Below are 278,115 nucleotides of genomic sequence, written 5' to 3' on the forward strand. Positions count from 1 at the left end.
GCACAAATCTGGTTTCCTCTGGCACTTCCTCCATGTTTTTTGTTTGTTTGTTTGTTTTAATTTAAAGATTTACTTATTTATCTGAGAAAGAGAAAGAGAAGGCATGGAAGGGAGGGGCCAAGGGAGAGGGAGGGAGAGAATCTCAAGCAGATTCCCTGCTGAGCACCGAGCCTAACACAGGGCTCGATCTCGTGACCCTGAGATCATGACCTGAGCCGAAATCAAAAGTCAGATGCTTAACCGACCGAGCCCCCCGGGCGCCCCAGTAGGATTAGTATTGCTATATGATTAATTCAAAATAACCCCCCCGCACCACCCCCCCCCCCCCCCCCCCCCCGCTAGTCATCTCCTGCAATGTTACATACTTACTTTCCCGGATGTCCTGTAGGAACACCAGATGGTGCTTCTGAAATTATCCAGGTGAGATCTGTTTTGGAATTGTGCTAAATGTATAGATAGATTCAGGGAGCTTGCACTGTTATCAGAGGGCGACTTGGAGTCCATCAGACGAGTATTTCCGACGGGACCCGCCTTCTGCCCGATCCCTCCCGGCTTCATTTCCTGCGGATCCGCACCGCTCCTTGATCACGTCATTCCCCAGGGGGTTGCATTTTCTCTTGTCCTGATGAATGAGATTTTTTTTTTTTTTTACTACACTGTAAAACTGGTTATTGCTCCTGTATCTGAAAGCACCAGTTTTCTGTGTTGGTCCAGCTGACCGCATTAGAAACTTTGTTTCTAACAAGTTGTGTTCTGCTTTGATTTGTCTGGGGGTTTCCAAGAAGAAAATTAGGTCGTCGGCAAATGATGGTAATTTTAACTCTTTTCTGATACTTGTGCTTTTTAGCTTATGTTTTTTTGTTTTTGTTTTTGTTTTTAATGCCAGTTCTGGCCTAAAACACAATGTTGGCGCTCTTGTGTTTACCCCACTTTTTGAATAGGTTGTATCTTTACAGGGTTCACAAAAGGACACATGGTGAGAAATCTCCGTCACACTCATGACCTCTGGTCTGCCTGGTGGCCGGCCCCTCCCGTGCTGCTCCCCACCTTTTGCCAACAAGGTCACCTGGCACTGCCTTCTCATTAATCTTAAGGCGTTGACCATCAGATGTGTTTGTCTTTCTCTCCCTCTGCTAATACAAAAAGGTAATGAACAAATACACCATGTTGCTTTCTTCTTTTCCCCACGGAATTTACCTTGGGAGACTCTCCTATCTCTCTCCCAGATGTGTCGCGCCCCCGTCGCTGGTCCCATTCTTTATGTAGCCCGCCCCTTGCTGACAGCATCTCAGTCGTTTGCTGTCTTTTCCTTCCACAAATGCGGCTGCAATGAATAACCTTACACAAACATGATTCTGTGGGTAGGTGCACGTGTAGGAGTAGTTTCCAGGAGGGAAACTGCTGGGTCAGAAGACAGCTCCATTTATAATCCTCATGAGGACTGGGAAATTGCCTTTTATAAGGATTATCCCAAATTACGCTCCCACAGTAATGCACGAGTGTGCCTGTTTCCCTCTTCTCTCGTCAAGAAGCTGGTGGTTAGACGTGCACATGTTTGCCAAGCGGATGAGTGCAGAGTGGCATTTCGGTGTAGTTCTACTTGACACAGCTTTCATTCTGAGCGACTTCGGACATCTTGTGGCCATTCTTCCATTGGGCTGTTGCCTGATTTCTAGGGAACCCCCTCACAGATATATCGTGTTCCTATTACAGGCTTTCCAAACAGAAGTCTCCTTACACGTTAACTTCATACTATCTTGCGTGATTTTGGCAGGCTAACTTTTCCCGCTTGGAGTTGCAGCTGCGAAATCGTGTTTTCACTGAGGCTGCTTCCCGGGCTGGGATGCAGACGATCTGAGCTCATCGTTGCCGGCCGGGCCCCGGGCCTGCCCCGTGAGACGCACCTGGGCTGATGGTTACGGGTTTCCAAAGGTTTGGGGGAGATTATGAGTTGCAATTTTGTTTTTCAGTATGTCCTGTCTTTTGACTGAATTTGTTGGGCTTTGGCGGTTTGTTTTTCCCTTTGAGAAAGGTGTGTATACACTTACACGTACTCAGATCTGCCAAACAGTTTCTGGTAAGCCTTCTGGATTTAAGTCTGTTAGAAAAGCCTTCTCACCTCCACGTTTATAAGGCTTATAAACAGGGTCATGGAGCATCTGGGGGGCTCAATCGGTGAAGCGTCTGCCTTCAGCTCAGGTCAGGGTTCCAGGGTTCCAGGATCGAGTCCCGCATCAGGCTTTCTGCTCAGGGGGAGCCTGCTTCCCTCCCCCGCCCCTGCCTGCATCTCTGTCTACTTGTGATCTGTCAAATAAGTAAATAAAATCTTAAAAACAAAAAAACAAAACATAACAAAAAACCCTTATAACATGTTTCCTTCTGATTATATTTATGGCTTCCTTTTGGGGGGGCAAATATTTCATCTCTAGTCCTTCTGCAGTATACGCTTGTGCAACGTGTGAGGTGCCGTTTCTGTAGGAAGCGTTCCTAGTTCTCGCAGTAATTATCACATAGCACACCCTTTCCACTGGCTTCACGTGCCTTTTTATCACACACTTAGCGGTTGTGTGTAGTTGGGCGTCTTCCTGGACTTCTGTTCCCTTTGCGTTCCCTTTCTTTCCTGTTCATTTTTCTTCCAGTGGTCTGGTCCAGAACTTGCCAGGACTGGACTCTTTCAGTATGAAAATTTTGCGCAGTTTCCGTAGTCGTCGTGACTCCTGCCTTCACACAGCCCTTCTTCTTCAGACATCTCCTGGCTGATCTTCTCTTTTTTCACATGAACAATTGAATCAGTTTGTACAGATGCCCCCCACCTCCCCCCGCCAGTACGTATGGGGATGTTTATTGGGATCACATACGTTTACAGTTGAACTTAGGGAAACCTTGACCCCTGTCTGGTGTTGAGGTATCCTCTCCAAGAAGAGGAAATGTGTTCCTATTCATTAACTTCTCTTTTCTGTTCCTTCAGAACATGGTAAACTTCCCTTGGCATAGGTCTTGCCCATTTCTTATTGACTTTATCCCTAGGTGTTTAACCCTGTTGTTGGTCATCGTTACTGTAAAGGAGATCTTTCTCCCATTAAATCTCCCGACTGCCTGTTTGCAACCAGGAAGGCTGCTTGTTTCTATATAATATTATGGTCGTGTCCTGCTTTCTTAGTGAATTCCTTTGAGATTTCTCAGGTGGAGTGTTCTGGGTTTTGCAGGAGCACGGTTGGGTCATGCACAAATACTGATAGTAGCCCTCGGCTCTCTCCGATTCTGCATCTGTTTCCTCTCCCCTGTCGCATTACATCGCCGAGGACTCTCGGTAGAGTGTCACGTAGTAAAGAGCGCCTCATTTTGTTCCTGACTTTAAAATCTGATACTACCAGGGGACGCCTGGGTGGCTCAGTAGGTTAAGCCTCTGCGTTTGGATCAGGTCATGATCTCAGGGTCCTGGGATCAAGCCCCGCAATGGGCTCTCGGCTCAGCGGGGAGCCTGCTTCCTCCTCTCTCTCTGCCTGCGTCTCTGCCTACTTGTGGTCTCTGTCTGTCAAATAAATAAATAAAATATTTTTTAAAAAAACAAACAAAAAAACCTAATACTACCAGATGAGAAAGATAGGCCTTACGATGTTCAGGACGCACCCATGTCTCTTGATCAGTTTTGTGTCAATGTTGCCATGAAGGTAATTTTTAGATGAGGCTAACGTTTGCATCAGTGGACATTGAGTAAAGCACATTACCCTTAAGACTGCAGGTGGGCCTCGTCCAATCAGCTGAAGGTCTTCTGAGGAAAAAGACTAAATTCTGCCTCTGGACAGCCTTCAGACTCAAGCCGCCACATTAACTCTTCCTTGAGCCCCCAGCCTGCCTGGATGCCCTGAAAATTTTGTATTTTCCAGGCTTATATGAGCCAATCCCTTAAAATAAACCTGTGTGGACCACCTGGTGGCTCAGTTGATTGAGCGTCAGACTCTGATCTCAGGGTCATGAGATCGAGCCCCACATCGAGCTCTGTGCTGGGCATGGAGCCTGCATGAGATTCTCTCTCTCCCTCTGCCCCTTCCTTTGCCCGTGCGCACATGCTTGCCGTCTTTGTCTCTCTCTTGAAATGAAATGAAATAAAATGAAATGAAATGAAATACCCATGTATCTATACCTCCTCTGGGTTTTATGTCTCTGGAGAGCCCCAGCTGATATACCATCTATTTCTATTTTATTGAGAATCTTATAACAAATTTTACAGTCTTGTCAGGTACTTTTAAAAGATTTTATTTATTTGTGAAAGAGAGAGCGTGGAAGCAGTAGGAGTGGCAGACAGAAGGAGAAGCAGGCTCCCCGCTGAGCAGAGAGCCCGATGTGGGGCTCGATCCCAGGACCCTGAGATCGTGAACTGAGCTGAAGGCGGACGCTTCACCGACTGAGCCCCCCAGGCGCCCCGGGTACTTCCTTATCAACAGTGGAGGATATCACGATTTCTCTCCTTATGTTTACGAACATTGTGGATTCTGCTTCCAGTTTTCCTAACAGTGAACCACTTGCACTTCTGGAACAGCCTTTGTTCGGTTGTGATGTATGTTTCTTCTAGTGCTTTTCGGTTCTGATTTGCTCCTGTTTTCCCTAACCACACTGACAACTGTGTTTTGTCTGTACTTTTCTTTTTCTGCGGTCTGTCGGGTATTATCAAGACTGTGCTCACTGCATACAAGCAATTTGGATGTTTACCCTTTTCCCCGCGCTCGGGAAGAGCGTGTGTATGGCAATGGAACTACCCTCTCTCTAAGAGTTTGGTAGAATTTCTGATGTTCTCTTGCAAACTAGCACCTTGGCACATTTCTCTGTACATTTTGTGGAAACAGTCTGTTTAGATTTTCTCTTTTTGATAAATTATATCTTCTTGTAAAACTAGGCATTTTAACCCAGGGTTCCAACTTATACTTAAACGTTAAACGTAACCGTCTTGGGATTCCATTCCCCATTTTTCCTGCTTTGTGACTTGTATTTCCCTCATTCCTCATTTTGTATTTCTGCGCTCTTCTTTATTATATCAGGTTAGCACATGACTTAACCTTGTTATTGTTTTGTTATTGTTGTTTAAAGATTTTATTTATTTATTTGACAGAGATCACAAGCAGGCACAGAGGCAGGCAGAGAGAGAGGGGGAAGCAGGCTCCCCACTGAGCAGAGAGCCCGATGCGGGGCTCGATCCCAGGACCCTGAGATCATGACCTGAGCCGAAGGCAGAGGCTTTAACCCACTGAGCCTCCCAGGTGCCCCAACTTTGTTAATGTTTTAAGGGTTTATTTTTTTAAAGGTTTTTTGGTCCCTTCTACTGTTTACTGCCCTTGCTCATTTCTGTTTTATGAATCTCTTTGCTTTGCTTTAGTTTCTTCTTCTTCTCTTTGTTTAAAGATTTTATCTGAGAGAGAGGATGCCCACGAGTGGGAGGAGAAGCGGAAGGGAAGGGAGAGGAAGAGGAAAAGACTCCCAAGAAGTCGCTGCTGAGCACAGAGGCTGACTCGGGGCTTCTCTCGTGACCCTGAGATCATGACCTGAGCTGAAAACAAGCGTCCGACGTTGAACCGACTGAGCCACCCAGGTGCCCTGGCTTTAGTTTCTTCTTGATCGATGATTAATTCTTTTTTTTTTTTTTAAAGTAGTTTCCACGGCCCACATGGGGCTTGAAACCCACCCCCAGGATCCAGAGCTGTGGGTTCTATGGGCTGAGCCAGCCCGGAGCACCTAATTCATTTGCTTTTGTTCTGTTTCACTGATAGAAGCTTTGCCTCTGGGAGCCTTTCTCTGGGCGACGCGTTACTCTATTTCAGAATTTACTAAAAACAATAATTAGCTCAGTTTGTTTTCTCTTTCACTAGAGAGAGAGATTTAAAAAAGATTTTTGGGGAGTTTTCCACTGGAACTGGCTTTTAGTTTTCGAAAACCCGCTTTGGTTGCCCCGGGACCAGGAAGTTTCACCTGCAGCCCGTCCAGCCCGTGGGACTTACGAAGAGGTTTGTGGCCACTTTGCCTGTTCCAGTGGTGCGTGAAATCAAGATGCCTTTCGTCCTTCGTGCCTGCGAATTTGAACCATGTTCATGAACCCTGCTTTATTACGTTTATGTACGTTTTCACATCTTTCCTTTTTACCCTAATCTCTCCTGTTATGGGCTGAATTCTGTCTCCCCAGATCTCTGTGTTGGAGTCCTAACCCCAGCACCTCAGAATGTTAGCACGTTTGCGGGCAAGGTCTTTACTCAGATTAAGACAAAATGAGGGGCACTTGGGTGGCTCAGTGGGTTAAAGCTTCTGCCTTTGGCTCAGGTCATGATCTCAGGGTCCTGGGATCGAGCCCCGCATCGGGCTCTCTGCTCAGCAGGATGCCTGCTTCTCCCCGCCACTCCACACCCCTCCCCTGCTCTCTGTCTGCCTTTCTGCCTACTTGTGATCTGTCTGTCAAATAAATAAATAAAATCTTTAAAAAAAAAAAAAAAGAAAGAAAGAAAGAAAGAAAAAGACAAAATGAGGCCAGGAGGCTGGGCCCTGACCCCCTCTGACTGGTGTCTATAAAAAGAGGCAGCAGGAATCGCGGGCAGGGAGAGATGCCCTGGGAAGACGCAGCAGCAGGGCGGGGCGGGGTCTGCAAGCTCCCGGGAAGGGGCTTCGGGGGAACCAGCCCATCCATGGGTCCGTTGTGGACTCCCATCCTCTAAGACCGTGCGTGAGTAGGTAAACATCTGTTTACTTACTTTACTTACTGTTCCTCATAGCCCCCGCCTGCAGCCCGTCGGTGATGTTTCGCTGTGGCGAGCAGACAAGGACAGAAGGGTCCTCTCTGTGTTTCTACAGAGCTCATCACACGCCGGCTCTAGACAGCGCGGTTCTCTGACTTTGTCCACGCGTTCGTTAGGAATCGCCCCTAACAAACAAGGAAAAGCGTGCCGCTTCCTACCTTGTAAAGCCTTTTGGCTTACCCGGGTGGTAAGTACTGGACGGTACTAAGCCTCCAGGTCTCCTTTCATGGTCATGGGGGCCGCTGGGTGGGCCCATCCCTTTGTTTCCAACCTTCCCAGGTCCCCCAGAGTGACGCTTTCCTGAGGATGCATTCAAGAAACCTTTTTACAAGTCGAGGACTTGAACCCATTGCGTTCCTTCCCAGCACAGGATGACCGCGTTTCTGCCCCGTGTGTCCAGCGTGTACTCATGGTTGTTCACGGCGAGATCTGTTTGCTTTCTTTTGCTTTTTGTGTAGCTCTTTTTTTTTTTTTTAAGATTTATTTGATTTGTGAGAGAAAGTGGGAGGGGCAGAGGGAGAGGGAGACTGAGACAGACTCCCAGCTGAAGGCGGGGCTCGATCCCACGACCCTCTGACCACCACCTGAGCGGAAGCCAGGAGCCGGCGGGTTCACGGTTGAGCCGCCCAGGTGCCCCGTGTGTGGCTCTTGTATCCAGGGAGGCTCGTTACCTCCCTAATGGCAGCTCAGGTCATGCCGACAGGGAGTCCCCTGGTCTTAAATCTGCTGTAGCCTCTGTTGGCTCCCCGAGATGAGCGCTTCCTCCCCACCCGCCCTGTCCATCCGCGACTGTGCTGTCTCAGTGCCAGGATGAAGGGACAGGCGCCTCTAGCTAGGTTCGCAGCTCTGTTTGATTCCCTCTGGGGCCCGCCATCGCAGAGGAGAACCAGCGGCGCGCCCGACCTCGAGCTTCCCTGCGCGGTTCTCCTTAGTCGCCCCGTTCCTGCTCCGGAGACGCAGACGCCACAGTCCCTTCCACGTCCCCGGCGCCCACACTCTTGCCAGCTTCCCCCGCAACACACACTTACCTCTGCACTGGGAAAAGTTTCCTTCTAGTAGTTTCCTCACAAAGAATATTGTCCCTCGTAGAAACAGTGTCTCCCGAGTCCTCGCTTGTTTAAAACTCTTTGTAGCCTTTATACTTAAAGTTTGGCTTGTGTAAAGAAAGGTTTCATTTCGCTTCCCCCCTCCCTCTCTGGTTTTCTGTCTTTCCTGTCTTTTGGAATGGCGTCACTGCCTTCTGGCTTTGAGCGTGGCCTTGGGGGAAACTGACCGCAGCTTTCTGTCCCCCTCCTATTTCGTGTGCCTTGACGTGTTGTCTCTAGGTGCCCTGAAGACTCTTTTTTATTTTTATTTTTTAAGATTTTATTAATTTGAGAGAGACAGTGTGTGAGAGAGAATGAGCAGCGGGGGGGGGGGGGGGGGGGGTGCAGGGCAGAGGGATGAGCTGATTCCCCGCGGAGCAGGGAGTCCAATGAGGGGCTCGATCCCAGGACCCCAGGATCATGACCTCAGCCAAAGTCTGAGCCACCCGGGCACCCCTGCCCTAAAGACTCTTAACTGGGACGTGTCTCATGCTGACCATTTGGGGTCAAGGAAAGTTCAGTCTTTCTTCAGATCCGCTGCGCTGGCCCCCACGGTTAGGTGAACTTCATTATGCATAGTCAGCCCCAACCGGCTTATCTTCTACAGTCATCATTTCTTGATACTTTAAAAATATTGCTTTTTTCCGTCAATGTTTTACTGGCCGCATTTCTCTCTGCCTCGCTGCTTCCTGTGTTTTCATGAGCTTCTCTTTTCCCCTGGCACATCTTCTGATTTTGTCTTTTTCTTGTGTCTTTCCTGAGTTCGGTCATTTTGGATTTCATGTCCTGTTACTTTGCTGTCTTCCCCACATGTCTGCCTTTCTTCATTTGGGGCCTCTTTTGCCAGAGGAGTGGCTTCAGTGAGTTGTCGTCTTCTCCCCCCTTTTCATGTGTGCTGAAAGGCACCCTCTCCTTTGTCCTCTGCTCTCTGAAGGCTTTCTTCCGGCAAGCGCTCTTCCCCGGCCGGTGTGTGTGGCCATGCTGGTCCCCGTGTCATTCTCGTAACATCCGCTCCTCGGTTTGGAAGCAGATTTCTTTTGCAGATCACTCGCTCTGCCTGCCGGGGGTTCCCATGGGGCAGGGCAGGCAGGTTTCTCATAACCTCCCGGTTCCGAGCTTCTGCTAATCCCTCTCCCCTGCTGCCGGAGAGGCATACTGGTCTCTGGAAACACAGGACATACGAGTGTTCACTCTTCTGATTCTCTGAGGAGAGTCCCTGCCCTTTGTGGGGAAGAAGGAATAAGACTGGGACCTTAGGGCCAGTCCCTCATCTGTGGACACAGATGCCTCCTGGTGCCTTCTTAGACTGGCTGTTGCCCGAACCAGGGACGGCGAGCTGTCCCTCTGACCCTGCATTTCTGCCCCAGGACCTCTGCCCTCGCGCTCAGCTGCCTTTGGCAACCCCTCTGCATTCTTTGAGGTCTGCGGCTTATCTCTCCCTCCTAGTTTCCCTAAAAATGTGGGACTCTGAGCTTTTGTGGTTCATCGTGTTTCTTTCACTTTTCTCACTTCGCCTCTGTGATTTTCCAGGACAAGAAGGGGGAGGTGGCGGGCTTACACGCCCCGCCCCTGCAGGAGTCCGGCCTTCAGCTTCTGTTGTACGTATTTTTATACCATTTCAAGGTTTTTTGATGTGTGTGTGTGTGTGTGTATCTTTCTTTGTTGTTTATGTTTTTTGGCTACAGAAATATTTTAGTTTACTTAAGTATTTTTAAACTCTTTTTTTGAAACTTGGATGAAGATTTATTACAAACGTATTCATTGTGTTTTCAAGGTGGAAAATAGCAGACGGGATCAACGCGCCCAGCGGCAGAGGGAAAGGCTCGTCGCCGTACACCCTAGGGCTGAGTGCAAGGCGACTCTTAAAAATGTATTTTAGCGGCACCTGCGGGGCTCAGTCAGTTAAGCGTCCAACTGGTTAAGCGTCCGACTAGTTAGGTGTCCGACTCTTGATTTCGGCCCAGGTCATGGTCTCAGGGTGGTGAGACGGAGCCCTGAGTCCGGCTCCACACTGGGGGTGGCGTCTGCTTGAGATTCTCTGTCACCCTCTGCCCCTGCCACCACTCACCTGCACTCTTGCTAAAAATAAATATATATTTTTAAGATAATTTCAAGGTCAGGAAATGATTATAGTAAGAAAAAAAGGAGGGGCGCCTGGGTGGCTCAGTGGGTTAAAGCCTCTGCCTTCGGCTCAGGTCATGATCTCAGGGTCCTGGGATCGAGCCCCACATCGGGCTCTCTGCTCAGCAGGGAGCCTGCTTCCTCCTCTCTCCCTGCCTGCTTCTCTGCCTACTTGTGATCTCTGTCTGTCAAATAAATAAACAAAAAATCTTAAAAAAAGAAAAAAGAAAAAAAGGATATAAGTCATCTGTGTAGTGACATCACAATTTTAAATGTACACACACACACACACACACAAATACTGGAAAGAAATGCCCTCCAAAGTTGAAGAAGTTATCTGTAAAAGAATCACAGGTGATTTAAACTATTCTTTAGCAAATTGTGTATTTCCTAAATATATTTTTATAATCAGAAGATACCATCAAAACCTAAATTTGGAGCCTTGCCCATTACTTTCTTGCTGTCCCTCTCCCTCGATCGCGTTCCTACTTCCTTCTCTTTCTTGGTCCAATACAACCCCCCCCCCCACCCCCGTCCACAGCCTGGGTGGGAAACTGAGTCATGTTCCCTCTTTCCAGTCCCTCATTCCCCACCCTCAATGGGTCATTAATCGTTTTGGTTCTACCGCCTAGAGACCTCATGTTGTACCCTCCCCCCCACTCCCGCTAGGGTTGCTCTAATGATCGTCTAGGCTCTTGAGTTGGGTTCCTTATTTGTCTCCTGGCCCTCTGCCTCACCCATCTTGAAACCACCTGCTTTCTGGGGCAGATCGCTCCCAGCCTAAATGCTTCCCACGGCCGTCTGCAGCTGCAGGAGGAAAATCCGAATTCGAGCACTCAAGGCCAGCCTCAGTCTGACCTGAATCTACCTCTCCCACGACACACCTGTCATACTCCAGTGTCTAGGTGCCCTGCCTTCTGGCCCCGGACCTGGAGTCAGGAACGACCATCAGATTACGTGGTAACAGACTCCAGACCACGGAACCAATGCTGGCCGTGTCCGCCGCTCTGGGCTGGCCGGATCTGCACTCCCCCGGCACCCCCGAGAGCATGGCAGGGGCTCAGTGGACACGGCTGGAGGGCGGGACCCAGGGAGACCCCAGTGCCCGGCGGAACTGGTTCGAAGCCATGCTGGGAGATGGTGATTTGTCCTAGGCTAGGAGTGTGGGAGAAGAGGAACCCCAGCCTCTGTGTGGCGACTATGATCAAAGCCGATTCCTGTGCTGATCCCCGCAGCCGTATTAGGGCCGGAAAATGCTCGTGTTCAGTTATCTCCAGGCTTGCTTTCTCTGCCCTCCACGTTGTCCTTGGAGCCCTCTGACAGCTTGGTGACACAGTTGGCCCAGACAGACAGTGTGCCTGTGTTCTAGGAAACAGAGGGTCTGTCCCCTCTGTCAGTGTCTGGAGACCTTCCCGTGAGGATACCCAAATCCATACTCCTCTCCGCAACGGGATGAGACGGGTCCCCTGACTTTTAATATTATGTTAAACCCTAGCTAGTTTTGGAGGCCGCTGCTTGTTTGTAAGATTAATTTTTTTTCTTCTGTGTGTCACGGGTTTGGCTAACAGTTGCTTCGTTTCCTTGGCCCGTTTGACTCTGTGTCTCTGAGGAAGAAACGCACAAGGAGGAGTTCGCGTCCACGGTCCCGCAGGCCAGACCCTGGAAGAGCAGAGCTCTCGGCTGCGAGTCCGGGGGGTCAGTATCCTGTTTGTTGACCACACTTCATGCACTGGGCATGTAAACACCCCTGCAGCAGGGGAGGGGGGAGGGAGAGGCAGGACATGTGCGCAGTTCCAGCTTGCTGGCCCCTCAGGAGGAGAGAGGGAACCAAAGCAGTAGTTTTCAGACCTCACTGGGTTCCCACTCACCTGCCCCGAGTAGCGCTCCCGTGATGGCCCCAGACTCTGACCCCAAAACTTTACATACTCTTTGCACAGGCTTCTCTGGGTCGGGACTTCTCGGGGCTTGCCCGAACATGAACCACACTACAGTCCTGTTGAAATGCACATTTGCTGTGTGGGGGACGGGGACAAGTTCCCAGTGATATGGCTCCACGGGGGTCTCCCTTAACGTGGCAAGCTCTGGGTTACACCCTCACGCCCAACCCCACCTTCCGGAACCACACTCCTGCCCTCCTCCTCAGACGCCAGCCGCGCCTCACCTGCTGCTGGACGGCTGTCTGGGCAGGACTGGAGAGGTCCCAGCCTGACTCTTTTTTTTTTAAGATTTTATTTATTTGACAGACAGAGATCACAAGTACGCAGAGAGGCAGGCAGATGGAGAGAGAGAGAAGGAAGCAGGCTCCCTGCCGAGCAGAGAGCCCGATGTGGGACCCTGAGATCATGACCCGAGCCGAAGGCAGCGGCCCAACCCACTGAGCCACCCAGGCGCCCCTCCCAGCCTGACTCTTACCAGGCAGCCACGGGATCCTGCGTCGTGCCTGGCTTGGGGAAGATGAGGATTCTGTTCCAGATCAGTGAAGGCATGGTGGCTTATCTATTTCTCTATGCTTTCTACGACCCCGTGGCAACATTTCAGATCCCCCCGCAGCAAACGTCTGCAGGGTACGAGGGGCAAAAACATGTGGGTTTCACTCATCAAGAGCGGCTGGGACCATCTGCGAGAATCCACGATCCCTCCCAGCCCCTGCCACACCCCTGCACCCACCCACCTGCCTATCTGGGCACCTAGCAGGGATCCAGCACTTTGAACTGACCTAACCCTCCCGAAGGAAGAAGGCCACGAGCCTGGGTCACACCTGTCGTGGCCCGGGCTGCCTGTCTCACGACTCCTGACACGGTCAGTTCTGCCTCAGTTGCCAATAAGGGGCCTTTGTTCCCCTCGGCCTTGAAAACTGGTCCCCATCCCCAAACTCGGGCCTGCTTCCTGGGCTTCCACGGAGCAGCTGTGCGAGTGCAGGAGGGACCGTGGGGCCATCGGACAACTTCCGTGGAAGACGGTGGGGAGAGCTCAGGTCTAGGAGACTTTGCTTTTGCAGACCTCTATCCCAGCACGGAAGCGTGTGGCTTCGAGCACTTCCTAAGGTCTGTGAGAGAGAAGAGAGATCCAAGTGACGGCACTGTCCCCTAGCAATGGCCCCGCGGGGAAGAGGGAGACACGTTCTTGGAAACCCCAAGTAAGTTTCCAAAGAGCAGGTACAGGTAAAATGAATCAAGTCCCCCGAGGAAGAGGAAGAAGGGAAGGGTGGCCCCCACCGTTCGGAAGATACGCCTGCTGCTTCTTTCTTGACCTTATTTGCTTATTCCTTTATTCAGTCACTGAGCAAATATTTAGGGAGCGGGGGCTCTGACCCAGGTCCTGTCCGAGGCCCTGATGAGTCCGTGGTGAGAGAGTCAAAGACCGGCAATCTCCTGGCGCTTGCAGTCCCCTGGAGAAGGCTCACGTGCCCTCCAGGTAATAGCAAGTGAGCGCTGTGGGGGATGGGGGAGGGTGGGGGCAGGGCAGCAGGGACGGGGGTGCCAGCCCCGATAAATATCATCGGCCACCATCTCGTTTCCACACCAAGGGCGCTCCAGGACCACCTCCCCCCGGAGACAGTGTGGGGGGCCAGCTGGCAGGCCCGCTCAGCCCACCTGCCCCCGCAGCCCTCCAGAAGCTCCGCCCGCCACGACGTGCCTTGACGGCCCTGGCCAGACGGGTCCGTCCCTCCCACGCTCCCCTCGCCTTTATCCCACTAAGGGGGCAGCCTCCTCCACACGCCTGGAAGCAGTGTCCTCACGTGACCATGACCGTCATTTGCAGGGTGTCTAGGAGGCCGATGTGGGAGGGACAGGTTGTCCGTGACAACAGCAGACTTGCTCACCCAGTTTCCTGGTTATGATAAGCGTTAAGGTTCCTCTCGTTTGGCGGTCCGCACCCACGGCCCTCCCACAGAGCGAGGCCCCCCTACCCTCCTTCTGTCTCGCTCACAGACTGGGACTGTCCTGCTCTGCAGCAGGGAACCGAACTGTCACAGGGTCCTCATCCGGGAGGTCCCCCCCACCCCCGCATCCCCCCACAATGACCCTCCCTGGCTTGGATCTCATATTGTCTGGAGGCTCTTGGTGCGTCGCTGTTTCGATAAGCGGTTTCCAGGGGAACAGGACACAGTGCCCGGCGGTATTTCTCCAACACTCCTGCGCATGTGACTCCTGGGGATCTTGTGAGAATAAGGATCCCCCTTCCGGTGGGGGTAGGGGGTCTGCAGCTCTAACGAGTCCCACAAGGTGCAGGAGCTGGCGTGACCCACAGTGTCCCATGCCACCGTGGCCACTGTCCTCTGTCCTTCATTATCAGATTCACTGGCTCCCAAGCCAGGGCTGCTTGACCTGCCAGGGAGACGTCTGTGGTGGTCACAGTGGGGTGTTGCCCACTGGCCCACAGGACATAGAGATCAGGTGTGCTGCCAGATGTCCTACCCTGTCCAGGACGACCCCATGGCACAAAATTATCAGGCCCCAAACATTAACAGTGCCTAGGTTGAGAAACCCTATACACTAACTCGGTGGGATCTAATTTTGCTTATACATTTGGGTTACCTAGTGTCCTAAAAATGTCACCTCCTGGAGTCTCTCCCAATGACTTCAGAATCTTGGGGGTGAGGCCTTGGCACTGTACTTCCCAGATGCAGTTGTGGTTCCATTGTGCAGCCCCAGCTGAGAAGCAGGCCTCCCCTCTCCATGGACTGTAGTGATGGAAACTGCAAGCTGGGAAGAGGCTTGGTATTGGGGAACTTTTCATACACCCTACAGCTGCACGGCATACCTTTTTTATTTTTATCCTTTTAATTAACATTGAATGCATTATTTGCTTCAGGGGTACAGGTCTGTGATTCATCAGTCTTACACAATTCACAGCGCTCACCACAGCATGTGCCCTCCCCAGGGCCCATCCCCAGCCGCCCCACCCCCCACCCTCCTCCCCTCCAGCAACCCTCAGTTGTTTCCTGAGGTTAAGAGTCTCTTAGGGTTTGTCTCCCTCTCTGGTCTCCTCTCTTGTTTCATTGTTTCCCTCCCTTCCCCCATGATCTTCTGCCTTGTTTCTCAAATTCTACATATTAGTGAGATCATATGATAATTGTCTTTCTCTAATTGACTTATTTTGCTTACCATGATACCCTCTAGTTCCATCCACGTTGTTGCAAATGGCAAGATTTCATTTCTTTTGATGGCTGCATAGTATTCCATTGTGTATCTATACCACATCTTCTTGATCCATTCATCTGTTGATGGACATCTAGGTTCTTTCCATAGTCTGGCTATTGTGGACATGGCTGCTATAAACATTCGGGTGCACGTAACCCTTCAGATCACTACATTTGTATCTTTGGGGTAAATTCCCAGTAGTGCAATTGCTGGGTCATAGGGCAGTTCTATTTTCAACTTTTTGAGGAAGCTCTGTGCTGTTTTCCAGAGTGTCTGCACCAGCTTACATTCCCACCAACAGTGTAGGAGGGTTCCCCTTTCTCCACATCCTCGCCAGCATCTGTCATTTCCTGACTTGTTGATTTTAGCCATTCTGACTGGTGTGAGGTGGTATCTCACTGTGGTTTTTATCTGTATTTCCCTGATGCTGAGTGATGTGGAGCACTTTTTCATGTGTCTGTTGTCCCTCTGGATGTCTTCTTTGCGGAAATGTCTGTTCATGTCCTCTGCCCATTTCTTGGTTGGATTATTTGTTCCTTGGGTGCTGAGTTTGATAAGTTTTTTATACATCTTGGGTACTAGCCCTTTCTCTGATACATCATTTGCAAATACCTTCTCCCATTCTGTGTGCTATCTTTTGGTTTTGTTGACTGTTCTCTTTACCTTGTTACCCGCATGGGCTGCCAGGGTGTGGAGCAGCCTGAAGACAAACCACGTTTTGTGGTCTGCATTGTCAGGACCTGGGAAAATCCAAGGACCTCCTTGTGCACTTGGGGGAGGGGTCTCAGCCTCTTCCCTGGGGGGAGCCCAAGGGACTTCTGTTGCTCCCTTTCCCATCGATGGGCAGCATTTCACCTTGACCTCTGCAAGCACAGGCCCTACAGGGCGATGTTCACTTCATTCTTACGGAAACTGTGGAGGTCAGTGGTTAATAACAGTAACCACCCTGCCACAGCGGGGGTGACAAAAGGAACGGCTGGCTACAGAAAAGCCGTAGGCGGGATTAGGACCTAGAATTTATACATTCGAGTCACATGAAATCTCTACTTTATTCTGTTTTCCATACAATTCATTTGTTCACTCATTCATGCTTTCGCACATTCATGCATTAAAAATTTGCTGTATGCCAAGGATCATTTTAGTTGCCGGACACACAAGTCTGGGAGAGTTCTTCCCTGTGGGCCACTCATGGACTTGGACCTGTGGGTGGGGAGATGAGGGGACCGGCTCGTTATAACGCAGTGTTACAGATGCCCCAGGCGGAGCACAAAGGACAGGGCCATCACGCTCCCCTCAATGTGATTCCCATCAGCTGTGTGACCTTGAGCAACTCACTGCACTTAGATCCTCAGCAGCCGCCCCATCTGTGAAATGGGTGTAACAATGCTCCTCTCCTGCCCGGTTGTTATAATATGAGGTCATTGAGGTAACAGGTCTGAAGGAAATGTTTAATTCACTCCCTCACCACCTCATGAAGACACTGGACAGAAGAGAGGGCGGGCAGTGACCGGAAGAACTTGAGTCAGAGGAAAAAGTGAAACTTCTTTTGTTTTATCCCTTTAGCAAGAAGGCAGAGATTTTCACTAAACAGGTTTGGAAAATTCTCTTGTCACCTTTAAAAAAGATGTATGTGTATTTAATTACTTGCCACTCTGCTGATCCCAGTTTCACTTTATAAAGGAGAAGCAGCTTTTTGCTTATGTCGAAAAGGAAGTCTCCATTTTCAGAACAGAATAAGGCAGGACACTTGGCGTGACTGCTAGGAGGCAAGGTGGCCCAGGAGTTTTTGCTTTGCCTTCTTAAGCAGGCGTTCTGACTTGTTCTGTACCATGAGTCAAGAACAAATTAATGGTTTCATTTTTCCCCGAAAACTGTTTTCCTCCAGCCAAACCCTGTACGGATCAAACATACCTTCTGTGTCAACACTCAAGACTGGGAACTGAAGGTATGACATCAACTCTCTTCTTGATCCCTGTGGCCCAACTCAAATTGCAATTTCCTGGTAGGAGCTAAAAGCATTGCGTTATGCAACAGAGGTTCCAAAAATGCTAGCGTCTTACTTCTGCCAGCTGAACCCAACATGAGCCCTTGGAGATCAGGCCTTCTAAGACAGAAGCGGACTCCGCCTAACTTCCTCCGGGAAGGTGGCATGGCCCTGGGTGTGGATATCACACTGCTCTGGACTGAAGGCTTGTGTCCCCCTCAACATTCTTCTGTCGAAGCCCTCACCCCAGTGCAACGCTGTTTGGCGACGTGGCCTTTGGGAGAGAGTTAGATCAGATGAGGTAGGGAGGGTTGGAGACCTCGTGATGGGATTAGCGCCCTTCTAAGAGGAGGAAGAGATAGCACAGAGGCCGGTCTCTCTCCGACCCACACGGAAAGGTCACGTGAGCACATAGTGAGCCTGCAGGTGTCGGCAAACTGGGAAGAGAGAGCTCCCCAAGAACCTAATTTGCAAGCACCCCAATCTTGGGTTTCTCAGCCCCCAGAACGGTAAGAAGATGAACTTGTACTGGTTACGTGGCCCAGTCTGCGGTATCTTGTCATAGCCTGAGCTGACTGAGAACCGCCGCCTGGGCAGAAAATGGCTTTGAGGGAGTTGAATAACGTGAAGCCGGAACGTTTCCCCAGCCTTGCATTTTAAGAGGCATCCGTTCAGCACACATATAACTGCCGAAAGCTTAGTGAGCACCGCACCCAGGCCTGTGCACTGGGGACGGAGAAAACACCTGCCCTGCCTTCCAGGGACCCACAGGAATGCAGGTGCCTGGAGGTCATTAACCCCGCTCTACACCAGCTGTACGGAAGCACCCCCGGCAGGATGGGGAGAAAGAAGAGCATTTTCAGAGAAATATTTTACTGTGGGGGTTCATTCTAAAGGCCTCCTCACACTTCCCCCAAATGAGGCAGGATGATAAGGGGCCGAGGAGAGCGGGGAGGAATCCGGACCCTGGCTCGAAGAACTGCAAGCAGGTGTGGGGGGCGTGGGGGGGGGTGGCTAGAACCTGGCATGGGGCCTCCTGGCCCAGAGAGCTCACAGGCTACCTCACAGGGGGCCTATCCCAAAGGCCTGTCCTTTCCTGACCCTCTTCTGGGCCTCCGGGACTTCCCTGGGGGCCCTCCTGCAGGGAGGGACGTTTCGCCGAGCAGTCCCAGCCACCCTAACTCGGGAAAAGCCCCAGGCCACGGCCTCCGGGGTGCTGTGCTCTCCCTGTGCCTGACCCACCCTGGGTCCACCCAGCAGAAGGGGCGGCGGAGCCCAGGGACTCCGGTTTGGGGAGGTCGGGTGAAGGCGCAGGACGGATGGCAGCTCCCAGGGGACACGGTGGAGTGGAGGGGGAGAGGCGGGGGGGGGGGGGGGGGGGGCAGGAGAAGCGGTGGGGGGGGCGGCCGGCCGAGACAGCGCCCCCAGCGGCGGGCCGGGGAGGCGACGCGCCTGCGCAGTCCGGGGGCAATGGCGCGGGCCCCACGAGGCGCACCGACTGCTGCACGCGGCGGGGGGCGACGGCGGCCGGGTGAGAGGACGCGGGGCAAGGCCGGGCGGCCGGGGGGGCGGGGCGGGGGCGGGATGCTGGTCCCTCAGCGGGGGCGTCTGGAACCGGGGCTGCCCCTCACGAAGGCCGAGACCCCGGGGTCAGGGGGACCGGCACAGGGGTCGCGGGGACCGGCACCTAAGGTCGGGGATGAGGCGCGAGGGATGGACCCAGGCTCCTTCCTCCCGGCCGCCTGCGGACCCCCGGGCCGCCAGGACCCCCGGGCTCGGCCCCGACCGCACGAGGGCAGCGGACAGGGCAGGGTGAGCCCCGGGGTCAGACCCCCCGCCTCGGCTTCTCCCCGAAGGAGGGTCCCTGCGGGAGAGCAGCCGGGGCCGGCGCGCGGGGGCGCCTGGGAGGGAGGAGGGGCCGCCCCGGGTCCCCCGTCGGGCGCTGTCGGGGTCCCCCCCCCGGGGCGGGCGGTCGGCGGGACGTCGTGGGGCCGCGTGGCGCGGGCGGGTGGGGCTGGGGACCCGCGCGTCGGGCGGGAGCGGTCGTCGATGGAGCGCCAGGACCGCGGCGACGGCCCCGGACGCTGTCCTTCCCCGACGCACGCCCGCGCTTCCCCAGGGACCCCCGGAGGAGCGTGGGAAACGCCGTGTCCGGGCTGGGGACCGCACCGCGGCCGGGGGTGGGGTGTCGCCAGGCCCGGGCCGGGGCCGCCGTCCTCCGCGCGCTTCGCGGGAGACGCGCGAGAACCGGGGTCGCGGGCGCCGTGCGGGTCCAGGCGGTGCGCTCGGCCTGGCGGGCGGTGGTCTGGGTGCCGCGGCGGACCGGGGCGGCGGCCCCAACCGCAAATCCCTGTTTCAGAAACTCTTTCTTTTCCTACATTTAGCGGTTTGGGGCTGTTAATACGTGTGCGGTTGAGCCGTTTTCTTTTGTTTTCTTTCCCAAAGGACGGACCTTTAGCAAACATCTTTTCTCGGGGCGCCCGAGTGGCTCGGCGGGTGAGCGTCCGGCTCTTGGTTTCCGCGCAGGTCCTGATCTCGCGGACGGACAGGGCCCTGGGTCTGTCCACTCTGCGCGTGGCGCCTGCTTAGGATGCTCTCTCTCTCTCTCTACCCCTCCCTCCTGCTCCCCCTCTTCCTCCCCCTGCTCTCACACTCTCGTGCTCTCTTTAAAAAAAAAAAAAAGAAAGAAAGAAAGAGAGAAAGGAAGAAATATCTTTTCTCATTGGAATATTCTAGGACAGGTGTCAGAGTGGGGCTGTGATAGTCCCTTAACTTTTTTCTAAATCAAAGCTGAAATTCAGCTCATTTTTCTCTTGATTACTTATGACAGTGAGACACAAAATAACTCATTAAAATAACACTCGCGACCACGCCTAGGGTGCCTTCAATCAGCATGTTCTGGTACCTTCTCTCCTCTCATTTCTGAGGTGGGTGTTGTGGACCCCTTTACTCCTACATTAGTTCACACCCCCAGACCACCCAGCTGCTGAGAGAGACACAACTAGGGGGTCAAGGTCAGTCTGATCCACTTTCAGTGCTCTTTGTCCTAAAAATTTCAGCCACTGCAACCAGCAAAAATTATTTCATAAAAGGTGAAAAACAGCTGCAAAGCATGCGAGTTGGGGAGTTGGTTTGCTTGTTTTTATTTCTCAGGAATCTTGCATTCTGGGTGAAGTACGAGTCAGCGAATCACAGGAGGGGATAAAGGTGAGGAGGAGGCGACACCAGGGGTCACACAGAGTCTGGGAGGTCATTGTGAGCGTGTGTGCACTCTCCCTTGGCCCTGTCCTGTGTGCGTGTCCAGGTGCAGTGCCCAGGGATCTGGCATTGAGCTGACGGGAGCATATGCCATCAACCGTCTCCGGGACCAGCCAGTTAATACCAGTTTATATTACCGATTTGTATTACACTTTTGGCCAAAACCTCTTTTCCAGGCTCCCGTGGACCCTCCCTTCTGACAAATGGGCAACGACTGCTCCAGCCCCGGGAGCGTTCTCTCACTTCTGTCTCACTCATGTCCATGACGCTTCGGTGCCTTTTCTCCCCACAGATGATTCACTCCCTGCACAGGGCCTCTTCGTGAGATGGTGAATTCTGCTTCAGCTCCTCCCTGCCCCGGGATGCCGACTGTGACCAACATGATGATGCTTGAAACAGAGAAAGGAACATTTTGAACTATAGGATATAAACACTCCCCATTTTGGAGTGTTTAGGAGAAAAATACTCCAAAAATTTGGACTCTTCCTCACACCGTAAGTGTCCGTGTCAGGGTAGATTTCTGTAGCTAAGGGTGTGACTCAGCTCTTGGTTTCTGTGAGCAACACCTTTTCAAATGAAGACCCTGAAGTCACCGCGGATTATCTGCACAAAAGCATCTGGCTCCTTGGAGAGATTCGCAGAGAAACAGTCTGCAAGGAACAGCTTGACAAGCAGGAAAAACAAAACCAGTTCGGAAGTTTAGACGTGCTGCCCTGTACTCTCACTGCCCAGTCCTTTCTAAGAACAATGGTTGCTTCCGGAACAGCCCAGAAGGACCTCTGAAAGAAGGGCACCCGGCCCCTCCGTCTGCACTCTCAGCTCGCCTCTCCCCATGGCTTTGGACCTCATTCAGACTCAAGACATCTCTAAACTAAGTCTGGGCCACCTGCCAAGCCAGAGTTCACAGTACCTGGATTTCTCCTCTCAGCCTGTTGCAGACAAGGACATTTTGACAAAGTTGTGGTGTAGAAAAGGGTTGAAAGTTTTCAACCAAAAGCTGCCTTCCCCAACCTCAGGCTTCTTGCTTTCCCTCCCGTCTTGCCCCAGGGCAGACTCATGTCCTGCTTGTCATCACCATCCCTGCCTCCAACCCTGGCATTACCGGTGCCTTTCCGCATGACCCCTTGCACAAGAGCTTTGGGGTGCTTGCCGTGCATATTCTCCTCCTCTTGAGGGTTTCCCACTGGCATGCTCCTGTCTGCGGGACTTCCCCCACAGGGGACCTGTGTTTCTGCTTCACTTTTCATAGCTGCCCAAGTCCTGGTTCTTTGTCAGTTTTTTTCCTGATGTGTCTCTGGGGCATAAACAGTGCTTGGTGTCTAGCAGTTGCTCAATAAACGCTTGGCTAATTGAATTGAATTGAACTAAGGCCCGTACCTTTCCCAGAGCTCCTCTGTCTGGGTTTCTGGCCCCTTGAAAGATGAACACTTCCTCCCCTAAGGTTGGAGAGGCTCAGAAGGGTCAGCCCTTCCACTGTCCTTCAGCCTTCCCAGGAGGCTTTCCAGGGCATGGAAAGCCTTTACTTTCCTCGAGGTTGTTCAGCTGACCAGGATTCTGAACAACTTCACCCCCAACTCAGGAGAATCTCTGGCTGCCTAAGCCTTGTGGGATAAAGTCCAGAGTGCATTAATAATTAAATGTCTCGGGGCCTGCTTAGCTTCAGGCTGTCTGTGCCACGTGCCACATACTCATCTAATCACAACAGTTCTAAAATTTTATTATACCATTTAATGAGCACCCCCCAAAATGAAATACTTAGGTATAAACATAACAAAATATGTACAAGGTCTATGTGAGAACTACAAAGTGCTGTTGAACAAAATTAATAAATGGGAGAGATATACCATGTTCGTGGATAGGAAGACTCAGTGTTGTCAAGACATCAGTTCCTCCCAACTCTAGATTCAATGCAATCCCAGTCAAAATCCCAGCAAGTTATTTTGTGGGTATTGACAAATGGATTCTAAAGTTTATGTGGAGGCAAAAGACCCAGAATAACCAGCACAGTACTAAAGAAGAACAAAGTTGCAAGACGAACACTACCCAACTCGAAGACTCAACGATAAAGTTGCAGTGATTAAGATAGCACAGTGTTGGTGTCAGAATAGATGAATACATCAATGCAACAGAATAAAGAACTCAGTAATACACCCACATAAATATAGTTAACTCATCTTTGACAAAGGAGCAAAAGCAATACAATAGAACAAAGATAGTCTTTTCAACAAATGGTCTTGGAAGACTAGAACATCCACATGCAAAAAATGAATCGAGAAATAGACCTTATACCTTTTACCAAAACTAACTCAAAACTGATCCCAGACATAAATATAAAATGCGAAACTATAAAGCCCCTAGAAGATAAGATAAGAGAAAACTGACAGGACCTTGGGTGTTGTGATGACTTTTTAAATACAACACGAAAGGTATGGTCCTGAAAGAAATCACTGATACGCTGGGCTTCATTTGAAGTTAAACATGCCCGCTCTCCGAAAGACAGTGTCAAGAGAATGAAAAGAGAAACCACAGTCCAGGAGAAAATATTTTCACAAGACACAGCTGATAAGGAACTGCCCCCAAATATACAAAGAACTCTTAAAAGTCAACAATAAGAAAACAAACAGCTAGTTTAAAAATGGACCAAAGGCTTTAACAGACACTTCACCAAAGACAATACACAGATGTCAGATAAGTGGATGAAAAGATGCTCCATGTCCTATGTCAGGAGGGAAACTGAAATTAAAATGTTGGCACCACTAACACACCTATTAGAATAGGTGAAATCTGGAACGCTGGCAACACCAAATGCCGGTGAGGAAGCGGAGCAAGAACCCTCGCCCCCAGTTGGGGGGAATGCAGAAATGGTGTGGCCACTTCGGATGATTCGGGGGGTTTCTTACAAAGCTAACTCATTCTAACTATTCTTACCATATCATCCAACAATCACACTCCTTGGTATTTACCCAAAGCCGTCGAAAGCTTATGTCCACATGAAAACCTGCACACAGATGTTGGTAAAGGCTTTATTGATAACTGCCAAAACCTGGAAGAAACCAAGATGTCCCACAGCCGGAGAAGAGAGAAATGGACGCCTCCAAACCATGAGTTACTCAGTGCTAAGAGAAATGAGCGATCAAGTCATAAAAAAAATACAGAGGTAAGCGAAATACATATTGCCAAGGGCGAGAAGCCTGTCTGGAAGCCTTATACTCTGTAGTATTATGGCTGTGTGGCGTTCTGGAAAAACCCAAACCGTGTGGACAGGACAAAGATCGGTGGTTGCCAGGGCCTGGGGGAATGAGGGGTGACAGGCAGAGCACAGAGGGTTTCTTAGGGCAGTGAAACTACTCTGTAGAACAGGGCAGGGTGGAAACCGCTGTTCTACATTTGTCCAAAGGTATAGAATTTACAACCTCATGAGTAAACCGTAGTGTAACCTGCGGACTCTGGGTGGTTACGACATGTCAATATAGATTATGAATTTGTGACCAGTGTCCCCTCTGGTGGGGGATGTTGATAGTGAGAGGGGCTGTGGGGGGCGGGGTGTATGGGAAACATCTGCTTTCTGTTCCGTTTTGCTAGGAACCTAAAATGGCTCTGGAAACATGGTTAATTAAAAAAAAAAAAAAAAGACACCTAGTATATATTTGGCTCTAAGACATTGAGGTTCAGTATGTAAATCAGACTCCTAACGCTCCCCCTGCTGTCTGTTGTCCCTCCTGACCCGTGTCACACACCTTTAGTGGAGTCGGCGATTCACACGTTAGTTCACGTGTGCTTGGGTTCCCCAGAGATCTGGTGAGAATCCCTTTGGCGTCAGGCTCTGTGCTAGGCACCGGGGCCCGGCAGTGTGGGATGAGGCCCTGCTTTGGTGGGGCCTATATTCTGCTGAAGGAGGCAGACATACGCAGGTCCTCAAGCAAGGAGAAGGGCAGGATAGTGCTAGAGGTAGTCAAGACGAGAGCAGGGAGAGAAGGGTGAGGCTCTGGGCTTGGCTCTTGGCCATTCAGGGAAGGCCTCTCTGGAGAGACCCCCCGGGAGTGCTGGTGTAGATGTCATGGAGGGGGCCTCATTATCCCCAGCTACCAGTCTCAGGGCTAGACGCACCTTCCCCTCATCTTTTATCTCTTCTGCTGGCTGTCCGTCACAGTCGGCGGCACTTCTGTTGAAAACGCATTACTCCTTGTTTACTGTACTGTTCCTCCAACACCCCAGCTGCCATTTGCCCCTACTCCATAGTAAGCTCACAGTCTTCCTGGGCTCCCCAAAGATGCACCCTCACCTCTGGGGGAAGCGTGCCAGGAAACTACATTTTATCCAAGGGTACTTGTGAAGCCCCCAAGTTAGCATTGAGGAGTATGATAGTAGATCCTCCAATGCAAAAAAAAAAAAAAAAAAAATGGAGCCCAACTCCATCAGGATAGACACCGACTTCAATGAATGGCTTATGTTGAATTATGGCCCATTTTCAATTAACTGGGTCACCCATGAGTTTTCAAGCCTTGACTCTATATTTTCTTATAGACGCCCCAGAGTGGTAATGACTCAGGCCCTAGCAAAAATGAACACAGAGATTTTCAGGACTGAATTACCTCCACTAGCCTCAAGGCATTTTTTCATATATATATTTTTTCAAATACAATGCCCAGTGCATAGCCAGTCAGGCAAATCTCCCTAATCTAGAACCAGGAAAAAAGCTTGAAAATTTCAGACAAGTTGTAATCAGCCGATGTAGACTGTTAACTAGCTAGACTAATTACGATTAACAAAACAAGAGGAGACTGTAAGATACCTTTAGTAAACAGAAAATTAGGAAAAACAACATAGCAGTTCTGAGAAATATCCAAATCACATTTCTAGAAATAAAAATGTGACCATAATAAGACTCAAAAGAACAGGTTTACCAGCGGATTAGATAGAGCTGAGTATGTGATTCGTGAACCGGAGAGTGAAGTCTGAAAAAGCTCAACATACTGCAGCCAGAGAAACAAAGGATGGAAAAGAAAGGGAAAGACACCCGTGGAAGCAGAAGGGAAGTTCATTTCCAGAAATTTCCAGGCATTTCAACACGTTCAGTCTCCATCTGTGCAATAAATACGAAAAACACTCAACTTCGTTGTAAAGAAGCTAAATCTAGTTCTTCACAAGAAAATTTGAGAGGTCTCATTTAGCGTTTTATATGCTGTGGATCTTTGCAATGGAGAATTCAAGTGAGCAGCTGGGTGACTCTGCAGACCCACACAGACAGAACTGAGGGGTCGTGACTGTGGAACACAGCTGTTAGGAGGCCCCGGTTGTGCCGTAGCCGTGATTTCAGTGAGCACGTGCTCTCACGGAGAACATCCGCTTGGACTCCCGTGGAGTCCTTTAGAGTCCCCACTCGCTGAGCGATGGCCTTTGTGACAGTGGATGCTTCACCTCGCCATCCGTGAGACAGCTGAGAGGGCCTCCCTTCAGGCTGTTGTGAGCGCACAAGAAGGTCTCTCAGTACGGCCTCCAGGACAGAGCATGTCCTGTGCTGGGGACTCTGCAGCCATGAGCCATGACGGCGGAATCCCAAGTTCATGTGTCAGAGGAACATGCAGAGATCACTAAGAACTATCAGAGCAGGAGACAAGGCAGAGAAAATAGACTGCAATGTCCAGACATCAAAACAAGTACACATGGGACTTCATAGGATGAAGGGGCCATTCCGTCAATGCTGGGAAGTGATCCTTCCAGAAAGAGTGAGCCACTGGCTGGCCAACTGGAAGAAAGGAAGCTTGGGTCTCTATCTAAATCTTGTGTCGAGAGGTCAAATTTTTTAAAAGATTTTTATTTATTTATTTGACAGAGAGAAACATAGTGAGATAGGGATTAGGAGAGGGAGAAGCAGGCTTCCCGTTGAGCCAGGAGCCATTGATGCAGGGCTCGACCCCAGGACCCTGGGATCGTTACCTGAGTTGAAGGCAGATGCTTAATGACTGAGCCACCCAGGTGCCCTGAGGGATCAAATGTTTTAATCAAGAAATGAAAACCCAGGGCTCCTGGGTGGCTCAGTCGGTGAAGCATCAGCCTTTGGCTCAGGTCAGGGTCCTGGGGTCCTGGGTGTTGGGCTTCCAGCTCAGTGGGGAGCCTGCTTCTCTCTCTCCCCCTGCCTGCCCCACCCCCTGCTTGTGCTCTCTTCTGTGCACACTCTCTCTCTGTCAAATACATAAAATCTCTTTAAAACCAATTAAAAAAAAATTTTTAAAAAGAAATGAAAACATGGGGGGAGGAGGGGACGGCCTTTCTATGCGAGACAAGAACTCAAAAGCCGCAAAAAGAAAAATCAGGTAACTTTTTAAAATTGTGCCAGGGGGAAAAGTCCATACTAAAAAACAGGAAACATTTTTTATTATCTATGATAAGGGACTAATTACTACAGAATCATAAAAAGTGTCATATACAATTTAGAATTACAGAGCAGTGTGTACAGCAAGTGTCCCTTAGTTGGGGGAGGGGCTATACCATATTTAGGTGTATGAGAGTGTCCCCTCCAACCCCAGCTCCTTGTTGTTGGTTGTTTGCCTTTGAGTGTGTCTTAGCAGGAGACGCATCCTAAACGGCAGTGCTTTCCTGAGTAAACAGGGAGAAAATCCGGAAGGGTAAACATTATCCTAGAAAGCCCTTAAGATGAAACAGGTGTGCACCAGCGAAGCTAGAGGCGGGTCAGTGAGTGCCACACCATCCAGGTGTGTTTTGGCAAACTTTGGTCAAAATGAAGGTAACACAAGCTCAGCGGTTCCATGTCTAGGAATCTGTTTCATTTATGATTTCAAAGTAGGCTCTGCGCCCAGTGTGGGGCTTGAACTCACAACCCTGAGATCTAGAGTCACATGCTCCACCCACGGAGCCCGCCGGGCGCCCCAAGCCTGAGTATTTGTTGTTGTTGTTTTATTCATCTCACGCAAGTGAAACGTCCTGTGTGCAAGACTTTTGTCGCCGTTTCAGTCCTCGGAAGACATGAGAAAATCCGATGTCTATAGTCGGGAGCCGGTAGAGACCTCACGGGCCATCAACGCTGTCAGATCCCTTGCAGCCCTTGGAAGAGTGTGGGAGTCTCTGTCTACACAAGGGTCAGCCGCGCTGAGATACCTTGAGAAGCCAGGTGTGGGGCCGCGTGAGCGCGTGCGCTGGTTGGCTGAAGCAAGTGCATTATTTGGTGGGGTAGAGGGTTTGGTGGGGTAGGTATAAAGAGGTCCCGGAAGGACACCCGAGAAATCAACAATTCTCATTTTCTGTTAGGATGAGGAGGTGATTATCACAATTTATTTTGAACACACTCTTTAAAAATTGACTACATATAAATGTATTATCTAGGCAAAAAATCAATTCTCACAGCTACTACAAATTAAAAAGAAAAAGACAAGAGAAAAACGGGGAATTTATATGACTACACTCCTGGTTCCTGAGAAAGAAATACACACAAACCACAAATAGACTTTAAACCTATGAAAATATGCCCAAGCCATCCCTTTAGTGAAAGAAGCCAACAGAATCATACAAAGACGAGTGAAGGTCAAGGAGGTGGACGATAGGTTGTGTTGGGAATTGTTTGGACGCAGGGACCTTCTCCTGTGCAGCTGGCAGGCCTGGGGACTGCTGTAACTTCTCCGGAAATACCCATTAAATCCAGAATTCGCCAACCCTCTGATTCCGTAACTGACTTCCAGGAATTTATTCTAAACGCACCTCAGCGTTTATGTCAAGGTGAACGCCGGCAGGTATTACAGCATTGTTAGTAGCGCGACAGACGCAAATGACCCAAACTGCCCTCTGAGCCCGTTTTTAAAATGTGTCCATCCAACAGCAAAAGGCTGGGTGTGTTTCTGTAGGAAGCTTTCTAAGATTTTACAGCGCAAGAGGCAAGTTATGAAACACCATGTACAATGCAGTGTTTGTGTCCGGAGGCCGAGGGAGAGACACGCAGGTTTGCATGTGCAGACCGGCTCCGAGGGCTGGCCCGAACTGCTAGTGACAGCGGCTGTCCCTGGGGAGGGAGCCCTGGGCCTCGGGTGAGCTAAGGAAGAGCTGCGAAGATGAGCCGGTGGTCCAGGAGGCCCAGGGGCACATGGGGGAATGGGGGGGGGCCGTTCGTGTCAGTTCCAGGCGCACAGTTCCATGCGTTACTGTACGTGCTCCCACGGCTACTTACCCTCTGTCCCTGTGCAAAGGTATCAGGATCTCAAACTGTACGGTTCCTCCCTGTGACTTACCTCTATTACACGTAGAAGTTTGTGCCTCTTCGTCCCCTTACCCGGGTCCCCCGTCCCTCCACCCCAGGGCCCCCCTGGCAACCACCAGTTTGTTCCTGCACTTATGAGTCCATTTCTGCCTTTGTTCGTTTGTTCCTTTTGTTTTTTAGATTCCGCAGAGACGTGAAATCATACGGGACTTGTTCTCTAACTTAACTTCCCTGGGTATAAATACACTCTAAGTCCCCCCGCGTTGTCACAGACGGCGGGGTATCAGTCTTTCCTGTAGCTGAGCATAGTCTGCTGTGCGTACAGCACGGCGTCCGTATCCATGCCTCTCCCCGGCGGCACTTAGGTTGCTTCCATATCTCGTAGTGCGGATTTACTTAAAGAAATTTTAATGTGACGTGGCTGTATCGTACGCTCAGGCAAATGTCATTTGCCAGTTTATAGTATGCAGCACTGTCTTGTTTTTATGTGTTTCCTTCTAGCCTTATATGCGTGAATGTCCACTTTTGTTCCTGCTTTTCCACTTAACATGCATCTCGTGTGTGTTTTCCATGTATATTACAAACAACATAGAAGCTTTTAAAAAAAGACTTATTTATTTATTTATTTATTTTAGAGGGAGAGAGAGAGTGCATGTGCATGAGCGAGTGCAGGGCCAGATGGAGAGAGAGAGAGACAATCCTAAAGCAGGCTTCCCGCTGAGCAGGGAGCCCAAGGTAGGCCTCGATCCCAGGATGCTGAGATCATGACCTGAGCTGAAATCAAGAGTAGGACGCTTAACCAACTGAGTCCCCCCGGGGAACCCCAGTAATATATAATCTTGATAATATATAATCTGATGTTCTTGACTAGAGTTCCAAGTGTTTAAACAGTGATTTATTTAAATAGTTACTTTCTTTTATTAACCTCATAGCTTGCTTTACAGTTTTCACTGTTAATATACATAGCATTTCCTCTTTAGAAAAAAAAAAAATTCTTAGTATAGACCAGAAGTGGAAATTATGTCTTTTTATAAGATTTTGTTTATTTGAGAGAGAGAGGGAGTGAGAGAGAGGGAGAGGGAGCAGGGGGACGGGCAGAGGCAGAGGGAGAAGCAGGCTCCACGCTGAGCAGAGAGCCCAATGCTGGCTCGATCCCAGGACCCCGAGATCATGACCTGAGCTGAAGGCAGAGGCTTAACGGACTGAGCCACCCAGGCGCCCTGTCTTTTTAAATTTTTAAATAGTGGGAGCTGCTAGGGGTAATTGGAGTGACCATGTTTGTTGTAAACCTGCTAAGCATGGGGAGTGGGGTTGGCATATAGACAATGAGAGCAAGATCAAAACAAACCCTAACTTAACCAGGCGGCGGAAACCTCGTGCCCTGAAAACTGCAAGACATCGCTGGAAGAAATGAAGGAAGTGGCCCATAAATGAAAAGACATCTGGTGTTTGCAGATTGGGAAGTTAAGTATCTGACGCTATCAATATCACCAAAAATAATCTATACATTCAATGCAAGCCCTATCAAAATCTCGGTGTTTTTTGTAGAAATAGAAAAATCCAACCTAGGGGCACCTGGCTGGCTCAGTTGGCTAAGCGTGTGCCTTCGGTTCAGATCATGATCTCAGGGTCTTGGAATCGAGCCCTGTGTTGGGACTTCCCACGGAGCTGAAAGTGTTTCTCCCTCACCCTCTGCCCTTCTGGAAGTCCATTCGTTGTCTCGCTCGCTCTCTCTCAAATAAATAAAATCTTAAAAAAAAAAAGAAAAGAAAAGAAAAGAAAAATTCAACCTAAATTTCCCATGAAGTCCGAAGGGACTCTGCATAGCCAAAACAACCTTGAGAAAGAAAAAGTTGGAAGGCTCACACTTCCTGATTTTGAAACTCATCCTAAAGCTACAGTAACCAGGTGGCACTGGCCTAACGACAGATTCTGTACATGTCCACGGAGTGTACTAGAGAGCCCAAAAAGAAGCCCTTGCGTGTGTGGTCAGATGATCTTCCACATGAGTGCCAAAACTGTCCAATGGGGAAAGGCCGGTCTCTTCAGCGAATGGTGTGGGCAAAACTGGACATCCACATCAAAAGAATGTGGTTGGCTCTCCCTAACACCACACACAAAAGCTAACTCAAAAACTAAGGTCGAGGACCTAAATGTAAGTCCCCAAACTGTGAAACTCCTAACGAGAAACTTCCTAACACTAGATTTGGTAATTTTTTGGACAGGACACCAAAAGCAAAAGCAGCAACAACAACAATAAAACTACGTAAATGAGACCATATCAGACTGTGTTGCAAGACACAGCAGCTGAGAAAGCGACCTATGCCATCAGCGAGTACATTTGCAAGCAATACATCTGATAAGGAACTCATACCCAGAATGTTTGAAGAACCCATACAACTCAGCAAAACAACAAAACCAGACTATAAACTGTGCAAAGAACTGGAACAGGCATTTCTCCAAAGTAGATAACAGATGGCCAACAAGCCCAGGAAACGCTCAACACAGCTAAGAATTAGAGAAATGCAAATCAAACCATGGCGAGATACCCACTAGGATGGCCACTATGTAAAAATTTAAAAAGTAAAACAAAATGTGTTGGTGAGGATGTGGAGAAATTGGCATCTTGTACACCGTTATTAGGAATATAAAATGGGGCCGCTACTGTGGGAAACGGCACGGTGTTTCCTTAAAAACTTAAAAATAGAATTGCTATAGGGCCCACCAATCTCTATTTCTGGGTATGTATCCCGAATCACTGAAAACAGGCCCCTGAAGAGATGTACCTATGTACGTATGTACATATGTGTATAGATGTGTACAGATGTGTTCATAGCAGCATTATTCCATTAGTCAAGAGCCGGAAATAACCCAAGTGTTCATCAACAAATAAACGGGTAAACAAAATGTGGAATACACATATAATATGATATTATTCAGCCTGAAAAAAGAATGAAATCCTGAGGATTTTATATGCAGTGAAATAAGCTGGTCATAAAAAGACAAATAGTGTATGTTATACTTGGGTGAAGTTTCTTTCTTTCTTTCTTTCTTTCTAAGATTTTATTTATTTATTTGAGAGAGAGTGAGCGAGAGAGAGAGAGAGCATGTGCAGAGGGAGAAGCAGACTCCTCACTGAGCAGAGAGCTCGAAGTGGGACTCGATCCTAGTAGCGCGGGATCATGACCTGAACCGAAGGCAGATGCTTAATCAGCTGAGCCACCCAGGCGTCCCTTGGGTGAGGTTTCTAAAGTAGTCGAATTCACAGAAACAAAGATGGTGGTGTGTCCAAGAGCTGGGGGGTGGGGAAGGGGAGTCGATATTAACAGGGACAGAGTTTCAGTTTCGAAAGACAAGAAGGTCTTAAGGTCTGTTGCACAGCAATGTGAATACACTTAACGCTCCTGAACTGTTCCCTTAAATGTAAATTTTTTAAATGTAAATTTTTAAATTTGGGAAAGATAGTAGATTTTATGTCGTGCATTTTTTTTTTTTTACCATAATCCGAAAGAAAATGAAAACAGGACATAAAACTCAGTCTCCAAAATCAGGTGAGCTACTCAAAGGTGAGACTTGGTCAGTGAAACCAAGGTCCACTTTAACGAGCTGGTGTGCTTGCTTAATGCCCAGGCAGGCATGCGTACACGTCTCAAGTCCTAGGAACTGTGCAGACCCTGTCTTCTGATCTCCTGGGTTTGGGAGCCAGTGGGGTAAGAGTGACCTGGAAGAGTAAAGCCAAACTATTCCCAGGATATGTCTGCCCAGGCCCCCTGGATGGGGCCACCCAGGAGCGGTCAGGAGGCAAAGACTGGTGGAGGAGGGTCATGGTGAAGCCCCTTCTGACAGCCACAGCATGACGGGTATCCCGGGATAGGGGAGGGGACTTTGCGCTGCACTATTGAGGCCTCTGGGCGTTCCGAAGAGGAGAACCAGGAACGGGGGAGAAGTGCGGAGCCGGCGCAATCTGGGAGTGGGAGTGGGTCTTCTGTAGGACCCTGCCCACCTCCAACACTCTTTCTGCAAATGACCAATGGTGCTTGGAGCCTTAACTTGCCCTTGGCAGCCTGAGGCCACTACGACTCCAGTGTGTACTCCAAAGAGTGACAGAAGCCTGGTGGACGTCAGGATGTAAGTCCACAGAGAGCAGCTGGCGTGTCTTCTGGGAAGCTTTCTTCAAACACCTGCCAGACTCCCGCCCTGGCACCCCTGGTCTCTGTATGAACAAAAGGACCTGCACACCTGTGACCCTGACCATGGAGTAGGGGGCACTGCCCTTACCCCACTCCCCCAAATCAAGCCCTGAAGTGAAGGAGACAAGAGGTGGAGGGCTGTGCTGGGCTGTGCAAACCACCGCGGCCGCAGGACTGTCCCGGAAGAAGCAAGGAGCCTTGCGACCTTGGCCCAGGGGAGTCGACCTCCAACTTGGACCCTGCTAGGACTTGCTTTTACGGTTAAGAGGCTCAGGCCATGCTCATTTATCTTAGTAGCCATTTCCCCCGCGAGACATTAAACTGGCCACTGAGGCTGCGAAAGAACGGTGAAGGGACACAGTGTCCCTGGGGCCTGGGGGCTCCACAGTTAAGCATCTTCCTTCAGCTCAGGTCATGATCCCAGGCCCCTGCGGGGGGGGGGGGGGGGGGAAGGAGTCCTGTTAGCGGGGAGCCTGCTTCTCCTCTCCCTCTGCCGCTCCCCCTGCTTGTGCGCTCTCTCGGGTACATAGAATCTTTGAAAAGAAGAAGGGCAGGGGGTGGGGGGCGGACACAGCGGCCTCCGCGGGGCACAAACCCTACTGGGCACTCCTGGCCCCCGTGAGCCCGCAGAGGGCCGGGCGCAGGGAGCATCCCGCCCCGCTGCCGGCCGAGCCCGTGGGCGCCGCCCCGCGCACCTGCCCGGCCCGCACCTGCCGGAGCTGCAGGCACCCGCCCGGCTCGCACCCGCGCTTCCGTCAGGCCCCGTCCGCCCGCCCTGTGCTCTCCTTCCGCGTCGCCGCCGGCCGCTTCGAGGCTGCGTCTCTGTCGCCGCGGGGCCCCTGCGAGGCTCGCTCGGGGTCGCCACAGAGCTGCGCCTGGAAGATGCGCCTGGGGACGCCGGGTGAGTGCGACCTCCCGGAGGAGGGAGGGGGACGCGGGCGGGGAGAGCCGTGCCCTCGCCCTACTTGGGACCCCCCTCCCGCCCCCGCCCCTGCGCGGGCCCGAGGGCGGGGCAGGCCCTGGGGCCGGGTCTTGCCCTGACCCTGGGATCAGAAGGTGGCTCGGGCAGGGCCAAGTCGCCGGTTCCCACGCGGATAGTCCGACACCGGCTCCCGCTCCGTGAGTCTGATGCGCAGCCTGAAAAGTAGGCAGCGGGGTGGGGGGGGTAGGCAGAGAGGAGGGGGCTCCGTCCACGGGGAGGGCTCGTGCTGCGGAGTAGGGGCACTTCTGGGCTCCCCCGCTCCCCCACGCTGCTCTGGCGAGGGTCGAGGGTCGCTAGCCACAGGTGCCACTGACCAGCCCAGGAAGTCATGACAAGTGAGGGACCGTGAGGCAGCCTGCTTAAGTCGGGTGCGGACGGCTGAATGCGGAATGCCCCGTGGACTCTGGCTATAAAATTTCTGCTAGCATCTCTCTATAAGGCCATTTTTATATTTTCCAAATACCAAATTACTTGAGACTGCAGAAGGCTTGGGGAAAAACTAGGAAAAAGGGAAGAGGAAACGAAAGTCATCCCACGAGGCACGTTTTCTCTCAAAGCCTGCCTTCAGGACAGCAGCCTCTGCCAGCCGGTCCCTGGTCCCTCCCCCGCCTGCCTCCCCCGACAGGGCTCACTCTGGGGTTCCCGGTTAACCCGCCCGCCTTTGTTCCTCCTGTGGGTTTCTCTGTTCTTCTGGAGCAAGGCAGCATACCTTGTGCAAAAATGGGCAGGTCTGAAATGGCAAGTTCTCTGGGCTCCTGTAGTGGCCCGTCGCCCCCCCTGGAGGGCAGCTTGTCTGCCAGGAGGTGGTGGACTAAACCATCCTCTTGCCTTGGGGCACACATTCCAGCTGTGTGGTCACACTCCAGAAAGTTCTAAACACCACCTTTGCGGCTCCATTCCCAAAGTTTGGCAAGACAGATTTCAAGACTTTTCTTTATTGTGTGAAACAGTCCTGTTCTCTACAAAACTGCTAGTTTATGAACAGCATTGTTTTTGGTAACTTGTGTGGATTGTATAAATGGGTGGCAATGTATGTTTCTTTTGCGGGGAGAAAACGTCTCCCTTGGGGCATTACTTTTACTTGATCTTAGCCCAAAGTCCGAGAAGCAACGGGGCGTTACTATCATGGTAACTATTTTGGAAGATTTTTTTTTTCATTATTTCTAGATTCTTAAAACATTTTGCTGGCTACTTGGTGGAAAATGCTGAGTATTCTTAGACTACTTTGCCTTACCGACCCCTTTTCCACACATGGCCCTTACGAGTCATTCGTGGCCCATGTGGTCCTTTTGCATAAAGCTTTGGCATAACTCAGACCTGTATTTATATGGATATGTGTGCTTAAGAGAGGGTCGCCCGCCGCAGAATCTCAGAACCATGTTACTTTGGACTTTGTGAGCTCGGGATTTGGCAACATTCTCGGAAGCGCCATTTTCCTGGATACTTGGGTCAAGCCCTGGGTCTGTCCCAGGTAGAAAGATCACGGGGTGGGGGGGGACATTCCGATGGAAGGAAGGGAGGAAGTAAGTTAAGCCGCCACTGCTCTTCCCCTGTCCTAGGACAGCTGCTAGTAGCGGTTATCCGAAGTGCTCAAAAGCAGGTCACTGGTGTGTGAAACTTTCAAGGCAGATTCCCTTCCAAACCTCCTGTGATGTTCAGACGTGTCTGTTCCCGGCCTTTCTACCAGAAAGCCTCAGTCAGTAGGACAGGGACAGCAGCTACAAAGCGGCTCACCCACCCTCAGCCCTCTCTCATCCCCCCTCCCCAAGACAAAAGGAGCAGGTGTGGCCGTCTCCAGGGGGATTTGGTTTCCCTTTGGCAAGGCTGCTAGTGACAGCTTCCTCGTCCTACATCATGTTGAAGGAGATGGCACCAAAGTGTGTTCTTAGGGGTCCAGAGTTGCCTTCTTCAGGGTCCCCGGGGTAGAGGGGCAGGAGGGTGCCCTGAGATCCCCTGACCTGTTCCTGGAAGTATCTGGCTGCCAGGGGGACAGACCTGGGAGCCAGACCAGCTGGGGCCAGCCAGTCTCGGGGCTGGACACCTGCTTCAGTCCCCAGGGTGAGTGCACACCAGGCGGGACCTGAAGCAGTTCCCTGCGACAGTCTCGGACCCTGGGCAGCAAATGACCCAGGAACATTTGCATTAGCCTGGCCGAATGCAAATTGGTTTGGGGACTGCTGTCTTCTCCAATGTAAGTGAAGGGTCCGGGACCAAACTGAGACCCCAGGAGTCTGAGCGTGGGGAGGAGGGTAGGAGACACACACAGAGGCACACATGCAGGGTAAGTGAGGGTCTCTGAAGAGGAATTGAACTGACTCCCTGCCCGCGCTTGGAACTGGCCTTTGCTCCGACCCTTCCATGTGGCACCTGCTGGTTAGAAGCCCGGAGGAGGACATGTCTGTCGGCCACTGCGGATGACTTCATTACTTTACAGGAAAAGGCCAGATCCTGGTTACAGTATCACAGAACTCAGCATACTTCCTCCCCGTCCTTACCGCCCCGCCCCCGCCCCCAGAGGTCCCAGGCAGGTCCAGGAGTCATCTTAGCTGGGGTCTGGTTCCTACTGTTCCCAAATGAGTGCTCACCTGTGCCCCTCTGGGACTCAGGGTTCTTTGCTGCCCAGGGTCCGAGCCTGTCGCAGGGAACTACTTCAGGTCCCGCCTGGTGTGCACTCACCCTGGGGACTGAAGCGGGTGTCCAGCCCCGAGACTGGCTGGCCCCAGCTGGTCTGGCTCCCAGGTCTGTCTCCCTGGCAGCCAGAGACTTCCAGGAACATAAGGCCTGCACACGGGCTGCTGGTCCAGCTCCCCGCTGGCACGGGTCTCCAGACTCTCGCAGCGGACTGGTCCCAGTCTGTGCAGCCGGATCTGCCCTCCGCCTGGAGGTGGTTCTGGCTCTAGGTCTAGGCTTCTCTTCAGTTCCAGAATCCAGCTGCTTCCAGCTGGAACTTCACTGGCTCACCCCTCACCCGAAGCACGGGGACTTTACAGCCGCGCAGGGAGCACTGGAGCGTGTCCAGGGTCGGGAGCTTACCGCCTTGCAGGCCAGGCCGGCCACGGTTCACAGTTGCGCCTACGAGGACTCGTGGACTGCCGGCCGCTCCTTGTGGCCCTCCAGGTCACTTCTGCTCATGTGTCCTTGTTCATCGCGACAGGACCAAGCCTCCCTGCCGTGTTGCTGCCCTTTACGCATGTGGAAGGGAGCATCGTGTTCTGCTCCAGTAGCTAAACAGCACCTCGGCTCAAAGACCTCACACGAGACACGGTGACTAGAAGGTTCTGCGGAGAGTCTCTGGTTCACTGATTGTCTTCTTTCACTGCGACACTTGGACAAAATAAGTCCAGCTGTGATCTGACACACACGGACACACTGGACTACTGCTGACACTACCGATGCTGACTCTGCTTCCAGTAGTCATTCCACACTGCTCACTCTGTGTGCGTCCAACAGAATTTTCTAGAACCTCCACAACCCACACGCTGTCTCGGTGAGCGGGCACAGCCTTGGAGAGGGAAGACCCTCGGTGTGCTCTGCCAACAAGGCGTGTGAAGGGCTGATGTGAGGGTGTGTGGCAGCCTGCACTGAGGGAGGGGGAGCCGCAGAGGGAGAGACAGGGGGCTGGAGGTCACGGAGGAGCCCACCTCGAGGCAGAGGACAGAGTGATGCAAAGGTACACGCAGGACAGGGCCGAGGCCCGCCTGGATCCGTGGGACCCAGCGCAGAGCAAGCAGAGGTGCCAGAACTGGCTCTCAGTTTGCTCCCTGGGGCTGGTTTTCTCTGCTTGAGGTGTCCCTTCCGCGCCGCAAACGGCCCTGGTCTACCCCGTCCTGCCCCTGCATAACCTTCTAACAACGTCAGACCGCGTGGTCTGGAAAACGGAAGACTGTCGTGGGTGTGGACGCGCCCACTTGAAAAAGACCAGCTCGCCCCGGTGAATCTGAGGGATCCCACCCGACTCCGCCGTCAGCGCCACCCGCTGAGCTCAGGGGCCGCCCCAGGCGCGAGCACATCCCTGTAACCGTCCACAGACCCAGAGGCCAGCCAGCGAGGAGGGTTCCGGGTGGAATACGGGAAGGGCCCCAGCCTGGGAGGTCTGGGCCTCTGCCCCTGCCATCACGGCGCATCCCCAGCCCCACACTTCTGCGTGTGAACCAGCGGAAGGGGCCCCGCCTCGGGCCTCGGGAGTCCAGAGCTCTCGGGTCCCACTGTGTCATTGGCTTCATACCCCGATCAGGCTCCCTTTCAGCTTCCTCCTGGAGCTCCGGGGCAGGGCGGAAAGCACCAGGCCTGCGGGCACGCGGCCAGCCCCTCCCTTAAAGCTGCCTAAGGGCCTGAGGACCGCCCTCCCCGCTGTCCCCACAGGAACGCAGGAGCAGACTCAGCTGTGGCTGATAGAGCCCTTAGCAGCAGGTGTCCTAACAGATCGGAGACACCGAGGGCTTTAGGCGTCTGTGCCGGGGACCAGGACAAAGCTGCGCTACAGCCTCTATTACATCCCCTGCGATGCGTCCACACGTTGTCTGGAGCACGGGGCCGGAGGTTTCGCTCCCGGCCAGCGAGAGGGAAGACTTATGATGGTGGTGGCCTGGGGAGGGGGAGGCAGTAGAGACAAGAAGAGTCTCTGGAGGCGAGATTGATGGTGCTGGTAAAGCCTGCGAGGCAGGCCGGTGGGTTCCATCAGGGCGGGGAGGGGGAGTGTGAAAGAAAGGAAGAATCCCAGGTACTGGCCTCTGACCCCATCCACCTGCTGAGATGGGCCACACGGGGTCAGGAGCAGCTCTGGGGAGCTGGGGGCGATGAAGGGGTTTCCTCTGGGACATCTCAGAGTGCGGAGAGCAGGCTGGCATACGGCCCCCCAGGGGGAACTCAGAGCTGAGTGTGGGCCAGCTCAGCTTGGGATCCGGAGGAGAGGCCCAGGCCGTGCCCTGGGAGGGAAAGCCGGCGGAGAAGGCCAGGACATGCCCACAGAGTGGGAGCCCCGTGGAGTGTCGTCGAGGGAGGACCGGGGTGCCTGTCGTCGGGGGACGGCCGGGCCGCATGGAGGATGTGGAGGTCTTGGCCAGCACAGCGGGGGAGGGGAGGCCTGGCGGCTGTGGGAGGGGTGGCTCTTTCCAGGTGCTTGGCCCAGTGAGACAGCCAAGGGCGTTGTGGGGTCAGGTGGGAGGGCCTTCCCCTCCCCGCCGCTCCCCTCGCGGCCGCTCCCCTCCCTCTCCTCCCTCCCTCCTTTCCTTCCTTGCTCTGCCTTGTAGCCCTTTGGGTGATCATGAACGAGTCCTGCTCTCTGAGATATTTAGGGGGTGAAATCGGAAAGGTCTGGCAGCAGTTTGCCTGTGAAGGGACAGGGAGCTGTCCCCTCAGCCTCCCCGGACCTCGGATTGGGAACGCCTTTTCCTTAAAAACCGGGAGGAAGCTAGCAGAGCCGGCCAGCCCGAAGGAGCACCTCCAGGGATTTGCCGCGGCTGCGGCTGCGCAGCTTGGGTTTCCCTGCAAGCGGCTCTGTGATGGTAATGACGGGTCCGGTGGCTTTTCCCAGGGTCATGAGGACCCTGGGCAGGTTCACAGGGCGTCAGGTGCTGTTCTCAGCATTAACAAAACAGTCCCTGCCCTCTGGACTTTGCAGTCCACTTCCAAAAGCCTCCTCCCAAAGGAATGAGCCACTTTGGTATTTAGGCCCATGTCAGGCGTGTTGGGTCACGAGGCCACTAATGAATCACCAGTGTCACCATCTGAGGAAGCTCTAAACAGCAAACAGAAAAACTTGGTGTGGAAAACACCCATGTCTTGTTTCTGTTACCGGTCGCCGAACCCCAAAAGCTTAGTCCAAGCAACACCAACTAAGCCGTGGTGGCGTCACTACATCCCCACCTGCCACTTCCCCGGGCGCGAACTTCTCAGAGTGCGGGGCAGACCCTGGTGCAGGAAGTGGGCTTAGGATGGCACCTGTCCCCCCAGCATCACAGTGGCAACTTGTCTGTCCCCAGGCACTTTGAGGACCGTGGTCTTCTTCTTCGCCTCCATATGCGCATGGTACTCCGGGTACCTGCTTGCGGAGCTCATTCCAGAAGTCTCCCTGACCAGTGCTGTCTATAACCTCAGGAGCATCTCGGAGAAGCCCCTCCTGAAGGGTGAGTGCCGAGCCCCACCGCGGTCGTGGCAGTGAGGAGCGGGCCTGGCCTCCTCGGCTCTGCCCCAGCTGGCCGTATTGTGTTGACGTTGGTGATGAGGATGGTGAGAGTTGTGAGAAAGTGAGGAGGAGGGGCGGGCAGAGAGAGGAGGAGAGGGGTGGGGGTGGGGGGGATACATGCCCCTCGGTTCCCATCCCTTTCCAAGGTCGACACCCCTGCTCATCCCGGTGTGAGACCCCCCCAAGGCAAATTATGATGATAGGGAAGCAAAGAAACCCCATTTCCAAGATGCGTTAAATAACAATCAGCAGCGGGAATACAAATCCATGAGGGAATGACGTGAAATCACAAAGTCTTCACTAGACTCTCCACTGGCAAACAGGTGGGACGCTCAAGGCATAATCGGTCCCCTTTTGGGGAATCTCATGGTAAATAGGCATATTTTTAATACAGACATAAATTGTAGAAAATTAATTTGCACAAATATGCAGAACCGGGTGATGATTTTAAAAATTTGTAAAAGTTGGGGGCGGGGGAGGGTGGCGCCTGGCCGGCTCAGGCGGTGGAGTGTGTGACTGTTGGTCTGGGGTTGAGAGTTCGAGCCGCACGTTGGGTGTAGAGATTGCTTAAAGAGAAAATGTTAAAAAATAATAAACTCTTTTTGAAAAATGTATAAAAGTGATTCCTTTTCAGATTACCTCTTACGACCCCACCCCCGAAACCCGACAGTTTCTAGAAATCAACTGTGACCAACTGTTTTATTTTTTAATTTTTTAAAAAAGAATTTATTTATTTAGAGAGAGTGCAGAGGGGGGAGAAGAGGGAGAGGGAGAGAATGTCAAGCAGACTCAGCACTGAGTGTGGAGCCTGACGTGGGGCTCGATCTCAGGATCCTAAGACCTTGACCTGAGCCCAAACCGAGAGGTGGACACTGAACCAGCTGTTCCACCTGAGGGCCCCTTGGTGTTTATATATTTTTAAAAAGATTTTATTTATTTATTTGACAGAGATCACAAGTAGGCAGAGAGGCAGGCAGAGAGAGAGAGAGGAGGAAACAGACTCCCGCTGAGCAGAGAGCCCGATGTGGGGCTCGATCCCAGGACCCTGAGATCACGACCTGAGCCGAAGGCAGAGGCTTTAACCCACTGAGCCACCCAGGCGCCCCGGTGTTTATATTTGTAATAAAGTTTCGGCAGTGCCCATGCTTGCCATTGGGCAGACCCAGGAGGAGGCCCAGCACTGAGGTGGAGCCCTGCACGTGAGGTGTGGGGGACACCCTCAAGTCTTTCTCATTTTCTCTGTTCTCACATGAAACATAAAGTCTGCCCAGGACATGGTTTTGCTCCTAGGAGCTGACTCGATGCCAGCCCTTTCAGAAGGGCCCATTCACGAGTTTCCCACTCCTACCAGTGCCGGCCAGGGAGGCCCTGTCACCTTCACCGAGGCTACAGCACTGTCCGGTTATTGGAAACCCAAAGGGGGCAGGAGCACAGTAGAGGGGTGGCTGCAGCTGGTGTGAGGGCTGCGTCCTGACTCTGGCTGGCTGGGGCTCCACTTTGGAAGGACGCAGCTTTCCTGGGCATCTGGTGGGCTCAGAGTTTGGGGGTTGAGCCTAGTGATTGATGGAGGGTCTGGGGCTCATGTGGCTAAGAGAGTAGAAGGCACTGCGCCAGGCTTGGGGCTCTGCGGGCTCTGTAGCAGGGCTCACTCTGTGCCGTTGTCAGGCCCCCAGGGAATGGCGTCAGAGAAAGCACAGGCGCCCTTTGGTTTGGTCAGACGCCGCCTCAGCCGGCGCCGGCCCTCTGGACACCTGTATTCTTCCATGCCTGCGGGGTACCCGGGGAGGTGGTGGCCCCCGGCTTTGGACAGGGTTCAAGCACGAGTGTAGCTCCTGCCATCAGCGCGGGAACCTCTGTTGCGCTCGGCTCAGCACAATGACGCTGACACCCTCCTGGGAATGTCTGTCTAAACGTCCTCAGTGACCCCTCATGACTGGTCCAACGAGAAGCAAAGGGAGGGGCATGTTGACGTGTGAGATCAGTGTCGGGCATGGAGAGAAAGGGGTGGAGGAGCCAGAGGCACATGCGAGCACCTCCCCCCGTGGCCAAGGCCGTCCAGACTGAGCCCACTTGCCCTTGGCCCTGACGCACACACGCCTCCCCCAGATCTTGGGCTTCCACCAAGTCCATGGGTTGCTTTTCCACTTCGTAAACTAGTCTTTTTTTTTTTAAAAAAAAAAAAAAAAGGTTTTATTTATTTGCCAGAGGGTGAGCGAGAGATTGAGCACAAGCTTGGCGGGGAGGCGGGGGAGACAGAAGCAGGAGAAGCAGGCTCCCCCGCTGAGCAGGGAACCCAATGCAGAACTTGATCCCAGGGCCCCAGGATCGTGACCTGAGCTGAAGGCAGATGGTCACCAGCTGAGCCACCCAGGCGCCCCTAAACTATTCCCATAAAGGGACCCAACTCCCTGTGTGGCCTCAGAGGCCCTGCGATCCTGGCTTGGGTTTTCTGAAGTTAATTCTTACCCTGCGAGTCCGTGCTCGCCAGGGTTCATACCATCTTCATGTCGCATGCTGGCCCCCGCCCCCCGCTCTGCCGTCTTTAGGAGACTGTAAATCTGAGCCCATCCCAAGTGCCCCTGAATCTCTCTGGTTTTCTAGACCTGGCCCCTCTCTTCCTACTCCGGACCCTGGGCTGTTGTTAGGAGTCGGCGCACTGACCGCTCTGGGTCACTCCATTCCTCATACTGAGCGAGAGGGCTTCCTACCAGTCTGCCGCCTTCATGAAAGAGGCCTGCTGTCTGGGAAAGACAGAGAACCGCGTGGCTCCCTCTCTCCCGGCGGGCCTCAGTGTCCCTCCACCACCCCCGCCCCCAGCATGGAGCAGGGCTGCTCTGGTTTTATTGTCTCCTGCCCCTTCTCCCCGGTTTCCGCACCAGCCCCCCCAACCCCTCTGAGGTGTTAAAGGACATCTTTCTGTTTGAATACCTCGTCACAGAACCAGCTGTCCTATTTTACGGATGTGTAGCTGTTACCAAAATGTGCTGACCTTTCGGCCGCGGGCCGGGGGCCATTTGGGGCAGGCTGCAACTGTGCGTACCGGACCTTTGTCCCCGTGCCCCGCCCCCTTCTGCAGTTCTTGCGATTGTGTCTTGCCCATTTTCTGCGGGCTGGTTCTGTTCTTGTTGATTTGCAGGGAGTTTTTAGATACGTTGGAGGCTGTCGATGCCTGTTCCCCGCATGGCATGTATCACAGTCCATGATGATCTATCCTAGCCTGCTTTCTGTCTCTTGCACTCAAGATGAGAGCTACTCTGTTCACTGCTGTCCCTGTGGTGGTGAGGACGGCATGCAGTGTTGACAGGTATTTTGTCAGTAAGTGTCTGTGCAGGGAGAGTTTGTGCATCTGTGGACGAGTAAGTCCAGTTGGAAGCCACATACACCCCCACACACACAGCTTAGAACCCCAGCCCCCAAAGATCAGTTTCAGGAGAGAGTCAGTACAAGGAGGATCCTGTTGAAAGTTTCTCCCATATACTCAGATGTGAGGTCATTGAATCATTTTCTTAGAAGCTCTGGTGAGACCGAACCAAGCCAACCAAACCAGCCCCGTTGAGCCACCTTCCTAGATCCTCAGCCAAGATAGAATGAGCTGGCAACCGCTAACGCCTGCTGTCGCAAGAAAAAGCGGGAAAAACTACATTTAATTCTAATTCTCCCCCAAGTACTGGTCATGGCCTTCGTGAGCCCTCCTCTGTCAGGGAAGGGACATTGCCGGTGTCTCTATGTCTGAGGTTCTTCCTGGTTCCAAAATGAACCCTCCCGTGCAGAGTGCTGCATCGTCTAGCTGGTAGGGCCTTAGCAACCTTACCTGGCCCCACAGCAACGGCACAGAAGCAGCAATGTCACTGTCCGTGGGGGGCCTTGGAGACAGAGGTCCAGGAGAGGCGACAGAGTGCCACACCCCACAGTCTCTCCGGGGGTGCCCTTCCTCGTCGGCATCACCGAGCAGGACAAACCAGTGTGCTGACGTCTCGTCCCCCTTCCCTGTCCTGGGGCGCCCAAGAAACCATGATCACGACTGTCAGAGAGACCAGCACTCTTCGGTGGCTTCTGGGCTGTTATTTCTGTGGACTGGACTTTAATCTCATCCAGAACAATGAGGCGAGTTGACCTGGCTACAATGTGGCCAACGCAGGCCCAGGCAGCACCCTCCTTGTTTGCCTGGCTTACGCAGCAGGAACACATTTCTGGAATCGCCTTGCTCACTTAAAGGGGTGAGTGTGGTCATGGTTCCCAAATCAGGAAGTATTTCAGAAAGACAGGTTCCTGGACCCTGCTCCAGGAAATTAAAAATCTATGGGCTCAACGTGGAGTCTAAGAACCTCTGTTTGTTTTAGTGAATGTAAGGATAAGAACTAAGCTGAGAATTCTCTCGGCAGGAGAATGACCTCTGAAACTGCACTTCATGGCAGAAGGCCCGCCCTGCTGAGCCACACGGCCGGTCAGGGCCCTGGGCCTTACTTAAACCAACAGGCAGGCGTTTCAGGAGACAGGGAAGCAGGATACCGAGGAGCAGACCCACGGCTCCTCCTGGCTGGGCGTCAGTTCCCACGTGTTCTTGTGGGCTTTACCATCCAATCTTTGGGGAAGGAAATTTCAGAAAAAGCGCTGAGGACCTACATGGAGCACAGTATCTGGTACTTAGCAGATAGTTTTGGAATAAAGGTCTGTGAATCAGGAGTGAATCTGGTGGGGAATATGGCCGGAGAGGGGAGTTTGGAAAGAGCTCTGTCTTCTGAGAAGACGTGTCTCCATCTCCACACCCTCACCCCGAACAAAGAATATGATCTTATTTCTTTGTTCCCATAATGACGTTTTGTGCTTCTAGGGAATGGGTAGAAGGTCAAGCAGGCCTTTCTGAAATGCCACACAAACTACGCGACTGCACCCAGGCCCTGTGAGAAAATACCTCCGCCCTGTCCTCCCTCGTCCCAGACACATTGTCCTCGGAGAATCTGATGAAAGTCAAGGCCCTCCCTCGGCGAAAATGCACCAGTGCATACCCACCTGAACGGCACCCACATTCTGCTGGGGCCTCTGCGTGGCAGGCCGCAGTCGCGGACCTGCCCTCGGCACTCCCTGCGAGGCATGGGGTCCTGCTCCCAGTCCACCTCAGCACCTCAGGGTGCTGGCTGCCCTGCGGTCAGCCGTATGACCCCACGGGATGAGGACGCAAAGGGAGATCATCCACATGGGCCCCCAGGGACGGCAGCACTGGGAAACTCCGGCGTCAGGCCTTCGGGGGTTGCGGGGAAAGAGGATGGGAGAGATGGGCCGGCCGAGTCTTGTCTGTTTCTGCGCTTGCTGTGCCGGGCTGGTCACCTTGTTTCCGTCCCTGAGCCCCAGCCAAGTGCAGCTGAGAATAGGAAATAGCGCAAGTTGGGACCCAGCCTACATGGCCCCACTAGTCCCTTTTTTTCCTCCTGACCTGCTTCCCCTATATCCCCCTCCCACTTAGAGCCCTGGCTCCTGGCTTTAAAACAAAGTAACTTTTCCAGTTACTATCGCTAGCTCTGTATGAATCTGCTATTGTTCTGCCTCCAGATTACCCTACCATGTAGGGGCAGGAGGTATGACGTGGTCTCAGGGCCTTATCTCTTAAGATCTGTTGGGTAGGGGCGCCTGGGTGGCTCAGTGGGTTAGGGCTTCTGCCTTCGGCTCAGGTCGTGATCCCAGGGCTCTGGGATCGAGCTCTATCTACATCGGGCTCTCTGCTCAGCTGGGAGCCTGCTTCTCACTCTCTCTCTCTGCCTGCCTCTCTGCCTACTTATGATCTCTCTCTCTGTTCAATAAATAAAATAAAATAAAATCTTAAAAAAATATCTGTTGGGTACGTGGGGGACTGTCCCCCTCTGCCAGTGAACACATCACACCTGTCAGCGTGCCCAGCACATTCAGGACAGACATGGTCCTTTCCATCACTGGGCTGAGAGGATCCCGTAGCCGTGCAGCCCTACAGCCTGTGATGAAGGCATAAGGACCCACCAAGACTGTCCTTCTCCAAGAGCAGAGTGCAGTCCGTGACTCTGGTGTCATCGGTGTGGGTCCACCCAGAAGTGGGCAGGTCCCTGTGCTTGTTAAGGGGACAGCATCGCCTACACCAAGCAGTGCAGGTGACAGGTAGGACAAATGAGGATCCTGCCCACTTTCCGAGTATTCACTCCGGGGGCGCCTGGGTGGCTCCGTGGGTTAAGCGGCTGAGTCTTGATTTCAGCTCCGGTCCTGGGATCAAGCCCCATGTCAGGCTCCGAGTCCACTTCTCTTCCTCTTCTTCTGCTCCTCCCCAGGTTTGCACACAGGTGCTTTCTGTCTCTCTCTCTCTCTCTCAAATAAGTTAATTAAAAAAAAAAAAGTATTTGCACTGGATCGGCTGTATACACAGGCTGTCTGTAAGTCAGGAAATAGGACATACCTACTTTTTTCTTTTTTTTTAAGATTTTATTTGACAGAGGGAGAGAGAGCACACAAGCAGGGAGAGGTGCCAGGAGAAGGAGAGGGCGGAGCAGGCCCCCCGCGGAGCAGGGACCCCACACGGGGCTCTGCCCGGGACCCTGGGATCATGACCTAAGCCAAAGGCAGACACCCAACCGGCTGAGCCACCCAGGCGCCCCAGGACACACCTACTTTTAAACAGTATGTTACATTTTCAGATTTGCTCAATATGTTTTTAGGTGAATTACCTCTACATTTAAAGTAATGGTTATTATTATTAATTTTTTTAAAAGAGCTAAAATAAATACACTGTAGTGCCCCAAATCCAGAGACACCGAGAATATATGTACTTATAGCACTTTTTCACATAAATGGTTGGACCCTTGCTCTAAACTTAGGTAGCTGGAGATTGAGAAAATCTTAGCGGATATATTGCTTGAAAATTTATGTAAGTGACATACTGCTTGAATATGTTTGATCTGTGTTCACCAACTTTGCAGATGCCATCTGTATGCACAGAAAAGTCTGGAAAAAAATGTGCCAAAAAGTAGAACAGTTAAGATGCTTTAGAGTGAGAATGTGTAGGACTTTTTCCTTTATTCTGATTTTCTTTTACTTCTGATTTTCTTCTGCAGAAATTAAATAAGGAAAAGAAATATCCTGTGGCCCTTTCTTGTTTAAAAATATTGACTAATAGGAAGAAAAATTAGTAAAGGTGGACCAGAGCTATAGCCATGAGCGTTCAGAAAGCCTCCCTGTCCTTTGTGGCTTTTGCACGGGACTCGGGGCAGGGACAGGGTTCAGGTTCTCTGACGTCTGGAACATTGCTCCTCCTCCAAAAGACAGATGTCTGCTTAGTCAGTCAACAAACAGTGGGGCAGCCGTGTGTAAGCACACCACCTTGGGGCTGGGAGTAGAGTGGAGAGGAAGCAGGGCAGCAGGGAGGTCAGCCCCGGGGGCGGGGCAGGTGAGGAGGGACAGGGTGATGGGAATGCTGTGAAGGGGCGCATACTCCCTGGAGAACTCTGTGTCCCCTGCCCCTGCCCGGGGCGCCCCGAGGCTAGGGGCACACCGGCTTCCCCACGCTCCCCCCTCCAGTTCCGCAGGGCAACACACTCAGCCACCCATACCTTGAGGTGAGCAGGGAGGCTCACGTGGAGGCAATGGCCACAGAGCGCCCAGCCACAGGAAGGGCCCCCTCAGGCAGGTCCCCACCCCTGCCGATGGCTGAGCCCTGCAGTGTGGGGGTGCTGGGGAGGGAGCCCTCTCCCCGGCCTGTCAGCACTGACCTCATAGCACCCCCGGCAGCGGAGCCCAGTGCCTCAGGCTCAAGGGAAAGGAAGGGGGTTCACCATAGCCAGAGTGGGGGTCCGGGCCTGTGTGTACATGTGTGTGCATGCGCGTGCGTGTTTCAGGGTGTGTAAATACACAAGCCGGAGGACTGTTCCATGTCTGGCTGTTTCCTTGTTCGCCAGCCCTCTCAGACCCAACGAGCTCTCTTTCATTGGGGTACAAAACTCACATTGCGGGGCGCCTGGGTGGCTCCGTGGGTTAAGCCGCTGCCTTCGGCTCAGGTCATGATCTCGGGGTCCTGGGATCGAGCCCCGCATCAGGCTCTCCGCTCAGCAGGGAGCCTGCTTCCTCCTCTCTCTCTGCCTGCCTCTCTGCCTACTTGTGATCTGTCTGTCAAATAAATAAATAAAATCTTTAAAAAACAAAACACCACACATTGCGTGCGGGGAACGTCCGGGAGGCGGGCCCGCCCCTTCGGAAGCTGTGACCCCGCCCCACGTCCTCTCCCTTTCACGTGTTTGTTACCGTAAGACAAACGCCGACGAAGTCTACCGTATGTTTAGGGGAATTTCTGACGCCGCCGATGAGACGCTGGTGACCCCCTCTCCCCTCCACCAGGGTCTGGCCAGCGCGAAGTCCCGGGGAAGGGCTGCTGTTGACGGCCGGGCAGTGGGCTCGTCTGATAAACTGTTGCGGGCGCTGACTCCTACACTCTTGTTTGCTGCAGCCCCAGCCCCTAAAAGGCAGAAATGCGATCACTGGACCCCATGCCCCTTGAACAGCTACGCGTATCGCCTGCTCAGCGGGGGCGGCAAGGACAAGTTTGCCAAAATCTGCTTCGAAGATGAGCTGTAAGTACGCGTGTTGAAGAAGAAAACAGAGCGGTCCCCCTCGGTTCTTCCCCTTCCCCGGGGCTGGCCAGGCACCACATCTGCGCTCAGAAGGGAAGGGCACGGCCCTGGTCCTGGACACCGGCTGGGAGCCCCTGTGGGACTGAGCGCGCCCCCGCCTTCCTGCGGGGCGACAAGCAGCCCGCCACGGCTGGGTGTGTCCCCGGATGGAACTTTCCTTTGACTGCAGGTGGAACAAATATGTTGTGCTTCTCTTTGAACGGGTGGCAGGTCCTTCCCAGTCACAGAAACAACAAAATTCATCAGACGCGGTTGTGCTCGCATTTTATTTTATGAACCTCACTGCTGAGATTAAAGCGGGCGCTGTTTCTCTTTGCTGCCCGCCGCTCCTTGCTCCGGGTCTGAGCGACTGCCTGACCCACGATAGCCTAAGTAAATCCCGCCACCTGGAACTGGCATGGCCTAGTGTTTGCACCGGCTTGGGCAGTCACCAGTCGCCACAGACCGGATGCTGAAACAACAGACATGTATTCTCTCGGCCTGGAGGCGAGCCGCCCAAGGGCAGGGTTGGGTGGGGTTGGTTCCCTCTGAGGGCTGTGAGCTTGTGAAGGGCCCTGTTCTCCCTGTGTGCTGCCATGGTCTTCCCTCCGTGCGTGTCTGGGCCCCAATTCCCCCTCGCCGCCCGCCCTTCTCTGCCACTCTTACTTCGTTGGTCTCTGCGCTGACCTTGTCCTCCTAAAGGGCATGTGGCACACTGGCACACGAGCCGCCTTGGGCTCGGCTTCCCCTCCTTGCGTGGCCTCAGCACATCCCCAGTCCCTAGTGGGAGGAGACGGGAAGCCTGGCTCCCCTCTGCGGGTCCATCGCTTACCAAGGGCTTCCTTCACTCAGCCACGGAGTTTCTCCATAGACGTTTCTCCACACGCACCCCCGGGTGGGGCACTCCGTGGGCCAGCTACGATGAGAAACGTGGCCCTCGTGCTCCCGGGGCTTACCTCACGGTTCAGGGTTCCCCAGCTCATGGCAGGCCAGCGAATGGGATTGCCAGGGAGGTCTGTGGATGGAACGAGGCGGGATGTGGCTTGAAAATGAGCCGGGTCCCCTGAGAAAGAAGTGGGGGGCCTAGGAGTGGGCGGCGGCCGTGGGACGGGGACCGGACGCTCGTCCCAAATCGTGTCACCAGGAGGGGAGTTGTTCCGAGTCAGACCCCAGAACCTCCACAGTGCCCGAAGCCTTCTCTTGATCATTCAGAGCAAGAGCACCATGCTTCCCTAGTATAGACCAGACACAGAGACACCAGCTGCGTGGGACTTCCCGGGAGATGGGCCATCTGTCATCCCTGCCCCCCACCCCGATCACAGTGCAGAAAAGGAAACGGCTTCACAGGCAGATTCAGTAACTCGCCCCTCGTCACCCAGCTAGTTAGCGGCCAGGCCCAGATTCCGCCCTGGCGTCCATGTAGGTACTGGGTAGACTGACGTGAGTCAGGCTGTCTAATGAACAGCTAACGTACGAACACAGGGGACCCGAGTGCCGCTTGCCTGCTTTCAAACAGTGTCCCAGATGGTCTTCAGAATGCAGTGTGGCCTAAAGTGGGGTGGCCTCCAAAAAAGCAGGTAAAAAGGAACAGAGGAGGAACATGGACAGAGACCCGAGGAGAGCCTGTCGCCTGGCTGGCGTTTCGCTGTCATGAACTCCCCGAACAAGGAAGTGCTGGGTCGCGGCGATTCATCATCTTCTAAAGAAAAGACGTGTTTATGTAGAAAGACAAGCAGGCTTCTGCTGCCCGTTTCCTTTGTACGACCGGCCCTCCCCGGGGGCAGCCACCTCCGCCGCCCTCCTTCCCCACCCCCACGCAGCAGCTCACGCCCACGCCTCTTGGTCCCCCGCGCCAGGTGTGATCCGGGGACCGGCCGCCGCGTGGCTGAGCAGTCTTTGGCCATCGGCTCTCCCGTCGTCCCCCACGCCGTGGTCCTGACTCGGTCATTGTCCGGCCTGCGCCACTGTAGTTTGATCACAATCCAGCGTCTGCATAAAAGTAAGGCCGCCGGACGGAAATCCGAAGGGCTTTACTGGATCTGAATGTGCCACTGAGGGAGGAACGGGGGAGGACAACCACCAGGAAGTCCAGACAGGAGTCACAGCTCCGTGTGGGAAGCCGGAGTAAGTGCGATCTTTCAGTGTCATTGTTCCCAGAGACCCACATCCGTTACCTGCTCTTACCTGAAGTCACACGGACATGGGGAAAGCTTCCCTTTGAAGGGCAGAGTCAGCATTTCAGTCGTGACCGTGAGCGTGTGGTCTGCTGACACACCCAAACGGTGTCCTCCAGGTTAGGTGGCTTTTTTTTTAGCCCGGCTAAGCGAAGGTCCTCCATAGCTGAAGCATGTTGTGTGCGTGACTGTTGTGGACCCTTGTCTTTTTGTTCGTTGTTGCTTGCTTGGCTTTCCATGTACTTACATCAGTGTCAACCCGAAGCATTCCTCTAGTGAAAATAAATCTGATCTCACACCAGATACTCATCAGGTTCATCTTCTGGAGCCTTCTGACCCACTCGGGTCCACCAGCTTGCTCTTAGGGCACCAGGCAGCTGTTGCCCAGCGTTCCTATCCACTGCTGTCCTGGGATGACCTAGTAGCCCTCTCTGGAGTTGGAGCTCCGCTTTCTAGGATACAGCACCTTCCAATTTCCTAGACTCCTCCTCTGTTTTGCTGAAGATAGGGTGATCAGACATCACCTGGGTGGGGCCCCAATCGGGTAAGGAGGGTGATTGGCCATCAGAGGGAGGGGAATCTGGAGAAACTGAGTTGCCAGGAATCTTCTGAAACTGGACACTGCAGAAGTAAACACAGAAGTCCAAAACTCAGGCCTCATTAAAGAAGGAGCTCAGGCGACTCCAGGGCGAGTCTGGTGAAGGAGAGAATCTGTGTAGGCACAGAGGGACCCCAGGCAGGCCTGTTCCTGCAAGACCCAAGCTCTCCTGCTGGCCAGCATGGGTTCCAGATGCTCCTGTGGCCTTGCCAAGCCCTCCTGAGACTGCATGGCAACCTGAAGCACGTCCAGCCAGGCTTGGTCCCCCATCCTTAGCTCAGGGTCAGACTTGTACTGTGGTCTGACAGCTCTCCATGCTTAACCCAGCCCCTTCCCCACCTCCTCTAGTAGGCATTTCCCTATACAAATTCTTGTGTGTTCTATCCGGTTCTGACATTTGTCCCTCGGAGGACTCAGGTTAACACAGCGAGAATGACTGTTTCCCCATCGTCTGTCCAGCACAGCACACTGACAGACACTTGGATCTCTGGCATTCTGAGAGATGAAAACAGAAGTCTCAGGTCAGATTTTTAACTTCATTGTTCTTGTTAAGAGTGAATTGAGGACCTTTTATGCTAAGAGCCTTTGTATTTATTTTCTATAAACTCTCTTTTTATACCTCTTGTCCATTTTCACCTCTTTCCTTGGCCTTTTTTTGTCTATGTACAAGATACTTTATATATTAAAGTAATTAGGCTTTTTTGTGTGTTGTAAAACTCTTCTCCATATTTTCTCTTTTCACTTACTTAAATGGTATTTTTTTATAAGATATATATTTATTTTTATTAGAGAGAGAGAGGGGGAGAGAGCGAGCACAGGCAGACAGAATGGCAGGCAGAGGCAGAGGGAGAAGCAGGCTCCCTGCTGAGCAAGGAGCCCGATGTGGGACTCGATCCCAGGATGCTGGGATCATGACCCGAGCCGAAGGCAGCTGCTTAACCAACTGAGCCACCCAGGCATCCCACTTAAATGGTATTTTTAAATATGCTTGTGCTCTAGTTAATATAAGATCTTTTTTTTTTTAACTTTATTTTATTTTATTTTATTTTTATTTCCAGCATAACAGTATTCATTATTTTTGCACCACACCCCGTGCTCCATGCAGTCCGTGCCCTCTATAATACCCACCACCTGGTACCCCAACCTCCCACCCCCCGTCCCTTCAAAACCCTCAGATTGTTTTTCAGAGTCCATAGTCTCTCATGGTTCACCTCCCCTTCCAATTTCCCCCAACTCCCTTCTCCACTCTAAGTCCCCATGTCCTCCATGCTATTTGTTATGCTCCACAAATAAGTGAAACCATATGATAATTGACTCTCTCTGCTTGACTTATTTCACTCAGCATAATCTCTTCCAGTCCCGTCCATGTTGATACAAAAGTTGGGTATTCATCCTTTCTGATGGAGGCATAATACTCTATCCCCAGGGGTACAGGTCTGTGAATCACCAGGTTTACACACTTCACAGCACTCACCAAAGCACATACCCTCCCCAATGTCCATAATCCCACCCCCTTCTCCCAAACCCCCTCCCCCCAGCAACCCTCAGTTTGTTTTGTGAGATTAAAAGTCACTTATGGTTTGTCTCCCTCCCAATCCCATCTTGTTTCATTTATTCTTCTCCTACCCACTTAAGCCCCCATGTTGCATCACCACTTCCTCATATCAGGGAGATCATATGATAGTTGTCTTTCTCTGCTTGACTTATTTCGCTAAGCATGATACGCTCTAGTTCCATCCATGTTGTTGCAAATGGCAAGATTTCATTTCTTTTGATGGCTGCATAGTATTCCATTGTGTATATATACCACATCTTCTTGATCCATTCATCTGTTGATGGACATCTAGGTTCTTTCCATAGTTTGGCTATTGTGGACATTGCTGCTATAAACATTCGGGTGCATGTGCCCCTTCGGATCACTACGTTTGTATCCTTAGGGTAAATACCCAATAGTGCAATTGCTGGGTCATAGGGCAGTTCTATTTTCAACATTTTGAGGAACCTCCATGCTGTTTTCCAGAGTGGCTGCACCAGCTTGCATTCCCACCAACAGTGTAGGAGGGTTCCCCTTTCTCCGCATCCTCGCCAGCATCTGTCATTTCCTGACTTGTTTATTTTAGCCATTGAGACTGGTGTGAGGTGATATCTCATTGTGGTTTTGATTTGTATTTCCCTGATGCCGAGTGATATGGAGCACTTTTTCATGTGTCTGTTGGCCATCTGGATGTCTTCTTTGCAGAAATGTCTGTTCATGTCCTCTGCCCATTTCTTGATTGGATTATTTGTTCTTTGGGTGTTGAGTTTGCTAAGTTCTTTATAGATTCTGGACACTAGTCCTTTATCTGATATGTCATTTGCAAATATCTTCTCCCATTCTGTCAGTTGTCTTTTGATTTTGTTAACTGTTTCCTTTGCTGTGCAAAAGCTTTTGATCTTGTTGAAATCCCAATAGTTCATTTTTGCCCTTGCTTCCCTTGCCTTTTGCGTTGTTCCTAGGAAGATGTTGCTGCGGTTGAGGTCAAAGAGGTTGCTGCCTGTGTTCTCCTCAAGGATTTTGATGGATTCCTTTCGCACATTGAGGTCCTTCATCCATTTTGAGTCTATTTTTGTGTGTGGTGTAAGGAAATGGTCCAATTTCATTTTTCTGCATGTGGCTGTCCAATTTTCCCAGCACCATTTATTGAAGAGGCTGTCTTTTTGCCATTGGACATTCTTTCCTGCTTTGTCAAAGATTAGTTGACCATAGAGTTGAGGGTCTATTTCTGGGCTCTCTATTCTGTTCCATTGATCTATGTGTCTGTTTTTGTGCCAGTACCATGCTGTCTTGATGACGACAGCTTTGTAATAGAGCTTGAAGTCCGGAATTGTGATGCCACCAACGTTGGCTTTCTTTTTCAATATCCCTTTGGCTATTCGAGGTCTTTTCTGGTTCCATATAAATTTTAGCATTATTTGTTCCATTTCTTTGAAAAAGATGGATGGTACTTTGATAGGAATTGCATTAAATGTGTAGATTGCTTTAGGTAGCATAGACATTTTCACAATATTTATTCTTCCAATCCAGGAGCATGGAACATTTTTCCATTTCTTTGTGTCTTCCTCAATTTCTTTCATGAGTACTTTATAGTTTTCTGAGTATAGATTCTGTGTCTCTTTGGTTAGGTTTATTCCTAGGTATCTTATGGTTTTGGGTGCAATTGTAAATGGGATGGACTCCTTAATTTCTCTTTCTTCTGTCTTGCTGTTGGTGTAGAGAAATGCAACTGATTTCTGTGCATTGATTTTATATCCTGACACTTTACTGAATTCCTGTATAAGTTCTAGCAGTTTTGGAGTGGAGTCTTTTGGGTTTTCCACATATAGTATCATATCATCTGCGAAGAGTGATAATTTGACTTCTTCTTTGCCGATTTGGATGCCTTTAATTTCCTTTTGTTGTCTGATTGCTGAGGCTAGGACCTCTAGTACTATGTTGAATAGCAGTGGTGATAATGGACATCCCTGCCGTGTTCCTGACCTTAGCGGAAAAGCTTTCAGTTTTTCTCCATTGAGAATGATATCTGCGGTGGGTTTTTCATAGATGGCTTTGATGATATTGAGGTATGTGCCCTCTATCCCTACACTTTGAAGAGTTTTGATCAGGAAGGGATGCTGTACTTTGTCAAATGCTTTTTCAGCATCTATTGAGAGTATCATATGGTTCTTGTTCTTTCTTTTATTGATGTGTTGTATCACATTGACTGATTTGCGGATGTTGAACCAACCTTGCAGCCCTGGAATAAATCCCACTTGGTCGTGGTGAATAATCTTTTTAATGTACTGTTGAATCCTATTGGCTAGTATTTTGTTGAGTATTTTCGCATCTGTGTTCATCAAGGATATCGGTCTATAGCTCTCTTTTTTGGTGGGATCCTTGTCTGGTTTTAGGATCAAGGTGATGCTGGCCTCATAAAATGAGTTTGGAAGTTTTCCTTCCATTTCTATTTTTTGGAACAGTTTCAGGAGAATAGGAATTAGTTCTTCTTTAAATGTTTGGTAGAATTCCCCCGGGAAGCCGTCTGGCCATGGGCTTTTGTTTGTTTGGAGATTTTTAATGACTGTTTCAATCTCCTTACTGGTTATGGGTCTGTTCAGGCTTTCTATTTCTTCCTGGTTCAGTTGTGGTAGTTTATATGTTTCTAGGAATGCATCCATTTCTTCCAGATTGTCAAATTTATTGGCGTAGAGTTGCTCATAGTATGTTCTTATAATAGTTTGTATTTCTTTGGTGTTAGTTGTGATCTCTCCTCTTTCATTCATGATTTTATTTATTTGGGTCCTTTCTCTTTTCTTTTTGATAAGTCGGGCCAGGGGTTTATCAATTTTATTAATTCTTTCAAAGAACCAGCTCCTAGTTTCGTTGATTTGTTCTATTGTTTTTTTGGTTTCTATTTCATTGATTTCTGCTCTGATCTTTATGATTTCTCTTCTCCTGCTGGGCTTAGGGTTTCTTTCTTGTTCTTTCTCCAGCTCCTTTAGGTGTAGGGTTAGGTTGTGTACCTGAGACCTTTCTTGTTTCTTGAGAAAGGCTTGTACCGCTATATATTTTCCTCTCAGGACTGCCTTTGTTGTGTCCCACAGATTTTGAACCGTTGTATTTTCATTATCATTTGTTTCCATGATTTTTTTCAATTCTTCTTTAATTTCCCGGTTGACCCATTCATTCTTTAGAAGGATGCTGTTTAGTCTCCATGTATTTGGGTTCTTTCCAAACTTCCTTTTGTGGTTGAGTTCTAGCTTTAGAGCATTGTGGTCTGAAAATATGCAGGGAATGATCCCAATCTTTTGATACCGGTTGAGTCCTGATTTAGGACCGAGGATGTGATCTATTCTGGAGAATGTTCCATGTGCACTAGAGAAGAATGTGTATTCTGTTGCTTTGGGATGAAATATTCTGAATATATCTGTGATGTCCATCTGGTCCAGTGCGTCGTTTAAGGCCTTTATTTCCTTGCTGATCTTTTGCTTGGATGATCTGTCCATTTCAGCGAGGGGAGTGTTAAAGTCCCCTACTATTATTGTATTATTGTTGATGTGTTTCTTTGATTTTGTTATTAATTGGTTTATATAGTTGGCTGCTCCCACGTTGGGGGCATAGATATTTAAAATTGTTAAATCTTCTTGTTGGACAGACCCTTTGAGTATGATATAGTGTCCTTCCTCATCTCTTATTATAGTCTTTGGCTTAAAATCTAATTGATCTGATATAAGGATTGCCACTCCTGCTTTCTTCTGATGTCCATTAGCATGGTAAATTCTTTTCCACCCCCTCACTTTAAATCTGGAGGTGTCTTCGGGCTTAAAATGAGTTTCTTGGAGGCAACATATAGATGGGTTTTGTTTTTTTATCCATTCTGATACCTGTGTCTTTTGACAGGGGCATTTAGCCCATTAACATTCAGGGTAACTATTGAGAGATATGAATTTAGTGCCATTGTATTGCCTGTAAGGTGACTGTTACTGTATATGGTCTCTGTTCCTTTCTGATCTACCACTTGTAGGCTCTCTCTTTGCTTAGAGGACCCCTTTCAATATTTCCTGTAGAGCTGGTTTGGTATTTGCAAATTCTTTCAGTTTTTGTTTGTCCTGGAAGCTTTTAATCTCTCCTTCTATTTTCAATGATAGCCTAGCTGGATATAGTATTCTTGGCTGCATGTTTTTCTCGTTTAGTGCTCTGAAAATATCATGCCAGCTCTTTCTGGCCTGCCAGGTCTCTGTGGATAAGTCAGCTGCCAATCTAATATTTTTACCATTGTATGTTACAGACTTCTTTTCCCGGGCTGCTTTCAGGATTTTCTCTTTGTCACTGAGACTTGTAAATTTTACTATTAGGTGACGGGGTGTGGGCCTATTCCTATTGATTTTGAGGGGCGTTCTCTGAACCTCCTGAATTTTGATGCTCGTTCCCTTTGCCATATTGGGGAAATTCTCCCCAATAATTCTCTCCAGTATACCTTCTGCTCCCCTCTCTCTTTCTTCTTCTTTTGGAATCCCAATTATTCTAATGTTGTTTCGTCTTATGGTGTCACTTATCTCTCGAATTCTCCCCTCGTGATCCAGTAGCTGTTTGTCCCTCTTTTGCTCAGCTTCTTTATTCTCTGCCATTTGGTCTTCTATATCACTGATTCTTTCTTCTGCCTCATTTATCCTAGCAGTGAGAGCCTCCATTTTTGATTCCACTTCATTAATAGCTTTTTTTATTTCAACTTGGTTAGATTTTAGTTCTTTTATTTCTCCAGAAAGGGCTTTTATATCTCTCGAGAGGTTTTCTCTAATATCTTCCATGCCTTTTTCGAGCCCGGCTAGAACCTTGAGAATTGTCATTCTGAACTCTAGATCTGACATATTACCAATGTCTGTATTGATTAGGTCCCTAGCCTTCGGTACTGCCTCTTGTTCTTTTTTTTGTGTTGAATTTTTCCGTCTTGTCATTTTGTCCAGATAAGAGTATATGAAGGGGCAAGTAAAATACTAAAAGTGTGGCAACAACCCCAGGAAAAAATGCTTTAACCAAATTAGAAGAGATCCAAAATCGTGAGGGGGGAGAAAGGGGATAAAAAGAGGTTCAAAAAGGAAGAAAGAAAAAAAAAGAAAAAAGAAGAAAAAAAAAAGAAAAAAGAAAAGAAAAGAATTTAAAAAAAAAAGGAAAACACCTAAGAAAAATGTAAAAAAGAAAATATATATATATTAGATAAACTAGTAAAAAATCGTTAAAAAAGAAAAAGGTAACAGTTAAAAAAAAAAAATTTTACCCGAAGGCGAGGAAAAAAAAAAAAAAAAATGAAAAAGAAAAAAATTAAATTAACTGCAGGACTAAAAAAAAAATCACAGGGAAAAAGCCATGAGTTCCGTGCTTTGCTTTCTCCTCCTCTGGAATTCTGCTGCTCTCCTTGGTATTGAAACCGCACTCCTTGGTAGGTGAACTTGGTCTCGGCTGGATTTCTTGTTGATCTTCTGGGGGAGGGGCCTGGTGTAGTGATTCTCAAGTGTCTTTGCCCCAGGCGGAATTACACCGCCCTTACCCGGGGCCGGGGTGAGTAATCCGCTCGGGTTTGCTTTCAGGAGCTTTTGTTCCCTGAGCGCTTTCCGTAGAGTTCCGGAGGACGGGAATACAAATGGCGGCCTCCTGGTCTCCGGCCCGGAGGAGCCGAGAGCCCAGGGCCGCACTCCTCAGTGCGCCCTCAGAAAACAGCGCCCAGTTACTCCCGTCTGCCTGACCTCCGGCCGCGCTCTGAGCTCTCCGAGCCTGCGACCGGTTCAAGGTAACACCGAGCTGTGAGCTTACTGTCGGCTCTGTCCCTGTAGCCGGCTTTCCCGTTCCAATACCCGCAAGGTCTGCGACACTCAGACACCCCCGATCCTTCTGTGACCCTGCGGGACCTGAGGCCACGCTGAACCCACGTGGGCTTCGCCCCGGTTTAGCCTCTGGAGCGATGTCCCTCAGCGGAACAGACTTTTAAAAGTCCTGATTTTGTGCACCGTTGCTCCGCCGCTTGCCGGGAGCCGGCCCCTCCCCCCGGGGTCTATCTTCCCGTCGCTTTGGATTCACTTCTCCGCCGGTCCTACCTTTCAGAAAGTGGTTGTTTTTCTGTTTCCAGAATTGCTGTTCTTCTTCTCTTCGATCTGCCGATGGATTTTCAGGTGTTTGCAATCTTTAGATAAGCTATCTAGCTGATCTCCGGCTAGCTGAAGCAGTCTCAGCCTGCTACTTCTCCGCCCTAATATAAGATCTTTAACAAAGAAAAAAAAAACTTCATAGTGAAAGCAAAAATTTTATTTTATTTTATTTTTTAATATTTTATTTATTTATTTGACAGAGACCACAAGTAGGCAGAGAAGCAGGCAGAGAGAGGAAGAGGAGCAGGCTCCCCGCTGAGCAGAGAGCCCGATGCGGGGCTCGATCCCACGATCCCGGGATCATGACCCGAGCTGAAGGCAGAGGCTCCAACCTACTGAGCCACCCAGGTGCCCCGAAAGCAAAAATTTTAAATTTAAAAAAAAGCAACAAAACTAGAAAGCAATCCAAGTATGATGGTACCACAGAGAACAAATGTATCTCACATAATAGGAAGTGGTCTGAAGGTCACCAGTGAAGGAGAACAACTCTTAGATCATAGTGCATCAACTCCCAAGGATGCTACAGACAAGAAACACATGCATACCGGAGAACTGAGGTCACGGGGCAACCCAATACCCTGAAAATGGAAGAGACAGGTGAATTCACAGCATCACACCTCAGCTAGAGCCAGTGTCAGACAGGGATCCTGCAGGGGCAATTGACTCGTTACTGGAGACTGAATTTGGACTGTTTTGAGAGATTAAAACTCCTAGAGAAGCCCCTACACTCTCCTGAGTTTTTCTGTCAGGAAGCCCACCTGGCTCAGAGTAAAGATCAAAGAAAAATCCCCTCATGCTTTTGTCAGGGGGAAGGGAGAGTAGCTATTCTGAAATATACCCACAGTGTTCTCTCTTCTCCTTAACAATGGTCTACCTTCAAGGGAAATTGTTTTGCCAGAGTCTAACCAATGTGAGTTTTACCAGGTACTAACTGCCCTGTTGGAGGAAAATACCCAGCATCATTCTTTCTCACCTTTCTGGATCACCTAAGGAGTGAAAGAAAAAAAAAAAATATGGCCACCTGTGAAGGCCACCACCTAGTGACACAGACTCACCAAAAGACTGAGACCCAATCTTAGGACTGTAGAACATTTCCCCTTCCCCACAACTTACCACCACATAAATAAGCTCCTTTAAAATAACAGAGGGTTACAGCACAAAAGAACCACAAGGCTAAACCCCAAAAAAGGAGTCTCAAAAAATAAATAAATAAAAGATAAAAAGAGGGGCACCTGGGTGGCTCAGTGGGTTAAGCCTTTGCCTTCAGCTCAGGTCATGATCCCAAGGCCCTGGGATCGAGCCCCACATCGGGCTCTCTGCTCAGCAAGGAGCCTGGTTCCTCCTCTCTCTCTCTCTGCCTGCCTCTCTGCCTACTTGTGATCTCTCTCTCTGTATCCAAAAAAAAAAAAGATAAAAAGAGTCTCTTGGGATACCCAAGACATAGGGGAAAAGTTTTAGTCTTTGACACCTACAGCCACAGCATATAACAAACACAGTTCACTCCTAGCCAGATGAACATAAAGATTTCAGAATAAAGTTCTATTTATCTCTGTTCCCTTTAACTGACATACAAATGTCTGGCTTTTAACAAAAATAGCAAGGCATACTAAAGGCAAACAACACAGATTGATGAGATAGGGCAAGTATTAGAAGTTAACTCAAATATGGCAGAGATTTTGCAATTAGTAGATCAGGAACTTGAAACAATGGTGATTATTATGCTCCAATAGAAAAGGTGGGTGGAATAAAGGAACATATGAGTAATGCAAGCAGAGAGATAAAAAACCCCAGGAAGAATCAAAAGGAAATAGTGGAAATTGAAAAGACTGTAACAGAAATGGAAAACACCTTTGATGGGCTCATCAGTAGAACAGATACAATGAAGGAAAGGATCAATGAGCTTGAGGTTATGTCAAAGGAATTTCCCAGAGTGGAGGAGGAAAAGAAGACAAAAATGAAGGAAAAAACAAAAACAGAACAGAATATCCAAGAACAGTGAGACAAGTACAGAAGGCATATTGTGTAATAGGGAACCATAAGAAGGGAGAGAGGAAGGAACAGAAATATTTGAAGTAGTGTTGTGCTGGAAATTTTCTAAAATTATCGACAGACACAGAACCACAGATCCAGGGAACTCGATGATACTAAGTAAGATGAATACGAAAACATCTACACCCAAGTATGTTATATTCAAACTACAGAAGACCAAAGGCAAAGAGAAAATCTTGTAAGAAGCCAGAAGCAAACAAACCAAAACAAAACAAAACAAAAACAAAAAAACCCACTTACCTATAAAGGAAGACAGAGAAGAGTTATATTGGGCTTTTTTTCAGAAACCATGCAAACTAGAAGAGAATGGATGAAAGCAAATGGTTGAGGCTGTTAGGTTCCCATCAGTGTATGAACGTTGGTCCACCATCATACTCACCAATACTTGTATGGTCATCTTTCTAATCTTGGGCGTCCTAATAGGGATGTAATGGTAACTATTTTATCTGAGGTTTTAGTTTGCAATTTTCTAATAACTAATGATTGTGCATATCTCTTTCTGTGTGTTTATTTGCTATGTGTGTATCTTATTTGGTGAAGTATCTATTTAAGTTTGTGGTCAAGTTTTCATTTGTTTTTTTTTTTCTTATTACTATTGAGATTTCTTTATATATGCTGTATACAAGTCCTTCATCAAATACATGATTTGCACATATTTTCTCCCAGTTTGTGGCTTGCCTTTTTCTTCTCTTAACTGTGTTTATCAAAGAGCAGAAATATTTTAACTTTAATGAGGTCCAGTTTATCAGTTGTTTTTTTTTTTTAAATTTTAGGATCATACTTTTTGTGTCATATCTTAGATCTTTTTGCCTAACTCAAGGTCACAGAAATTTTCTTCTATTTTTTCTTTCAGAAATTTGATGGTTTTAGATTTTTCATTTCATATACTGTGAGGTAGCCATTTGGGGTTAATTTTTATGTATGGTATAAAATATGGATTGAAATCATTTTTTAATGTTGGTATCCAATTGTTCTAGCACCATTTATTCAGAATACTGTCTTACTCTACTGATTTTCCTTTGCACCATTGGCAAAAATCAAGTGACTATATATGTGTGTATCTAATTCTGGATTCTCCAGTCTCTTCCATTTATCTGTCTGTCTTTTCACTATATACAATGTTTTGATAAATGTAAATTTACAGTAATTCTTAAAGTTTAATAACATAATTTCTTCAATTTTGTTTTCCTTTTTCAAAATCATTTTCACTATCCTAGATTCTTCCCATATTCATATGAATTGTAGAGTCAGCTTATAAATTTCTATGCAAAATCCTGTTGGTTTTTTATTGGAATTGCATTGGAACTCTAGATCAATTTGGGGAAAACTGACATTGTAGCAATATTTAATCTTTTACTCAGCAAACGTTGTTCTCCATTTACTTAAATTTTCTTTAACTTGATTCAGAGATGTTTTTGTGGTATTCAGTGTACATGTCTTGCAGCTCTTTTACTATTTTTATCTCTAAGTATTTCATTTTTGATGCTGTAGTATATTTTTAAAAATTTTTAATTTACAACTGTTCATTGCTTGTATATAGAAATAGAATTGATTTTTGTATAATGATCTTATATCCCACAACTTTGCTAAGTTCACTTATTAGTTCTAGTAGTTTTTTGTTTTTTTTAAACATTGGATTTTCTACATAGATGGTAATGTCAGCTAATTATCCCCAACCCAGCCCCAATAAAAGGCAGTTTTACCACTTTCTAATCTGCATGCCTTTGTTTTCTTTTTCTTGCCTGAATGCACTGGAGAGAACCTCTGTTACAATGCTGAATGGAAATGATGAGAGTAGACATAATTGCCTTTTTCCTTGTCTTGGAGAGAAAGTATTCCATTATTCATCATTAAGTATGATGTTAATTAGGGATTTTTTTGTAGAAGTCTTTTATCAGGTTGAAGAAATTCCTCTATTTCAAGGTTTCTGAGATTTTTAAATCAGTGATAGATATCGGATTTTGTCAGATGTTTTTTCTGTATCTCTTGAGGGGATTATATGGTTTGTCTTTCTTAGTCTGCTAATATAGTGAATTACTTTTTTGAACATTAAACCAACCTTGCCTTTTCTGATAAATCCCACTTGCTTGTAATATCCTATCTTTTTAATATGTTGTTGGATTCAGTTTGTTAAAATTTTACTAAGAATTTTTATATCTGTGTTCTTAAGGGATATTTGTCTGTGGTTTTCTTGTTATTTTTTCTCTGGTTTTGATATCAAGGTGGAATGTGTTGGTGAGTATTCACTGCAATACTCTGAGGGAGTTGGTAAAGAATTAGTATTATTTATTGAAGGATTTGGTGCAATTTCCCAGTGAAGACTTCTGGCCTAGAATTTTCTTTGTGAGAATATTTTTAACTACAAATCTCACGTTCTTCAATAAGTACAGAGGTACTCAAGTTATCTGTTTCTTCTTGAGTGAGCCACATTATTTTGGGGTGCACAAAGGAAAACAGTAGTTTTCTACTACTTTCCTTAAACTACTGATTTCCTTTATGTTCCCCCCAGTACTCTGAGTGCATTGTACTCTGGTCATCAAACCTGTGGTCGTTTTCCCCCACATCAAGCGGTTATCTGCAGTACCAGCTGGGGGATGGATCTACAGTTCAACTCGATTCTGATATACCTACTTGAAGATGGCCTCAGACTCAGCAGGTTAAGGGCTTTAGTTTCACAAGACTTTCCACCACCACACCCCTGCCAATTTCACATACCAATCACAAGTCCCAGATTGTCATTATACTTCTGACCGATTGCCTGTAAACCAGAGTTCCCATGCGCCCCTCTTTGCGTTTGGTTATTTGCTAGAATAGCTCACAAAATTCAGAGCAACACATTTTCCAACTCGTTATAAAAGAATACGGTAAGGGGGGAGGGGCACCTGGGTGGCTCAGTGGGTTAAAGCCTCTGCCTTCGGCTCAGATCATGATCTCAGGGTCCTGGGATCAAGCCCCGCATCAGCTTCTCTGCTCAGCAGGGCACCTTCTTCCCCACCCCCTCTCTGTGTCTGCCTCTCTGACGGCCTGTGAGCTCTGTTTTTCAAATAAATAAATAAATCTTTAAAAAAAATTTAAAAAAAAGAAAGAAAGCTGAGATAGGTCCACCCATGCATCAAATGTGTAATATAATCACGTCTGTTTGTGCATATGTGCATGTATTTCAACTGGGTATTGTTTTGGGGGGGAATTGCACAGATACCCTCAACTTCTGTGATCTCCTAGAGGAACTTATAAGACTCAGGAACAGCTAATACTTACAGATAAGGTTTATTACAGCAAAAGATACAGAACAAAAGCTTCTGTATGGTCTACTGATGGTGAATTCTCAATTTACTTTTCTCTGAAACACCTTTATCTCATCGTCCTTGCTGTAAGATTTTCCCAGGTAGTGTTTCATCCCAGACAGAGACCGTTCCATTGTCTTCTGGCTTCCATTGTTTGTCTTGAGAGTCAGTGAATAATTGAATTGCTGATATGATGAAAGTAATGGCCTTCCCACCCCCCCAACTGTCTTTCAGCATTTGTACCCTGTTTCTGTTGTTACTGCTTTATTTTCTTTAGGGCTCATTGGGCTTCTTAAATAAGTACAAATCAGAGTTCTTCATCACATTGAACAAATTCTCTGCCATTGTCTCTTCTGCCCCACTTACCTTCTCCTGAGCACCTGAGACCCCTACAAACATATGTCAGATCTTATTACTACGTTCTCAGTAGCTTTCAGTCTGTTTTGTATTCTCCATCTTTGTATCTTTCGTTGTAGACAGACCTGTTTTCCTCTGAGCTGTGGCTCAGTTTACAGATCTTCTTCTGTGCCTGATCTGCTGTGAATACCCTCCACTGACTACCAACTGTGCTTTTCACATTAATTTAGATTTAGAGCTTCATTTAGAGCTTCTAGCCAGTTTGAAATGTTTTGCTTTTACTTACTGTCTTCATTAGTATTTTAAGTATAGTTACTTTGAAATATTTTGGATAAATGAGGTATTAGCTGGTCTCTTCTTTTTCTGAGGGTTTTTGCTTGGTATAAACCGGAGACTTAGAATCATTAGCAGAATAGAATGGTCTGAATAAATGTTAAAGACTGAGATTTAGGGGGACCCACCCGGTTGACTTAAAATCTGGCTGCTGTTATTCAAGCTCTGATCTATTTCTGGTTCATTCTTATTTTTGAGATTCAACCATTTTTTACCCCAACCCAATAGATTGGAAGATTTAACATGGCCTTCCCTTTGGTGGGCCTGGTCTTCCAACTTTTATCCCCCAAGCCTCACCTCACATGGTTCTCAAAAGTGCTACTCATCTCCTTTGATACTTTTTCTGGAATTAGTTAGCAAATGCTCCTGAGGCAAAATAACTTCATTTGCTGGGCTCCCCCCCCTTGAAACTCAGTATTCCCCCACATCCTGGCTTCAGTGCTCTTTATTTCCTTGTGAAGTCTCCAATACAGTCTAGTAGGTACTCTTTAAATCCCATTTTTAAATTTTTCTCTATGAGAAGTTAGGTTCAGATCACCCCCACTTTCCATTATCATAAATGGAAGTTTCTTTTTCTTTTTCAAAATATTATAGAATATTCTCTAAAGTTGTCAAAAAGCTACTCTTCCAAAAAGGACTCATACTAGAAAGCCCCCAGGGGAGTTTAGATAAATGTGTTAAGAGCAGATAGAAAATGACAGTGCTGTAACCACTATTCCGAAGCATGGGAAAAGGAGGAAAACTTTCAAGTTCTTTTTGTGACACTAGCATAACCCTGACTCTAAAACCTGATGGGGGTGTCAGGCACCTGAGGGGCTTAGTCAGTTGAATGTCTGCCTTTGGCTCAGGTCATGATTTCAGAGTCCTGGGACCAAGCCCCACATCGGGCTCCCTGCTTAGCAGGGAGTCTGCTTCTCCTTCTGACCTTCTCCCCTCTCATGCTCTCTCTCTTTCTTAACTAAATAAATGAAATCTTAAAAAAAAAAAAAACAAACTTGACAGAAGGGGCAAACACACACAAAATTCTAGAATCTTTAATAATAAATACCACCTCCAGGAAAGTCAGTCTTCTTACTGGTTTTAGGTCACAGTTCATTTGAAGTTGGCCCTATTCTCCAACTTAAAAGTGAAAATTAAGTGAAGTAATAGGAAGTATTTATTTGAGGAGGTAAACTGTCTTCCATTTTGTGGCATGATGAAAGGATCGCCAAGAGTCCAACCAGGCCTCTGTCAGTATGGGGAAAGAGAGTGTATACATGGATAGCAGACTTGGGTGAGATCCATGCCCAACTGATCGACCTCTTATGACTTCCTGTAAGATGGAAAATGAATGCTTGGGAGGTGGTGGAAGAGTGTGAGAAAATATTTGTAAAGCGCCTGTGCTCAACAAATCCTAGATTTTCCTGTCTCCGGCCATTTGTCTAGATTGCAGGAGTAAGAGCAGCTTCCGTGTTCCCCAAGGGACTGATTCTGTAGAAGCTTGGGGGTGGGTATGTGTGGAGCAAGAATGAGGGTGACTTTCAAGGGATATGAGCCAAGGCCTGTGCATCTCTTCGAGGAAATGGCAAGTGCCAGTGATAGGGACCAGTGTTCTGCCAAGAGAAGGGCTTGTGGAACAGGGAGCCCTACTCATTGCTTAGTAAGACAGGGATTCTTTGACTGACTCTTATTTACATTTCAGGCTCATGGGAGAAAAGACTAGAAATATTGGAAGAGGAATAAATATTGCCATTGTCAATTGTGAGTTATTAAATGTTTTCTTTCAAACTTCCCTAAAGTTTCCACAGTTGGATTTTCAAAGATACCTTGGGTTTTCAATGATTTTTGCAAATGATCTAGTCTGGGATTATATTTTAATGCATTTTAAAATTCTTTGATTATTTTTATAATACCTCACTTTACAGATTATTTGTGGTTCCTGGAAAAAAAAGAAAAAAGTCAGGGGCTCCTGGCTGGCTCAGAAGAATGTGTGACTCTTGAACTCAGGGTCATGTGTTCGATCCCCATATTGGGTGTAGAGATTACTAAACACAAAGTTTGTTTTTTAAAATAGTCTAATAGGCCTTTAAGAAAACAGAAAAGGACCCTCAGAAGGCAGGGGTCAAGTCAGATAAGCAGGCTGTGAGGGCACAGACCATTCTGGAGTCGCTCTTGGATTCCACCCTGCAGAGGGTGAGGCTAGAAGCCGGTTCCCACCTCTGTGAGAAAAGGCCAATTAGGGCCTCAGGGGAGCAAGTCTTGGCCTATTCTTAGGCCTGGGGAAGACATCCTGTCACAGCTGCCACCAGAGGCCCTTTACCAGGAGACCTGTCAGAGGTTTTAGGAAAGGGCTCTGTGTGCTGTGACTGAGAGCACGTGGGGTGCATGGTCCCCTGACCACGGGGCTGTGGGAACCGAAACAAAAACACCTGCTCTGAGAATCCCATTGGAAAACCTAAAGTCCAAAGCAGAGGGGGCTGAGGTGGGCGCTCTGGGGTTCCTGTGGGAGAGGCAGGGCAGCAGGACAGAGCAGAAGGTCCACGTAGCTGGCAGTCGGCAGGAGGACCGTTCTAGAACTGCTGACCAGGCCAAGGAGTGCCGTTTTGAGCACCATGGTGCCACAGATGGGCCCTGAGTCCACTGAATGTTCTTTTTAAAAACCATTTCTTTTATTTTCAGATGTGACTGGGAAAGCGATAGCATCACGGTATTTTGATATGTTTGAAAGTGGTAAGAAAACTCTTTTCCTATGAAAACGAATTAGAAGCATGAAGATAAAAAGACACAAATCAAAGTGTCAAACATTCTTAGTTGTCTACTAAAACAAGGTGCCAGAAGCTCGTAGGAGTATTCTAGAACAGTCTGGCAGAAGCCCTCCTGGTCTCTTAATTGAGTTCATATGATCAAGTTTGAAGGCGTTATCTAGAACACGTCTTCTCGGGTCACACTTGTCCTGGGCCTTTTATTTTTGTTGCTTCATCAGCTAATAAGAGAAAACATTTTTTAAATCAAACGTATATAAAACAATGGAATCAGCCTCCAGCCCTGGACATCATTATTCCCGTCCTGGTTGTGGTGCGCCCCTGCACTCCTCGCACACGTCCCGGAACACGCGGCGCACGTTCTTCTTCCGTGGCCTCCAGTCCGGGCACTGGGCTTGAGAGCAGAGGTCAGTCAGGTTACGGCAGCCCCTTTTATTTTTACCAAACAGTAAGGATTATTAAAAACAAGGCTTTATAAAGAGAACAGAGTAATAAGAAATGTCTGGACACACTTACAGGAACTGTGCATTTTTACTCTGTAATTAAGGTGAGCACCACCCAGTGGGAAATAATGGGGCTTGAGGTTAGCTTCCTGTTGTTGCTGTGAGGCCCAGATACGTCCCTCAGCAAAGACTTGCCACACTCAGTCTGGTCTGCAAGTCTGATTTCTGGCGCCCTTCTGCAAGTTGGTGTCCCGGGACCCCTCTGCGGTGGTTGTCGCTGGCCTCCGGTTAGAGTCCTAGGATCCTCACGATGTGCTCCTGTCCCTCGCCTCTGTGGGTCCCAGCCTGGAGCCCAGCGGCCATCCACTCACTAGTGGAGACAAGCTCCAGGAATTAGAAGATTCAGAGGACACAGCAGCTAAGCCCAGAGGAGGCACAGCGTCTGGGGGAGCAAGCAACAGGGACCTAAAGCAGATTTGCCTTGACCTGACAGATAACTCTGGACCGATGGTGACCTTCATTCAGAGTGCACCTCCCAAGTCCCTGCTCTTCATGGTGACCCAGGACGACGGTGCAAGCAGGTGAGCGTGGATGGACTGTCCCCTGTGGCGGGGACAGGGGAAGCCGGCTGGAGCAAGGGGCTTTCTTAAGGAGAAGGAAGGGGAGCCCATCACAAAGTGGACTGTGTTCAGTCCTAGACGCTAAGGAATATTCTCGGGAGCAAGAAAGAACCGCCACGGACCCGGATTTGGACAGAAAAGCTACACTCAGGGTGCGACTTACAGAAATAGGAAAGGAAATCGGGAAAAAATTCTCTATATGAATAGCAACTGATTGAAAAGGAAACACACACACACACACCCCTTCCTGTGGGAAGAAGTTGGTCTGGCCCCCGTGTAGCTCGGAAGTTCGCTCTTCTGAGTAAACACTTGTGTGTTCACTGCCAAACTTCCATGAACCTTCCACGAACCCCAGAGTACTTCTGTACCCTGTAAGTCTGGCTCCTGAACAAGGCATTCCCCAAATTTATTTGGCCTCGGATCCTATTTTTAATAGGGCATCTTATCAGACAGAAGTTATTTGATATACGCTTGGAAAAATTCCGATTTAACTCAGGAAAATCTCAGCCCATTTTTTTTCTTTCCCTTTCTGCCCCCCTCCCTTCGCTTACTCTAAGTTGCCTGCTTTTACAATGGTGGCGTTGTTTTAGGGTTTTCTTTCTTTCGTGATACCGATCTTTCTGAAAACGAAAGGGACTGTTTTGACCTGTTCTTTCACCTTTCGCTAACTTCTGCCTCCTTTTGTGGTGAGTGAACGGGAGGGGCAGCCAAGACCAAAAACGACACTGGCTGAACGGGAAGGTGTGATTGGATCCCAAGACACAGGGCTTCTGAGAATTAAGAATTAAAGCTCTGTGCCCAAACCTGAGGCTCAAAGAGCCCCTGATGTGGCCGTATGTTTAACTAGAAATTTGACGCCCTCCCGCTGGACGCCCCAGGAGGAGGTGGGTTGCTCTCGAAGCCTCTTTGCTAGGACAACGGCGGTGTGACACACCGAGGTCCCCACGGGGACATTCACACGCCTTTCCTCTCTCCCCCCAGGCTGAAGGAGGACGCCAAGAAGGTCATAGAAGCACTTGGAAGTAAACAAATCAGGAGCATCCGGTTCAGGTCCAGCTGGGTGTTTCTCACAGCAAAAGGCTTCGAGCTTCCTGCAGAAATTCAGAGAGAAAATGTGAGTGCTTTTAAATGTCGCTTCCCACAAGTGGTTAGTGTAGGACACCCTGTAATTTCTAAGGTTGTGGGTCGGTGATGGCTCCTGGTCCCCAGGACATTCCTGCGCGAAGTGCGTGCCACACGGGGCCACGCGGAGCCGGCTGCCTGGGTTTGAACCCTGGGTTCGCTCGTGGGAAAGTGCCTGGGACTCTACATTCCTGAGTCCCGGGCGAATGGCGGTAGGGGCCTGATCCGTCGTTGTAAGTAAAATAGTCCATCATACGGGGTTTGTAGACCTTGCCCGTTACATCAGGAAAAGGCACTCGACTGAAGCTCACGCTTCCCAAATCTCTTTAAAAGTAGACAGTTCCTCATGGGCTGTAGGTCCCGCCTTCTGTCACGGGTTGGCCAGCATGGGCTGGGGCAAGCCTCTCGGGCCCTTGCCTGTGTTCGGAGACCGGTGACGGCGCGGGGTGATGGGCTCACCCGGCCTGTGTGTGCGGGTTCCGAAGACACGGGATAAACCCAGCTCGCGGCGCTGCCATGGCTCAAGCCAGCTTGCTTTTAAGCCCCCATCATGTCCCCTTTATGGAAGAGTAGAAAGAGCAAGAGAATCAAGTTGTAATGAATTAATTTGGTCGCCTGTGAAAATTGCAACTGAGCACTGGTGAACGTCAGAGTCCCCACCAGCGCCTCTGGGGACGGTCACATGGCCCCTTTGGGAGACACAGCTCTTTGGGAGACAAGACAGCTCCCAGGAGAGGAAGGAGCAGTCGCACGACCACGGAGCGAAGTCACCGACTCTTCCCAGGGAAAGGCTTCCTCTCCTGGAGCCAGAAACTCGGAGGAGACAGAGGCTGGGCGCCCCCAGCCTGGGCGAGTGGCTGCTTCTGACTTCAGGCTGGGAGCCCTGGTCTTGGTCCTGGTCCCCTCCTGGCACCGTGTGCTGTGGCTGTGGGTCTGGGAAGGGAGACAGACGGAGGCAGACCGCGGCTGGGCCTCTCCTTGTTGGCAGGATCCCCTCGCCGGGGGAGGTGGGAGGTCAGTGTGGCCACGCGAGCAGATGACTCATCGCCAGCTCCCAGGGGCGCCCCGCAGCCCCTCTGAAGCCCCCCGGACGCAGCACTCTGGAGGCTCCGAAATCAGGCTTGTTTAACACGCGTCGACAAAAGCACGTTTCCCCTTGTGACTCTCGCGTGCTTTCGCGGACCGAGCCAGTCGTGCAGGACGTGTCGGGAGCATCTACTCGGTGCTCTAGCGTGGACTTCTTGGTACTAGTGACTGGGTCTGGACACCCAGTGTACCGGCGGGACCTCAGACACATGTCCCAGTGAGAGACATGCCCCGGGCTCTGTGCGGGAGCACCGTCTGGACCACACGGCATAGTGCGCTAAGTCAGGCACAGCCAGGGGCCGGGGCTTGGCGTCCTGTGTCAGATTTGCCAGGGGCCACGAGTGATCCCACGCAAACCACTTGACCTCCGTGGGCCTGTCTGCTGCTCTGGGCAATGGGTTGAAAGCTAGGTAGCTCCTCAGGGCCCGGCGGCTCTGACGGGGAGATGCACCCCGCAGACCCGTGGCCTTCGTCAGGCTGACCCCGCCGATTAAGACAGCATGCCTCTCCTCGGCCCTTGTATGATCAGCAGCAGTCTGGCCCTTTAAGGATCTCCTGGCTTCTTCCGCTCAGCTGTGTGGTCTTGGGAAAGTTACTCAGCCTCTCTGTGCCTCAGAATCCTCTCTCAGGAGAAAGGAATAAAGACCACGCCTACCGCAGAGTAAGTGTGACCACACCTACCACACCTGAAGAGTAAATGAGAATAGCGTGCCCGGCCGGAGAACTGAGCAAAGTCCTGGAATCCAGAGCGACTTTGCAGGCCACCCGAGCTGCAATCGCAGGGTGGGGCCTGGAGGGTGATTCTGATGCACGGGAAGGGTTGGACCATTGTCCTGATAGAGGTCCCAATCCCCTGTGCCCCTCCCAGCTTCCCCCTAACATCACCTTCAGCCCCCACCCCCCCGCTCCTTCTCCAGTTGCGTTACCCTGGGCTCTCCTTCCTCCGCGCTCCCACCTCCCTGGGGGCCTCTCGCCACCAGCCCCGGGTCAGGTCCGGACGCAGCCAGAGCGCAGGCCAGGCCCCGAGGAAAGTGCTGCCCTCCCTGCCGTGCCTCTGGGGCCCCAGGGGGTCCTCGCTATCAGAAAAGCCTAGAGTGAGGAGCAGCTCTAACGTCTCAACAGCCAGCTTCCCTGTCAATGTTCCGCTAAGATGTTTAAAATAAAATTGATTTGAATCGCACAGTAGCAATGGCCCTCGCTTCCTTATCTTCTCTCTGAGGAGAGTGAGCTTCTGAAAGGCGAGGAATCAAGGACAGAGTGGGCGTCCGAACGCTGCCCCGGACTTAGAAGACCGGCGTCTCGGGGCAGGGGCGCTACGGGAATTTCAGGAAAAGGCCTGTCTCGCCTGTACGTGTGTGTTGGTCTCGGTCGTTCCAAGGGTAGGAGGATGAGACCTGAGTGCTGTGGGCGGTGTTGGTGGGAGCTCTTAGAGCCGTGGCTTAGGGACACGAAAGGGTCTTTGCTCAGATGCTGACTGAGGCCTGAGCCGGGGCAGGGCCTCAGGGGCGTCTCTCCCAGAGAGCGAGTCAGCACTACTGGGCAATCAGTACGCCTTCCTGTTTGGGGTGTGCAGACTTCCTGCTGGACTTCCCAGGGGTGGTGTTTGGCTGTGTGGGGCGGGCCTTCCGGGCCCTGGCTGGTCCCCAGCCACTATCCCCACCCTGCCCCTCTGGCTCCCAGAGCCAGCTTCCCAGGCACAGCCCGCAGGTCACCCGCACGTTCAGAAGCCTTCACCAGCCCCACTTACCCATCGAACTGAATTTTAAAATGTAAGAGACTTGCTTTGTTTCACACTACCCAGGGAGGGGTCAGTACAGAGTTGTTCCACGTTCCTGTCCCAGCTTAAAGGGAAACTGTCACCATGTCAGAGCCCCAGGCATCCTGCAAGTGAAAGAGGAGGATGTCCTTGAGTTTCTTGCAGCACACCCCCAGAAGAAAAGCAAGGGCATCCACATCATGAACCCGAGGAACACCTGAGAGAAGCTTCTGCTGGCAGCTCGCGTCGCTGTGTCATTGAAAACCCGGCTGACATCAGCATCCTAACATCCGTGAATCCCAGCCAGGGCACTGGGCTGCGGTGGGTTTGCCGGTCACCTCCCTCCTGGAGCCCTCCAGGAAGCCTTCCAGGAGCCCAGACTTGGGTGGTAACTGATCGCAGGGCTGACCACCAGCCCGTCACAGAGGCGTCTTGCACTAACCTGCCCTCCATCGCTCTGTGGAGCACAGACTCTCCCCTGCAAACCGTGGACATCGCCATTCCTTGCAGCAACAGTGGAGCTCCCTCAGGGGGTCCGAAGTGGAGGACGCTGGCCTGGGAAGTTCTGCGCGTGCTTGGCACTGTTCCTGGGTGCACCCGCGGGCGGTCGTGTCTGATCTTTACTTCACAGAGATGCTGACAAGATTGCAGAGAAGAACAGGCCAGCGCTGGAAAGGCCGTGACCAAGGAAGGATTTCAGGGCGCACTGCTCCAGCTCCTGACTGACGGCTGAACTTGAAGGTGCAGACTCATCAAGGACAAGCAAGTGCGCGCTGGGCCTGGTCAGCACTTCCCTCCCGAAGACTCAGTCGGGTGCGGAAGGCTGGTTGGCTGCTCCCGCTGCTCAGGCCATGGAAGGGGTAGGAGCAACCACTGAGTGGCCCTAAGCCGCTCCTCCACAGAGGCAACGTGATGGAAGTAAGATTGATGGAAAATAAACAGTGTCTAAAAAATAATAAATTAAAAATAAAGCATTAGAGGCTGATTCCAGTGTTCTAAAGGAGGAGGAATCTGAGACCTACATACTTAGACATAAAGGAGATAGAAGCCTGAAGCAGCACAGCCTGAATCCAGACCTAGACATTGTCACCCTGAGCTTGGTGACCGGAGGACTGTGATGTCACGTGCCTGAGCCTCTTGTCTTTGCCCTGAAATGTGGGTGGTCAGCCTGGCCCACTCGGTGTACTCAGCCCGGGATCATCTTTAGCATCACCTCCCGCGGTCTCCGTCTTAGTCCCTGGCAGTCTGGAACCAGACCAGTCTGGAACCCTTCTCTTAGCAGCCCAGCCAGTCCACTCCTACTCTGATTTCCATGCTGCAATGCCCCACACGCCGGCAAAGCCGCTACCCCTCCACTTGGCTATCCTCCACACGTGACAGAGCTTTCCCATGCAGGGCCTTTGAGGAATGGGTCATGTTCTCAACCAGTGGATAGCCAGACAACTGGATATCCATATGCTGAAGAATGAATTGGGATCCCAACCTCACACCATATACAAAAACTCAGTTAAAGTGGATCAAATAACTAAAGGTAAAAACTAGAACTACTGAACTCTCAGAAGAAAACATAGGCATAAGTCTTTGTGACCCTGGGTTAGACACAGTTTCTCTGATAGAATAGCAAAAGCACAGAGGACAGAAGAAAGCACAAATACCATCCAGAAACTGAAAAGGTAACCCACAGAACGGGAGAACATATATGCAAATGAAGGACATGTATCCAGCATATATAAAGAACTCTTACAACTTAATAATAAAATGACAACCCAATTTTAAAATAGTCAAAGGATCTGACTGGGCCATTCTTCAAAGACAGATAGATGGCCGATAAGCCCATGAAAAGATGCTCCTCGCTAGCCATTAGGAAAATGCAAATAAAACCCAGTGACTCACTAGGATGACTGTAATACCAAAGACCTACTAAGAAGTATGGACAAGGATGTGGAGAAATTAGAACCCTCATACACTGCTGGAGGAAATGTGATATACAACTGCTTTTGGGGAATATTCTGGTAATTCCTCAAAAAGTTAGACATACAGTTACCAGATAACCCAGTAATCCTACTTATCAATATTTAGCTGATAGAATGAAAACATATGTTCACCCAAACACTGGTAAGTGAATGTTCATAGCAGTATTACCCACAAAAGCCAAAAAAAGGGAAAACAACCCACATGTCTAATTAACAGATTAAAAATGTATAATAAAATATGGTATACCCATTCACAGGACTATCATGCAACCACATAAATAGACGACATGCCGATCTATGCTACAACATAGGTGAACCCTCAAAATATGCTAAGTGAAGAAAAACCAACACAAAAAACACATATTGGTATGATTCTGTCTGTATGAAACTTACAGAAAGACAAAATCTGGAGAGACAAAGTAGATGAGTGGCTGCCTAGAGCTGTGGACAGTGGGGAGTGACCACTGACAGGTGTGCCCCTGCTTGTTCAGGGGACTAGAATGTTCGAAAGTTGGTTGTGGTGATGGTGGTGTATCTCTGTGAATACTAAAAACCATTGAATCCTATGCTTAAATGGGTTAATTTTATAGTATGTGAATTACCTCTTCGTAAAGCTGTTACATAGAAAGGAATATAAAACTAGAATTCCACAGTTCCATAACAATGCAAATTATCCCTCTTTTGTATCAGGCTAAGGTGCTCTGTTACTGTGCAAACATCGAAGATATGAAGGATTAAAGCCCAGTCAGTATGAACACACATTTGCTGAGTAAGGGCCGCGACAGTTTCCCTCAAAAAAATACTCCCCTAAACCCAGAGAATTGAAAATTAAACCTTTGAGCTATGCTGTCCAGTATGGCGGCTTCTAGCCAAATTTGTATTTATATTTACCTTTATTTAAATTAAATAGAATTTAAAATCAGGTTCATCAGTCTCACTAGCCACATTTTAAGTACTCATGAATCCGATGTGGCAGATGGCTACTCTGCTGGACGGCATGGACGCTAGAACATGGCCTCATTGCAGAAAGTTCTATAACTTCATTAACACCTGGTTCAAATATTATTAAGAAGCACATTGAGGGGAAAAAATCAAGTATCCAGAGTAGGTTAGAGCAAATCCCATTCTAGGAAATGATTCTGTTTATATGACTTTGCTAGTAACTGACACGTTAAATATTTGTTGAAAAGATTAGTGGCTAAATAAAATTCTTCTCTTTTCTTCACACAGATCAACCACTCTGATAGCACAAGGAACAGATACTCTGGCTGGCCGGCAGAGGTGCAGATAGAAGGCTGCATCCCGAAACCACCGAGCTAACGTTGCACACAGCCCTAATAAACGTGTAATGTGTAGACCCGTGTGGTGTGGCCTGGCCCAGGAATCTTGGCCGACAGTCAAGATTTGATGAGCATTTGAGGGCTCCTTCAAGCGAGCCATGTTTGCTGTATCCAGTCCTGGCACACAGTATGTTTATGCCAGAATTTCTCTAATGAAGGCATTACTGAGCAGGAAGACTGGCATGGATGGGGATGGGGAGGGGAGGCGGGGATGTGCCCTGGGAAGGAGAGGCTGGGGGAAGCAAGCCCCGTTTGTCGGGGGACAGAGCCACGTGGGATTGGACCTATGCATGTGCCCTAAGACACAGCGACGAAACACACCCTCCTTCCGGGCTGTCCTCTCCTAGGACACTGAGCGCGGTCAGAGGGCTTGGCAAAGCTGCCTTGGTCCGCTCCCACTGAGCCCTGGGGGTCTGTGAGCTTACTTATCCACCCTGCGGATCTGGGCACGTCTGCCTTCCGGCAGGAGCATCACCACAGTAGCGAAGGAGACCCAGACGAACACAGGGGTGCACTCCACGGGGCCGGCAGGAGGAGCCCCAGCAGGCCCAGTAAGCTCTGCTCTCAAGAGGACAGCTAGATACCCCGCAATCCCCAGGAACACATCGTTAGATCCAAGTGTCCAAGATACCCAGGCTTGGTGAAGGACGTCCAACGACGCCTCTGATCTGGGGTTCAGGCAGCCAGCCCGTGGCCAAGCATCCATTCTAACACCACTCCGGGCCTGGCTCTGAGGTCGAGTTGGGGGTCTTGCCTCCCGGAGCCTCCAGCACTTCAGTTGGAAGGGGAGGACTTGGGGCGGGTGAATGTGTGCGAGCATCCTTATCAGGAGGACGCCCTTCAACAACCAGCAGCACCTGGCGCTTTGAATGTCAGCACCCTTCAAAGCGGCAAACCACCCCTGGCTTGGTGACTTACTGTGGCACTGATTTCTTCTTCATTTGGCATGTGAGTCGCAGATCAGCCAGGCTTGGCCACAGGGTGCTGGGAGCCAGGCCAGAGGAGGGTCCCTGTAGGCACAGAAGTCAGAAGGAGCAGGAATCCCAGATGCCCCCGAGCCCCTGGCAGGACAGACACGGGTGAACCCCATGCCCTGCAGCCCATTGCCGGGTGGTATCGGGGGTATCAGCCATGCGGGCACAAGGGGGCTGTCCTCCCACAGGCAGGGGCGAGTGTGAGCGGGCACACACTGACCCTGCAAGCCAGGCCGGGCTCTGGGTCTCTGGCCCCAGGAGGATCTGGTGCCTGCTGGCCCGAGGCCCTGAGCAGTAGTCCCTCGGGGAGCCAGGGCCTCTCTGCAGAGGAGTCTGCAGACCACCAGCGAGGCCCGTGGCTCAGGCCCCATTATGGACTGAACTCTGCCCCTGCAAGATTCCTAAGTTGAGATCTTAACCCCTGGGACCTCTGAAGGTGCCCCTATTTGGAAATGGGGTCATCGCAGGGAGAGCAAGTTAGGGGAAGTAGGGTGGACCTCGAGCCAGGGTGACCGTGTCCTTATGCGAAGGGGGACGTGGACACGGAGCAGAGGCAGAGGTCCGGGTGACGTTTCCACAAGCCAGGAAGCCAAAGATGCTGGCAAACCCCTAGAAGCCTGGGGAGAGGCCTGGAGAAGACAGATGCCTCCTCCCCATCCCCAGCCCGCGGAGGGCGTGCAGGCCGGCCAGCGCCTCGGACTTCTGGCCTCAGACTGAGGGAGAGCAAATGTCTGCTGCTTAGGTAACCGGGACTGTGGGGTGTGGTATGGCCTCCCCAGGGACACGGCTTCTGTTCCCTTCCGGTGCTAAGCTCTGGCACCCATAGACCCTTCTGGGCTAAAGAAAAGAGGAGGGAGCCTATCCGTGGTCCGGCCGGAATGATCATCTTCTCTGATCTCAGTTCACCTCAGGACCTCCTGGCCGAGCAGGTCCCAGAGTTCTGTTCCGGGATGGGAGGCTCTGGGGCCGCCCCTGCCCTGAGACAGTGCTGGGACCCCTCGGGCTCCCAGCGTCTCCCCCACCCCGCCCCGGGAGCACCTGTTTGCTGTCGACGAGGGCACCGAGTGTGGGCGCGTCTGAGCCTCTGGGGACCAACCCCCGAGAGAGCCCTGGACCTGCCCTCACGCGTCTCTGACGCTGACCCAACACAGAGCTTCCTGAGAACGCCCTCCTCAGCCCTGACCCGGGCCATTGCAGTCCCTCCATCAGGCTTACGTTTTCTTCCCAGACTTTCATTTTCTTCCATTAACTAGTGTGGCCGCCAGCGGGATGGCTTCCACAACGTCGACACAGAGATTTCCGGCCTGGGTCACTGCTGGGGCCCTGTGGGCCCTGCCACCCGTTCTCTTCGGGCAGCTCTGGCTGTACGTTCCTGAAAGCTTCTGCCTCCCAGCGTGCACTGGGGAGTTCGCCGCAGAGAGCAACGCCCGCAGAGGGATGGCTGTGCGACAAAGTCCTCCCCTGCGCTGGGGACCGCTGCCTCCCTGAGGAGCGCCCTGTCCCCCACCGCCCCAGCTGTGTCCCCCCCCTTACCGGGAAGCCCCTTCGGGCCCCTCTGTGGGAGGGGTTGGGGTTCTGGGTTCTGTGAGAACGGGGTAGCTGGGGAGTGTGAGGCGGCGGGGGCTGGGGGGCTGCAGGGACAGTTGGAGCTCGGAGGACCCTGGTCCCCAGAATGTGCATCACCAAGAGTGAACTTGACCTGAACCGCGGACTCTGGGTCATGAGGGGTCAGTGCAGGCTTGTCAACTCCTGGGACAAAGATACCACTCTGGGGGGCTGTCCATCCTGGGGGAGGCTGCACACATGCTGGGGCAGCGGGAAATGGGGAACGTCTGTGACTTCCCCTCAATTTTGCTTTGAACCCACACCGCTGTCAAATATAGTCTAGTCAGAACAACAAAAAGCTGCCGATGACAGATGACACGGGTGGACAACCAGCCCTGAGCGTCCTAGGGACCCAGCCTGCCTTCCCAGGGCAGAGCAGGGGTGAGCTCTCCCAGGAGGAGGGCAGACCGCGCCCCTCCCTAGGGCGGATACAGGGGCGAGGGGAGTGGGGAAGAAGCTCCCTCCAGCAAGGACACCAGGGCCTCCAGCCTCTGCCTCCCTGAACGGGGGTGGGGGGTCCCCCCACACAACCCCACTCCCACCTACCACAGCATTTCCATTACCAAGACGCCTCTGACTCTGCACACCCCAAAGCAGAATGGAGAGCTCGTTCCTGACCTGCTCCTGACCGAGAACAGGGTGTCCGCCGCTGGAATGCCCCAGCCCCGGAGAGGACTCCTCCCGCCCTGCTCACTCTGCCCTCCCTGGGGCCCAACATCCCTGTGCTTGAGGGCTTGACGCGACATGCCTGTGCCCAGCCCGCCCCGTGCGGACCCCCTGCTAGTCCTCAGGCCCATCCTGACCCAAGGGCCCAGTGTAAGCCTCCCTGGAGAGGTGGGGCCCAGAGATGGAGGAGGCCGAGGTCTCTGACCTTGCAGAGCCCCCACCCCCGCCCCGCTACTGCGCCCCACCACAGCACATACCCTCGCACCCCTGCCGGGCCTCGGTCTCCACAGATCCCTCCATCTCTTAATCTTGAGTAGTCCTCATGGCGTCATTTGTACACTTGAGAATGCCAGCTTGGAAGGAGAGGGCTGCTGGACGCGGGGGGGCACCCTGGGTCCAGGGGGCTGGACCCTTTGAACACACCTGCTGCCATCCCACGGAGACTCAGCAGGCCAGCTGGGGGTGCATCCTTACCCCCCACCCAGCGGAGTGGACAGCCCGCCTGGTCTGTGCTTTGATGCTCCCGAGAGTGCTCCCCCCTCGGCTGGGCGTGTCGCCATCCTCTGGCTACAAGGACCCTGTCTTCTGGGCAGTTCGAGGGGTGGGCTCCCTCCCGGAGAGGCCGCCGGGAGGGGGGAACATGCAGGAGGGGGTGCCCTCTGGACGGTAGATGGAGGGCTGCTGCTGCTCTCGCTGAAGGTGGGGCCACTCTGCCTGGACGGGGCCTTCGTGATGCCTCTCCTGAAGCCATGAGCACGCCCCAGGACTGTTGGGAAAGACATGGGTGTCGAAACAGAAAAGCATCACACAGCGGGTGAGTGGCCCACTCCCTGCTGGGGTCAGCAACAGACCCCGGATCCTACAGTGCCCAGATCTCCAAGACTATCTCCCCAAGATCTCTAAGGCAAAGGTTCTAATTTTCTTCTTTAAAGGAAAACCTGCCCACAAGGGCAGTAAGTAAAATGAATGAACAAAGAATTGCTTGGGATTCTTTTTTCGTGATTTATAAACAATGTTTGTTTCGATTTTGGGGAGGATCAGCCGAGGCCCACTTCCTCTTTTTTGTGCAGGCCTGGCATCCTGAGGGCTCCTGAGGTTTCCTGGCAGCTATGCTCTGGTGATGGGCATACCCGACTTGCTTCCACTCCACCACAGAACTGGGGACCTGCAGGACCCCTGGGCACATGTTTGCCCTTTTGCGGGGGACATGACCCAGGACCAGAAGGTCAGCAGGGTCAGGGCTGAGCTCCCAGCTGGGAGCCCCTACAGTCTGGCCTCTGCCCTCTTCCTGGCCCGGCAGAGAGCTCTCCCAGCGCAGGGACCCCCGGGAGTGTGAGGGTGTGCACTGAACAAACAGGTTATTTCAGGGAGCTACAGAGTTCCCTCCTTCGGGTCTGCAGGTCTTCCCACGGGGAGAGGATGAGGATGGTCAGGGGTGGTTCAGGCGTGCTGTCGTGGGACCCCCTCAGAGCTTTGAGATCACAGACCCGCAAGGCACCTCGGTGTGGGAGCCGCACGTGAGGGGCCGAGTCAATCAGAATGAAACCAACTAAGACTAAGACCGTCAGATCCTAGGCTCACTGGCCTCGTTCAGGAGGCTTCGAGCCGCGCAGGTGCCCCTCTGTATTGGACACAAAGAATATAATGTTGCCATCATCGCGGAATGTCCTAGAGGACGTGCTGCTCTAAGTCCCTGGATGTCCAGGTTCTTCCTGATACCAGCCTCCCGATGCCGATTCTCCACCCCATGCATCTGCCCCCCACCCATGCCCCAGCCCTCCAGGACAATCCTGCTGAGAACTCCAGGGTGAGTCACAGGGTGCAGGGGCGGGGGTGGGGGGGCAGCGCGCTGCTTTTTCGGTTTCATTTCTGTGGTCCGGATTTCTGGTTTCATTTCCCTCCGTGATGCTCAGGGGGAGTGAGCCACACAGCATATAAAAGGAAGCCAGGAAGGACCGATGACTCTCCTGGTGCAGGAGCACTTGCGAAGAAGGCAAGAAGGCGCCGAGGTAAGGGGGCCCCTCCCTCCCCAGGCAGCTGTGCAGGGAGGACCGTGTCCCCACGTCTTTCTGCGCCTTTTCAAAGGATTTCCTGGGAACCGTGGCTTGTGCCTGAAGGCGGCAGACAGAAAGACAAGTTTCTGAAGGTGCCCCTTGGGAGATTCGGGGAGGCTTGGTTGGCGCGGGGTGGGGGGGGGCACCTGCACGCCCGAGGTGCGTTCTAGAGGGCGCGGCTGGTCTGGAGGCACAGGCGGCCCCCCACCCTGAAGCTGACCGAAACCTTGCGGCCACAAAAGGGTGGCTTCTGGGACGCCTCGCTCACACATCCGGGGGTGGGGGGAGCTCTGCGCCCCTGTGATGCTGTGAGTTGTGACAAGGTGAGTTAACGCTTGTCCTCCGGCTGTATATTACATCCCACAGTCAGCAATGCAGTTAACGACACTGTAGCGCGTATTCGAAAGTTGCTTAGAAAGTGGATACTAAAAGTCCTTATCAGAAGAAAAATTGTCGCTATGTGCCAAGACTGGATGTTAACTAGATTTACTGCAGTGATCATTCTGCAATATATTACAAATGCCGGGGGGGGGGGGGAATATATATATATATATATAATTTGATCTTCATCTTGTTCCTGACACAGCTCCTAAAATCCTGGGGACTTCTCTAGTGGAGAGAGCCTTGTCTTTTGTTATGTTAATAAGGACTTTGGAAAGCCTCCAAGGGTGGGGCTGGCCGGTGAGTCCTGCGGGATTCCGCCCCCTGACCTGGGGGAGGGAGCGTGGCTGGAGGATGAAGCAGTCTCCAGGGGTCAGTGATTTCATCTGTCCTGTCTGTGCAATGACACCACCGTAAAAACCCAAAAGGAGAAGGTTTGGAGCGCTTCCAGGCTGGTGAACACGGGGGACCTGGAGGGCACGGAAGCGCCCCCTCTTTCCCAGACCTCGCCCTGGGCATCTCTTCATCTGGCTGTTCCTGAGTTTCGGGCTTTTGTCATAAATCAGTGATCTAGTCAGTTCTCTGAGTTCCCTGAGCCGCTCCTGCAAATTATCTGAACCCCAGGTGGCTGTGGTTGGAACCTCCCCTCTGTAGCCCTCAGAGACAGGCGACTCCTCGCACTTGCGGTTGGCATCTGCAGTGGGCTAGGGGTGCGGCGGGCGCACGAGCCACCTGCCAGGATGCAGCCCGTAGCCTGTGGCGGCAGATGCTATTTTGGGGTAGATCATGAAAGAATTAACTGTCTGGTGGTGTGGAAGAAAACCCCCACACGAGAACTAGTGTCAGACTTCGAGCCTTAAAGCCTGGTCTCTGGGCTTCGGGTGCCTTCAAAGTGGTCCCTCGAAAGAGACACTGAGGCCAGGTCCTCCCAGCAGAGAGTGGCATTGGCAGGGGACAGATGAGTATCAGCCACGGACTGTCTGTGTCTCAGGGCCGCCAGAACAAGGTGCCACGCGCTCGGTGCCTTAAATGGTAGAAACGTCTCTTCCCCCCGCCCTGGAGGCTGGAGGTCTGAGGTCCGGGTGTGCGCAGGGCGGCCTCCTTCCTCGCCTCCTCCGGCGCCTGGTCGTGGCCGGCAAACCTGGCATTATTGGGGGAACACATCTCAGGGTGCTGGGCTGCTCCCCGGGTCGCGCCAGCAGCAGGAAGAAGGCCCGGGCTCTCCCGAGGACGGAGGGGAAGTGAGCAGCACCTCCCTTTCTCTTTCCTGAAAACGGGACAAAACGCCAGAGAACCTGATTTTTGTAACTGTATTCTGCTCTCAGGAGAAACAAAATTTCTGAACGAGTGTGAGAGGAAGAGAACTGTCCCCACAGGTCTGCGAGGCCCCGCAGGCTCGGCGCTGTCGTGGCGATGGTAGAGCGACCCTGAAGGCACAGCAAGCGGCCAGGTCCAAGGTCGACAAGCTGCAAAGCGATAGAAAGGTCTCCCCTCTGCGCAGAGCCAGTGTGGCTGTGGAGCTCCTCGCAGAACCCAGGCCTGGGGCAGGTCCCGGAGGCCAGGCTCCGGGGCTGGGGGCCAGGGAGGGGCGCAGGGCACTGGGGTCCAGGCCCTCCCCGCGGCTGCGCTTCCCCTGGGGCTCGGCAGAGTGAGAAGAAGGTCCAGATACAGTAGAATCAAAAGCAGGAGGACAGGCCCTGGGGGAGCAAGGGGTTGGTCTTCAAGGTTGAGATCCAAAACCTACCCTCACGGACGGTGGCCCTCTGTGAAGCGTTTTCTTCTCTTTTCTTTTTAATATTTACTTTATTTTATTTACTTATTTCAGAGTGAGCACTAGTGGGGGGAGAGGGAGCAGGAGTGGGGGGCCAGAGGGTGAGGGAGGGGGCACGGGGGGCAGGAAGGGGGAGGGGAGAGGGCGGAGGGCACTGGTAGGACGATGAGAGCCCGGGGAGAAGCAGCCCCCCCGGAGCGCGGGGCTAGACCAGGGGCCATTCCGGGACCCCAGGATCCTGACCTGGAGGAAGGCAGACACTCAACTGCGAGCCCCCGGGCGTCCCCTGTGATGTGTTTTCCAAATGTGAATAACTTCAGTATTTCCTCATTGTGGAAACAATCCACTGTTGGTTGGAGTCTCGAGCCTGTTGCCTTCTAGCCGGGACGGTCCCCCAGCCCTTCAGCCCGTCTGAACTTCTCCTGCCGCCTGCACACGCGCGGCTCCGTAATCGAGACCGCGGGGCAAGCAGGACCGCCGGGCACGCAGGGAGCATCAGGGGCCCTTTCCCGCACTGCCTATCCGTCTGTCCCTCTGTCCAACCGTCCCACAACCCCTCCCTCCTCTTTCCTCGCCCCTCCGGGCACACATACCTTCACCCTGCATCGGTATCCCCCAAATTCCTCCGTCCGGGGTGCCCTGAGTGTCTCCGCGACTCGTTCATGGTGCCCCTTTTGGGGAAGCAAGAAGCCCGGCCCCATCCGTGTCCTTGCAGCGGGACTAAGAATCACGTGGCCACGAGACAGATTCACAGGAGAAAATCCAATTTCGCAGCGTGCGGACGGGGAGTCCACACAGATGTGAACGTCCCGGACGGTCGGGCGACAGGAGGCACCCGTGTCATCTGAACGGAGAAGGGCCGGGGCTCTGGGGCTTCGGAGGGAAGGAACCCACTTTATGGGGCGACAAGAGGCGGCTGTTTGCGGATTAGGGGGTCTTCCGCCGTGCAGATCAAATGCGTCTCTGCTGAGAACCTCATTCTGGAAAGGTCCCCCAGTCCAGATTTTTCTGTGGGGTTAAGGAGGGGGTAGAGTTTCTCCCGAGCCCACGGGGTCTCCGTTGCCGGCAGCTCAAGAAAATGCTCGCGCCAAGTAGTGCGTTCCTGGGGGTTGGAGTCTGACCCCCTTCACCCCCGACCAAAAGAAATACCGAATAGTTCTATCAATTAATTGTTGCTATTGGGTCCAAACAACTCAGCAGCAGCAGGCTGTGTGGTGTCCAACAGGTGACTCTGTGGCCCCCTGAGAAGTTTAAAAACCCACAAGCGACCTTGCAAGTTGGCTGAGGTTCCTCAGGGTGCCCGGATGCACCGTTTGGGAACCATCGCCCGACCACTCTGGGCAATGCCTTTTCCTCACCTGCATGTCCCTCAGAGGCTTACCTGTGAGGTAGGGAACCTGGTCACAACGTGGGGTGCCTTCGACGGAGGGGCCTGTCTCCGTGGACCCAGCAGCGAGGGGTGATGGGATGAGGTCGTGTCTCGTGCAGATGGCAGCTCCTTCGGGGTCAGGGAGCCCTCGCCTCGGGTCTGCCCCCCCACCTGTGCTCGGCCGCGTCCTCCCTGTGTCCCTTCACCTGCCCTCGGGGCCCCTCCCCTCTGGGTTGCTGGCTCAGCCCCTGGAAGCGGACTCCAGCCCGTCACCCCTGCAAGGTCTAGCTGGGAGTGGGGGCCGGCAGGGTCCCTCTCGGATGCTTTCACCCCAGAGGAAAGGGACGGAAGGAAGGAAACCCTCCCTCTGGGGCGGCCTCGGTGACCCCCGAGCAGGACCGGCCATCCTTCCCCTGCCCCTGCGTCTCCTCCCTGGCTCGCTCCTTGGGTGCCTCCTGTCCCCCCCGGTCCTGTGCGCCGCCCTCTGTGCTCTCTGTCACCTCAGAGACGGTGCTGCGCTCCCAACTTGATCGGGTCCTGTCGCCCCGCCCTGCCCTGCGTGAGCCCCACGAGTGGGTGTTTCTCCACACTCACTCCCCGGGGTCTCTCTGCGGCTCTGCCCTGTCGTTGGCTGTGCCCCCTCCTCCCGGGCCCAGAGCCCCCACCAGGAAAGGTGGAGAATGAGCGGACCCCTGCAGACCACCTCCCGCATGCCCCGCTGTAAGTTGCTTATGAAACAGTTCCCCGGAACGGGCCTTGCCTCTTGCTGGCTGTCTAGGGCCAAAAGGCACAACCAAGCCAGCCCAAGAACAGGACGAAGAAGGTGGTGCTTGGGGCAAGCCAAGGACACCGGGGCTATTTCCCGAAGCAGGGTCCCCTCAAATAGCAGAACTGGGAAGGTTTATGCTAAGGGTGCGTGCATATTTGTGACGGGGCTCAGACGATGGGACCACAGTGTGCCTCTTAAGGGACAGAGTCCAGGTCCTGAGTGATGGAAGCCAGGGGCCGCCAGGGGCGACAGCGTCAGTTCTCTGGGTCCGGTTGCTCGGGGGTCTGCGTGCTCTCGGGGTTGAGATCTGCAGTGATACCTGCAGAGTGTGTTGGACCAGGTGCCCGGCTGGCTCGGCAGGGGCAGCGTTCAACTCCCGATCTCAGGGTTGTGAGTTCGAATCCCACCCTGGGTGCAGGAATTCCTTAAAAAATAAAATATTTAAAAGAATAATAACGTGCTGGGCCAATCTTTACTTTTGAACCAGCCCTGGGAGTTTCATCATGACTGATTGTCCCCGATAGCATTGCGCTCTCTCCTGGCCTGCCAGTGGCCGCTCGTCCTCATGTTCTTCTCTTCCCTAAAATCCTTAACTACGGGGCTCTGTTCTTCTGCAATTTCGCCAGATCTCCGGAGGTTCTGCAAGAAATGTGCTCTGGGCGAGTAGTGCTGGTCAGGTACACATCCCAGGGTGGCCGGGGCCTGAAATGGTCTTTCTTATGTCAAGAAGGCTGCATCTCATCTTTCTGTTTCTGGAGACCACTAATTCTTTCTGTTTGCAAAATCTTAAAACAAGAATAAGGCCTGATAAGACTCTGGGGATGAGAGCCAAGGAGCGTAGCAAGGCCTACAGCCGCACGAGTCCCCACGATTCCCTTGTGAGCCTGCTGGCCGCCAATGGCAACAGTGCGCAGGCGGATCGTGTCCTTTACTCTGACAACAGGGAGCCCGTGTTTCACCAGGAAAGCAAAGTCCTCCACCGTGGCCCTCTGCAAAGGAATTTATTCTGTGTACATATGGCGGAGGTTAATAGAACTTGCATGATTTTCTCATTTAAGATTAAATAAGTCAACAGATTTGTTCTTGAGGTCTCCCCCCGGTCTGCGGGCAGGGGTGCACGGTGTGGAGTTGGGCGAGGTGAGGCTGGCCAAGGTCCGGGCTAGGAGGGGACTGCCCAGGAACGGTGGGCCACTCTGCCCTCCTGTGTCTTTGCAGAGTTTGTCAAGGAGACGAAGCACTAAGCAGCAGAGAGCACAGCCCCCAGCTTTGACTCGGTGAAGGCCGATGGCTAAGGCCCACAGTTCTTGCCCCTACTGGAAGCCCAAGATGTTTCCTCCCCAACAGCAACCAAAAAAGGACACGAATTTCTTCCAGCCGCAGCCGCCACCATCTGGAGAGGCAACAGGACACACGATGTCTTCCCAAAAGCATCAGGTCGGGGGACAGGACCCAGGTGACCTCACCAAAATGCTCCACTCCCTGACCCTGCAGCAGCCGGAAGGAAGCAGGGCCCAACAGAAGACAAAGGTAGGTCACGCAGAGGGACATCAGGAAGGGTGTGTTCCAGCTCCCGGCCAGAGGTGAGCTCCCCAGTTATGGCCGTAAACCCACAAGTCTGGTCCAATCCTGCCAGTAAAGCCGGTGCCCCATGGTCTCCTAGGAACTTCTCAGGCAATCACCAGGATATACCCAATCTCTGGGGCAGCAAGGCTGGGGCTTCTGTCCCAAGGGCCGGGGTTTCCTCCCTCCCTGCCGGAGGAGATGCTACCGTTAGCATCACCATGGCTAAGCCACCCCACTCCCAGCCCCACCCCTGCTCGGCAGCCCAGGGCCTGGTTCCTGTCTCCACTCTGGCCAGGTGCTCCCACTGCCGGGTGCTTTCTGCCTGTTCAATGAGGCACCTGCTAGCCAGCTACCCCACATCAGTGGAAGCAAAGCCTCTGCGAGAGGAGAACACGGGGACCTCCCTGGGGCCCGCCCACCTCCTGTCTGCTGAACTGTCTGCACCCCAGCATCAGGGGAGGCATGCATCCTGCCCCAAATCCCCGGTGACGATGGGAATCCTGCCTTTCCCAGGGCCCCGAGCACAGCCTGGCTAGCCAGTATGAGGAGAAGGTACGCCCCTGTATCGACCTCATCGACTCCCTGCGCGCCCTGGGTGTGGAGCAGGACCTGGCCCTGCCCGCCATCGCCGTCATCGGGGACCAGAGCTCGGGCAAGAGCTCCGTGCTGGAGGCTCTGTCGGGGGTCGCCCTCCCCAGAGGCAGCGGTAAGCACCTTGGGCCAATTTCTCTCTGCAGCCTGCTGGGTCACCCGCGGGCCACAAGGCATCCCTCGGGGGCTAGCGTCTTCATAGGCAGGCCCTGGAAGGCTTAGGTCTGCAACGCATGGCCTGGGCTGGCAGGTGTGTATGTGGGGGGGTAGGGTCCCTCACAGCCCCTGGGTTCCTGACCCTTTTCTCATCAATAGCTCTTGCTGGGCTTGGGCTGGAGGAGGAGACGATGCTGCCCTTAGAGGACCGGCAGTATAGACATGTGGAATGCTCAGGACTTCACAATAGGAACGCCCAGCCCCAAGCAGCTCAGGGAGGTTCCAGCCTGGAAACCCAAGAATACCCTTGAGCCCCGAGAATGCCCTTGAACAGCCTCCTTCAGATGTCCCGACTCTTGCCCTGGCTCTAGCTGCCTTCTCCCCACCGACCCTCAGCGTGAGGGGCCTGGAGGGGGTGGGACCGAGCTCACTGCTCCACTCATCATCTGTCCTCGGCCCTCTGCGGCCACCCAGACAAAGGCTGGTCCCGCGGCCAAAGCCCAAGGTGGGACTCCAGCTCAGGAGTCCAGGGAGCCCTCAGACACACAGCCTCAACTCGGGTTTGTGTGACTTCTAGAGCAACACGATGGGGACGGTGGCTACGGTCGGCCTGGAGGCTCAGTGACCACAGAGCACAGGGCCCCGGGTCGGGGGTGGGGCGTACAGCTGCAAATGTCTCTTTCCTCGGACCTGTGCCCCTTTGTGCCCGCCCCATCCAAGCCTCTGTCCTTACCCAGCCCTGGAGACGGACCAAAACTTAAGACGAGGACTCCTGGGACATTGGGGCAGCTCTCTGGGGACAAGGGGAAAGGGCACCTGCAAACCCTCCTTTTCAAGGGAACTTAGCATGTCGGGGACACTGTCTCAGGGATCGTGACCAGGTGCCCGCTCGTGCTGAAGCTGAAGAGGCAGCCGCAGGAGAGCGCGTGGAAGGGTCGGGTCATCTACGGCACCAGGGAGGTCCGGCTCCAGGACCCCTCCCAGGTGGAGAAGGAGATCCTCAAAGGTAGGAGGCCCGGGCTCTCCGCAGGTGTGGCTCTCGGGGCGCTCCCTTGTGGTCCCGCCCCCTTCTCCGCCTCCTGGCCATGGGGCCTCTTCCTCCCAGGCTTTTCCGCGCTCCGGTCCTCCTGCCTCCCACGCTGCCCCTCCTCTGGGCCGTGCCGCCCACAGGACACACACCGCCCCACTCTCCCGGTCACCACTGTCCTGAGCCACCGCCCTGCAGATTACTAAAGCTGATTCGGAACGCGGAGGGGCTCCGTGCGACTGATCGCAAACACGGCCTCTCCCTGTGACTTCCCGGGCTCAGATCCCCCAGAACCCCAATTGCAGGCCTCAAATGGCTCAGCAGAGGGACCGCCTCGAGAACGGAGAAGTCCTGCCCCCCCAATCCCGTTGTCGTGCCCCGCCCTGCCGCCCTGCCGGAGGGAGAAGGCTTCTCCAGCCCTGATGCTCCAGGACTCACTCTGTTCCAGGGCGGCTCCGCGGCTAATCCCAGGAGGCGGGGTAGGAAGGGAGGTGGGTATCGAGCCCGCACTGAGGAGCCAGGCCAGGTGGTGCGGAAGCATCGCTCTTATGTCTCCATGCTTCCCCTTAGCCAGCGACCAGTGCCCTCTGGGTCCTCGTCCTTGGCACATGTGTGTCGTGACATTTGCCGTCACGCCCGCCCCTCCCCCTCCTCCAGACCGTCCGAGCTTCCTCTCATTTCCGGGTTTCCCTAGGCGGTCCAGCCCCTGGGCCCTCACCTGGTCTGCAGCAGCCAGTAGTCTGGGGGCTCATGGGCACTGCAGAGTCTCGGGGAGACACCCCAGACCCGCCCCGCCGGAACCTGGACTTGAACCGGGCTCCGCAATGCGTCCTACGTGCCCAGAGTGCGAGGAACCACGCTTGGAGCCGGGCCGGCTACGTGACTCTGGCGCTCTGCACCGAGTCAGACCCCAAGACCTACCCCCATTCAAAATTACTAAGAATCTCAAGACCGTGAAAGCAGATTAGTAAACCAGGCGGGGGTCCCTCCGAACCATGGGGCTCCCCGTGACGGCTTGGGCCCCACGTGCATGAAGCAGGTCGTGGCTCTGAGACGTGTGCATGAGGCATCTGAGTCGGTCCCTGTTCTGGTTGTGGCGCCAACAGCCTGCAGGAAGGCTGGTTTTCTTCTAGCTCACCCCCGGGGTGCTCCCGGGAAGGGGCGAGATCCCCAGGACTTACCTGGTGGCCCCTGTCTGTCCGAGGGCATCTGGACATCTGGGTGATGGGCAAGTGAGGACATGCACAGCCCGGCAGCTGGAGAGTGACAGTGGAAGTCGGGGGCGGGGGGAGACTGTCTCAGCTCTGCCCACAGGTCCTCCTCCCGGCCGCGAGGTTTGCTCTGCGCCGCTCTCTGCCCACACCCGCACGTCTCTTCTTCCTCCCCGCACCAGTCCTGGCTTGCGGAGGGGACAGGAGCTCCATGTCGATGGCTGTCTTTATGGACACCTTCAGACCCCCGACCCAGGGACCCCGGCCGTCCGTTGGCCACCCTCTAGGAGGACAGAGACCGCCCTGCTGCACCAGCAGAGCTTGAGCCCAGCTCAAAACAGAAAGTTTCTCCTGTCTTTGAACCCTGTGGCCCAGTGGAGATACTTGGTGTCCTCAGGACAGGGCGGCCAGCTTCCAGCAGAGTGAGCCACGCGAGAGAAAGCACGCACCAGCCACAGCGTTTCCTTCCTGCTGGTCACACACAGTCACTCCCACCATCTCTGTCCTTGGACAGAGGTCCCTACGTCCGGCCCCCGCACAGGGGCTCACCTTCGGGAGGGAAGGGTGTGGAAGAATTTGCGGCTGTATTTGAAGCCGCTATAACACGCACTGGAAAATACTAAAAAGCACGAAGGGAACAGAACCCTTTCGTAATCCCATCGTGAGCGTATGGTATGTCACCCCCTCCCCGGGGCAGGGGTGAGGGTGTTCAGTGGCCCTTCAGGTGGCCTCAGAGACCTCTCCTCAGGCCTCTGTGAAGTGTTTCCTAAGCACCAGGGGCTCTCGGCTTTTCCTGGGAGGGGTCGTTAATCTGGACTCTGGGTTTGCCCCCTGCCTCGGCCTCCGCAGCCCAGAACACCTTAGCCGGGGACGGAGTCAGCATCAGCCATGAGCTCATCAGCGTGGACATCATCTCCCCCGAGGTTCCGGACCTGACCCTCATCGACCTCCCCGGCATCACCAGGGTGCCTGTGGGAAACCAGCCCCAAGACATCGGGCTGCAGGTGAGCTTTTCTGGGACTTGGGAACGGGCCCAGCTGGAGACAGGAAGACTTCCTGGTCTGGGCGGGTGGGCCCGGGGGCTCTGGAGCACCACCACCCTGGCCCTGGTCTCCGGCCCTGGTCGCCAGCTCTGGGACTCTGGCTCCGGGGACGGAGTCAGCATCAGCCATGAGCTCACCAGCGTGGACATCATCTCCCCCGAGGTTCCGGACCCGACCCTCATCGACCTGCCCGGCATCCTCCCCGCTTTGGGGGGAGACCAGGGGAACAGTGCGCAGGGCACGGAGCAGAGGCTGTCGCTCCCCAAGGCTCTCTGGTGGCTCCAGGTCCTTCAGCATGAAAGTTCCCCGCATCATGTGCTCCGGCCACAGGAGCTCATGGGCTACATCTGTCACTGTGCCCCGTTCCTCCCCTGCTCCAGCTGCACCCGAGCCCTCGACAGTCCTCAAGCCCTCCAGCTTTGTAGCTTCTCCTCCCTCTCTCTGAAATGCTCCCCCTGCCCAGATTTCCACGGGGCACCTTCTCCCGCTTCCTCCAGAACTCTCCCAAAGGCCACCTTCACCGGGATTCCCTCCCTGAAGCCCAACACCCCGCCCCTGGTCCTTCCACTTCTATTTATCGTCCCTGTTGAGTGTCTGTGTTCCCTCCTGGGACAAAGACCCCCGAGAGACATCACCTGTGTGTTCATGAACCTCTGCATCCTGGAATGGACCTCCCGCCTGGGGGTGCCCGTCATGTCCATTGCATGAAAAGAAGGTGAAGAAGTGTGTTTCCCGTAGTGATTCCTACCCCGAGCCTATCTCCCCCACAAGGGACGTCAGCAGGGTCTGAGACATTTACCGTTGTCACGGCTTGGGAAGGAGGGGCTGCTACCGGCATCCAGTGGGTAGAGAGACCAGAGACGCAGCAAAATTTATTCTGTAATGAGCGGGCTAACAAACACCCCCCGCCCCCGCAAAGAGCTGTGCTGAACTGTCCGAGGTGCTGAGAAAGAGAGCCCGGGGTGGGGTGCTCGCTTACAGACCTCAGCAGAACAGGTGCTGCCCTCGGGTGTAGGGGAGGGAATAGAGACCAAGAAGACGATGACTTTTATTTTAACTTAAAGACAATTCACGTTCAATGGGACTCTATTCCATAATGTTATTCTATGACATGAGTTTATGCTATTAACTAGCTTATAGGAGTTGATTGTTAACTTTACTCAGGGAAATTTTCCCACAGTTAGGACCTCACGGAGCCTCCTGGTGTTTGTCATCTTTATTCGATGCCATCACTGAATTGCTTCTACGACGCTAGCCTGCACTTACATGACGCAAGTTTCCCATTTGTGGCTGTGCAGGATTATTTCCTTGTGCAACACAGAATAATTTCATGGGGCATCATAAGAGAAAAAAACTCTGTGTGAATTGCACCCAAATATACAGAATTGTGTTCCTAGGTGTCGACTTTCTCCACGTTGGTTTGTACTGTCTGAGGGGAAAATATTTTTGAAATTCGATACATAAGGCTTGTGCTGCCCACACCTCTCTTTTGCCTATAGATTCTAAGGAATTTTATTGGATTTCTCTAAATTTGAGTGAGCTAGATTCCTTCTAAGAAGAAACTCCAGAAAAAGACATTGATATTGGGGATGAACACATGAGAGATATTATTGACGTCAGATACTATGGTAGAGGGCACTGAGCACCTGCCACTTCGGGCACCGTGGGGGACTCGGCATGGGTACTGAGAGCTCACAAAGGTACCCCCGGACTCCCAGGGCAAACAGGACGCACACCAAACACTGTAAGAGAAGGCAGACTGTCCGAAGCATCACAGCAGAGCCTTGGAGAAGAAGGAGAGTTCTAGTCTGGCTACGGGGACCAGAGAGTTGGCAGGAAAGAAGAAATATCAGCGGGGGTGGGGGGCGGTCTGAAGGGGTGTAGGGAATCAGCAGAGAACCCGGTAAAGGCAGATGGCACAAGTTTGTCTGGGGAAGGGGGCTGGCCGCATCCACGCCCAGAAGAGTAAAAGCCAGGTCATGCTCTTGGAAGTTGGCTTGTCACCAACACACCTGTCTCGCTGGACTGTTGGTTAACCAAAGATAACCTCTTCCTTTGTGTGATTTTTATTTTTCCATCAGATCAAGGCACTCATCAAGAAGTACATTCAGAGGCAGGAGACAATCAACTTGGTGGTGGTCCCCTGCAACGTGGACATCGCCACGACAGAGGCGCTGAGCATGGCTCAGGAGGTGGACCCCAGAGGAGACAGGACCATAGGTAAGACGACAGAACCAAGCTCCCAGAGGACAGGGAGGAAGGGGAGACTTCTGTATTTAGAAGTTTGCAGAACATAGCCCTATTCCCCGCGGAAGCTCCATGGTCTTAGGACACCTTCACCCACTGCTGATGGCAGTCTCCACTCACAGTCAGGGTGACAGGTGTGGCCAGAGCCTGTAGGGTCTTCATCCTCTTTCTTCCTGGCCCTCACTGGTATTTGCAGACCCTTCCGGATGGGGGGCCAGAACTGCCTTGTCTGCCCTCCCGCCGTGGTCCGGAAGGGGGAAATTGACCAGCCCATCAGCTCTGCTGTTCCACAGTTAAAGGTCTTGGAACCTGTTGGTACATGGCAAGGACCTTCATAAGGCCTCAGGGAACATTCTACCGGGCTGATGTTGGGGCATAAGAGTCTGCAGAATTGGGGTTCAAGCAGAAGTCTTTGTGAGGAGCTGGGTTCTCTTCAATATCTTCTAAAAAAAAAAAAAAATTCACCCTGGAAGGTGTTACAGGGAACTTGACTTGAGAGCACACACAGTCTGGCTCTGAATCCTTGTTCTAGCACTCAAAGGCTACAGAGCCTTGGGTAGTATATTTAACCTCTCCGAACTCCCTCTCTTCATCCACAAACTGGTCTCGCAGTCCTACCTGTGCGTTGGTGGTTGGGAGGAGTCCATGAAGAAATATCGTATAGCATGGTCCGTAGCTCCAAGCATGTAGTATTTTCTCAGCAAAGGAGAGCTGCTCTTTTTTTAATTAATAATCCCGTCACTCAACATCACTTCTTCCTCAGTCATTCCGCCTACCAGGGAGATGACCTCCTGAAACTTTGCAGATCATTTCCTGATGAAACGCATACCTGATGTGTAATTGCGTTTTCCGTTTTTTCCCCAAATAAATGCCTGGTTTTCCAGGAAGGACAGAAATGAATCTTAGGGGCACAGACCTCCGGTATATCATTTCAGTCTGTGCTGGACCCCCCTGGTGCGCTGTTACCTGTCGACTTCTGCAAACTTCGCCAACACACCGAGCCAGACAGAACACTCAGCCTTTGGGTGCCTGGTCGTCGTGGCTCCATGCTCTTTGTCTTCTCTTGATCCTAAGTCAGGAAGGATGCCTCACTGATGGCCACACCAGGTGACATCATCTGTCTCGTAGGGTCCGCTGTCTGGATATCAGTAGGTCTATAGAAGGGGGGGCAGCCGGGAGTCAGTGGGTGAGGACAGAGTTTCAGTTCTGTAAGATGAAGCAAACCGTGGGCAGGGATGGGAGGCAGGGGTTCACAATGGTGAGGATACGGACATCACTGAACTGTCCACTTTAAAGTGGCCCAAACAGTAACTTTTATGTGATGTAGATTTTACCACAATTTTTAAAAATACGTGGGTTTTAGAAACAGGAGGAAGCAGCCTGTTTTCATTCGTTCATTATTCTTCTCATTAGCTGCGTGTTTCGTGCACACACGAATTATACAAACTTTTCCACGATTTTTTAAAAAGAGAACCGAATGCCTGTCTATACCGTACTTGGGACGGACGAAAATAGAACAAGATTGATGACGAATTGGGTAGAGGTTTACATAACGCCAAGTTGCAGAAACAACTAGGAGCCCATATATTTGCAGGCCGTCCGCCAGCCCATCCCCCTAACCCGCCCACTGTTCCACGCATGGTGCCCGCTTGGCCAACCCCAGCGGGACTCCTGTCGCCACCATGGCACAGAGATGGCATCTGGAAAGTCGCCCACGCGCTCCGTGCTGACGCGCCTGCAGTCCCTTCTCTGTCCCCGTCTCCTCCCCCTCAGACCCAGTCCGATGACTGACCACTCCCTCCTTCTCGAAATCTCTCCTAACTTTGCTGGCACACGGCCCGCTGGCTTCCAGGTCACCATCCTTCAGTGGCCACTGGAGGTCACATTCTTAGTCTTGCCTGGTTGTTCCTTCCCTTCTCTGACCTCTGAATGTCGGAAACCCAAAACGTGGTTCTGAGGTCTCCCCTCTATCAACACGGGCTCGTTAGGCAAGCTGACCATGGCTTTGAGTCTCTCTCTGTGCTGGCAACTCCCAGATCTAAATTTGTAACGCTTCCCTTTCCCTGGACTTGACATCTCCACTTGGACGTCCATTGAATGTCTCCAGTGGAACGTGACCAAAAGACAGTCCCGACACCCCAGCCCTCCAGCTCTGCTCCCTCCCACGGCTTCTTCCCACGCACAGCGCCGCACCTGCCGGCCAAGTTCTAGAGCCAAACCTGAGAGTCACACATGACACCTCCTTCCCCGGCTTCCATGTCTGATTCATCTACAGTCCTGATGACTCTGTCTCCAAAACTAAACCAGTCTGTCCACTCCTCTCCGCCTCTTGCTCACCACTAGACCAGACCCCCATTGTCTCCTGCCCAGATGACTCAACCATCCCCCGACTGGGTCTCCAGACACTCGCCTTGACCCCTACACCCCCCACTGGCCTTTAAGCATGTAAATAAAGTCAGACCCCTCTTCAGCTTTTTCTTTATTGCTTGTATATTTCTAGACTAATCTGGCTTTTACCCACTAGGGGGTGAGGGGATAGTCACAAAATCAGGGACCTGGCAGTCTTGTTCTCGACCCCTTTCTCAATACCTAAAGCAGAGTGCTTAATAGGCATCCTTAAATTCAGCATAAATATGTCATGTACTCAGGAGAGGGTTAATTGAAAAATAAGAAATGCTGTGGACCGCGCCGTTCTCCATGGCCCAGTAGTTGGGACACAAGACGATCTTCACGAACTAAGGCTGTCGAAGGAGGCGTGAGTGTTTCCTACTTGAGTTCCCGGCTTCAAACAGAGGCACTGGGTGAGAAGGTCGCCCCCCGCCCCCCACAACGGGGCGTTCTCATTGCAAACCTCCCTCTTTCTTATCTTCCTGCTTTCTCGGACTCCAGCTCCGCGTTCTAGGCTTTCCTGAGTGACCGCTGGCTCCCAGGAGGGGCCTTCACGGTGCTGCCGCCTCTCCCGGTGGAGGGTCCGCTCCTTTCCCGGTGGAAGGTGCCGGTGCAGGTTCAGAGACCTGTCGGCTCCCTTGGGGACACGTCTGTGCACACACAAACCTCTTAGTGAGTGTAGAGGCACGCTCTTGAGGACCACCCTTGGTAATGGGAAGGTCAAACAGAGAGAAATCCCACAACTCAGATGCCGGAGAATTTTCAGGAAATAAGAAGCCAGATGGCCAGATTTCACCCCAGATTAAAAACAAGGACAAAGAGAGTGGGAGGTGACGTTAGGTATCCCCCCGTGACAGACCAAAAAATAAGTGGCTATTTGAGCAAGTGAAGATGCAGGTAAGAGGCGTGGCGTGGGACTGCGTGAGTGGGGTTTCAGGCCCTGCACGGTCGGAGCTCCAGAAGGCGTCCCGGGTCCAGGCCAAGGCAGCTCCCAGAGCCTGGCGGCAGTCAAGTTCACGGGAGAAAACTGACCCCTTCCGCTGTCTTTGCCTCCCCTCCCCCAGGAATCCTGACCAAACCGGATCTCGTGGACAAGGGCGCGGAACCCATAGTCATGAAAGTGGCTCAGAACCTCACGTACCATCTGCAGAAGGGCTACATGATGGTGCGGTGCCGGGGCCAGGAGGAGATCACCAACAGGCTGAGCCTGGCCGAGGCAACCAGGAAGGAAACGATGTTCTTCCAGAAACACCCGCATTTCAGGTGAGCTCCCCAGGATCGTCCCAGGACGGCCCTCTGTGAGGGTCGGCTCTGCCTTCCAGGCCAGAGCTGGCAGAGACGGGGGCCGGTGACAGATCAGCGCAGTCAGTGTGTTCACCCCGGGTCTGGGACGGGGCCCCAGGATCTGTGTTTCCATCACGTTCCTGGGGGGCCAGCGTTACCGGTGCAGGGACCACCTGTGAACGCCAGGACTCAGGTCCGTGGAGAAGGGAAGTCTTGGACCTGCTTTGTCATCGTGTGTCCGAGCGGAAACCCTTGAGTGCGCGTGGGCAGGGACTCACCTGTTGCGAGAGAAATGCGCAGAGCAGCACTTAAAAAATGGTCTTGTGGCACCAGCTACGGAGCCTCGCCGTGCCCTTAAAATCGGTTGTTCACGGATTGAACACACGCGCATTTGTAAAACCCTGGCAACCGCGCCCGCTGCTTAATGAGCACCATGTGAATGTTTAACTTAACTGTATTGTGGTAAGAACCTAACATGAGATTAACCCTCTGAGCAAATGTCCAGCGCACAACACCGTCTTGTTAACTATGGGCACGAGGCTGACCAGCCACCTCCAGAACTTTCTCATCTTGCGTCACTGGAACGTTGTCCCTGGTGATTAGCAAGTCCTGATTTCCCATCCCCCGGCACCTGGCGACCACCACGCCACTCTCTGGTTCTGTGAGTTCAGCCGGTGTAGACAGATCACACAGGCAGCATCGGACGGTTTTTGCCCTTCTGGAACCGGCTTGTTTCGATCAGCGTGACATCCTCAACATTCCTCTGTAGGGGAACGGGTGTCAGAACGCCTTTTTTTTTTTTTAAGATTTTATTTATGTATTTGATAGAGATCACAAGCAGGCAGAGAGGCAGACAGAGAGAGAGGAGGAAGCAGGCTCCCCGCTGAGCAGAGAGCCCGATGCTGGGCTTGATCCCAGGACCCTGAGACCATGACCCGAGCCAAAGGCAGAGGGTTAACCCACTGAGCCCCCCAGGCGCCCCAGGCTGCCCTTCTCTTTAAAAGCCAAACCATATTCCTTTGTGCACCTTGTCTTCATCCGTTCGTCCAGCCGTGGACACTAGCTCGTTCCCGCGTCTGTCGAACGAGCCACAGCACGCGTGGGAACGCTAACGTCTCTTTCCGGACTTCAGTTCTTGTGCTAAATGCCCAGAACTGCGATTGCTGGACCGTACGGCAGTTTCATATTACAATGTCTTGAGGACCTTCTACACTGCTGTCCCCAGCGGCCGCACCGTCGGCCTTCCCGCCAGCAGTGCACGAGGCTCACGCGCCTCCACCTTCTTGCCGACACTCGTGGGGTCTGGGGTGTGGAGTGCTGTGTCATTGTGCTTCTGATTTGTGTTCCCCGGATGCCGGTGGCTACGAGCTTTTTCTCACGGACCTGTTTGCCCTTGGTGTGTCTTCTCAGAAGAAATCTCTGTTTGAGAACTGGGCCTGTTTTTAAGTGGGTGGGGTTTTGGTTTGTTTGTTTGTTTTTTAAGATTTTATTTATTTATTTGACAGACAGAGATCACAAGTGGGCAGAGAGAGAGAGAGAGAGGGAGAAGCAGGCTCCCCGCTGAGCAGAGAGCCTGATGCGGGGCTCGATCCCAGGACCGTGAGATCATGACCTGAGCCCAAGGCAGAGGCTTTAACCCACTGAGCCCCACAGTTGCCCGGTTTTGGGGGTTTTATTGCTGTCGTCATTGTTGACTTGTGGGAGTTCCTTGTATGTTTTGGAAACTGGCCCCTTATCAGCTACGTGGCTCACACCTACTTTTCCCACTCCGCAGGCTGCTTTTCCCTTTGTTGGTTGTTTCCATTGCTCTGGAAAAGCTTTAGAGTTGATGTAACCCTATTCGTTTTTGCTGTGGTCGCCTGTGTTTTTGGTGTCATATCCATAAAATCATTTCCCAAGACCAATATCACAAAGATTTTCCCCTGATGGTTTCTTCCAGGAGTTTATTTTTTTCCCCAAGATTTTATTTATTTATTTGAGAGACAGAGAGGGAGAGCACGAGAGGGGCGAGAAGCAGAGGGGGAGGGACAAGCGGACTCCCCGCCGAGACGGGGCTCGATCCCACGACCCTGAGATCACGACCTGAGCTGAAACCAAGAGTTTGACGCTCAACCCACGGAGCCACCCAGGCGCCCCTTACATTCAAGCCTTTAATCAGACTTTTTTTTTTTTTTTAAAGATTTTATTTATTTATTTGACAGAGAACACAAGTAGGCAGAGAGGCAGGCAGAGAGAGAGGAGGAAGCAGGCTCCCTGCTGAGCAGAGAGCCCGATGCGGGACTCGATCCCAGGACCCTGAGATCACGACCTGAGCCAAAGGCAGCGGCTTAACCCACTGAGCCACCCAGGCGCCCTAATCAGACTTTTGTGTGGCAGTGTAAGAGAGGGATGGCTCCAAGTGCACTATTTTTGCACACGGCCGTGGTTCCCCATCATCTTTCGGGGAAGAGACTGTCCCCGTTATATATCCTGGACCCTCCATCAGAGACCAGCTAATTGCATATGCATGGGCTTATTTCCCGACTCACTGTTCCGTTCTGCTGGTCTGTGTGTCTGTCTTTATGCGAGCACATATTGTTTCAATTACCGTAGCTCTGTACTGCATATTTGAAATCGGGAAGTAGAGCGCCTCCAGCTTTTTTCTTCTTTATCAAGACTGATTTCACTATTCGGAAATAATTGTTACAAGAAATAAGACACTAGTGTGGGCGAGTCGCTTATCCTCTATGAAGTTAAGTTTTTTGGTTGTCCTGTAGCTAAGAAGATGACTTACCTCCTGAGTTTGTTGAGATGATAAAAAGAGAAAATAAAGGTAACCTTTCGAGCACCCAGCTTGCTCGAGTTTGGGCTCACCCCATAATTAGGAACTGTCTTTTGAATGCACTGCTTGGCTTTCTTGATGGCCTGTGTCACCCCAGGGAGCTGACACTTAAAGCCCAGAATAGGAAAATGATCATATATGTTATCGACCTTAGAAATAGAAGAGTGAGTTCTTTTTTCCAGCAAAAGTGAATTTATTTTGGAATAACTGAATTGCGATTTGGGACATTCGAGCCAAAGGCAAGCTCAACAAACAAAGGAGAGGAACGTTATCTTACGGAGAAGAGGGAGGGCTTGGGTTGTCTGGAACTCAGTCCACTGGAGGAAGGCTAGCGTCCAGGGTGCGACGGTTTTTCGTTGGCTGAGTCGCAAGGGTGGTGGGTTGCTTGTGGGAGAGTCAGCTCACCTCCTTTCCAGCTGGGGTTCACAGCCGATGTTTCTCCCCCAATGAGGAGTCTTCTGCTGGGTCTGGTCCGGACACCCTGGGCGGTGGTGTGGCACGGGAGCTCCCCCTTCTGGCCTCCCGGCTCCATTTCAGCGAGGTGTCCCCGACCGTACGGATAATCAGGGTGCTTCCTGAATGCCCCTGTGTTCTGTCTTGTCTCAGAGCTCTCCTGCAGGAAGGAAAGGCTACGGTGCCCTGTCTGGCGGAAAGACTGACCAACGAGCTCATCTTGCACATCAATGTGAGTCAACGGGGTTGGGTTGCCTCTTGTAGAAATTACAGCCTACCCAAGTCCCTTGGTCGTGCGATGGCTCAGCTGCCCGCACCAGCCGATCGGCAAGTGCATTCTGAAAACCAAATCGCTCATGGTCAGAGGTTCCCAACAGAGCTTCCAAAACCTGGAGGCAACAGCTGCGGGCTGTTGAGGCAAATTGTCGAATCCGTCCATCTGGGGAAGCAACGAGAGGAGGAGGAAAAGGGTCAGCCAGTTGAGAAGGGTAAAAGGAACCCGCACTGACGTAGCAAATACATCCTTTTGCAAGAGGCTAACACTTCGTCAACCTCGAAAATGAAACAGTCAGTGATTTTTACCAACCTGTCAGACAAAAGCAATGAATTCTTCCGAGCCAGGAAACACATACTCCGAGAACACTGGTTGGAAGGGGCCAGAGCTTCTCAAGCTGCGTGCACAAGTCACCTGGAATCTTATTTAAACTCAGATTCCTGGGTCCCCATCCAAGTTTCTGAGTCGGTAGATCTAGGGGGTGGGGCGCAATGAATCTGGCTTCTAACTTCCCAGGTGGTCCAGGGAACATACATAGAGGAGCCCTGCTAATCCAGAAACTGCCCGCAAGCCCCCACACACCCTCCTTCCGGGCCGCAGCGATCCCCGGAGGTGGAGGGCGCAGGACAGCGCCCCGCCCCTGGATAGCCCTCCTGGCGCCTCTCCAGGCCCTTCCTTCTCCCCTCCTTCCTTCGCATCGGCATGGCTGACTGGCTAGGGCTCCTCCCAGCCCGACACTGATATCCAAGACGTCTCCTCTACCGTAGCCCCGTTTATCCGCTTATAACACCCAAATGATCACCAGCAGAACATTTTACTAAAGAAAACTTACATTATACGCAAGTGTACTTGTTCCCTAAAACTTTTTCTTAAAGATTGTATTTATTAATTTGGAGAGAGACAGAGCACGCAGGGGGAGGGGCAGAGGGCGAGGGAGAGAGAGAATCCCAAGCAGACTCCCCGCTGAGCACAGGGCCCAGCCTGGGACTCGATCTCGTGAATTGAACCAAAACCAAGAGTTGGATGCCTTTTTTTTTTTTTAAGATTTCATTTATTTATTTGACAGAGAGAGATGACAAGCAGGCAGAGAGGCAGGCAGAGAGAGAGGGGGAAGCAGGCTTCCTTCTGAACAGAGAGCCCAATGCGGGGCTTGATCCCAGGACCCTGAGACCATGACCTGAGCCAAAGGCAGAGGCTTAATCCCCTGAGACACCCAGGTGCCCCAAGAGTTGGATGCTTAATTGCCTGGGCCACCCGGGCACGCTTACTTATTCTCTAAATACAGAGCACCACCCAAGCCCAACCTGGCCGTGCCCCGATTCCTCCCTAGTCCAACGACCTCAACAAAACGGCAAATTCCTGCACGCCACGGTTCAGGCCGTAGGCGCACTCATTGCCCGCACAGCCATGCCTGGGGTCCTCGACGGGTGTCCGTGTTCACAAGCTTCACACAGTGACAGGAATTCCAGATCCCCCTCAAGAGCTTTCACGGGGGACTCTGTGTCTAAGAAACCTGTCGGCCAGTGTCACCAGCTGTGGGATTCATTGCCGACTCTCTGTTCAGAAATCACTCCCGCTGCTAGAGGAGCAAATACGGGAGAGCCACCAGAGGGCCACCGAGGAGCTGCACCAGTGCGGAGACGACACCCCCAGCAACGAGACGGACAGGATGTTCTTCCTGATCGACGTGAGCATGACCGGGGCTCCACGGGACGCTCGGCACAGAACCGGGCCACCGTGTCACCAGACCCCCGGAGAGAGCCACACGCTCCCCTGTGGCCCGCCCCCCGATAGTGGCCTCCCATACGTCCCTGCCTGTGGCCTGCTGGGAGCCCTGTTTCGTCGGGGCGCTGCCCACCTTTCCCCCCTCCCCCGGGGTCTAGGGAGGTCGGCTGGCTGCCCGGCTCCCCCCCCACCCCCCCACAGCCACACGCTGCTGCCCCAGAGAAGCCCCCAGTTCTTTAGTGGCATTACAGCACAGCCTGATGACTTTGTCTCATTTTAGAAAATCAAGATGTTTAATCAGGACATTGAGAAGCTAACAGAGGGAGAAGAAGTCGTCAAGGAGAAAGAGACCCGCTTATTTAACAAAATCCGGGAGGAGTTTGAGAACTGGGTGCTCGTGCTCACAGCCAATACCCAAAAAGGTAAGCTCCCCCTAAACACGGGACCAGAGGCTCCTTGTGGCTCAGAGGAAGCATGCAAACAGCCGAACACGCCACACGAGACACCAGGGGCTCCTCGGCCCTCCGTGGGCGCACTGCCCCCACCAGACACAACTCCAGCACCGCCAACCTTCTTGCTTCTTTGCTTTGAGACTAGACAGTTCTGCTCACCTCCTGTGCCTTCCTCTCCTGGCCCCTAATGCAGAGGTCAGTGGTTTGATAAGAACCACTTGCTCTGCTTGGGGAAGTTCCAACGTCCCTTCTGCTAGAGCCCAGATGCCTGCAGGGTGTGTGGGGTGTGTGTGCGCACGTGCACGCGTGTGTGTGCACGCGTGTGTGCGCGTCTGGCACGTGGAAAAAAATACCACTGTTCATGTCCTTGGTGGGATCCCTCCAACCGTCGTCTGGACGTGTTCTTGGGAGATCTGTGAATCCTATAATAATATTTGTTTCTGTTTTCATGGCACGAACCTGGTACCTTCTACCGGTTACGGACACTAAACCCGTCTCTCAGGCTGAGGGCTCTCAACTAAAACACGTTTCCGTACGATAACAATTTTGTTTCTTAAAAGCCAGTTTTCCTTCAGCTGGTTTTATCAGACCATAATTACTTTTTTCATTATAAAAAAACTCCATTTAGGAATATTGCCTTAGGACGCAGTGGGTAAGCAAGACTCCAAGAAAAAGATGTTTCTATTTTTTATTTTTTTTAAAGATTTTATTATTTTATTTATTTGTCAGAGAGAGGGGGAGAGAGAGCCAGCGAGCACAGGCAGACAGAGAGGCAGCAGAGGCAGAGGGGGAAGCAGGCTCCCGGACGAGCAAGGAGCCCAATGTGGAGTCGATCCCAGGACCCTGGGATCATGGCCTGAGCTGAAGGCAGCCGCTTAATCAACTGAGCCACCCAGGTGTCCTTGTTTCTATTTTTTAAATGGTGGTTTGTTTGATCCTGCAGTTAAAAATATTATTCACGAAAAAGTCTCAATATACGAGAAGCAGTATCGCGGCAAGGAGCTTCTGGGCTTTGTCAACTACAAGACGTTCCAGACCATAGTGCACCAGTACCTAGAACAGCTGGTCGACCCCGCGCTCGCCCTGCTCCAGAAGGCTGTTGGTGAGGAGCTCTCCTGAGTGCCCTTCGCACGGTCCGCCCAGCCCTGTACCGTCTGGAAAGCTCAGTGCCCCGGAGGGAGGGGTCGGGGTGCAATTATCAAACCCAGCGGCAAGACCTTCCTTGACCACTTAGCGGGGAACACGAGAGTCAGGGGAGCGTTCTCTGGTCACCCCCTACCCGCTCCACGCAGCCACGTGGGGTATGGTCGGATGCTGGTCCTGGACAGAACACACACTCCATCCGAGCACGGGAAATGGACAGGACCTGGGCAGGGCGGTGGCGGTTTTGTGTCTCCGTGGGACAACGTACTGTCCCTCCTCCTCTCCTGGTTTGTAGGTCTGGGGAGCACAAGGTTGGAACGGGGCCCCTGTAGCATGATTTCTCTTTCCCTGCGTCTCTAACCCGTGTTACTCCCGCTAGCAATTTATGGCTGCCTTGTTCTTTCTCGGGTCAGAAATCATCCGGCAAACGTTCTCCGACACAGCCAAGAAGCATTTTAGTGGATTTTCCAACCTTAATCAAAGAGCCCAGGTAAGCACCCACAGTCTACGAGCGAGTCACCTGTACTGCTGGCTCTTTTGTCGGGGTCTAACCTTTGAAAGAAGCAGGATATTTACTGTCGTCTAGGAATTCGAGGCCGCTGGGCTGGCGGCGGGTAGTCTGCACTCCCTGGGAGGGACGGAACAAAGCGCCCGGCCGAGTTCCCGTGTCTGCGGGAGACTAGCGCAGGCCGCAGGCTCGGTGCTGGTGCTCTGAACATACCTGGTGACTGACCGCTTCTTTGAACCTCTTTCCACTACAAAGGACAGGATCGTCCATTAATCCTACTCCAAAATCTTTCTAAGTTGGACTTGAAAATATTGTCGCAGCTGTGTGGGTTTCTACGGAAACAGCTCTGACGCCCCTGTCAGGGACGGGAAGCAGGGGTGCTCCAGCTCCCCACCCCCACCCCCGGGCTCTAGATGAAAACCTTCTTGCGCTCAGGGCTGAGCCAGTGGGACTGAATCTCATTCCGCAACTCAAGTGAGCAGGAAAGAGAATTTTTGCACCATTTTCCCGTAGCAGCTGGATGTCTCCTTTCACACCATTGGCCAGCTGGGGAAAGCGCTGTCTGACTTCAGACCTCTCCAGCTCTCCCAGGAGCTGTGTCTGAGGCCTTGGGTGCCTCCCCGGGGGATGGGGGACAGGCCTGGTCCTGGACCGCCATTTCTCCAGGACAGCAGCTTGTCCTTCCGAGGTCTCAGCGGTTGGCCCCCTGCCCCCCCCATGCTCCTGACCCCAAGAAGGGGCTCTTTTGCACCAGGTCACCCTTCCCTTCCTGGAATACCTCTGACGGCTGATGTGACACAGGAGTCGCAGGATTCCTGGAAAACACAGATGTCCAGGCGGTACCTCGATGTGTTCATTTGTGCAGATTCATTCTCAAAGGCGTGGATTCAAGCCAGTTAGAGAGACCAGAGGGGTGGAGGTCGAATTACGGAGTAGACACCATCGAGGAGGCAGGCAGATGGTCACGTGGGAGCGAAGGGAGGTCAGGGCAGAGGGGAGCACTGGCGCGGAGCCGCGGGTGGGACCCTGCAAGGGCAGAGAGACAGGATGTAAGAGGACACTGTGGCGCGGGGCGGGGAGCCTCCCTAGAGTCGCATGTAAAATCGCAGGCCTCTGACCTAAAATTATGTTTAATACCATCTCAACAGAATAATACTTGCTACGATGTTTAAGTCAACCAAGGGGAGGGGTGCCTGGGGGGCTCAGTGGGTTAAGGCCTCTCCCTTTGACTCAGGTCATGATCTCAGGGTCCTGGGATCGAGCCCCCCATCATGCTCTCTGCTCCGCGTGGAGCCTGCTTCCCCCTCTCTCTCTCTGCCTGCCTCTCTGCCAACTTGTGATCTCTGTCTGTCAAATAAATAAATAAAGTCTTTAAGAAAAAGAAAAAAAAACAACCAAAGGGAGCCAAGAAGTCATGTGCTTTCTCTTCTCCAACCAGAACAAGATTGAAGACTTAAAAACGAGACAAGCAGAAATAGCGGAAAATCTGATCCGGCTTCAGTTCCGAATGGAGCAGCTGGTGTACTGCCAAGACGAGATTTACAGCGTGGTTCTGAACCAAGTCCGGCAAGAGGTTTTCAACCCAGTGGGAAAGCCCATGCAGAATCATGAGATGAAAGTGTCTTTCTCAAAAGATACGTCTTCGATGTCGTCCATCACTGAAATTGGGGTGCACCTGAATGCATATTTCTGGGTGAGCATGTAGGCTGGGGCAGGGATCTTTGCCCCGCAGACCCCGGGCATTCTGATTGAAGCTGCTTCGCAGGGTGGGGGCCCCTGCCGGGTATGCAGCCCCTTCCGCAGGGATAACTGTTCACGTATTATCTCATTTATAGTCAAAACCCTGGTGTTATCAAATAGTTGCAACCCTATCTAGGGACTTTCCACTAATTCGGGAATTGGGGAATCAGGTTTGTAATGGGACATGGCATGTACTTAAAATGCATTCCAAGGGCAAAGTTCTTTATATTTTATGCGATGCATGAATCCCCAAATTGCTAGTATCAGAATACAGCGAGATACGATCAGCACTAACTTTTCTAGTCAGCATGTAGCTCTCCCTGATGTTCAGAAGGCACTCAGGTCTCCAATGGCCTCAGACTCATCAGCTGCACAAAACTGGAATGAAAATTCCTTCACTTAGATTCTGTGACCCGAGCACCTCCAGAGTTTCCAGACCTCCGTCCATGGACAGAAATGTGGAGTGCATAGAAAGGAAGAAAGCTTTTAACCTGCAAAGGAGCCCAACTCCTAAAGCCCTTTCTTTCTTTATTTTTAAGATTTACTTGTTTTAGAGAGAAAGAGCAAATTCAGGGGGAGGAGGAGCCGAGGGAAGGGAGAGAGACGCAGACTCCGCACTGAGCAGGGAACCTGATGCGGGGCTCGATCTCATGACCCTGAGATCATGACTGGAGCTGAAATCAATAGTCAGACCCTACCTGACTGAGCCACCCACGTGCCACCCCTCCTGAAGCCTTTTCTGAATCAGCGTAGAAAGGAGTTACGCAGATGTGAAGTCCAGCTGCCCGCAAACTTGTTCCTACCCATGCAGACAGGGACTGAGGTGGCCGCTACCACAGGTCTCACTCTGCTCCCACAGGGGACCAGGGGATTGCAGGGCCTGGAGGTCTCTCTGGGGAGGTGGAGTCGGGATGAGGCCGGAGGAGGAAAGGGGCAGAGCTCCCGGGAAGGCGGGCACGTCCAGAAGTGTGCTCCAGGTTCCGGCTAGCCTGCCGGTGGGTTCTTAGTACTGTGGGAGCACCTGCCTGGTCGTGGAACTCAGGCAGCCCATCTAGAACCTTCCCAGGTCTCAAAGCTGATCATGGCCATGGGGTGCCCCAGGACCTATCGAGGCAATCACCCACAGGTCCAAGAACCCCAAGGCTTTGCTGCAACCACAGGCGGAGACCCCTCCCGCTGACCGTCTTTATCCCTTCTTCCAGGAAACCAGCAAACGTCTGGCCAACCAGATCCCATTCATAATTCAGTATTTCATACTCCAGGAGAACGGCAGTTGCCTACAGAAAGCCATGATGCAGGTCCTACAGGAGAGGGAGAACTACTCCTGGCTGCTTCAAGAGCAGAGCGACATCGCTGCCAAGAGGAGGTTCCTTAAGGATAAAATTTACCGGCTGTCTCAGGCGCAGCGCACGCTCTATAATTTCTACGGTTAAAGGGGGCGCGTCTGTGGAGGGGCACGATGCTTCGGGATTTTCTCTTCTGTGCATTCACCTTAAGGAGAGGCGAGAGGTGGCCTCTTGCTTGGAACCAAGCTTTTCTGCTGCCCTCCTGTGTCCGCCTTCTCTGTACTGCGCTTGCGCTCAGCCCAGAGTTTGTATCTAAAGTTCGCACTCACTTGGGGCTGTCACCTCCGCCAGGAGGTCCTCTCTGATCTCCCCAAAGAGGTGGCTCTCCAGTCCTTGAGCCCCACACCCCCTGGTCACAGCATTGTCAACTATTGCTCTCTTTCTTTGTTAGGTTGTAAGGCCCCAGAGGGGGGAGGTCAGGATCATATTCTTCTGTATTTCCAGAATCTTGAAGGGCACCGGCTACACTCTAGTCCCTTAATACATGATCTGTCACTGAACACGTGAATGAGGAAGCCTCCCGGGTGCTATGGCTTAAATCCAGACTTGGGTGGTTTCAGAAGGTGTCCCTTGGCTGGCCGCTCTCAGAGCAATTCAGCCAGGCCACCTGCTTCCCGGGGTTGACCGTAGCCGTGTTTCCGGCCCCCCAAGGGAAAAAAGCTCGAATGATACCAATTCTAATGTGGTTTCCTGGCTCCAGGGAGCCCCCGTGTGAAGTCTTAAAGAGAAGGTTAGTAAGGAGAAACATTTTTTAAAGAGTGTGTTTATTTGACACAGAGAGAGAGAAAGAGAAAGCACAAGCAGCATGAGCAGGAGAGGGAGACGCAGACTCCTCACTGAGCCAGGAGCCCAGTGCAGGGCTCGATTCCAGGATGCTGGGATCATAACCTGAGCCAAAGGCAGACACTTAACTGACTGAGCCACCTGGCGCCTCAGAAAAAAATATATATTTTTTTTTAATGCAGAGATTTATACCAGTGGCCATCTCTAGGTTGGAGGATTGTGGCTAATTTTATTTTGTCCGTCATGCTAGGAAATACTTACTTCAGAGGAATTTTAGGAGGGTCAAGGGTAACCATTTCTGCAAAACACCTGTCCCAAAGCAGGTGTTCAAAAATGCCAGCAATTCCTCCCTCCCCATCCGACACTTCTTCCTTCCTTCCTTCCTCTCTAGGTCCGTAGAGCACCCCTCGCTTCTGAAACCCCTGCAGCCCGCTCTATCTCCCTGTCCTTTGATACTCTGTGAGGCAGCTGCTCTAAGGTGGTAGAGGAGCCCGACCTCATTGTTTTGCACACACACGCCCCGTGGTCCCAGCACCCGTGGTTGAAGAGACCATCCCTCTTCCCCCACTGGTCTTAGCACCCTAGTCAAACATCATCCGGCTGTATGCGGAGGTGTTTATTTCTGGGTTTTCTGTTCAAGTCCTCTGGTCTGTGTCTGAGTTTAGGCCAATACCACCGTGTTTTGGTAACAGTAGCTTTACAGTCAGTTTAGAAATCAGGAAGCGGGGATCCTTAACTTCCTCTTTCTTTCTCAGGATGGTTTTGCCCACTTCGAGGTAGCTTGAGATTGTACGTGACTCTTAGGGTGGGCTTTTCCTCTCTCTACCAAAAATGTCATTGGGATATTGACAGGGACGGTGCTGACTCTGGAGGTCACTTTGGGGGATATCTGCATCTTAACGATATGAAATCTTGCAATCCATGAACACGGGATGTCTTTCCATTAATTTATGTCTTCTTTAACGTCTTTGAGCAATGTTATTATCATTGAGGCAGGCATTGAGAGAGAGAGAGAGAGAGAGGCGCCGCCCGCCCGCTTGGTGGTCGCCTTTTTTTTTTTTTTTAAGATTTTATTTTTTTGACAGAGATCACAAGTAGATGGAGAGGCAGAGAGAGAGAGAGAAAAGCAGGCTCCCTGCTGAGCAGAGAGCCCCACGCGGGACTCGATCACAGGACCCTGAGATCATGACTTGAGCCGAAGGCAGCGGCTTAATCCACTGAGCGTATGGGTCTTTCATTTCCGTGATTAGGTTAATCCCCGAATTGTTTATTCTTTTTGATGCTGTTGTAAGCGGAACTGGTTTTCTTCATTTCTTTTCCAGACCACTCATTGTTAGGGTTACAGAAACGCAACGGACTTTCACTCTTCAGTTCATATCTTGGTACTCTCCAGTTTGTGCACTAGTCCTAACAGCTTTTTGTTTTTTTGTTTTGTGGGGGGGGGGGGGGTTGGCAGAATATTTGTGGTTTTCCATTTGTAAAGTCATTAAATCTTTGAACCCTCTGTGAACAGAGATCACCATAATTCTTCCTTTCCAATCTGGATGTCTTTCATTTTGTTATCTTGCGGGATTCGTCTTCGGACACCATCTTGAAGTGGCAAAAGTGGAGCGTCCCTGGTTTTAAAGAACCTTTGCAATATTGAAGCTAACCGTTACGGAAAGAGCATAGGAAAGAGAAAATATTGATCTTAGTTCTGGCAACCTTTACTTTTCTTTTTTCTTTTGTAATTTGGATTTCCCCCCTCATTTTATGAGTTGGGTCACGTAGCAGCTCTGAGAAGACCCACGGCTCCTGTTCCCTTGTTTGTGGCCTTCTTAACCTTTAAATTGTAAACGCCGTTGTGAAAGTAAAGTCTGAGAAAAAGCAAGTCTGATCATTAATATTTGTTCCATTATTTGCATGTTCAAAGCTTCCCCATTTCACACATATGTGCACACGCCTGCACACGTGCACGCACACAGAGCCTTGGCCGAAGCCGCTCATTTGCCACCTTGGGACTGACCCCAAGCCCAGGTGTGAGCACGCAGGGAATGAGCCCAGGCTTGGTGTCGCTGAGTCCTGGAGCTGCCGTGGCAAAGTACCACGAGCTGTATGGCTTCCACGGGTGAAGTCTGTTCTCGCACACTCTGGAGGCTGGAGGTCTGATGTCAAGGCACAGGCAGGGTTGGAGCCTTCTGGAGCGGAGGGAGAAGGTGTCCAGCCTGCCCCCCAGCTGCAGCTGTCCTGGGCAGTCTGAGCCTGGCAGCTGCGTCTCCCAGTCCCTGCCCTGTCCTTGCGGGTCTTCAACGGCCTTCTCTGTGTCTCCTTTCTCATCTAGAGACCCCAGTCATCAGGCTGAATCAGGACAACCTCATCTTGGGATCCATAACTCAATGACATCAATAGAGATCCTACTTGCAAATGAGGTCATGTTCCCAGGCTCCTGGGCTTAGCACAGGAACACAGTTCTGGGGGACCCACAATGGGAAGCACAGCACCCGGCTTCCCAGTTGGGTGCAGAACGGGCCTGTTCCCATGAGAATAAGCACCCCCTCCTCTCTGCAGCTGAACACCACCCGAGGGTGCTCCCCTCACATCACCGACACCTGTGGCCCTCCAGCAGGGTGCTGAGCCATGTGGTCCCTGGGGCCCCACCATCCCCGGGGCCTTCAAGCCCCCGCCAGACCCTCTGCACCCACCGGCAGGTGTGGAGAGAAGGGGTAGGGGATCGGCAGGGAGGTTCCCGGGAGCCCAGGAGCTCACTCCCTCCCGCGTTCAAGAGCAGGTCTTGGGCTGGCCTGTGCCCAACTGCAAGGCAGACTGGGAAACGTGGTCCAGCGAGGCAGACAGAGGAAGGGGAACCAGTTTTGGGGTGTCACCACACTGGCCCCCACACCCACCGGGAGCATTCCTGGAACCAGACATGGGAGAAAAAGATGTGTTCCCTGCTCTTGTTTCTTCCACCTGGGTCGCTGACTCTTGCACACGCAGGCACACACATGCACACAACGGTTTCCTCCCCTGCGGCTCCTGTGGGGCTGGGGTTTTGCTCCTCACAAGTGCAAAAGGAAAACCAGCCAAATGGGAAGCAAAGCTATTCAGTCAGACGACTGCAGGGAGGTCAGCCGCCATCACTGAGGTCCTGGCAGAGCCTCCCAGGCAGGGAGAGGAGCAGCCAGGCTTCATTGGGGGGAAACACGGAGGCTCCCCGCGAGCCTGGAGGGGGCTGTGGCTCGGGGAGGCTGGGCCCGGCTAACTAGAAGCAGACATCCCATGTGACTGTGTTGGGGTGTACTCTCGGCTTTCTCTGGTTGGTCTGAAAGCAGGAACAGGGACCAAAAAAATTAAGGAATCTATCAGTTATTAAGCAAATCCTGGTCATTGGGGGCTAATGGTTATGAAGATTATTGTTCAGCTTTCTGGACCATTGGCAGAGAGCCTGCGGACTTCCTACGTCCGACTTACAGCAGGCGGCTCCCTGGGCTGGTCAGGTTCTGGGCAGGGGCTGCGGGAGCACCGCGTTTACAGACGGTCTGGCCACCGTGGGAGTCCGGCCAGTCTCTCCCAGCTTCCCTTACCCTGTGGCACCTTCCCTTTTCCAGGATCTCCGTCTTGTTTCTGCCCTGTGAGACCCTAGGATGCCCCTTTCGGCATGCACAGTGACACAGTCAGATAGTTATCTATCATTATGTAACAAAGTATCCCAAGCTCTAGCCCCCCAAATTTCCTGTCTTGGTTTCTTGGGATCAGGGACTCATGTGTTCTTCAGCGGGTGCCGCTGACTCCCGGCCGTGTCTCAGGGAGCCAGTCCAGGGGCAGGCCAGGCGCCTGCTCTCTTAGCCCGGCAGGAGGACCGACCTCGTGATGGGCTGAGGAACGGCCCCCCAGGTAGCCGGGCCCTAATCCCTGGCACCTGTGACTGAGCAGAACCGCGTACAGTCTCTGCGCAGGAGGGACTCCGTGCTGGGGCTCCATTTTACCTCCCGGCTCATGAACTCTTGAACTGGGTCGGAATCCAGAATCATTTTACAAGGGGCTGATCATAAAATCCAATAAAACGACTGGCATTCGGCCACAGACTGATGACACGAACTCTAGGAAGATGAAGAGTTAATGAGTGCAGCCAGGGATACGTTTGTTTGAAGACAGCGGGAAAAGAATCCTTCAGCTGGTGATGGAAAGAGGCTCAGCCAGTCAGCACTGAATTCATGGGTTTTTTTCTTCCTTTCCTGAATCATGTGACTGCCTCCTTCTTTCTCATAAAGCCCCCTTGCTTTCCCTATCCAAGCCGGACACTTTTCTGGTTACTCCGGAATATGCACTCCCAGAGTCGCAATTCGGAGGCCCCAAATGAAGGCCCTTGCCTTCTCCGAGCTTTGCCCTTCTTCCTCAGGTAGCAGCTACTGTGTTCATTTTTTAAAAAATACTTTGTTTCTTTGTACACCTTGAGCAGGTGGAGGGGCAGAGGGAGAGAGAGAGAATCTCAAGCAGACACCATGCTGAGTGCAGAGCTGGACATGGGGCTTGAACTTATGACTCTGAGATCATGACCTGAGCTGAAATCAAGAGTCAGAGGCTCAACCGACTGAGCCACCCAGCCGCCCCAGAAGGCGGAGTGAGGGGCAGCTACTTGAAGTGGAGAAAGGGTCTCTATGGGTCTGAGGAAGCTACACACCTTGAGATGGGGAGAGGACCCCAAATTATCCAGGTGGGCACCAGATGCCATCCCAGGTGTCCTCATGAGAGGGAGAAGGAGCAAGAGGGGCTACAGGGAAGTCAGCGCAAAGAAGGAGCCGATGGGAAGATGCTGGCTTTGGAGAAGGAGGAAGGAGCCCCGAGCCAAGACAGGCAAGGAACGCAGCTCTCGAAGCTGGATAAGGTGAAGGGAAGCGCTCTGTCCAGAGTCAGGGGAGCACGGCGCTGTCAACACTGTGACTTCAGACCCTGGGAAACTGACCTTGGGCTTCTGACTTCAAAACTAGGAGAGTAAGTGTCTGTTGTTTTAAGCCACCGAGTTTGTGGCAATTTGTTACCATAACTGCGAGAAACCAACACGGCCCCCAAGCTCCCTCGCCTGTCTGCGGGTGGCTGTGGCCAGAGACGTGGGTTCCTTGCCATGTCGGTCCACTGGCACAACACGGCAGCCCAAATGCAAGGGCTCTGGGTTATCAGGATCGGGATGGCATTTGGTCCGTAGAATTGACTGGGTTTTTCTGAAAGCTGCCCAACCGAGTGGGACGCCAGGCAGTGTGGAAATCTGTTCCCATCATGGTACCTGAACACGGAAGACGTCTTAGAAATGCTTTTTGGAGCAATGAGTGATGACGGGCGGGTGCCTGCAAAGGCGACACAGAGAACAGGAAGGCTCATGAGAACGTGGAAAGGAGCCTCCATCTCTCACAAGTCGGTGATTTGGGGCAAAGGGGTCCACTTCTCTGAGCCTTCCCTTGCTATTTGAGTCTGGCTCTGTTGGAGATCTTCTGTGTAAAGAAATCGGCCCAGTAATACGGCATGAACGCTCCACAGCCAAGGAATGGCACTTTTAATAGAGCTACTGTGTGAGGGCCTCTCCTCTTCCTACACTATAGATGGGCTGCCCACTTTCCATAGTAGGCAAGCATCCCACTTTTTTCTTGTGTTTTTTTTTTTTTTTTTAAGATTTTACTTATTTATTTGACAGAGACACAGTGAGAGAGGGAACACAAGCAGGGGGAGCGGGAGAGGGAGAAGCAGGCTTCTTACTGAGCAGGGAGTCCAATGTGGGACTCCATCCCAGGACCCTGGGATCATGACCTGAGCAGAAGGCAGACGCTTAACTACTGAGCCACCCAGGCATCCCACATCCTATAGTATGAAATACTGAGCCCAGCTGCAGGCAGAGGAAGGAGACAGCCTGGGTTGGAATTTGAGAATTGGCAGAAAGAAAAGGGAAGGCCCTTGGGAAAAGTCCTGGGAAGGCAGGTCAGAGGGCTCCTACCTCCCGAATCGGAAAAATAAGCTTTCACAAGGTGCCTGGAGAGTCCCCTGAAAATGCAGACTGATTCAGAGGTTCGGGGTGGCCCTAGACCCTGCATGTCTCACCGGCTTCCAGGTGATGTCAACGCCGCTGGCCTCTCCTTGGAGAAGCACGAATCTATGACTCGGGTCTACGGAGGAGAAAACAAAACCGGGCCAAAGGCTCCCCACTCTGGGCTCGCGCTCCGGGCAGCACGCAGGGGACGCTGCGCGGGACCTCGGGCACTGCTCTGCCCTTCCGCCTGGACGCCCCGCGAGCGCCGCCCCCACCAGCCCACACCCCCTCCCCAACACTGCTCCCTCCCCTTCCCCGGCCCCGGCAAAACCGCGCCAGGCAGAGCTGGACGTCGGGGAAGAGCCCCGGCCAGAGGGCCTCCAGCCGCCCGCCCCTCCCCCTCCGGCCCCGCCCTCCCCCTCCGGCCCCGCCCCTGCCGCCTCTGGTCTCTCCCCGCCCCCTCCGGTCCCGCCCCGCCCCCTCCGGCCCTTCCCCTCCGGCCCCGCCCCTCCGGGGCACGCGCAGGACCGTTTCCCGGCAGAGCTGGACATCCGGGAGGAGCCCGGGTCTGAGAGCCTGAGCTGTCGCCGCCCCTCGTCCGCCCGGCGCCGCCCCTCCTCCTCCGACTCCGCTCGTTCCCCGCCTCCCGGCGCCGCCCCTCCTCCCCGGCCTCGCCCCCTCCGCCCCCGGCCTCGCCCCCTCCTCCCGCTCTCTGACGTCCCGTTCTGCAGTCCGAGAAGCACGGAAACCGAAACTGAAGCCGAGTTGTCTAGGAAACGCGAGGTCGGGCAGCAGGTGCTTGGGGTAATTCCCCGGGGTCACCGGAGAGCCCTGTCTGCTGGATGACTCCCACCATCATTCATCCGGTAGTTCTTTCTAGAAACATCTATCATGCTGTGGGCCGCGAACTCTGCTAGATCGCAGGGCCTGGTGCTGCCTGCCCTGCGGACAGCCTGGCGGCGTTCACAGAGGTCAAGGCAGTGTGATGAGGCTCCGTGCCATGGTTGGGGATGGGAGGGAACCCGGGCTCTCCGGGAGCCGGTGCACTAGGTCTGGGGAAGACGGCGGAGCCTGTGGGCTGAGAAAATGCTCAGCTCGCAGGGGTAGGAGGAGGAGCCCCTTGAGCTGGAGGGCTTGTGCGTAGGGAGCAAGGTGTTACCTTGGGGGGGGTGGGACTGAGCCAGGTGAGGCTGGACGTGGACAGGCCTGGCACACCTTCGGAATATCTTACCTGCTCCCACCCTGCTGTGGGGCCCCCTGCCGCATGGAAGCCGGCCCCCGCAGCTTCCCTGGGGCGCTGAGAAAACGCACCACCGGTGTGGAGATAGGGAGTCGCGCCTGGGGGCGTGCGTGGCTCTCCATGAACCCCAACGTGCCCTTCCTTGGCGGGTCAGGGCCAGGCCCGGCAGGTGAAGAGAGGGTTGGACAAGGTCCAGCGAGACCTGACAGGGCTTGGTAGCTGTGACGGCGCTGGCCGCAGGGAGTGGCGTCCCTGGGATTGTGTGCTCCTTCGTTTCCTGTGGATGCTGTGTTTTGGTCAGCTGCCTTTGAACGGACCCAGGAAACAACAGGAAGAGGGCAGTACAACCCAGAGCCCCGGGCCAGCTGCACCTTCAGTCTGCACAGCAGACAGCTCACCCACCAACCCCGGTCCTCACCCTGGCATTATTAACTCGTTCCACCTTGTTGTCATATATGCCCCAAGTCCTGTCTGATTTCGTTCATTCCTCAAAGTGTGGCTGGGGAGAGAGTCGTGTGTTTGAAGAAGTACTGTCGTTGGTCGGAGGCACGTCTTGTCTCTTCTCGGGCCTGCTCACACTGTCCCGTGTCCGCGCACTGATGATGGGAGGAGCCTGTGTTCTCCCCCCAGGACCCCAACACAGGGCCCTGCAGAGCAAGGGGACCTCAGCTATGTTGTGCGGCCCCCTTCCCTCCCACCAACACTTTCCCTGACCTGGCGCTGAGGCGGGTTCTGGGCTTGTGAGTGGACCGGGAGTGACCCTTCCTAACACAGTCTTTGGGGAGCTTGTTGTCTGCAACTCTGAGTGAGCTAAGGAGCATGGAGGCAGGGGCCCGCCCCTTCCAAAGGGGAATGGTACTCCCCACCCACAGAGGGCCGCCCTGGGGCCGGCTTGTCCTCAGTTCCACCTTCCGTCCGCCTCCACCCTGGAGAAATCAGATGCGCCCGACTCAAAAGAGGACTGGAGGTGGGCCGGGAGGGAGACGCGGGTCTAGTGAAAATTAATAAAGAGGAGCTCGCGGAAGTGGATTCCGGATGCTGGGTGGGGAGGCTGATAGCGGAGCCGAGCCGCTGGGAGTCGGTGACAGGATGGTCGTGAATCACAGACCCGGTGGGAGACTCTGCGGCAGGTGAGAACCATCCGTCGCGGCCCCACAGGGAAGCGGGGTGCATCCCCCACCAGCCATCGGCCACCCCGCAACTCAGCCAGCCAGAAGCCGCCATCGGCCCAATGCTTGCCTTTCTCCAGCAGACTCCTGTTCAAAACCGCCCCAACCAGCTGCCTCCATCTTCTCCACAACATAATGTTCCCCTCGTCTGTTGCACTTGCCTGTGGTTTTGCTGTAGCTTGCTTGTCCCGATTTACAATTTTTGTGCTGTTCCCAAATAAACCCATCCTGTGGTGGTGAAATAACTTATTATTTTTTTTTTATTTGTAAGGATAAGAGCTTTCTGCATGGGGAGGGGAAGTTGGCTGGGAGAGCAGTGTGGGGGGGCAGGTGTGGGTCACTGACGTAGGATGCTTGCGAGTCCCTGCAGGTCCCAGAACGATCCAGAGGAACCGCTGGCAGGAATCTAGACCCCCAGTGATTAGTGCACCTGCTCGAAGCCCAGACATGAAGGGACTGCCCAGGTTCACGGCTGCCTTCGGCTCTGGATGGCTCACGGCTCCTAAGGCAGCACTTCTCAAACTGGCTTCCGAGGCCCCGCACCTGAGTTTCTGATTCCGCAGGTCGTGGCCCCAGAATCTGCATTTCCCTCCAGCTCCCAGGGATGCGAGGGCGCGGCCCGGGGACGGGCTGGAGCGCAACCGGGGCGCCGCGCGGAGGCCGCAGGGGGACCCTGATGGACAGGCACCCGGCGGTCGAGGGGAGGCCGTGCGGGGTGGGCCGTTCGGTTTCGTTTCTGCGCCGCGCCGGCCCCCCTCCCTCGCTTCCAGGGGAGTTTCGTTTCTGTGCGGCGGCCGCGGCGGCGGCGGCGGGGGTGGGGGCGGGCGGGCAGTGAGGGGCGGCGCCTGGCGCTGCATAAAAGCGGAGGGGCTGCCGGGGGCACTCGCGGCTGTGCGGGGACCGGTGAGTGTCGCTCTCCTGCGTCGACCACCCCTGGGTCCCGGCACCTTCCAGCGAGCTGGGGGAGGGGGTGGTAGGGGTGGAGGGGGATGGCTGCGGAGACCAGCGCCCTGGTGGGGGGGGTTGCAGAAGCTGGTCACGCTGATGGTGCTGATGATGGCCGTGATGGAGGCGCGCGCTGGGCTCGAGCACGCCTGATTCTGCTTCTCGCCAGCAAACAGGTTGCTAAGCCTCCTGATGACTCATCAGAAACGCCCCCCCCCCCCGCCCCACTGCCACCCGCCCAAACCTGGGGGCTTTTCTGCTGGGGGAGGTGGGCAGGCGGAGGGGATGGCGGCCAAGGGGGTCTCCCAGGGAGCTAGTCAAGGGGTGCGCACTAAGAAAGTTTCACATCCACCGCTGCGGGGCCTGCAAGCCCACCTCAAAGGAGGACCACCGCTTGGATTCTTTTATATTTCCTGCCATTAGCCCTCAAAATAAGCGTTTATTTTTGCCAGCAACACTGGGTTTATTGGCGGAATGGCCGAGATCTGCAATCCGGGACACACAGGCTCTGGCCAAAGTGCAGACACGTCCCACCAACAAAAGGACAGGAGCGTTGTTTTCTGGAAGGGGGTTGGGAGGGGCTGTCGGACCCCAGGTCCCCCGGAGAAATGCGAGGGTTTCAGGGTGGTGGCAGGCGCCTGTCGGCCGGGTTGCAGGAGTGGCCGATCTGTTGTAGGAGACGCAGTGAGCCTCCTTCCCGGTCGGCCGGAATTGATGATTCTCTTCTGTTGGGGTGTGTAATTGACAGTCCTGGGCATGACTGAGGGGGAACGAAGGGTACAGACCCCTTCTGGCCTCCCACTACTTAAGTGAGGTGTTAATTTTGTTACGTTTTACGTTGCTAAGGAATGCAAACCAGGCAAGACAACAGTGGGGTTGCGTAGATGAGGGTCTGCGCTAACCTGCGGGCCACGGGGAGGCTAGAGTGGAGGGTCCGCGCTAGAGGGCGTTCTGAGCAGCCGAGCCGCCCACGGGGACCGAGGGGCAGGTGGGAGGACCCAGGCTTCTGGCGAGGTGCCCTGCCCAGCATACCCCCAACCCAGGGGGTGGAAGGCTGCCCAGGGTCTCCCTTTGCTGTGGCTTGTGCAGTGGGGTCGGCCTGAGGGGGTGGGGACCTGCTAATTTTCCAGAACGGAGGAAGGTAAGACAATCTTGGGACCTGGCAGAGGGAACCAGGCTCTGAGACCGGCACTCCCCACCAGAGACGACCTCTGAGCTGTGCATGTGGGATTCCCGGAATTACCTGGTCAAATTTTAAGTCGGATTTTTGTCAGAAGCAGGGTCAAGTGATGCTAGCCCCCAGCTGTCACTCCCAAATGGCTCCTAAAATGTCTAACTGTGTCAGCTTTCCACTTTGGAGCAGAGCTGCTGGCCAGGATGGCCAGCCACCCCTGTCATCTGCACAGCAACCCCCCTCGCCATTTTCTTCCCGGCTTCCCTCCCCCCACCTCCGGCCACTGAGCTCAGCATGGTTAGGCAGAGAACATCAGGTCTAATGTACTAGATATTCTCCCCCCCCAAAAAAAAAGAAGAAGAAGAAAAGAAAAAAGAAATGAAAAGAAAGTAAATGTCTGGGTTTTTGGAAGGCAGAACGCTCTCAAGAGAAGAAGTAAATTTAAGTTCTGCCAGGATTATTTTTAAGACTGGACTTAATTTTGTTGGGCAAGTTTCGGACTTTGGATCAGGCATTCAGCAGGATGCATTGGTAGGTTTTTTTTTTTTTTTTAAGGTTTTGTTTATTTATTTGACAGACAGAGATCACAAGTAGGCAGAGAGGCAGGCGTTGGAGGGGGGAGGGAGCAGGCTTCCTGCTGAGGAGAGAGCCCGATGCGGGGCTCGATCCCAGGACCCTGGATCATGACCTGAGCTGAAGGCAGAGGCTTTAACCCACTGAGCCACCCAGGCACCCCTGGTAGGTGGTTCTAATTAGAGATTGGACCTAATATGAGGCTTTCCCACAAGGGAAGTGACACACTGAGCAACCCTGGAGGCCACCCCTACTCCCTGCCACAGAGATTCCCCAGTGACGCTGCTGGGGGATGGTGTCCAGGTCTGGAAGCCGCTGGCAAACTTCTACCCTCTGGAACCCAAAATGCCAGGTCAGCGGACAGCCGCCTCCGTGAACAGCGGACATGGAGTGTTGACAGACCTGCCCTAGCTCGTTTCTCTACCTCCTGCCCCAAAACCTGGCAGTGAGAGAAGAGGTGTCCTGGCTGCTAGGGGGTGAGGAAGATGAGTGTGGACAGAGGTGTGGGGGTGGCGTGTCTACCTCAGAACGCCCCGAAGTCTTGTCTGTAAACACAGGACATTTTATGAGCGGTTTGGGGCTGAGAGCTTGACTCCATCGAGGCCAAAATGGGTGAACGCAGTCAGTTCGGTCTGACAGCGGTAGCGGGATGCTGAGTGTGATGGGTAGTAAGAAACGGGCTTTAATTCCTGAGATCGCCCTGCTCCTGAGATCCAAACTGATCTTCAGAGGTGACCTCTGAAAGGGTGCAAACATCTAAGAGGTACAGATAAGACTTTGAGTTCAAGGAATTGTCATCATATGACACAGAGGAGGGGCATATATTCGCAAAATCCTCTATTCACCAAATTTGAACCCATGGTCATGGCAGGGCAAGCCCTGGGGACCACCGATGCCACCTCTCTGGGTGCATGAGGGCCAACTGAGGCAGCTGCGGTCTTCAGCCTGGGGCCCCAATCCGGGACCTCCTGAGCACGCAGAGCATTTCCAAAGGCATGGTGGGGGAGGAAGTGGGTAAGGAAATACACTTCCAGATTGCTCTATTCCATCAGTACTCTTTGCAATTGACTGCTCTCCAAAAAACCTTTCTCCTGCTTGTGATAAAAGGAACACATCCCCTCCCTCCCTGGTTCTCTCAACTGCCCCAAGATTTATTTATTTATTTATGTTTGTTAATTTGAGAGCAAGAGCATGAGCAGGAGGGGCAGAGAGAATCTCAAACAGACCCCACGCATTGGCTGTGGAGCCCACTCGGGCTCAATCCCCATACCCCGAGATCACGACCCAAGCAGAAGCCAAGAGCTGGTCACCCAACTGACTGCACCTTCCAGGCGCCCCTCAACTACCCCCCAAATTAAAGGAAGACTGCAGAGCTCCTGGACGAGGGTCTCATGAAGAAAAGCACAGAGAGCATCCGAAAAAAAGTCACGATTTGGGGGCGCCTGGGTGGCTCAGTCAGTTAAGCGGCTACCTTCCGCTCAGGTCATGATCCCAGCAGGGTCCTGGGATTGACTCCCTGCTTAATGGAGAGCCACCTTCTTCCTCTCCCTCTGCCTGCCTCTCTGCCTACTAGTGCTCTTGTCTCTATATCTGTCAAATAAATAAAATCTTTTTTTAAAAAAAATCATTGATTCGGGCAGTAAATTTACGGTAAGGCTCTCTGCCTTATGCATCTATCTTAGAACTAAAATATTTAAGATTTACCAAAAGGATTCCGAGAACTATGGCCTTGCCTCAATGCGCGTCCCCTGCACACCGTTGTCTGCCAGGGGACCTTCCCTTGATGAGCACTCACGTTTATTCACCCATTTGTGGTCTAATTTGTAAAATTTGCATGATTTCAAGGAGGTGTGGGAGAACGACTCTGCGTTTCTGCCTCAACTAGTCAGCGATACGTCGTCAAGTTAAAAGGGAGGTGTATTGGAGGTAAGCAGGTGCTTTTTATTTTTCATAACATTTATTTCAAGTTATGGAAAATTTTTCACTTACTTTTATCCGAGGTTATTAGGGATAGAAAATGTAATATTTAGAGACTGTGGTCCCAGACATTTTAAAAAATGAATTCCAAATTACGTACGTATGTGTTTTTTGGATACAGATGAGTATGCTAAAGTGGTTGATTAACTTCTTTCCAAACAAAATGATACTGTATCTGTACCGTATCTGTATGAGAAGGCGGATGTTAGCCGAACCTATTGTGGTAATCAGAATAGGTTCAAGATACAGAAAATATTTAAATCAAACCGTCATGTTTACGCCTGAAACTTACACAGCGATCAGTGTCAATTACTTCTCAATAAAACTGGAAAAAAACAGAATAAAGTAAAGGACCTTAAGATACACTCATATGGGAGAAGTGGAATAGAAACATGAAGTCGTGCGCAAAGACGACAGACTGAAAGAACTTCAAGTTCGGGCGTTTTTGTTTTTTTTTTCAACTATCAAATTTCTCCAAGTTTCAGAATCTCACAGCTCCATTGGGAGTGGTATTATAATAATTTTATTTTTGCATGTGAATTTTAGTTCATTTCATTTTTTTAAAACATTTTATTTATTTATTTGAGAGAGAGACTGCACACATGTGCGCCCCCATACTGCAGGGTTGGGGTTGGGGGGGCAGCAAAGGGAAGGAGACTGCACACATGTGTGCCCCCATACTGCAGGGTTGGGGTTGGGGGGCAGCTCCCTGCTGAGCCTGGACCCTGGAATCATGACCCGAGCCAGAGGCAGATGCTTAACGCACTGAGCCTCCCAGGGGCCCCTACATGTGAATCTTTTTTTTTTTTTTTAAGATTTTATTTATTATTTATTTGACAGACAGAGATCACAAGTAGGCAATGAGGCATGTGCAGGGGAGCGGGGTGCAGGGAAGCAGGCTCCCTGCTGAGCAGAGAGCCCGATGAAGGACTCAGTGCTGGGCTTGATGCGGGGCTCCTTGAGCAGAGAGCCCGATGCGGGCTCTATTCGGGGCTCCATCCCAGGACCCTGGGATCATGACCTGAGCCAAAGGCAGAGGCTTTAACCCGCTGAGCCACCCAGGCGCCCCTACATGTGAATCTTAAAAACACATCCATCATTTCATTCTTTGCCACTATTTAAATGTGTGGCAAAAAAATTTTTAGTGTTCAACCTAAAATTGTAACAGGAAATACCTAGCTGGAAGGACTCTTCAGGGGTCTGAGAGCACATTCCTAAAGACAGTTGAGCCGGAAGGCAGGTGTGTTCCCATCCGTCATTTGGCTCTTTGTCATTTTTTCCCCAGTCCCTGCAGAGTTGAGGAGCCCCCAGTGTGTCCAGTGGTGTGGTTCAGGATTGAAGGTGCCGGCTTCAGAATTGTGTTAACCCTCATGTGCTTGATTGTAGGTTGCACTGATAGAGGAAGAAGATGGTTAATTCTACAGGAAAAATCACTGACTCAGACCCTGGTCTGATACTGAATGGACTTGCCGATAAGGCAGAGAAAAATCCAGACATGGTAAGTTGCTGCCTGAGCACCTCTGTCCGTGTGGACAGGAGCTGTGCTGGGGGCTGTCCTTGTCGACCCCCGAGATGCTGCCTCCTTGTCTCTCCACCATGCTTGCCAGCGTGATCCCTCCTCTCTTCGGCTGGGGCCCCTGTGGCAGCCCAGCGTGGTGTTGACACTTTGCCTTGGCCGACACTGGTTGCTGGGATGCAGTTTCAGCCTGGGAAGCCAGGGGAGATGCTGAATGCTGACGGGCTCCCTTAGGAACTGGCCTGGGCTTTGCGCCCAAGGTCATGGATCATTACCCTCTTTCGGGTTGACCCCATCTTCATAATCAATGCTAAATAATATCTGAAACAATATTAAAAGCCACATAGAAGGACATAGAAAGATAAGAAGGTCCCCAGTATCACGTCCCTTGCCGGACTGTAACCAGCAGCCTGTGGGGCAGTAGGAACTCACCCCACCCACACCCTCGTGCTCGGCTGGAGTTTGGCCTTTCTTGGTCACCTTGAATGTGCGTGTTTTATAATCCAGTGATTCCGTTTCTAGCTAGAGACCTTGGTTCTCAACGTGTGGCCCCCACACCAGCATCCTCAGTAAGGCCTGGGAAGTCGGAAATGCAAATGTGTTTGTAATGTAGATATCATCCAGAAGCATCCCCTTTCCCTAGACCTAAAGAACTAGGAGCTCCAGGGGTGGGGCCTACCGGCTGTGTTTCAACCGGCCCTCCAGGTGATCCTGTCTGTGGTCAGGTATGAGAACCACTCAGACACTCCTACGGGGACCCGCCGAGAGCCATCTTCATAGGGGTGTTGTTTATGATAGCGAAATCCAGAATCGATACAAGTGCGCGGGGATGGTGGACGCATCTGTAGGTAGCAGGATGCTCGTGGGGCAGGATCCTCTTTAGGAGTGGGAATCTAGGCACTGAGACCTGAAACACCATAGTGGCGAAACAGGGTCAAGGCACAGAAGAAATGTATGGTGTGGTCCCATTTACGTGAAGTTCCAAATCAGGCAGCAGGAAGCCGTGTATGGCTTCAAGTAGGTGGTAAAACCATCAAGAAGAACAAGAACGTGGTTCTCAGAGCCTCAGGATGGAGGGACCCCTGGTGGGGGGAGGTGTAACAGCAGGAAGGGGATCAGGGAGGGCACAGGGACTGTCAGGCGTGCTGCGATTATGTGTTTTCTTTTTTTTTGGGGGGGGGGGATTATGTGTTTTCTTAATTCAGGTAGTTGTTTCATGCAATATCACTATTATTCATGTTGTATAAACTCGTGTGAATGGGTGATTTAAGGAAAAGGAAACAAGGGGCGCCTGGGCGGCTCAGTCGTTAAATGTCTGCCTTCGGCTCAGGTCACGATCCCAGGGCCCTGGGATCAAGCCCTGCCTTGGGCTCCCCATTCAATGGGAAGCCTGCTTCTCCCTCTGCCTCTCCCCCTGCTTGGGTTCCCTCTCTCGCTGTGTCTGTCTCTGTCATATAAATAATTAAAATATTAAAAAAAAAAAAAAAAAGAAATGAAAACAAAAAAAGAACCCAGGAGGAAGGCTAAGTGGGAGGCTGGTGGGTACAAAGGTATAGCCAGGCCACCACGGGGCTGTCCCTGGGGGGCTGAGCTCCAGACCCTTTGGAAGCTTGCTACAGAGAAAAATTGCAACAGGCACTTGCTGCAGACGTGGCCAGGAGGCTCTTCTTCATGCCTGTTGCTTTAAGGGAGAGAGATTGAGGTCAGGGTAATATACGAGGAGGACAAGTGGGGACATATAGACATCCAGAAATGTGAGGGAGAGGATGGAGAACTACTAAGAGCAGGTTAGCACCAGGGGGGCCCGGGGAAGGAAATCTATTAGCTCTCAACAGCAAGGGGCTTCTGGATGAACGAAATATAAATAGCTTCTGACCATGATATAAAGGAACTATTAAAACTTAGGTATATTATGAAGCCCATTCTCATATTTTCTTCTTAATCAGGTTGTTTACTTGTCAAGTTTTGAGAGTTCTTTATATATTCTGGGTGTAAGTCCTTTGCCAAATATTTGTTTTGCAAACATTTTCTCCCAGATTATGGCTTACTTTTATTCTCTTAATGGTCTTCTTGAAAGATTGGATGTTTTTGATTTTGATGAAGTCTGATTTATTGATGGTTCTTTTATGAATTGTGCTTTGGGGGCCATAGCTAAGAAAACAGGTCCTAATCAGAAGCCAGAGAGATTTTTCTCCTGTTTTCTTCTAAAAGTTCTGTAGTTTTGGGTTTTGCATTTAAATCTATGATCCATTGGAGGATAGTTTTTTATATAGTGTGGAGGATAGGTACAAAGTTGTTTCGTGTGTGGATGCCCAGGTGGCCAAGCACCATTTGTCTTAAGTCTTGTCTTTCCACTGCATTGCCCTTGCACTTTCGTCAAAAATCAGTTGGCCATAGATAATGTCAGTTTATTTCTGAAATACATGTTCTGTTCTATTGATCTCTTTCTCCTTTTTTACACCGATATCACATTGTTTGGTTACTGAAGCTTTTTAAATAAATATTGAAATTAGGTAATGTTAGCCTTCCTACTTTATTCTTCTTTTTCAAAATCACTTTGACTGTTCTAGGCGTACTTAGACCATTTATATTTATTGTGGTTGTTAATGTAATTAAGTTTGAGAAGATTGTTTTGCTATTAGCTTTCTCCTTGACCTATCTGTATTTTATTTCCCCTTTCCTCTGTTCCTACCTTCTTTCAAAGTAATCAGATTATTTTTAATGATTTTTTTATCTCATTTATTGGTGTATTAAATATGCCTATTTTAGGGTTTATGGTATACATCTTTAACTAATCAAGTCTACCTTGAGGTGGGAGTATGTGATTTCCTGTTTAAAGAACCTTAGAACCGTATGCTTCCAAACCATATCCTTCCATTTCTCCCCGCTCAGCCTTCGTGCTGTTTTCTTTTTTAGAAGATTTTATTTATTTATTTGAGAGCGACAGAGAGAATACACAAGCAATGGGGGGAGGGGCACAGGCAGAGGGAGAAGCAGACTCCCTGCTGAAGCAGGGAGCCTGACATGGCACTCAATCCCAGGACCCTGGGATCATGACCTGAGCCAAAGGCAGATGTTCAACCGACTGAGCTACCCAAAACCTGCCTTAATGCTATTTTTATCATAAATTTTAATTTGACTCTATTACAAACCCCAAACATATGTTCTTATTATTTCTATTTGGTCATATGTCTTTTAAGGATATGTCAGTTATTCTAAAAAAGTATAGTAACCATTTCTGACATAGATTTCTTTGTGGTGATGCAGATTTTCATTCAGTCTCATTTTCCTTCTGGCAGAAGGACTCTAATATTCCCTGTGATGCTGATCTGCTGGTGAGGAATTCATTCACTTTTTTATGTCTGAAAAAGTTTCTGTCTTCATTTGTTAAAAAGATATTTTAGCTAGGTATAGTTCTAGGTTGATGGATTATTCCCCTCAGTATTTAAAAATGTTATTCCCACTATCTTCTTGTTTGATTATTTCTGATGAGAAATCTGCCGTGTACATCTAATCTTTGCTCTTCAGTGCCTAACATGTTCTCTGGCTGTTTGAATCACTTTCTCTCCATCACCAGTTTCGAGCAATTTGATTAAAATGGGCCTTGATGTAGTTTATGTTTCCTATGCTTGGGGTTCATTGACCTTCTTGGGTCTTTGGGTTAATCATTCAAGTTTGGGAAATTTTTATCAATTATTTCTTTTAATATTTCTTTCTGCCTCTTTCCCGTTCTCTTTTGTGAGCTCCATGAACCTATGGTATTTGGCTGATTGAAGTCTGTTTTGATAGAAAATGATCTGCAGGCCATGATGGAATTCTTTGATTCTGCTTCCTTTAGGAGCCCGAGAACAGCCTGTGTAACCACTATGAGGAGAAGGTGCGCCCCTGCATCGACCTCATCGACTCCCTGCGGGCCCTGGGCGTGGAACAGGACCTGGCCCTGCCCGCCATCGCCGTCATTGGGGACCAGAGCTCGGGCAAGAGCTCCGTGCTGGAGGCTCTGTCAGGGGTCGCTCTCCCCAGAGGCAGCGGTAAGCACCTGTCCTGTGTATTAGTCAGCTCAGGCTGCCCTAACAAGATGCCACAAATTGGGAGGCTAAAAGACAGAAATTTATTTCTTATAGTTCTGGAGGCTGGAAGTCCAAAATCTAGGTGTTGGCTGGGATGGTTTCTCCCACAGCCTTTCTCCTCACGCAGGTGACCATCTTATCATTGTGTCCTCATACGGACTTCAGTCTGTGCACACATGTCTGGGATCTCTTTTCTTTTTTGGATGGATGCCAGTCATATTGGTTAAGGCTCCACTCTTAAGACCTCATTTAACTGTAATTAACCTTTTAAAGAAAGTCCCCATCTCCAAATGCAGTCGTATTGGGGTTAGGGATGAAAATGGGAGGTGGGACGTGACTCAGTCCACACACCGTCATGTGGCACATTTTTATGTGTATTGTATGTAAACTTCACTTCGTGGCAGGTCTACGTAAATGTATTTGGGCACCCAGAACCATGTGGGTGTCTGTCCTGAATCCCTTCTCAAGAAGTGACCCTCCTCGTGGGAGGTAAAGACTGGTGCTCTAGTCAGTGGAGCTGTTTGAGCGCCAAGGCCAAGGGATAACAAAGGCTCCAGGGGAGGCGGCAGACCTGAGATGGGCCTTGAAATATAGGTCAGATGTAGCGGAGGGTGGGATCTGGAAATTTACAGCAGGAGGGCGGTGGTGAGGGGGCCTGGTGAGAGCCGTAGGCATTCCTGATTGTAGTGGACAGTGTATCCTGGGGGATAATGGAGGACACTTGCCTGAGTTTGGCGGTTTCCGAAACACTGGCATGTCACTGGAACCGATGGCAAAATGCTGAGATGATGGGAGAAGCATAGCGTATTGACTCTCAAGCATTAGTGAGCAAAAAATTACCTGGGCTATGTAGTCCAGATGCATATTTCTAAGGCCACCCAGATGTAAAGTGTCCAAGTATCAGAGAATGAGAACAGGAGGTTTTAGTGGTCTGCCTGGATGATTATGGAAACGTCAAAGGCCACCCTCTAAGACCCCTAAAAGCAAAGGACAGGACTAATGTGGACATGGTCTCCAGGGATTGTTACAAGATGTCCTCTGGTGCTGAAACTGAAGAAGGTCACGAACCAGGACGAGTGGAGGGGCAAAGTGAGTTACCAGGACTTCGAGAAGGAGATTTCAGACCCCTCGGAGGTGGAAGCGGAAATCAATAAAGGTGAGGGCCTCGCGTCCGTGCATCATCGCCTCTTTGGATGTCTGGTCACCTGTGTGAAGTGGGAGGGGGTCCATCTGTCACTGCTCCTACCTTTCCCTGTCTGGGCCCATCCTGCTTTCCTGGGAACCCTCCCTCCCCAACCACATCTGCGTCAGGTCCCAGCTCCCTGGTAGCTTCTCTTCTCTGACCGCCATTAAGACCAGTGCTTTGGACAGAATCTGACCTCAGGCATTCGTTGCTCTGTTTGTAAGGATCTGAGAGTGATGTGAATTTTAAATTTTAAACAAGGAGTATCTGTCCCTTACTCAAAGGCTCTCCCACTCCGCAGGTGGGATGGAGGAAGGATCTGGGTGTAGGCCCAGGGAGCCCCTCTCATGTTCACCTGGAGAAAAGGCATTCTGGACCATCCCTGAACCCTCTTTTTTTTTTTTTTTAAGATTTTATTTATTTATTTGACAGACAGAGATCACAAGCAGGCAGAGAGGCAGGCAGAGAGAGAGGGGGACGCAGACTCCCTGCTGGGCAGAGAGCCCGATGCGGGGCTCGATCCCAGGACCCTGAGATCATGACCTGAGCTGAAGGCACTGGCTTAACCCACAGAACCACCCAGGCGCCCCGACCTGAACCCTCTTTAGAAGCTTTTCCTGGGCCTTTTCTTCCAAGAGTGAAATGCATGTGGGTGCATAATCCTAGCTCGGGTTGACGGATGGGGGTTCTCTGTGAACGCAAACCACACCGATCACTCAGCCATCTTAGAGCATCTGAAAGGAGAAATAGCGCTTGAAGTCGGTCGGGACCAGAGTGACCTGTTGGCTGCTGCTAGGACTGAGTGAGGTGAATAAATGGCCTTCCCCTTGTTGACCTGACTTTCTTCCTCATTTGTCACCGTTGAGGTTCAGTTATTGGAAGTGGGTTCATAGCCGCATGACCTCATACTCAGCAGCAGAAAAAAGTGAGTTTGGTTTTTATGAAGGTGGAGGCACTAGGTCTCATTGATAGACTGTTTGACCGAATCTGAAGGATGTTTAATAGAATGTTACTCTGTGATCGTTGGGGCAGAAAACCACCGTGTATACCAGTTGGCCCTTCCCACGTAACAACCCGATCTCCAAACCTGGTGGCTTGGAGCTGTTTGCTTCTCGCGGTTCCGTGGCTCAGCTGGGCAGCTCTTCCCCTCCAGCTGGCTTCACAGGGGCAGGCAGTCTAGGACGGCGTGGGTCACCTACCCAAGCCCAGGGCTGGAATGACCAGGCCTTCTCTCCATGTGGTGGCCGTCCTCCTCCAGAGTCCAGGCTGGGCTTTTTACGTGGCGGGGGGCGGGGGGGGGGGGTCCCTGCGGCAAGGGAGAAGGAGCCTCCGTGCTCCGATTCTTGATCTCTCCTGGGACCCATTCTGTGATGTCCTGTCAGCCAAAGGGGGTCCCGTGGGACACTGTCTGGATGGGAGAAGGTCGCCCTGTAGAAGAGCGCGCCTACAGTGATGGCAGGGAATCTGGAGGCCATTTGGGCAAGTGGGTCGCTAACACGGGGGTTTGAGTGATCTGCCCATTTTGTTTCTCTCTCGTGTAGATGTCTGGAGGCAGGCAGCCCAGAGCTGGTTTGGGGGTTCCAGTGTCAGGAGCCAGACTCCCTTGTTGTTTCTCCACTGGGTGTGGCCATCAGTCCCGATGCTGCCTGATCTACACGGAAAGCCCCTGTCGCGGCTCCAGGGACACCAACACGGGGCTTCTCCTGTCTTCCCAGTGGAGTTTCTGGAGGTTTTCTGTGAATTTGTCACACTTATCCCATAGGCCAGACTTAATCTCATGACCGCGTGTCCGGTCAGTGGATACTGGGGACATGGGTATTAAATGGTGACATACACACCGTTGTCACCGTCACTCCTGTCCCCGAGTTCCTGATTGCTATAAAACGAGCCAAAAAGGCATTCTGGATTTGTGGAAAGGAGTCCAGGGGTGTTAGCTAACAACTTGATGAAATAAATTTTATCTTTTTTAAAAAATATTTTATTTATTGAACAGAGAGAGAGAGAGAGGGAGTGAGCATGAGCAGGGGGACGGGCAGAAGGAGAAGCAGACTCCGCCACCGAGCAGAGAGCCCACTATGGGACTCGATCTCAGAACCCCGGGGTCATGACCCAAGCCGAAGGCAGACGCTTCACTGACTGAGCCCCCTAGACCCCCCAGAAATACATGTATGTCTTGAAATTTTCATCATTAAGGAGTCAGAAGCAGAATGAGATCCTGTATGGGAATGCCAATGTTCATCAATTTCTCAACAAGAAAAATTCCCCTCCATAAGTCCCCAGACCATGTTTCAAGAGTTCCCATGTGTTTTTATTTGCTTTCATTTTACTTTGTTGTTAATTTCCTGATGGCGTCAAAGGGAAGGTTTAATGTCTGCCCCACTCTGGACCGGTACAAGTTGGAGTGATCCCGAGAGATGTTTTCACTAAATGTTTTCTGGAGACAGTTCTGGCCACTGGAAAGAAGATACTGAGTTATCCTTTGAGGTTCCTTTTAGCTCCAGAACGGGGCGTCTGCTCCCAGTATGCCTTGTCCGGGACTCGCGCGGGAGGACTGGCTGTAGGGAGATGCTTCTGCTCGAAGCTGTGTTGACTTTTTCTCATTTTCCCGTTCCCCAGCCCAGAATGCCGTTGCTGGGGAAGGACAGGGGATCAGTCATGAGCTCATCAGCCTGGAGGTCAGTTCCTCTCACGTCCCGGATCTGACCCTGATAGACCTCCCTGGCATCACCAGGGTGGCTGTGGGCAATCAGCCGGCCGACATCGGCCGCCAGGTAAAGCCTCGTTCCGGAGGGTGGAGTGGTGCCCCAAACACCAGTGGGCTTGGGGCTGAGTCGGGAGAGTGGACATCAGGAAGTGTGAGGAGGATTGGGACAGCGTGGCGGTCTCCATGGCCTCCCCCTGAGTTGCTGGAGTCCGATGGAGGCTTCCTGGGGAGACTGAGGCCAACAGGGAGAACCAGAAATCCATTATACACATGTGTGGGGTATCCACGGTGACCCATATTTAGTTACTAGTTTCGTCGGGTGGTGTATCTAAGCCAATGTGTGTTAGGAAGGGGTTTTATGTAGGGAGAGAAAGCATTAGAAACAAGAATAATGACACCTTCTTACTGGCGAGTATCACCCAAGGGGTTAAAGATTTAGGGCACAGACAAGCATGTCTGGGCATCTTGTTTTTCCCTATGGTTATCAGCTGTGGAGTCCTAGGAGGTGGTTCGTGAGCTAAGATTGGGGGGTCCCCCCACCCCCGCCGCCCTGCCCCTGACCCCAGAGCTCTGTTTCTGCTGCTGCGAACTTGGTTTCTCATCACTCTGGCTTGGGCAATGCCACCAGGCTCATGCCGTGGGCTCATTTCTTTTGAGGAGCTATCCCTGGGACTCTGAGGTCCCAAAGCAAGTGCAAGGTCAGGACCTGTCCTTGTTCTCATACATTCTCTCTTTCCTGCAGACCAAGCAGCTCATCAGGAAGTACATCCTCAGGCAGGAGACAATCAACTTGGTGGTGGTCCCCTGCAACGTGGACATCGCCACCACAGAGGCGCTGAGCATGGCTCAGGAGGTGGACCCCGACGGAGACAGGACCATAGGTAAGAAGACTGAAGAGCCTAACAGCCGTAGGTGGTAACCTTCACTTTGTGGTGGGCTCAGCAGATGAGGCCGCCGGTCCTGGGGGGACCTATGCTTCTCCAGGTGTGGGCCACGCCTCCCCGACCTGCATCAGAAAGAGCTAAAGGATGTTTAGCAATGCAAGGCCCACCAGACGCCTTAAGGGAGGGTCTCAGGGCAGAGCCCAAGACCCTGCATTCTAAGATTTGCCTCAAGAAGGGGGTTCTACGGCACAGGGAAGTCTGAGAACCAGCCCAATAGAGAATGAACGGTTCCGTTGGGCAGAAAGAAAAGTAAAAGGTCGTTATACATGCTGCTGTGCCTCTGGTATGAGGGCCAAGACCTGGGTGAAGCCGGCCTCCCCGTGACCTGGGTGAAGCCAGCCCCCCCCAGCCGCCCACGGGGGCACGTGATCTTTGCGCTGCCTAAGCAGTGGTTCGGTCCCTGGCCAGGAGCTCTGCCTGTACGGTGGTCCTGCTGTGTGCCCTCGAGCAGGCTGAGAGGGAGCGGTGCGCAGCTCTAATCGGAAGACTCCGGCTTGCAGGAATCTTGACAAAGCCTGACCTGGTGGACAGAGGTACCGAAAGCAAGGTGGTGGACGTGGCACAGAACCTTGTCTGTCACCTGAAGAAGGGCTACATGATTGTCAAGTGCCGGGGCCAGCAGGACATCCAGGACCAGGTGACCCTGGCCGAGGCTCTGCAGAAAGAGAGAGACTTCTTTGAAGACCACCCACATTTCAGGTACCCGGCCGTGTTTTCGCAAGGGTGAACCAAAACCTGGGGAGAAGGGTTGCTGCCCCAAAGCAGACATCCGCAGCGTTTGCACCTTGGCAGTGACCGTGGGAGTCCCCCGGAAGACCAGAAGAGGAACTGACAAAGTTACCAAGAAATGCCTTTCAAGGATTAGATAAGGAGGGAATTGGCTACAGTCATTTCTCTGGTGTGGTGCTGCCGCCAAAATAAAAACAGAAATGCCTTATAATAGGGTGGGAAATCAGAAAGCCCAGAAGCTGACCCAGGTACATGTATTTGATGTATGATATGTGGCCTTTCAAATCAAATCAAATGTGGCCGCGTTAGTCTGATTATCAATCAGCGGCGCAGTAGGGAATTGTCAGTTTTATGTACATTTTACCACAATTAAAAAATTGACAGGTGTGGAAACGGATACTTAGCTGTGAGTGTACCCTCACAAACAGACTTGTAAAATCATGGTTCCCTGCTGCCCTGTAAAATAAAAGTCTGAAAAAAGTCTTTTAAAATATAAGGAATCCTGTAATCACTCAGCGAACACAGATTTGGGTAGAACAAGAATAGGCCTTCCTTCCTCTAAGCGTCTTGTGGTTTAGGCTCTGGTCTTGGGGACGGGTGTGTCCCCTACATCAGTGTCCTCCACGCTCCTCTGTAGGCACTCACCAGTGTGTTTTTGTGAAGCCCTATGCCACCACGTATCCATAGATTTGCACGTATTACACCCAGAAGGGTGTGTGTGTGTGTGTTATGAAAACTCATTGGTAGGCGACCACGTGCATTTTTATAAAGATCAGGTTTTATAGCCGGAGGTCATAAACGCTTAATATATCAGCTGGAAAGGGTCACCTATACTACTCTTTTTTAAGATTTTATTAATTTGAGAGAGAGAAAGAGGGAGAGAGCATGGGAAGAGGGAGAAACAGAGGGAGAGGGAGAAACAGAGGGAGAGGGAGAAGCAGGCTCCCCACTGAGCAGGGAGCCAGACACGGGACTTAATCCCAGGACCCGGCACTCACAACCCGAATGAGTCACAACTGAGCCACCCAGGTGCCCCTGTCCCCCCCCTTTTTTTTAAGTAGGTTCCATGGCCAGCACAGAGCCCAACGCGGGTCTTGAACTCACAACCCTGAGATCAAGACCCAAGCTGAGGTCCAGTGTCGGATGCATAACGGACTGAGCCACCGAGGCGCCCCACACCATTTTCACATTAAACTTTTAATTTTCATTGCAGTCAGTTAACATGCCGTGTCACATTCATTTGAGGCGTACGGGACAGTGACTCAAGACTTGCATACAGCCCTCTACCACTCAAAGTGCCCGAAATAAGTCCGACGGGGGCATCGTCACTCCGTGCGCGCCGGTGCGGCCCATCGGTTGGGTGCCCGCTGGAAGTCGCTTGACTCTGTGGGCAGCAGAAAGCTGACTCGCAGTTTCTGGCCATGCCATGGTGGATGTGTGCACCGTCTCCTCTGCTCTGTCTGCAGGGTTCTTCTGGAGGAAGGAAGGGCCACAGTCCCCTGCCTGGCGGACAAGCTGACCTCCGAGCTCATCATGCACATCTGTGTAAGCACGGGCAGAGCAGTGCGTTTTCTGAGTAGAACCCCGCAAACCCAAAGCTCTGCCGTGCAGGCTGAGTGACCCAGTGATGATCCCCAGGGCAGGTGATGTTGCAGGAGTGGGTCAGTGGGTCTCCAGAGCAGCTCTGCCTTTCCAGCAAGCTCCTGGGTGCTGTGGACGCTGCTCGTTAGAGGACCACACGTTGGGTGGGAGCCCGCAGACGATATCCACGTGGCCTAATTAAAAATGAAAATCTTACGGGCCCTGCACCCACGTTCCCTTTCTCCTTACCGGCCGCTGACATAACGCCTTGGTCGTTGAGATGATCGTAGTGTTTCATATTTTAGGTCTCTCTGGGGTTTTTTCTCAGAACTTGTCTGGATAGAATCTCTTGCGGTTTCCCATCTGCGATCCCTTAAAGAGATTTCTTGGCACACGTCTCTCTTGCATTTTGTGCTTGATAATTCCCAGGTCAGAGGCCTTGGTGCCCTGGATTCTGCTGGTCACCCCCCATGACGACTTGGCTTCGGGTTTTGACTCTGGGCCTGTTTTGGGACTGGATCTGTGGCCACTCAGAGAACCCCAGATTTGAAATCTGTTTCTCCAGGGAAAGGCAGCCTTGGCTCCTGCCAGCCCCTCGGAAGGGCCTGCTGCCGATTCTCTGCTTGACGCCTCACGGAGTGCAGGTTTGGGCGGCACACCTGTCTGAGGGCTGGCTCGTGGTCACAGATTATCAGTCCTGATTTTATGTTCTTCTGCTCAGCTCCAGGTTCAGGTGCAGTCCCCGAGAATGGGGAGGGAGGGCGGGGCTGTTCCTAGCTGATCCACACAGCAAGAGCCTGGCTCTTTGGGGTCCCGGCTTTATGGAGAAGGAAGATGCCGGTTCATTGGATTCCCTGCCTCCAGCAAGCCCGCCGGATTTACTCTTAGCCCCAGCCAAGTCCTTTTCTTTGCAACAGATGCCCCGTGAGGCCAAATCTTGTTCTCCTCTTGCTCTGCTTTTCCCCGGCCTCCTCCGTCACCCAGCCATGCCTCCGAGTGTCCGTCCTGCCCCTGCCCACCCACCGATGCATTTCCAGCGGTGTCTTCCCCATGTCAACTAGCATTTTTTGATGTTTGTGGTGGAAGACGGATCTGGTGCCCGCTGTCCACCACGTTGTCAGGCACAGAAGCCCCCAGTACCATTCATCTGTGGACAGCAGGAAAGTGGTTGGATCTCAAATGGCTCCAACGGCCGCTTTTTCAGAGCCCCTGAGAGGAGCGGCTCTTTCTAATCTGCGGGCAGAGTGGTGGTCACGTGATCACAGAGCCACTCGTTCCTTCTCCGACGGGGGCAGGCTCCACGCGGAGTGGTAGCCTCTGTGCCTCCCTGAGGCTGTCCCCCAGGGGAGCGGGGACATGGGGAGGGCTTGGTGGCATCAGCACCTGCTAACACGCCCCCCATCTTCTCTCAAGAGGAAGCCAGGCAGTTGGGCATACCCTGCGGAGGGAGGCCTGCGAGCTCCCGCTCCTTCCCGGTCCGTATTCATGTCTGCGCCTTATTTTCTCTTTTCCTCAGAAAACTCTGCCCCTGCTTGAAAATCAGATAAAGGAAAATCATGAGAAAATAACGGAGGAGTTACAAAAGTACGGCTCAGATGTGCCCGAAGACGAGCACGAAAAGATGTTTTTTCTGATAGACGTGAGTGTCACACATTGCTTCGAGTCCAGGAGTCACACATCTTTGTCCAGAAAGGGATTTTGTGCCTCATGCACTTTCTTCTTGCTCCCCGAAAGCTGACCCAGGCTCGGTCTGCCTTCTTGGCCCCAGAGAGGAGCTGGGGCGGAGGGACGGTGGGCAGGGAGTGACAGGTGTCACATGTGCTCCCTGAGACCCGAGGCAGTCAGGGCAGAGTGTGGGGGTCTGTCGCCCCTGGAAGGGGGCAAGGAGAGACTCACTTGCCTTCTGCCTCCACGAGACCTCCCAACGCCCCCACGTGTGTTTGAAATACCTCCACTTATCCTTATGCTCTCCTTGTTGGCAGAAAATTAATGCCTTTAGCCACGACATCAACTCCTTAATCGAAGGGGAGGAGTCAGTGGGGGAGAATGACAGTCGGCTCTTTACCAAAATCCGGAACGAGTTCCACAAATGGAACACTGTGATTGAGAAGGCGTTCCAGAAAGGTGAGTCCGGGGTGCCACCGGTGACCTGGAGAGCGGGCTGGAGTGGGAGGGGGGATCGCAGGGGGGCAGGGGGTGCGGTTGGTATGGGCGCTGGTGATGGGGGCGCCGGGGCGCAGGGCGTGGAGACCACACGTGACCCAGCCCACCCGCCTGAGCTCGGGCCAGCAGGGGTCAGCTGTGGATTTCAGACGACACCCGCGGAGGACACACCATGACTGATTTCTGCTGACCAGAATTTCCCTTTGACCTCTGTTCTTGGCTTGGAGCTCGGGACAGAGGAAGATACCTTATGCATTTTTTACCCAATTCAAGGCCCTACCTCTCAGTCGGGCTTGCTCCTTGGAGGAGGTGCGGAGGGCAGGAGGAGATTAATAACAGCATTTCTTGTTGGGAAAATGGAGCCGTCCTCGCCCCGTCCCAGATGGCTGCACACCACCGTGTGATGTTATCTTCCGTTGGGGAGGGGCCGCTGTCCCTTTCAAGGAGACGACCTCTGGCAGCCCCCCATGCAGCCATCCCTCAGCAAGTTTATGACAGTACATAGCCCATGAGAAATTAGCTTATTTTTTTAAGATGCTAAATTCCTTCCAACAAATGATCAGTTGCAAATCATTGGGGACCCACATGCAGGTAAATGAATTTAGACCCCTAAGTACCCCCTTATGCAAAGATAAACTCAAAATGACTCAGAAACCAAAATGTGAGCCCTAGAATGGTAAAACTCCTAGAGGAAAGTGTAGATTTGAATCATGTCCTTGGATAGGCAGTGGATTTTAGACGGGACGCCTATAGCATGGATGACCAACAGAATAACAGACAAAGTGGACTTCATCAAGATTAAAAACTTGTATGTGTCAAACGGCACCCCTCCCCCCCCATACAGAACAGGAGGAAATATTTGCAAATCGCATGTCTGTAAGGGCCCCATATCCAGAATATACAAAGAGCTCTTTGGATTCAACAACAACAAAAAAAACAAATCATCCAAATTAAAAATTGACAAAGGATTAGAGTGGTCATATCTCTAAAAGGAGACGTACAGATGGCTCAGAGGCACGGGTATAGACTCAGTGTCATTAGCCATCAGAGGGACGCAAACCAAATCCACAGGAGAGCCCCCTCACACCTGCTAGGATGACTAACAGGTGTTTCTCCAGATGCCTCTCTCCTCGGTTTGTAGATGCCGCCTTCTCCCTGTGACTTTCCTGTGTGGGTCTGTGTCCTGCTTTCCTCCTCTAAGGACCCCAGTCAGATGGGATTTGATCATCTCCATCTCCAAACACAATCACATTTCTGAAGTGCTAGGGATTAGGGCTTGAAACATACCCATTTTGGGGAGTCACAATTCAGCCTTTGACAGCAGACCATGGACTATTACTCAGCCGTGGAAAGGCATGGGGCACTGAACTTGGTACAACATGCATGAGCCTTGAGGCCATCATGCTAAGTGTAGGAAGTGAGACACAGAGAGCCCCAGGATCTTTGATTCCATTGATATGAAATGTCAAGAACAGGCAAATCTGTAGAGATAGAAAGTAGATTAGTGGTTTCCGGGGGCTGCGGGGGGCGGGGAGTGGGGAGCGTGCGCTGATGGGCACAGGGTTCCTTGGGATGATGGAAGTGTTTGAGAATTAGCTGGTGGGGATGGTTGCACATGTCCCTCATGCACTAAAAATCACTGAACTCTACACTTTATTAGGGTGAATTAGTATGTGAAGTATATCACGATTAAAAAAAAAATGCCTATGAGAAAATTTCTCCTGACGAAAAGAGGAGACCCAGACCACGATTCCTGGTTAGTTCTTCAAAAAGAGAAACCAGAGCTCTCTGATGGTGCACCAGTGGAAGTATCCTCCATAGTCCAGTTTGTTGAGAACTTTAAAAATTGCAAAAGTATAAAGAAGAAACAAAGTGTTTTATGTAGCAAACAGTGATGTTATGTATCTAGTTACTCTGTTGTCTCCTCTGATCTATGACCAATTTCTACTCCTGCTGTTGTACGTGGATACTTGGATGTGTGATGAGTCACGGATTCTGGATGGTGATACAATTTCTTCGGTAAACAACTATAGAATTTCTTCCCCAAGAGAAAATTCCTTCCTTCCTCCCGCGGCTCACTGTCCTCTGACCTCACATGCTGGCTCCACACTTGCTGCCTGGAGATGACTTCAGGAAAATGGTCTTGAGATCCATTTTTTTACTGCAAACCCTGATTTTTTTTTTCCATTTGCAAATCAGATTTGATTTTTTTTCCCTTGCCTCTCTGTGTTTTCAGAAAGTCCAGAATGATATTGTATTAAAAAACAAAAACAAAACAACAACAACAACAACAAACCCAAGGTTTGTAAAATAACTCCAAATCCTTCTTTTCCAGGTTACAAAGCTATATATAAACAAATAGAGAAATTTGAAAATCGGTATCGTGGCAGAGAGCTGCCAGGGTTTGTCAATTACAAGACGTTTGAGATTATCATAAAACAGCAAATCAAAGAACTGGAGGAGCCTGCTGTGGATATGCTACACACGGTGACGGGTGAGTTCTTGATTTTGCTTTTAGGCATTTTATTTCCAGGAGGAGGGAAAGGCTTGCACCCAAACCAGTGCCGACCTCCACAGCTCTCCTCCTGCGGTGTTTCTTAACCTCCCAAGAACCCGATTAATTCTCTGGTTCAACATTTCAATTCAGTTCTGACCCTGAGTTAGCACCCATCTTCCAGCTTAAGGGCTCAGACCCGCAGGACCTCTCCACCTTGTCCATGCTTCTGATGGACGTGTTACTAATTAGAGTTCACATAGCCCCCTCCTCAGGCTCTATACTTTGCTAGAACAGCTCACAGGATGAGGAACACACTTTACTTATCTCTGCTGATTTATTTTAAAGGATGTACTTACTTTTGCCAGTTTACTGTAAAGGATGTGAATGAAAGAGATCCATAGGGGAGGTCTAGGAGGGCCCCAAGGGCAGGTGCTTTTGTCCTGTGGCGGGGGGTACCACCCTCTTGGCCCATGGGTGTGTTTGCCAACCTGGAAGCTCTCTGAACCCTGTCACTTAGGGGATTTAAAGGAGGTGTAATCAATGATCACAAAGACATAATCAATTATCAGCTCCATCTCCAGCCCCTCCCCCCCCCAGGGGTGGCAAAGGGACACTGAAAGTTCCAGGCTTCTCCTCCAGGCTTGATCTTCCTGGTGACCAGGCCCCCCATCCTGAAACTGTCCAGGGCTCACCAAGGGTCACCTCGTTAGAACGAGAGATACTCCTACCACCCAGGAGACTGTAAGGGGTTTAGGAACTCCGTGTCAGGAACCAGGGGCACAGACCAGATACCTGTGTCTTCCTGTCCACACCTCCAGGCAGTTCCAGAGCTGTGATTTCTTCACAGACTCCAAATCCTGCATTTATTTGACACCTCTGAGGATCCCAGTTCACCACTAAAGAACTGTCCATGGTGCGATAGTTCTGAGATTCTCGAGGCCGCGTGAGTCCAGGTGCTCTAGCTGTCATGGCAGGTGAGAGAGCATCGGCAGCCACGGAGGAGAGATGCAGCTGTCCCCGGGACCGACGGCTCCTGCCTCCTGTAGCTGCCGTGCTCTCTGTCACCGAAGCTCTTTTCTCTGTCCCCACCGTGGCCGACGCCATCTTGTCACTCGTGCCTCCACTGTCTTGTTTCAGCAGGAAGTAATAATCATTTATGGATCCGTGAACCCGTAGAGGTTGGGGACGGTCCCATGACAGCACCTTAACAGGTGTATTTCTAACACAATTTTACCTTGAGTCTTAATAATTGTGTATCAGAACTGGTCATCGTGTTGTGTTGATAGAGCCTTGCAGTTATAGACAAAAACTTTGAATCATACATGTATATACACCTCCTTCTGTTTCAGGAAGGTAAGAAGTGGAGTCAGGAAAAGATTTTCAGGGCGCTGAGTCAGCTGAGTCTGACTTTTGATCCCCGCTCAGGTCTCCATCTCTGGGTTGTGAGTTCAAGTCCAACACTGGGTTCCATGCTGGGTGTGTAGCTTGCTTAAAAGAAAATTTCAAGCATAAAGATGCTGTACATTGTACTAGAACAAAATTTTGTCAGAAAGTCTAAAGGAAATATAAGGAGTTTCAAAAACTAAAAATATACAAAAAAATAAAGATACAACGATGGGCCATGGGGGGCTCAGTCATTGGGTGTCTGCCTTCAGCCTGGGTCATGATCTCAGGGTCCTGGGATCGAGCCCCGCATCGGGCTCCTGGCTTGGTGAGAAGCCTACTTCTCCCTCTCCCTTCTCCTGCTGTCTCTCTTTCTCTGTCAAATAAGTAAATAAGATCTTTTTAAAAAATGTAAATTTTATGGTGATAAGACCACGTTCATGTTTTTTTTTTTTTTCAAATAAATAACACGGCCATTTAGAGCTCAGTGATGTATGTGACAGTGCTGTGTCTTACTACAAAATATTTATATAGTTATAACCTACCAGAGATTACATTTCTTTACAACTATCTCTTTTTAGGGTGAAAAAAAATTTTTTTTTAAGATTTTATTTATTTTAGGAAGAAAGCACAAGAAGGGGGATGGGCAGAGGGAGAGAGAGTCCCCAACAGATTCTCTGTGGGGTGTGGAGCCTAATGCGGGGCTCCATCCCAGGACCCTGAGATCAGGACCTGAGCCCAAACCTAGAGCTAGAATCTTTTTTTTTTTTTTAAGATTTTTATTTATTTATTTGACAGACAGATCACAAGTAGGCAGAGAGGCAGGTAGAGAGAGAGGAGGAAGCAGGCTCCCCACTGAGCAGAGAGCGCGATGCGGGGCTCCATCCCAGGACCCTGGGATCATGACCTAAACCGAAGGCAGAGGCTTTAACCCACTGAGCCACCCAGGCGCCCTAGAGCTGGAATCTTAACTGCCTGCGCCAGCCAGGCGCCTTAGGCTGCAAAGTTTAAATGTCAGCGAAATACGCCGGGGACAATCAGACTTTAAGCCAGAGAGCCTCCAGCAAAAATGGCAGGTGTATGTCCCAGAATGGGAAGACACGGCAGGAGGGAGGGGAGGAAACTTCATTTCTGGATATTTCACCCTCTTTTTCGTTTTTGTTTTTTTTTTTTGGCAATGTGCGATGACGAATGAATCTTGTTTTTTCCTCAGATATGGTCCAGGCCGCCTTCACGGGTATTTCAAAAGCAAACTTTGATGAATTTTTCAACCTCTACCGAACTACCAAGGTAAAACTGACCGCATGTTATTTAAAAAAATAATAATAATAATAATGTCAGCCTGATGCTGGAAAGTAGATTTCTTGCATTAAGACCGTCTCAACTTTACTGGGTGTTTGGAGAAGCGAAGAGTCCCGCTCGGTAATGGAATTGACCGGTGGTCCTGCTGGTGAGGTCTGGTCGGAAGCAGTGAGGCTGGCTGAGCGAGTGAGACAGAGGATAGAAACCAAATCCTCAAAACCACTCCAACAAAGGAGACCCGTAGTCCCCGGGGAAGCCGTCGCCTCTGATCACAACGGCTTTAACCTTGAAGCTCACTGCGGAAGCCGCAGGGACGCCCGGTGTCTTCGGAGAGTGAAGAGGCAGGAGGAAGTCACACCTGCCTGGTCCGCTCTCAGAAACAGGGGCTCCCCACGGCTCAGCCCGGGCCCACGTGGCCCAGAGCGTGGCCTTGGCCAGCTTACGTGATAGTCACTGAACCCTCACGTTCTGGAGGCTGGAGGGCTCCTACTGAGGTGCTCAGATCCCACGTCTGCTGAGGGCCCAATTCATGGCTTGTCATGGCCGCTTTTTCCTTGTATCCTCAGGAGAGAGAGAGAGAGACACAGAGAGAGAGAAGGAAAACACTCTGCTGTCTCTTCTTACAAGGGCGCTGACCCCATCTGTAAGGGCTTCACTGGCCAGGCCTGACCCCCTAAAGTCCCCCCCCCATGCCATCACACTGGGGATTAAGCTTTCAACCTGTGAATTTGGGGGAACACACACTTTGCCCGCCAGCACCCAGCATCGCTGGGAAGATGAGCTTGGCCTTGCACAGGCTGGGGGGCTTGGGGTGGTCTACTTCTGCTGCCTGGACCTCTGGAATGAGCATGGAAGAAAATGTTTGGGCCTTGGGGTGCCCCTAGCACTACGCGTCACACTTGGTGGCCCTGAGTGTGAGTTCCGGGGAGTCCAGATACTGTCTGTGTGAGAGATCGGCGCCCCAGCCAGTTTCTTCAGACTGTCGGGACATGAAGCATGCAGAATTGAACGGACTTGAATTTTTGGCCCCGCTCTTATCCCCATGAGCTCTCTGATGGGGCCTATAGTCCTCATTCGATGGGAGGGCCTCCCCAAAGAGAAAGACAGAAGCTGAGACCTTGGGCCCACAACCAGCCCGTTTGGGTTTCAGGAGGGGCGTCCAGGCTCCTGGGAGGTTCTGTGCCCGGCCAGGGTGGGAGCCCCATCCTAGACAAGCCAGTGTGGGGTGCTGTCTTGGCTCACTTGGGAGCCAGCTGACCATGGGCTCTGCGGAGGACCTCCTTCCTTGCGCCGGGGATCTGTTTCTGAGGGACCTTCATTGTGCTTCTCTCTTAATGCAGTCCAAAATTGAGGACATTAAATTTGAGCTAGAAGAGGAAGCTGAGAAGTCCATCCGCCTTCACTTCCAAATGGAGCAAATCGTCTACTGCCAGGACCAAGTGTACCAGCGGGCGCTGCAGAGGGTCCGAGAGAAGGAGTCGGAAGAGGGAAAGAAGAACCAGAAGATAAACAGCATGATGACCACTGAAGAATTTTCTCTAGTAAACATCTCCTTGTCTGAGATCTTTGAGCATCTGATGGCGTACCATCAGGTAAGCCCGTGGGCACCTCCAAAGGCTGGTTTTCAGTCTGTGTCCTTGTCTCGTGAATGCCTCTTTGGCCTACCGGTCTATGCACGGTGACCACCGGTCGGCTCGTCTTCCAGGCCCTTCTGGGAGCTCCATGGAGACATTGCACCTCAGAGAGGTAAGCAGAGGCTGGGGCTCGGAGCCACCCACTTCTGGTATGGACAAACTGTGTGGCCCTGGCCAGGTTAATTGACCTCTCTGAGCCTCAGCTTTCTTCTCGGTAAAGTGGTATTCCTCCCAGTTCTTGTGACTCTTCAGTGAGATAAGCATGGGTAGGACCCTCTGCTCCGCGCCGGTGGGCAATGGCCGTGAGCCCAGGAGAAGCGACTCACAGAGATACATGCTCTGGTGGCTGCTGTCCATTTCAATGAATGCGGAAAGTAGTGTCGTTCATGCTGGGGAAGGACGTCCACCTTAGAGCCGCAGAGATGGGTCAGGGTCTGGACAGGTAAAGCAAATCGGCATCTCTCGGTTTACCAGAGATCTCCATCAAGTCAGTATGTGGATGCTTTCAGGCTTTTCGAATTCGACAGCACACGCAGGTCTCCCGGGATCTGGCTGTCATGCAGATGTGGGTTGCAGGTGTGAGGTGGGGTGAGGATTGTACGTCTCTAATGGGCTCCCAGGGGATGCCCTTGCTATGGGACAGAGACGGTCAGACTCCATTGCCTGCAGACGCTGTGACGTGTGCCCACATGAGTGAGTCCTGTGAAGGGCTAGTCAGGAGGCACCCATGCACCTTGGCTTCTCCCGCAGTTAAGCCACTACCTGTCTGGTCGTGGGCCTCACAGAGATGTTTAGAGGAGGCAGTGCACAGACAGAATCCCGAGAGGAGACTGAGTTGATGGTGGACGATGTCCCCCACCCACCCCGTCCTGAGCCCTCCCTTCTCCCCAAAAGAGGTCCTTCTCTGGCTTCTTGACATCGTCCAAGGGAAAGCTTTCTTCTTCTTCAGGAAAATCTCTGTTTGGCGCTTAAGGCCTTCAGCTGATTGGGTGAGGCCCACCCTTGTGATCTCAGGTAATCTCCCTTACTCAGAGTCAACTGACTGGAGATGTTAACACATTTACAAAATACAGAAATATCTAAGTGAGCATTTGATTGAACAACTGAGCGATTTGGCCGGGCCACAGTGATCTACGAAAGTAGCACACTCCGTTACATTGATGAATTCTCCCCCACAGACGGCCTGCTTCATCCCACACTTGGCAGTTTGGTCTCCACTGAAGTTGTTGGCTTCTCGATATGGCGACTGGTCGAACATGAGCTCTTGTTGTGTTTTCTGTTACTACAGTGAGGTGGGGTGTGGTTTCACAGCGCAAGAGCTATTTCTGTCTCCTATTTAGGAAACTGTGCTTCCGGCAGAAATTCTCTGCAGAACAGGGTCTCAGATCTTAGTGATTTGTGGTGCAAATACCCCAGAGTTTCTCGTCTGCCTAGTGACTTTCTTTTTGGTAGTTTTAGACCATGCTGGTGTGTTCTAGATTTCTGAGTTGGGCTTAATAGTTATTTCCTTGTGGGGCTTCCGAACTTTTTGTCAAAATGTCTCCACTAACGCTGCTGGCCTTTGTCTCTGAGATTTAGAAACAAAGTCTATACATTAAAAGTAATATATCATTTCAACTTTTATATTTAAACTGTGATCCACTTGGAATTACACGGTGTCCAGAATGAGGCTTGCCCTCGATGGCTGTTGGTTGTCCTTGAACGATCACTTGAAGACCCTATGCCAGGCCCGCTGGTGCATAATATGCCTTTAATCAGTCACCCTCCTCCTCTGTGTCCTGGGGTCTTTTTCTAGATCCCGAATTCTCTTCTATTGGTTTCCTTTTCCTAAGTCGGTATTGACATGATTACATGTGCAGCTTTTTATACAAGTCTTAAATGTTTAGTGCAGCTGATATCCCCAAATAGTGCGGTAAAATATACATCAGGTAACATTTACCATCTTAACTGTCTTTATGTGTCCTGGTCAGCGGCTTCAGGCACACTCACACTGTCGTGCAGCTGTCCCCCTGCCTGCCACCAGGACGGTCCGCATCCTGTCCCCATGACACACGGGGTTCGCCTCTTGCCACCCCGATCCTCCCCCATTCTACCTTCCAATTCTGTGGATTTTCGTATTCAAGGTAGCTCGTGTAAGTAGACCTGTGCAACCTCTGTCCCTGCATGTCTGGCTTATTTTACTTGGCATAATGTCCTCAAGGCTCGTCTTTGCTGGGACACGTGCCAGAATGCCTTCCTTCTCGAGTCAAGTGACTTTCCATCGTAGGGACCGACCGCATCTGGTTTATCCGCTCATCTGGCTGTGCACATTTCACGTGTCTGCCCCTTCGGGCCGGATAATGCTGCTGAGAACTGTGGGCCCAGTTGGGCAAAAATGTTCCGCCCGTTCTTGTTTGTTCATTTCAGTATGAATTGTCGGATTCGCTTATCCCGTTCCGGATGAGACGGGAGGTGCCGACGTGCTCACGGCGCTTGGATTCCCTGACCGGTCTGCCAGGGAGACTCGACATCCTCATGATGGGAGATTTCTCTGTCCAGGAATATCGAGGGTGTCTCCACTTGAAGATCTCCTTTTGGGGGAGCCTCGGAAGTGTTTCAACGCTCTCTTTGCGTAGACTGGGCACACTTTTTCTGTTTCGTCTTCTGTTTGCTGTCGATATGGTCTCTGCAGCTGATTCTTGTGCATTTTCCCAACAAACCCTCCCCGGGAGGCCCAGAGCGAGAGCTTCCCATGCCCCTTCCCTTTCTAGTTTCACACCCGGAGCTCCCACTTCCGATCCTTTTAATGCGACTGGAAACAACCGCGGAGTCAGAAGGCAGCCTCCTCTTATCTGAATCTAACGAGAATGCTACTTTTCTCCATTTAAGTATGATCCTCCCTGGCTAAAAGCAAGGTTTCAGTGAGCTGTGCTCCCCTTGAGGTTCCAGGAGAGAATCTGTCTCTTTGCCCCGTGCAGCTTCTGGAGGCCGCCCGGGGTCCTCCGTGCGTGGCCACTCCTCCATCTTCAAAGCCAGCAATGCCGCATCTCCGACCTCCTGCCGGACCGCCCGCCATCCGAATCTGCGGCCGGCCTCCCTCCTTTGCACCTGGCCCTCCAGAAAATGGAGGGTACTCTCCCTAGTTTAACATCAGCTGACGATCTTGACCCCATCTGCGTCCTCAACTCCCCTTTGCTGCACGAGGGCCTGTGCTGTTCTGTGGTCAGGACACAGGTGTCCCTGCAGCCGTCTGTCTCCCTGGTGCGCTCCTCGTGAAATCGGGCAGATGTCCCCAGGTCAGGGATTGGCACAATGGCCCTTGGGTAGGTGAGGGCCAAGGCAGCTGACTGTCACCACTCAGAAATTTCTTCTCCATTACCGGAGAGATGGTTTCCCACAAACACGGCCGGTCCGGGGGATCTCCTGCTGGTTCCTTGTCCCCTTCCCTCCACGTGCTGTGGTGGCAGGCCACATCCCTCGCTAACTGTCACCCTGGAGCCCAGAGCTGTGTCCCAGCTCTGCTGCATGGCCTCTCGGGTTGCCTTCACTGAGCGCCTAGTCCACGCCTGGCCTCTCTTCCAGCTTTTCCCTTTCAGCTTGTTTAATCTTTTTAACTGTCTCGTGGGGCCAGGTGCTCAGAGTCTCACTATTTTCTGGAGGAAGGAACGGAGGCACAGGGACAGGGAAGGGACATCAGCCTGTCTCAGGAGGCGTTCAGTGACAGGTGGGGCCTGCGGAAGGAGGGGACAGGGAGCAGGGAGGAGGGAGGGCTGACACTGACTTGGGACACACAGACACAGCAGAGGACGCCCCTCGGTGGCTTTTGACAGCCCAGCCCTTTTTTCTGCTAAATAATTTTCATGTGGATTAAAAACCAAGTCTTAAAATCTTTCCAGCAGAGCTGCAAATCCGTTGAAATTGGAGTTTTTGTTCTCAGTCTGTGCATTTACCCTTTACAAGCCCATTTTATCCTCTCTGATCAGAAGGAACACGAGTGCTCAGGACTCCCGGGCCGGGGAGGCGGCGTCGGGGCTGGAGCGCTCCCTGCACCGGGGGTTCCCCAGAGGACACTGCTGGGTTGGAGGCCCAGTGGGGGGCGTTCACCGGCCCAGCCGTGCCCGATGCTCACAGGCTGCCGTTGGCCCCTCAGCCCTCCGTGACGGTGACCGTGACCTCTTCTTCCCCGCCAGGAGGCCACCACGCGCATCTCCAGCCACATCCCCCTGATCATCCAGTACTTCATCCTGCAAATGTACGGGCAGAAGCTGCAGAAGGCCATGCTGCAGCTGCTCCAGGACAAGGACACCTACAACTGGCTCCTTAAGGAGCGCAGTGACACCAGCGACAAGAGGAAGTTCCTGAAGGAGCGGCTGGCACGGCTGGGCCAGGCTCGGCGCCGCCTGGCCAAGTTCCCCGGTTAAGGCGGCTCCCGGACCCGCCCGCGTCTCCAGGGCACCTCTGCGGGGAGCGGGACCGCGCTCTCCCCTGAACCCGTGCCACAGATCCGTGAGCAGGCAGCAGCCAGTCTTCCCAGCCACTCTCCGTGCTTGTCCCTGCGCGGGCAGAGAGCTAGGAACAGGACGTAGGTCGTGGTTTGGCCTGGAGGACCGCTGCTGCCACCGCTGCCTTCCCGCTTAGGAACAATGTATTTCCACCCTCGGGATTGTTCCCCCGAACCTCTGTGTCTCCCGTGGGGACCAGTGCATGCGAAGCAGCATCGTAGAAAGCTTAGTTCCTGCTTTGTGCACCTTGCTTTCATGCCACTAATGTTTCGGGAGCATCTGGAGAGCTTGGGACGGGCACTCTCAGACCCTGTATCTCACTGATTTGTAATAAACTCGTTTCTTCCAGACATGCTTCTGACACCTCATGTTCTGGGGGGAGGACCCTGAAAATGATAGCGGGTGAGACCCCCGTGGCGCCCATGGCGGGGCCCTTGGTGGTCGAGCAAAGAGCATGGCTGCTCACGAGAGGCCCCAGGGAGATGAGGACAAGCGGCAAAGCAGCGGGAAACGAAGGAAACAGGAGGAGTGGGTGATGGGGGTCAAAGGCCCAGGCCTCCCGTTAGAAGGTGAACACACTGACTATACCGTCTGGGGCATTGGAGGTTCGCTAAGAGAGTAGCCGTTTAACGTTCTTACCGCAAGAAAAAAATATCCTCTTCTCCCCCCTGGGAGGTGCGGGAATGTTGGCTAACTAGACGCGCTGGGGCGGGTACTTCACAAACAGGCAAAAAGCGCCCGGCAGGGTCTCTCCTGCAGATGGCTGGGAGGCGGCAAAGGCCTTGACCTTGACTTGTCCTTGGGGAGCCCTGCAGTGTCTACTGTTCTCCTTGGTCTGGGGCAGGGGACCTGCAGAGACACCTGGTCGCAAGTGGCTCGGGCGCAGGAACCCGAATGGCAGGCTGTGCCCAGGCCGGACACAAGGGAATCTGCCTCCATGTCCCGTAAAAGCCGACAGGAGAGCCCTCCAAAGGAGGGTGGGAGCGAATGTTCTCCGGGGACATGTGCTGCACAACCAGAGTGGGCGGTGGGAGCACTTTCTGCCAGCTGTCCAGAAAGGGAGTAGCTGCCCCAGGAGCTGTGTGTTCCCAGGCAGCGGGGGCTTCGGGCCCAGCCAGATGACCGCCTCGCCGGGGTAGCTGACTGGTGACATGTTCCCCTCCCAACCAGCCCCAAACCCCAGGCCCCTTTTGACCGTTGGGATGCTAGGATGCCCAGTGCTTTGGCGCAGTCTGAGAATTTGCTTGTAAGAGGGGCTGCCCTGAGAACAATGGGAGGTTCAACCAGTTTCAATCAGCTCCCAGCAGGGGGCATCACCTTATGCCTTTCATGGCTGACCACAGGCTGGGACGGGTTTCCCTCCTGCTAAGAGGAAACATTATTACCAATGCAAATAGACTCCTGCAAGAGTGAAGGCAGGTGGGTGGGGTGGGGTCCCCTCCAGCAGGTGGTGCGAGGCCTGTGTCCCTTTAGCACAGGGATGCAGACCAGCTTCTTGCGGGGCCTGAGTAACGTCTCCTGCACCAGGCACCCCTGGCCCCCACGGGAGGATTCTGCAGGGACCAGAGGCAGCCTGGAGATGTCAGTGTTGCTCAGGGGTCTTCTTTTGCTGTGGTTCTGATTTTCCTGGAGATTGAAAGAGGAGGTGGAGGAAGAAACCTAGGATGGGCTCCAGAGAATGGAATTTCCGGCGGGGAGCACACCTGCCTCGGACTCAGGAGGTGCTTGGAATCACTTTCCTTTCGGCCCCAAACAGCAGTTGTCTAGGGATTCCCCTGGGCTTGTCCTGACCTGCCATCCACAAGGGACAAGTGGACTGTCCCTACTCCCAAGTCGACTGTCCCCTTTCCCAAAGAGAGAGAGTCACCTGGTGTGGCTTCTTCACTCAGAGGACAGCCAGGCTCAGACGGGGGCGTCAAAGTGCCCTCCCTGTTCTCCCATCCGCCATCCCTAGCCCCCACCGATGAGGGACACTGCCAGACCAGAGCCTCTCTCTCCAGATTCTGCTGTTCCCCTCTAGAGCACTAACAGGAAGGGCCATCTATCTGTGAAGAAAGAACATGCTAGAATACCTACGGTCCCCACGCAGGAACCCTCACTTCAGGTGAGTCGGGTCCGGGGCTCCGCACCCCACGGGCTGGGGCTGAGTTTGGAGCAGAGCAACGAGAGGAGCCGGATGGAGTCGAACGGACTGAAACAGGAAGCCTTGTTTTCCAGGACAGCGGGTCTGACATGCCGTAGGCGCTTAATAAACGCTGTGAGCAGAAGTGGAGCCTGGGACACACTGAGCATTTGTTCAGAGGACTTTCTGGATTTGTGACTGTCTTCTGAGAAGCTTGAGCCCTTGATTACTGTCCTTGAGGAAAAGCAAAGACAAAAGCAACCCCCCAGCCAGAAAAGCCCCTCAAACGTCAATTTTCGTTTCAGAGGAAATTCTGGAATGAATGCAAGCGGCAGATCCCCCAGCAGGCAGCAGGGAGGGCAGCAAAAGGCACACGGACCTTGGCTTTCACCTGTCCGACCTAGTCTTTTCCTCCCAGGGAAGAAAGCCCTGAGCGATTCTGTGGGATTTCACTTGGGTAGAAGCTCGGTCTCCATCGTCACAGCGAGCTTCTAGCAAATAACCATTTATGGGGTTGGTTCCTTAAAACGAAGCTGGGACACCAGTGAATTTTTTAAATGTCACTTTATTCTGGTACTTCTCTTAGAACACCGGGTTTACTGCGGGGAGGAGTTCTGGTGTGTGTCGCACCGAACATCACCCTCCTGGAGTCTGGGGCGGCGGCGGAGGGCCGGCCCCGTGGAGTTTGGCTCCAACCAGGGGCGCGTGCAGCGCCTTACAACGCCAGGCTCAGGGCGAGGCCTCGGTTGGAAGGGAAAGCAGAGTGGGATCCGGTGAGGAAAACAGAGAAAAGGCTGAAAACCAGCCTGGAGTCTGGGTTCAAGGCAGGACTGTCCCCCATGAACAACTCAGCTGGAGGCACACCAAGGGGGTACAGGTTTCAATGCTGGGAACTCACCCGCACAGCCAGGGGCAACGCAATGACCAACCCAAATCACTCACTTTTATCAATACTGCTGTTTTCACTTTCCTCTGACTAGTATTTGGGGTTTACTTATATTAAGTAAATTTATAAAGGTTTTATTCATAAAGGTTTTATTCTGAGGATTTTATTTATTTGAGACAGAGACAGAGCGAGAGCGCGAGCGACAGCATGAGCAGGGAAGAGGGGCAGAGGGAGGAGAAGCAGACTCCATTCCATGCTGAGCAGGGAACTCAAGGCCGGACTCGATCCCAGAACCCCGAGATCATGACCTGAGCAGAAGGCAGGCACCCAACCTACTGAGCCACCCAGGTGCCCCATGAAGATTTTAATACTAAATACCAGCCTCTCCCTAGCTTCAGCATTCTGGCTAGATCTTCCAAGTGAAACCAGCCTCATCCACAAGTAAAACTACTCACAAGGACACTCCGGCTTGGAAACTAGAACTGAAAGGATCATCCGCTGCCAGCCTGTGTGGACACCGGAGGACTTGTGATCCGTTATTCGTGGATCCTTTATTTGTGAATCCACCTACTTGCTAAAATTTATTTGCAGCTTCAAACTCCACACTCGCACGCTTTGGTGGATGTGTGCAAAGTGGCCAAAAACGTGAGTGGCCCAACGTGCCCACTCTGAGCCGAGCACAGGCAAGGCGAAGCCCTGCCCTCTCGCTTCAGCTCTCGCTGTCCACAAGCGTTCCTTGTGGTCTGGTTAGTGCCACGTTCCCAGCATTTTATTTTCGCTGGTGACTCTCGCGGTTTCAAACAGCCGCTTAGGTGCTGTCCTGAGCCCTGGGCTGTGATGTGATTCACCGGGCAAGCAGGCGTGTGGCTAAGCTTCTCGAGGACTCCTGGTGCCATTGGCCGTGAGCTCCGTGCTACTGCGTCAGTGTGTATTCAGTGAAGTGTCTTTACACAGACACCTGCAAAACAAGGTCATGAAGAGACCACCCGACAAAGACCGGAGGCTCCTGGGCACCTTATCCAGTCCGTTTGTCCCCTGGAGGCAATGATTTGCTATTCACTAAATCACCGTTCCTGCTGGTTTTGATACGTGATTACCATGACTAAGACTCAGCTGTATTTAAGCGTGTTGCCTAACAAAAAAGACCTATTTTACTTTTTAATATTTTTCTGTAATTTTAGCACATCTTGATATAATGAACACAGTCACCTGTCGTGTATGTAGGACCCACAGGATCTGCGCCATGCAAAGGATGTGAATGCATTTCTGTTCTCGGGCAGAGAAAAAACTCATCCAGTCTTTCTGGCTCAGTCCCCAACTCCATGGGGCTGGAGTCCAGGAGAGCTAAGGAGGTAGCGCTGCCCCCAAGAACTGAAAGGGACTTCGGGAAGACAGCTGTAGGGGACAAGACGCTGAATGCATTTTTGGACAGGTTGGCCCTGCAGAGGGCTGTGTAGGACAATGGGCAGGGAGGTCTGGATGAAGGAGCTGGGTCTCAAGGCCTGAGTCTCAGGGAAGCTGGAGCCATGGGTGATGCCCAGGCAGGAGATACCGCGGGTCACCTCCGACAGGCCAGCCCTGAGGGCCGATGAAGCTAACCATTAGACCACATCTGCCCACACCCCGTGCCTCACCTCCACCCTCAGACCAGCCCCCTCGCCCCTGCCTCCGCTGTGCAACACCTACCCAGCATCACTGCCCTCCAAGGAGAGGCAAACTGGTTCTGTGCGCCACTCAGATCTCCAAAGACTCAATGAACGTTTGGCAAAAAAAAAAAAAATGCATAATTTATTTGTACAGTATTTCACAACTGAATTTACAGTTTAAAAAAGATACAAAAGAAGATACAAAGAAGACAAACAGTGGTCACAGAAAAAGAGGTTAAGGAAGGAACACATTCTCACCACGACAGTGCTTTTGGAACATCTGACTTGGGGAGCAGGCGGAGTGCCAAGGGTTGGGAAGGCCCCCGAGATGCTGCCGCCCAGGAGGCACGCAGATCCCGGGAACGGGGCCCCACGACCTTCCGCTTCAAGGTGAAGCCCCAGCGGTAGAATCCTTCCTTCTTTTCTGGGAAACCAGCAGGCCTGAGCGAACGCAGAGCCTTGGAAAGCAGTATTCACAGCCAAGAGCCCCGGAGCCCCGAAGCCCCCACTCGGCAAACCACGGCCCTTCCCTCCCTGGGAAGCCTGAAGGGCGGCAGGGGCCTCGGGGAGTCCGGAAGGCCCCTTCCTCTTCGTTGCTGGCCCAGGCACTGCTGCTCAGCACCTGTGTGCGGGACGCTCTGCAGAGCAGTTCAAGTTGGCCACTGTCTGCGCTTGGCAAGGACGATCACTTCAAAGAGCCAAACGCAGCAACTACTTCCGAGGCGTGGGCCAAGACTCCGCGAGCACTGAGGTAGTAACACGTAGAAACTTGACATGCAACAGTGTATCTTCAATCGTGCATCCCTGATTTCCCCTGGGGTGACCTCGATTTGCATGTGATTAGCAGGCTCCAGAGGGTCCGCAGGGCACCCCATTCTCCAAGGAAGAGGGGGGTGGAGAGCGAGGCTAGGTCTCCCTCAGGGGCGCCCCACCCCATGCGCAGTGACCACCAGCCCAGCCGTGCTCAGAGGTGGCGTGTCTGCAATGGCTTTCCTTGTTCCGAGGGCTCTGTCCACGCTCTTGCCCTCGCGAGCAGGAGCAATCTTGTCTTCAGCCATGAAGGGCTGGTCCCCTGGTTTCCAGCCACCACCTGGGGCTGCTGAGAAGGCACTAAAAAATGATCAGCAAAGACCCCTGTGGGTTGGCCAGGGGTAGCCCTAACCGGCAGTGACCCCAGAAGCTTGCCCTGACCGTCCCCTCCCAGCTTCCTCCCTGTCTATTGCCAGCCACCCAGCAGCTGAGAAGTCACTAGCCCCAGGTGCATCCAGAAGTGGTCCCCGCAGTGGGTTCGGGAGGAAGATCCCAACACGGCAGGCTCCCACCCCCTGTTCTGCACTGGCCCTAGGTGCCCACACCCCGCTGGGCCCTGTCACCCCTTTCAGACGAGGGGTCAGGGAGCAAGGGCCTGTGGCCTGCGCAGAACTGTGGAGAGCGCCAAAGACAGACAAAGCCACTATTTAATAACAATGAAAGGACCTTCCAATCATTTCTAGAAATACACGATGCCCAGAGAATGAAGAACCGGCCCCTTCACTTTCTCACGGACAGAGTGCCAAGGACGCAGGGCACATGGATTAGCTGTTTGCCTGTTTAAAATGGAAGAAAGAAATGATGTTATTTCTTCAGCCATAAAAAAGGTAGCCAATTGTTGTTTTCTGCTAGACTGACTTCTAACCAAATGAGCGAGTGAGGGGGACCAACAGATATTTATTTCTCCTGCTGCACGAAGGTCAAGGAGTTGGGCGGGCCCCCTCTGGATTGATTCAGGAAATTTTCAACTTTGCGTATCTGTGGGCCCTGCTCCTGGGCTCCCAGGGAAGCTGTACCCCAATTCTGGTCATCACCACCTTTCCTTATATCCGGGAACTCCCGCTGCTCCCCCAGCCCAGGGCACAGAAATCTGGCTCGCTCTGCTCTCTGCCTGTCACCGCAGTTGGGTACTAGGAGTCTAGGGATGCTGGGGAGCAGACCGGGCTGAGCCCACCTAGGAGGCATGGTCTGCAGGGCACAGGACAGCCCGGGGACAGCGGGCTCTGGACTATGAAAGGCTCCCGGATCTTTGCAGCGAGCGATGCGGACTGCACACCCATACCCCACAGACTTCCAGGCTCTGACACCAGACTAGGAGCCCTCAGGGAAGAGGGGGACAGGAAAGTTACCCTCATTTGTCGGTAAATCCAGTCCGTAAACACCGTCACGTTTCCGTACACGCCTGGCCTGTTAGCTTTGGCGCAGCCCGATCCCCAGCTCGTGTCCCCGATCAGCCACCAGATGTGGCTCTTTAAAGTGACCAGGGGCCCTCCGCTGTCACCCTGGTGGACGCAGCAAGGGCAGAGATTCAGAGCACAACCCGTGCACACAAGCGACCACGCGCCCAGGGCGGGGGTCGAGGTGGGCGCCCCGTGGGAGTCACGCGTGGGGGCGCGGGTTTCGGGGCTCCCCGAGAAGGGACAGCACTGTAATTCGCAGAGACCACGTGCGGGTAACGAGTCTGCGGGCACCAGGCAGGAGTTACCCAGTGAGCTGCTGACCGTACTTTTAAATAGTTCAGAAACTTACTTCTGCCCCCGCCACAAGCTGACGAAATAAACCCCCGGGGGCGCTAGCGGGGGGCAGCAGGTGCGTCCCCGGCGTCAGCACCGCGCATGGCCACGGCCTGTGGAGCGGGCTCAGGTGCGGGAGCGCGGACGCCCCTCCTCCCACACCCCACGCACGCCCCTCCCCACACACCCCTCTCGGCATCCGCGCTCACCTGGCAGGAGTCGGTGCCTCCCCGCAGGTAGCCCGCGCAGATCATGGCCGGCGTGACCAGGCTGTTGTAGACGTACTTGCTGTTGCATCGCCAGGGCTCGATGAGCGGCACCATGACCGCGTTCAGCTCGTCCGAGGTCTTCCCTGAGGGGAAGGACCACACGAGCTGCCGCGGGCCTCCCTCCCCCGCGACAGGACACCGACGGGCCCGGCCCCTCCCCGCCCGCCCTGCTCCTCCCGAGTCCTGTCCCGGGACCGGGTCAGCCTCGAGGCGGGTGCTGTGCGCTCGGTGCTGCCGGCTGCGGGTGCTGTGCGCTCGGTGCTGCCGGCTCCGGAAGGCCGTCCGCGTTCTAGACTCTCCTCTCTCCACCCAGCCACGCGGTTTGGGGCTCCCTCCTCACCAGACCCTTCCTGGGCGGCCCCGGAGCTTCCACACACTGCCCCACCCCTCGGCTCCCCTGCACGTCCAGCGTGAGCCCTTGTCATGAGCCCTACAGCTTCCCTCCTGCCTTGACGCCTCCACATGGCTGTCCTCCAGGCACCACGGGCTCCAGGAACCAAAACAGAGCCTCTTTCTGCTCTCCTCAACCCCCAATGCTCACCACCCAGTGCTCCCCGCTCAGGCCATGGCACTACCACCACCACCGCCGCCGCCCCCCAGGGCTCAGATCACAAAGCACAAAGCTGCCCTCCCTTCCCTGGGTCCCTGGGTCCCTCTCCCGCCTCTGCGGACATCCACTCCATCAGCAAGGTGGTGGCTCCGTCCCAAACGTGCCCTGGTGTCCCCCGCTCCAGCCCACCACCCACGGCTGAGCTGCCAACTGGTCAGGCAGGACCACGCCAGGCTCCCCCACACTCGGGTTCAGCCCCCTCCTGCCCGCATTCTTTGCACTCCCCGGAGAGCCACCAGATTACGTCGTTCTTTTTCCAAAATAGGATTTATTGGAGAGAAGGAGCATGTGTGCGAGCAGGAGGAGAGAGAACCCTCGGTTAGACTCCTCTCTGAGCACGGAGCCTGAAACCCTGAGATCATGACCCGGGCAGAAATCACAAGTCAGATGCTGAACCAAATGAGTCACTCCCATGCCCCTGTTCTTCCCCTTAAAACCTGCCGATGGCTTCCCATCTCACGCAGAATAAAAGCCAGCGTCCTCCCCAGAGCCCGTGAGGCCCCGCACGGCCCACACCTTCACCCCGGCTCACCGCGCCCCAGCCACACCGACCCTCGTCTCTTAAACAGCCTGGTCATTCGGATCTCAGCTCCAATGTTGCCTCTTCCAAGAAGCCTTCCCTGACCACCTCTTCAAAGCAGCCAGGCCCTCGCTGTCACAACTTCCTGCCGTATGAAAGCCCTAATTCTGTTACCTGCTTCCTGGCTGGCCACATTCTGCCCCCAGACACCCGCGAGAAAATGCGGACATTATCCGTCCTGTTTTGTTCCGGGCTGTGCTCCCAGCCCATGGGAGGCGCCCCGCAAATCCGTGCTGATTTTCTCATCTGTCTTGGCCGCTGCGAAGCCGGGCACACAACCGTAGGCTCACCCGCGGTATCTGTGTTCACACCGGACGCCTGGGTGCCTGGCTGGCCTGCCCCTCCCCAACACGCACCCCCACGCTGCCCCGCCTGACTTTTCAGCTTGCTTTAGAGGAGGGGCACGTGCGCCGCACACACTTCTCACACGGCCGCGAACCACACGTAAGATGCCTCCTTGCATCACTAAGCGCTTGCAACAGGAGGGAGCAGAACCAGGATTAAACCCGGGACCTCCCCCTTCCAAACCGCATGCTGTGTCCCGGGGAACCTCACCTTTCTCGTGGGTGGCCCCCCACCCGGAAATCCAGCAGGACTGGTTCGGCTCCAGCATCATGCCGGGGTTGGGCAGACACACCGGTTTCACTTTGTCTGCTCCAGAAGAGAACACACAGTGAGCGAGTCTGGTCTAACCGAACGCTTCCTGCGATGGTCTTCCCTGGCCCTTCCCCACCTGTGTGCGGCCGCTCGTGGGAAATTCCAGATCCCGACGTGTTCTGGCACTCCCGCTTCCCGCCCCCACACCCCTCCTTCACAGGCGGGGTGCTCCCTTCTCTGGAGTTACTTGCAAATGGGATTACTGCCTCTCAACATTCACATTCGGGGAGCTCCCCGCTGCACCTCGGAGGCCCCTGCTGGACACCACCCCCACCGACCAGCTCCTTCTGGGTCCAAACAGTATCCCAACTTGAATCCAAACACCTCGAGGGGAGGGACAAGGCTCTGCCTCGTCTGTACCCAAGCGGGCTGGAACATTCCGCAGGGACCCTTGCACGGACTACAATGCCCAAACACGAACCCAAGGGGAACCCTGCGTGTTTTTTACTGTTGTAACCTGTGAAGTGTCTTATTTTGCGGGGGGTCACGTGAAAACGGAAAAGTACTGACAAACGTTAGACCAGCAGTTCTCAACTACAGGCGATGTCGCCCTGAGGATGTTTCCAGCGACAGGACACACTGCTGTCACAGCGGAAAGGTGCCGCTGGCCTCTGGGGGTGGACGCCAGGGCTCCCGCTCCGTGTCCCAGCCCGCGCAGGAGGGCGCCGCAACTGAAAGCGGCCAACCCCGAATGTCCACGGGGCTGTGGCTGGAGCCCCTTCCAGACTTCCGCGTGCTGATGAAATCATCGCTCTGTAAGGGGCAGGACGCCCCGCGAGCCAGCCCTCCGCACCCCTCCCTCCGGTTGGTCAGCACGGCCCAGGGTTCGTTCCTATCCACCTCTGTCCTTAAGATGCAGCGTAAGTGGCGCGCGCCTCAGGGACACCGGGGCGTACCGCTGAACGTCAGAGGCGTCTGCAACTTCATTAGAGCGATGTCATTGTTCTTGGTCTTGGAGTCGTAACTGGGATGGGAAATCACTTTCCCCACTCGGTATCCGTGTCCGTAGAACATGAAAGACTGTCTCAGGACGCCCGCGAAGACTGTCCAGTACCGGGGGTTGTTCAGGGGTCTGGAGGACAGAGCCCAACGCCACTCAGTGTCTCGGCAGCGCGAACATGAAACACTCATGTGGTGACTGCAGAAGTCACACGCCGGAGCCAGGCGTCCCAGAGGGGCACGACCCGCCAGAAGCTCCGAGGCCGGCGAGGTGGTCCCGGCTCTCCCAATCCCCGGCCCCTCCCTCCTGTGCTCCACACCAGCCTGCAAACCCTCCAGGTGCTGAGACACTTTCTCTTGGGCCGGATGCCTCCAAAATGAGGTTTCACACCTCCTTTCTGGCGGGACAGAGTCTCACCTACCTTTATGTGGTAGGCCATCTTCTGGCATACAGTAGGTGCTTAATAAATGTGCACCAATGTCTAGACTCTAGGTCTAACAGCCATCTGGGCATTAGCCTTATCGAGGGGTTTCCCTTTTAGAGAATCCCGGATCCCGGCAGCCGTCGGGAGGCAGCGGGAGGAGGCGGGAGGAAGACCTCGCTCCGTCCACCCTCCCCACGGCCCTGGGAGGCGGCGGCTCGCCTGTCCCGCAGGGGTGCAGAGGGGACACTGTGGTCAAACACCTTGTGTGAACGGCCGAGGCCACACAGCGGGGAGATGGCAAGGCCAGGACCCAAGCCGGGCACAAGCTCCCTCTGACTCAGAACAGATCTGCTACATGAACTTTCCTCCCAAATTCGGATGCGACCAAAAAAACTCTGTTTAAAGGAAAAGGCCAACACTGTAAATGCTGGCCGCCCTCCCCGCTCCCCACCCATCTGTGCGGGCACCACCATCACCAAGGCTGCCTAACTGCGGGGCCCAGGGAACCCCGGGCAGAGCAACGCGAGGTCCTCCGGTGTGCCGTCTTGAGGACAGGCATCCAGGAAAGACCAGGCCTCCCGAGGATTCAGCTAGGATGCAGGCTGGAAAGGGTCCTGCTCCCAGCATCCCCCACACGGCAGCCCGCCCAGAGCCCAGCATGCTGGGGGGCCCGCAAGCACCCGCTAGGGGGTGGGGGATAGGCTCGGCTCTGCTGCCCACGCACGAGCCCACCGGACCCTCCAGCAGCATCACGAAGCGGGTGCCGTGCCCCATGTACGGGCCAAGAAATCAGAGCTTGCAGGGGTCCCCCTAGCCCCGAGCCATGCCCGAGACCCCCTCACCCCATGGACTTACTCCTCCACACAGTGAGCGGCTGTCACGATCCACTCGGGGGTGATGATGGAGCCCCCGCAGACGTGGGTGCCCTGCACGTGCAGGCTGACCTGCCAGGGCCAGTCCCCCGGGGACGCGCTGCTCCCGCCCACGATCCGGCTCTGGCGCATCGTCTTCCCCGAGACCCCGCACTCTGAAAGCGACAAGCACCGTGCCGTGGGCACCAGCGGGGCCGCCCCCGCCGGCTCCATCCACGTCTCCTGCCAGACTGCTGGGCCCCTGCGGCTGCCTCTCGGTCCCACTCGTTTGGGTCTGAATTCGACAGAGTGTGTCCTAGACGCTCCCCGGAGCCCCCCAGACCCTGGGGAAGCTTCTGCCGGCCTTCGATGCCGCCTGTCATTTGGCCCTGATCCTGTCAGGGTCTCCTGCACAGCCAGGTGGGGGATCTTGGATAACAAGGGGCCCGGGGCCTGCTTGAATGCTCAGAGGCCCCAAGGTTCCTGAACAAAGCAAAGGCGGGTGGGGAGGAGGAGGAGGAGGAGACGGAGGGGGAGAGGGAGGGGGAGGGGGGAGGGGGAGGGGGGAGGGGGAGGAAGGGGGGGCAGGGAGCGCGAACCCTCAGTGCCTGGCCTGGTGCCACTTGTGCCAAGTTCTTTGCCAGAAAGGGAGACGAGGCTTCCTTTGTGGAAACCCGGGATCACCGGTGGGGAAAAAGCCTCGTTTACAAGACAGAGCCTCCAGATGGGAGGGGGAGGGTGAAGCGGGGGCCTCGGAAGCACAGGGAGCAGCTCACCGTGGACCAAGTCCAAACGAGGACGGGAGGCTGGAAGGGGGTGCCGGAGTCCCAGGGGATTCCGTCTCCGAGCCCCTCCCGTCCCCTGCCCTGTCCCCATCCCCGACAGCGTAGAGGAGCTGGCTTCCGTCAGTGCCCCCCAATGCGCCTGCAAACTGCTGGAGCGTGGGGGTCTCGTGCCCCACGAGGCGGACGGCGAGGGCTGGAGGATGGGGCAGGCACCACGCTCTCTTAGGGCCTGAAGCAGCTTGAGCTGAGCCCAGCCGGGAAGCAGTGGCCGGGACCCCCCGGGAGTGGCTACTGGATTCACCTCCTGAAAAGCTGAGCTTTGGAACCAGTAACAGGGCCGGGCCACCTCAGGGAGGGGAGCACAGGGACGGTGCCTCCCACACTGACAGCGGTTAGGAAGCTGTAAGTAATCTCAGCCTGGGGATGGGAAGAGCCATGGCCTCCAGCCCCACCTGGAGGGGGCAGGAGAGGGGGGCCCGTTAGGTTCCCGAGACTGCCTGGGGACGGCTGTCCTGGACCCGAGGCTGAAGGCACCTCTAGCACACCGTCTTCCCAGAAAGGTGTTCCTTGCAGGGAGCCAGGGTGCGGGCAGGACGCAAGGCTTCCAGGCACATCCCAGCCCATGCCCCCACCTCCCCAGACACCAGGGAGGCATTTCTGAGCCTACTGCGTGTTCCCTGTTTAGGGGGGTAATCGAGAATCACTTACCTATACAACGCAAAGAAACCACTGTTTTCGAGGCGCAGATGTCACTGCAGAAGAAGAGGGGACACTCTGGTCACTCTGATGCTCGACCCTCAAAATACTTAGAAATAAACATTTTCTTCCAGTGTTCTCGCGGCCCGGCCTCCCCAGTGTGGAAGGGCCCACGACCGAAGACCCGGATAAGGAGAGCAGATCTACATGGGGGCACCGAGTCCAAGCCCGGCTTTCAAGTCTCCACTGTGGGCCTCTGGGCGGGCTATGTCACCTCCCCGTGCCTCAGTTTCCCCATCTGTAGAGTGGGACGAGAAGGGTACCACGACGGAGTGGCACCCTGTAACATGGCTATAATTTTCATCCCCAGGACTCGAAGTCAGCCCCTGGTTTTGTCTGGAAGCCATCTGGAAAGTTCCGGGTTCCTGCTTTACAACCGCACGGAAAGCAAGGGCAGCCGATCACTGACTCGGGAACCAGAGAAAAGTTACTCGTTTGGGAGGGAAGTGTTTGAAGTTAGAGCTGAAAGATCAATGACCAACTATACATAGTGAGGGAGAGAATCAGCCCTATGGCGCTGGCGGGAACCGCGTCCCAGCCGCACGGTCGCCGACAGCCCCCTCTGCTGGCCACCAGGAGGGATGGCACCCATCTGCCAATCTCACCGTAGCCCGGCTTCACGCCCGCCCCCTTCCAGAAGCAGTGCTGAGATTCCAATCACAGAATCACCCTCGCTTCCTAACCGCACCCGGTCCAGAGCCAAGCCCTGCTTCCTGGAACCTCCCCAAAATGATCCAACAAAAGCTCAAGTCTGTTGTACAAAGTGCCCTCGGCCACCCTCACACTGAGAGCCCCGTGCATCCCTGGACACTGCAGGTCCTGCTGGTCTTGGACTGCGGGGCTTAACCACCCCGAGAGAGGCCACGTTCCCATGAAGAGAAGATGTTTTCTGAGAATCACGAAGCCAACTGTCCTCTCCGTGCAGGTAAAGCGTGCGGCGGCTTGGGCGACCCCAGTGGGAGCCTGTGACCCGGGTATCAACGCAAAGGGAGGAGCCTTCCACCCAGCCACAGACTACCTCGTCTTCCCTGCCAAGCCGGCGGCCACGTCGTGACTCCCGGGGCTCTCGTGGCCAGGAGGCAGCCTCCTGTCCCTGCTCAGCCCCGAAGCCACAGGGAAGTGTCCGCAGAACGGAGACACCCAGCGTTTACGAAGAGCCCCGGCAGCTGTGCTTAGCAGAACACAGCCCTGCTGTTTTGATGCCTGCACCTGGCGAGCACAGCCCTCCTCCTGGGCTCACCCTGTCACATTCCTGGGGACAGCCAGGCTGGGCAGCTTGGGCGGAAGTCAGCCCCCTTGCACCGCGGTCAGCAGCCACCAGGAATGCAAACTGCTGCCAGCCTCCCACTCAAGGGAAAGGAGGGGCGGCATGGTTACTCCAAGTCGAGGGCAGCCCCTGGCAGCCGGCCCACAGGGAGGAGACGGCTTGGCTGGCCACCTGGGGGTGAGCGATAGGGACCTGGGAGCGGACCAAGGCCTACGCACAGAGGACACTGTGTGACTTTTACGTTAGAGAACATTCAGGTAATAATGATGATCCCGGGAAGACAGCAGGACACTGATGCGATCTCCGGGAAGCAGGATTCCTGGGCTGAGACTGGCAAACACCCGTGCAAAGTGCGATCAGTTGGTCCCCCGGGCTGCGACCCTGAGGCTTTCTCTGGACACACACCCTGTACACCTAGCATGTACGTCTCTAATGTCCAGGGAGAAAAGAAAAGCAGTAAGGGGGCGCCTGGGGGGCTCTGTCGGTGCAGCGTCTGCCTTCAGCTCAGGTCATGATCTCAGGGTCCTGGGATCGAGCCCTCTGTGGGGCTCCCTGCTCTGTGGGGAGCCTGCCCACCCCCCGACTTCCCCCTCCTGCTTATGCTCACTCGCTTTCATTCCGCTAAATAAATAAAATCTTTTTAAAAAAAGAAAAGAAAGTGGTAGGGAGAACTTGCCATTTTATGACGTTATCCGATGCCGTCAAGGGCACCAACAGTAAATAACCCTTAGCTGCTTCCCAAAAATGAACCCAGAGCAACCAGCCCCGCTTACAGGTCCCCTCCCCCGCCAACGAGAAACTCAGCGACACCCGGAATTCCGGCTCAGGGAAAGCAGCCTCGGCACGGACTCCCCGTGGTGTCTCCCGGTCGCTCGTTACCCATCTTCTTAGAGGGTGAAAGGCACCGCCCAGTACCTGTGGTACAGCTTCTTGTACAGGTCCATATTGCCGGCACTTGTGTTCAGCTTCATAAAGCTGGAGGCTCCGCTGTCATCCACGATCCCTTGGCTAGAATAAAAACTATTCCTAAAAGAGGCAGAAAACGTTAATTAAAATAACGGCTTCCCGATAAGCAGCCCCGAGTCCTGTGCCTCTCATCGGACTTCTCTTGCAGGGGGTTCCAATTAAGAGAAACACCGACAGGCATTTGGAAAACAAAACCCCAAGTTCAAATCAAGTGACCTTGGGTTAGAACCATCTCGTCCACCACCCGGCAACAACCTGGAATGTCAGGTAAAAGCTCTCCACTGGCCTTTCTCTAAGCTCCCAGGATCAGGGAGCTCCAGGGTCAGGATAAAGAAACCAGGAGGTCACAGGAACTTCAGGAAACGGACAGACGCTGAAACCCGCCCAGCTATAAAATCCCATCAGGTCCTGAACTGCGAGGGGGGCCTCACTAGGTCATTCGACTGCAATCTGAGAACGGCATTTGGAAATAGTACACTAGCTAAGATGCCAAATTTCTTATCAAGTGGTAACTAATTTTGAAAACCAGCCTCTGGCGAACCCCTTAGGACTGCACAAAGGTCATATGGGGACACTCCAAGGAAGAGGTGGTGGCATTAAGGTAACACGGCCCAGCCTTTCCCCGTGGGCCCAGATGGCTGCCATGACCTCCGGGGGATGCTCTGGTGAGCCTCCGGCTGGGAACCCCTGGGAAGGACCCTCCTGCCTCTCCCACCCTCCCCAGGGCCCCGGGCAGGACTGAATTCTCTTCCATAGAGATCTGATGTCCCTTCTCTCCTGTTCAAAGGCTTCAGTGCCTCCCCCAAGCGTGCACAGTGAAGGTCAAGGACGATGTCTTCCCTCTGACCTCCCCCAGGGACCCGCCCCTGCCCATCTCCACCGAGGTCCCATCGAGGACCGCGGGGGAGGTTAAGGCTTCAACTCTGCCTAGAGGCTCCTGGAGAAAAGAGCCACCGAAGACCCTCAGCTAGCACCTTGGACCTTGGTGACCCCCGAGTAACAGAGTGGGACGGCAGTGAATCTTGGTCACCAGAGGCAGGACGGGGGCGGGGGAGGGGGGGACGCAGTGGGCACCTGCTGGCTTCCCCGGCCAGCCCTGGGCAGGAGACCACTGTCCCAGCGTCGGTGTGCCGGGACATTCAGGGAGGGAGGGAGAGGATCCTTCCCGGGTTTCCGCAGCTGGGGCCACACTCACCGGTAGCCCATGTCCTGGCAGGCGGCCCTCCCGTAGCTGTCGCTCCAGCCGTCCTGACACACGGGGTGCCAGGACTCCCTCTGGGCGGAGTACACCTGGAGGATGAAGTTCGGGCCGTAGAGGCGAACTGCGGCAGGGGAGAGGCTCTGTGAGCTCCGGGAGGCCGGCCGCCACCCCCGAGCCCCCAGCCCTCAACACAAAGGCTCAGAGGGGGCCGCACCGGGTCCCTGGTCCCCAGGCACGGACCACCCCGGGGGGGCGTCCCCGGTCTGTCCCTTCTCAGCTCTCGCGTGCTCCTGACCCCACAGAACCGAACGCAGGCGCCGGGCCGGGACCCGCCCCGGATGTTCAGCAGCAGCGTCCATCCCAACGGCCAGAAGCGGGGAAGCCTAAGGGACCGGCTGCGGAGGAACCGACAAAGTGCGGTCCATCTCCACCACGGGGTGCCCCCCAGCCCTGAAAGGAGCCAAGCGCTGGCCACGCTTGCACCCCTGTTCGCCCCCGTTTCTGTGAACTGCGCGGAGTAGGAAATCCACAGCCACAGGGGGCAGGTGAGCCACTGCTTGGGACCCAGGGCGGGGGAGGGACAAGCGGGGGTGGGGGGGACCCTCAGCCTTCCCTTAGCAGGTGACGAAGTATTCCAGAACTGACGCGGGGATGGCCGCACTTACGTGGGCGTGTAAAAACCACCAAACTGTATAATCTGTTTTGTTTTGTTTTTTTAAAATATTTTATTTATTTATTTGACAGAGAGAGAGAGAGAGAGGTCACAAGCAGGCAGAGAGGCAGGCAGAGAGAGGGGAAGCAGGCCCCCGCTGAGCAGAGAGCCCGATGCGGGGCTCGATCCCAGGACCCTGGGATCATGACCTGAGCCGAATGGCAGAGGCTTTAACCCACTGAGCCACCCAGGCGCCCCCCCCCTTTTTTTTTTTAAGGTTTTATTTATTTGTCAGAGAGAAGGAGAGAGAAAGAAAGTGCACAAGTAAGGGGGAGAGGCAGGCAGAGGGAGAAGCAGGCTCCTCGCTGAGCAGACAGCCCGATGCGGGACCCTGAGATCATGACCTGAGCCCAAGGCAGACATTTAACAGATGGAGCCCCCCAGGCGTCCCCAAATTGTGTATCGTAAAGGATGAATTTTATGGTATGTGAATTACACCTTGATACGCTGATTTTTTAAAAAATAAGTGAATAAGGTAAAGGGTTTCTTAAAAATGACCTTGAAACGATCCTTTTGAACAACAAGCTGACCCGTCATGCCCTATACCCTGGGTCCCAGCGGGGCGCCCCAAGCTGTGCCTGGCGCCCTCACACACGCTCTACCTCTAATCCAGTAGTGCCTGACCCAAATGACCCCCGTTCTTTTGCTTAAAGAAGCAGAACATTACAGACCTAGTTTAAGCCTCGCTTTATTCTGGTGCCTTCTGGATCCAGGATCCCGAGAATGTTCCCTGTGTGAGCGGCCGCGTGGAGACGGGCACAGCCACAGAGCGGGAGCCCGTGCGGCCGCAGGCCTGACCCGGGTCCTGAACTAACAGAAACGACCCTGCAAAGGGCCGTGAAAGAGGGCCCGCCGCGAAACGCTCTGTTCCAGGCCATGCAAAGTCGAAAAGCGTGTGAAACCGTGAAACCGCGCTCTGAGGTCTGGGGGCGGGAACCATGGGATGTCGAATGTGAAAGGAGGGCCGGTCACTGCAGACCTCATTCCCGCCACCCGTCTGTGGCCACAGCTCCCTGCATGTCCTGAACGACACCTTCCAGCGCATTCCCTGCGAAGCCCGCAGCCCCAGGCTCATCATTTCCTGATGCTTCCAGGGTGAGTGACCCCACACGCCCCGGGCCAGCCAGCCACGTGCTCCGTGGGCGGACAGACGCGCTGTGCTCCAGCCCGACAACGGACTAGGACTGTGTGCTAAAAGGAAAAGCCAGGGAGGAAGCTCAAGTGCCTATCACAGCGAGTGTCAGAAGCCCATCTGGAAAGGCTACAAGGCATAGGATTCCAATAGGTGGCACTTTGGAAAGGGCACAATTATGGAGATAATAAAACCATTCGTGGTTGCTGAGGCCCAGAGAAGGACGGGGTGGAGAGGCAGAGCGCGGACGGTTTTCAGAGCAGTGAAAATCCTCCGTATGATATGGGTACAATATGACGGTGGCTATGGGTCACGATGCATTATTCAAACCCTCTGTCCAAGTGCAAACACATTATGCATTTGCCCGCATGCCAAGAAAGAACCCAAGCATGAACTGAGAACTCAGCTCACTCTTCATTAAGAAGAACGTATTAATCATGGACTCATCAATTAAAATGAAAGCCCCCTACCAACACAAGTGTTAAACATGGGGCAGGTGTGTGCGGGGCAGGGACCGGGGGAGTCCGGACCAGACGCTCGATCCTCTACACACTCAACACTGCTGAAAAGTAAGGTCCGCTAAGTCTTCTAAGAAGTCACTGGAATTAAACATAATTTCAAAATTAAAAATAAAACAGACCCTGCGGCACAGCAGAAAGCAAAGGAGACACTGCCTTCTGGATTTGTGGTCATTTTAGAGGCTTTTTTCCCCTCCGGTGTCTCTGTGATCAAACGCTAACAGGGAGAGGTGACGGGGAGTCAGGAGGACACCGGCTGTGACGATCACCGGGGGGTGGACACAAGTGTCCCATCGCTACTTGGTACACCTGGAACTAATATTCCCCGGCACGCTCACTAGCTGGCATTTGAGTAAAAACCTGAAGGGGCACCGGGGGGGTTCAGTCGGTGAAGCGTCTGCCTTCGGCTCAGGTAATGATCCTGGGATCCTGGGATCGAGTCCCACGTGGGGCTCCCTGCTCAGCGGGGATCCTGCTTCTCCCTCTGCCCCACCCCTACTCATGCTCTCTCTCAAATAAAAATAAACTTAAAAACACACACACACACACACACACAAAAAACTTTAAAAAAAACGCTAACTGGGGAAACATGACAGTTGATACACCAGAGAGCTGGAGATGGTCTCAAGTTCAAATTCTTTTCCTCAGTCTTAGGAATTTTTCGGCTTTGCTGAGGTGTAACCGACCAAGGACAACTGCCTACGCTGGAGGGGTACGACCCGGCGTTTGGAGGCAGCACACACACCCTGTGAAGCAGGCGGACGTGCCCACCTCCTCACGCAGTGGTCACCGTCCTCCGCGGGGAGAACGCCTGAGGTCCTCCCTCCCAGCCAGTCTCAAGTGTGCGGAACAGCCTGCTCCCCGGGCCACCCCGAGCTGTGCTTCAGTATCTCCCGTGACACCAAACGGTCCCGGAAACCATGGCCACGGACACAGTACGTGTAATTCAATACACATACGCATATTGGAGCGCAGGTATGCTCTGAGCAAAGAACGAACGCTCCGCGCGTGTACTGGAACGCTCGCTCTCTCAGGATGGGTGCATCAGAAGACGCGCGTTTCGATGACAGTAATTTCCGCTCTGGGGGTACGAATTAAACGCACCGCAAAGATGTGTTCTGATCTGATACAGAGGACACACGCAATGCCGTGTGCACCAATCTTGTTTTCTATCAGTAATCGATGTGGAGTCGTGCAATCCCGAATTCAGCTGGGTCGATCAAATTACACACATGCCAACGCTCTGACCCAGCGGTCTTGTTTCTGGGGGTGTTTCTCCCCAACGTGCTCCTACGGTTGGAACACGCGTGTCATGTCCATGGAGACGAGGGGACTCCCAGGGCCCTGAAGCCACACACCAGAGCACAGAAATGGTCCCCAGGATGTGTCATCTGTGCCATCAAGACCTGCCCGTCAGCTGGGCACTGGGCACTGAGAAAAGAGGGCAGTAGGAAACAGACACACACTTATGTGCTTTTTCACTTAAAAACTCTCCGGAAGGAGAAGCAAGAAACACATATTGCTGCCTGAGAAAGAAGCGTGATTGGCTGGTGAACGGGCACGCGCGTATGCGTGTGCACATGTGTGTACGTGTGCGCGTGTGTGAGCACAGGGGGGACATGGAGGTGTCCCTGCATATCCTTTGGTACTTCCTGATGCTGATCTGCTTGAGGACATGAATTCAAAGTATTGAGAGGGAGGGGGAGGTCTGCAGGACACAGCGTCTGTCCTCGCACACAGCTCGTCTGCTGGAGTCTGTCCTCGCACACGTGCGTGCCCACACGTGGAAACACCAAGCGCCATCACACAGGACACCTGAACTGCGCTCCACGACCCCGGACGCCCCCGACTCAGGAGAACGGTGACAAACCATCATCAGCAACACACGGGGGAGACTCAGCTGTGTGCTAAGTTGCAGGCGCGAGTGGGTCACTGCCCAGCACAGACACTCCCCCGACGCGGGCGTGGCGCACAGGACCGAGAGGCTCCAGTGGGGGACAGGTGACCCCAGGGGCCCTATGGTGCCAGGGCCGGGGCCCACCTTCCTCTCTGGACTCCCCCCGACGTGCCCCCCATAGGTGCCAAGACTGGGCAGAGAGGGCATGCAAGGCAGCAGTCCTCACCCTGGAGGGCACAGGACTAGGCAGGGGACCCACATTCCCCGCCGGCCACAGGCCTCCCCGTGCTTAAATAAAGGGGAGGACTTAGGGCAAACTTGAGGGGAGAGGAGAAAAGCTTCTGGTCATAGTCCTGGTGCTCCCTCAGACTGCAACTCTGAAATTTGTTTAAAAACAAGAAGTTCTCGGGGGGCCTGGGTGGCTCAGTGGGTTAAAGCCTCTGACTTTCGCTCACATCGTGATCTCAGGGTCCTGGGATCGAGTCCCACATCCAGCTCCTTGCTCAGCGGGGAGCCTGCTTCCCCCTCTCTCTGCCTGCCTCTCTGCCTACTTGTGATCTCTGTCTGTCAAATAAATAAATAAAATCTTCGGAAAAAAAAAAAAAAGGTTCTCAGTTAAGCGTGTCAGAGGGGCGCAGCAAGGAGCAGGACACGGGGGCGCAGTACCACAGGGCCACAGCCACAGCCCCACAGCCAGGCAGACGGGCTCACACGTTTTGCCAGAGGACAAACTACAAGGTCATCAGGAGAAATAAGCCAGCTGCACACCAGAGGCAGAGGTCAGCTACACACACGGCGGGTAACGCCAGCTCCTCCACGTCCGCCCACCCACACGACACGGAAACAGCCCACGGGCGGTCCCTTCGGCAGGGGCCAGGCCGGGGTCAGGGTCACGCCGCGGCTAGCTGTCCGTGGGTACAGGCATCTCATCCACTCCACCTGCCCTGAAATCTCTCCTAACGATTAACAGAAAATAATGAAAAGCCAAAGCCGGGTGCCTCTCTGTGACGAGAGATCCCCACCGTGCTGAAGGCGAGCGGCTTGAAAATACAGAGCCCAGCTCCGCGCTTGGGAGCCCGCTGCCCCCCTCCCGCCGCTGTGAGGCTGGGCCAGCAGTGCACTCTCTGAGCCTGGGTCCTCGTCTGCGGTTAGAGCATCTGGGTCGCGGTTCGGTGACCCCCCTGGGAGCCCAGGACGGGGCGCAGTCTGGGCATCAGGGCACAGAGGCTGCCTCCGCAGGCACACGCGTCGCCTCTACTTACCGCATCGGTTCTCGTCCTCCGCGCCGGGGCAGTGCAGGACCCCGTCACACCAGTGAGAGGCGCTTATGCAGGTTCCCGACGAGCCGCACTCTATCCCGGACACGGAGCATCTGTTCTCCACTTGCGAGTGACGGGAGGGAGACCCAGTCAGCCGGAGACGCCGAGAAAACCTCACGCACACAGCGCGAGTTCCGGCGTCCTCTCTCAGGGTCCAAGCAACAGGAGAGAAGAACCCTTCCCCCCTCAGTGTTACTAAGGAGCAGATGTGTCCTTGCCCCCATCAACAGCAAAGCAGCAGCGCTGGCAGTCAGCAACAGAGGAGCCCCTGTTCCAAGTGGGAGGGCCCGTGGCCCTGGACTTGGACAGCACCCCAGGTCCTCTCTGCCACACAGGTGACCTCTGAAGCTGAGTCTGCACTGCCCAGGGCTGACGGAAAAGGCTGGGCTGCAGGTCACGAGGTGGCACAGGACAGTCACACCCCAGCACGTAATCGGTGATGCGGCCACCGAGATTCAGGGACAGGTGTGGCTGAATCCCGAGGCCGGGACTCTGTGCTCCCTGGTGCCGGGCGATGCCTAGTGCCCACAGCACTGGCTACAGCTGGAGTGGGTCAGTGCCCACCAGCCCACAGACCAGCAGGAAACATGAAAGTGACTCAGGACAGCCCAGACAACGCGGTCGGATGACCATGGTTACTCATGTGTCCCCATCACCAAAGAGAAGAAACAGAAGACAGCTGCTTGGGGGAGAGAAACTTCAGGAAGGCTGGTGGGCCACCCACGGGGAGCAGGCACCCCACAAAGGCTTGGTTCCCCTCCGACACTTACTGAACTTCCAGAGCAGAACCGCGGTCACGGCGGCTCCCGCCAGGACGGCCCCCAGGGCGATGGTGATGCACAGCGCCTTCTTGGCCTCTGGGGAAGGGGGAAGAGCACACGACGGAGTCACAAAGTTTCTTTAAGCTCCACTCTCAAATCTTACCCGCTCCTTTTAAAAGAGGATGGCACATTAAGCAGAAATTTCTCATACACTTAAAAATGAGACTTAAAATTTTAAGAACATGTCTGGGAGATCTTACATCTCCCAGAGGAGAAGCCATGATAAGAAGTAACCTTTACTTATGGTAAGTTTTTTTTTTTATAAAGATTTTTATTTATTTATTTGACAGACGAGATCACAAGTAGGCAGAGAGGCAGGCAGAGAGAGAGGGGAAGAAGCAGGTTCCCTGCTGAGCAGAGAGTCCCATGCAGAGCTCCATCCCAGGACTCTGGGATCATGACCTGAGCCGAAGGCAGAGGCTTTAACCCACTGAGCCACCCAGGCGCCCCAACTTATGGTAAGTTTTAAAAAGTATGGCTTTGTGGGGCACGTGGGTGGCGTGGTCGGTGAAGCATCCGACTCCTGCTTTCAGCTCAGGTCATGATCTCTGGGTCGTGAGATCGAGCCCTGTGCTGGGTTCCCCACCATGCTCTCTCTCAAGTAAAGAAATAAGTCTTTTTTTTTTTTTTTAAAGATTTTATTTATTTATTTGACAGAGAGAGATCACAAGTAGGCAGAGAGGCAGGCAGAGAGAGAGAGAGGGAAGCAGGCTCCCTGCTGAGCAGAGAGCCCGATGTGGGGCTCAATCCCAGGACCCTGGGATCATGACCTGAGCCGAAAGCAGAGGCTCAACCCACTGAGCCACCCAGGTGCCCCAATAAATAAGTCTTAAAAATATAAAATGTTATGGTCTTAGAATAGTCAGTAAATTATTCATGTAAAAAAATGCCTAAAAGAGGAAAAAATACCTTGTTTCGGTGATGACAAGTATAGGAAAATAATAGCAATGTCCCCAAAAGATCACCTCCCTGGCAACAGTGCTCAAGGCAGAATAAATCGTCCTAACCCAAGACAGTTCAGGGAAAGGTTGCCGCAGAGACCCGTGTCCTGTCCTCAGGCGCCATGTGTGGCCGTTTGTGCTTCAAATACCTCTCGTGACATTTATGAAATACTTATTCATTCGTAGTTATGTAAATTCAAATGCTCAACGGCTACATGAGGCCAGGGGCTGCCTCTATGGACATGGCAGAAATAGAACGTTCCTGTCCCTGTGGAACGTTCCACTGGGGACCGCTGACATCTGTCCACTCTTTGGTTTAGGCAGGAGCACTGGGCTCACATCTTGGCCAAGAATCAAGTCATTTGGAGCCGGTCCCCAGTGCTCTCCAGTCAAAACAAACCCACAGGTCACTGTTGGTCAGAGCCAAAAGCAATTATCAAGGGTCAGACACACCACACCCAAGACAGATGTATTCCTCAGAGGAAGCAGGGGAGAGGCCGAGGGGAGGGAGCAGAGAAGGCAGACACAGACCCTCCCACCCCCTCAGTTTACAGGAGGACACCCAGGTCGGTGTCCCGGAGTGTGGGGGAGGCCGGGGACCCTGCACCCATCTGTGCCTCTGGAGTCTGTTGGACCAGGGCAGACCCATCCAACCGGGCTCAAAGCCACGGCTCTCGTCCTGCTGCCACATTCTCAAACCCTAGTAGCAGGCTTAGGAATCGCCCGTGGCGCCCGCTAACGTGTTTCCTGGCTGGGGAAGGGCAGGCGTAGATCTGCAGTCCTAACAGGTTCACAGGGGAGGCAGAGGCCACTGGTCTGGAGAAAGCCACATGCCACCGAACCGCGGAATCAGAACGCAGGGCTGGACAGGGCAGGGCGGAGGGGCAGAGGAAACTCAACAGGGGACGCTGCAGATGCCCAACGTTGACTCCTTAGCCAAGGAGGATTTCTTCCTTTCGGGGGGCTTTCTTGTTCTTTGATCCTAGATAGACTGACCTGGGTATTTATCTAGGATAAGATAACGCCTGCGGTGAGCCAAGAGCTATTACATGAAGTCTTCTGCACGTCTCACTGAGCAGACAGCAATCTGCCCAGCTCTCACGGGGAGCATGCAGGCAGGGGGAACCCTCGAGGCTACCTTTAGAGGACGGGCACCTTGCAATCAGTTGTCTGGTCAGCCCAGACTTGACTTGGGGCCAATCTGCAAATGCAACGCCGTTGCATTTAACGACAACAGACTACTCATGTACCGTGGTCACCATTGAGTCCGTCTCGTATTGACTCGGCCCTAACTCGACCAGGGTCAACCATCTGCATCAGACCGTGACCTTCAGCACTCCGAAATCCAGACTTGAGGGTGTGTGAGCACGGGGACTCAGCGTGGAACCTTTAGGACGGTTGCTGGAGCAAACAGACAGCAGGGAGGCCCCAGAAGGCCCGGCCCCTGCACTCCTGATGGGTTCCTCTGGATTTGTGCTACTAAGTAACGCGCAAAACACTCTCGAGGCTCTGACACGGCTAGATACTGCACGATTTCAAACGTACGGCGTTCTGGAAAGAAAAGCCAAACTATGGAGACTGAGATCAGTGGCTGCCAACGGCTGGGGAGCTGCAGGGGGGCTGAATGGACGGATCATGAGGAATTTCGAGGGCGCTGGAACTATTCCGTATTTTACTGTAATGATGGACATGCCGTTACACTTTGGTCAAAAGCTACAGAATATACAACTAAAGGGGCGTGATCCTCATAAACTATGGACTTTTAATTAGTAATAATGTATCAGCATCAGCTCATCGATTGCAACAAGCGTGGCAATGCTCAGGCAAGATGATGGGACAAACTTGGGGGTGCAAGAGGGGGCATATGGGAATCCAGCGCTCATTTCTGTAAGCCGGAAACCGCTCCAAGACAGGCCAGTAATTTAGAAAAATATGTCCAAGGCCAAACATTAAACTTCTAAAATGTACATGCAAGTCAATAAAATGGTTTTCAAAATAGCAAAGTAAGGGGTGCCTGGTGGCTCAGTGGGTTAAGCGTCTGCCTTCGGCTCAGGTCATGATCCCAGAGCCCCAGGATCAAGCTCCATCGGGTGCTCCATCGGGTTCTCTTCTTGGCGGAGAGCCTGCTGCTCCCCCTGTTGTGCTTGCTCTCTCTGTATCCGATTAGATAAAATCTTTTAAAAATAAAAAGTAGCAAGATAAACTCACTAAGTAATTTTTCAGTTCAAAGGGTGCTTTGATAATGCAGAGCCACACGTGTAGGCTTGTGTTCCTCCCTTATGAAGTCACGGGTAAGACATGGACCGACTTCCGTCCCGTGCTTCCATCCCCTGGATGGTGACATCGGTGTCACGCAAGTGGGCTCGTCTTGTCTGCCTGGGCTGGACACTGACTAGTATGAACTCCAACTCCGAACGTCTAATCTCAAGAGGGGACCCTTGGTTTCTAAGCCCTTCTTTCTGGGGGAGACAAGTATACCTCTGTGGCGTCTTCCTGCCAACCCCCAAGGCAACCTCAGACCGGGGATCCTGGTGCTCGGCACCTCGGACATCTTGGCCGGGTGGTTTCAGTTCTGGGACGCCGTGCTGTGCACCACAGGTGTCCCCAGGGCCCCCTGCACCCACCCGGCAGGTGCCATGCCGGCCTCTCCCCGGTTATAGCAAACAAGGGATCTCTAGACACTGCCGAGTTCCCTGGGAGCCGGATCACCCCCAACTGCCACCAGAGGGACTTCGGGGCACAGAGGGGGATTTCCTTGATGAGAGAGGAATGGGCAGAGGAGGGAAAGCGGGAACCGTATGTGAAAGGGGTGACTGCGGAGGAGGGAGACTGAGGGGTAGGAGATGAGGGAATAAACCGCTTGACAGGGAGAAAGAAGGACCAAGAGCCGTTTTTGAAGAGTGAGGGACGCAGAGCCCCGCGGGGTCAGGAAGACAGGCGACAGCGCCGGTGAGGGGCTGCCGGTGAGGGGCTGCCGGGGTCTGGGGCGGGGCACGCCGGGGCTTCCCGCAGCCCAGGTGTTGAGGACTCACTTCTATTCTTTAGGAGGTGCTGGGGGTACATGCAAGTTCGCGTTACTGTTCCTCCTTACGCACGCCCTGGGCACACGCATGCTCGCCAAATAAAGAAAACTCCGTCAGCTAAAACGTTGCTGGTTTGGCCACTCGTACTCCTACCGGCTGAACTGGCTGGCGGCTGTACCAGTCCACCGGGCAGTTCTCAACACTCCACTGACCCGCACTAAAAGCTGGGAGGGGCAGGGCGCCTGGGGGCTCAGACTGTGATCCCGGGGTCCTGGGATCGAGCCCCATGTGGGGCTCTCTGCTCAGCGCGGATCTGCTTCTCCATCTGCTCCTCCCTGCCCGCCACCCCCTGCTTGTGCTCTCTCTCTTATATAAATAAATAAAATCTTTAAAAAAAAAAAGCTGGAGGGCTGCGGGAAGGAAAAGATGAAGGAGCGTTAGGCAGAAGCATGTGGCACTGAAAAGGATCCGTCCTCAGAGCCCTGGCCCTGCCCTAAGCCCGCTCTGCTCTGCCCCCGAGACCCTTCAGGCCCAGACACCCTCCCGTGTGCCAACCACACCAGCCACTTCATTCGCCGAGCCTGAAGCCCTCGCACATCTTCAGCGAGACCTGCTGTATCCAGGGAACCGCACCACAGAGGAAGGGTGGGTAGGGGGTTCCCGCATCGGAGCTTACCCTTCATTCAGGAGGACGCACGGACAAGCCGCGGAGGCAGGAAGAGGGCAGGGAGGACCGGCTTGGGAGATCACCCTGGGTGGGACGGGCCAAGCTGGGCCAGGAGAGTTAAGGAAAGTAAAGGAAGGGCTTTGCAGCCCGGCAGCTCTCCAACGGCCCTGGGCAGGAGGCGAGAGGGCCAGTGACAGTTGTGACAGCGACGGAGAGGGGCCTGGGACCCGCCCTAGCAGAGAGGGAGGAAGGACAGTCGGCGACAGAGCCCCCAGGGAAGACGGCCCCAACGCTGGTTCTGTTGCAGGAATGAAATGCAAAAAAGGGTCCTACTTGCGGTACACGCCATCCCCGATGGGGACTTGGGCTGCGTGTGGACGGCGGGTGTCGAAGCGTGCGTCAGCACCCTGGGGGTGTACTGGGGCACCGCGGGCGGGTAGTACGCGGCTGGATACGCCACGTAGACACTGGGGACCGTGGCGGGCGGCGCCGGATACAGGCTTTCGGGCTGGTATCCATGGTTTTCATAGTAAGGTCCAACTCCCGGCGGTGATCCCTGAACCATGAAAGAAAAAGTGAGTGATATAAACGTCCGGTCACCCTCAAGGCTGGGCTTGCGTCCGTGGTGCTCGGACACGGAGCTGAAAACCTGCTGCAATTCTCGTCGGGCCAAACGCTGAACTCGTCCGGACGAAGACCCAGCCAGAACTTTCGATTCACAGTCAACAGTTTTTGTATTTGCTTGTTTACTGATTTTTTTTTTTTTAAATAAAAAGAAAAAGGAAAAGGTCAACTGAGATTGAGTGAAAAAAAAAATAAAAAAAGGTAAAGAAAAAAATGTGTAGTAGCCTGGGCAGGAGTCCACAGCCAGACCCTGAGCTGGAGAGCACGAGGGCAGCGGCATCCAGGCATCTACACTCCCGGCCTCCCGGGAACGGGACAACTGCCCCCCACGACAGTGCAGGTATGACTCGTGGACCCCTTTTGCAGAGAGGAACACTGAGTGACAGAGGGTAAGAAATGTACCGAAACAGTCATCCCGCACGTTATTCTGAACGTTCCTTTTCTACTTCCTCCTTCTGTAGGACACTTGTCACCATTGACTGAGGGACATTTAGAGTCTGAATGCCATCCCGCTGCAATGAACTTTCTCCCGAGGCACCACACCTCTACGGGGTTGGGGGGGGGGCACTCGGTCTCTGCGCCCAGGACATGGACGGTGCTGCCCCAGCCGCAGATTTATTTTAGGCCGTCCCCGCCCGTGTCCTTGGAATGTCCTTCTCCTTGCCCTCTGTCCACTCAAACACTGCCTCCTCTGGCTGCCCCCACACGACCCCAGCTGGCCAGTCTGCGTGTCCCCTGCTTCTGACCTCCTTAATCGCCCACTGGCGGGGCCACACGGGGAGGCCACTTGGGCTCCCCCCATGTGAGAGCCCTTCAAACCTCTTCCCATTCATTCATTTCTCCCCTGCTTCTTGTTGACCGGGGGCTCAGACAGGACTGGTGTTCTGAGCCGAGGCAACGCCATGCTTTATTTTAAGTGGGGCCTCCAGGGAAGCGAGACTATACAGGAATAAGCCAGAGTTAACTTCCACTTAATAACTCACCCATGCTCTCCTTCAAGTCCAAAGACTGTTAACTCTGAACCAGAGCGGTGGACAGAAAGAGAAACAGTGTAATCTCTCATCTAAAAGGGGCACCAAAGGCCAAAAAAAAAGTAGCACATGGGTTTGGTCTCTATCGGAAACATCAGAGAACATGCTGTCCCACCAGGAAGGTCGCGGCAGGCACAGCGGGCTGTCCCGGCGAAGCCCTTGCAGGGGATGTAAAATTTAAAATGGATCCAGTGAAAATAAAAACCAGCAGCTGCTGAAGAGGGAAAAGCAGGGGGGCTATTTCCCAGACACAAGATACGGCAGATGTTGGTTAATAACCACAGGTCTGTGCTGTGTGCACGCATTCCCAGGCCAAAGAGGAACTAGTGAGAGACAACGGGGAGCGAAGATGCTTCGTTTGTCCCTGGAGTTGTTTCGGGCGCTGGGGCGGGGGGCGTCCAGGGAGAGGGACAGTCAGCCCAATGCGATTTCAATCACGGCCTCCTTCAGTTTACTGGGACGCAGGGCGGCACAGGGGTCCGCTGGCCGGCGATGCCTCCCGTACCCGCTCTTCCCTGGGACCCACTCCCTCCCAGCGCCCCCTGCCCCTGGCTGTCCCCCACAGCCCAGCCTGAAACTCACCTGCAGGGCAGGAAGAGAGGGGCCAGTGAGCAGCGCACACACCCCACACCCACCCGACAGCTTGGGGCGCTCTCCGCGGGCGCAGCTGCTGTGTGTCTGCACCCTGACCCTCCCCCGCCCCCCCAATGGAGACAGCGCCCTGACCCGCTTCCCCCGAGCGCACCCATTCCCTGCGGCCAGCTCTTAAAACGCAGCCCAGCACACACTTCGGAAAGTAACAGCGGAAGTAATGGAGCGAGGGAAAAGTCTGGGAAGGTAATGATTAACCACTTACTGAGTTCAAAGCCATCCCGGTGTTATCAGCAGCATCGGGTGATGGCAAAGATTCCGGACGTTCAAGATGACCTAGAAGAAAGAACGGTACGACTGTGTTATTTCGATGCCGGTTGTTTTCAGGAGACACACGGAGAAAGAACTAGAAGGTGTTCTGGGTGAGGGTCAGCTCTCTCCCGGGCTAAGGGCAGTGCTCCCCGTTCACCTTGGCCGTCACCTTCGCCCGCCTCTTCCCCACAGGACGCGCCCGCGACGAGCAGCCGGTGCCCGCACCTCTCTGGATCCGGGTCACAAAAGATGTGGAGGTGGGCACGGTCCCGATCGGGCGAGGATTTAAGAAGGGGTCCAGTGAGCCACAGCAGGCCCAGGGACGCCCCCTCCCTCACTCCCGCAGACAGTGCCCGGGGAGGAGGGGCGGGCACCCACTGTGGAGCAGGTGGCCCGGAGCTTAGTACCAGAGGGAGGCCACACCTGCCTTCCTAAATAAGCCACACGGAACCTCCCACTTCTTAATAAACACATGGGAAAAGTACTCCATAAAACACATCCGCACGCACCCATTTCTTCACGTACTACCCCAAATCCAAAAAAGAAAACATTTCAGAGCTAGCCCTTTCTTTTAGAAGAGTTTATTTATTTGAAAGGGAGAGATCACAAGTGGGCAGAAAGGCAGGCAGGGAGAGAGAGGGGGAAGCAGGCTCCCTGCCGAGCAGAGCCCGATGCGGGGCTCGATCCCACAACCCTGGGATCATGACCTGAGCTGAAGGCTGAGCCTTAACCCACTGAGCCACCCAGGCGCCCCTCAGAACTAGCCCTTTTGACAGTTTCCAAGGTTGGCAGTGATGAAGAGAAGGTTCTGTTGTTGGCAGATGCTGGCAGTCATTTCTAGAAAAGCCACCAGCATGGAAGCCTCCATTCAGGCATCACGCTGTCCCTCCTGAGCGCGCGTGAAGGGCTTCTCCACGCCCCTCGCTGCTGTGTTGGAATGACCAAAGAATGCTTCAGAAAGAGCCTTCCAGACCCTCCATCCCAAGACCACATTCCCGATGAGAAAGCTCTGGGCTTCATGCCCGCCGAAACGTGCCGGGCGCACAGTAGGTACTCAAACATCAGCAGGCGGCACAGTGCCGTGGTTGAGCCCGTGATCTTTGGGATCTGTGACCTGGGGCACGTCAGTCAATGTTCCCCGTGCCTCAGTGGTCTCCTCTGCAGGGGATGAGAGTGTCCCCCGGAATGGCCTATGGAGGGAGCTGCTGCCGTTCCTGTTCGGGGAAACCGATCATAACGCCGACAGAGGCGCCTCGAAGGGGCAGGGGAGGCGGCCAATACCGAAGCATGTGCAGGTCTGCAGATCTGCATCCGGGGTTTCTCCCCAAGTCCCAAGTCCACCAGCTCAGAAACGCTGGTGCAGCTAAACGCAGCAGAACGGGACCCAGGCCACTTCCTGCCTCCTGTCCACCCCCCAGCCCAATTGTGACTGGACTCATTAAACTACAAACAAACAAAACACATGAACTTGCTATCAATAAAAATGTGAACATGGCTTTTCAATCGTGGGAAACCGCCAATGAGTAAGTCGTGATAAAAACGCATCTGGTCATTTATCTGCTTTCCATGTAAAGCTAAAACACGAGAATGAGGGGGCGCCTGGATGGGTCAGTCTGTTGAGCGTCCAACTCTCAATCCAGCTCAGGTCTTGGTCTCAAGGCTGTGAGTTCAAGCCCTGGGTCGTGCTCTACCCTGGGCGTGGCGAAGGGTGCCTGCATGGCTCAGTGGGTTAAGCGTCTGCCTTCGGCTCAGGTCATGATCTCAGGGTCCTGGCAGCGAGCCTGCGTTGGGCTCCCTGCTCAGTGGAGCCCCTGCTTCTCCCTCTCCAACTCCTGCTTGTGCTCCCTCTCGCCATCTCTCTCTCTGTCAAATAAAGAAATAAAATCTTTTTCCAAAAAAATCAAGAAATTTTAAAAAATAAAAGAATGAGTTCAGGGGCGCCTGGGTGGCTCAGTGGTTAAGCCGCTGCCTTCGGCTCAGGTCATGATCTCAGGGTCCTGGGATCGAGTCCCGCATCGGGCTCTCTGCTCGGCAGGGAGCCTGCTTCCTCCTCTCTCTCTCTCTGCCTACTTGTGATTTCTCTCTGTCAAATAAATAAATAAAAAATCTTTAAAAAAAAAAAAAAAAAAAGAATGAGTTCATATTGACAGCTTTGAGGGTTTTTTTAAGTTTAAATAACAGGTCAACACCCTCTGGGTACGAGGAAAGAAAAGATCCTCCTCTACTAACACACCTGTCTCCCGTCTGCTCCTTATGGCCATGAAGGCGGTAGCCCCACTCCACGCCGGTCCTCGCGGGGCAGAACATCGTAGCATGTCCCTGAAGTTCCTTTCCAAAGCATCCTGCCCACACCTCAGCACTATCTCACCAGGTCTAGGTTTGGGTGAAGTTTCAGGAAATGAGAATTCGACCCCCTGGCCGCGTTCCCAGTTCAGGAGCCTTCTGAAAGGACTGATCCGTCCGTGCTCCAAATCCGCGCTTCCTTTTCATGCGCGATTCCTAGCAGTGAGAGACCAGGAAGCTGGGGAAGGAAGGCGCACAGGCGTCTGCGGCCACAGATTGTCCCATAAAAGCCACAGGACCCAGAAGTAATCACAGGATAATCCTATCTCGTCCAGATCCCACGGCCCACAGAAACCTCAGAGCCAGAAACACCCAGTGCGCCCAGATGGGCCCCCGCGGACTTTGGAACAGGAGATGGGAGTCGTGCTGCCTGTAATTTCTCTGGCCAAGAAGCAAGAAGGGGGGACGTGCCTCCCTCTGGAACCGGATTTGCGAGAACCACCGCCGTCTGGCAGGCCCGGGAGCCACCCCGGGTCGGGTTCCTTTTCAAAACAGGCCATTTACCGAAATAACGTTGTGGGTCCAAAAAACACACAGTACAAAGCAGACAGACACCACACCACAGGCATCCCGCAGTGAAGCCCATCTCTGCAACCGGGTTTTGAGCAGAACAAGGCAGCCAAGGTCTGAGAGCTCGACACCGTCGCCCAAATGCTCTTTCCTGTCACTTAGAGGACACGGACGACTGTCCCTGATTCCGGAGAGTCCGCCATTACAAAGGGCTCGTCCTACAAGTGGCGAGAGACAAACGTGTGACGAAGTTCCTCGTCCCTCCTCGTCCTCTGCCTGCTCCCACACCAGCACCGACCAAGTGGCCCACTTGAGTCACACGACACAACACTACACGGCAGTTTCGGTCACTCTGGGCTCTCTTCTCGGAGAGCTGAGTCATCCCTGAGCACCTGCGCGGCCAGGGCAGGACCGTGTGGTGACATCCTGCCTGTGCCCCACGACAGGATGAAGCTATTTCCAACCATGAGTCTTTTCTCTGGGGATCTCAGGAGGCACTTGCTGTATTTTGAAAACCAGCAAACCGATGCACACGAGGTCAATCTCATAGATCCAGACTCCCATCTGGGGGCCCAGGGTCTTCCTCATACCTTCATCCCCGCCCATCCCACCGCACACGACCACTCACGCGTTTGCAGCTGTGCGGAGCCCCACGGGGAGCCTCAAGATGCCAGGGGAGTGACGGGGTGTGACAGGATGACGAGGACACACCGTCCTTGACCCCCGCACCCCCCTCCTTCAAACTCCCAAGCAAGCAACACCAACACACACGCCCTGTCCAATAAACAAGTGATCCCTGAACGCCCCTTGTGTCTCAACCACGGCCCAACATGACATCATACGAAAAGATGCTCTCATATCCTGTCGCGGATGCAAAGCGCCGTAAGACGTCAGTTACGGGACAGTGGTGGGTCTGATCAACCCTTCCACACAAACAAGTATGAGACAACCGGACGGAAAGCCTGCGCGGTGATTCACACGGGAACGAGAGAGACAGAGACAGACAGAGACATCACCTGGGAGAGGCACCGCCAGCATCTTCCCCGTTTCTTCTTCCATGAATGCCTCATTGTCCCAGTGCGATTGCAAACTTTTTAGGGCAGGAATTGGGTCGGGTCCTTTTTGCTCGTTTGCTTTCTTCCAAACTAAGCTTTGTAGCTTACAGGAGTGTTCTGATATTTTCTGAGTTCCGGAGGCCAAGTAAGTAAGATGGAATTTGAGAGCGAGCGCCCCTGGACGCAAGCAGCCGCCACGGTGAGGACGTGCGTGACCTCCCAGGCGCAGCTGAACAACATACTTAATGGGACACGGGCTGGAGAGGCGCCCAGGTCCCTCCGGGAGGGAGGAGTCCTGAGACTGCGAAGGCCACGGCTAAGGGTTAAAGACCTCGCCCAAGCCCATCCAGGGAATGGGATAATCAATGAATAGGGTTGTTTCGAGGACACTGTGTCCAGCAGTGGCCAAGACGCACGATAGACACACACGAGAGTAACATCATGACAGCAACTACAGTTTACCTGCTGGCCCTGGAGGAATGGTTATGTCCAAAAGAGATCTAGCTTATTCTGTGCAAGGCAGAGAACGAAAGAAAGCAGGACCCAAATGGTCAGCCGCGTCGGAAAGGCAGATTTGACTCAACCCCAGAAAACCACATTTCCAACAATGCAAGTTTAAATATCGACGAGTTGCCTTGGACAGAATCATGTTCTCCAAACTGTGTTCTCCAAACTGTGAACCATCTGATCCACCATGGAAGGTGGGCTATCCACGTGTATGTTATCCCAGAAGATTCTAGAACAGAACCGAGCTCTGGCTGGGGGCCAGGCAGGGTGATCTTACATGGCCTGTGGTCAGACACTCACAGAAGGAGCTCCAAACCCGACATCCCTAGACACAAGCTCCGCGTACCAAGATCTGATCAAGGGTTGAAATGAGGTCAGGTGTGGTGCCCCGCCAGGAAGGCCCCTCGGGGAGCAGGGACCGTGGGGGACGCTGGCGCTGGGTCTCGAGCCCACGCGAAACCTGTTCCACCTTCCAGCTCCTCTCTCGCTTGAAGACATTTCTCTGTCAAACGTCCGTCCACTTGATGCCACGGCCTCTTCCCGGGTCCCCCTCCCCCCCCATCCTCCTGTTAACTCTGCCCTTCCGGGAACTTCCAGAACCTCCAGACTTCAGCCGTGGCTCCTGCAACCCTCGCGGCCCTTCAAACTTCCTGTGCTTTCTTGTCCTATCTCTGCTCGCTCAGCCCCCCGCACACAGGGGCCGGTGAAGCCTCCCAGCCGAGCTCCGTCCACGCCGACAAAATGCCTCGAGTTTTCACCCAGAGCCAGCCCTACCCTCCTCCTCCCGCACTCACCTCTACAAACCTGTCTTTCTTTCTGTTTTTTGTTTTCTTAAGATCTTATTAATTGATATGAGAGAAAGAGCGCGTGACAGAGACAGCAGGAGTGGGGGTGGGAGGCAGAGGCAGAGGGAGCAGCAGGTTCCCCGCTCAGCAGGGAGCCCGATGCGGAGCCCGATGCGGGGCTCGATCCCAGGGCCCAGGATCATGAGCTGAGCGGAAGGCAGACGCTTCACCAACTGAACCACCAGCCGCCCCTACAAGCGTATCTTCAAGACCCCTTCCCTCTTCCCTGTTCACAATCTAAGTAACTGCCCACATCCCCACCAGAAAATCAGTGTCTGCCTTTCTCCCTTGATGCCCCTAAGGCTGACTGTGACATTTCCACATGTGGCTGGGGCCAGGATGGTCAACGCACAGAGCTCCCAAGTCCCCCTCCTCCACAGCCAGGCCGACTACCCTGGAGGCTTCCAAGCCAGGGTTCCCTGAGATGGCCGTTAGGGTCCCCACTACCAAGCCAGAATGGGACTCACGTGATGCCCCTGCACCCCAACCCCAGAAACCACCACCTTGTCCTGGTGCAGACCCAACGTCAGGAGGTCCCTGCGGGTGCCCTGGAAGGGGGGGGGCCAGGAAGAGCAGGGAAGACTCCGCAGCTGTGGGAAGCAGGCTGACCCCAGGAGATCCAGAACAGAACAGAGGTGGGAAAGCGGGCAGATCCGGTGCCTCTCCAGACCCCCTCACCCTCCCCAGCAGCAAGCCAGCTTAGGTAACCAAAACGGACCAGCCACCAAACTGACCGGGTCCATTTCCTTTCCGTTTCCTACTCCCATTATCAAGGCTTGGACTCGACTCCCGGGCCTCCCAAACCTGTGATTTTTCTGGAGGATTTAGAAAAACAGTGAACTGAGCTCCACTGTCCGTCGGATGCGGCGACCCCACAGGATCACAGAGCTCTCCCGGGTGTCCGGCCGCAGGTTTGGGCCGGAGATGACCGACGGCCAGCTGCACTCCTGGCGCTCCCTTCCTGAGAAGCCCGCGTGTGTCCGGAGTGCCCTGTCGACCGCACGTTTTGACCCAAATCTTGTCCCCCATCAATCGCCCCATTAGCCAGGGAGCTCAGCCTGCGGCACTGCCCCACGGAGGAGTCCCGGACGCTCCTGCCCAGCTTGCTCTAGAAGCTTCAGCACAGAGCCCAGGTGCGGCTGTGGGCAGGCGGAGCCAGCCCGGCCGGCCAGCAAGCACAGGCCTCATGGGGCTTCCTTGGGCCTGGTTCTCAGCTCCCCTGGCTCTCCACCCTGGTGCCTGGGACACACCAGTCTCCAGGAGGAAGAGGCAGTCGCAGGACGGGCCAGAGCCCTAAGGAGCCAGATGGCCAGGCTTGATCCCCAGTGGCCTTCCAAGGGTTCCAGGATCCTCGGCCAGTGTCTCGCCTCTCCGGTGACTCCTGCTGAAGTGAAGGGCGTTAATTTTTTTTTTTTTTTAAGATTTTATTTATTTGTCAGAGAGAGAGAGGGAGAGCGAGCACAGGCAGACAGAGAGGCAGGCAGAGGCAGAGGGAGAAGCAGGCTCCCTGCCGAGCAAGGAGCCCGATGTGGGACTCGATCCCAGGAGTCTGGGATCGTGACCTGAGCCGAAGGCAGAGGCTTAACCCGCTGAGCCACCCAGGCGCCCCAGTGAAGGACGTTATTAAAGAGTCTGGAGTGACACCTGGCTGGAAGAAAGTGCCGCATCCACATTTGCTGTTATTTTAATACCAACGTGGCTACATTTTCTCCTACAGTTCTGGCGGCGGAGCCCAGGGCAGAGCAGCCAAGGGCGCGAAGTCCGAGCACTGAGCCCACTCAGGGTTCTGGCAACAAACAGCGCGGCCTTGCTCGGAGGAGGCGGACTCTGGGAGTGCTGAGAGGAAAGGCGCTCGCTGGACCAGTCCAGGCCAAAAGCAAAGGCCCGGGCTGCCCAGCCACTGGTATTTCAAAACCACAATAACAGAGAGGAAAGAGCTGAATGACCGTTTCCAGGCACGAGTCCTCCACTAAGGGGCTCCCCCAACTGGGGAGCTTAGCATGTTTCCCTGGCAGTGTCCTTGCCTTTCCCAGAACCCCAACTTTGGGTAAGGTCTGCTGCCCTGTGGGAAGAGGACCGACCTCCCCTCTGGGAAAGCTGGGAAGACGGAAGCCACACCCCAGTGACTTGGGGGGACCCCCCATCACCTGGTCCACCAGACCCCCTCACCTCGCTCAGCAAGGGCATCCTGGGAGCCTGGACTCCGTGGGTCCCTGCGCCCCAGGTTCCTGGGCCTGGGTGTGCTCTGCCCACATTCCCAGTGGCCGGGCCACCCGCCTGCCGGGGAGGTTGGTGCCAGCCTCACTTCCTGGAGAACCTTCCCCGACCTCCCAGGCTAAGTCAACAAGCCTCCTCTGACTTGGGTTTCCTAAACACCTTGGAACTCCGCTTGGCAGCCTGTGTAATTTTCCATGATTCAGGGGACCCTCCACAGCTGCCATGACGGCAAGGATCAGGGACCCCCTGCGTGCCCCTATCTCTGCCCCAGGGCCACTGCTCCGATTGGAATGGAGGAAGGTACAGTCTCAGGGCTGAGTCCTGGGTGACCTGCCCACCAGGTGGACCTCGGGTAGCGAGCCACTAGGATTCCTCCTGACCAGGCCTGCTGCCTGTGCGGTGGAAAAGGGATTGGGGCTTCGCTCAATTCTGGGCCACTGTGCTGTGCCCTCAGGGCTCTAGACACCCAAGCGCCCTCTGGGCTGGGGACGGAAGAACTCTGGAGCCGTAAGGCGATTCTTCCCCAAGACCCGTGGGTTCGCCGCCCAAGACATCCACTGCCAGGCTGGTGCGCTCCGCCGCGCGGCCACCGTCCGAGTCCCGCTGGACGGCGTGCGTTGGACGGAAGCGCCCAGGGGCCGGCCTTGTCCCCGGCAGGGAGCGCGCGCGGGGGCCAGGACCGCTCCTCCCCGCCGGGCTCCTGCGGACCCCGGGTGCTCAGGCGGCCTGGCTCGGATCGCCGCCGCCGGGGTCCGGCTGCCGACAGTTCCTCCCCGGAACCGCCGAGCCGTTCCGGCCTCGCCAGGGGGCCCACCCGGGAGCCTTTCCCCGCCGTCCCCGCCGCCCTGGCCGTATCGCTCCCGGAATCTCAGCGAGTTTCCAGTTTCTCCCCACCTCGGGAGGGAACCAAGCAGCAGAAGGAGTTCAGGTAACACTCCGGGGCTGCAGAGATTTTCCCGAAACAAAGAAACGGGTAGACAACTCTGTCCTTGTTCCCCAAAAGAAAACGCGCACCCCTGCTCCCCAGCTCCGGGCCGCAGAAGGCCGGTGGTCCAGCAGCCGACTGTGGCCGAGGCGCCGACCCCGAGGCACCCACTACTCCGACCAGTGAGCCAGAGACTCGAAGCAAAAGGTGCCCGGGCCGCGCGCAGCCAACGCGGTGGCCGGGGGGCCTCCGAACGGCGCACCAAGGGATCCCAGGAGGGTCGCAGCCTCCAGCCCCACCGAGGGCCCTTTGCCCGGCCCAGCCCGGAGAGTCCCGCCGGTGTTAAGGACGCACCTGCCGCGCGCACGCCGCGCACACCTGGCCTCCCGTCCAGTCGCTGCCACCCAGCACGGGGGGCGCTTGACTTGTCTTCCGGCGCCCAGACCTTCCTTTTGCGCCCGGGGCCCGCACGCCAGACTCGCACAGAGAACCGGCCGCGCGCGCGACTTACCCGCGGGGCTCCCTGGCCGGGCGCTCTCCGCCTCTTGCCTTCCTCCTCCGCCGCCTCCGCCTCCCCCTCCTCGCTCGTCTTCCTCGGCCCGGCGCGGAGTCCCCGACGCTCCCCGGCGCTCGCTTAAATCCCGGGAGGCGGTGTCCGACTGCCAGGGTGACACCCCTAAACGCGGTCCCCGGTGACCTCCAGCAGGGGGAGGGGGGAGGCCGGTGCGCGGCCCCGGGAGGGGCGGGTCCGGGCGGGGCGCGGGTGGCGCTCGGGTGGCAGGAGGAGGAGTTTCCCCCAGGGAAAGCCCGGCAAGCGCTTCTGGCCCCGGCCGGCTGGGGGGATCCCACGAAGTGGGTTTCGTTCCCCCACCCACCCCCGGCGGGCAATGGGGGCCGGGAGGAGAGTGTCCCCCTCCCCCGTCTCCAGGACCGCTCCGGTTGTGGGCGCCTCGAATTCGGATTAAGGAAGGAAATTCTGGGGAGCCCTGATTGAGTCCCTGGGTGAGCCCCAGGAGCTGCTGCTCCCTGAGCTCCTGGGCGCGAGGACCCTCCCGCCCGCCTAGGCCGGCCTTCCCTTGCCTGCTGCTCCCAAGTTCCCAGTTCCCCGCACGGCTCCCGAGGCCCCCACGAGTGGTGTGAGGTGTCCCACGCAGCGCAGGCAAGGGACGCCGAGAGGGAGAGGGTGAGATAAACCTTAGTCCAAAAGGCTTGGCTCTTCCCGGTCCTCCAGAAGTGGGAGAGGAGGAAAGCTGAATTCATTCCGAATCGCAGGCCTCCTGGCCTGCCCCCGGACTCTCTGGTAGAATTTTCTCTCCCACCCTGCGCATTGGGTCCCACCCTTAGATCCATAAAGGGGATGATCCCAGATAGCCCGGGGACCCACCCAGCTCTCCTGTTTCACAGATGTCCTGGTGGCCCGAGTTAAACCTTCCAGGTCGCGTGGGACCCAGGTCGCGTGGGACGGATAAAGATTTAGTGAGGTCCGGAGCCGACCACCAAGAAAGAATTCTTGAGACCTCTGTGATGCAGAACAGTGGTTTATTAAAGCCGAGGACAGGACCCGAGGGCAGATGAGGCGTGGCCTGTTTTAGACCTGCAGGTTGGAAGGTGAAGGTAAGCAAAAAGGGAGGTTTTAAAAGAAACCTCCTATCTCAAGATCACAGAGGCCTTCACTTGTCAAGTTAAGGTTGTCTTTTCCCCTCTAGCAAGGCATTAATATTAAGCTAGTTGGGAGGTTCAAGGAGGAATGTCACTCATGGCCCACCCTGGGGGGCGGGGTAGGTTACAAGGTGTCAGCTTCTGCTCTGTGTTCAGCCCGCCTCCCGGTCCCTCATCAGGACTGTGTGTCCGGAACTGTCTGCAAGTGACCCGATGGTGGACCCGGCTCCCTAATGCCCACCTTCACACCCGGTGACGTGTGTGTTTCTCTAGTCAGCCTCGTCTGCGGGTGACTCTCTCAACACGCGTTTCTCCTTCTCTCGGCAGCTTCACGAAGGTTTTGCTGGCGTGTGCACAGCTCCCTGAGCCTGCGATCGGGCTGGGTAGCCCGAGGGACCTCCGCGCGAGAGGTGGGCGTGTGCACCCAGTCTCGGGCGCCACGGGCTGCTTCTCATCCCCTTCCAGGATTCCCGCTTCAGGGGTGAACACACAGCCCGCTTCTGGCAAGGGAGATGGCGGGGCTTCGGGGAGGGGGTCTGGGGGTTTTCTCACTCTTCTAAAGGAGCTGCCGAGCCCCACTTACTTGTGCTCAGGAATCGCCTCCCCATCACCGTCTTCCCAGCACCCTTGCCATCAGCACGAAGCTAGCTCCAGGGAACAAAGGCTCCTCCATCAAAACAGACCGCGTGGAGAAAACTAGAAACTGAGTTCCTCTTGCTGTCATTGAACTGCTGCGTCACACCGGCTCTGAAGTGAAGCCCGCTTGCGACTTCTTTTGTGAATAATTACGGCAGAATTTGCAGGAAAACTTGGGAAATCCTCAGCCACAGGAGTGAAGTAGAAGTATGTATCCGGGGAAGGGAAGAAGGAATCCTAATGGCAGGCCCAGAGCCCGATACGGAGCTGGATCTCATGACCCTGAGATCAGGATCCCGGCCAAAGCCAAGAGCCAGGCACTTGACTGACTGTGCCACCCAGATGCCCCTAGAAGCCAGGGTTTTTAAAGATAACTTAGCAGAGGGGCGCCTGATTCAAAGCAGTCTGTTAAGCCTCTGCCTTCAGCTGAGGTCATGATCTCAGGGTCCTCGGATCGAGCCCCACGTCAGGCTCCCTGCTCAGTGGGGGAGCCTGCTTCTCCCTCTGCCTCTGCCTTCTGCTCCCCGCACCCAGCTCACGCTTTCTCTCTCACACACACGCTCTTTCACACACGCACTCTCTCTCAAATAAAGAAAGAAAACCTTTAAAAAAAAAAAATGAGAAATAGAGTATATGCTGATTACGTCCAACCCCAAAGAAGAAAAAAATGGAGTAAGTGGAAAAGAACTCAGTGAAGCCAAACAAAATGAAGCAAAGAAGGCTGAAGGGGAAGGGGAGTAATACTCAGTCGGGAAAAGCCGGATAAGAAAACACAAAATACACATGGAGACGAGTATGCAGCGAACCTCAGCCATCATGCGTGGAGATAACTCTCAGTTGGGCTAAACCGTCCAGGTACTATGAATAGGGTTAAAAAATACATAGATTATCAGATTGCCTAGTTTTTTTTAAGACCGTCGTACGCTAGGTTATTCATTAGACGTATTTAAAACGAGCTGGTTTGGCTACATTAGTAATGGACCAAATAGACCTGAGAATAAAAAGGTTTTATTGAGAATAAGGAGAGCCCATGATAATGACAAAATGACTAGAAAATATAGTCATTGAGCTTGCGTACACCTAACAACAGTTTCCCAAAATGTCTCAAGGAAACATTTCTAGAATTACAAGATCTTTACAAATCCACCGCCTTCTCTCTCGGCCTGCAAACGGCAGGCAAAGAAAGAAACATCAGTGAAAAAACAGAAGATAACAACACTGATGGGGTTTGGGAATACAGGTGAGGTTCACTGGCGTGAGGTCCAGAGCCGGCGACCAAAAAAGAATTCTTAAGACGTTTCTGGTGCACAAAGGTGATTTTTATTAAAGCACGGGGAGCAGGACCCCTGGGCAGACAGTGCAGAGGCACCTGGGTGGTGAGCGGCGGCTGATTGTATCCTTGGGAGTTGGGGGAGGTGAGGAGGAGGAAGGTTTCTAAAGGATTTTCATATGTTAAAGAAGACTCCGGAGGCCGGAGGCCTTCCATTGTCAAGTGAAGGTTGTTTTTCCCTCTAGCAAAGCATTAAGATTAAGATGGCTGGGAGCTTCCGGGAGGAAAGTTACCCTCCGGCCAACTCAAGCATTTTTCCACCGGCTGTGTGTGACGGGGACACTTCGTTGTATCTACGTTTCCTTCTGGAAGCTAGGTTGATAGAAATGCTTTGTTCTTGCAAATTGCTGAGACTTTTGTAGACTGAGGATGACTCCTGTCTTGCAGGTTTGTGATCTCTGTAAGTTAACTATTTGTTTTTCCTTCCCTCAGTTTTAGGGCAGCCGGGAGTGCCTGAGGAATGGCACACACATCCTACGGGGGCGGGGGAAGGGGGTCTGCCTTGTCCGCAGCCAGCCTTCTGCTCCCTCACCAACACAGGGAGCAGACTTTATTAATGGACTTAAATAGATGCGTACACCAAATAATTGGCCAGATGATCTTCCGTGTTAGTTCCTAGGAACAGTTAAACTCACTATTCTAGTCTTTCAAAAATTCTTCCAAGGAACTGAAAAACAGAAGATAACTCGTTTATCAATGCCTGAACCAGCGAAAATAGTTCAAGGAAAAGTACAAGCCAACCTAACTCACAAATATAAATGTAAAAATCCTAAACAAATACTAACAGAATGAATCCAACACTCTGCAAATAGATTAAGATCAAGTTGGCTTTATCCTGGTAATAGGATATTGCTTTACCATTAGCAAAGCTATCAATATAGTTCAACACAGTAACATAAATCACAAAGCTAAATTCAGCCTGCCTCTTGTGATTTAAAAAAAAAAAAAAAAAAATGTCCTTTGCGAGGATGAAATAAAAGGCTTGGCCCCAGGCTCAGCATGCGCCGTGTGTCCGGCTCTGTGGAAATGACAGTGACCTTCTATTAAACATGCAGCATGCTAGTGACCTCCTTACAGGATGGGCACATTGGGAATCCCAGTTTACATCTGGGGACGCCCCTCTCTGGGAGGACACAGCGCTCCCAGGTCCCACAAGTGTGCTGAGACCAGAACTGGGTCTCTGGGCTTGGGTGTCTCTTGGGCAGCTAAGTAGGGCTGAGGCTCCGGCCAGGGAGGGCGTTCTGTGTCAGAGACCCCAAATCTTAAAGGCCCCTTGGCTCGGGAACCCAGAGGCAGGCAGTTCCGGAGAAAGCGGGTGGGCTGGGGAGTGATGGAGGGAAAAGTAGGGTCATGGTAATAGAAATTTTAGCTTGAGGAGGGGGAAGGAGAAGCAGCACTCAGGGGCCACATGGCTTCCCTTGGACCCTGTCCAGCAGGAAGGACCAGGATTCCTGCCCTGCTATCCTGGGAGGTGCTGGTGGCCCCAAGCTCTGCTCTCAGAGGACCCCTGGGTCCAGTAGGTCAGAGGGAGGGGGGCTTCCCTTGCTGCCTCACTGCCTGAGCCTCCCTCTGTTACCCTGGGGCAGACACCCGGAAATGGTGGTGGTGGGGGGGGTGACAGGCTTTCCTGGACTAGACCAGGGCATCTCTGGCCGCAGGTCTGTGGCAGGCTTCCCAGGGTGTGGTATCCGTCCACCAGAGTCCTGGTCACATGCGGTCCTCCAAGCTAGACATGGCCTTGATGGCCGGTGTCCTGTCACAGAGAAGCAGAGGTGTGGAGAAGATGTCCCACCAAGACGCCAACCCCCGCCCCAAAAGAAACTTCCTGCCTCCCAGAGAACCCAGAACAGGACAGAAGCTACTTAACCTCTTGATGCCCCAGTCTCCTCTGTAAAGTCTCACAAAGATGCAACTCTGGCGAAATGAGTTATGGCGTGTTCAGGTTTCGAAGAGCACGCGGCCCCTCCTAAATGCCTAGTTACTTCTACTACTACTAGAAAATTGCTCAGGACGTACTCCCTCTCCTAAAACATGCCTAACAAAACACCTACCCTCATCACGTTGGGAACATATTCTAGACTCTCCAAGATGGCACCCATAGCTCCAAAAAAACATAAAATAAAGGTACTCACTTTTACCTATGTGAATTAATCCATTTCTAATTGATCCACTCTACAATTAGCCTCTGGATGGGTGAACCCCCAACCTCCCTCTGCCTGGGGAGTCCCAAGTCCTGCCTCTCGTCGAGCCACATTTCTGCAATGGACCTGCCAAGCCTGACCTCCTAGTGCAGTCTACACTCCATCTACCCTCTCTCGGGCCCAGTAGAAATGCTCAGTCTGTGTTAGTGAAAGCAAACCTTGTTTTCATCGTGTCGAGATGAAAGGTGACAATACGTTGTTGATGCCAGCATTTTGGACATCAGTGACAACATCACTGCAGGCTCCCAGGACAGTGCGGATGCCAACCGGCTACCCACAGTGCCCTTTCAAGCATTTTGATAAATGCAGCACCAGCGCTAACAAGAGCGAGTTATCGTTGAACAAACTTCATTAAAGAATGAAGAATTCTATCTTCAAACTTCATTAAAGAATGAGAATTCTATCTCAAGCCCACCTCCCAGGCTTTGACTGGAGGGTGACAGAAGTCAGGGCTGGAGAGGCATATGGGGGCTACTTTGCAAGGTGGAGTGTCACAGAGCCTTTCCGCTCACATGTCCCACTTTCTGGAAGAACAGGGCCCAGCAGACCAGCTGCCCAGCTCGCCCATGAGGATTCTTTAGGGAGGGGCTGGACGTTCTCTGCACCAGAAATGTGTACAAAGCCAGGCTGGCAGCCTCTTCAAGGTGAGGCAAGAGGGAAGCAGTGAGTGGCTCCAGTGTGGGACAGGGAACATAAAGGAGTTCCTTCCTCCCCCCCCCCCCCCCCCCGTGACCTCACGGACACCTGAGCCCTGGACGGGCGTGGAGATGCTTGTGGTGGGCACCAAGGCAGGGCAGGCACCAGCAGGTCCAACTCCCCTCCTTTGTCCTCTGCGTGGGTGCGTTCTGCAGAGGGTGCGCCAGACTTCTCTAGAGGGAAGAACAAACATTTGACAACATTTGGAAGGGGGCTTGATCAGAACCCCAAGACCCATTCAGAGAATCTGGTTTGACCTCAGTGCTGGGGCGTCCTTAAGGGTTTAAGACAGAAGGTGAGATGACTGTGCAGCTCTGGTTTCTGCCTCCTTCCCTCCCCCCAACCCCCCCCCCACACTCAGGTACAGGGCAGGGAGGGACAGTGTTTGCAGGGTTGGAGGGGGAGTAGTTAGAAGCCAGGAATCGTGTTCAGCTTTATTTGCATAGCAAATGTTCTTCCATCCCTCTTATTATTTCATTTTGTAGCATTTTATGAAATTTGTTTCTAAATGAGTAGTGCAGCCTTTATTATTCATCTCAGAATGCACTGAAGGGGGTCAGAGTAAGTCTCACCAGAATGGACCCCTCAGGCTTGTGCATTATTTTGAGCTGAGGGTAACTGACACCCTGTGGGCCTCCAGATGATTCTGAAAACGAGAGAAATTTTGCCCCTCCCTTAACTACATAGAAGAATCCAAACTGAGGGTCTCTCCCAGAACCGGAGTTATTAGTAGAGATAAATTTATCTGGGTGACCCGCCTGTGGGCTTGGTGCACATCTGTCTGCCAAACATCTGTTCTTGTCTCATCTCCCTGGGAAGTGCCCTCCTCCCCTTTGAAACCCAGACCCCATCCCATTTCTTGGCTCAGGAGGGACTAGATAATCTCATTAAGCTCTCTGTCTTAGAATCTTTCACATATGTGGGGTTTCCATAGTTATGAAATTAAATTTTATTTTTTCCTGTTAATCTGTGTCATGTCAATTTAAGTCTTAGACCAGCCACAAGAACTTTAGAAGGGTAAAGGAAAATTTTTCCTCCCCAGCAGCACATACGTAGGGTCTATTGAGAGAAATTAAAATGTATTAACTACCAAAGGCAATTCCATTTCCAGAAAGGTTGCTCTGATGAGATGGGTCTCACCGAACCCCTTGTGTGACCCCTGGAGCTTTGTCCTCCCGTCACTCCCACCTTTTTTAGGGGTGTTGATCTGGTTACATTTTTTTCTTCGAAAGAAAGAAAAATTAGAAATATTTCATTCATAGAAAGGTGTGGGTTTTTTTGTTTTTTTGTTTTTCTTGTTTGTTTGTTTTGTTTTTGTTTTTTTGAGCGAGATAGAGTATGAGTGAGCAGGGGAGGAGGGAGAGGCGGAGGAAGAGCATCTCCAGCAGACTCCCCACTGAGCACAGAACCTGACGTGGGACTGGATCTCACCACCCTGAGATCACAACCTGAGCCAAAACCAAGAGTCCAACACAGAACTGAGTTAACCAGGTGCCCCCATAGTAAGTTCTTAAAGATCTACAATTTAAAGTTTTTTTTTTAAGGTATTGCTCATCATTAAACATACTGTCCCCCTCCTTGCTTATTATGATTTCTTTTTTCTGGCTAAAATGCACAAAAATCATTTTTAAAAAGCCCAGCCTGGTGATTCTATAGATGCTCTCTTCAATATTCATACTTAAATATCCTTCAGACTTTGAGTGGCTATTTGGGACTCCCAGAGCCTCCACGGCCAGACCTAGGTACAGCTGTTGAATTTACCACCATCTTTCCTGCCCCGCTCCACCTCCAAACCCACGGCTCTGAGTCAGGAAGTCAGCTTAGGGAGCTGTCCCTGTTTTCTGTCTCTTTCCTGGTGATGGCTGGCCCAAAGTTTCATAAAACCTTTAAGTGTCTCTCCCCAGAGAAATGACGTCCAGCCACGAGAGCCATTGTGACGTGTTAAGTGGGCAACAGCAGAGTTGGGATGGGTCAATATGCTTCAAAACAGAGCAGGAACCCATGGCACGGCCCACAGCTTTGGTGAGCACTGTTCCTCCTCCCCTTTCTTCCGCACGAGGACAAGCCACATGGCGACTTGGTTGTCACACCTGTGTCCACTTGGAACATGAACTGTGGCTGATTGGTGAACAGCATAGTTTGTCTTGACTTGAACGATTCTCGTTCTATTCATTTGGGGACCTGTGACACGCTGAGCACAATTTAAATATGCACACATGTGCTCGTAAGTGTGTATGTGTATAAACACGCGTGTGCATGCACATACATGTAAACAATATGTCAATGTATATGCATATGTATCTGTCTATTTCTCACCGGTTTTCAGAAACTGTAAGCGCTTTAGTCAATCTGTCCTTCAAAGAATGAGCATGGGAACCACCCAGGCCCACTCCCGAAATAGTCCCCTATCTCCAGGACTTCCGTATTCCCGGCCAATGACTTGATTGTTCACCACTGAGGCTGTGGGAAGGCGCACAAATTCTTCTACCATAAGTATCAACGGGTTAGGCCCTGAGATTCTTCAAATCTCTCCTTCAAAACTCCTTCCTGGGTTCTTTCTACCAGTCCGGAATGTTGCGAGAAGGATCCAAACCCAATTCCATTCAAACCATCCCCCACACGACCCTGAAGGCCCCACCTTAAGCTAAACTTCCTGTCCTCGGTTGGTCCTCGGTTGGTCCTCGGTTGGTCCTGCTTGGCCTCCCCTCTCCCGGGCATCTCGAAGGCTCTGCTTTATCACCAGGAGTGAGAAACTGGTCTTTGTCTGGGTGCATTGGTGGTTATCTGTCAGCCTACAGCTGACAATAATGGATGATTTTATGTAGGTGCACAGTGATAAATTACTCAACAAAGTAATAAAGAAAATAAAACAGGGGTTGTGTTCCCAGTTGTAAAAGTCTTTCAGTCCTGGGTACAAAATGTCTGTTGTAAAACAGTACATTATTCCATTATAAAGAAAGAAAACAAAAATACACTTCCTTCTTTACTGACTGGGTGTCTCCCTGGCTGTGGGCCCTGGAGGGGCTGGAGATCACCCCTCCATGAGCTAAAGGGCTGAGCAAGCATGAGAGTGCCCACCACCCAAAAGGACAGGGTCAGAGCAGTCCCAGCCACACCGGGTGGAGCGGCCCAGACCTCAGGGACCCCTCAGATCAGGGCACTGGGGTTTGTACTCCACTTTATCTCTAAGCACTTGCAGAATCTCACGGGCAAATTGCTTAAGTTCTGAGACTTAATTCTTTTGCAACGATAAAATAGGCATACTAACATCTTCCTGTACTGCACAGGATTCAATTAGCCGATGAATGCAAACCATGAAAAATGAGACAAGTAAAAGCTGTCATCTTTTCCAAGGAAGGGAGAATTCCTAGACCAGTTTAGGTCTAGGATTGGCTGGAATGAGACATCCATACCTGGGGTTGTCCTGTGTGGCTGTGCAGGTTGCATACAGTGCAAATCCAGGGAGTGCCTTCCACATTTGTAGCCACGTTTATGGCAGTTCTAACATGGCAGGTTTCTGGCAAATGCCGGAAAATGTCCTGTGGGAGAGGTGATTTATTCCAGTTCACACAAAAGTGCTGCACAAGCCCCTGGTGAGGCTGCCTGTCCATGCTCTGTCTGGTAAGACAGGAGAAACTTAACCTGTAGCAGTACTCTCCTCCACGTGCACTGTAAAGCTGAATCATGGTTTTGTATCCTAATTGTTCTTTGACTTAAATGTATGATTAGAGGCCAGAAGCAAAGGCATTAATCACTTTAAAAATAGGTCAAGCCACTTTGGACGGATTTATAACAAAGCTCTCACTTGGTTGTAGTGGTCCAAACCAAGAATGACATGTCATACTAGAAACAGGGTGCTAAAGCCATTTGCACGGTCATAGGGAACAGGGATGGTATCCAAGTGACCGGCCCTGGCATGGGACAGGTTTGGAACTGCCATGAGCTATTCCAGAAGGTGCTGGGTCCACCTTCTGGGACCTTGAAGCCTTGAAGACGGTCCCAGAGTCCTGTCTCCCTGGAGGTCTGAGGTCAGAAGCTATTGCTAAGTAGGAAACATCTTTGCCTGCTCTGTGCTCCCTCCTTGCCACCTAAATTCCTTAGCTTAGAGACAATGAGGAAAACAGCAGGGGGGCCCACTCACATACTTCTGCTCTGCAGGGTTACTGGGCACCTACCTCGTGCCAGGCCCTATGCTGGGGGCACAGAGGGAACCCACTGTGAGTCATCATGTCATTTGCATCCCATTAAGGAAGGCAGAAACTCATAAACAATAACTACCAATAAATCCGATGTGCTAAGGGCTAAAAAGAAAAGTAAAAGCAGGTCAAGGGGGCAGAGTGATGATTAGAGTAGGCTCCTACTCATACTGGAGGCAGGGGAGGCCCCCAAGAGGGCAGGAGGGGTAACAGATGCACCCGCAGGAGGAAAAGCTTTCCAGGCAGAGGTCCCTGCCGAAGTAGGCGCGGGGCTGAGAAGAAAAGCCCAAGAGACAAGAACATAGAATAGAAGGGACTGGGAGAGGGACCAATGACACAAGTCCTCAGAGCAAGAAAAGAAGTTTTATTTATTATTTATTTTTAAATATTACTTATTTATTTGACAGACAGAGATCACAAGTAGGCAGAGAGGCAGGTGAGAGAGAGAAGCAGAGAGAGGAGGAAGCAGGCTCCCCGCTGAGCAGAGAGCCCGATGCGGGGCTCGATCCCAGGACCCTGAGACCATGACCTGAGCCGGAGGCAGAGGCTCTAAACCACTGAGCCACCCAGGCGCCCCAAGAAAAGAAGTTTTAGGTTGTATTCTGAGTTGGGTGGTGGCAGAGAGATCGCACGACCTGGCTTGTGTGTGGAAGGGGCGCTGTGCTCTCTGCTGGGATAAGAGCGAACTGCTGGGGAGCATGCAGGGGATGAGGGTCCTTGGAGAAGGTGCACGGAGTGTCTCTGTGCCTGGGGACAGGTGGTGGAGTGGGTAGGATTGACACAGACAAATGCATGTGGGCCTCGCAGTGAGAAGTCAGAGAGGTCCCCAGGGACTTCGGTCTGAACAACCAGACCAGCGGGGGCGCCACGGACCCGGACGGGGAAAGTAGATTTGGGAGACGAAACCGAGGACACGGCTGTGGGCATGTTGAGTCTGAGATGCTGCTCTGGGCTGAGTCTGAGATGCTGCTCTGGGCTGAGCACAGCACTCCCCCCACCCCCGGGCGTATGGGGAAGCCCTAACCCAGGGCCCCAGAGTGACTGCCCTGGAGATAGGGCCTCTATGATTCAGTCAAAACGAGGCCCTTAGGGCGGCTCTAATCCTGTCTGACACACGTCCTTATAAGAAAAGGAATTTGGATGTGCGGAGGGATGACCATTTGAACCACCGGAGGAGGAGACGGCCACTCAAAAGCCAAGCAGAGAGGACTCAGGACGAACCAATCCTGCCAACACCTTGAGAAAGAAAATTGCTTGAGCTGCCTGGTCTTCGGTATTTAGTTATGGCAGCCCGGAGCACTTAACTCCAGGGGCCATTAGCCCTCCAAGCGGGGACGGTCAGTACGCCGTCGGAGCTGAGGGAGTGGACACAGAGTTGGGGTCAGCAGAGAGATGCTGCTGAAAGCCAGGAGCTAGGCAGAGCCCCGGGGACACCTGCGTGAGGGCGAGAGGGACCCACGGAAGGAGAATGAGAAGGGGCAGCCCGTCATCAGGTGGGATGGGGGCTGACCCAGGGAGGGCAGCGCCTGGGAGGCTGAGGGACAGAGGGTTCAAGGTGAAGGAAGCAGCTCACTGGCACGTGCAGGAGGACCAGACTGCATCCGGCGGCCACGGGGGCAGGCAGTTCTAGGGGAACCGCGGTAACAAAAGCCTGGTTGCTGGGGAGTCAGGAGAGAGCAGGAGAAGGAAGGCATGTCTCATGCCCTTCTCAGCACAGTCTTAAGGCCCGTCCAATAATAAACGATTTCCTTCTATGCTGTTTCTAGAAGGAACACCCAGTGTAGAGAACGGGCATTCCTGCCGGCTCTCCCGCACCCCACACAGCCCAGCCTATGCCGGCGGGAGGATGGCAGGGCAGAATCGGGTCCTTCTGGAAGGGACCATCGTCTGCCACGACGATGGAGTAGCTCTGGGGCCCCTGCGCGTGACTCAGAGCCCTCCCCCGTCCCTTGCCCTTGGTTCCAGGAAGCTCAGAAGCAAATCTATGGTGTCTACCTCTACAGTCCATTGCTTTGCTTCGCTTCCTCTTCGTGCGCCTGTTGGTTCGTTTCAATCACCTCATGCGGGTCTTCGCTCTCGGTTCCATGCTTGCACCCAACGAGGCAGACGAGCGGCACGTGGGCAAGTCAGTCCCCGCGAACCCACTTCCCGCACGGCCCTCCAGCTCTTCCGGGGATGGACGCCTGGTCGGTCTGAATTGCTCTATGTCCTCCCAGAGTCCCCACTCCGGCTTTATTTTGAAGGTAGCTTTCACCGTCACAATGACAACCGTATTTATTTCTCAAATTTTCAAACCAAAAGAATCTCCTCATTTCAATTTAAAAATTTACTATTCGATGCCTCGCAGTGGCTTAGAAAGAAAGGCACAAACCCAGAGCGTCGCTGGTTAGTAAGGGCTCGCGGCCGTTAGGCAGCCCTCGCTGTGCTGCGGAGAAGGGCGTGAACCCGCCGCGAGCATGGCGGGCCGACGCCGTCCCGTGGGCCCCGCTGTGCGGGAGGAGGCCCTGCCCGGCCCGGCACAGGGAACGTCCTCTCCCTCGTAGCAAGTTCCTCCTCCTTTCACTGGACCGCCTTTTAGAAGGGCCGCTTCTAGAACAGTCTCCTCAAGATTTAGGCTTTTGGACTCTGAGAACCAGAAAGCCCCACTTCTGGTGGTTTCCCTCAGTCTGCCACCTCGGGCTCCAGAGAAACAAATTCTGGAGTGGGCTTGGTCTGGGCCGGCAGGGAAGACGGAGGGGAAGGAAAACATGCGAGTTCATTCCTAAAACTACCCAGACACACGTGAAACCGTCGGTCATGCCGTTGCACGGGACTAGGGGGCTTCACAGACTCCTTTGCCCCCGGGACATTAGTGACCCCAACAGGGATGTTTTTGGCAGGGGGACGCCTGGGTGGCTCCGTCGGTTAAGCGTCTGCCTTCGGCTGCCTTCGGGTTGTGATTTCAAGTCCCACGTCCGACTCCCTGCTCAGCAGCTCTTAAAACAAAAAGAAAAACAAAAACAAAACAGGATTAAAAAAAAAAACAACACTTTTTGTCCTGTGTGGAGGGGTAGGGAGGTGTCCCAAGAACTTGAGAATAATGGGACAGTTGCTTTCTTTCTTTTTAAGGCTTTATTTATTTGAGAGAGAAAGAGAGCAGGGGTGGTGGGAAGAGGCAGCAAGGGAAAGAGACTCCCCGCCGAGCAGCGAGCCCGCCCCGGGGCTCGATCCCAAGACCCTAGGATCATGACCTGAGCCCAAGGCAGATGCCCCACCGACTGAGCCACCCAGGGCCCCGAACAGTTGCTTTCTGACAGTAAAACGTGCCAGTCAGTTCAGTGGATGAGAGCAGAGGAGGCCACATGCCAGGGATAAAAGGGCCAGGCGCCAGCAAGACCTTGCCTGAATTCAATCGAGCACGTGAATGTGGCTGAAACAAGTGATCATCCCAAACAGCGGAGGGTTGCTCTCACGTGGAGGTGGGGGAAGGGCCCCCACGGAGGCCGTCTGCATGTAAGTGTGCATGATGTCTCCACTCATTCTCCAGGGGCACGGTATGGAGAATCACCTAAAAATCCCAATTAAAAAATGCAAATGCATGAGTCCTACTTTCGAGAACCTTTAAAGCTGATGCCGGTGGTCCAGAATGCAGTCGTGCACCCCCTCCCAGCTGCCCTGGGGCTTGGGGGCTGGGGGGCAGCTCCAAGTGGGGTTTTCTGTCTTGTCGGATGACGGGGGTTTCATCTGGAAGGGTGAGGGCCGGCTCTGTGCTGTGAGTTGCCCGGGGAGCCGTCCCCCTGTCCCCGCTGCTGACCGCTTGGACCGAAAGGCCCTGGGGGGCGGCTGACGTATTGCTGGCTTTCTTTTGTTAATTCAAATTTTAAAATCATCAGAAAAGAAGATGGGATATCTAAGGCGGCACGTTTGCAGCTTGGCTGTCACATCTGTTACGGTGAAGTTTAAATTTCAGGTCACGAAGCAGTGTGTTGACCAAGATCCCCGCCCGTCCCTGCCCGTCCCCAGCCTGCTGGCCCTGGGACGCCCTCAGCAGGGGGAGGGAGAGAAGACCGGATTTCGATTCCGTCCTGTGGGTAAGTAGCGAAAGGGACCAGGTCCGCGCCGGATAATCAGTCTTCTATTTTACGAGTCATCCTGAAAGCCAAGCGGGCTCTCCTCGTAAATGACATGTGTGGGTTTTGGAAGCACTGAGAGGGGCACCCGCCCCAGAAGCCGCACCTGAGCCAGGTGCCTGGACGTGGGGGGTCTTGAGGCAGACTTAAGGGGGCTGCTGGGCGTGGCAGGGGTGCCGGGCGGAGGGGAGCATGAGGAGGCGGCTTGGGGAGGGGCTGGGAGCAGAATCTGGGGTGGTGCCTCCCACTGGACGCGTGGGTGAGTGGGAGGCTGGCTGGGACCCAGTAAGGTAGGGAAGGAAGCGGGGAGAGAAGCCAACGGAGCTCAGCGAACGACCAGGAGGGTTTCCGGTCTTTAAAAAGGCAGCTCCTTACCCGAGAGACACTTCTGCTGGAGCTAAGAGCCACACGCCGTGGCCCCTGGGCCGCCTTCTGGTCTCGGTAATTAACTCTTGCCTGGGCTGCGTAGGTGCTCCCTGGAGAGCGGTGGCTGACCGGCGTGTTCAGGTCAAGCTGGTTAAAGTCAGACACCTGGTTTCATTTTATTTTATTTTTTTAAGATTTTATTTATTTGACACAAAGAGAGAGAGACAGCGCAAGTCGGGGGAGGGGAAGAGGGAGAGAAAAAAGCAGGCTCTGTGCTGAGCAGGAACCCTGAGGTGGAACTCGATCCCGGGACCTTGGGATCATGACCTGAGCCGAGGGCAGACGCTTCACCGACAGAGGCACCCAGGAGTCCCAGACGACTGGCTTTAAACCCTGGCACCATCATTCATGAAATGTAATCATGAAAAGTGGCTGAAATTCTCCAGGGCGGACACGACAGGTTACGGGGACGATCAAGGGACACAGGTGTGGAAGGTGAAAACACGCACTTGCCAGCCTTGGCTGTGCCCAGCCTGTCCTTACCACACCCGGATGGCGTCTGACAACTGTCAGGATTCCTTCCCAGGTGTTCTTCAGGCCTGGGCCACCAAGGAGATAGGGAAGAAGAGTCTTTCTATGTTTACAGAAAAACGGTGACGATAGCTTGACACTGAGCTGCAGGGGGGAGCCAGTTGGACGACCTGCCCGGGGACTCAAAACACCGGGGTCTTGGTCTTGAGGAAGGAGCCTCTGGCCCAATTCTCAGAACCCGGGAATTCTTGTCTGCTTACTTACGATAGCTGGGCTTCTAGGTGTGAAATGTCTTCCCTTACCCTGAAATTTAATGAAGAGGTAGTCAAAGGAGAACCACGTGCATTCTTCTTTTTACAGACCCTGGACTAATGTAACTTCCGGTGCGAAGACGGTAACTAGTCGCCATTTTGTCAGGGAGGAGTTTGGGAGGATAAAGGAGCTTCTGGGGGCCACGCTGGTTCTTGTTCAGCAGCAGCCAACGAAAGCGCCCAGAGCAACAGGGCGATACTGGAGAAGGTCAGTATTTTTGGAATATATAATCTGTGATATCAGTTATATTAAATAAGTACAATAAGTAGACAAATGAAAAATTTGGTTGTGAAATGTGATCATATAGATGGGCTAAATATTTCTGGCCTCCCCAAATTTGCATGGGGAGATCCTCACCCCCACTGTATTCAGAGGCAGGGCCTCTGGGAGGCCAGTAGGTCATGAGGATGAGGACCCATGAGTGGGGTCAGGGCCCTCATGGATGTGGTCCCCCCGCCCCCACCCCTGCAGTGCTTCCTGGCCTCTGGCCCCATGTGAGGACACAGGGGGAAGGCGGCCATCTGTGCACTGGGAAGAAGGAAGCTCCCAGAAGGTGCAGGAGCCTTGAGCTCAGTCCCCCCGGACTCCAGAACCGTGAGAAATGCTTGCTGTTTGAGCGTCCGGTCTATGTTGTTGAAGTCGTCTGAATGAACTAAGGCAAGAAGTTGTCTTTCTTTTTCTTTTATTTTTTTTTTTTAAGTTTTAAGAGGGTTGACCCTGTGCTCAGGACTTTGATGGTGCTTCCTGAATGTGTCAGGAAGATTCTGGGCAGATACTAGGACTCAGGGGCCATGAGCCCGCTTTGCAGAGGAGGCGTGGAGTTTGAGCATGTCCTTCCGAGTCACACGGTGGCCAGGAGCCCACCAGGATGCGGGAGAGGGGACGGAGAGAGGTCCAGGATGCGGGAGAGGGATGGTCTCCTGCACGCCTCCAGCTGAGCAGCTGGGCTGGGCCCTGTGCGGTACAGATGTAGGAACGAAGTTAGGATTCCAAGCTGACGGCCGAAAAGGAATTCTTGAGACACCACTGGTGCAAAAAAGTGGTTTTATTAAAGCACAGGGACAGGACCCGTGGGCAGAAAGAGCTGCCCTGGGATCATGAGGAGTGGCCCTTGATCTACTTCCAAGGTGGGCAGGGGTCAGGGAGAGCTAAGTCTCTAAGGCATTTTGGAAGCTAGGGTTCCAGGACCTTGAGGGAGCTCACTACTGTTGGGAAAAGGTCATTTATTACTAATAAACTCTGAGTCATGAGACCCTTCAGATGTATATCAATGGGGCATGTGCTTGGGGGGTTTAGAGATAAAGGAAGTTTCCAAATGAATTTTTGTATGTTAAAGTCAGTTATAGGATCCTGGAGGATGTCAGGCTAGGACTGCCTTTTGCCCTTAAAGGATTAACACTCGGGCAGTTGAGTCCCTAGAGGAAGGTCACTCTCTGCCTGTTTCAAGGACTTATGAGTGGGTTCTAGGTAGTAAGGAAATGTAATCATTCTTCTTCTGCCTCTGTTTCCCATAGCAGCACCACCTTCAGGGTGGGCGAGCTGTGGGGGTGGGCCAGCAGGCAGGGCTGGGACCCCTTCCCAGAGTGGGTGACAGCAGGGTCACGCCCAGGCCTGAGCCCTGGAGACTCTGTCATCCCCTTGCCCAGCTCCCAGATGGCCACGCTCTGGAGGTTGGGTCTCTCGCATTTCCAGGTTTCCTTCTAGGCCACGAGGGAGGGCTGGCCGGGATCACCGGTCCTATCTGGGAGTGCGGCGGCGGCTTAGAGACAGGATGGAGGCTCGGGGAGCAGGTAGAAACTGGAATCCGTGAGGAGAAGAGGTGGCGGGACCCCTGACCCTCACTCAGCTGGGGCGCACAGCCGGGAAGGGTCCCCAGGGTGAGGGGCCTGAAGGCCCCGGGGACCGGTTCTGCTGGTGGGAATCTGGGTGGTGTGTGTTTCCTTGTTGAGTGATTCAGCTGCTTTTCTCACCACTGGCTTGGGGGAACTTCTCCTCTTCCCACTGTGCAGCCTGCCGTCACCCAGGGCCTGGCCTGGTTTTTCCAGTTGGACCAGAAACGCCTGTCGAGGTGCTTTAACCCCTGGGTCTCCCGAGCATCCTCCTCGGGGCCTGGAGGAGAGAATATTTCCTTGCACGCATCAGGGCTGCCCCTGGGAATTTCAGACCATGACCCTCACCGGCTGTGTCCATATCCCCAGATAAGCATCCGGACTGCAGTGATGGGTTCGGGTCCTAGGCCCCCAGGATTGAGCCCCCGTTGCCAACGACTGAGCCCTCCCTTTGGCCGGTCACTGCACCAGTGGTCCCAGGGCATAAGGGATCTGAAGGAGATTTAAAAAGAGAAAAAAAAAAATGCTAAGCCAATGCACAGACCCGAACATAAAATCCCAACCCTGACCAGCAGGACCCAGGCCCTGGGAGCTTTGGGGACTGGGTGTTCTTTGTTCTTACGTATTGAAGCTCTTGCCTGAAGTGACTGATGGCGAAACCAACAGCCTATTTCCACAAGTCCTGAGTGTGTCCTGCTGGGACAGGGCGGCCCGTGCTTCTGCCAGAGGCCCTCCTAGGGCCAGGCCTCTGTTGTGCGGGGGGCTGAAGCTTATCCAAGGAAGGAGGACCATCTTTAAGAAGTAAGACACAAAACCATAAGTACAAGAGCAGATAAGAAACTGGTTTCTCTTTCAAGTAAGACGAGAAATCACAAGAAATGATGAACGCTAAAAGGCAAACAGTACCAGAATAGCATAAATCTAGAAAAACGGCCTAAGAGTTTTTTTAATTCTGTAATAACGTTTTAACTCCATGTTGGGGCGCACACATACTTCCTAGGACCACAGCTTAAACACGGCGTGTCTGTGGAGGGAATGTATAGACCCTTCTGCGTTCCTTGGCCTGGAAGCTTCTAGAACCCACGAACGTAGGGTGCTGGGCACCGTCGAACACACAGCCTGCACCGTGGGTGGCAGGAGCCTCCTTGGAAGCCATTCCCACCCCTTCCCGTTACCAGCAAATTACCAACACATGAGGGCAGACAACACAGGAATTACTCATCCCGCCTGAAATGTAACCCCAGCGCCCGTCCAAGTGCGCCCGAGGCGGCTGTGGCATCAGCGAGGGAGCTGGGACAAAGGGCAAGCGTGAGCAGAAAGAGGCTGTGGTCCTCATAATCGCGGTAGAAATATTTCACGTTTGCCGTGTTTGCAAAATGCTGGGACCGCACGAGCACCCTCCCAAGGCTCCCGGGGAAACCCCGCGCTGTGCTCCGACTCGAGGCTCTGGAGTGAAGCCCGGCTTCTGGGGGGTGGGGGTGGGGGCGGGGGCGGTGAGGGGCTGAACTCGACACCAGAGGACAGGCGCTGAGCCAGCGCAGACCTGCCGGGAAGGCCTCCATCTGGCCCTCCAAGTCTGCGTCTGCAGGTGACAGGCGATAGGACCGAGCGCAGACCCGTCGTCCCGGCGCCGTGTGCGATCACAAGCCTCTGTGCCCTGATTTCTCTGCAGCCTCATGTGGTTAGAAAAAGGCACTCTAGGCTCATCGCCTTTCCCAAATGACAAGCAGGAAGGAGCCCCGCGCTCAGGTGTTTGGGCCCGAAAGTTGGCAGGAGGGCGTCGTCATCAGCCTGGATCAGAGGGAGAGCGTCTGCGGGGCCGGGACTGGTTCAGGCTTGGGCCGGTAACGCTGCAGTGTGGACGCAAGACTACGTGGACTGGGCGGAGACCGAGGGAGCTGAAGCCTTGGGTCTGGGCTGGGGGTCGCGGGGGTGGGGGGCATCATTTGTGTTCAGTCGCGGAGACAGTGAGTGTAAAGGCTGAGGTCGGACGGGGTCACTGAGCCTGGAGCCGGTGGCGGTAGCTCAGTGGGTCCTGTGGTCAGCAGAGGACGCGGAATGGGGCAGAGAAGAAACCGAGCCAGGGCGGGGCCCTGAGCTGAATTGTGCACCAACCGCTAAGCTCATAGGTTGAAGCCCTGGCCCCTGGGACCTCCGCAGGTGACTGTGCTTGGAGACCGGGCCTTGACGGAAGTGGTCGTTACCGTGAGAGCATTAGGGTGGCCCTAGTCCAAGTTGGTGTCAGAGCAAGAGGAAATGCGGACGCACAGAGATGCCACGGGTGCTTGTGCAGAGGACGACCACGTGAGGACACAGAAGGGGGCGGCTGTCTGCGTGCCGCAGGGAGAGGCCACGAAGAGAGGCCAGGGGAGACAGCAGTCCTGTCCACACCGGGGTCTCAGACTTCCAGCCTCCGGACTGTAAGAGAAGGGAGTCCTGCTCTTTGAGCCTCCCAGACTGTAGGACTATGCCTGCAGGCCCAGCGGGACTCCTTCGGGGCGAGGGGTGTGGAAACCCAAGAGAAATCGTGTCCCGTCGGGGGAGTGACCAGTCTCAACACTGCTGGGGCTCAAGTCAGGTAAGGATTGACCGTGACCTTCCAAGTTTGCATTTTGAATTTTTGTCTGATACCAAATGGGCAGGTAAATATTTGAAATAGTTCAAATGTCACAGAAATATACATATATAAGAAGAAATAAGGTGCTACAGTATTGAGTACCTTGAAACATTTTCATTGTCTTTTTTTTTTTAGATTTTATTTATCTATTTATCTATTTATTTATTTGACAGAGAGAGAGAGAGAGAGATCACAAGTAGGCAGAGGCAGGCAGAGAGAGGAGGAAGCAGGCTCCCTGCTGAGCAGAGAGCCCGATGCAGGGCTCGATCCCAGGACCCTGAGCTCATGACCTGAGCCGAAGGCAGAGGTTCAAACCACTGAGCCCCCCAGGCGTGCCTGTTTCCATTGTCTCGAACACACAGTAATAACGAGAAGGATGTGGAAAGGGGCTCCGGGGTGACTCAACCAGTTGAGTGTCTGACTCTTGATTTTGTCTCAGGTCATGATCTCAGGGTCGTGAGATGGAGCCCCGGGTCGGGCTCTGTGCTCAGCATGGAGTCTGCTCAAGACTCTCTCTCTCCCTCTCCCTCTGCCCCTCCCCTCCTCAGGCTCCCCCTCTCACAATGCAAATAAAAATCAAAATCTTAAAAAAAAAAAAAAAAGCAGTATGTGAAAAGAAAGATGACGGCTGAAAACCAGAGTGTCCAGCAGCCACAGCCTGAGCCAGCAAGGGTCCGGGGTGGGCTCCCGGCCGAGCACAGACACCCAGGAGCATTTGGAGAGATGAGGAACCAGGCTCAGACTACGGGGCTTGCAGCACTGGCCGGAAGGGATCTGTACAGACCGCTCTCCTGAGGTGTTCTTATAAACCTGGGAGGCATGCGGACAAGGGCGCTGCCACAGGAAATGGGGGAAACCCAGCTGCTGGGCCCGGCTTCCCCAGTGAGGATAAGACAGGGGCCTTGAATGCCAAGGTTAGAGCTGACTCCGAACAGGGAGCAGCGGTCAGGAGGAGGGAGCCACGGAGATCCACAGCACGGGGGCGGGTGAGCTCTCCAGGAAGGGGCTGGACACCAACACCTCATTATGAACCCTGATGCTGGGCGACACACAGGAAAACTGATCCTTAGACTATGAACTCTTGCTGAGCAAACTCATTTTCTAGAAGAGCTGGCAAAGGCTTTGTAATAGGCATGTGGGCCTGCTCCCAGCCTGGTGGAGGAACTTGTGTTTTTTGATTTGGATTTTGTGCTGTCCTGGATGGAGGTCATTTTTTGTGTATAGAAAGACTACCTGCAACTACCTTTAAAGCATCTAATATTTGCTGCAAAAAATCACTTGTCTACCAACTGAAAAATTGGAAATTCTAGGCAAGCTGGGCTGACTCGCCAGGCACTGAGGTCCCTGACTGACCAGAGCCCATGGCTGGGACATTTCACTCTCACTGTGACATCTGAGAGACCACCAAGTACTGAACACTCGAGCAAAAATGAACTGTGAGGTGGGATGTTACAAGAACACTTCGGAACATTAAGGATGATGGGAAATCCGAAAGACCAGAGAGCAAACAGATTACTGAAAAGTGGAAAAAAATTCACAGACAATAAACACTGTTTTTTTTTTTTAAGATTTTATTTATTTGACAGACAGATCACAAGTAGGCAGAGAGGCAGGCAGAGCGAGTGTGGGGGGAAGCAGGCTCCCTGCTGAGCAGAGAGCCCGATGCGGGGCTCAATCCCTGGACCCCGGGACCACAACCCAAGACAAAGGCAGAGGCTTTAACCCACTGAGCCACCCAGGTGCCCCAATAAACCTTTCATTACCGATACCAATAGGGTGGACAGACAGCAGGGGAGCGAACGTCTTCACGGCGCTGAGCAACAAGGACAGTCACGCCAGCCTCTTGTTTTAATCATAATCGAGAGCAAGTGTGAACATAAAGATATTTTCAGACAAGGAAAGAGTCACAGAATTTTCCTTGTGTCACCTCCCTTTCAAAGAATATTCACGCAAGAACTTAAAAGTAAATTGAAACTAGTTCAGGTGGTAGTTTAGGAAGTCATGGAGAGCACAGAAATGGACCCAAACGGGGGCGTCTGGGTGGCTCATGAGGTTAAGCATTTGCCTTCTGCTCAGGTCATGATCTCAGGGTCCTGGGATCGAGCCCCACATCAGGGTCCCTGCTCAGAGGAGAGTCTGCTTCTCCCTCTGCCCCCTCCCTGCACTGCTCATGTTCTCTCTCTCTCATTTGCTTGCTGTCTCTCAAATGAATAAAATCTTAAAAAAAAAAAAAAATGAGAGAAAGAAAGAAACAAGAAAGAAAACAAGAAAGAAAGGGACCAGAGCATACAAAGTGAGCTCTTCTGTTGTCAGAAAGCACAGCAAGGAGGTCCCCAGACCCGGTGACTCTGTGACCATCCTTGGCAAAAGGGGCTTTGCAGGCGTGGTTAAGGGACAGACCTCGAGACGGGGAGACTAACTTGGACAGCCATCCAGGTGGGCTCGGCTGCATCATGAAAGAAATTTCCGAGGGTCAGGATCGGAGAGAGGTGTGAGCATTGTGAAGCTCGAGAGAAGCAGCGTGGCTAATGCCGAGAATGGAGGAGGGTCTGAGAGCCGAGGAGTCCGGGCAGCCACCGGACGCTGGAAAAGACAGAGAAAGCAATTCTCCCCCAAGACTTCGGAGGGATCACAACCCTGCTGACACCTTGGTTTTAGCTTGGGGAGCTCTGTGTCTGACTCCTGATCTCCAGCACTGTAAGAGAACAAATTTATATCATTTCTCCCACCAAGTCTACGGTAATTTGTTACAAGAGCAACAGACCAGAAACTGATGCAGAAGGAAGCTTTTCCGCATCTGTGCACACATGCACACATGCCCTTTTGGGGGTTTAAAATGGGAAAAACCAGAAAGCTAGGTGACAATAGCAATCATTAGAGGTGTCTGTGTCTCCTGCAGAAGACTAGAAATGCTGATTTTCTTTATATTCTTAAGAAAATGTATCATGTAATATGCACATTAAGAAAGGACAGGCACTAAAAGAGTAGAAATCACGGGAGTGTGGAGTTCAGGGAGCTTCGTGAGAGCAGTGGATGGAACGGAGCAACCGCATCCTTGCTGGGGGACAAACACAGGCTGCATGTGCCACGGTGGAGGGGAGGGCTCAGGGTGCTCGGGAGCAAGAACCCCGGCCCCTTTCATGTCCTTGCAGCTGGACTAAGAAACACGTGGCCACAAGGCAGATTCATAGGAGAAAATCCAATTGAACAGGTGCCTATGGGGAGTCCACACAGACGTGGACATTCCGGACGGTCGGGAGACAGGAGGCACCCATGTCATCTGAACGGAGAAGGGCTGGGGCTCTGGGGCTTCGGAGGGAAGGAACCCACTTCGCGGGGCGACAAGAGGCGGCTGTTTGCAGATTAGGCTGTTTGTGGATTTATCTGCCGTGCAGATAAAATGAGTCTCTGCTGAGAACCTCATTCTGGAAAGACCCCCCAGTCCAGATTCTTCTGTGCGGTTAAGGAGGGGGCAAGGTTTCTCCTGAGCCCACGGGGTCTCCGTTGCCGGCAGCTCAAGAGAATGCTCGCGCCAAGTAGTGCGTTCCTGGGGGTTGGAGTCTGACCTCTTCACCTCCGACCAAAAGAAATACCGAATAGTTCTATCAATTAATTGTTGCTGTTGGGTCCAAACAACTCAGCAGCAGCAGGCTGTGTGGTGTCCAACAGGTGACTCTGTGGCTCCCTGAGAAGTTTAAAAACCCACAAGCGACCTTGCAAGTTGGCTGAGGTTCCTCAGGGTGCCCGGACGCACCGTTTGGGAACCATCGCCCGACCACTCTGGGCAATGCCTTTTCCTCACCTGCATGTCCCTCAGAGGCTTACCTGTGAGGTAAGGAACCTGGTCACAATGTGGGGTGCCTTCGACAGAGGGGGCCTGTCTCCATGGACCCAGCAGCGAGGGGTGATGGGATGAGTTTCCTCTGTCGGGTCCCTCTCTCCCTGCTGCTCTGGGACTGGGTGGGTGGTGAACAGAGGCTCCGGGACAGTCCAGTCACTGACAGGAAGGCAGGGTCAGGATTCATCGTAATTTTGAACTCTGGCTAGGTGGGGGCTTGATTGAAGTTGGGTAGGGTCCCAGGATTGATGGGAAGAGCCAGGAAGGGATTTTGAGGGAGGGAACTGAGAGAGCATTGGAGCCGTGAATACAGCTCAGTGAAAGATTGATAGATAAGTCAGGAATTTTCTACAGTGAAAGCTCAAGTTGTTTGCCTGGAAGCAGATGCCAGGAGTGGTAAAGTTGTGCTAGAGAACACGGTAGTTGGTATCTTTTACTTAGAAAGAGGTGTGTGTGTACGTGTGTGTGTGTGTGTGTGTGGTTTCTGCTCTCAAATCAGTTAATCTCATTAATAGACTCATTTCCGATAAACAGTCAAGATAGAAGTTACCACCATGTCAACGTCTTTCCTACAGACCTATATCACTGTCCCCAGCTGTGCGTTAATCAGGGTGATGACACAATTCAAGGGCTGTTTTCCCACACTCAGTCCCCTGTGTCCCAGATGCTTTAAAAATTACATTTTCTACTAGGAGAGCATGTCAGGTGAACTCAAAAACTCTAAATATATTGTCAAATCAAAAACCAACTCGGACTTTAGTATGGAGAGACTTTGAACAAAGTCTCAGGGGAGGGAAAGGGACCTTGGTCAAGGGGAGGGCACCATGGCCATAGGAAGATCATGCTGACTAAAGATTTGGCAGAATCTGAAGAGCCAGGCAAGGTGGATTTTGTTCCTAGAGAGGAGTAGACAGAACTTGAAGGAACAGGATATGTGCAAGTGAGGTAGAGGAGACAGCAAGATCCCACAGTAAGCTGGAGACACGTGCTGCTCAGGCCAAAGTTCGGTGGCCTGGAAGGAAAGGATCTTAACTCTGTTGACAAGCATTTTGTTTCCATAGAGCAGGGGGGATGAGCAGTTGAGCTAATTATTTGTGAGGCAAAGAATGGGAGTTTGGGTGTCTGTGCCTGAACTTGTCCCAGATAAACCAGGGGGCACCTGTGAGTCCTATGGAGTCATGTGAGGAAGGGCGTTCCTTGGAGTCAACCATTTCCTGGAACACAAAAGGGAAAGGGGATTTCTTAACCCTCTGGCAAAATTCAATACTGTCCGTATTTAATATACTATAGTGAGAGGGCACCGGTAGGGGTAGGAGGGGGAGATGCAAGGTCAAAGAGAAAAGGATACACGTAAAATTCTTGACTGTCCAAGAAGAGCTGGTTCTTGGTGTCCAATCACTGGGTTATTTACATTCAGTTGGATACACTGCATCTTTTAAAAAAAGATTTTATTTATTTATTTGAGAGAGAGCCAGACCACTGGGGTGGCAGGTGTGGGAGAGGGAAGGAGAGAAGCAGTCTCCGCACTGAGCAGGGAGCCTGACGTGGGACTTAATCCCAGGACCCAAGGATCATGACCTGAGGGAAGGCAGACGCTTCACGGACTGAGCCACCCAGGTACCCGCAATTGGAGACACTTTAATGATGATGAAACTTTTCTGAAAACTGTCAATATTCACAATGGGCTGGATTCCATACTTCACTGATTAATGTAAGCTGGTGTTTACTTGTCAGCTTAGAAAGTACAAGGGACACATGATCTTTCAAAAATACTCTAAAAGTTATACAAGGGAAAATTTGAAGACAGCTCCTCCCAGTGGGGTCAGCCCCTCCAGAAGATGAGCCAGAGGACAGGAAGAGCCTTCCTGGGGAGACAAGGTGGGCGGAAAGAGGTAGACTTTTTTTTTTTTTTTGGTTCTTATCTGAAAAAGAGACTTAATTATGTTGACTTTTGTTTTTGTGTGAAACAGTGGGCTATTTACTTGTGGCCCGTAAAATAAATTGGTAAAGATTGCTGGTGTTTTGTAGGCACTAGATACAATTAACATATTGCTCATCTGCTGAAAACGCAAAAGCAGCAACCAGTGCTGATGCCCAGAGTGCCTCCCACTTTGCTTAAATTCAGAGTTGCCTCATGTCCCTGAAGACAAGGGGCATGGGCCGCCAAAGGCATTTTCATATGAGAAAACCCATAGGGGATTTAAGGACAGATCAAATAGTGGAAACTTAAATTAAAACAGAACATTTATTAGTTTCCTTACACACATTAAAAACTCGGATATGCTATAAATAAATTCCAAATGGCGGTAGGGCTGATTTTCCACGCCCGGTTGAATGAAGCGGTGCCTTGGCGCTCTGCGCATGCGTGCCGCGGGCGGCGCCTCGGGCTGAGCCGCCGGGCAGCAATCCAGTGCTCCGTCTAGTTCCTTACAGCTGCCGCCAGCTGACCACAGTGGGGTGTTGTCACCAGAAACTCTACCCCAAACTGTTCTACTTACATAACAACTTTGTTTCCTTGGCATTACTTCTGTAAGTGAGTTGGCGAAACATGGACACCCTATGGCTTTTAATGTGGTCTTTAAAAAAAGCTTACTTTTAACACCCCAGTCCTCAGAGTGTGAGGTCATGCCTTCTGGAATCACTCAGTCCGCATTAAATATCTTTTCTTCTTTGTCTCCTGTTAGTGATTCAAGCAGGTGGCTACCCGAAGCATCCCAACCGGGCACGGACTCAGGTCATTTCAGGCCATGTGCTTCCAGGAAAAAGAAGTTTGCCTTCTGTAAAAAAGCAGCTGATGCTATACTTCACAATACAAACGTTGTTTGAAAAGCAAGTGGGAGTGTCTTATGATATGAGAGACTTTATATGAACTGTAAGAGAAGGCAACCGAATCTCTTCTAGGGGATGATTTCTTTCAGGGGTGGGGGAACTACTTTACTGAGGGATATAAGCAGTGACTGTGATCGCTGTAGATTTTGAGGTCCTGGAATCATCAGTGGCTTTTAGTTGTCGCTGTTATGCTTTTTGCTTATCAATTGTTGTTAGGTTAGTTTTATTATTAATTTAACTGGTTTGGGGTTGTTTGGTTACAGTAAAGTGTTGACAGGGTTTTGGTCTAGAACTTTCTAATAACTAAGCCCTGTACCCTTGGCGTTCATGTGTGTAACACCCCTCCCTCCCCCCACAAACACACTTCCAGGCAGGTTTTGATGGAGGCTCACGCTCAGGGAGCTTGCTGGGACTATGACAACATGCTGCTTGTGAATCCACACAAATTAAACTATGTGCAAAATTCTCTCAAGGAAAGCATATTAAAATTATTGGATCATTTAGAGTTTTATAGAGTATTGTTTATAACATCAAGTAATATATAGAGGCTAATATTCTTTTCTAATGGAGGAATAACTAAATGATTCATATGCATTTCTAGGGTAACTTGAGTATCTACTTCTATTCATCTCTGTTGCAGTCACCAAGACCTTCTCTGTTGTGGAGTAAAAATGGGTAGATGACCCCAGATCTCTGGGTCTTTGCTCTAATTCAGTGCATTGAAATAAAAAAAAGGTTATGACTTTGCTGATCTTTAAATCCTGTTTTTTTTTTTTTTAATTTCTAGGAGCCCAGGAGATCTATGCACAGTGGAGAGCACAATTGTGTGTGCACACATGCATATATGCTTTCACAGGTGCAAGCACGTGCCCCATTATGATCTCACACATGTTCACTCACATGTGCATATGCATGGGCTCACACATGTGTATATGCTCAAATACGACAACACACACATGCATACAGATGTGTTCACACACACACACACATTAGACACACAAGCTCCTGTCATCTTTGGTTTCTTTTTATAGGAAAAACAATTTTATTCTCTAGGTCAACCTTCACCCAGAGAGAGTGGGCTAGCTTCAGCTTTTACTGCTGACAGGAGAAGGGGAGGAAGGAACAAGGAAAGGGGGTGAAGAATCATTGTAAGTTTCATACATTTTATATAAATAATCATGTTTTATAGGTATATGGAGTGATCAATTATAGTTCAAGAAAATTCTCATATCTCTTCTCAAGAAAAAACTTATGTAAATGATAGATCTTGAAATAAAAACTGTCTCCAGGTCTCGTTTCACAGAAAGGGAGACAGGGTGTGGTACCTGACACTTGACACTCAGTTGGCACTGGACCCATCATGAGCCACCCCCAAGCCTTTGACAATGGTCCTCTGGAATGCCACCATGGTCAGACTGTATCATGGACAGAGCAGGATAAGAACCAGTCCCAGAGCTATCCCTGAACCTGGCTGGCCGTCTCACTACCTGGTGTGGATGTCCTTATGGGACACAAGATCTCATTCAAGGCAATGCTCTGTGATAGTCATTCTCTTTCAGGTAAGGAAACCAAGAGCATTTTGTATCTTGGTAGTAGTCCTGGATTTGGGGACTTATGAGGGTTTCAGGAGCCATTCTTTCAAATAACAAGGGTCTTCAGAAGAACCACAAAATTCCATACATATGGATGGTTCAGTTGGTTAAGTGTCTGCCTTTGGCTCAGGTCATTATCTTGGGGTCCTGGATCGAGCCCCAATTTGGGAGGTCCATGTTCAGCAGGAAGTCTGCTTGGCTTATTCCTCTCTCTCTCTCCCCACTCCTCCCTCCTTAAATAAATAAGATCTTAAAAAAAAAATAAAAAGGAATTGCTAATTTCAAAGTTCTATGGACTGCCAAGCAGAGAGAGTTTCTGGAAATACACCCTCAGATTCACCATGTCATCTTCCGTTCTCTCCAAATTTAGGAGATATGGTGAATGACTCCTTGTCACCCATTCCATTCCTGCACCATTTCGTAGCAACAGCCTGTGACTGGAGGATGGATCTCAAGGCTAGAAAACCCAAGACAATCATAGAAGCTTCCTTGATAGCAATGGGTCTGAGCACTCCATGGAAGCCAGTCAATCCATGGCCTTTCTCTAGTGGCCAGGAATTGGCTCGGGCATGGACATGAGAGTGGTTTTGGCCAATGAAACATCAAGGGTGGTTGGTCGGCAGCCCCTGGGAAAGACTCCTTGGTCTTTGAAGGGATGTTCTCTTCTCACTCACTGAATGTTAACATGTATGCACAGTTATTGCTGGTGCCATCTGACAACCAACCACTGTTCAGAGGAAGGTTGTACTGTAGAAGGCAGATTGGAGACTCAAACATGCCTTGTTTTTTGGTGACTTTGTTTTCGTTTTTTTTTTTTGTTTAAGATTTTATTTATTTGACAGTGAGAGATCTCAAGTAGGCAGAGAGTCAGGCAGAGAAAGAGGGGGAAGCAGGCTCCTTGCAGAGCAGGGAGCCCGATGTGGGACTCTATCCCAGGACTCTGAGATCATGACCTGAGCCGAAGGCAGAGACTTAACCCACTGAGCCACCCAGGCACCCCGACTTTGTTTTTTAACTAGGCAAATTCCCAGCAGATGGCACACTGGAATTGGGATAATGTGGGAGAGTCTAATAAAGTAACCATTTTAAAAAGGTGTGCAAGAGGTAAGTGTGGAGCCCGCTTGGAGTAAGTAGCAGTGAAGGCAGCTCTTCTGTCCTGCCCTCCACACCTCAAATCCTAAAGAGGGAGGGGATCCTTCCCAGAACTTGGAGGCAGAGAGGCTGTGTGAAGACAGTCCTTCTGAGGAGTGGGGGCTGCAGCCAGCTTGAGGGGTCCCTGCAAGGAGACAGCTAGGAGACAAAATGCCCAGACTCACAGCCACTTCCTACTTGGGTCTTCTGTTGGTGCTTGCCCTTAGCAAAATTCAACTGGAAGTCCATCTAGGCAGACTTCTGGGGAAGACATCCCAGAGAGGGCTGGGAGGCAGTCTGGAGGGGCAAATGGGAGCTTTCTGGAACACTGTAGAGCAACTGAACCAAGTAGAGCCAGGCTTGAGGCTGCATGACGTAGCAAATTCCTTGTTTTAAAGGCACATTGAATTGGGTTTTCTCCTTCTGGCATCCCAAAGCATCCTAATATACATACATAAAATATTTTATGTACACAGTTATTCTAAATATATAAATATATATTGGCTGTAAATTGAATGAACAAACTCAAAGAAGGTCCTAAAGCAACCTGCCTACTGGTGTCCAGGCCTAAACACAGGCCATGTCACTGGGAGGTCAACTCCTAAGCAGGAAAGGACACCATTGGTGCCCCACATGTGACAAGAGCCTGCAATTGGCTCACTCTGGGAAACAAAGAGCAGGGCTATGGCTTTCCTCTTGTGAACAAAAAACATGTTGCTTTTGATAAAGACTGTTTTCCTGGCTTTGAGGAAGGGTGGAGACACAGGTGGAGTTAACGGTAAGCCTGCCAGCCATCATAGGAGAGAGCAGAGGCACTGAATGGACAAAACAATAGGAGCTTGCAAAATAACGTCCCAGAGTACATGAGAGGAATAAATACCTTGAAAGCGTTTCCAGTAAGTACAACAAATGGGACAATACCTCTGAGGAAATCCAAACGCTACAGCCATCATCAAAGGGCTTTAACTCACTGCAACACTCTTCAAAGACAAAGAGACATGGGTTATAGTTGGAACGAACAGCTTGCACAGTTGGGATCAAGAAGTGGGTGAGAAAAATGATTGATTGGAGAGCCTGGAAATTAAAAAAAAAAAAAACAAAAACACACAAAACAAAACTGGAAGTATCGAGATAAATGATTTAGTGAAACACAACTAACTCTGAAGTAGACACAGTTAGAGAGAGAATTGGTGAAATAGAAGATTGTACTGGGGAATTAATGCTAATGAGACGCACAAGAAAGGAAATATGTGAATGAGAATGGAATAGTATGGAGGATGAAATGAGAGGCTGAAAACATGCATCTAACAGAAGTTCCAGGATGACAGATGACGGGAAGGGGTGGAGAAAGTATCCAAATTGTGATAGCTGCCAAGTTTTTTCAAAGTTGAAGATAGGCACGATTTTCCAAATAGAAAGACAGCACCAAGGAGCAAACAGGATATGCACCAACAAACCCCCAGCCAAATGCACTGCAGTAGGAATGCAGAATGTCAGGGACAGAGAAGGCAGCTAAGGGGTGCCAAGGAGGAAAAAAGATAGAATCCGTCACAAGGAAGTGATACTTAGACTAATAGCTGGCATTTCACACCGACGGTGGAAGATGGTGACTGAACATTTGCAAAAGACAGAGGAATGTGACTTTCAACCCCAAAATCCACAAATGATCAAGTTACTATTAAGATCAAATGCAGGGGCACCTGCATGGTTCAGTGGGTTAAGCCTCTGCCTTTGGCTCAGGTCATGGTTTCATGGTCCTGAGATTGAGCCCCGAATCGGGGGTCTCTACTCAGCAGGGAGCCTGCTTCCCCCCTCTATCTGCCTACCTCTCTGCCTACTTGTGAGCTCTGTCTCTCTCTCTCCTTGTCAAATTAAAAAAAAAAAAAAAAGATCAAATGCAGAAGGAAGACTTCAGACTCAGAAAGAATGAGGAATCTGGCACAGACTTTTTTTTAAGTTTTTTTTTTTTTAATTTATTTGACAGCGATCACAAGTAGGCAGAGAGGCAGGCAGAGAGACAGAGAGGAGGAAAGGAAGCAGGCTCCCTGCTGAGCAGAGAGCCCGATGTGGGGCTTGATCCCAGGACCCTGAGATCATGACCTGAGCTGAAGGCAGAGGCTTAGCCCACTGAGCCACCCAGGCACCCCTAGCACAGACTTTTGATGAAAGAAAGACAGGGTCAGTGGCTCTCAACCTTGGATGCCCATTAAACCACCTTGGGGGAAATTTAACAGCTCCAGGGCCCAGGGCACACCAAAAGCCACAGGTCAGCTCATTCATGTGTCCTGAGGTGGGTCCAGCATTTAGCCCATGTTGAAGTCACTATGCTACCTAGAAACTTGAGGAAGAAGGAAAATGGATCCAGAAGCGGCTCCCAAGAACACGGGAATCGGTAAGGTATGTCAGTTAATATAATGGACTATCGTTTGGGGTGAAAAAATCCTCCACAATAACCTCATTGGTTTGGGGGAGCTCGTTATTGGACAATCTAATTTCTCTGACTTGGTTCTATCCCAGGTCAATTTTTCTCACTCCCTTGTTATGTGATTGACCTTTGTTTGGAGGAAAAAAGGTCTGTTCAGCAGCATGAGTCCATGATGGAAGGCCGTGGATATAGTCTTGCAGCGCACTGGAAACACCTGGGGAGGGTTGCAAACCTTTTGCTGCTTGGGGTTTCTGCCCTGAGGTTCTGCTTTCAGGCATTCGGGGTGAGGCCGCAGTGACAGGGCTCTCAGATCCCCGCTGGGGCAGCCAAGATGGAAACCCCCTGAATTAGGGATTCTCTGCCAAGGACATGAGAACAAGCAGAGGAGGCAAACTCAGGTGCTGAACTGTTCTGGAAACCTAGAATTAGCGGATTGCCAAGTCCTCCCAAAGGTACAAATATGGCTCCTTTTCACAGTCATTTTTTTTTTAGACAAAGAATTCATGCATTAGCCAAACCGATGGCTTTTGGTTGCACTGGCACTATCTAGAGGATTTGTGGCTAATTTAAAGAATTGCTGACTTCTGTTTCTCCCGGGGCCACTTGTGGGCATCACGTCTGGGGCGTCTGTCGGCTCGCGGGAGCACCCGGGGTTCAAACCTCTTATCTCAGCCATGCTGTTCCCTGGGGGACTTTGGACAAATCCAGCCATTGTCTGATGGGGTTACTTCCTTAACCGGGAAGCGGGGAGGCCCGTCCGTCCCAAGTGTACGTGTGGTTAAGTCACCTGATAGCCAGCTCTCCAGAAGGCACTGGGTGGTGATGGACGATAAGGAGGTTACCCGGGGCTTCTGTGGAAGCCTAGTGACCTTTGTCCAAACATTTCTTTTTATTTATTTTCAACAGACATTTATTTCCATGGAGCACCCACTCTGTACAGCCTCTTGTCTGGACACTTCTGAGTCTGAGATAGTAAGACACCGTCCCCGCCCTGAAACTCAAAGTCCCTCCGGAACAACGATTTCTGGAACAGGCGTTACAAACCCAAATGCCTAAGGAACAGACGGTGGGCGGTCTGGACCCGCGCGGGTGCGGAACACGAGCCGACAGGGGCTGTTTGTGTCTGCCTCGGATGGAGGTGTTCAGCAGCACGTGGTCTCCTCCCCCGGCGCATTTCTGGGCTGATTCGGGTGAGACCTGTTCTCTAAAGTAACACAAAAGCTGGCCCACTTTAGGAGGATTCAAGGGCTCCCTTTTACAACTCCCATTCTGCTGGCTGGCTTGTCAGGGTTTTCAACACGTTACTGTGCATGAAAACTGCTCAGGCACCTGGTGCAAAACACAGATTCCCTGGGCCACCCTCAGAGGCTGCCGGTCAGTGGGCCCAGGCAGGGCCCAGGAATCTGCATTTTAAGCCAGCGGTCACACTTGGGGAAACAAGCCCGCTCTCTGCAGGTTTGGGCCCGCCTTCCCACAGGCTCCATCCTCCAACGGCCAGGTGTGTCCGCTGTCCCTCTCCTGACGGTGACGTCCCCGGAGCGGGGTCATGTCCGCAACGCCCCCAAACACCCACTTTGCTGACTAACTGCTGTGAGAATATGGAACAATCATTTACGGTTTCTTTCCTGGGACACTTCACGAGCCTCAAGGCAACCTTATGGTCCACTAGGTCGCTATGGTCACGCTGTCACCACAAATGGCCCTTCAGTGCCAGGGCTGATGGCACTGTCAGAGACCCTGCCAAGGGTGTGCTTCCGTGAGGGCTGGGTTATGAGTGTGTCTAAGAACCCTGGAGAACACTGGACCAGTCCGAGCTCCTTGTTTTCACACCGGGAAACTGAGGCTTGCAAAGGCAATGGACGGCCCCCGGTCCCGCACCGAGGCAGGGGCTGGACTCCCTGGGTCCCTCTGCTCTCTCTAGCTTTGCCCCCTTTCCTCCTGGCCTCACCGGATTCTCCCGTGGGGGTGCCCTGGGAGAGCTGGTCCCCACCATTTCGAGGGCTTCTCTATCAGCACAGAACGTCTGTGGCTGTTGACTCGCTGAGACCTTTGTCCAGAGCTGTGGCCCTACCAAGGTGGAGGTGGGGAGAGACCCCAAATGTCCCTCCACGCTCACCCCCTGCGTGGAACAGCTCTGCCTGGGCCAGAGTTACCTCCCTGCCGAGGCGTGGTCTTCAGTGGAAGCTGGCGGGTCTGCACACCGTCTGTTGTCTCTCAGGAGGGTAACAAACGCAGCCTCAGGTCACCAACATGGGGACGTGGCTCCCGCGGTGACAGGTGACGCCTGCTTGACCCTGCTGTGGTCTGCCTGTCTGTGTCCTCCCCCATTCCTATGTGAAACCCTCGCGCCCCCCACCTGTCCCTGCCCCAGTGATGGCCTTAGGGGGTGGAGCTTCGAGAGCTGTTCGGGTAATGAGGGCAGGACCCCCATGCATGGGGTTGGGGTCCTTATAAAAAAGACCCCAGAGAGCTCCCTGCAGCCCTCGACCACGTGAGGCCACAGCAGGAAGACACAGCCGTCTAGAAGGCAGGACGCGGGTCTCCCTAGACTCGAGATCCGCCAGCCCCGGATTGTGGCCTTCCAGCCTCCAGGACGGTGAGAGACAAGGGCCCGCCGTCTCTAACCCCGGGGTGTGGTGGTCGGCTGCAGCCTGTGTCCCACGGTCCCTTTCCCGCCTGCCCCAGTCGAACCTCGTGTGTGGCAGGCCGCTCTGGAATGCCTTGCGGTCTGGCGGCACCCGGGACTCTGGACGGTGCTCTGAGACGGCTCTGGGGCCCTCTCCGCCTTCAGTCCGTCTGCCTGCCGCTGTGCGGGCCTTTTGCTCCCCAGACCTTGACTTTGCCAGCACACGCGCGTCCTTGAGATGTTTGCCTCTCTTGCACTGGGCCCTTGCTTCTCCTCCTCCACGCTTCCAAAGGTGCGCCCTCAGGATGTCCCTGGCTCCAGGCTCCTCACCGCTGGCCCTGGACACTCTGCGCGTGGGCATCGTGTGTGTCCCGCTCCGGCCAGCTGGCCTTCCACCTCTCGGCTCTCTCGGGCAGCTGTGGACCAGGAAGCTTGCCCCCCGTGTCCTTGGAGGGGCAGCCCGGGGGCACCCGGACCAGACGGCATCCACAGCTCCGCAGTGATGTTGCTGAGAGCGGCCGCGAGGGCAGAGGATAGAAGACAGCTCGTCGCCCCTCGCTCAGCTCCAGTCCTGAGGAAAGCCCCGGGAGCCATCCCTTGGGCCATCCTGCCTCTGTCCTCCTTTTGCCCCCACGTCCACACAGCCAGACCTCCCTGCTCCCCTAACTGGGGGTGACCTGTGGCCCAGGGGGCCTGGGACCCCCAGCTGGTAGATCCGTAGCCCCCAGGTTTCAAGGGGCCTGGACCCGAGCTGGGGACCCCTGTTGGTGGAGCAGAGGTTGCTCTGGAAGAAAGTTGTCCTTTCTAGCTGCTCATTCCAGCAGTTTCCACGGAGCTCTTAGTGTGTCTCGGTGGCCACCAGCGGGCAGGACAGAGCAGGTGGGTGCTGCAGGGGCGGCAGGCTGCCCTTCCGGGAAGTTCACAGGCAAGTGGGGAAGAGCTACCCTGAAAACCAGAGGCAAACATGGGCCCCGAGACGGGGACAGGGAGGGGATGGGTTCCAGGGGAGCCTCTGAGACGCAGAGTCTCGTAGGTGACCCACACGTTTGCCAGGGTGGGGCGGGGAAGGGGGCGAGAAGAAGTCCAAGGCGGCCAGTGGTGACAGAGGGGACGGACAGGATGTTCTCGTGGCTGTATCTGAGAGGCTCGCACAGCTCTGCCCTCTTCAGTCATGTTCATGGATCCTTTTTATTTTTTTATTATTATTATTATTTTTTAAAGATTTTATTTATTTATTTGACAGAGAGAGAGCACAAGTAGACAGAGAGACAGGCAGAGAGAGAGAGAGTGAGGAAAGCAGGCTCTCCACTCAGCAGAGAGCCCAATGCGGGACTCGATCCCAGGACCCTGAGATCATGACCTGAGCCGAAGGCAGCGGCTTAACCCACTGAGCCACCCAGGCGCCCTCATGGATCCTTTTTAAAAAGCGTCTTGTTTAGGGGCTCCTGGGTGGCTCAGTGGGTTAAGCCTCTGCCTTTGGTTCAGGTCATGGTCCCAGGGTCCTGGGATCGAGCCCCGCATCGGGCTCTCTGCTCAGCAGGGAGCCTGCTCCCCGCACCCCCCGCCCCGCTCTGCCTGCCTCTCTGCCCACTTGTGATCTCTGTCTGTCAAATAAATAAATAAAATCTTAAAAAAAAAAAAAAAAAAGCGCATCTTGTTTAGATCCGGGAGGGATATGGACCGTGTTCCGTCAGTTTCAGATGTGCGACAGAGTGACCCGATGCTTCCCCACGTGGCCTGCTGCTCGCCCCGGCAGGACCCGCCTTCACCCTCCCCCTTCGTTTGTACGCAGCTTCCAGAAAGAGGTAGACGTTCGCCGCGACTCTGATGCTAGACCTCATGCACCTACGTTCAGCCTGCGGATCGGGATGTCCTGTGAAGGAAAACACTTTGGAATCCGCACGTCTGCTGTCAGGGACTGGCCAGGGGAGAAGGGGCAGGGGGCTGCAGCCGGACCTGACTCTGGGTCTGGGCTTTCCGGCGGGTCACCTTCATCTTGCCCACGGCCGGTTTCCTGCTGAGAGACGCGAGAATAATTGTTGCGAAATCCCAGGGCGTGCCTGCGACCCACCTGTCCAATCGGTGACACCTGCCTTTCTCCACCTTTCGGTGAAATGCTTGGTTTCTGGGGGTGACTAGTGTGGCTTATGAGTCACTCGTCTCTAGAAACCAGAGTCTCCCCAGCACCTAGCTGCTTCCTTGTTGCCAGATATGATTGTTTTTTAGAGTTTTCTCTTCTAAGGGCTTCTGAGGGACATTCAGCACAATGTGAACTTCCTGGGGGAGTCCCCGCTTTTATCCCTCAGGTCTTCCTCTTCGCACGTGACTTGCCCTCCCCGACAGCTCAGAGCAGGCACCTGAGTTCCCGACGCCTCACGCTGTCCTTCTTCAGTGCACGGCCTGTTCCCGTGTGGAATCGCCGCCTGCCGCTTGTGTCCTCAAGATCCCCTTCTTCTCCCCAAAACTCTGCGTAGGTCTCCCGATAACACTGCTCGGACGTTAGTTAGCATTGCTGTTTGGCGCGGATCAGTAGGGGGGGCGGAGAGGGGAGAGTCAAACCAGTTTTTATTACACGGTCGTCTTTCAAGCTACTGTCAGTGTGTGTTTTATTTTTCTTCATTTTTAAATAGATTTATTTGTTTATTTGAAAGACCAAGAGCAGGGGGAGGGGAAGAGAGAGAATCCTAAGCAGACTCCCTGCTGAGCATGGAGCCCGACACAGGGCTGGATCTCAGCATTCCGAGATCATGACCTGAGCCCAAATCAGAAACCGGACCCTCAACGGACCAAGCCCCCCAGGAGCCCCTCGATATGCATTTTACATGAGGCTTCCCAGAGGTTGGGTTTGAAACTTGCTGACAGAACTCACAGCCTGTGGTTGGGATCTCCCACAACCGGCACAAAATTCAGTGTCATTTCAATAACATGTCCTGGGACCCACTTCCTCTACTTGATCGTTAGGAAAGATGTTGTTTATTAATGTTGGATAGTTTGTCGTCCAAAGGCCAACAGCTGCTGACTAGTAGAGTCTGAATTCCAAAGCCAGATATAACCTCTGAGCTGAAGATTCCCCTAACATTTTCTTTTTTATTGTTATTTATTTTTTAAAAAGATTTTATGTATTTATTTGACAGACAGACATCACAAGTAGGCAGAAAGGCAGGCAGAGAGAAAGGGGGAAGCAGGCTCCCTGCTGAGCAGAGAGCCCGATGCGGGGCTCGATCCCAGGACCCTGGGACCATGACCTGAGCCGAAGGCAGAGGCTTTAACGCCCTGAGGCACCCAGGTGCCCCTCCTCTAACATTTTCTTAAATTAGATCAGGCCTGGCCTGAGTTTTCCCAACGACTGTCCTATAGTGGATTTCTCTCGTGGGTCCCTGAACCCCGATTTATAAACCAAAGGGTAAAGGGGCAGTGCGGTCCTTCCAGGCTATTCCTAGTAGATGGGGACAACCCAGGTGCTGAATTCCCGTGTCCTGGGTGGGGCTTTCTGGGAGGGAGGGGTTGGGGGAGCCGTTCCCAGGCCTCCACCCTGGGAAACCTTGTGCGTGGCAGGTGCAAGGGGCACCACTATTCCACGCAGAAGTAGGCACGGCCTGTGTCCCGCCCCATGGTGGCAGCAGTGAGGGGTTTCCTCTGCTTCTCCAGGGGAATGAGTGAATGCATTCTATTAGCCTTGCCGATAATGACACGGGCGCCACTTCTTCAGACCAGTTTCCACGGTAAATGGGTTCTTTCATGAGGTGTAACTTAACACAAACCCGACCCATCCTTTACACTCTAGTGAGAATTAGTAATGGTTTGCCTTCCTTCTGCCCTCTGATAGTAGCCAGATAGAAAAGAGAAAGGTGGTGAAGCACCCGGGTCACAATAGGCTTGGGGAACCTAAAGTCCAAGGACGGAATGAAAGGACCCTGAGTGTAATCTTTGTCCAATTTACAGTCTTTGTGGGATGATGGGCCGTGACTCTGTTGAAAGCCCCAGAGAAGGGACCTGGTGCCTAAAGCTAAAGACTGGGGACCACAGAAGGAGCAAGTCTGGCTTTAGGGTCAACTCACTCCTGCCACTCCCTCCTCTGTGGCAGAGACAGTGAGTAGCCATGATCTTAGCTCAGCCATGATCCTAGCTCAGCTGAGATCCTAGGGTGCCAGGACCTCCGGGTCCCCAAGCGGCTCCATATATGCTAAGACCAGCTCTGCTCTGAGGTCCCCGAGCAGCCCTCCAGCTGCCCAAGGCCACTCTGGTCCCTCTGCCTTGTCCCCAAGTCCCGTTTCCTCCTAACAAGTGGCTGGGGTAACATTCAGCAACTGGCTATGTGCCAGGCCCTGCTGGGGACCAGGATGTCATGGCTGGACCAACTGGCAGTGACCTGCCCTAAGGGGGCTGCTGGAACCCCCTCCTGGGGAACATGCACCCCAAAGCCGTCCAGCGCCCAGCAAGGATCACATGCCGGGGTTATGAGGTGCTGCCCATCTCCTGCGTGTTGCGGCTGCCTGGACCTGGCCTCCCCATGCCGGCCCCAGCAGGTGTCCCTGGTCCCTGCAGGACTCAGTTCCCCCCTTGCCGCCATTCCGGAGCCTCTGCCTCACACACCGGGCCGTGAGGCTTTGCACAGACCACGCTGCCAGCCGTAACTTCCTAACTTTACTGCAAACTGCCTTGAGCTAAGCTTTAAGAGCAAACACTCCATTGGCGTGTTGACCTAGTCTTTGTATGACTCTTGCTCCAGACTTGGGATACAAAGTGGCTGTGAGCACTCTGGGGCCAAAAGCCAGCGGGAAATGCTGATGAGAGCCAGACAGGCCTGGAATGTGGGCACGGAAGGAAAAACGAGAGGACAGAGTCTGGAGGGTGGGCCTCCCGATGCCAGACATTTTGCGGGGGCAGCCCCTACTGCAGGTAAGAGGGGGTCAGATCCCCCGGGGCGGGGGGGAGCAGAGCAGACCCCAGGCTGGGGACAGCCACCAGGAGTCGCAGGAGCCATTGTGAGGGAAGTACTTGGACTTTGCCAGCATTTAAGGTGGCTCGTGCAAGTCCATTCCATTTAACAGCGTTTTAACGGTGACTTTGCATCTCGGGTGATTTTACAATGGTTTACAGCACTGGGTTTGGTTCATTCTGTTCCTATAAAGTTGATGGGGCGCTCATGTTATGGAAGAAGCCGTGCAAACAGACACCTGTTTCCTGGTCACGTAGCCAGTCACAACCAAGCGGAGAGGTAAATCCCAGACGTGCTGGCTCCCAGGATGTTGGCCAAGTCCATGGGATAGAGTCTTTGGGCTTGTCTTGTCCCTTCCTGTGTGCAGGGCGCCCTCTCTGGAGGGAAAGAATGGGCACAGCAGCCCAGGGAAGTGGGGAGACCCGGGGAAAGGGGGAGTAGGCAGAGTTGGTGACAGAGTGGGTGAACGGGCTTGCTTGTAGCCCCATCCCGGGGCACCAGGAGGTGCCCAGAGCTCAGAGAAGACATTCATAGGCTGCGGTGCCTGCCCTAAGCCCAGGAGAGCTTCTCCAGTGGCGCCCACAGGTTGTCATCCCATCCCCTCTCCTGAAGCAGTCCTCCCGGTCACCCAGTCAACAGAGAGGTGGCCAGGTCACTCTGGTCCTAGAGCCCGTCTGCTCATAGACACACTCCCTGGTGACATCCAACCTAGTGGGAGGTGGTATAGCTCTCCTTGAGGGAGGACTTGGAGCCCGAGGGAGCCGTGGGGTGGGACAGGAACTCCCTGTGTTTAAGTACAGTTGGAACTGCACAGAGCTAAAAGGCAGGTGAGAAAACATCGGATCCTCCAAGGGGGGAAAGCTGATGGGGGCCCATGCTGACAGCTGGTGTCCCCAGAGCTTATACCCCGGGCAAACGATGACGAATGAATGACAACTGAACCCAATGAGCAGAAGGAGCCAGCCAGCAAGTGCTCCTAGACTGAGTGGAGGGGAGAAGTCTTGGGCCACCACCATGGCCCAAGTTCGCTATTAAGTAGGGAGGAAGAGGGCACAGCTGACATCCCAGAAGCAGCACGAACTGACCTCAGTGCCTCCTGGTCAGGTGCATGGGGAACACAGCCTTGGTGCCGTGGTGTTTCTGCCAAAAATGCATCACCCAAATTTAATCACGAGGAAACACGGGGAAACCTACATGGAAGGACGTATGGAGAAATAACTGGCCAGTACTCCCCCAGAGAGTCAAGATCATGAAAGGCAGAGAGAGACCAGAATACAGGAGACTAAAGAGGTGTGACTGTGACGTGCCTGGAAGATGGAGTGAGAAAGTCTGATGATGATCTAACCGGAATTCTGCAGGGAGATAGTAGAGACAGTGGGAAGGCTGTAATACTCAAAAAAGCAATGGTTAGGAACTTTCCAGAATGTTAATAGATATCAACCATTAGGTCGGAGAGGAGAAATGACTCCAAAGCAAATAAATGAGAAGGAAATCCATATATACACACAACATAGAAAAGCTGCAGAGCATCAAAACAGAATAGGAAAATCATAGACACAGACATGAATCTTCCTTAAAATTGGGAGGGAACAGGAGTGTCCAGTCTCCACCTCAGCTCAGAACTTTACTAGAAAAATGCACTCAAGGAAAAAAGATTGGAAAGGAAGAACTAAAATGATGTTCATTCACACACAACATGACTGTGCATGGAGCATGGGAAATCCTAAGGAATTCGCAAAATACCAACAAATGGCTAGAACTAGTGTGCAAATATAGAAAGGTGGCAGGATGCAAAATGTTTTGTTTGTTTGTCTGTTTGTTTGTTTTTTTAAGAGAGAGAGTGATGGGGAGGGCAGAGACAGAGTCTCAGAGTCCCCACTGACCGCAGAGCCCGATCAGGGCTTGACCTCACAACTCTGAGACCAGGGCCAGAGCCCAAATCAAGAGTTAGATGCTTAACCAACCAAGCCACCTAGGCATGCCCAAGGTCAGTATTTTTAAAAGTCAAATTTTTCTGTGTACTAGAACACTAGAAAGTGAACTTTAAGAAAATTGTTTAAAGTAGCATTGAAAAATGAAACACGTGGAGATGAATTTAACAACAAATATATATATGACTATATAAACATCTAAGCAGGAGAAGAGCGATGGGACATGTTTTCAGAACCAAAGATTGCCACTGGCAACAGTGCTATGTCTGTTGTCCCCAAATTACCCTACAGATTAAATGCAATCTCAAACAAAATCTCAGAATCTTCATATTGTAAAAGTTTTCAAAATTCATTCAAAAATTTACGTGGGAATGCAACGGACCCTGAAGAGCCAAATTAAAAAAAAAAAAAAAACACTAATAAAATTTGAGGACTCGCACTACTTGACGTCAAGATTTACTTTAAAGCTATAATAATCAAGATGGAGTGGGATTGGCCTAGGATAGACCAGTGCAACAGAAGAGCATCCAGTGATGGACCCACATTTATCTGGTCAATTGATTTTTCACATTTCAGCCAATGCATTTCAGTGGAGAGAGGGAGCCAGGAAGCTGGACTAAAGAGATATTCATATTAGAAAAATGAGCCTCTGATCCTCCCCTGTGCCATGCAGAAAAATTAATGCACAGTGGATTATTGACTTAAATGTAATAACTAAAACTGCCAACTTCTGTCTTTGGGCAGGCAAAGACTTTTTAGGCAGGACACTGAAAGCCCTAGACAAGAGGGGAAAAAAGTTGTCCGTTAGATTTCATTCAGAATCTTCCAATAAAAATCATGAAGCAAATTGACAGGTGACACAGAGACTGGGAGACAATATTTCTCATATAAATATCTGACAAAGGACTTGTATTCAGAATATATAAAAAAAGCTGCTATAACTTGGCAATACTCAGTACGGTTATAGTCTTCAAATTTCAGAAACATATTTTCCTATAAAGTTGTTAATGCTTCAGTAATAAATAGAATCCAAGCACATGTTAGCTGGAGTCTCTGTGCAGAGTCTTAGGCAGGCTGTAATCAAGGTGTCGGATTACCTGTGTTCTCATCCGAAGTTTGATTGGGGAAGGATCACTTCCAAGCCCACTCTGACCGCACAGTTCTTCCTGGTTGTCTGGTTGAGCCTCAGTATCTCCTGGGCTGCTGGCCAGAGACCACCTTCAACCCCAAGAGCCACCCCCAGATTCTTGCCATGGAGGATTATTCTCCATGACTGCTTCTTTCCTCAAAGCCAGCAAGAGAGTGAGAGCAAGGCTGGGGTGGAAGGGAGGAGGGAGAGAAAGGGGGGAAGGGAGACAGAGAGGGAGGGACCCCAACAAGAATGCTGAAGCTTATGTGACTGGAGTCACATACTTGCAGACACACTGTTGTGTTCAGTTGGTTAGAAGCAAGGTGCCCATCTCTCCACGCTTGAGGGGAGAGCATTGCACAGGGTGTGGAACCCAGGACTGGGAGTGGGGGGTTGCATGGGCCACTTGAAGAGTCTGCCAACCAGAAGTCCAAGTGTAGATCCAAGTTTTCCTTGACTTTCCAGAAAAGCTGTATTTTACCAGTAAAGATAAAACAAATAAATCAACAGAATTGAACGTGAAAGATGCAGAAATTATTCTGTGAATAGAACATTTTTTTAAAAAATTATCACAAGGGGCACCTGGGTGGCTCAATGGGTGCCTCTGCCTTTGGCTCAGGTCATGATCCCAGGGTCCTGGAATCAAGCCCCGCATCAGGCTCTCTGCTCAGCAGGAAGCCTGCTTCCTCCTCTCTCTCTCTGCCTGCCTCTCTGCCTACTTGTGATCTCTGTCTGTCAAATAAATAAATAAAGTCTTTTAAAAAAATTATCATGAATCCCTTTTTTGAGATTACAATTATTGCCTTCATAAAGCAAAGACAACATGATATGAAAGAGAAGCTATCAGAGAAAAGGAAGATGTACATAAAATATCATTCTAGTTGTTGACACAGAATTTCAAAACTGAATTATAAATAAAGGCAAGGAGGAGCATCTGGGTGGCTCAGTTGTTAAGCGTCTGCCTTTGGCTCAGGTCTTGATTCCAAGGTCTGGAATCGAGCCCCACATTGGGCTCTCTGCTCTGTGGGGAGCCTGCTCCTCCCTCTCCTTCTGCCTGTCACTCCCCTGCTTATGCTCTCTCTCTCTCTCTCTCTCTCTCTCTGTCAAATAAATAAATAAAATCTTTAAAATTAAACAAACAAATAAATAAAGGCAAGGAAAACCCTTTACAAGTAGAAGCGCACCATATTTTCAGTTTTTTCTTCCACATAAATCAGTAAAATAATTAATAGAATAGACTCAGTATTTAAAATTATGATAGTAAATTACAGAAGAAATGAGGTGACCTTATAGCTTTTGGGGATTAGAATGGGTAGGGATGAGGGAGAGATAAGCTGTTTTGTGATGACCCTACATTGTGTGTAATCATATTGCTTTAACTTTTTTAAAAAAACATTTAGAAAAATAAGACCTTTTTTAGCCCATAATGGCACCAGGGCTGTAGCCAGAGAATGATTAACAAATCTAAAAGGATGTACAGTTGGATATATTTTGGTAAACATTACATGGCCTAGAGGCCCCTAACCTTACAGATTCAGACCCCTAGTTTTTTTTTTTTTTCAGTGTTCCAGAATTCCTTATTTATACACCATACACAGTACTCCATGCAATACATGCCCTCCTTAATACCCACCACCAGGCTCACCTAATCCCTCACCCCCACCCCTCCAAAACCCTTAGTTTGTTTCTCAGAGTTTACAGTCTCTCATGGTTCATCTTCCCCTCTGATTTCCCCCAACTCACTTCTTCTCTCCTTCACTCAATGTCCTCTATGTTATTCCTTATGCTCCACAAATAAGTGAAACCCTTTGATAATTGACTCTCTCTCCTTGACTTATTTCACTCAGCAAATCTCCTCCAGTCCCGTCCATGTTGATACAAAAGTTGGGTGTTCATCCTTTTTGATGGAGGCATCATACTCCATTGTATATATGGACCACATCTTCCTTATCCATTTGTCCGTTGAAGGGCATCTTGGCTCTCTCCACAGTTTGACGACTGTGGCCATTGCTGCTGTGAACACTGGGGTACAGATGGCCCTTCTGTTCACTACCAGACCCCTGACTTTTGAGTTGATGCTTCTGCAGCAGTAGACTCACATTAATCGATGTAACAGAGACTGATGTATAAACTGTAGCACTAACTTACAATTTATAATAAAGTATACTATTGCCCAAGGAATGATTTTTTTCACTCTAGACACTCAGCTTGGGAAACCAAACCCTAACCAGAAAATTGCAATGGTAGATCTGGACCCAAAACAAAGGAGTTACTTGAATGAATGGGATGTACAAGATGTTGTCATGGGATAGTCTTGTCTGGAATACGGGAATGGTTACAGTCTTTGCCCTGGACTATGCTTTATGAGTCCAGTCAGCATCTGTCTCTGTGACCATCTTTATTCTCTTCTTCCTTTGGCTGATAAATCTGCCATGCTTTCACACCTAATCAGACTAAGATAGTCCATCATTCAGGTCATTCTCAGGGTACCTGGCTGGCTCAGTTGGTAGAGCATGTGACTCTAGATCTAGAGGTTGTGAGTTTGAGCCCCATGTTGGGTGTAGAGCCTATTTAAGACATTACGTCATTCAGGTCATTGCCAAGTCAAGCTTTCCGGGAGCTATTCCATACAATTAAGAAAGTTTTGCATATCTTCACCCGCATGAGCTACTTGTGTTTCAGTTTCACTGTCAGAGGACACGCTTAGTTTTTTTTTTTTTTTTTTTTCAGTTTCAGGTGCTTGACAGATGCTCACCTATGTTCCCAAAGCATCAAAACAGTTACTCTTCATGTGTTAGCTAAAACAATCCTCTTTTTATTACTCACTTATTAGTAAAATTAAAGAATGATAGTTGAAAATAAGTTTTTTAGGCTCACTTTAAGTTCTTCTGTTTCCATATCTTTAAAATAGTCTTTTCATGCTGGTTATCTGATAGTGATGATCGAGTGTTTTTTTTAAAGCACTTCAGCTTCCTATGAAGAAAGAAGAGAACTATGAGCTCAGTTCCCTATAAAACAAAGAGAAAAATAAATTACCTTCTCAACTGCTATTTCTTCAAATATTGCTCTGCCCATTCTCTCCTTTCCTTCTGAAATGCTTCACTTTCATTGTATCCTCCATGTCTAGTTAGTACCCTCTTTCGTCTTTTCCGTCTTTTGTCTCTGCTTTCTTGGATCTGGATATTTTCTTTTGGCTTACCTTCCAGTTTTTAATTCTCTCATCAGCTGGATCTAACTTGCTATAAAACACACTAATTGTGTTCTCAATTTGTGATGCATTTTTCAGTTCCAGCATGTTTCTTTTGTTCCAAATTGTTCTCGCTTTTTAAAAAAGTTTTCAGTTTTCTGTTAAAAAGTTTTAATCTTGCCTTTTATAATCTTGAATCCATAAGCATAATTACTTTAGAAATTGTGTCTGATCATTCTTTTATCTAGAGTCCCTGCATCCCTCTTTCTATTGTCTGTTCTCTTTGCTAGTTCTTATTTATGTCATCTTGTCTCTTTGTGTTTTGGTTATCTTTGACAGAGTGCCAAACATTGTATTTCAGAGACCTCTCAGAAATAATGTGAGTCCTGGTAGCATGTTTCCTTTCTCCAGACAGGATTGTCTTTTATTTCACCGAGCAACTTGGAGATATCACCAACTTGGGATCACCTTAATACAATTACAGTGGTTGACATACTTGGGACCAATTGGGTGACTTGAAGCTGAGCAATGGTCCATGTGGGGGCAAAGTTACTTTTCCTTCCTCCTGACCTCTAGGGTATGACCCATGGCGTTCCCAACTGAAGCCTTCAAGGATTTATGAAAACACGAAGCTGGCAGGCCTGGATTCCTGCTCTTGACCTCCTGTCTCACAAGACAACCAAAGTGTGGTTTAGCTGCTTGGCCTCCTCTTCCTGAATCCACAAACACCCCAGGATATGGGAAGTACCCTGTGCTGACTGTTCCTCCTCAGGTTTCCATCTTCTCCTGGTTCTTCATCCATTTTATCACCTTGTTAGGGCTCCCATTCCTTCAGGCAGTTTTCAAAAACAGTCATTCCAAATAAACAGAAGTGGAACTCACTGAAATCCCTGACCAAAAACAACATACGTTATCATGTGCTCTCTTGTCATTAAGATATTCCTCTGAGTCTCAGTTGAATAATGCCCCATACTTCAAACACTTATGTCTCATTGTATACAATCCACAGCTGTTCACTTTAACAGACTCAAAGACCAAAGTGTTAATTTATGACTCACACTGCAACAGTAGTTCGTTTGTATTCTTTGGAATCCATTCAGGATGACTCTTCATAACCTGACCATCTTCAAACAACAGGAAGCGGGATTATTTATTTCAAACAAGAAAAAGCACACAGAGAGATGGACTGGATCTGAATAAGCAGTAAGGTCCGTTCAAGTGAGATGAAGCCCAACGACTGAAGAGAGGGTGTATAACACAAACGTAGTGTGCACACCTCTGCTGTTGCGTGGGGGCCATCGTAGGGTCCCAGTGGTGGTAGTTAGCCTCTACCAGTGGCAGTGAGGAGCACATATCTGATGATGGATGACAATCTCATGTCCACAGCAAGCTTCCCATCAGTTGCTTATTCTTAAAACAAACAGACCAAAAAAAACCCAAAAAACCTGCTAAAACACATTTGCTCTGTTGCACCACCAGCTGGGGCTCCTGTTTCCCGGAAATGAGGGCTCCATAACGTCAGGACGTTGTGCATTGGATTTGCTGTCATCCTGTCAGGGCTGGAGAAGATGTCTGACTCATAATTTGGAGAATCCATGACCAGAGGCGGCCAACATCACCCATGGTCTGTTGGCAGGCAGCTCCTCCAGGGGGAGGCACCGTGGAGGCGGGGACATTTAGGGTATGGGGGTTGCAGGGACCCAGGTCTGGGAGTGATGGTCTGCCTGTTGCTATTTCTCCTGAGGGAAGTGATTAAAGATAACATGCTGGTGAAGGTGATTGTGCTCAGCAAACCCAGCAGAGGCCAAGATGAAATCTGGCCATGGAGGAGAGTCAATGGCTTTTAGACTTTGCTTCCTCACATCTGAGGGGGCATGGCCCCTGCTTCCAGCTATTCCTGAAAGCCGTTCCAACAGGAACCTAGGTCCCCAGCATGTTTGCCCCCATGGGTGCTGGGGTCTCTGCATTTCTCTCCCCAAGAGCTCTGCATGCTCTCCCCAAAAGCAGAGCAGTAAGTATTTCAGGCTGCAGAAAGCCAGAGGACCACCGGCCTTCCACAGGGGGCATTGAGGGCTCAAGGGTTGGACCAGCTGGCAGGCTATGGGAGCACAGAGGGACCAGGTGTCCTCCTTGCGGACTGGGCAGAGGATGGCAGCCAGGAGCGGGGTGGGCAGAGTGGTCCTCTGGACGGGTTGAAGGAGCGGCTGGGGAGAATGGCCTGGCCAGAGCTGGCCTCAGTTTCTTTATCTGTGGAGTGAGCCACAAAGAACTCAGGCTCCTGACAGCCCTTCTCCTGACTCCCTGCTGTGCTGACAATGACCTCCCTTCCTGAGTCCTCTGGCTCAGGGGCTCACCCAGGTGCCTGCCAGACAGAGCACGCTGGTCCACCCAGGAAGGGCACAATGATGGGCCAGCGGGTGCAGACGCACTCTCCCTCCTCCGTGAGTCAGGGGCGGGCCTGGGCCAGAGGGCATCCGGGGCGGGGCCGGGAACCTGTGTCACTGCAGGACTTACGGGACAGCTTCCCCCATGCCCTGTTTGCAGGTGCCACACTTGGGCCTTCTGAAAAGTCATCATCGCCTTATTCTTCACGGTAATTCCGGACTGAAACCGAGCATCACATCCCGCTCTAAGAGAGACCATCTGGGCTTTCCGATCTGGATCGGAGGGAGTTTCCCCACACCCAGCAGGGTCGTGCTCCCACTCGGGACCCGGGCCACTGACAATGAATCACAGGCCGCATCTGCACGTCCCCAAACCAGAATCACAGGGGACAGACTCTGCATCATTCCTGATCTCGGGCAGAACCCCACTGAGACATGTTTGCCATCACTGAGGATTGGTGCCTCACAGTCTGTGACGGGGCCTGGGGCCAAGGGGACAGGGGGAGAGAGAGGCCGAGGAGTGACAGACCAACACGGCAGGGACGCCTCTGTCCCCATGTCTGCCACTGCCGTGCTGGGCCGCTGCCCAAGGGTCCGTGAGTGTCTGGTGTGTACTTTCTGGGCCAGGGAGAGGGCTGCGTGGCGCCCGCCGTGAGCCACTCTGCCTGGCACTGTGGGGATGTGCCTAGCTCCACCCTCTGCCCTCCCCCCGCCCCAGGGCCAGCTGCGGGGCTCTGCCCCTGTTTCTTACCTGTTTACCTTGCTGCGGGGTTCACAGGCTTGCAGATATCCCCTGTGTGCAGAGACAGAAGCTAGAACTGGGGAAACGGACACAAAGATAGCAGGAGAGGGAGGGGTCAGGGCTGTGGTCGGGCCCCAGCTGCCCACACCCCCGGAGGGGCCGCCTGCCTGCCCAAGAGGAGCCTGGGCTCCAGGGTCCACTGTTACAACCAGTCCCCGGCTAAACAAGCATGTCTGCATGGCCGGCAGGGCCTCGTTGTCTGAAGCCTTTTCCCGGCCCTCCCCGGGGGCCTTCGATCTTGGGTGTCTTTGACCTGCTGGGAGCAGGCCGTGTGCTGCCTCACAGAGGTTGGGGGGACAGGAGCCAGAGCCCAGGAGGATGTAGGCAGGGTGGTGAGGGCTAGAGACGGCACCCCAAGGGTGGGCATGGGGTGGGTGGGGCCGTGGGGGTGCCAAGGGTGGGAGGGGCTGGCTCATGGCCTGCTCATGGCGGGAGCCTGGCCCGGCGCTGGGACAGGCCCTGGAGTGGCAGCAGGCCCTCCCCGCCCCCCAGCCCACAGGCCATCGGGAGCCGAGGCCGGGTTAGGCTGACCTGAGGGAGGGAGCGCCACCCTCCCACCTTCCAGGGGCGCCCCGCGTACCCCCCACGCACCCTGAGCTCTGTATTCTGTTTGCTGGACTGGCGAGTCCTGGGTCCTCCACTGTCCCTAGAGCCCAATCTGGGGCCTCGCTTCTGTCAACAGCCGTGGGACAGCAGTCCTGGTGGGACTCTGGCCCCTCACATATCCCATGTGAGGGTCCCCACCTGAGGTCAGGGACAACCTTGTTTTCCTTGTGTGCACGGGGTTGGTGACGGCTCCTGTGTGGCCCGTGCGGGCCCCCAGGGCAGTGCCCGGGGCATTACCAGGCCTGTGTCAATATTTGCCATTCTTTCCTTGCATGGGTTTTATTTTTTTTTTCTTTCCCCAAACAGTAAACACTCCTGGATTCAGGTTTACTCTTCAAGGAAACAGTGGGTCAGGGAAGTTGGATCCAGAATAACGTGGCTCTGAGGGGTGCCCTGGTTTCCCCACTGACCACAGCAGGAAGCCGGGGTCCAAGCTGAGCTGAAAATCCTGCCCAGCACGTCGGAGCCGGTCGGACCGGGCCGGGGGTGGGGGCGGCACGTGGGGCGCCGTGGGCGTGCGCAGACTCTCTGCCCCGTCGAGGCCCCACAGGCCATACCGTCCAGAGCCAGCCCCTCCCTTGGGCTCATGAGAATCACGCTTGTCCCGGCACATGGAAATCCCTGGGCCACCCGGACAGAATTTTGTTCGACTGAAATGTACAGCATCCAGCCATCTTCTTTCTTTTCTCTTTCTTTCTTTCTTTCTTTAAGATTTTAAGTATTTATTTGGTACACACAGAGAGCACAAGCAGGGGGAGAGGCAGGTAGAGGGAGAGGGAGAAGCAGGCATCCCACAGAGCAGAGAGCCCGAGGCAGGACCTGATCCCAGGACCCCGGGATCATGACCTGAGTCAAAGTCAGACGCTCAACCGGCAGGCACCCCAGCGATCTCTGTTCTCTAAGGTTAAAACTCTGTCCCCATGTCACGAGGAGTGGAGAGATGTGAGGATTTTCACAAGACGCAAAGCAAACAGGGCCTGGCGGTGTGGGCCGCCCCTCCCCACACTGAATCTAGTATTTCATAAAGCCCGGCCCCCACTGCTGGGTGAAGATGCTGATTTTCTCACTTACCCCGGGGGGACACCCGTGGCGGCCAGCCCCGCATCCTTCCCCCACGTCCTGACCAACAGGCCAGATAAGGCCCCCGGGTCCAAGGGCTCAGGTCCTCACACTCTCTTGAAGGGAGGGGTGGCCGCAGGACACTTCCGGCAAACCAGACCTAAGCAAGAACCTGCCAGGACATCTGGGGACCCTTTCTTTCCCTGAAACGGGCACCCCTTCTCCCATTCTCTCTCCCTCTCCGGACCACGGAAGCAAGGCCTGGGGCAGCAGGAGCCGCTTGCCATCACGAAGCCATGATGTGGGGAAGGAGAGCCAATAGGAAGGATGGTCGAGCGGGGCCGTGGCAGGAGCAAGGGTCCCTGATGGCACCAGGGGCCGCCGCCCCGACACGGGGCCTGGGTTCGTCAGGGTGCGCGTGGTTCGCCGGTGAATCAGAGTTCCCACGGGAGGCTGTCTACGGGGATGGGGACGGACCGGGGTCAAAGTCCGGGCGACAAGCAGGCCATCTCTGGGTTGTGGCTGGCAAGGACACTGAAGGGGACCCCCGGGGGAAAGTTGACCCCTGAAGTGCTGTGAGGCTCTGCCGGTCCCCAGAGCCCCCCACACGTGGCTGGGCGTGGTCTGGGCTGTGGGCTCTGTGGGGTCCACCACTGAGATGCGCGACATAGAGGGGACCTCTCTGCTTCTCCTGGCCTCAGGTTCTGCGTGTGGAGTTGACTTTCTTTGTTCTTGCTATAAATTAGGGTTTCTCGGGATGTGCCTTCTTGTCCCCCCGCTTGGGGGCAAAGTGGCTGGGAGATGGGGGTGGGGAAGGGAGAGAGAGATCTCACTGGAAAACCTTTCCTGGCCCGACAAATGACCATGAACTGTTGCGGCTACCGTGGGGAAGTGTTTCCACAGGGAACAGAACTATTTTTAACCTGAGAAGTGTTTTGTTTCTCTTCCTGTTGTACAAGAACACACATGAAGGATATGATGGGGTTGGTATGAACTCAGTCACCCCGAACCCAAATATTTACATTCCAGGTGACTTAGTCCCGCTCCCAGGTCTGTTGGAGCAGGTGCCAGCACGTACCCGGGAAAGAATGCCCTGCCCGAGCCGAGCCGGGGGGCGGCTGGGGGCTCCGGAGGGCGGTCCCATGAGGCCTTTGACCCTACTTGCTAGGTGAGCCTGCTGAGAAGTTGCGTGGGGATCGTCCCTGTGGCCCTCGCTCTGCAAACACTCAGCCTCAGGCCAGACCCATCCGGCTGCATTCCGTGAATGGACATAGGACACAGGTCACACAGCGAGGCGCTCCTCTGCCTCCCTCCCTGATGGTCGCCCTGGGAAACCCAAGCCCGGGCCACCACCGTCAGGCGGGGCTAGCCCAGACAGCCACCCTAGCGGCCCTACTCCGACCTTCCCCCCGCAGTGGGAGGCCTTCTCATCTGCCCTGCCTACTTTCCACCAGCAGTTCCTGTATTAATTTTTATTTTTTTTACGATTTTATTAATTTGACAGAGAGCGCGTGGAAAGAGGGGAGTGGGGAGTGGGAGAGGGAGACGCAGGCTCCCCCTGAGCATGGAGCCCCATGGGGGACCCCGAGATGGTGACCTGAGCCCGTCCGGAGCCCCTCAGCAGCCCTTCTTATTTCTATTACTTCTGTGGTCAGCCTTGACTGTTCCCAGCCGTGTGCGGGGGCGGGAGAGGGAGGAGACAAGCTGAGGCTTATTCCTCTCTACTGCGCAGAGGTCGGCCCCACCGGGCGGCACGCACGCCCCGCGGAAGTCAGAGCCGGGCTGTTGATCTGCATCTCTGGCTCGAGCTGTGGGCCTTGTATGCGGTAGGTGCTCCCTGCAAGTTTCACTGAGAAAAGGGGCTGTTTGGGCTTGAAGGAAAGAACTCTTACTTGCATTTGAAAGCCAGAAAGGAATCTGGTGATACCTGAGTAACTTAGTCACCTTGGGTTAGCATGAGGGTTTCCGGCAATTCACATCGCCAGGTGTGTGACGTTCACAGGGAGTACACTTGGGGCAAAGTGCTGAAGAAGACACATATATCCTAGACAGGTCACAGGTAATCAAGACTCAGATCTCATCCGAGGGTAAAGATGCAGGGTGCTTGGGTGGCTCAGTGGGTTAAGCGTCTGCCTCCGGCTCAGGTAGTGATCCCAGGTGCTCTGATGGAGCCCGCACTGCGTCGGGCTCCCTGCTCAGTGCGGATCTACCTTTCTTCTTCTCCCTCACTCCCTCCCCGGGTTCTTTTTTTTATTTTTATTTTTTATAAACATATAATGTATTTTTATCCCCAGGGGTACAGGTCTGTGAATCGCCAGGTTTACACACTTCACAACACTCACCAAAGCACATACCCTCCCCAATGTCCATAACCCCACCCCCTTCTCCCAACCCCCCTCCCCCCATCAACCCTCAGTTTGTTTTGTGAGATTAAGAGTCACTTATGGTTTGTCTCCCTCCCAATCCCATCTTGTTTCATTGATTCTTCTTCTACCCACTTAAGCCCCCATGTTGCATCACCACTTCCTCATATCAGGGAGATCATATGATAGTTGTCTTTCTCTGCCTGACTTATTTCGCTAAGCATGATACTCTCTAGTTCCATCCATGTTGTCGCAAATGGCAAGATTCCATTTCTTTTGATGGCTGCATAGTATTCCATTGTGTATATATACCACATCTTCTTTATCCATTCATCTGTTGATGGACATCTAGGTTCTTTCCATAGTTTGGCTATTGTGGACATTGCTGCTGTAAACATTCGGGTGCACGTGCCCCTTTGGATCACCACGTTTGTATCTTTAGGGTAAATTCCCAGTAGTGCAATTGCTGGGTCATAGGGCAGCTCTATTTTCAACATTTTGAGGAACCTCCATGCTGTTTTCCAGAGTGGCTGCACCAGCTTGCCTTCCCACCAACATCCCTCCCCATGTTCTTGCTCTCTCTCTCTCTCTTTCTCCCAAATAAGCAAATAAAGTCTTTAAAAAAAAATACTAAAGATGCCCCATGATTTTATGTACCTCTCAGCAAAAATACCACCTATGGAGGTGTTAGAATGTGGCATAAGTCGGTGAAATAGTTATTCATCTTGTCTTGACATGGGCTATCATGTTGGAGAGACCAGATTTATATGCATGAAATTAATTTTAAAACCAAAACAGTCCAGGGACGCCTGGGTGGCTCAGTGGGTTAAGCAGCTGCCTTCAGCTCAGGTCATGATCCCAGCATCCTGGGATCGAGTCCCACATCGGGCTCCTTGCTCGGCAGGGAGCCTGCTTCTCCCTCTGCCTCTGCCTGCCATTCTGTCTGCCTGTGCTCGCTCTCTCCCCCTCTCTCTGACAAATAAATAAAATCTTAAAAAAAAAAAAACAAAACCAAAACAGTCCACTAAACTATGAACTCCATGGTTTGGCACAGGAGACAGAGGGCATTGGGACCCAGAAAGAAGTGGCAGTCGGGGCTAAGGGAGATGGGGGAGGTTTGGAAAGAAGATGATGTCATCTGAGCCCTGGAAAGGGGAAGCTTGGGACGAAAGCCACGTTGGGAAGTGGAGTCATGGGGAAAATTCTGAGGTCCAGCATGGAGAGGGGAAAAGGGTAGGGTGGGCACAGCATGAGCAAAGGGCGCGGAGGGGACGGGCGTCCAGCAGGCACGGAGCTCTCCACACACAGTGGCATCTCACACCCGTAATGGCCCCAGGAGTGAAGCAGGTCTCCCAGGAGCTGAGCTAATGACATGGACACAAGCCTGAGTGGTGGACTCAGGAAGAGCCTCCAGGGGAAACAAGTCCAGAGCGGGGTGGGCAGACCAGGGAACCGGTAGAAGGTAAACAAGGTGTGACTTTAGGTCCACCCCAGCCTGATCCCATGAGGAGCACTGGAGTGTCCCCCACACCTCAGAGTAAGGAAGCTGGGCTGGGGGACCGCGGGAGGCAGTAGATACCCAGGCACTGAGGACTCACTCAGCTGTGCGGTGACAGCAGTCCTCCCAGGAGAGCGGGGGGTAGAAGCAGACCCACACAGAGGTCGGAGAGGCAAGCAGGTGTGGTGGGCGACGGGGTAGGAGAGCATCCGGGAGCGGCACCAGTGACACTGACCGCCACGGCATGCTTGTATACAGTAGGAGTTCAATGGTTGTGCAGATGGAGTATCAGAAACACATGAAAAACGATTCTGGTCCCTGCAGAGGACACTGTGAAGAATGAGAAACAGGGTCCCTGACTCTGAATGAGCACTTCCTGCATTTATTCATTCAGTGAACAATTAATTACTTTTTTTTTTTCACTTGTTAACTTTAAAAATAAAACTGCTAGTTATTTTGCCAGCCAAAGACGGGTGTATTGGGGACTAACAGAGAATTGCTATCTGGGATAAGCTACAAGAGAAGAGAGGAGGCTGTTTTACAGAGGACCGGGGAGGGGGTGGGGTCTGGGAGGGACTGGGAAACAGAAGGTCCACTGCAGTAAACTGGGAGCTGGAAGTGTAGAGGCTTTTCTCATTGCCGGGGCTGTTGTCCTGGGAGGGAAAAACTTCCTCCTGCTGGGGTAGTAAAGTAGTAGCTTCTCTTCCTGCTGGCTTTGCAACTGGAGATGAGTGGTAAGGCTATCAGCCCCCATCCGCCCAGCCTCCCGCCTAATACGTTTTAGTGAGGTTTCTCTTTATAGATTTTCACACACGCCTTTCACTACACCCAACTACTGGGTAAAAGGTTTGGTTGTACAGTAAAGAGACCAGAATGAAAACAGGAAATGCAGAACCTCAGTGAACTGTAGAATTTTTCAATTATCTTGTGTTCCCTTTGTTCTACATTAAGACGGAGAGATAGTAGGTAGGTGTCGCTCTCGACCCGCAAGAACAACCCGTAGGCGAGGTGAGTGGCAAACTTCTTTATTCACAGTCTTCAGCCGGGGACCCCTGACCCGTCTAAGACCCCCAAGTATATCTCCACCAAGTGCGAACTATATCCAATCAGAGTATACCACGACTAACAAAACTACCAATCAGAAGGACTATCTATGTGCACGCATCGTGCTCGTGAGCACGTATGTGACTCCATAGGTTTTCTTTGTTCTACAGATCATGCGCCTTTCCCTTGACTCCTGGTATCTATCAAACGTCACCCGCGAATGCACTCACAGTCCTTGGGTTAATCTCTCACTCCTCCCACTCTTCAGGCCTCGCTTAGTACGTGACTCCCTGCTCCTGCTGCATGGCTCTCCACAGGTAGGTAGAGAGACAGATGGATGGATACATAGAGACGGAATGATAATGTCCTAAGGAAGTATAAGGCAAAAAACAAGTTAGGAAGAATTAATATTCACAACGAGTACCACAGAAAATATGCCGTATCCCTAATACTTAGGATTTGCCCCAAATCAGAGAAGAGACAGATCAACAGTTGAACCCTACCGCACGCCATATACAAAAATCAACTCAAAGTGGATCAAAGACCTAAACATAGGAGATGAAGCTATAATACTCTAGAAAGAAAACATAGGGTTAAGTCTGCACGACCTTACATTTGGCAACGGTTTCTCAGATAGGACACCAGAAGCACAGGCAACAACAACAAAAAAACACATGAATCAGAGTTCACAAAATTTTAAAGCTTTATGTATCAAAGGATGCTATCAAGAGAAAAAGACAAGACAGCCTACAGAATGGAGAAGATATTTGCAAATCATAACTCTGATAGGGGTCTAGTGTCCAGAATGCATAACTCCTGTAACTCAACAACAAAAGGACAAACAACCTGATTAAAAATGGGTTAAACATTTGGATAGACATTTCTCCAGAAGGAGAAACACAGATGGCCAAAAAGCACTTGAAAGGAAGCCCAAAATCCACTGGGCATCAGGGAAAACCAAAACCAAATAGGATGCCACTTAACACCCAGTAGGATGGCCACAATTTAACAAAGAAGAAGAAGACAGCAGAAGCAGTGCTGGGGAGCATGTGGAGAAACGAGAGCTTTGTACCTTGTTGCTGGAAATGTAAAATGTTTTGGGAAACTTGTACAAAATTCAAACAGAAACTTGACAAAAATGTCCATAGCAGCACGATTCCCAACAGCCAAAAGGTGGAAATGACCCAAATGTCCACTGACTAAGGAACGGAGACATAAAATGTGGCGAACCCATTTGCTGGAATATTACTGAGCCAGGAACAGGAGTGAAGCACAGGCACGTGCTACAACACGGACGAGCCTGGAAAACATCACACTCAGCGACCGGAGTCAGACATAAGAGGCCATGAACTGTGTGATTCCTTACACATGAGAGGTGTGGAATAGGCAAATCCACAGGGACAGAAAGCAGATTAGTGACTGACGGGGACTGCCGAGGGACTCCTTCCTAGTTCAGGATTTCCTTCTGGAGGGACAAGAAGGCTCTAGATCTAGCTGGTGACCACGGTTGCACAACATTGTGGCTTTGCTAGACATCACAGACTTGTACGCTTTAAAAGGGATGGAATTATACATTTTATATATTATGGGTTCAATCTGTAAAAATCATGCCTGCTGGAGGTTTCTGGGAGTGAGGCCTCCATACTCAGCAGCACTGGAAACTATTAACATGGTAAATTTTAGTTGATCTTACAGGTGGGACATTTATGTTTTAATTTGACGAACTTCATTAATGAGTTCAGGTAGTTTTCCATGTGCTTATTGGGAATCTGAATGTTTTCAGTTTTGTTTGTGATTCTTTTGTACCCCCTCCTGCCTTGTAAGGACTTTAAAATGTTATATTCACCTTTCCTCCATCACACATCCTGCCCATATTTCTGGCCATTCAATCACTTCAATATATGTGCCAAGGAGATTCCCTTTGGGCTTTGATTGAAATGACACCAATGATGATAGTTCGGGGACAAGGGGAGGGTTCTCATGCCCTGAGTTTCCAGCCTTCGACGGTCTCCGGCCCCAGCGCACACAGTGCATGTGTTCCCTCATCAGGTTTTCCTATTTTGTGCATGTCTTACCCTCTCAACGGCCCTTGCAGACACTTGACAGCTGGGCGTGCAATGGCCCTGACAGTCCTCCCCGAGTGCTCACACACTGATGGGGCTGGTCTGCGGGATCCCGACCTCACACCAAGCCCTGCAGGAACGTGACCTTAGAAACCATGGCAGTCCTTCAGCAAAACCTGCCTCCAATAGTCTCCACAAGTTTTCTGGAGATCAACAAAGAACAGACAGGAAAACAGAGTCCTACAACATCCTCGCCATTTAATGAGTAAAAACTAATTGTGGAAAATAAACGAGCACGAACGAGGTCTTCCCTGTTACCAGCTCTCAGACCAACAAGGAAGGAAGGCGTGGTGAGCCGTCGGCGGAGACAACACACACACACACACACACACACACACACACACACACGCTGGAGGGTATAAAAGCCGACAGGCAAACCAGCACCTCACACACTCACACTCACACACACTCACATTCACACTCTCACCCTCCTCCAGCCCCACCGCCCCACCATGGCCGCATCCACCCTGTCCGTCTGCTCCAGCGACCGGAGCTATGGCAGCCGCGTCTGCCTGCCCGGCTCCTGTGACACCTGCTCCGACTCCTGGCAGGTGGACGACTGCCCAGAGAGCTGCTGCGAGCCCCCCTGCTGTGCCCCCGCCTGCTGTGCCCCCTCCTGCCTGACCCTCATCTGCACCCCTGCGAGCTGCGGGTCCAGCCCCTGCCAGTCAGCCTGCACCAGCTCCTGCCAGCCCTCCTGCTGCAGCTCCTCCCCCTGCCAGGAAGACTGCTGTGTGTCTCTCTGCTGCAAGCCCGTCTGCTGCACCCCTGTCTGTTGCAAGCCCGTCTGCTGCACCCCTGTCTGCTGCCAGGCCTCCCCCTGCTCAGCCTCCTCATGCTGCCAGCAGTCTAGCTGCCAGCCCTCCTGCTGCAGCTCCTCTCCCTGCCAGGAAGACTGCCAGCCTGTCTGCTGCACCCCTGTCTGCTGCAAACCCATCTGCTGCACCCCTGTCTGCTGCAAGCCCGTCTGCTGCACCCCTGTCTGCTGCCAGGCCTCCCCCTGCTCAGTCTCTTCATGCTGCCAGCAGTCTAGCTGCCAGCCCTCCTGCTGCAGCTCCTCCCCCTGCCAGGAAGACTGCTGCAAACCTTTCTGCTGCACCCCTGTCTGCTGTAAGCCCGTCTGCTGCACCCCTGTCTGCTGCAAGCCCGTCTGCTGCAAGCCCGTCTGCTGCACCCCTGTCTGCTGCAAGCCTGTCTGCTGCACCCCTGTCTGCTCCGGGCCCTCCTCCTGCTGCCAGCCCAGCCCCTGCTCCTCGTCCTGCTGCGGACCGTCCTCCTGCGTGTCCCTGCTCTGCCGCCCCGTGTGCAGGCCCGCCTGCTGCGTGCCCGCCTCCTCCTGCTGTGCCCCTGCCTCCTCCTGCCAGCCCAGCTGCTGCCGCCGAGCCTCCTGCGTGTCCCTGCTCTGCCGCCCCACGTGCTCCCGCCAGGCTTGCTGCGTGCCTGCCTCGGCCCAGAAGTCCTGCTGCTGACCAGCTTGAACTTCTGCGTCTGGCGCTGCTGTCTTTGCTCCTGGGCACAAATGTCCTCTCTCAGGAGCTCTTACGTCCAAGACCATCCCTCTGCCCGTCGGTGGACACACAGCTGCTGTCTACTGGGGACCTGAACATGCAGCCCATCCTTTCCTGAGAAGAGGTGCCCACCAGTCCCTCAGTGGGGGTGGACTGCGGCTCCCCGGGAACCCTCTTCTGTGGGGCCGGTTGCTCGTGTTCCACGTGACAAAGGCCAATTGCTATAATCAATAAAATGTTTGTGTCATGACCTAGAGACCAGTGTTTCTTTTCTCCTCCTCCTCGGACCCCAGAGACCGCTCCAGACTGGAGCTCTTTCTGGTGGAAGCCAACAATAAAGACATATTCTCAAACTCCAAGTTCAAAGCCCCTGAGAGATGATGAGGTCTGAATGTGGCTCTGCACACTCCGTGTCCCTTCTCCACCTGTGGCCCTGCCCTCCCCGCAGTGACGAGCCCTCCAAGCCTGGGCCAGGGGAGGGGGTGGGCATGGTTGCACAAGGGTTAGACCCTGAGGGGGCTTTGGGGTCTAGCCCATGCCTGGCCCCCTACCCATGCAGGTTAAAGGTGAGCTGAGGAGCAGCACAACCTAACTGGTGGGAATTTGAGGGGCCAGTACCTAGCACCACGCCGCCTCCCTCGGAGAGACGTGCCGCCCAGAGGAATGCCTGCATGCTGGTCTGGGCACAAGGGCTGATGCCCTGAAGCACCAGCAAATCCCTATAGGCCCCCAGAGGGGTGCAAGGGTCGGTTCAGACATCATTCATTCTACTCAAGACTTCAAGGTCTGATTGGGGAGACAGAGAGAAAAAGGATTTGTTGACAAATCCTCAGAACAATGGAAGATGATGAGCCTGCAGTCTCAGTGGACCACAAGTGCTAGAGAGTCAAGGGAGCACCAGTCAGACCAGCCAGGTCAGCATCAGGCTTCCTACTCACCCCTTGTGCCAGGAACAGATGGAAGAGGCCCCCAGGAGCAGAGCAGCAGAGGCCCGGCAGGCGGGAGGAGGAGCAGAAGGTATCTACCTCTCCACAGCAGCTGGCTCCATCCCAAGTTAGCTCTACCCCAGGGAGGTGGAGACAGAGCAAAAACCTCAGGGGGCCTTTAAAGAGAAAGGGGCTGGGTTGCAAGCCCACCTTGACTCTTAAATCCCTCAGTCTGCCTGAACTTACTGAAAACCTGTACCCATTACTTGCTCGTTTGCAGGGAAATGTGACCACCTGCACAGGTAAATGAACAGGGACCTCGATGGATTCTTCACGGCACAGAGTTAAAGACGTGGAGGAAGCTCCCACCGCATCCGTAACCAAAGACTGAAGTGCAGGGATGTAGGCTCCCGTGGACACCAGCAAAGCACAGTGTAGCCAAAACAGTGCGTGGGAGGGATGGGGGGGCCTGCAGGACGCTCCCTGGCTCTGAGAGTCCCTCTGAATTTCCCATCACGTATCCCGAGATCTCACGATAATGGACATTTCCAGAACATCTAGGACCTTCTGACGGCTCCTGCAGGAAAGTCGGTTACAGCTGGAAAAGGCATGGCCGGCCACTGGTGGCCAGGCTGCTCCCAGCCAGGGCGTTTACATGGTCGGCTGAACTGCTCACAGACGAGGTGTCTACATGGTCAGTCAGACTGCTCACAGACAGTGTCTACTTGGTCAGCTGAACTGCTCACAGACATGGTGTCTACGCAATCAGTTGCACTGCTTATAGACAGGGTGTCTACACAGTTAGCCAGGCTGCTCACAGAGTGTCTACCTGGTCAGTCGGACTGCTCACAGACGGGGTGTCTACAGTCACTCAGACTGCTCATAGACAGTGCCTAGTCGATCAGCTGGACTGCTCACAGACGGGGCATCGACACAGTTGGACTGCTCACAGACGGGCTGTCTACCCAGTCAGCCAGACTACTCACAGACAGGGCATCTACACAGTCTGCTGGACTGCTCCATACCGGGGTGTCTACACGGTCAGCCAGCCTGCTCACAGACGGGGCATCTACACAGTCAGCCAGACAGCTCACGGAAGGGGTGTCTACACAGTCAGTCAGACTGATCACAGGTGGGGCATCTACATGGTCAGCCAGACTGCTCACAGATAGGGAGTCTACACGGTTAGCTGGGCACCACTGCCTAGCGGTGGCGGGGTGGGGGAGTCGGAGGTGACAGAAGTCTTTACCTCGGGAGGCTTCTTTAACACGTGTACACAGTGCGGGGACCATGCCCGATGCTCTGAGACCCTCCAGATCTCGGGGAGCCCTTCTGCGGGCAGCTCCCTGGCCCCGGACACCCCATCACTGTCATGCCTCCGACCCAGACGGTCACTGCCCTCAAAAGCATCACTGAGGACCTGGGGCAGGCCTCCCCCGCTGTCTGGCGGATGGCGCCGTGGCTGCCGGGTGCCTGCGAGGTGAGGGCCTGACTCGCAGGGGCTGGACACCCGGGACGGTGACAGGCGGCCGGCGTGGGGTCTGCAGGGACCAAGGATGAGGCAGAGCTGTGCACAGTAGGTGCTCTGAGAGTCCCTCTGAATTTCTCATCACGTATCCCATGACCTCACGGTAATGGACATTTCCAGATCCGCGGATCCATGATCCCGCCGCAGGAAGGACCCCCCAAATGAGCAGTGCTCTTCTTAGACTACTTCTCGGTTCTCAGACAGCTCCCCTCTGGCACCCCGGTGTGCCCCGGCTCCCTCGTGCGGATGACCGTGCACACTCTGGGCGTCCCCCACCTCCCGCCCAGGGCGGCCCCAGCATCCTTGCTCTTGGGTGGCCCGGGGTCCCACCCCAGGGGCTGAGCCCACGCTGTCAGGGGCAGGTTCTGGGCCAGGTGTCCCGACCCGGTACAGTGCAGGCTCCACGCAGGGGCACACAGGAGGGCAGCCACCCGAGGCTGTGCCACGGAGAGGCTCTGTCAGTGCCTTGGCCCCCAAGACAGACCGCACACAAGCCACTCCTCCCGGAACACCTGCACGACCCGGTCCCGGTCCCTTCCAGCCACTAGCGGCACCGCCTGCTCCGTGGGCATCTACACAGCCAGCAGAACTGCTCACAGGCGGGCGTCTACACCGTCGCGGGCTACCGTTGCCCGCGGAGAGAAGGAGTCGGAGGCGACGGGGCTCCGAGCCCGCAGCCCAGTGCCCCTCTTCCCGCGGCCTCCTCCTCCGCGGCCGCCCTTCCTCTCCCTTCTCCCACGTCCCTGGGCTGACGTGAGCCCCCGAACCAATCCAGGACGGCTCCTGGGGCAAGACTCTCAGTTCGCCCCACCTGGGGAGCTGCCGGGCCTGCAGGGCTGTGTTCACCGGTTCTGGGGATGACGGTGTGGACATCTCCGGGAGCTACGAAAGTCACCCACAAAGCCCTGTCCCCCCGAATGGGAGAAGGAACCCTACTCGTCTGTAGGGCGTACACTTTAATTTTGAGACTGGGTTGGCTCTGCATATTGGTTGCTGAGCAGGGGGCCTTTTTACCTAAAAAGGGTCAAACCTCAAAGTTAGGGATTCGCCCTCAGTCCCCCCAGCAGAGTAAGAAATAACCTCGCTGCTTCAAGGGACCAAGGGGGACCAAAGGAAGCCCAGGGCCCAGGGGCCCTGAGCTAGGGGCGTCCACTCGCCCAAGAGGCCACCCCTGAGTGGCTGGTCCCCCAGGGTACAGACATCTGGTAACCTGTGGCCTCTCCGCAGAGGGAGCGTTCCTGGATTCTGGGAGCCACGACCAGAGGAAGCAGTTCAGGGACAGGCGTAAAGGAAAGACGGTGCACACACTCGGTGCGCTTCAGATCACTCTGGAATTTATTAGACTTTTGTGCGGGGGCTGCAGAGCTGGGCACCCTGCACCAGCCAGAGACACTGGGGGCGACTCTCCGCCTGGGTACCGGGGATCAAGTGGCTTTGCTGTAAGCTGGTCTAGTCGGGTCCGGAAGGTCTGAAGTGGGTGATGTCTGGGCTGCCTGGTAGGAGCTGGGAGAGCAGCTACCCCTGACCGCATGGAGGAGGGGTCCTAGGAGGCCGTGGGCTCAGCAGCAGGTAGGGGTGCCGCAGGGGGCAGGGCTGCAGAGCAGGGTGGAGCAGGAGGGCTGGCAGCCCCCAGAGGACTGGCAGGAGGGAGCCACATACACAACGGGCTTGCAGCTCACAGGCAGGCACACGGCTGGCTTGCAGCTCATGGGCACACACACGGCTGGCTTGCAGCTCATGGGCACACACACGGCTGGCTTGCAGCTCATGGGCACGCAGCAGGACGTCTGGCAGGAGCTGGGCACACAGCAGGACGTCTGGCAGGAGCTGGGCACACAGCAGGACGTCTGGCAGGGGCTGGACATGCAGCAGGACGTCTGGCAGGGGCTGAGCACATAGCAGGACATCTGGCAGGAGCTGGGCACGCAGCAGGCCGGCTGGCAGCCCGTGGAGCAGCTGGACTGGCACATGGTGGCGTGGGGCGGGAGTGGAGTCAGGGTGGAGGACGGGGCTGGTCTGGAGGCTCCTGCCCCAGGCAGCCTTTATACCCGGGCTGTGGCATCCTGGCAACAAGCCACACGGGGGCCTTCCTCCTGGTGGCCTGATTGTTTTCCTCCTCCTCCTCCTCCCCTGTGCGTCTCTTCCTGGAGTTTCCTGGTGGAAGCGACTCTGTTCAGGAGACTCTGTGACAGCTGGAGGCTCAGCGTGACCCAGCAGCCCCGTGATTTCTCAGCCCAGGTAGGATGGTGAGGGACCATCGGCTGGGGACAAGGACCCCCATATCAGGATGCTCCAGGTCCTCCCCGAGCTCACGTACCCTGCCCTCTGTCCACACAAGCACCGTCCTGCTCGACAGACCGGGGATCCCTGTTTTGATTTGGAAAGCCCGTGATCCAAAAGGTCTTTCCAAGGGACCAGAGCCCAGCGGCTGGGCTCCTCACTGGGGACAGTCGTGGCCCTGGCATCCACCATGTCATCTGGTCCCGGCTTTGTGCCAGGTGCCACGTTATCTCTCGTCACCCCATACCCATGCAGGTTAAAGGTGAGCTGAGGGGCAGCACGACCTAACAGGTGGGAACTTGAGGGTCCAGTACCTAGCACCACGCCGCCTCCCTCAGAGAGAGGTGCCGCCCAGAGGAATGCCTGCATGCTGGTCTGGGCACAAGGGCTGATGCCCTGAAGCACCAGCAAATCCCTATAGGCCCCCAGAGGGGTGCAAGGGTCGGTTCAGACATCATTCATTGTACTCAAGACTTCAAGGTCTGACTGGGGAGACAGAGAGAAAAAGGATTTGTTGACAAATCCTCAGAACAATGGAAGATGATGAGCCTGCAGTCTCAGTGGACCACAAGTGCTAGAGAGTCAAGGGAGCACCAGTCAGACCAGCCAGGTCAGCATCAGGCTTCCTACTCACCCCTTGTGCCAGGAACAGATAGAAGAGGCCCCCAGGAGCAGAGCAGCAGAGGCCCGGCAGGCGGGAGGAGGAGCAGAAGGTATCTACCTCTCCACAGCAGCTGGCTCCATCCCAAGTTAGCTCTACCCCAGGGAGGTGGAGACAGAGCAAGAACCTCAGGGGGCCTTTAAAGAGAAAGGGGCTGGGTTGCAAGCCCACCTTGACCCTTAAATCCCTCAGTCTGCCTGAACTTACTGAAAACCTGTACCCATTACTTGCTCGTTTGCAGGGAAATGTGACCACCTGCACAGGTAAATGAACAGGGACCTCGATGGATTCTTCACGGCACAGAGTTAAAGACGTGGAGGAAGCTCCCACCGCATCCGTAACCAAAGACTGAAGTGCAGGGATGTAGGCTCCCGTGGACACCAGCAAAGCACAGTGTAGCCAAAACAGTGCGTGGGAGGGATGGGGGGGGCCTGCAGGACGCTCCCTGGCTCTGAGAGTCCCTCTGAATTTCCCATCACGTATCCCGAGATCTCACGATAATGGACATTTCTAGAACATCTAGGACCTTCTGACGGCTCCTGCAGGAAAGTCGGTTACAGCTGGAAAAGGCATGGCCGGCCACTGGTGGCCAGGCTGCTCCCAGCCAGGGCGTTTACATGGTCGGCTGAACTGCTCACAGACGGGGTGTCTACATGGTCAGTCAGACTGCTCACAGACAGTGTCTACTTGGTCAGCTGAACTGCTCACAGACATGGTGTCTACGCAGTCAGTTGGACTGCTTATAGACAGGGTGTCTACACAGTTAGCCAGGCTGCTCACAGAGTGTCTACCCGGTCAGTCGGACTGCTCACAGACGGGGTGTCTACAGTCACTCAGACTGCTCATAGACAGTGCCTAGTCGATCAGCTGGACTGCTCACAGACGGGGCATCGACACAGTTGGACTGCTCACAGACGGGCTGTCTACCCAGTCAGCCAGACTACTCACAGACAGGGCATCTACACAGTCTGCTGGACTGCTCCATACCGGGGTGTCTACACGGTCAGCCAGCCTGCTCACAGATGGGGCATCTACACAGTCAGCCAGACAGCTCACGGAAGGGGTGTCTACACAGTCAGTCGGACTGATCACAGGTGGGGCATCTACATGGTCAGCCAGACTGCTCACAGATAGGGAGTCTACACGGTTAGCTGGGCACCACTGCTCAGCGGTGGCGGGGTGGGGGAGTCGGAGGTGACAGGAGTCTTTACCTTGGGAGGCTTCTTTAACACGTGTACACAGTGCAGGGACAATACCCGATGCTCTGAGACCCTCCAGATCTCGGGGAGCCCTTCTGCGGGCAGCTCCCTGGCCCCGGACACCCCATCACTGTCATGCCTCCGACCCAGACGGTCACTGCCCTCAAAAGCATCACTGAGGACCCGGAGCAGGCTTCCCCCGCTGTCTGGCGGATGGCGCCGTGGCTGCCGGGTGCCTGCGAGGTGAGGGCCTGACTCGCAGGGGCTGGACACCCGGGACGGTGACAGGCGGCCGGTGTGGGGTCTGCAGGGACCAAGGATGAGGCAGAGCTGTGCACAGTAGGTGCTCTGAGAGTCCCTCTGAATTTCCCATCACGTAGCCCGTGACCTCACGATAATGGACATTTCCAGATCCGCGGATCCGTGATCCCGCCGCAGGAAGAACCCCCCCCCCCCCAGTGCTCTTCTTAGACTACTTCTCGGTTCTCAGACAGCTCCCCTCTGGCACCCCGGTGTGCCCCGGCTCCCTCGTGCGGATGACCGTGCACACTCTGGGCGTCCCCCACCTCCCGCCCAGGGCGGCCCCAGCATCCTTGCTCTTGGGTGGCCCGGGGTCCCACCCCAGGGGCTGAGCCCACGCTGTCAGGGGCAGGTTCTGGGCCAGGTGTCCCGACCCGGTACAGTGCAGGCTCCACGCAGGGGCACACAGGAGGGCAGCCACCCGAGGCTGTGCCACGGAGAGGCTCTGTCAGTGCCTTGGCCCCCAAGACAGACCGCACACAAGCCACTCCTCCCGGAACACCTGCACGACCCGGTCCCGGTCCCTTCCAGCCACTAGCGGCACCGCCTGCTCCGTGGGCATCTACACAGCCAGCAGAACTGCTCACAGGCGGGCGTCTACACCGTCGCGGGCTACCGTTGCCCGCGGAGAGAAGGAGTCGGAGGCGACGGGGCTCCGAGCCCGCAGCCCAGTGCCCCTCTTCCCGCGGCCTCCTCCTCCGCGGCCGCCCTTCCTCTCCCTTCTCCCACGTCCCTGGGCTGACGTGAGCCCCCGAACCAATCCAGGACGGCTCCTGGGGCAAGACTCTCAGTTTGCCCCACCTGGGGAGCTGCCGGGCCTGCAGGGCTGTGTTCACCGGTTCTGGGGATGACGGTGTGGACATCTCCGGGAGCTACGAAAGTCACCCACAAAGCCCTGTCCCCCCGAATGGGAGAAGGAACCCTACTCGTCTGTAGGGCGTACACTTTAATTTTGAGACTGGGTTGGCTCTGCATATTGGTTGCTGAGCAGGGGGCCTTTTTACCTAAAAAGGGTCAAACCTCAAAGTTAGGGATTCGCCCTCAGTCCCCCCAGCAGAGTAAGAAATAACCTCGCTGCTTCAAGGGACCAAGGGGGACCAAAGGAAGCCCAGGGCCCAGGGGCCCTGAGCTAGGGGCGTCCACTCGCCCAAGAGGCCACCCCTGAGTGGCTGGTCCCCCAGGGTACAGACATCTGGTAACCTGTGGCCTCTCCGCAGAGGGAGCGTTCCTGGATTCTGGGAGCCACGACCAGAGGAAGCAGTTCAGGGACAGGCGTAAAGGAAAGACGGTGCACACACTCGGTGCGCTTCAGATCACTCTGGAATTTATTAGACTTTTGTGCGGGGGCTGCAGAGCTGGGCACCCTGCACCAGCCAGAGACACTGGGGGCGACTCTCCGCCTGGGTACCGGGGATCAAGTGGCTTTGCTGTAAGCTGGTCTAGTCGGGTCCGGAAGGTCTGAAGTGGGTGATGTCTGGGCTGCCTGGTAGGAGCTGGGAGAGCAGCTACCCCTGACCGCATGGAGGAGGGGTCCTAGGAGGCCGTGGGCTCAGCAGCAGGTAGGGGTGCCGCAGGGGGCAGGGCTGCAGAGCAGGGTGGAGCAGGAGGGCTGGCAGCCCCCAGAGGACTGGCAGGAGGGAGCCACATACACAACGGGCTTGCAGCTCACAGGCAGGCACACGGCTGGCTTGCAGCTCATGGGCACACACACGGCTGGCTTGCAGCTCATGGGCACACACACGGCTGGCTTGCAGCTCATGGGCACGCAGCAGGACGTCTGGCAGGAGCTGGGCACACAGCAGGACGTCTGGCAGGAGCTGGACATGCAGCAGGACGTCTGGCAGGGGCTGAGCACATAGCAGGACATCTGGCAGGAGCTGGGCACGCAGCAGGCCGGCTGGCAGCCCGTGGAGCAGCTGGACTGGCACATGGTGGCGTGGGGCGGGAGTGGAGTCAGGGTGGAGGACGGGGCTGGTCTGGAGGCTCCTGCCCCAGGCAGCCTTTATACCCGGGCTGTGGCATCCTGGCAACAAGCCACACGGGGGCCTTCCTCCTGGTGGCCTGATTGTTTTCCTCCTCCTCCTCCTCCCCTGTGCGTCTCTTCCTGGAGTTTCCTGGTGGAAGCGACTCTGTTCAGGAGACTCTGTGACAGCTGGAGGCTCAGCGTGACCCAGCAGCCCCGTGATTTCTCAGCCCAGGTAGGATGGTGAGGGACCATCGGCTGGGGACAAGGACCCCCATATCAGGATGCTCCAGGTCCTCCCCGAGCTCACGTACCCTGCCCTCTGTCCACACAAGCACCGTCCTGCTCGACAGACCGGGGATCCCTGTTTTGATTTGGAAAGCCCGTGATCCAAAAGGTCTTTCCAAGGGACCAGAGCCCAGCGGCTGGGCTCCTCACTGGGGACAGTCGTGGCCCTGGCATCCACCATGTCATCTGGTCCCGGCTTTGTGCCAGGTGCCACGTTATCTCTCGTCACCCCATACCCATGCAGGTTAAAGGTGAGCTGAGGGGCAGCACGACCTAACAGGTGGGAACTTGAGGGTCCAGTACCTAGCACCACGCCGCCTCCCTCAGAGAGAGGTGCCGCCCAGAGGAATGCCTGCATGCTGGTCTGGGCACAAGGGCTGATGCCCTGAAGCACCAGCAAATCCCTATAGGCCCCCAGAGGGGTGCAAGGGTCGGTTCAGACATCATTCATTGTACTCAAGACTTCAAGGTCTGACTGGGGAGACAGAGAGAAAAAGGATTTGTTGACAAATCCTCAGAACAATGGAAGATGATGAGCCTGCAGTCTCAGTGGACCACAAGTGCTAGAGAGTCAAGGGAGCACCAGTCAGACCAGCCAGGTCAGCATCAGGCTTCCTACTCACCCCTTGTGCCAGGAACAGATAGAAGAGGCCCCCAGGAGCAGAGCAGCAGAGGCCCGGCAGGCGGGAGGAGGAGCAGAAGGTATCTACCTCTCCACAGCAGCTGGCTCCATCCCAAGTTAGCTCTACCCCAGGGAGGTGGAGACAGAGCAAGAACCTCAGGGGGCCTTTAAAGAGAAAGGGGCTGGGTTGCAAGCCCACCTTGACCCTTAAATCCCTCAGTCTGCCTGAACTTACTGAAAACCTGTACCCATTACTTGCTCGTTTGCAGGGAAATGTGACCACCTGCACAGGTAAATGAACAGGGACCTCGATGGATTCTTCACGGCACAGAGTTAAAGACGTGGAGGAAGCTCCCACCGCATCCGTAACCAAAGACTGAAGTGCAGGGATGTAGGCTCCCGTGGACACCAGCAAAGCACAGTGTAGCCAAAACAGTGCGTGGGAGGGATGGGGGGGGCCTGCAGGACGCTCCCTGGCTCTGAGAGTCCCTCTGAATTTCCCATCACGTATCCCGAGATCTCACGATAATGGACATTTCTAGAACATCTAGGACCTTCTGACGGCTCCTGCAGGAAAGTCGGTTACAGCTGGAAAAGGCATGGCCGGCCACTGGTGGCCAGGCTGCTCCCAGCCAGGGCGTTTACATGGTCGGCTGAACTGCTCACAGACGGGGTGTCTACATGGTCAGTCAGACTGCTCACAGACAGTGTCTACTTGGTCAGCTGAACTGCTCACAGACATGGTGTCTACGCAGTCAGTTGGACTGCTTATAGACAGGGTGTCTACACAGTTAGCCAGGCTGCTCACAGAGTGTCTACCCGGTCAGTCGGACTGCTCACAGACGGGGTGTCTACAGTCACTCAGACTGCTCATAGACAGTGCCTAGTCGATCAGCTGGACTGCTCACAGACGGGGCATCGACACAGTTGGACTGCTCACAGACGGGCTGTCTACCCAGTCAGCCAGACTACTCACAGACAGGGCATCTACACAGTCTGCTGGACTGCTCCATACCGGGGTGTCTACACGGTCAGCCAGCCTGCTCACAGATGGGGCATCTACACAGTCAGCCAGACAGCTCACGGAAGGGGTGTCTACACAGTCAGTCGGACTGATCACAGGTGGGGCATCTACATGGTCAGCCAGACTGCTCACAGATAGGGAGTCTACACGGTTAGCTGGGCACCACTGCTCAGCGGTGGCGGGGTGGGGGAGTCGGAGGTGACAGGAGTCTTTACCTTGGGAGGCTTCTTTAACACGTGTACACAGTGCAGGGACAATACCCGATGCTCTGAGACCCTCCAGATCTCGGGGAGCCCTTCTGCGGGCAGCTCCCTGGCCCCGGACACCCCATCACTGTCATGCCTCCGACCCAGACGGTCACTGCCCTCAAAAGCATCACTGAGGACCCGGAGCAGGCTTCCCCCGCTGTCTGGCGGATGGCGCCGTGGCTGCCGGGTGCCTGCGAGGTGAGGGCCTGACTCGCAGGGGCTGGACACCCGGGACGGTGACAGGCGGCCGGTGTGGGGTCTGCAGGGACCAAGGATGAGGCAGAGCTGTGCACAGTAGGTGCTCTGAGAGTCCCTCTGAATTTCCCATCACGTAGCCCGTGACCTCACGATAATGGACATTTCCAGATCCGCGGATCCGTGATCCCGCCGCAGGAAGAACCCCCCCCCCCCCAGTGCTCTTCTTAGACTACTTCTCGGTTCTCAGACAGCTCCCCTCTGGCACCCCGGTGTGCCCCGGCTCCCTCGTGCGGATGACCGTGCACACTCTGGGCGTCCCCCACCTCCCGCCCAGGGCGGCCCCAGCATCCTTGCTCTTGGGTGGCCCGGGGTCCCACCCCAGGGGCTGAGCCCACGCTGTCAGGGGCAGGTTCTGGGCCAGGTGTCCCGACCCGGTACAGTGCAGGCTCCACGCAGGGGCACACAGGAGGGCAGCCACCCGAGGCTGTGCCACGGAGAGGCTCTGTCAGTGCCTTGGCCCCCAAGACAGACCGCACACAAGCCACTCCTCCCGGAACACCTGCACGACCCGGTCCCGGTCCCTTCCAGCCACTAGCGGCACCGCCTGCTCCGTGGGCATCTACACAGCCAGCAGAACTGCTCACAGGCGGGCGTCTACACCGTCGCGGGCTACCGTTGCCCGCGGAGAGAAGGAGTCGGAGGCGACGGGGCTCCGAGCCCGCAGCCCAGTGCCCCTCTTCCCGCGGCCTCCTCCTCCGCGGCCGCCCTTCCTCTCCCTTCTCCCACGTCCCTGGGCTGACGTGAGCCCCCGAACCAATCCAGGACGGCTCCTGGGGCAAGACTCTCAGTTCGCCCCACCTGGGGAGCTGCCGGGCCTGCAGGGCTGTGTTCACCGGTTCTGGGGATGACGGTGTGGACATCTCCGGGAGCTACGAAAGTCACCCACAAAGCCCTGTCCCCCCGAATGGGAGAAGGAACCCTACTCGTCTGTAGGGCGTACACTTTAATTTTGAGACTGGGTTGGCTCTGCATATTGGTTGCTGAGCAGGGGGCCTTTTTACCTAAAAAGGGTCAAACCTCAAAGTTAGGGATTCGCCCTCAGTCCCCCCAGCAGAGTAAGAAATAACCTCGCTGCTTCAAGGGACCAAGGGGGACCAAAGGAAGCCCAGGGCCCAGGGGCCCTGAGCTAGGGGCGTCCACTCGCCCAAGAGGCCACCCCTGAGTGGCTGGTCCCCCAGGGTACAGACATCTGGTAACCTGTGGCCTCTCCGCAGAGGGAGCGTTCCTGGATTCTGGGAGCCACGACCAGAGGAAGCAGTTCAGGGACAGGCGTAAAGGAAAGACGGTGCACACACTCGGTGCGCTTCAGATCACTCTGGAATTTATTAGACTTTTGTGCGGGGGCTGCAGAGCTGGGCACCCTGCACCAGCCAGAGACACTGGGGGCGACTCTCCGCCTGGGTACCGGGGATCAAGTGGCTTTGCTGTAAGCTGGTCTAGTCGGGTCCGGAAGGTCTGAAGTGGGTGATGTCTGGGCTGCCTGGTAGGAGCTGGGAGAGCAGCTACCCCTGACCGCATGGAGGAGGGGTCCTAGGAGGCCGTGGGCTCAGCAGCAGGTAGGGGTGCCGCAGGGGGCAGGGCTGCAGAGCAGGGTGGAGCAGGAGGGCTGGCAGCCCCCAGAGGACTGGCAGGAGGGAGCCACATACACAACGGGCTTGCAGCTCACAGGCAGGCACACGGCTGGCTTGCAGCTCATGGGCACACACACGGCTGGCTTGCAGCTCATGGGCACGCAGCAGGACGTCTGGCAGGAGCTGGGCACACAGCAGGACGTCTGGCAGGGGCTGGACATGCAGCAGGACGTCTGGCAGGGGCTGAGCACATAGCAGGACATCTGGCAGGAGCTGGGCACGCAGCAGGCCGGCTGGCAGCCCGTGGAGCAGCTGGACTGGCACATGGTGGCGTGGGGCGGGAGTGGAGTCAGGGTGGAGGACGGGGCTGGTCTGGAGGCTCCTGCCCCAGGCAGCCTTTATACCCGGGCTGTGGCATCCTGGCAACAAGCCACACGGGGGCCTTCCTCCTGGTGGCCTGATTGTTTTCCTCCTCCTCCTCCTCCCCTGTGCGTCTCTTCCTGGAGTGTCCTGGTGGAAGCGACTCTGTTCAGGAGACTCTGTGACAGCTGGAGGCTCAGCGTGACCCAGCAGCCCCGTGATTTCTCAGCCCAGGTAGGATGGTGAGGGACCATCGGCTGGGGACAAGGACCCCCATATCAGGATGCTCCAGGTCCTCCCCGAGCTCACGTACCCTGCCCTCTGTCCACACAAGCACCGTCCTGCTCGACAGACCGGGGATCCCTGTTTTGATTTGGAAAGCCCGTGATCCAAAAGGTCTTTCCAAGGGACCAGAGCCCAGCGGCTGGGCTCCTCACTGGGGACAGCCGTGGCCGTGGCATCCACCATGTCATCCGTTCCCGGCTTTGTGCCAGGTGCCACGTTATCTCTCGTCACTGACTAGTCATCAGTCCTTGCCACCATCCTAGGGGTAGGGGTAGCCCACGTACGCGAATGCGCGACTGGATTCCGTGATGCGTGCGCTCTCTCCCACTGCAGCCAAGAAGCAGGCGTCTGAAGCTCAGTTTCACTCTGGGGTCTGCGGTCATTACCATTGCGCCAAATTATGCTGGGGTTTTAGGGGTTTTCTGGGACTCTCTGATCTGTAAGTTAGAATTAAAAAACAAACAACCAAACAAAACAAATGTGGGGACACACCTGGGTGGCTTAGTCGGTTGAGGATCTGACTCTTGATCTCAGCTTGCGTCTTGATCTCAGGGTTGCGAGTTCAAGTCCTGCATGGGGTTCCAAGCTGGGCATGGCGCCCACTTGAAAAAAAATGGGGGAATTGTCCATAATTTCTGCTTCAATTTCATTCTCTTCTTCTCCATGGGCTGAAACAGCTTCTTGTTGGACTGCTTGATATTGTCCATAGACCCCTTCATGATTCTTTTTGTAAAATTTTAAAAATATTTTATTTATTTACTTGACCCAGAGAGTACAAGCCGGGGATGCGGCAGGCAGAAGGAGAGGGAGAAGCAGGTTCCCCGCTGAACAGGGAGCCCCATGTGGGGCTCGATCCCAGGATCTCTAGGATCATGACCCGAGCCGAAGGCAGACACTTAACCGACTGAGCCACCCAGCCGCCACCCTCTTCATGATTCTTAATTCTGTTCTCTCTTCCTCCAATAGGGTGATTCCTACTGATGCGTCATCACATCGACAGTCTTTCTTATTCTATCGGCCGGGACCGGGAGGCCTGGACTCACGCTGTGCGGTCTGCACTTGTGCACCTGCGCCTGCTGCCCGGTGCCCGCACTGCAGGATTTCCCACTGTTTCGGGAACGTGCGCATCTCTGCCCCGGTGTCGTCACGCCCCCACGGCTGCTTCTGCTTGGAACCCTGCCCCTCCCCCCGCCCTAACATCCCTGATCAGCATCGCCTCTGCACACAGGTCCCCAAACCACTCGCCAGCACCCCCATTCCTGTCCACCTACTGAGCCCGTTTTCCTTCCTGGGGCTCAGCCCACCGTGGCATCATTTCATGCGTTAACTTCCATGTTCTCGCTTATTCATTGCCCCACGAGGCTCACGAGGCTAGGACGTCTCTATAGCCAGCACACAATATACATTTGTTGCATGATCAGATCAATGACTGTATAGATTACTAGAAGGCAGAAGTTGGTCAACTTTCTATACAGGAAAGAGAGTAAGTATTTCAGGCTTTGCAGGGGCATGGTCTCGCTCATAACCGCTCCACATTATAGTGCAAGCCCTAGACAGCATGTAAGCAAATGAGCGTGGCTGTTTCCAATAAAGCTTTATTTACAAAACACGGAGAGGGCCAGATTTGTCCCACAGACTGCCCTGGTTCCCAGTTTGCAGATCCCCAGTCTAATGTTTTCCTGTGCCAAATAGAGGCTCAAGAAGCATTACTGCCTCAAAGCCAGCACCGACGGCTGTGAGACAAAAAGAATAAAGGCTGCGATCCCCAGTGGGGCCAGCGGTGCTGTGTGCACAGTACTGGTCTGGAGAAACGGCACGAGCCCCACGTAAAGCCAAACCAGAACATCCTGTTTACAGAAGAAGGAATCAGCCTCTCAGCCAAACTCATTATAGTGGAGCAAAACACAGGGAGCGCATCCCACGACAAGATGTTGGGGAACAACTATGAGGAAGTCAACAGCTGTGCTTCTGTGTTGCCGGGACGCCTACTGCCCGGGTATAAAGGCCGCCCCGGGCAGGAGCCTCCAGAACTCACCGCCCTCCTCCCTGACTCCACTCCAGCCCCACCATGTGCCACACCAGCTGCTCCACGGGCTGCCAGCCGGCCTCCTGCTCCCCCAGCTCCTGCCAGACGTCCTGCTACGTGCCCGTGAGCTGCAGGCCCGCCCTGTCCATGAGCTGCAAGCCCGCCGTGTACGTCGTCCCCTCCTGCCAGTCCTCTGTGTGTGTGCCCGTGAGCTGCAAGCCCCTCGTGCTCATGGCCTCCTCCTGCCAGTCCTCCGGGGGCTGCCAGCCCTCCCGCCCCACCCTGCTCTACAGACCCGTCTCCTGTAGCACCCCGTCCTGCTTCTGACCGGGATCGCCCCCACCCCCAGCTGCTCCTAGGGCACAGGGGGCCACATCTGCGACCCTCCTGGGGCAGGTCTTCAGTGGCCTCTGGGTTCTGCACAGGCAGATGAAGAACGTGCCCAGCGGACCCTCAGAAGCCCATGGCGAGGATGTGGCGGGATGACCCGGGCCCCTCTGTGACCCAGCGTAGGCCCTTGGGAGGCCTAGTTTCCGGGGTTCTCTGCCTCCAGTGGGAACCAGCCCTGTGTGATCCAAATAAATCATGCTTTCCTGATGCAGCTTGTCCCTGGTTTATCTTCATGTATTTCCAAGTTCTTTTCTCGAAGATGTATACAGCTATGAGCACAGCAGCCCCTCCTCAAAGAGCCCTCCCTCCAACAGCTCAGCTGGAGGTGGGGAGGGGGTCCGTGGAGGGTGCAGGGGGAGGTGCCTTTCCCACGTCCAGCACCTGAGACTCACCTAGTAGATGGGGGAGGGCAGCGGAAAAGCTACCCCCACGGAATAGGGGACGGGAATCGGAGTGTGACCACAGGGAGGGCAGGGAAAGCTCACATAAACCCACCCCAACTACAGAGTGAAGTCTGGCCATTGCAGAGAAGAGCGGCAGGAAGGGAGAAAGCCTCACCTCACAAGACCCAGGCACATAGGGCCCGCTCAAGACTGACCTTGGACTAGGACAATGGAGCCCTCCTGGCTCCCACTCAGCCTGGCTGGACTGCTGCAGGAGCAACAGCAGTCATGGAGTGGGGGCTGGGTAGGGAGGAGGCAGGCATGTGGAGAGGTCCCCTCCATGTGCCAGGAACACAGGGACAGCTGAAAACTTAGGGCAGAGCAGGAATGCTGTGCCTCCAGCCCTTGCCCTAAGCACATGGCACTGGAAGCCCACCACAGAGGAATCCAAAGTCTTAGGTACCTTGAAGGTCATCGCAATAATGACAAAACCCAAACCAAGGTCAGCATCTGAGCAGGTTGATCCAAACTTCCCCCCACCACACCGATGACCTGACAGAAGAGACTCACCCATTTCCCAGAGGAAACACTTTTTATGTCCATTTCAATTAATACACAATATCTGGTTTCAAAAAAAAATATTAGAAGACATCCAAAAGGCAAGGAAAAAAGATCAATCTATTTTCAAGGGACAAAGCAATCAACAAAACTGGACTCAGAAATGACCCAGATGTTAGAGCTATCAGACAGAAACAGCAAAATAACTATGACAAGTGAAATAAGTCAGACAGAGAAAAGCAAATACAGTTGATCCTTGAACAATGTGGGGTTAGGGGCACTGACCCGCTGCAAGTCAAAAATTCACATATATCTTTTGACTCACCGAAACCTAAACTAGTAATAGCCTACTGCTCACCAGAATCTTTATTGATAACATAGTTGATTATGTTATTTGTCAATATATTATATGCTGTATTCATACAACAAAGTAAGTTAGAGAAAAGAAAATGTTATTTAAAAACCATAAGGAAGAGAAAATACATTTGTAGTACTGTACTGTATTTTTTTAAAAAGCCTTGCAATTCAAACTCATGTTGTTTAAGAGTCAGTTGTACAGTATGATCTCATTTATATGTGGAATAAAATAATAATAATAGTAATAATAATTCCAGAGGTAGGGGCAGGGGGTGGGTGAAATGGGTGAAGGTGGTCAAAAGCTACAAACTTCCAGTTATAAGACAAATGAGTTGGGGAATGTAATGTACAGCATCTCTATAAGAGAAAAACACTAAGTTAGTTTGTTTAAAGAAATAAATTACAGAACTATAAATATGAGAACAGAGTAGAAGAAACAAACAGAGTTGAGGGAAACAAAGAAAACTTCTAGAAATAAAAAAAATCAAGTAATAAAAATTAAAAATTTAGTGGACAACTTAAACAGAATATGAGACACAGCAGAGGAGAGAATTCGAGATATCAGGAGGGAGAGCCAAAGAAAATATCCTGAATGCAGCAAAAAAAGTTTAAAAAGTAGCAAATATGTAAGAGAAGTTAAGAGATGCGCTAAATGATTAGGGGAGTATGTGTAGTAAATTCATAAATAAAAGCATGGGAATGATAAATATTAAATTTAGAATAACAGTTACATTCAGGATGGACTAAAGCATTGAGTCATATGGGGGATGTAATGCTTCAAGTAAATTAATTAAATAACTAAAATTAATATGTTAAATAATCAAGGGTAAAACTTGCACTACATACACAAACAGAAGGAGAATTTCAGCAGAGAGATGGGCACTATATGAAAGGGTCAAAAAGATTATGTAAAAATCAAAATAAAATATCAATAAATTCCTTCAATGGGTTCATCCATAGACTTGACACAGCCAAGTGTGGAATCGTTAAATGTAAAGATAAGTAAGTAGATATATCCCATATTAGAACCCAAGGAGAAAAATAGTAGGGGAAAAATTAGTAGGACCATATTAAATCATCACTTAAATGCATGTAAGTAAAGTCCCATAAAAACAGGAGAGAGAGAATAAGCCAGAAGAAATATTGAATTTCTTAAAATTTATCATTTACTTTCTAAAAATAATGAAAGACATAAAATTATAGATCCAAGAAGCTCAGAGCACCTCAAGCAGGATAAATATGTCAGCCCCCCACTCTTACAAAAAATAATGACCTGGACACATCATTAAAAGTTTGACTGTAAAACCGGAAGAGAAGAGGAAATCTTGAAGGCATCTGCGTGAAAAAGACATGCTGTATACAGAACAAAGATAAGAATTTCTTCAGAGTCTAATTAGAAAGCATACAATTCAAAAGACAATGGAAAGATATCTTTAAGATACTAAAAGAAAAATCTGTCAACCGTATGAAGGTTTTAAGAAAGCATCTTTAAAAATTAAAGTGAGGGGAACCTGGGTATCTCAGTCCATTAAGCATCTGTCTTCAGCTCAGGTCATGATCCCAGGGTCTTGGGATCAAGCCCCGTGTTGGGCTCCTTGCTCAGCAGGGAGTCTGTTTCTCCTTCTCCTTCTCCCTCTCCCCTCCCCTCCAAGCTTGTGCTCTCTTGCTCATTCTCTTTCTCTCTCAAATCTTAAAAAAAAATAAAAATTGAAATGAAACAGACACTTGCTCAGATAAACAAAAACTGAGAGAGTTTAACCACAGACACGCACTATCAGAAATATTCAGAAAATTTCTTCAAGCCAGTGATTGGCTGGCTTGGAAAAAACAGCTCTAGAAATGATTCTAGAGAGAAGCTCAATATAAAAAGCTTTACAAGATAATGGCTATCTAGAGCAGGCACCTTCCGAGTGCACTGGGGGTTCTTCACATGTGTAGAAGTGAAGGAGACAACACCCCCTCAGACGATGTGGTATGGAACTACACTGCTGTGGAGTCCTGACACTACAGACCGATGGGTATTAGCATTCGGAGGTAGGTCGTGTTCTAATAAAGGTGTAAATTATAAACTCTCGACCAACCCACTCCAAAAAGATGTGGCCAAAAGTAGATGAGACCGAAGTAGAGATGAAATGGGAAAATTAAAAATACTAAACCTGAAAAGAAGAGAAAGAGAGAAAAGAACAGTCAGCCCAAATAGAACACAACCTGCAAGATGATATTTTACATTTAACTGTATCAGCAACTTCCATTAAATGTAAAAGGTCTAAATATTAAAATCAAAAGACAGAGGTGTTTAAATTGGATAAGAAGGCAAGACCAACTATCTACCAGAAATCCCACTTTAAATATAAAACCATAGTTAATTATTTCATATATATGTGTTTCTATATACACTTATTACTACATATGTGTTAAGTATGATGTGTATGTTTATGTACACATATATAATATACACATAAGATACTCAAATGTATTGTTGGTATTATCATTTTCAACAAATCATTACGCCAAATCAATTAAAAATAAGGAAAACGAAAGTCGTTATTTTACCTCCACTTACTCCTTCTTCGTGCTTCCTTCCCTTATGCAGACCAAAGTTTCAGACTTGCATTACTTTCCTTTTCTTAAGGACCTTCTTGCAAAGCACGTTTACTGGTAAAAATTTCCCTCAGTGCTTATTTGTCTCAGAAAGTCTTTATTTTCCCTCCACTCTTGAAGGATAATTTTGCAGGGTATAGGATTCTTGGGTGGTGGGTTTTTTCCCCTCTCAACGCTTTAAATATTTCGCTCTGCTCTCGGAGGAGAAGCTGCTGTAGCACTTGTCTCTGGCCGTGTGCAGGTGAGCTGGTTTCCCTTTGGCTTTGGTCAGGGCTCACTCGGTCTCTGATTTTCCGCAGTTTGGACACAGCGTGCGAGGTGTGATTGAGTTTTGCACTCACGCTGCTTGTGTTCTCTGAGCCCCCTGGGGCTGCTTGGATGGTGGATGAGGGAATTCTCAGCCACTCCTGCTTCAGGGATGTCTGCTGCTTTCCCTCTCGCTTCTCCCCTGCTGTCCCACCGCACAGAGGTCACACCTTCCGTGGCATCGCACGGTCCTTGGGCGTTCTGTTCCGGTTTGTCATCTGTGGTCCCTCTGCCTTGCGGATTTTTGGGTTTCCATTGGTGTGTTCTGCAGCGCAGAGACGCTTTCTCACCGTGTCCGGTCCACTAGGGAGCCCATCCAAGGCTGTCTTCATCTCTGTACAGTGTTGTTGACGCTAGAGTTCCTTTCTGGTTCTTCCTGAGGATTTCCGTCTCCGTTTACATCTGCCCGTCTGTCCTTGCGTGCCGTCCGCTTTGCCCGTCAGAGCCTCCAGCACGTTGGTCAGGGCTGTTCTGAATCCCCGGTCTGACGGTTCCGACACGTCGGCCACGTCTGGTTCTGGTGCGCGCTCTGGCTGCACGTGTGTTCTTTAGCCTTTTGTCCTGTGATTTTTGTCTCGGTAGCCAGACACGAGGACCTGGGTGGAAGGAGCTGCCGTAATCACCTTCGTACCGTGGTGCTGAGGTGCTGGGGGCGGCACTGCAGGCCAGTGATGAGGGCTGAGGCCTCCGGTGAGCCTGTGCCTTCTCGAGAGTTTCTTAGTCTTCCCCCCTTACATGAGACAGGACAGCTAGAGGGGCCGAGCTGGGTATTTCCCTTCCTGTGGGTCAGTTAGGCTGATAAACACCTCAGTGCTTAAGCTCTGGTTAATACTTTTTCCTGAGGGAGACTTGTTAAGAATGCTCTGCTGTGTTTTAAGGCGGTCCCTTTCCGCTCACCCCACCAGATGCATGAGGGGTTCTTCCTCCACCACCAAGAGTTCTAGGAGGTAAAACTCACAAAAGTGCAGGAGACCCCCCGCCCCCATGACTGGGCCGCCTGAAGTTTTTAATCTCTCAGGCTTGTCTACGCAGAGCATCCAGCAAGTTGTGAGCTACGTTTGGGTTTCCCTGCCCTTGGCTCCAGCCCCAGCAAGCTGTGTTTCTCTGTATTTGCCTGTGGGCACCTTCCCTTTGCGGGGGGCAGTGGTTTGCCCTGTGACCTCACTTCTCTTCCAGATCTAAGAAGAACCATCGATTTTTCGATTTGTTCTGCTGTTTACTCGTGGTTAGGACCGAGTGGTGACTTCCAGCTTCTCCCGTGCTGGACCAGACTATCATACTCAGAGAAGAGCCCCCATGCAGAGGTGCTACACAGTCAGCGGGACAGAACTACATGGCCAGCTGTGGCTAGCTGGTCTCTATCGCCAGCACGGGGCGGGGGGCGCAGACAAGTGCCGGAGCCAAGGGGTGAGGAGAGGAGGCTATGCTCCTTCCTGAGACCCAGCTAGCTACCTGTGGTTGCTTGGTACCCCATCTTTCAGCTATAGGAGCCTGTTGAAGGCCAGTTTGGAGGTGACATCTCATGAGAAGGGAGCACCGCCCTCCAGAACACCATTAGGCGCCCCACATCAGTGGCCTTGATATGGTATTGAGTCCACGATAGGTGGAAAGCATGAGTCTGGAAACCAAGGGATGGCAACGAGCAGGGTCCCCTTTACCATTTTGCCCCACAGCCAGCTTGGAGAATTTGCATATACCGACCCCCACCACTGTGAGCTCTACGGGTTTATAGATCCCGGTTCCCAAAAGAGGACTGTTCCTGAAGGGGATACAACAGGAATCCCACTGAAGTAAGTATTAAGTTTTCTGCGGTTTATAGGTTAGTGTTTCAAACTCATATAAATGCTCCCAGTATCTACGTTACACAGAGAGGATTGATAGGTGTCTGTCCACACACAGTTCTGTGAGGTGCTCACCCTTCGGTTTGCTCCTCTGCATCAACATCAAGGACATCCTCCACGCTCACATGGACACATCTACCCTGGGGTGTTTTAGTGCCTGTGTAGATTTCCTCAACAGAGATGCTAAAATAACATTGCTCCTCTACTAAAGGTCTTCAACCCCTCCCTTCTGTTGTGACTGTTGCTGTCACAAACCATGTGACCATAAGCATGTGCATCTTTGTGCAAGGGCTTCTGTTGGGCTGATTCCTGGAAGACATATCCACTTTTTAAAGGAAGAGGCCGTGTGCTGTGAAAGACTGGCTGCCCCAGCTGTAGTCAGAGCCCAGCAGAGCAGGCAGGCGTCTACCACCAGCCCTGGGCCCCACTGCGACCTCCCACACCGCCCCAGCTCAGGGGACTCTTGGAGACAATGGATGGATTGACTGTAGACGTTTCCAGAGCGGACTGCCGTACCACGCCTCCCCGCGGACAGCCGCCGCAAACACCTGGCCGTTTGGAACCTGCAGTCACTGAACCCGGGGACTGCCAACCGCCCCTTGGTTGAGCAGCGCTTCTCACACTGGGGTACAGTAAACACACGGAGCCCAGGAGCCCCCAGGCTGGCGCTGCGGCAGTCCCGGGGTCACCGGTCCCCGGGCGAGGCTGCCGATGACAGACAGCGGGCCGGCGGGGTGCCCCCAGGGATCGCACCGGGTAACACACACCAGCCGCACCCAGGCTCTCTGAGATCCCGGCCACCGGAGGCAGGGCTCTGCAGGGGAGGAGACAAGGCTGCCCCTTGAGTGGGTGGCCTCAAGAGAGGCTCCTGTCTCTTGTCCCTTCCCAGCGGGCGGTGGGGCTGACCTGGAATCGGGCTTCCCTCCCGGTATCTCCTCCAACCTGTTTTGTCCATCTCTGGTGAAGGAGACCCTGCCTGGCAACCGGAGAAGGGTGATGACGTCCTTGGACTGTGTGGTCCCGCTCCCCTGACACCTGACCCTGCCTGATCTTTAGCACAGACGGCGGAGGCGACCTCCCTCCTTAAAAAAAAAATGAGTTCTCTAAAGTCACCAAGGGGCAGAAAGGGGGCTTTGGGAAAATCTTGCGGGGGTTGGGGCAGCAGGTGCCAGATTTTTCGGTTCTCAGAAAGAACCTTGCTTCCCAAACCAGCAGGATTCCTTGGGCAAGCGGACAATAGGTGTTAAAAAAATGCTTGAAATACGATCCATTCCGTTTACTGTCTAATCTGTAAAGCCGCAATGCAAAGGAGAGAAGAGATGTGCTTTGTAAGTGCCTAGAAAACAAGGCTGCGCAGCCCCCTGGGACACGCCACTCACCTCCTGCAGCTCCTTCCCTAAGAACCTGTTAATAATTTACAACTTAACTAAGAGTTACTGTTGACACAGGGGGGAAGGGCTTTTCAAAGAACCACTTGGATCACCAGGCAAATAATCCTAGATAAGCATTTGCTTACCCTGAGACTAAAGTCATCTTGGAAACTTTAAGGTATGCCCTTGGGAAAGTTCATCTGCTCCCTTCTTATAGCGAACTGGCACCAAAAAACAAAAACAAAAACAAAAACAAAACAAAAAACAAAAAACCCAAAACAACAACAACAACAACAAAAAACCAAGAAGAAACCCCACTGGTTCACACAAGGGAGACCAGGAGCTTTCAAAGAGTCCTGGTCCCAGACTCTAGAGAGAGCAAACGTTATCTTTGCTCAGGGCTGCACGACAGGCCTCAGGGATCCCTGCCGTCCTGTGGCTCAAAATCCCTAGAAAAAGGAAAGAGAAGTCATCCCACATTCCCACTCCCTAGAGAACCACTGTTCAGACTGTGGTACATTAAAAAAAATTGTTGTGTGTGCTGTGTATTGTGGTGGGAAGGAGTTTGTGCTTCTTCAAAGTTCTTTTTATTTTTTTTTTAATTTTTTAATTTATTTCACAGAGAGAGAGAGCACAAGCAGGGGGACCGCAGGTAGAGAGAGAAGCAGGCTCCCCGCTGAGCAGGAAGCCCTACGAGGGGCTCGATCCTAGGACCCTGGATCCCTGACCTGTGCAGAAGACAGACACTTCGCAGACTGACCAACCCAGGCGCCCCTTACAATGTTCCAGTCATGCTGTTGTGATGAGTTGGTCTCCCACTTTTTTCCCCACAAGCCTTGCCTGTCATACGGACCGAGGAGTGAAAGGGCTCGCTAGGCTGGCGGGCACCCCCAAGCGTAGGCTGTGGACACCGTGTGCGTGATTCAAAAGATCTGCTGTACTGAAATAGGGAGGGAGCCTAGAGCCCGAGGAATGGAGACAGACCCAGGCTTCGGCGGGGGGGACGGCGCTCCAGCACCGCAAAAACCCCGAGGAGGACAGTGTAGCCTCGGGATGAGATCTCCGCTCACGACTGCTCTCCCCAGTCCTCAGGCTGGTGTTTCGGATCATTTCTGTGACGGTCGAAGAGAATGGGAAAGTGTGATTTTTAACCTTTGCAATCCAATGGCCGAAAACCCCAGGGACAGACTTGGATCCCCTGAGCAGCTCGCGTGGCCTCCTTGTTTTCTCCGCCGAGACCTCGCTTCCCTTCCCGGTGAGATCCCGGCCCTGCCTTCGCGCTGCTTCTTGGAGCTGACAGCAAGGAGCCCCGGACCAGCCGTGGGGACGCGCCAAGCCGGCGAAGAATGGGCCGCAGCGTCCCTCACCAGGTGCTGTCGGCCGGCTGGGCTGTTAGGGGTTCTGTCCCAAGAGGATATGCTGGGAAGGCTGAACTCCCGGTATCCTTGAAAGTGACCTCATTTGGAAATAGGGTCTTTGTGGAGGAGGTCACGGTGGGTTAGGGCCAGTCCGTAGGAAGTGCCCCACGAGGAGAGCAGTTCGGACAGAGACACGGAGAAAAGCCGTGTTAAGAGGGGGCGGGGGTAGGAGCGAGGCAGCTACAAGCTAAGGGACACTAGGGGCTGCTGCCGGCCACCAGAGGCTGGAAGAGGCACGGAAGGATTCTCCCCTACAGGTTTCAGAGGGCGCACGGTCCGGGGGCCACCATGGCCCCGGCCTTCTGGCCTCCAGAGCTGTCAGACAATAAATGTACGGTGTTCCGAGGCCCCTGATGTGAGCTGCTCCGTCACGCCCAGGACACGGACTCAGACGGCGAAGAAGAGAAAGGGCGGGTCAGGGTCTGTGAAGGTGGCGTCCCCGAACGGCCCGTGGGACCGCAGGCCCCTGCCCGCTGGGCGAGCCGGTGCCTCCAGGAGCGCCACAGGCTGGGGAGGGGCTCCTGCAGCCCCCTTCCTCCCAAACCTCAGTGTGGGGGTCCCTGAGCCTGGGCAGCTGGATCTCGGGGTTCTGACCCTCCTCCATGAGCCCCCAGGGGCCTGTGCTGGGGTGGACACGAGCAGAACAGCTCCCAGTCAGGGACACCTGGGGGGGCTCATTCAGTTAAGTGTGTGCCTTTGGCTCAAGTCATGATCCCGGGGTCCTGGGATCGAGCCCCTGGGCAGCTCTCCCTCTAGAACAAGCTTCCCCAGTCTGGTCATGTGCTCTCTCTCGATCTCTCTCTGTCTGAAAGAAAGAAATAAAATCTTTTTTTAAAAAAGGGTCAATTCCCATACGAGCCGCTTTGGTGGAGGAACACGCAGCGGCCTGGGAGGGAGTGGCCCCTGCCAGGGCGCCTGGCCTGACGGGCACCGTGAGCCGTGCAGGGCACACGCCCATGGCCACGTCCTCAGGCCCTGGGTGACCTGCTTTCATGGGCCAGGGCGGGAACTGCAGCCTGGACAGCAGGACCTGGCACAGGAGGCAAAGGCCCCAAAATCACGGTCCTGGTAGGATTCAAACACGGTGACGCTCAGGGGTCACACTGGGTTCTCTCGCACAAGCAGCTGAACGAACGTGCTGCGCCCCAGGAGGGCAGCCACGGACTCTGTCTGCCTTTGCTCGTTGGGCAGTGGTGGGGGTGGTGAGGTCTTGATGTCCCACGGAGTACGCAGGGGGCAGGTGTCAAGGCCATCTGTGGACCCCAGCACGCGTCCTCACCTCTGGCAATCCACACCTGCTCCCCCGTGGGTGTCGACGGGCCCAAGGCGGCCACCTAGAGCGGGGAAGCAGAGGTCAGAGGGGCCCAGAGCGTAGCGGCACCGCCCAGGGCCGCCCTGCAGCCTGCAGTCACCGTCTGTGGAAGGCTGGACGGTGCCCCCTCAAGGTACCCGGGTCTTAGTTCCCGGAACCTCTGAATGTGGCCTTAGAAGATGAGAAAGGACTTTGCAGGTGCGATCAAGTTAAAGGTCTGGAGATGGGGGTTGTCCTGCATTATCCAGGTAAGCCCTAAGTGTCATTGCAATGTCCTTCTGAAAGAAAGGCAGAGGGAGCTGTCTCACACACACACACACACACACACACACACACACACACACACACAGGACGTGGGGGGGGGGTAGGCCATGTGACCACGAGGACGGAGAACAGAGCGAGTCAGCCTTCAGCCAGAGATTTCCGGCAGCCACCAGAAGCCACAGGAGGCCAGGAACAGAGTGTCCCCTCGCCAACCCCGCCACACTGAGCTTGGACATGTGTCTCCAGAACCCGGAAAGAGCATGTTTCTGGGACTTCCAGCCACCTGTCTGCGGTGCCTTCCTCTTCGGCTCCGGGGAGCTCAGCGCCCCCGCAACAGGTGTCAGGCCGGGACACTACGCTCCACACACGGAGCCCTACCAGAGGTGCACCCCAGGAAACTCCTCTAGGTGGGACACAGCCGCGGTCAGCCTCACGGTTCCCTGACCCCACACACTGTCTGGTTGTTCCCGTGTGTTGAGCCGGAGCGGTCTGACTTCTCAGGGGACCTTCACCCATCCGCCTCATGCAGGCCCTTCAGCGTCGAACAGTGGGGAGAAGGGTCAGCTGGCGTCGCTGATCTGGGGCCCTGGGGCGGGTGGTGGCGTTTGTGCTCTTGTAAGTGACCATCCGGGCTCTGGCAGTAAGGCCGCTCTGGCCTAGGGGAGGGCCGGACCCCTGCAGGGTTCGCGTCTTTCCTCCCTGTCCCGATGCACTTCCTGGGTCGCCTTCGTGGCTCGTCAGGCCCGTGTGCGGAGCAGCCCAGCCAGAAGCGGCCTCGCGGTGATGACCCGATGGCTGGGACATCGTCCCAGTAGCTCAGTCACCGCTTGGCGTTCTGTCGCCCGAAAACCCAGGATGCGGGTCCTTTTGCCCAGAGGAGAGCGACAGGGTGTGGTTAGGGACGTCTCGGCACCGTTTCCCACGGTCTCGGGGTCCAGAACGTGCTGTGTAATTAGCAGCCCCAGGACAAGTTTTGCTGCCTCATCCCAGCACCCAAATCCTGCTGCTGAGGTCAGGGGAGCCCAGCCTCGGCGTCCGGCGTTTCCCCAGCGAGACCATCCCTCATCCAAGTGATCAGGCTGTGGTCTTCTGCCTCCTTCACAATTGTGCCTGGTGCCTCCTCCTCCAGGAAGCCTGCCTTGAGTAAATCAGTCAGCACTGGGAAAGGCAGAGATCAGAGCGCAGTAAGACTGAACCCATGTAGCCAAGATGATGGGGGGCGGCACCGGGCTCCGTCCCTTGTGAACTGTCGTGGGGGAGGCGCTCTCAGTCTCTGTGCTGTCAGATGATGGTGGGGGGTGCCCTCTGTAGCTGGGGGTATGTCACGTGAGGCGCTGGGCCAGGGGCAGGCCTGTAATTAGCACACGGGGGTCCCCGCTGCGGCTGCCGCTTCTGGTCGGTTCCACCCCACTGCTCGGTGCTGGGCGGCAGCAGGCTCCGGGCAGGGCGGCCCTCTGTGATGTGGCCTTGGGGTGTTCTCGTCCTGCACACCCCCTTCCCCTTGAGTGGGGCCTGGTCCTAGTGACTTGCTTCTAACGAGCCAAACCCAAGAGTGCTGGAGCCTCGCGGCCACGGTTAGGTTTCAGGACGGACTTGCAGCCGGTGGGATGCCTTCTCCACCTCCTTCCCTGCCTGCACGCCCCAGTGCAGCCCAGCTGGAGAGGCCGGAGCCCCCGGGCCGGGACCTGGGGGAAGCCGCAGACCAGAGCCTGGCTTCGGGGAGCCGAATCCCACCGACACCTGCTGAGTGTGTGCACAGGCTGACACGCCGGGCGGAACCCGGGGGTCCCACCGGCCTCGCTGCAACCCTGGGAGGGGCTCTGGAGACCAGCGCTCCGCCAAGCTCCTCCTGGACGCCTGACCCACAGACACGGTGGGATAATAAACGTTCTGAGCGCCTCGGGTCAGTCTGCTCTGCAGCGAGAGCTCCTGCGTAGAGCCGCCCTCCTCGTGCAGAGCTGTGTGTGCCGTCCACAAACGCATCTCTTCATGTCACTCCGTGCTCTTTAGCCCCGGCCACATACAAGGCCCATGTGGGGACCCACAGACGAAAACAAGAGCTGGTCCTGCTCTTTGGAGAACGCCCCACAGTGGCTGCTCTAGAAGGGGTGACGGGGACCCCACCAAGAACCACGAGGTCCTGTGTCTGCCGGGAGGGGCCGGCAACCTCGGGGACAGAGCTGAGGGCTGGGACAGTGCTCAGCCGGACGGCTCGGGACCCACCGGGCTGGGCCTCTTGTCCCTGAAGCAGGTCTCGTCCTTATATAACTGCTTCCCAAGACCCTCCAAGTGGGGACCTCCCTAGAGGGGTAAGCCCTGGCTCAGGGGTTCCCCAGGACCATGGCCAGTTTCCATCTGATGGATCCGTGCCTGGTGCCATGCAGCTGTAGGGGGCCGAGCTTCTTCTCGCTCTCAGGGTCTCTGCTGAGCCCCAGAACGCAGCGACGTCAGGCAGATGAGCAGGAGGAAAGCACACACTCATTTATTTATTTGTTATTTATTTTTTAAGATTTTATTTATTTAAGAGAGACAGACACAAAGACAGCCACAGAGCACGAGTGAGGACAAGGGGGCACAAGCTGGGAGGAGAGGGAGACGCGAGCTCCCCGCCGAGCAGGGAGTCCGGCGCAGGACTCGATCCCAGGACCGCGGGATCATGACCTGAGCCGAAGGCGGACGCCTCACCGGCGGAGCCCCCCAGACGCCCCCACGCACATTTAATGCATGTTTCAGGGGGCCCGGGAGCCTTCCTGAGGAAATGAAGACCCAGAGAAGGGGCAACACCCACATGCATCTAGAGCCGTGAGCTGAGCAAGGAGGCAAGTGTGACGCCACTACCCTGTACGGGGACCGGCAGGGAGGCCGAGTTTCACGGGCTGCCTTCAAGTACCTTAAGCTCAAAATGATCTGTATGTCCCAGCAGCAGTCTGGGGAGGCCTGTCTTGCCACCGATCACAGCGGGGTTTACCAGGAACCTTATCCTGGTTTCGGTGACCCCGCAGCCGTCCAGAGGTCAGTCCTGTGTGCGATGCCCCCGACTGGAGATTCATGGGTGTGCAAAGGCCCAGTTGGACTACGTCCCCACTCCCCCCAGAGTCCCGAGAACCCCTTTGTCAAATAAGAGAAGACAGCCCTCCAGGTTCAAGGTCAGCTGATGGAGGGACGGGGGGTGGGTGCTCCTGCCCGCCCCCTCCAGCTCCACGCTGGCTGCCTGGGCTCAGACCTGGCGTCTCGTTGTTGGCCCATCAGACACCCACCAAGCCATCAGGGGACTGCATGGAGTCACTGAATGTTTGAAGAAAGAAAACCCTGGTTTCTGTGCCAGCACTGTCACTACTCACCCATGGGGCAGCATTGGCAGCTCCCGAATGAGGATGGTCCCAGTGACACTGCCGGACCCCTGCCGGAGGTAGAGAAAGCTCGGGGCACATCGAAGCCATCTTTGGCCCTACGTTCCCTCGCTGAAGGTCCACATGCCTGGGGAGACGTCGGGTGCCCCGTCGCCAGCCCCTGACTGCCCCAAAGCGGTTCCTGCCCTCTGTCCTTCCCACCAAGGAAGGAAGAGGAGGGAGCGTCAGGCACTCATAAGCCTCCCAACCTCTCCCCACGGAGCTGCCCCACAGAGAGCGACGTCCTGGGCTGGAGTCCCAGCTCTGTCACTACTGGCTGTGTGACCCTGGACACGTCTCTTGACATCTCTGTGCCTCCTTTCCCACTCACAGGGCTGTTGGGAAGGTGAAGTGAGCTGTTACCTGTGGTCTTAAAACAGCATCCAGCAGCTGAAAGCATTCTGTGGGCTAGGTTAGGGTCGAGGTTAGGGTTAGGATTAGAATTAGGGTTAACCTGCGGACTGGCTCCTTCGCCCCGACAACCGCTTTCCCTTCTCCCCACTCGTCATCTTCACCTCTGCCTCCAGACTCGGATAAATTTCTCTGCCGCTCTGTCTTCTCTTTCCGCAGCCCTCCTCCCCGCTAATTCTCTCTCTCTCCCTCTTTTTTAAAAATTTAATTTCTTTTCAGTGTTCCAAGGTTCATTGTTTAGGCACCACACCCAGTGCTCCCTGCAATATGGGCCCTTTCTAATACCCACCACCGGGCTCCCCCAACCGCCCGTCCCCCGCCCCTCCAAACCCTCAGCTAGTTGCTCAGAGTCCGTAGTCTCTCATGGTTCATCTCCCCCTCCAATTTCCCCCAACTCCCTTCTCCTCTCCATCTCCCCATGTCCTCCGTGTTATTCCTTATGCTCCACAAGTAAGTGAAACCGTAGGATCATTGACTCTCTCTGCTTGACTTATTTCACTCAGCATCATCTCCTCCAGTCCCATCCATGTTGCTACGGAAGTTGGGTATTCATCCTTTCTGACTCTCTCCCTCTTTTTAAGTCCTGTTTGTGACCCTAGGTGACGTCAGGGGTTTTCATTTGGCATCAAAAGCTTCAGAGTCCCGCAACCCCAACTGCTGGGTTCCGGGTCCAGGAACATCTGCTTGCCATGGCCTCCAGTGCCCTCAGACCCCGTGTGCAGGGACGGGCCAGGTCCGTGAGACGGATGGTGGATTCCTCTGCCAGCTTCCTTTCTAGTGGGATGCACGAGGAGCCCCTCCCAAGCCCACAGGGTCAATTGTGTCGGAAGTGAGCACAATCTCCAATGCATGTCACCAAAGGGGGGCCACGATATAGGGTCTGATGCCTCCCCAGGGTAGCATGCCTTGAGCGTCCAGTAAAACAGTGGTCTCCCAATATTTTCACACGAGAAAGCTTTGCTGAAAAGTTACACATATTTCACAATGGCCCCCAAACCAAAAGCTAAACGCTGTCGGGCTTTCGGGACGGGGTGAGGGGCGGGGAGCTAGAGCGCCAGCCCTCCCCGGGGCCCCCGACAGCCGCCCACTTGGGCTCCCCGGCCTCCTGGACTGAGCCCACAACACATGGGAGACGCGGGGATGGCGCGGGGAACGCACCACCCGGGGAATGAAGCGGGACCCGAAACCTCACACTTTCAGCTCCCGGGCTAGCGCGAAGCACGCTTCCTGGCTCAGCCCCGACACCACAGACCCAAGCCTGTGCACAACGGAAGGGCGTCCCTCCCGCTTCTGCAGGGGCCGCGTGGCTGGGGGCCGGTCCTCCTCCCGCTGCGTCCACCCAGGGGAAGGGACAGGGGAGCTCTCCGGGGTCTCTTTCATAGGAAGGGCCCCCACCCCTTGCCTGAGGACCCCTCCTCACCCAAGCCCCTCCCAAGCTCCCACCTCCTAGTATCCGCACCAGAGGGTCATCGGGATTTTAAGATTTGAATCTGGGGGGCACACAACATTCAGACTGTAGCACTTACCTCCAGAAAACACTGGAAAGACAACATGTTACGGATGAATTTTTTTTTTTTTTTTTTTTCTGGATGGTGAGATCACAGACGGTTTTAAGCTTTTGTTTTTTCCTTGGAATTAAAAAAAAAAAATCTGGTGCGAGCTTGTATTCATTTGTATTGAGAACAGACCATAAAAGTACATCCAGCCACTGTGTGGCGACAACAGTGGCTAAAGGAAGGGCGGGTGAGTGGGGTCCGCAGCAGGGGCCCTGGAGCTGGGGAGGGGACAGGGGTGCTCACTCGGGGACGGATGGACTGTCCCCTTGGGCACACTGTGGAGGAGCCGGGGCAGGAGGACCATCAGAAGAACAGGGTGGCCAGGATTCCTGGGGTGGTGGTGGGACCAGCCGGGTGAATTGCCGGGTTGCATTTCGCCTTGAATTTCGCCGTGAGGGCTCTCCTGAGTCTCCTGAATCCCCTGCAGGGACAGTCTCTGTGCACAGTCAGAGCTGCATCCCCCTTTAAGGACCCAGCAGAACGAGCGTGGTGACCACCCCGGATTCAAGCACCGGGTTGCACCATCCGTGGAATTCTGACCCTGTCACCTGTCTCCTTCCAGGCTCTGGCAGGGAGGGGGCGGGAGAGAAAGGGACAGGGGTAGGGAAGGGGCGTGGCCAAGCTGAGGTCAAGCTGGTGGCAGCATTTGGAAATAGGGTTAGGTGGGTGCTCTCAAATTCAGGTGAGGTCCCCCTGAATCCAGGTGGGCTCTGAGCCCACGACCGGCGTCCTTACCAGGAGCTAGAGACG

The 278,115-nt window shown here is 53.2% G+C and overlaps 11 protein-coding genes and 3 long non-coding RNA genes across 39 annotated transcripts in view; 7 read left to right on the forward strand and 7 right to left on the reverse strand.

The window, feature by feature from the left end:
- The first annotated feature begins 18,572 nt into the window (after positions 1 to 18,572).
- Positions 18,573 to 76,630, forward strand: FAM3B (FAM3 metabolism regulating signaling molecule B). Of its 5 annotated transcripts, XM_032355573.1 has the most exons (9): positions 38,975 to 39,250; positions 39,728 to 39,871; positions 48,386 to 48,509; positions 66,681 to 66,739; positions 67,658 to 67,708; positions 68,677 to 68,764; positions 69,785 to 69,917; positions 70,402 to 70,577; positions 76,618 to 76,630. In XM_032355573.1, the coding sequence occupies exons 1-8, from the start codon at positions 39,010 to 39,012 to the stop codon at positions 70,567 to 70,569; spliced, it is 1,008 nt and encodes a 335-aa protein (XP_032211464.1). In that variant the 5' UTR covers positions 38,975 to 39,009; the 3' UTR covers positions 70,570 to 70,577; positions 76,618 to 76,630. The 5 variants fall into 5 exon arrangements, with proteins under 5 accessions (XP_032211487.1, XP_032211464.1, XP_032211457.1 ...); XM_032355596.1 differs by lacking the exons at positions 38,975 to 39,250; positions 76,618 to 76,630 and adding an exon at positions 18,573 to 18,641 and having other exon boundaries at positions 70,402 to 71,463; XM_032355566.1 differs by lacking the exon at positions 76,618 to 76,630 and having other exon boundaries at positions 70,402 to 71,463.
- On the forward strand, positions 18,705 to 21,130 carry LOC116597622 (translation initiation factor IF-2-like). 3 transcript variants are annotated; one of them, XM_032355612.1, is made up of 2 exons: positions 18,705 to 19,606; positions 20,545 to 21,130. In XM_032355612.1, exons 1-2 carry the CDS (start codon positions 18,824 to 18,826, stop codon positions 20,566 to 20,568), a joined length of 807 nt encoding a protein of 268 aa, XP_032211503.1. In that variant the 5' UTR covers positions 18,705 to 18,823; the 3' UTR covers positions 20,569 to 21,130. The 3 variants fall into 3 exon arrangements, 2 of the variants coding, with proteins under 2 accessions (XP_032211503.1, XP_032211493.1); XM_032355602.1 differs by having other exon boundaries at positions 20,661 to 21,130; XR_004288705.1 differs by lacking the exon at positions 18,705 to 19,606 and adding an exon at positions 19,825 to 20,317.
- LOC116597637 lies at positions 67,626 to 81,002 on the reverse strand. 8 transcript variants are annotated; one of them, XR_004288712.1, is made up of 6 exons: positions 79,749 to 81,002; positions 76,999 to 77,090; positions 73,210 to 73,712; positions 72,759 to 72,892; positions 70,385 to 70,482; positions 67,626 to 69,894 (listed from the first exon to the last, which is right to left on the reverse strand). It is a non-coding gene; the product is annotated as an uncharacterized LOC116597637 (long non-coding RNA). The 8 variants fall into 8 exon arrangements; XR_004288719.1 differs by lacking the exon at positions 70,385 to 70,482 and having other exon boundaries at positions 67,626 to 68,169; positions 68,257 to 69,894; positions 79,749 to 80,295; XR_004288710.1 differs by lacking the exon at positions 70,385 to 70,482 and having other exon boundaries at positions 76,506 to 77,090.
- A 37-nt stretch (positions 81,003 to 81,039) lies between these two features.
- MX2 (MX dynamin like GTPase 2) lies at positions 81,040 to 108,431 on the forward strand. Of its 9 annotated transcripts, none has more exons than XM_032355502.1 (15): positions 81,303 to 81,334; positions 81,411 to 81,471; positions 87,044 to 87,196; positions 87,746 to 87,938; positions 88,848 to 88,985; positions 91,067 to 91,221; positions 93,342 to 93,480; positions 96,960 to 97,158; positions 100,607 to 100,685; positions 102,292 to 102,414; positions 102,733 to 102,874; positions 103,848 to 104,006; positions 104,461 to 104,537; positions 105,994 to 106,248; positions 107,498 to 108,431. In XM_032355502.1, the coding sequence occupies exons 3-15, from the start codon at positions 87,083 to 87,085 to the stop codon at positions 107,726 to 107,728; spliced, it is 2,004 nt and encodes a 667-aa protein (XP_032211393.1). In that variant the 5' UTR covers positions 81,303 to 81,334; positions 81,411 to 81,471; positions 87,044 to 87,082; the 3' UTR covers positions 107,729 to 108,431. The 9 variants fall into 9 exon arrangements, with proteins under 9 accessions (XP_032211367.1, XP_032211320.1, XP_032211375.1 ...); XM_032355459.1 differs by lacking the exons at positions 81,303 to 81,334; positions 81,411 to 81,471 and adding exons at positions 84,840 to 84,919; positions 85,406 to 85,620 and having other exon boundaries at positions 86,885 to 87,196; XM_032355476.1 differs by lacking the exons at positions 81,303 to 81,334; positions 81,411 to 81,471 and adding an exon at positions 81,040 to 81,132.
- Positions 108,432 to 112,957: 4,526 nt separating this feature from the next.
- On the reverse strand, positions 112,958 to 115,997 carry LOC116597655. The gene is made up of 3 exons (XR_004288723.1): positions 115,648 to 115,997; positions 114,384 to 114,552; positions 112,958 to 113,742 (listed from the first exon to the last, which is right to left on the reverse strand). It is a non-coding gene; the product is annotated as an uncharacterized LOC116597655 (long non-coding RNA).
- A 1,706-nt stretch (positions 115,998 to 117,703) lies between these two features.
- Positions 117,704 to 148,031, forward strand: MX1 (MX dynamin like GTPase 1). 2 transcript variants are annotated; one of them, XM_032355507.1, is made up of 16 exons: positions 117,704 to 117,728; positions 121,363 to 121,443; positions 122,881 to 122,992; positions 126,310 to 126,345; positions 126,849 to 127,041; positions 128,099 to 128,236; positions 130,880 to 131,034; positions 131,710 to 131,848; positions 132,412 to 132,610; positions 134,107 to 134,185; positions 135,738 to 135,860; positions 136,204 to 136,345; positions 138,720 to 138,878; positions 141,478 to 141,554; positions 142,907 to 143,158; positions 147,370 to 148,031. In XM_032355507.1, the coding sequence occupies exons 3-16, from the start codon at positions 122,903 to 122,905 to the stop codon at positions 147,598 to 147,600; spliced, it is 2,013 nt and encodes a 670-aa protein (XP_032211398.1). In that variant the 5' UTR covers positions 117,704 to 117,728; positions 121,363 to 121,443; positions 122,881 to 122,902; the 3' UTR covers positions 147,601 to 148,031. The 2 variants fall into 2 exon arrangements, with proteins under 2 accessions (XP_032211398.1, XP_032211404.1); XM_032355513.1 differs by lacking the exon at positions 126,310 to 126,345.
- A 3,229-nt stretch (positions 148,032 to 151,260) lies between these two features.
- TMPRSS2 (transmembrane serine protease 2) lies at positions 151,261 to 186,767 on the reverse strand. 4 transcript variants are annotated; one of them, XM_032355539.1, is made up of 15 exons: positions 186,686 to 186,767; positions 177,726 to 177,796; positions 175,548 to 175,770; positions 170,533 to 170,619; positions 169,706 to 169,825; positions 164,179 to 164,305; positions 162,933 to 163,043; positions 160,703 to 160,746; positions 159,214 to 159,385; positions 157,891 to 158,066; positions 156,893 to 156,988; positions 155,088 to 155,230; positions 154,495 to 154,647; positions 152,376 to 153,921; positions 151,261 to 151,647 (listed from the first exon to the last, which is right to left on the reverse strand). In XM_032355539.1, exons 2-14 carry the CDS (start codon positions 177,738 to 177,740, stop codon positions 153,910 to 153,912), a joined length of 1,479 nt encoding a protein of 492 aa, XP_032211430.1. In that variant the 5' UTR covers positions 177,741 to 177,796; positions 186,686 to 186,767; the 3' UTR covers positions 151,261 to 151,647; positions 152,376 to 153,909. The 4 variants fall into 4 exon arrangements, with proteins under 4 accessions (XP_032211430.1, XP_032211441.1, XP_032211420.1 ...); XM_032355550.1 differs by lacking the exon at positions 186,686 to 186,767 and adding an exon at positions 186,529 to 186,611; XM_032355519.1 differs by lacking the exons at positions 151,261 to 151,647; positions 152,376 to 153,921; positions 186,686 to 186,767 and adding exons at positions 154,895 to 154,991; positions 181,642 to 182,341 and having other exon boundaries at positions 154,555 to 154,647.
- LOC116592760 (nascent polypeptide-associated complex subunit alpha, muscle-specific form-like) lies at positions 183,894 to 188,929 on the forward strand. The gene is made up of 5 exons (XM_032346248.1): positions 183,894 to 184,031; positions 185,712 to 186,841; positions 187,579 to 187,788; positions 188,161 to 188,243; positions 188,456 to 188,929. Exons 1-2 carry the CDS (start codon positions 183,894 to 183,896, stop codon positions 186,810 to 186,812), a joined length of 1,239 nt encoding a protein of 412 aa, XP_032202139.1. The 3' UTR covers positions 186,813 to 186,841; positions 187,579 to 187,788; positions 188,161 to 188,243; positions 188,456 to 188,929.
- A 55,685-nt stretch (positions 188,930 to 244,614) lies between these two features.
- Positions 244,615 to 245,631, forward strand: LOC116567695 (keratin-associated protein 10-7-like). Its single transcript, XM_032302938.1, has one exon. It carries the CDS (start codon positions 244,615 to 244,617, stop codon positions 245,629 to 245,631), a length of 1,017 nt encoding a protein of 338 aa, XP_032158829.1.
- A 3,829-nt stretch (positions 245,632 to 249,460) lies between these two features.
- Positions 249,461 to 250,347, reverse strand: LOC116567702 (keratin-associated protein 12-1-like). Its single transcript, XM_032302951.1, has one exon. The coding sequence runs from the start codon at positions 250,092 to 250,094 to the stop codon at positions 249,684 to 249,686; it is 411 nt and encodes a 136-aa protein (XP_032158842.1). The 5' UTR covers positions 250,095 to 250,347; the 3' UTR covers positions 249,461 to 249,683.
- Positions 250,348 to 253,890: 3,543 nt separating this feature from the next.
- LOC116567708 (keratin-associated protein 12-1-like) lies at positions 253,891 to 254,747 on the reverse strand. Its single transcript, XM_032302959.1, has one exon. The coding sequence runs from the start codon at positions 254,492 to 254,494 to the stop codon at positions 254,114 to 254,116; it is 381 nt and encodes a 126-aa protein (XP_032158850.1). The 5' UTR covers positions 254,495 to 254,747; the 3' UTR covers positions 253,891 to 254,113.
- Positions 254,748 to 258,290: 3,543 nt separating this feature from the next.
- LOC116597657 (keratin-associated protein 12-1-like) lies at positions 258,291 to 259,080 on the reverse strand. Its single transcript, XM_032355666.1, has one exon. It carries the CDS (start codon positions 258,862 to 258,864, stop codon positions 258,514 to 258,516), a length of 351 nt encoding a protein of 116 aa, XP_032211557.1. The 5' UTR covers positions 258,865 to 259,080; the 3' UTR covers positions 258,291 to 258,513.
- A 2,086-nt stretch (positions 259,081 to 261,166) lies between these two features.
- Positions 261,167 to 261,771, forward strand: LOC116597664 (keratin-associated protein 12-1-like). Its single transcript, XM_032355675.1, has one exon. It carries the CDS (start codon positions 261,252 to 261,254, stop codon positions 261,534 to 261,536), a length of 285 nt encoding a protein of 94 aa, XP_032211566.1. The 5' UTR covers positions 261,167 to 261,251; the 3' UTR covers positions 261,537 to 261,771.
- Positions 261,772 to 277,407: 15,636 nt separating this feature from the next.
- Positions 277,408 to 278,115, reverse strand: part of LOC116597665 — a 3,936-nt gene continuing 3,228 nt past the window's right edge. Inside the window, exon 3 of the long non-coding RNA XR_004288729.1 lies at positions 277,408 to 278,115. This exon is cut by the window's right edge and continues 2,086 nt beyond it. This is a non-coding gene — a long non-coding RNA (uncharacterized LOC116597665).

Source organism: Mustela erminea, chromosome 1 (genome assembly GCF_009829155.1).
Source record: "Mustela erminea isolate mMusErm1 chromosome 1, mMusErm1.Pri, whole genome shotgun sequence".
NCBI classification, from domain to species: Eukaryota; Metazoa; Chordata; class Mammalia; order Carnivora; family Mustelidae; genus Mustela; species Mustela erminea.

Coding starts and splice junctions, on each gene's coding strand:
- LOC116597622 (XM_032355602.1), top strand. CDS start 18,824: ATGGACCCAGGCTCCTTCCTCCCGGCCGCCTGCGGACCCCCGGGCCGC. Junction 19,607..20,660: donor GCGCCCGAGTGGCTCGGCGG/GTGAGCGTCCGG, acceptor TTCTCCCCACAG/ATGATTCACTCCCTGCACAG.
- FAM3B (XM_032355573.1), top strand. CDS start 39,010: ATGAACGAGTCCTGCTCTCTGAGATATTTAGGGGGTGAAATCGGAAAG. Junction 39,872..48,385: donor GGAGAAGCCCCTCCTGAAGG/GTGAGTGCCGAG, acceptor TGTTTGCTGCAG/CCCCAGCCCCTAAAAGGCAG. Junction 48,510..66,680: donor ATCTGCTTCGAAGATGAGCT/GTAAGTACGCGT, acceptor TTTACATTTCAG/GCTCATGGGAGAAAAGACTA.
- MX2 (XM_032355429.1), top strand. CDS start 86,954: ATGGCTAAGGCCCACAGTTCTTGCCCCTACTGGAAGCCCAAGATGTTT. Junction 87,939..88,847: donor CGCCCTCCCCAGAGGCAGCG/GTAAGCACCTTG, acceptor ACACTGTCTCAG/GGATCGTGACCAGGTGCCCG. Junction 104,007..104,460: donor CCTGCTCCAGAAGGCTGTTG/GTGAGGAGCTCT, acceptor TTCTCGGGTCAG/AAATCATCCGGCAAACGTTC.
- MX1 (XM_032355507.1), top strand. CDS start 122,903: ATGGTTAATTCTACAGGAAAAATCACTGACTCAGACCCTGGTCTGATA. Junction 135,861..136,203: donor AGATGTTTTTTCTGATAGAC/GTGAGTGTCACA, acceptor CCTTGTTGGCAG/AAAATTAATGCCTTTAGCCA. Junction 138,879..141,477: donor TATGCTACACACGGTGACGG/GTGAGTTCTTGA, acceptor TTTTTTCCTCAG/ATATGGTCCAGGCCGCCTTC.
- TMPRSS2 (XM_032355539.1), bottom strand. Junction 156,989..157,890: donor GACGCCTCTGACGTTCAGCG/GTACGCCCCGGT, acceptor CTTCTGGAGCAG/ACAAAGTGAAACCGGTGTGT. Junction 155,231..156,892: donor GGGGGCCACCCACGAGAAAG/GTGAGGTTCCCC, acceptor CCTTCCCCTCAG/GGAAGACCTCGGACGAGCTG.
- LOC116592760 (XM_032346248.1), top strand. CDS start 183,894: ATGCGGCGACCCCACAGGATCACAGAGCTCTCCCGGGTGTCCGGCCGC. Junction 184,032..185,711: donor TCCGGAGTGCCCTGTCGACC/GCACGTTTTGAC, acceptor TCAGGGCTCTAG/ACACCCAAGCGCCCTCTGGG.
- LOC116567695 (XM_032302938.1), top strand. CDS start 244,615: ATGGCCGCATCCACCCTGTCCGTCTGCTCCAGCGACCGGAGCTATGGC.
- LOC116567702 (XM_032302951.1), bottom strand. CDS start 250,094: ATGTGCCAGTCCAGCTGCTCCACGGGCTGCCAGCCGGCCTGCTGCGTG.
- LOC116567708 (XM_032302959.1), bottom strand. CDS start 254,494: ATGTGCCAGTCCAGCTGCTCCACGGGCTGCCAGCCGGCCTGCTGCGTG.
- LOC116597657 (XM_032355666.1), bottom strand. CDS start 258,864: ATGTGCCAGTCCAGCTGCTCCACGGGCTGCCAGCCGGCCTGCTGCGTG.
- LOC116597664 (XM_032355675.1), top strand. CDS start 261,252: ATGTGCCACACCAGCTGCTCCACGGGCTGCCAGCCGGCCTCCTGCTCC.